The sequence below is a fragment of the Taudactylus pleione genome, unplaced genomic scaffold, assembly GCF_031769625.1.
Source record: "Taudactylus pleione unplaced genomic scaffold, aTauple2 ptg000093l, whole genome shotgun sequence".
Classification (NCBI taxonomy): Eukaryota; Metazoa; Chordata; class Amphibia; order Anura; family Myobatrachidae; genus Taudactylus; species Taudactylus pleione.
Window position 1 is genome coordinate 1,265,443 of NW_028284495.1, and position 288,358 is coordinate 1,553,800.

At 44.5% G+C, this 288,358-nt stretch overlaps 3 protein-coding genes and 1 non-coding gene across 8 annotated transcripts; 3 read left to right on the forward strand and 1 right to left on the reverse strand.

The window, feature by feature from the left end:
* The first annotated feature begins 27,921 nt into the window (after positions 1 to 27,921).
* On the forward strand, positions 27,922 to 42,608 carry RPS20 (ribosomal protein S20). Its single transcript, XM_088469523.1, has 4 exons — positions 27,922 to 28,040; positions 40,744 to 40,843; positions 41,417 to 41,490; positions 42,391 to 42,608. The coding sequence occupies exons 1-4, from the start codon at positions 28,038 to 28,040 to the stop codon at positions 42,571 to 42,573; spliced, it is 360 nt and encodes a 119-aa protein (XP_088325649.1). The 5' UTR covers positions 27,922 to 28,037; the 3' UTR covers positions 42,574 to 42,608.
* LOC148526786 (small nucleolar RNA U54) lies at positions 41,072 to 41,137 on the forward strand. Its single transcript, XR_015878215.1, has one exon. It is a non-coding gene; the product is annotated as a small nucleolar RNA U54 (small nucleolar RNA).
* Positions 42,609 to 57,618: 15,010 nt separating the features above from the next.
* LOC148526787 (kinesin-like protein KIF20A) lies at positions 57,619 to 102,810 on the forward strand. Of its 2 annotated transcripts, XM_088469742.1 has the most exons (18): positions 57,620 to 57,847; positions 58,451 to 58,534; positions 61,167 to 61,286; positions 61,382 to 61,520; positions 64,557 to 64,741; positions 71,762 to 71,837; positions 71,968 to 72,129; positions 73,844 to 73,955; positions 76,671 to 76,742; positions 76,940 to 77,086; positions 81,055 to 81,217; positions 81,879 to 82,040; positions 82,480 to 82,619; positions 85,279 to 85,444; positions 86,277 to 86,361; positions 86,844 to 86,905; positions 87,195 to 87,305; positions 102,480 to 102,810. In XM_088469742.1, the coding sequence occupies exons 1-18, from the start codon at positions 57,740 to 57,742 to the stop codon at positions 102,732 to 102,734; spliced, it is 2,349 nt and encodes a 782-aa protein (XP_088325868.1). In that variant the 5' UTR covers positions 57,620 to 57,739; the 3' UTR covers positions 102,735 to 102,810. The 2 variants fall into 2 exon arrangements, with proteins under 2 accessions (XP_088325869.1, XP_088325868.1); XM_088469743.1 differs by lacking the exon at positions 76,671 to 76,742 and having other exon boundaries at positions 57,619 to 57,847.
* Positions 102,811 to 125,009: 22,199 nt separating this feature from the next.
* On the reverse strand, positions 125,010 to 241,559 carry LYN (LYN proto-oncogene, Src family tyrosine kinase). Of its 4 annotated transcripts, none has more exons than XM_088469527.1 (13): positions 241,385 to 241,559; positions 197,906 to 197,976; positions 175,033 to 175,078; positions 173,751 to 173,856; positions 171,496 to 171,594; positions 171,309 to 171,412; positions 169,107 to 169,256; positions 157,095 to 157,247; positions 150,180 to 150,362; positions 146,422 to 146,498; positions 135,729 to 135,882; positions 133,318 to 133,449; positions 125,010 to 128,447 (listed from the first exon to the last, which is right to left on the reverse strand). In XM_088469527.1, the coding sequence occupies exons 2-13, from the start codon at positions 197,969 to 197,971 to the stop codon at positions 128,245 to 128,247; spliced, it is 1,473 nt and encodes a 490-aa protein (XP_088325653.1). In that variant the 5' UTR covers positions 197,972 to 197,976; positions 241,385 to 241,559; the 3' UTR covers positions 125,010 to 128,244. The 4 variants fall into 4 exon arrangements, with proteins under 4 accessions (XP_088325653.1, XP_088325650.1, XP_088325652.1 ...); XM_088469524.1 differs by having other exon boundaries at positions 197,843 to 197,976; XM_088469526.1 differs by lacking the exon at positions 241,385 to 241,559 and adding an exon at positions 241,200 to 241,270 and having other exon boundaries at positions 197,843 to 197,976.
* Positions 241,560 to 288,358: the final 46,799 nt, after the last annotated feature.

Genomic DNA, 288,358 nt, shown 5'->3' on the forward strand with positions numbered 1-288,358 from the left:
CCTATTTTTCTTGAAAACTAGCACTGTATATTATATGTATATATATATATATATATATATATATATATATATATATACACACACACACAAACCCGCCCCTCACTCCATCCTGCCTGCCTCTCTTGCTATTGCAGTAAACTTTTTTTTTAAGCTATAAATTGATTTAAGAAATGTCCCCAAAATTTTATTATTTTTTTTAAATTATCACATTATGTAATTAATAGCTATTTAAACTTGATTTTACATTTTTGTTTAAAAAAAATATATTGATTCAGGTTTAAACAGCTCCTATTGACATAATTTGATAATAAAGAAAACAACAATTTTGGGGACATTCTTTTTAAAAATATTAGCCATTTAAGAGGTTAATCAAAATGAATGAGGTAATAAGTCACCTGTGCTCAAGGATGTATACCCTTGAAATCTGGAGTGTTATGGCCCCCATACACTAGCCGACAGATTGCTAGATCTTGCGTTTGGATCGGAAACGCCAATCCACCGATTGCAAATGCCGTCTGGCGGCATAGATGTTCCACGATCCATCAGAGGATCGGTGAAATTATACATGTCAAATCATGATATGTATAATTGCAAATCATTATATTTTCTTCATGATTGGCAAATCATTGAAATCCAACATTTTGGATTTCAACGATCCTCCAACCCAGCATCTGAGGATCGAAGCGTTGCGACAATCCATCGTTAGTGTATGGGGGCCATTAGGGTGCCTTGATGACCGTGTTTGGGAACCACTGTCATAAGGGATGGCGCACCTCTAACTGTAAATTATTGTGAAGTATAAGTGTTCATAACATATACCAATTTATTCCTACATTCTCTATGGCTGAAAAGAAAAAGGCTTGAATACTGCTTGTAGCATTTGCAAATGCTCATTTTTTTATCATAATATAGATAGTTATGAGTCATGAATCCTTGAATTTCATGATTCTGTATCTTCTTAAAAAATAATAGCATGTGCTGTTTACCTTAGCACACAAGTTCTCAAACTCGGCCCTCAGGACCCCAAACAGTGCATGTTTTCCAGGTCCCCTCACATAATCACAAGTGAAATAATTAGCTTTGCCTGTTTACCTTTAAAATGTGTCAGTTAGTAATGAACACATCTGTGCACCTGCTGCGTGACCTGGAAAATGTGACTGTGTGAGGTCCCGAGGACCGAGCTTGAGAACCACTGCCTTAGCAGAATGTATCATGTACTACGCATGCTTATATCCAGTGCTATTTTTCAGGATGGATAACGCCAAAGTGCCGACTCCTCCTCAGTGACAGGAGCCGGGTGCTGCACTGTAGCATTGCGTACAGCATTAAGCTCCTGACACAGTGAGGGAGCCGACACTGCACATAGAGTGGTCCCCGGGGGCAGTCCACACCTCCGGGACTCCCGGAGTGATTATAATAGGGCCATGTCCCTACTTGAAGACGGTCAGTTTTCACTACCTGTCTTCAAGCGGCACATGCGCAGCTTGAAGACCGCCTGTGAAGAGAGACTGAGCTGCACAGAAGAAAACCTCCTTCCCAGGGGCGTTTCTAGAGATGAGGGGGCCCGTGTGCAGTCTCCGACATGGGTCCCCTCCTCTCTGTCCGGCAGCACACTGAGCTGTGCACAGCCAGCGGAGCGGTAAGTATGCTATGGGTGCAGGGTGTGCGGTGCGGGGCCCTGCACACCCTGCACCCATTATAGATACGCCCCTGCTCCTTCCCCCCTGCCTGTCCACCCCCTTGCCTACCTCACTGGTGTCTGTCTCCCGCCCCATCCTTGCTTCAGCTGCCATCGAAGACTGTGCCCCCCCCCCCACCTCAGACATGCAGCCTTGATTGGGTTTGAGACCTTCAGGTTGCAATTTGATGATTAAGCACATTTCTAGGCACAATATGATTAAAAGCTTCACACACACACAAAAATGACATGTAATACAAAAATGTCCTAAAGTCCCATGATGTATTTGTAGGTCTTAAATAAGGCTTATCTAAGTAGCATTTCAGGGTATGCGGTCATGAGGTTGACACTCACTGTGGGGCAGATCCAATTAGAAGCGGTGCTTACCGTAGGCAGATAGCCTCAAGCTTTAACACCCGGGGCTATTCAATTAAAAGCCCATTTCCTCCCACGTAAACCAGCGGCTAACACAGCGGCATTAACCCATAGATTCCGGGTTATGTACCTGAAGCTATGGGTTAACATGCTTGCAGTGGTTGCGGTAAGGGCAGAAAGCCCTACTTACTGCTGATTTCTGTTCGCACCATTGGGGTGTGTGTACAGAAATCCGCTGTGCAGCCTGCTACAACCCTGCGATAAGCACCGCTTCCAATTTGAATCTGCCCCTATGTTTACAGTGAGTTTGTCGACTACATAAAGGCAACGCCGGGATATTGACACAAGTTTAATGCCCCTTCAGCATTTTACCAGTCCTGGTGTTAAACCTTTAAAAATGCCGTACCAGACCCGTATTTCAAGAGAAAAAAAACAAAAGATTATTTAATTGAAAGTATTGGTAGTAATGGTGGAGGACTGTGATATGCATCTGTAAAGGTATTTCTAACATCTCCTAATGCAGCAGGAGGCGTCTGACGAGAAAAGACGCCTCCTGTTAGCCTTTAAGAACTGAGTGTTATGTCCTAAGATGCAGCACCGTATCATCTGAGTAATCCTGAAGTTACTCAGATTGGCCCTTGTATCTCTGTAGCCGAGGTCAGGAAGTTGGAAAACGCAGGCCCTGGCCTCTGCACTCCTAGAAAACGGGGGCTACACGCGTCTTTCGACGCAGTTGCTGTGTGCATATATGCTAATGCTGCAGGAGGCGTCTGAAAGACAAAAACATCTCCAGCCAGCATCTGATATCCGATGTCTGCATCCGAAGATGCAGGATCGGATCAGCATTGAGACCATTGGCCACAATGTTTGTAGCATGGGACATGTGAGTAAGTCTAAGCTTACTCAGTCTGGCCGTCGGAACCGCTCAGCATGGACCAGGAAGTCTGCATTAGGAAATGCAGACCCAGGCTTTGGCACTCCCACAAAATGGAGACCACACCGTTTCCACCCATCCCAGCTGCAGCTCAGGGGGCACTGCGTGCGATCAAGCAGGACCCTTTCTGCACATGTGCAGAATGGGTCCTTCTAAGGCTCCCCACCATCGGAGATGTACACAAACCATTGGGTGTGTGTACATCTCTGAATGAGGCCCTCTTTGCAAGTGCACTTTTACTTTGCAATGCAGACAGCCCAAGCTTGTTGGCGTGTCTATCAGGATCGCCAATCTCAGCCATCCCCCGGCAGTGCCTGTAGCTGGGGGAGAGAAGGGAAGCTGCAGGGAAGCTTGCCCCCTTAGTCAGGCAAGTGTCACGGTCTGGGTTTTATGTAGATCTGGCTCGGGACCTTTGGTATGACGGGTGTGCATAGGAAACAAGGTGGCTTGATAATACTTTGGCTCATGAGTATGAACAGGTGCTTAGGTACACTAGTGACAGTGTAGGAACCACAGACCTATGATAAGCATGGATATCGACCTGTGATAACATGCACCGGCACCCGTTACACATGTATGTATGCACGGTAACCTGTGGTTGGACGATACCTGTGCCTGAGTATAACAGAAGACCCAACTCAATGGGGGGGAATTCAAATCAATGTGAATTGAATAGCGCCGGGAGCGAACTCTCGGAGCTATTCAATTCAGTGCGCTGTGTGGTTGGAGAATGCAGGTTATTGAGCCTTAACAAGGGTGTTAAGACGTGATAAACCCAGGGACAGCAAGTAGTTAAGGGTTAATTACAGAAAAACTGAAGATGGCGTTTTTTGAGTGAAATTTCATTAACTAAACATTACTCCAGAATTTTACTCCTCTAGAAACCATGACGTCTCTCCCATAGTTCCAAGGAGCAGCCAGTCGGGTTGGCAGCAAACGCAGGAGCAGGGCTTAAGGCAAGTATTCTGTGTTTACTGTTTTTTTTTAAGTATTTACTGTTTCTTTTTGTGTAAGGGGCACTACTAATGGGAGCATTACTACAGGGGGCCTTACTACAGGGACAATACTACAGGGGACACTACTACTGGGAGCATTACTATAGGGGCATTACTACTGGGGGCACTGCATAAAGGGCACCACTACAGTGGGCATTGCATAAGGGGCACTACTGCTTTGGGCATTATGTGTAAGGAGCACTACTGCTGTGGGCATTGTATAAGGGGCGCTACTACTGTGGGCATTATCTGTATTAGGTACACTACTACTGTGGGCATTATATGTAAGGGGCACTACAGCTATGGACATTGTATAAGGGGAACTACTACTGTGGGCATTATGTGTATTAGGTGCACTACTACTGTGGGCATTATGTGTATAATGGCGCATGCGGACAGGACGATCAACAACGATAACTATATAGTTGTACGATCTTCCGGGAGTGTTGGACGATCGATATCGATCATCCAGCACACAACCAACTCACCAACGACTATAGTGATCAATGATCGCAGGTCCCTATAGTAACCTGGTCAATATCAACCAGGTTGACCTGCATGCATGGGCGATGGACGATATCGATATCATCTATACATTCCCGCGCATCGCAGGTCGTTGGGAACTGAAAAATGCATGATATGAATGATAACGATATGATCGATATTGTTATCGTTCATATAATCCATTTTAACCGTACCATGTGTACGCACCTTAAGGGGCACTAAAGTGTCAATTGTGTAAAAAGGGGTACTACTGTGTGTCATAACATGAATAAGGGACACTACTATTTGGTGTAATGTGAATCGGGCACTATGTGGGGTGTAATGTGAATAAGATTGTCCTACTGTGTGGTGTAGTTTGAATTGGGGATACTATTGTGTGGCCACGCCCCTTTCTTTTGAGACCTCGCCCCTTTTTGTGGTGCGCGCTCTAGTTAGCCACTAGTGTAGCGCCGACCGCAGTCAGTGCTACACATTTACACATAACCGGCGCTAGGCTTCCAGCGCCGGTCCTGTGCTGCACAGCTGAGCCCGTTCCCTCCCCCTGAGCGCTTGCCCAATAGCGCTAGGAGGTGGGCTCAGGCTGTGCATAACACACGCATCGGCGCCAGCGCTGGCAACGATGCGTGTGTTAAACAGCAGCCAATGAGAGTCAGATAGATTCTCATTGACTGCTGCAGCACCCACTGCAAGAGCCGGGCTTCCGTCAGGCTCCTGCAGTGGGTAATGGGACAGACGTCATGACATCATGACGTCTCTCCCATAATGCTGAGTGTGCCAGCCTGGGAGGACTGGCGGGTGGCGGTGGCGGGAGCGGTGTCGCGGTCCGGAGCAGCAGCCTACTACTAGAGGCACTGCATTGGGGGGACCACTACTGGGGACAATAATAGGAAAGGCCACTACAGTGGGCACTGGATAGGGGGGATCACTACTGGGTGTCTGCATAATGGGGACCACTACTGGGAAAACTGCATGGGGGGGACTACTGCTGGGGGCACTATATAAAGGGCACTGCATATGGGGGGACTACTACTGGGGGCACTATATAAAGGGCACTGCATAAGGGGATACCGCTACTGGGTGCACTGCATTGTGGGGACTGCTACTGGGGGCACTGCATAAGGGGGAACACTACATGGGGCACTGCATTTGGGGGGCCACTATTCTGGGTACTGAGTAAGGGGAACTAATTGGGGGCTGTATAAGAGGGACCACTACTGGGGATACTGTATTAGGGGCACTACTATGGGCCTGCATAAGAGGGACCACAACTGCATACTGCGGGTACTGTATAAGGGGTAATACTGGGGTTAAGGTGCATATGGATAGGAATGTTCAGCATGAAAATAAAGGGGCGTGTCATGTTGAAACACCCCATTTTAAGTGACCACGTCCATTTTTTTGCCGCACACATCGGGGGGGGGGAGCTACCTTTTCAAATTTGCCCTGGGCTCCAAATACCTTAGTTACGCCACTGTGTAATAGTATTAAATAGGGAGTGAAATTGTCCCTCATTTCCCTTATGTCAGTCATACAGAAGACAAAGCTCAGACCAGAAATAACCAGTCTTGGTCAGTCTGGTGAGGTGAGTGAGGCCGTACTGTGATGTCATAATGGTAACTGCCTGTATCAGAGCTTTGCTATTGCTGCCTCTCTCATACACATCCAGGACACTGACAATGCACAGCTCACTGTCACAGATACTGGCATAAGGTTAGTAACTCCACAAAGACGAGGGGGCATATCTATTAAGCACATTTTGTGGAAAATTCCCCAAAAATGTCTGTCTTCAGGGGATACCTACAAAATGTCAGCATCCTCAGAAATATCTGCAGTCAGGGTTGGCCCGCCCGTTACGCGATCTACGCAGCTGTGTAGAGCGCCAGCCAGCAGAGGGCGCTGTGGGCAGCGGTCCCCAGTGCCATAGTCCTTTCCGCACCCTAGCGCTGCCGCTGCCCTCCCCCTCCTCTCCCCACCCCCCCTTCGCCGCTGCCACCGCCACGCTCCCCCTAACCCTCCGGCCGCGACAGCCGGAGCTCACTCCTGAGCTCCGGCTCCCTCCCACGGCCACTATGGGACATGACGTCTCTCCCATAGTTCCGATGAGTGGCGGACGCCGGAGCTCACACCTGAACTCCGGTGTCCGGTTCCCCCCGCGGGCACTATGGGAGAGACGTCATGACGTCTCTCCCATAGTTCCGAGGAGCGGCGGACGGCAGCGGACGTAGGATCAGGGCTAAAGGTAAGTAATGTGGGTTTTTTTTGTGTGTGGGCATGGCACACTAACGGGGGCATTACTAGTGGGGCCACACTAACGGGGGCATTACTAGTGGGGGCACACTACCGGGGCATTACTACTGGGGGCACACTGACAGGGGCATTACTACTGGGGGCACACTTACGAGGGGCATTACTACTGGGGGCACACTAACGGGGGCATTACTACTGGGGGCACACTGACAGGGGCATTACTGCTGGGGACACGCTAATGGGGCATTACTACCGGGGGCACACTAACGGGGCATTACTACTGGAGGCACACTAACGGGGGCATTACTACTGGGGGCACACTAACGGGGGCATTACTACTGGGGGCACACTTAGGAGGGGCATTACTACTGGGGGCACACTAACAGGGGCTACCACTGGGGGCAAACTTACATGGGACCACTACTGTGGGCACTATATAAGGGAAATCGTTCAACGATATCGTTCATTGAACAGATCGTACCGTGTGTGTGCAGCTTTAGACTCCATCTCCTAAATCCCAGTATAATGATAATGTGGAGTGTTCTATTTTGATTCATGTGCAGAGATTGGGTTATATTGTGCTTTAGCCCTTACTTTTGTTTTTTTCCCTTCACAGTGGATGACAAATGAGACTTGTCTTGTCATATACACCTTCAGTGCAGAGGTTAAACCCACTCCTCCACAGAGGTGGGTATAACGTCCCCTGCCGCTGCTGTATCCAGAAGTGCCAGCGGCACGTGTATGCACACCGGCAGCATTATTGAAAAAAAATTATATGAAAATTGTGGGGGAGGAACTTTAACCACTTAACTGGCTAATATATTTTCAAAAAAAGTGTCCAAAATTGTAAAAAAAAAATTGTTAGCAAATTTTGTTTATAATAACTTTTTAAGCCTGATAATTTTTTTTTAACAAAAATGTAAAATCACATTTAAATAGCTATTAAATACATAATATTTTAATAGAAAAATTACCATATTGGGGATGTTTTTTTAAAAATTCCTTTTTAGTTTTAAATAAACCTGTTAGCTGTGGGGGTGGAATGAGGGACAGGTATGTGTGTGTATGTGTGTGTATAATATATATATATATATATATATATATATGTGTGTATGTATTTTGACGCCTATCTTAAGTCCCTTGTTGGGAGTCCAGCGTCGGGTTTTGAGACCTCGCGGCCGCTGGTCTCATAGCTACATCCCGTTTAACACATCCAGACGGAACATGATTTCTTATCGATGCAAATAGTGGCAATAAGGAATTATAACTAATGGGTCTAAAACCAAATAATTAATAATTTTGCCCTAAGGACAGTTCAGTTCAAAGGGAGTGATTCAATTCAACGCGATCTGAATAGCGCCGGGAAGGAGTTCCCGGAGATCATGCCCAGCTTATTGGGGATATCCTGGTTACCTCACCTGTGTAGTTGCGGTAATCGGCATTCTCTGACTAAAGTCAGCCACAATGCTGTAAGCATCATGGTAAGCCGGAAAACAGCATCGCTGCCAGCACTTAAGTCAGATTTCTGCTCATATATTAGGATGGTGGTGGCAGATCTCCTCTAGTGAGACTTAGCGTGGTCAATTGAATAGCTCAGGCAGGGCTGGATTAAGGTCTGTGGGGGCCCCTGGGCAGCAAACTTGAGGGGTCCCCTATATACCTGTAGTAATGCCCCTAATGCAGTGACCCCAGTAGTAGTGCCCTCAGTAGTGCCCCTTATATAGTGCCCCCAGACCCAGTAGTGGTCCCCCCCTATGCAGTGCCCCTTATATAATGCCCCAGTAGTGGTCCCCCTATACAGTGCCCCCAGACCCAATAGTGGTCCCCCCCATGCAGTGCCTCTTATATAACTCCCCAGTAGTGGTCCCCCTATACAGTGCCCTCAGTAGTGCCCCTTATATAGTGCCCCCAGACCCAGTAGTGGTCCCCACCCATGCAGTGCCCCTTATATAGTGCCCCCAGTAGTCCCCCCTTATGCATTGCCCCCAGAAGTAGTTCCCCCCTATACACTGCGCCCAGTAGCCCACCCCTATTCAGTGCCGCCAGTAGTTGTCCTATGCATTGCCCCAGTGCCCCCATGAAGCGCCCCCCCCTATGCAGTGCCCCTTACACACACACAAAAAAACAAAAAAACACATCTTACCTGAATCCCCGCTCCTGACGCGACCGCCGCTGTCCGCTCTGGCTCCTCTTCTCCTGCAGTATGGGAGCGATGTCAGCGTCATGACGTCACTCCCATCATCACCCGGGGGGGGAGCCGGAAGACAGAGCTCATAAGTGAGCTCCAGCCGGCTCCCTCCGTTGAAGCAGCGGCCAATGAGTCTGTGTGACTCTCATCGGCTGCTGTAACAAACACAGCTGCCGCCGGCGGCTGTGTGTTTGTCACTGTGTAGTGTTCCCGTGCTCACTGCGCGGTCTACACTACACTAGCGGCGGGGACACTAGCGGCGGGTGAAGCCACCGGCTGCACCGCTGCTAGTGGGGGCCCCTCTGTGTGTGGGGGCCCAGGGACGACCGCCCCTGTCGTCCCCCCTTAATCCGGCCCTGAGCTCAGGGAGCTCCTTCCTGGCGCTATTCACATATATGACCTTATGACCTTGAGGACAGGACAGATTAATACAAAAGCTCACACCTATTGGAACAGTGCTGCTGCTAAGAATTAGATACTCTGACTGGAAAACTTCAGTGAGGGCTGTTTGGATGGGATTCTCTGTTCCTATTTAAATCCATTAGGCTCAGTTTCCTAAATCCCACTATACTGACATTGTGGAGTGTTCCATTTTGAGTCATGTGCAGAGATGTGAGAGAATTGTGTAGTGCTTTAGCCATTACTTTTGTTTTTATCCGATACTATCATGAATACATTTTACAATTATGGGGCCCATTTATGAAGCATGTACTAATAGCCTAATACAAGCTAATTAGAGCTGCACATCGTAGTTCCCATTATTATCAATGGGAACTACAATCTTACCCCTATATACCAAGCTCTGAAAAGCTAAGCTTTTTGGACTTTGGTTTATACCATCCTTAGATGGAGTAAACCACTTTATGCCTATGGAGGCTTATTCACAGGAGAGGGATCTTACGATCCCTATCCCGCAGCATCCATCCGACTCTAGCTCTGGAAAATGACACTATACGCATGAGTAGTCTCACATCCCCCGAGAGAATCTTTCAAAAATGTGAAAAATGACTCCAATATGTCGAGGATGCAACTCACAGGGACAGCGGTTATTACTACCACTGTTCCTGCGAGTTACACTTAGTACATAGCAGGGATATTTTCATACAAATTAAAAATATCCCCCATGAAATGGATTGTTAATAATAGTAGCAGTGCTGCGATTATTAATACATAGGCCCCTATTTCTCATGTACTGGGCTCCATTTAACCCCTTCGCTGCGGAGGAGAAGTGGGGCTCGTCTTGTCATATGTACCCACAGTGCAGAGGATAAGCCCCACTCCTCAGTGGTGCGTATAATGTTCCCTGCCGCTGCTGGATCCGTACGGGCCAGTGGCACATGCATGCGCACCAGCAGCACTTTTGGAAGAAATAATATGAAAATGGGGAGGAGACAGACTTTAAGTTCCTCCAGGGACATTTTAAGAGAGACGAGGCCCGTGTGCAGCCTCCGTTGGGGCCCCCTCTTCTCTGACACCGCACTGAGCACAGTAGATTCTGGCTTAATGCCAGAATCTACTGCATATGCATGGGTCTCCGGGAAAATGGCGCCTGCACCTTATTCCCGGAGACCTCTTTTCTGCGCATGCGCAGGTCACAGGGAAAATGGCTGCAGCACTCTGAAGACGGCGGAAATGTAAGTATGAATTACAAATGGGTGCAGGGTGTGCAGTGTGGGTCCACCAGGACCCAGGGGCCCATGTGCACCGCACACCTTGCACCCATTATAAATACGCCATGAGTCCCTCTATCTCCCACACCATATAACGTAGAAGTATGGGGTTACTCTCATTTTAAAGAGTCCCCTCTTCCAAACAATGCGCCCAAATAAAAGCTAAAGTCTGGTGAAAATCTCTCATAACCTGGCTGCAAATAATCAAGGGCCACCCATTTTAGAAAGAGGGAGTCCCCTCTTTCAAGTATTGGAGCCTCTTATTACTTATTGTCTGGTGGTCGCTTGTGAGGACCAGTCAATGTTACCCCGCAATACAGAAAACAAACATTTCCTGTATAAGGGGGAAGGGCCCTATCACCTCCATAATAACTGCTGCCATGCCACTGTGTGGGCACCCATATTTGAAATTGGGGAGTCCCCTCTTTGAAACTGTGGTCCACTAGAAGCTATTGTCTGGTAATCACCTGTGATCACCAGACAACCATACTCTGTGGTACAAAAAATAGTTATTTTCCGTATAGTTGTATATTTGTAAATGCGAGAGCTACCCACATATGAATGAGGGGAGTCCCCCATTCAAATTATGCGGCCTCTTAGTAGCTATTGTCTGGTCATCACCAGACAATATCGCCCAGCGCTATGGGAATTTCCCCCATACTGGCCCACACACACATAGAGGTACCATACTTTGAAAGAGGGGCAATGAATGCTGCTATGGTAGTACACATGCCCTGCCACAGTTTTAGCAGGCACTAACAGTAGCACTACCTGGGGTTTAGCGGCTGATGCAATTAGGGCAATAACAGCAGCGTCAATTAGTGCATGCTGCTGTGGAACTAACTACACATTCCAGCATACCCTGTTCCAACAGTATCATTGCAATTAGCATTACAATGGAAGGTAGTATCATCTGAGTTGCTCCGGGAGATTTTTATTCTCGCACCTCCAGAGCAAGTGAGATTTTCCCCAAAATCGTTAATTTTAGGCAAAATCAGCGGGACTTGCTCTGGGACCCCAGCGGCAACCCCCCACCCCCACCTCGAGGACTAATTAAGCAATTAGAGGATTCCAATTAGCTTAATTAGTCCATAATGACTTACCTTCTGCAGCATTGTCTTCTGCATCCAGCATCGGAAGCCGGGTCTTCTGCAGCAGGGTGAGTATGTCAGTGTGTGTTAGTGTTTTTAAGTGTGTATGAGTGTTGTGTGTGTGTGACCCCTGGTGTGTGTGGCCCCTCAGTATCTATGTGCCCCCAGAATGGGTGCTGGGAGAACTACATCTCCCAGCAGCCCTTGCCCCTCCCACCAGCCCCTGGAGCCTCCCACCAGCCCCCGGGACTCCCAGCAGCCCCTTTCCCAGTGCGAAGATAGAGGGGAGGCCACCAGGAGCCGTGAAGACCACCGGAGATCCACGGGCAGGTAAGTGCACAATTAATTTTTTTTACATGGCGCTGGGTTTTCAGAGCTGAAAACCCCACAAACACTTTTTTTTAACTGGATACTGTGGGTATCGGGAGCGCGCATACCCAAGGTAATACAAAATTGGGCGCAAGGGGCGCAAGGTTTTTTCCTCGCTTAACCTCGCGCCCAATTGAATATGCCCCTAAGATTGTCGGCATATTGACTGTTGACATTTCTTTTTTCACTGTCGACCTTTTGACTTTTTCAACATTTTTGACTGTCGACATTATGACCCTGTTGACCTTATGTCCTTGTCAACCTTTTGTTGTCAACCTTTTGACCATGTTGACATTGTGGTGTTGACCTTTTGATTGTCTAAATTTTGACTGACTCTTCACTACATCCTTATTCCAAAAACCCAATAATAAAACTTTTCACTATGGAAAGCTCAGTTCAATGCATCAGCCGACTTGGAGTACTTTAATTCATGTGCAGAGTTGTGAGAGAATTATATTGTGCTTTAGCCATTACTTTTGTTTTTATCCAATTCTATCATTAATAAATGTTGCTATTAGATCATACTTTGGTGCGGAGGACAAGTGGGGCTTGTCTTGTCATATGCAATCACAGTGCTGTTGACGAACCCCACTCCTATGCAGCGGTGGGTACACTGCCCCCACTGGATCCGGGATTGCCAATGGTACGTGCATGTGCGCCCGCAGCACTATTGGGGGAAAAATTAAAATGGGGGGGGGACTTTACGTCTCTATATCTCCCCCACCATATAACATTGACAGATGCGGTTACTTCATCTGACAGAGGGGTGCCCCATCTTTCAAACAATGTTCCCATATAAAAGCTAATCTCTGATGTAGTCCAGGCATGGGTGAATATGTCTTCCATGCTACATATAATTAAGAGGCACCCATTTAAAAAGAGGGGATCCAATCTTTCAAATATTGGGACCACCTATTGTCTGGACACCCATATTTGAGGACTCTCTTTATGGGGGAAAGTGCACCACATGGGTGGCCTGGGCACACTCTGCATAGCCTGCTAATGCCCAGAGGGACGGGCAGTCCTTAAGCCATGGGTCCCCAAAGGTTTCCTCCACAGGGGGTTTTTCCTCTCCTGAGTGCTGAAGGACTACTCTTTGTGAGTCATGAGGCTTCCACCATCTTGTTCCTCTTATAGGACAAGTTTGTAAGAATTCTGGACTAATCTTAGTCCAAAAATACTCTATTTTATAATGTACAGTAAAAAAGTTACACTTAACTTGTGATAAAGACTCTAAATAAAAGTATTTTTTAAAATATATTTTGTTTGCCGTTGTCTTTATTTTTTTAATTAATTTCCTCAAAAGGTGAAGAGGCAGGAGTGAGGCCTAGCAAGGTATATGAGAGCATAGTTGGTAATGGAAGTAATACAGTGGTGGGGAGGCTGTAATGATGAAAGTTCAGCTTAGATAAAGCATAGAAAAAGGTGAGAGTTCTGTAGGCTGAGAACCTAGAGACTGAGATGACAATGCAAATAATGAGGGTTTATGGGGAATTTACAAGATGGATTGTTGCCTCTAATACAAAAAAATTTTTTGGACATGGTTTCAACACAGGTCAGATCCCATTTACACTGCACCTTCGATCTGGGTTACTCCCAGGTCAGCCCTGTTCACACTGAACCCAGGTCTGTCCTGCTAAACCTGTGAGATCATAAAAAGTGGGTGGTAACTGCTCCACAACCACCAATCAGCTCATTTTAGGCATGACCCAGGTTGGATAACCCGAGTCGCACCGTTTACACTGCACCAATACCCGGGTCCATCCTTGGTCCAACCCTAATAGCTACCTGGGTTGGATTGCTGGGTCACTTGACCCGGGTTATTTTTCAGGGACCCATTTAAACTGAGCTGCAACATGGGTAGACCCAGCAAAAAACAAGAACACTATGTTTGTATGTCATTAAGATATAATTGCAAGTCAATATAAGCATCATATACAGGTACTTCATATATAGAAATAATTTAGTTACGCTCCTAAATAAACCACTGTTGTTCAGCAGAACAGACTTCGGGGAAATGCGATTTACATGGCGACCCCTTTTCAGAGCATGACATGGGCTATTGCTGAGGTGGATTTCTGTCTACACACAGAGAAGATCATTTACATAGTTCAAAATGTGCGATCTGCAGTGGAAGAGCAGCTTTGTATGGGTCTCAATTTACTCAGGTGCACCTAGATTTCCAACAGCCTGCATACAGTGTGTAGGTTCACAATATCATGCATTACTTCAGGAGAAGAGGTTCACTCCAGAAGTGAAGGGAAGAGATGGGTATAAGACGGTGATCCTAATACAGAATACAATTCCTAAAATGGAGGCTGCTGTAATCAATTTATAAGTGGAAGCAAGTGCTAGAAACACAAAATATTCCCTCAACAGGCTGCTGTAACCAGTAGGAAAGCTGTCATTCTATACGTGAGTAATATGCAGACGTCTCATTTATAACATTTGCATATATATAATAATAATAAGCCGCTCACCACATCACGGTGCTTGGGCTAAGAGTATTCCTTAGTGTTCTAGATAATAAGAATCCTATTACTGAGACATGAATTCATGTGTTTTTAAATTGAGAGCTAATTTTCCAAGAGAAGAAGAAAACGCACCTGCGGCACTAAACTGATAAATGTTAAAAGATCTCCAATAATAAACAAAACAATATCACTCACATTACTATTTTACAAATTATCAGTATAGAACAATAATACGTAATACACATATTATAAACACACATTGAAAGGTACTAAAATGTTAGGCAATAGTCACACAAGAAATGAATAAAGGCCGCACAGACTGACTGATGGTATATATAATTTGTTTGATGTAACAGTCAGAGCTCATACTGGCAGTTGCACTAGGGGTGCCAACAGGGTGGGTGGGCGTGTACAAAGATTGCTGGGGAGACATAACCACGCTGCATATTTACTCTTCCTGGCAGAACATAGCTTTCTGTAGGGAATCTGATGTCGACCACCAGTTCTTGGCTTCCCTGGGGATGTCCTGTTCCTATAGCAAAGAGGTATTAATTACTAAGTATGAGATGTGCATATAATTAATTTGACAATTCTACCGTCACAGCCGGGGACTTTTTTTTTTTTATAAAAATTGGATGACCACACCAACTCAATGGTAAATCACACCCCTTCAGCGGGCCCCTGCACATAGCCAGATTAAGGGGAATGCACAAGGGGCAAGTGTGACTGTATGTATGTGTGTGACTGCAGGGATAGATTGGGATGGAAAACCAGCCCGGGAATTTATGGAAGCAGCCCTAATGGAGGCGGGGTCTGTTGAGGGTGCGGGGTGTGTCAAGGGCAACCACTTTCAGCAACACACCCATACTTCATTACATCTCAGTCTGATTAGCCAACCCCCTTTGACGGCCCAACACAACATTTCTAATACATTTCTTGGTGTGTGCATCTGAATCTGTGCTGCAGCTCTGTATGAACACCATTGGAAACGCAGGCGCGGTGCAACTCAGGTGCAAGTGCAGACAAAAAACATAGCACAAGAAAAAAAAATAAAACACATTGGCCTCAATAGGAAAAATATAAAATACATTGGCCCTTAATAAGAAGAAAATAAAACACGATGACCTCCGACAAGAAAACAAAAAATACAATGCCCCCTGAGAGGAAAAAATAAAAAACAACGGCCGTCACAGTAAAAAAACTAAAACACATTTGACCCCACAAGAAACAACTAAAACACATTGGCCCTCACAGGAAAAAAACACACATTGGCCCTCACAGAAAAAAAACAAACAAAATGGCCACACAGGAAAAAATAAAACACATTGTCCCCCACAGGACAAAAAAATAAAACATACATATTTCCCTCAGTCCCTCAAAGAAGACTGAACTTTCTGCAGTACTGGCTGACATGCTTGGCTCCGCCCCCGAAAGCGACATGTATTCGGCTATTTAGCTCCTGGCACAAGAGCAGTCATAAGCTATAGTTAATTGTGATCACTGAGGTGCTCAGACTGGCAACAGTACTAACACAGGTGCTACAGGAAAGATCAGCCGAACCCAACTGCCTTGCGGACGCAACTGGGAGCTGGGAGGCAAAGCAGGTGATTTATGTCCCATGGGCTGGGTGAGCAGGAAGTGTATGTCCCTTGCGGTGGGGGTAGTGTATGTTCCAGAGATGAGGGCAGAGTGGTTAGTGTATGTCCATGGTCCGGGGGGTGAACTGTATGTCTCAGGGCCAGGGTGGTTAATTTATGCCACTGGGGTAGGGAAGGTAGTGCATGTTCCCGAGGCTGTGGTGGGGGGGTAGGATGGGCTGGGGGAGGTCGAGCAAACAGTGTATGTCCCTGGGGCCAGGGGGTAGGGCAGGCAGTGTATGACTCTGGGGCCAGGGGGCTAGGATGTGAACTGTATGTCCGGGGAGGGAGGGTCATGGAGGTGGTAGGGTGTATAGTGTATGTCCCTGGGTTGGAGTGACACTGTGTGTAGGTGGTCAGTAGGTTAGTTGGGGAATGTATGAATCTGTGGACTTTAGGTGGACTAGTATGAGTGGTGTATGTCCCCGGAGATGAGGGGCAGGGTGGGCTGGGGTTATAGAGTGGGCAGTGTATATCTCTGGGGCCGGTGGGGTAGGGTATATAGTGTATGTTCCTGGGGCTGGGAAGGCACTGTGTCTAGGGAGCCAGGAGTTAGGGTGCAGATGTTAGCGGGGTGGCAAGTGTGTGTAGTGTATGTCCCCAGGGCTGGGGGGGTGAGCAGGCAGTGTATGTCTCCGGGGCCTGTGGGCTAGAGCATGCAGGGTATATCCTTGGGGCAAGGGAAGGTGCCTGCTAGCCGGGAGCCAATGATAATTTTCAGCTTGCATTTTACAATGTGGAACACAAATCCCAGAAGTGCTGCAACCGGCCGGGCAGACGCATGAATCAGCCTGGGGCGGTATGCTGAGTGGGCCGGCCTGTCAGGTTGGGCCAGCAGAGGGGGGGATGGGACCGGCCCGGCTGTCCCGGTGGCCCAATCCGCCCCTGTGTGACTGTATGTATGATTGTATGTATGTGCGTGCGTGTGACTATGTGATGAAAGTATGTATGTATGTGTGTGACTGTGTGTATATGTTTATGTGACTGTATATATGAGCTGTGGTTATTAAATAATGAGACTGTACTTGTAAAAAATAAACAATACTGCGTGAGTTAAAAGGGAGTGGGGGAACATTGACATTAGACTATAGCAAAATGATTTTTCAAGTTTCACGCAATAGTTTGCTGTCACACAGCGTTAAAAGTAGTTGTTTTCCCATGCGTTGTAAAAAAGCTTAGTTCAAAAGTAGAGCAACATGAAAACTTTTTAATTAAATTGAACAAAATGCCCACCAAATCTTTCCATATACTGACCCAGGCTTACGGGGGAGATTGTCTGTCATCTGCTCATGTGTTTGAGTGGCACAAAAGATTTAGTGATAGTCGTGAAGATGTCAAAGATCATGAACGTCCTGGAAGGCCTTGTACATCAAACACAAATGAAAATGTGGAAAAAAATTTGAAAATTGCTCGAACTGACCGTCGACAGCATCTGAGGGATGAATCAACATTACTACCAAACTGTTCTAGCAACTTTGCGGGAAACAATCAGAAGAAAGAGGCCAGAGATGTGGAAAATGGTTTCATCCTCCATCAGGACAGAGCACCAGCCCACACAGCTCTCTCTGTGACGCAGTTTTTGGCTGAGAAACAGATTGCAGTGCTAGAACACCCTCCATACTCACCAGGCCTATCACCATGTGACTTCTTTCTTCTCCCTAAAGTCAAATCTGTACCAAGGGAACCCGTTTTGCATCAGTTACTGAAGTAAAGAAGAAAATGACAGAGCTGTTGAGATAGCTGAGAGATAATGAGCTATAGCACAGCTTTGACCAATGGAAAATAAGAATGCAGCAGTATGTGGATGCAGAAGGAGAGTGCATAGAGGGTGGACGGAGTTAAAATGTACTTAACATAATAAAACAGAAATTATAGCCTCATAGTCTCGTTATTTAATAGCCAGACCTCATATGTATGTATTATATATGTGTGGCTATGTGTACAACAGTGTGTAAATATATATGAGTGTGGCTATGTGTACAACAGTGTGTAAGTATATATGAGTGTAACTATATATATGTATGTGTATATGTGTGGCTATGTGTACAACAGTGTGTAAGTATATATGACTGTGACCATATGTATGTGTATATGTGTACAACAGTGTGTAAGTATATAGGAGTGTGACTATATATATATATGTATATGTGTGGCTATGTGTACAACAGTGTGTAAGTATATATGAGTGTGACTATATATGTATGTGTATATGTGTGGCTATGTGTACAACATTGTGTAAGTATATATGAGTGTGACTATATATATGTATGTGTATATGTGTGGCTATGTGTAAGTATATATGAGTGTGACTATATATGTATGTGTATATGTGTGGCTATGTGTACAACAGTGTGTAAGTATATATGACTGTGACCATATGTATGTGTATATGTGTGGCTATGTGTACAACAGTGTGTAAGTATATATGAGTGTGGCTATATATATGTATGTGTATATGTGTGGCTATGTTTACAACAGTGTGTAAGTATATAGGAGTGTGACTATATATATGTATATGTGTGGCTATGTGTACAACAGTGTGTAAGTATATATGAGTATGAGTATATATGTATATGAACAGACATTTTGCAAAGATCCACTACTAGAGGCAGTCTGAGTGTCACCAACTTTAAATCCTATTATATGGCGGCAAGACTCGCTCAGTGCGTTATGGAGCCAACTGAAAGCTGAAAGAGTATGGGTAATAATTGAATCTGAAATACTGAACCTACATTCAGTTTTCTGTTATTTATGGCTCCCCTGACTAATCCGGCCTAAACCATCTTTGCATCTACCTGACATATCACACACCTTAGATGTATGGATTTTGCTAATCGTCGTTACTACATTGCACCACACCAGAGTCCGATAATTCCCTTATTTGATAAGCCTGAATTTTTGCCAGAATTTAGTCTGGCTTCCTTTAAACACTGGCAACTTGGTGGTATCAGATTGTTGAATGATATCACTCGTGACTTAGTATTCCCCACATTTATGGACATACAGTACATGCTAAATTTTCTATCCCCCACACCAATTTTCTTCAGTATTTAGAAATTCAACATTTTCATTCCATGATAGTTTTGCGGCTCACTCACAGGCTTCCTATGGCTACTGATTCTTTAATCCTCCAGGGCACGGGCACCAAGGGTCTTCACTCCGCATTGTATGCAGAACATATGCATCTTTATTCTGAGGCAAAAGATCCAAATAAGGTGGCTTGGGAGGCTGAACCGGGGAGAAACTCTGCATAATGAGGATTGGAATGATATATATGCCAACGTGGCATCTAGTTCTATTTGTGTACATATTAAAGAGACCATTACAAATTGTTTTATAGTTCCCTCCAAGCTCAACAGGATATGCCCAGAAATATCCAATTTGTACTGGAGTGCGAGTCGGACATTGGGACGTTTCTGCACATATGGTGTCTTGAAAAAGCTTCAAGCACGGAGCGAAACGCGTCGATGAAGGGGTTAAATTATTCACCAAGCACTTGTGGGAGTCCAAGTTGTACCTGCCTAATCACCACTGAACGCCAACAGACTTTCAATGAGAGGACGGTAACTACCTGTACAGAGATAAGCTTGTATGGAGAGAAGGACCTGGCAGTAACAGGTGGTGATCACACTGTAGCGGCTGCTTCCAACACCTATGCCGCAGTCTCTCTCTTCGCCAGAGGATATATAAAAAGTAAGATCACATGGCTCATAACAACAAGACGGTCCCGGACAAATTGATGCGGAGAGCACAATACAGGCTGAATTAGCCCATCGCACATAAGACTCTGCTTATTATATGCATAAAGACAGGGAAGAGAACTCAGTATTCTGTTTTTATCTGCTGGTGAGCAGACTTGAAATTTGTGTACATCTTTCTAATATAAGAGACTTTGTACCTTTTTGATTATATAAAAGTTACTTTGACTAACAGAAATGATATCACCACAAGTGATAACAGTACAAGTCATCATTGACTGGTTTTATAGTACTATTGTATTATGTTATACGTGTTGTAAATGTGATTTATGTTTTTATTAAATATTTATATTTTATTTAAAGAAACATTGCTCTAATAATTCATACTCAAATAATACTATATATGAGTATATACAGTCAGGTGCATAAATATTGGGACATTGACAGAATTTTCATATTTTGGCCTCTATTCACCACCACAATGGCTTTGAAATGAAACAAACAAGATGTGCTTTAACTGCAGACTTTCACATTTAATTTAATTACATCCAAATCAGGTGAACGGTGTAGGAATTACAACGGTTTCTATATGTGCCTCCCACTTTTTAAGGGGCCAAAAGTAATGGGACAAACTAAACAATCCTAAATCTAACTTTCACTTTTTAATACTTTGTTGCAAATCCTTTGCAGGCAATTACAGCCTGAAGTCTGGAATGCAAAGACATTACCAGACGCTGGGTTTCATCCCTGGTGATGCTTTGCCAGGCCTCTACTGCAAATGTCTTCAGTTCCTGCTTGTTCTTGGGGCATTTTCCCTTCAGTTTTGTCTTCATCAAGTGAAATGCATGCTCAATCGGATTCAGGTCAGGGTATTGACTTGGCCATTGCATAACATTCCACTTTTTAACCTTAAAAAACTCTTTGGTTGTTCTTGCAGTATGCTTCAATCATTGTCCATCTGCACTGTGAAGCGCCGTCCAATGAGTTCTGAAGCATTTGACTGAATATGAGCATATAATATTGCCCGAAACACTTCAGAATTCATTCTGCTGCTTTTGTCAGCAGTCACATCATCAATAAATACAAGGGAACCAATTCCATTGGCAGCCATACATGCCCACGCCATGACACTACCACCACCATGCTTCACTGATGAGGTGGTATGTTTTAGATCATGAGCAGTTCCTTTTCTTCTCCATACTCTTCTCTTCCCATCACTCTGGTACAAGTTGATCTTTGTCTCATCTGTCCATAGGATGTTGTTCCAGAACTGTAATGGCTTTTTTAGATGTTGTTTGGCAAACTCTAATCTGGTCTTCCTGTTTTTGTGGCTCACCAATGGTTTACATCTTGTGGTGAACCCTCTATATTCACTCTTGTGAAGTCTTCTCTTGATTGTTGACTTTGACACATATACACCTACCTCCTGGAGAGTGTTCTTGATTTGGCCAACTGTTGTGAAGGGGTTTTTCTTCACTAGGGAAATAATTCTTCTGTCATTTTGGTGTTGCTGAGCTCTCCGGTGCGTTCTTTCTTTTTAAGAATGTTCCAATTGATTTGGCCACATCTAATGTTTTTGCTATCTCTCTGATGGGTTTGTTTTGATTTTTCAGCCTAATGATGGCTTGCTTCACTGATAGTGACAGCTCTTTGGATCTCATATTGAGAGTCAACAGCAACTGATTCCAAATGCAAATGTCACACCTAGAATCAACTCCAGACCTTTTACCTGCTTAATTGATAATGAAATAACGAGGGAATAGCCCACACCTGTCCATGAAATAGCTTTTGAGTTGATAGTCCCATTACTTTTGGCCCTTTAAAAAGTGGGAGGCACATATAGAAACCATTGTAATTCCTACACCGTTCACCTGATTTGGATGTAATTACCCTCAAATTAAATCTGAAAGTCTGCAGTTAAAGCACATCCTGTTTGTTTCATTTCAAAGCCATTGTGGTGGTGAATAGAGGCCAAAATATTAAAATTCTGTCAATGTCCCAATATTTATGCACCTGACTGTATATATATATATATATATATTTTTATAAAATTATCATTATTATATTTGATAATCATTATATATTTTACACCTATAGCGCAGTCCAACTGTGTATCTTTTGACATATGGTGGAGCTGCCCAAAGCTTCTTCCCCTTGCTAGCACCATATTAGGCTTATCTATATGCTTCACTCCTAAATATTTTCTTTTACCGGTGTGTGTACCAGATGACACTCATCATCAATACAAATTGTTTTAGCATCTAGCCCTAGCAGCTTGCAGCTGTCTGGAGAAAAACAGAGGTCCTAACTGAGGGCAGATCATAGTTAAAGTGTCATGGTTGGAGTCTGAGAATTACCTGACTCAGGTGTTGAAGTAGATTCAGCTGAGACTGGCTTGACTGGAACCATGGTTGAGGTAAATAGCTCTATTTGCAAAATTATTGTATAGCAGTGAGAACTGCCTTTGGTGATAATTGACAGGAACAGGAAACTTGTAACGTTGGAGTGGAACCAGTAGAAGACTTGGAGGAACCGGACCAGGACCAACAGAAAGACTTGCTGAACTGGACAGGATATCAGTAGGTGACTTGGAGGAACCGGACTGGGACCGGCAGGAAGAATAGCTGAATAGACTGAAGGAAAGAGTCTTCCAGTAATCGCTGAACCTGGAAAAGAAACTGTAGACTTGAAACTTAAGTGAACTGGTACTGGATCTCCAGACAGGAGTAACGAGTTTTGAACTTGAAGGATTTGGAACTTCACTCTAGACTGGAATAATGTGGATCAGACTGAAGAACTTGGACTTGGACTCCGGACTGGAGTAACATGGATTGAGCTGGTGGACTTGGAATTTGACTCCGGACTGGAGCAATGTGAATTGAACTGATGAACTTGGAACTTGACTCCGGACTGGAGTAGTGTGAATTGACTTGGAATATCACTCCAGACTGGTGGAATGAACTTGGAATATCACTCCGGACTGGAGTATCGTGGAATGGACTTGGAATATCACTCTGGACTGGAGAATCATGGAATGGACTTGGAAAATCACTCCGGACGGGAGTATCGTGGAATGGACTTGGAAAATCACAACGGACTGGAGTATCGTGGAATGGACTTGGAATGTCACTCCGGACTGGAGTATTGTGGAATGGACTTGGAAAATCTCTCCGGACTGGAGTATCATTCGCTGTGCTGAGAAGCACTGGTAACACACAGGGAACTCAGGATCATAAGTCATGCAAAAGCAATGGACATTATGCACTGGCCTGGGAACTAGTAGGATTTCTGGATGCTCCAGGTATATTCGATTAGCAGGATAACTGATAGAACTAGCCTGGGAACCAGCAGGATATCCGGACGCACCAGGTATAGCTATCGGCCGGATTGCCGAATGAACTGACCAGGAACCAGCAGGATTTCCAGACGCGCCAGGTATAGCAATCAGCAGGAGCCTGGAATACACTTGTACATGGACGAAGCACAAACAATACACCACGAGAAGTAACGAGATGTTCAGGCCCTGAGTGCTATCAGAGGAGGATGTATATACCCTGGGTCCGGCAGGAATTGGTGGATACGATCAGGTGGTCAGGTAGTAGCACTCTGAATGGTGGAGGGCACAATATGCAGAGCGAGCAATCATCTCTGCAGGACTGAGAGTCAGACCTACACCTGCGATCCCAATCAAGGCTAGCAGTGTTCACAGGAAAGAATCCAGGTGAATAATCAATGTGGAGAGGAGAGCTCAGTCCAAATGCATACACAGAGGTGTTGCAGCCAGCATGATCAGGAGAGATCTCCGAGGCGAAGCACACATACAGATCCACGGGACAGCCGACAAGGGTAAGTCTCAAGGCAAAGGGTTGTGACATAAAGTTTATTCATTCTACTGAATACATGACCAGCATTCTACGAGACTCTTCCAAAAGCTTTACCAAAACCTGAGACCCATGGACCCCATTTTCATGTCCCCCCAGCATTTAACTGATATCTCCCTGCCACCCTCCCTATCTAATTCTAGTTGTGGACAGCTTACCCATATGAATATAATCAAAACTGCATTTTAATGCACAAACAAATATCTAACCATATCTAATGGTCTATTTACTAAGCTTTGGTAGGAGATAAAGTGAACGTAGTTAAGGTACCAGCCAATCAGCTAACTGCCATCTCAAAAATTACAGTTATGAGCTGATTGGCTGGTACCTTATCTTCATTCACTTTATCTCCAAACACAGCTTAGTAAATAGACCCCTAGTCTCCTGCAGAAGCTTTTTGGAGTTTGGCCCCATTTGTTTACACCATCAAGAGATGTCGTAAACCGCTTTATTCGAAGGAGAGGGACCATACTTAAAGGAGAGGGATCAGTGCACATGCATGGTGTCAGATTTCCTGGAAGGGTCTTTCATAAATGTGAAAGAATCCTCCGATGCATCTGGGATCTAACTCGCAGGTACAGAACTTATAGTTACCACTGTACCTGCGAGTTATCTTTAGAACATATAAGGGAAAATTTTGTTTCAAATAAAAAAGTCTGTTGCAATAGGGACTATTATTAATTGCAGCATTGCCGCATTTATTAGTACACAGGCCCCTAAGTCTCTTAATAATGTTTCATAAACTCCCTCTGTTGAAAGCTGTGGGGAGACCACCCACAGTTGTGCGAGCGGCCAGGAGACCGTTGCGATAATCGCGACCATCGGCCTTGCGACGAGACCCTGGGGTAGGGTCTAGCTGCCGCTAGGCCGAGTGGACATCCTGCTCTAATAGAGCAGGAAGTCCACTGCTGACATCAGTAGTGATGTTAGTTAGTCCGCCCACAAAACGGGGCGAGCTGTCAATCACCATCGACAGCCTCCCGGTCTTGTTGCGAGCCCCGTAGCAAATGAACTTCAGCCGCTCAGCGGGGCTCGCGCACGCCGGACGCAGCACATGCGCAGTTCATTAACATTGGGCCGCTTGCGAGCGGCTCTGAATCGGGCCTTTAGTCTTGAATAACTTAAGATTTAGCAAAACTTCTTAAATCCATCACTACTGGCTTAGCTTGTAAAGACTATTTCCATTTAAAATAAATTTTATTCTAAATTTTATGACACATTACATTACTGCAACAGCACATATTTGCTGATATTTAGTTTGTGGCATCAGAATATATTAAAAATTAAATTAGCAATACTCTAGAGAGAAAGGGATTGCAGAAACTAAAAATAATGGACTAACAACAACACTACTGGTTCCCTGATCACCACTGAAGTTTATCATATTCTTACACCCGGTCTGTCTGCCCCTCCATTTTAGAATGTAAGCTCTGACGAGCAGGGCCATCTTCCTTCATGCAATTTTCCTTCCCTTACTTATACTATGATCTACTCCATACTCCCTACAACGGTTCCTAACCGTGTTATTTATGCGGTGCACACGGGCCCCTGGGTCAAGGCGGGCCCCGCACCTAGGGATGCTATAGGTCCTGGATTTCTTGGGAATGTACCGGTTTTTGGCGGTGCATCCCGAAAATGGCCTGGCATTCAAGTGAGGGTGGAAGAGGGACTGGCCCACCAATCAGCAGTGAGGGGTGGGTGGAAGACCGGTATGTTACAGCGAGGCCATGGCCAGCTGGGTCAGATGACGGGTTAGCGTCATATTTAGCCATTGTCCCCAGTAGTCAGATGCCGTTATTTTCTTCCTGTCCGCTGACTGCTCGGCCATTCTGACCTCTGCAGCCAGCCTGAAATTCAGTCACATCAGGTCCCAAAGTCGGGATGGGTATGGGATGCCGCTGCTCGGGATCGCGGTGGTCAAAATCCTGATACCGGCATCCAGACAGGATTAGGATACCAACACCTGTCGGTAGGTATCCTAACCCTCCCTCTCTCCCTTCCCTAACCCCCACTTTCCCTCTACAGTGCCTAAACCTAACCACCCCTCCTTAGTGCCTAACCCTCCCCTAGTGCCTAACCCTAACCCTCCCCCTATAGCATAACCCTAATGCTAACCCTCCCCCTATCCCCGATACCTACCTTTGGGATTCCAGCGGTCGGGATACCGGCGCCGTGATTCTGACAAGTGTCGGGATTCCGCGCCGGCATTCTGAGTGCCGGAATACCCAGTGTCGGGATACTGACCACCAAGCCCCCAGAGTCCGTTTTTTTTGCTACTGCTGAATACTGAATTTCACTGAAGCCAGAGTCAGTGTGTGGCTGGGATACAATTTCACAAAGAAAATAAACACACTTTTTTTTTTGCTATTGCTGAATACTAAAGTGAACCCAGAGTCGTAGTAGTGTGAGTGTTTAAAAATATTTTTTTCATTTTTCAGTGGACACATTTTCTTTTAATGAACATGAATACAGTCAGGATAAATTGGGAACTTTAAATGTACTTTAACTCTCAAAATATAACCCAAATTTATATACAGTAGTCTCCATTTCGCATTCACGGAATTGTAATTGCATACCTCCCAACTGTCCCGAATTTAGCGGGACAATCTCGTTTTTATGGGACTGTCCCACTGTCCCGCCCACGGGCCGCAGTGTCCTGCGGTGGGGGGGCAGTTGGGGGAAAGCATACACAGCGTGTATGCAGAGCGAGAATAGATGCTATGCGCATGCGCACAGCATCTATTCACAGTACGGGGAGGAAGCCCGGGGGCAGCCCAGCATCTCGGAGATGCTGGGCATGCCCCTTAGTGATGTCAACGGGGTGTGCCGCTAGGTCACGCCCCTTAATGTGTAGGCCACGCCCCCTTTTGCCATATTATGGGGTTTATGTAACAGGGTGCATGTGTTTAAATATAGCAAACCTATCCACACTGCACACCCTGCACCCAAATTCTACGTACCTCGTTCCTTCAAGCGGGTCCCTCATTCTCCGCGGCGCCATCTTCCCAGAAACAACTTTGGGAAGATGGCACTGCATAGTGACAGCAAGGACGCTGCTCAGATGAGGGGGTCCACTGCACACAGGCCCCCTCAGGCGTTAACACACCCCTGCACCTAGCCCTTGGTTTCTGTCACCCTGCTTCTTGAGTGTTAGGACTTCTGTTGCAGCACTGCTTATACAGTAAACCACGTCCTTGTCCTGCAATGTTTTGTACTGTAAGTGACTGTTTTCTATGTACTTTGTAAGACGCTGCAGAATCCCCATGGCACCATATAAAGGATAATAATAATATATTTTTTTAATTCCTACTGTCAGTAAATGTACTGACATGTCACAACCATGATTGCATATTGTCACATTTTCACTTGACTGCCACTATTTAAATCTCATTTTTGTGTACCTTCTTTAGGATGTGTCGCACTAACAATACATTATGACTCTAGTATTTTCAATATAATATATTTACTGTTTACCCCTTGCATGGTGCTGAGGACACTTTGTAGCAAATAAATAATATATTTTACAAATAAAAGATAATAATATAACCTATGCATACAGTATGTGTGTGTTCCTGTGATAGAAAATTTAGACTGTAAGCTCCAATGGGCCAGCGACTAATGCAAATAATTAAATAATATCTCCATTAAGCATATAAGTATGGTGACGATAATAATACTATTATTAATCACACAAAGGAATGAGTACCCGCTTCTAGCTTGCAGTCTTGATAGATTGTCGTGTTCAAAACTCATTGTTTGTCTTTTATTTCACAGTACACTATAAAGTGGCACCATGTGGTGTGGGCGGGGGTGCAGTAGTAACCTCCTAGTAGTACCCACTTTCTCTCTGTGTGTAGTAATAATAATAATAACGAGCAACATAACAGCAGTGAGAACCCTGGTGGTCAAGTCAGGGAATAACATTGAGGGAACAGTGACAGAGGCCTTCTGTAATCTATACACACACACACGTGTAATTATCACTCGCCACTGTAATCTAAAAGACAACAAACTATGAAACTATTCCACAGTCACAGAGAAGGGAACAGCCTTCTGCTATCGCTGACACAGTGAGTGGCTGTTTCCCTTAATAAATATGGCGGCTGGGAGAACACCTATCGGACGTGTTTCCGGTAGGCCGGCAGCCTCTGCACTATAAAGGGCAGAGTGCAGCACGCAATCTTCCTCTCTTCCTGCATCCAGTTGGGTGTGCACAAGCTATTGGCTGCCTGCTCCTGGCTCACCGCTGTTCGCTCGGTATCCACACGAATAAGTCGGTCAGGAAGGTGATCAGACATGGTGAGTGTGCAGCCGCCGCCATGTATTACATTGATACACCCTGGTGTCCGTGCTCCTGAGCGCTGCAAGGCTTCTCCCACCCGGGGGCGTAAATGATGGCACATGTAACGCCGCAACACTGCATGGCACATGCCTTCAGGTAGAGAATGTGATCCACCATGGTGCAGGGGCCTCTGCTAGCTGCTCTGTTCTAGTAACTGATTATATTTTACTATCACTTATCTACAAGATGTAGAGATATTACACTTTGCAGCGCAGCTAGGAGCTAGTACTTCTGGTTGAAATGCCAGTGCCTACTGCACAGCAGTCTGTGTGGCAGTGATGGGCACCCTGATACGCTTTAGGGGCAGAATGGAGGGCAGCTCTCAGTTTAACCACTTGACTGATTTTTTTTATTTTCCCCACAAAACCGCTTATTTTTGTTTTAAGATTATTGAATAAAGTTCAAATATTCTTAATATAATATCTAAAAAAATAAAAAATAAAATAAAAAAATATATATGTGTGTACCCCTCTTGCCCCCTTGTGTCCATAGGCCCCCATTATAAAATGTCCCACCCCAGTGGTCATAAATACTAATAGTACTCCCCAAACCCTGTTAGTAAGAACTTTTTTTTTTTTTTAAACCAACCCCCCTGTAAAATGCCTTTTTTGTACCTTCTCCCCTATGACAGAATTTAAATTTTATTTTACAACACATTGAACCCAATTTGTCTGGAAGTGCAAGGGAGTTGCTGGAGGAGTTCAAGGGAAATTGTTGATGACAACACATGTTTTGCTAGTCTAGTGTGTAAGCACCTTTATTATTCTCTGTCACCACTAGTGTTCCGCAGCGCCTTACATTGTACATAGAACTAAAAAGTGAACAAGAAACTAGTAACTACAGTGCCGGACAAGGACATGATTTATATATATATTGCTGCAATAGTGGTTAAAACACTCACAATAAGCAGCAGGGAGTTGGCAGTCCCGTGTTAGGTGCCCTAATGGGGAGTAAAGAGTAGAAGAAAATGTAGAGAAGCACATGAGGGAAGAGGTCCTTGTTTGTGAGCTTACATTCTAAAGGGGAGGGGCAGACAAGTGTGACACAGAAGGGGAAGATGGGGAGATAAGAGCATGAAGTGGGTTATTATGAGAGCTGGAAGGCCTTGATGAAGTAGTGGGTCTTGAGAGCCCGTTTGAAGATTTGAGGGGAGTCAGAGCGTTCCAAAGGTAGGGAGCAGCATGGGCAAAATCCTGGATGCAGGAGAGGGAGGAAGTAAGGCATGCATTTGTTGAGTGAAGTGGATGGGCAGCAGTGTGAAGGGAGAGAAGGTCAGAAATGTATGCGGGAGAGGATTTGGTGAGGGCTTTGTAGGCGAGTGTAAGAAACCTTGAATTGGCATCGAAAGGGGAGCCAGTGTAGGGCTTTAAGGAGAGGGGAAGCAGATATAGAACGTCTGGAGAGTTAGATGAGCCGAGCAGCAGCATTGAGAACCGATTGTGCTGGAGAGAGGTGAGAGACTGGGAGGCCAGCTAGGAGAAGGTTACAGTAGTCCAATCTGGAGATGACCAGTGAGTGGACGAGGGTTTTAGTGGCATCCTGGGTGAGGAAGGGTCTAATCCTGGAGATATTTTTTAGGTGGAAACGGCATGACTGCGAGAGGTGCTAAATGTGTGGTTTAAAGGAGAGGGAGGAGTCTAGGATAACTCCGAGAGCACCCTTTGGGGCTAGAGGAGATAGTTGTGCCATCAATAGATAATGAAATTGTGGGAAGTGATGTGGAAGAGGGTGGGAAGATGATCAGCTCAGTCTTAGACATGTTAAGTTTAAGAAAGGGCTGGGACATCCAGGAAGAGATAGCAGAGAGACAGTTGGAGATATGGGTGAGGAGAGAGGGAAAGAGGTCAGAGCAGGAAAGGTATATCTGAGTATCATCAGCATAGAGATGATATTGGAGGTCAAAGGAGTTAATGAGTTCACCTAAAGAGGATGTATATAGGGAGAAAAGGAGAGGTCCAAGAACAGAACTTTTGGGAACACCTTAACAGGTTAGTCACTGTTGTAGCTTCTCTACCTCCATGGAAGCATTGCACAGTTGTCAATCAGATTATCCAGGTTTAAGTATTTTGTGCACTTAAGCCAGTTACATACTGGAGTGATGTTAGCCCGTTATGCCACTTTGTAATGACATATTGCCTGCGTAGCTCTGAGTATACATAATTGCTACCAACCGTGGGAGCACACAAAGTTCACCAGTTTTGATATGCTGTACATCACATTGTTAATGAATGACATAACCGATCCCTCCGTCGTAAAGTTATTGGTGCCCTTGCATGATTTTATATATTGTTTTACTTGATATGGGCAGTTTTAATGGGATGTACAGACCAATTGTATGAAAATGGGTATTTTTTGTGTTCTGTGATCCTGATGTGCATCCCCACCGTCCTAGTTGTATCGCAGATCAGATGGTTTTGCAGAGAGATCTACGATCTTTTGAGTACAGTGTGATTCAGGTTGTCTCCCATATCCAAAATGCTAGGGACCAGGGGTATTTTGGATATCGGAATATTCCGTATTTTGGAATATTTGCATAAAATTATTAAATATCTTGGGAATGGGACCCAAATCTAAACACATAATGCATTTGTTTGATATACACCTAATACACATAGCCTGAAGGTCATTTTATACTATATTTTAAATAATTTTGTACATCAAAAAAAGTTGGTGTACATGCATGAAATTAATTTTTCATATACCTTATACACAAAGCCTGAAGGTTATTTTATACTATATTTTTAATGTGTGCTTTAAACAAAGTTTGTGTACATTGAACCATCAGAAAGCAAAGGTTTCACTTTTTCAGTCATGCTAAAAATATTCCGTATTTCGGAATATTTGGATATGGGAGACTCAACCTGTACTCTTCTATGCATCTTACCCTATGATCGTAACAATCAATCGTACACCATTTGACTTCATCGTATGAAGAATTTCAATGGAAGAACTTCAAGGGCAATCGTACAACACCTCTTACCAACTTTGAATCGCACAGTGTTGGGGGGCCTTAAGTGTGGAAGCACAATCACTGTTCATGGGCATTGGTTCTGTTGTGGCAACGAATACCTGTTGCTTCAGTGTGTACCTAGCCTAGTGTGGCTCATCAATAAGTGGACATCTTTAGCCTGGTGACATCAGATCAGCCAGAGAGTAAAGAAACATAGTTGCTTAGTACTGCAGACATTTGCTGTCTATTACAGTATCTGATATTTTATTTTTTTTTCCCCCTCTATAAGGCCCCTATTACAATTTCATTTAAAATGCAGTTGTAATGTGATATTTTGGAAATGTCACAGATGTACTAACATCCAAATGAAAGGACAGAACTTGTGATAAAGCTCTATTCCTGCAAATTCCAGCCACACACGTCTCTATTATTCTGATAAAACACTGGAAGAATGTATCTGCATGTGCCACTGCCGTATACTGCAACCATACACCAGCTCAGCTTACACCTACCTTGGTGATCCGTATTCTGGTGAGGTCCTCTTTAGTTAGAACACACAGCTGATCACAAGGGGACTGCTCCTGGCGTTGCCTAGCAGAGCAGGAGTTGGAACTGCGGGAAAGCCCCTAAAACGCCATTTCCAGTTGGCATCATCACTGGGCTTCCCTGTTTTTTCACATGCCCACTAGACGGCTGCCAGAAGCTAGACTTCCAGCAGCTGCCTTAGTCAGAGGGACCTGCTGGTCCTTCTACACCTTCGGATTCCCCTCCAGTGTGTTCCGATCACTGCTGGTCACAGTGATCAGGTACCCAGCGGGACCCTCTTCCGGCACGGCTGCAGGCAGCCGTGCTTTCAGTGGACGTGGCGGCTGCTGTTGTGTCTCGATCACTGGCCAGCAGTGATCGGTCAGGCTGCAAGAACTCCCTCCTGGCGTGGCTGCCTGCTCAGTGTCTCTGGCCTGGGCAGCTGGTGACACCACCAGCGCAGCTTCCTCCCCAGCTGCTCTGGCTACTGCTCTGTCCTGAGCCAGCGACACTCGCACCCCCTCCATCCCCAGGTGCTCTGTCCCCCTGAGGTCCTCTCCTTTCCCAGCCAGGCTACACAGGCTAGTGCTGTATGGGATTTTCTACTTCAGGGTCCATAGGGTATCCACAGGATACCTTGGGGTATAGGTGTGACGTCAGTCGCAGGGCACCAAAGAGTTAAGCTTTCAGCCTCCCAGGATGCACTAGGTCCCCCTCCTATACCCCGCCCCCAGGCCAAGGCACCTCAGTTTAGTTTGGTGCCCGGCCGGAGTCGGGTGCACCTGTTGGAGTGGGGGCTAGAAGAGCCCCTGAAGCTTATTCTTCATGCAGCTGTGGCTGCACATCTGGATGTACAGCATGGACAGTCAGTCCTGACGTCCATGCTGTCTTCCCTACACCCCGCCGGTACCAGAACGCCGGTACTGATCCGGGGATGCTGGTGGGCATCTGGGGTCACAGCTAGCGGTGACCCCAGATGTTCCGGACCATGGCCGGATTCAAGGGGGACAGAGGTAAGCAGCGGGGTCCCGCGGTGGGTCCCCGCTGATCACATGGTCCTAAGTCCCCAGGCAGGGGGCTCCCTGGGGACTGGCTGCAGCGTGGAGCCAGGCGACCAACCTGCGCTTCCACTACCCCCTGGGACAGCGGACCGCAGCAGAGCGGTAGCGCTGCGGCGTCCCAGGGGTTAAATGCATGCCAGGGGAGCGCGCCTTCCCTGTCTCACAGCCGGCGCCTCCCCCGCTGCACACAGCCCTCTCTGCACTGTGCTGACTGGTCCTGTGTCAGCGCTCCTCCCCCAGGCCAGCTTCTCTCTGCTCCTCGGCGGCCATCTTCTCTGCAACGCATGGTGAACGCTGCTGGAAGTCTGGAAGGAAGCATCGTGGTCTGGGTCCCCCCGCATACCTCTCCTACGCTGTGGCTCAGGTCTGTGTATGCAGCGCTGTGTCCTACCAGGCCCTGTGTCTGTGTAGTTGAGTGATCAGCGCTGTTAGTGCAGGAATTGTTATTTCTCTGCATTGTATGTGACTGTGCTAGCGCTGCCTGTAACTATTCTTCACTAAACTGTCAGCTTTATTACTGTCCCTGTTCTTTCTGCTAAAGCCCTTGCGGTGCGGTGCTGCAGGGTGGTCTCTCGCCTATTTAATACTTAATTGGTGAGAGAGGTCACATACGTGGTGCCATCATGTCTGAAAGTGATTTTCCCCTCCGGCTACAGTGTACCACGTGCAAAGTACCGTTAGCGGAGGGGGAGGGTAGCGCGGAGGGCCTTTGCCGGCAGTGTTGTCCATGGCGCGGCCTATTACGGTTACAGCACCGGTACAGGAGCCGCCCTGGGCTTGTTTCGCTCAGGCGTTAACAGCTTTAGTGGGCCAGTTAGCTCCGCAGCCCGCGTTTACTCCGATGGGTTTGTCCCAGCAGTCTGTGGTGTCGTCACCCATGCAGGGGTTCCCACGACAATTGGTGGTACCCCACAGTCTCCCTATTTCCCCGCTCCCGGGTTCTCAGGAGCCAGCGTGGGTTAACTCCCTGACGAGTTCTTTACAGCACTTGTCGGATGTATTGCAAGGGGAGTCTGTGATGCGGCCTCATAAAAGGCCGGTGGCGTCTCTGTCCGCTCCTTATGAGGATGACGAAGGGACGTCTGATGATGGGGAGATTCTGGATCCTTACGATCAGGAACCTTTCCATACTAAGGACGCTGATGCTAAGTCCAAAGTATATATTCCTGGACTTATTCGGGCGGTCCGCACAGCCTTGGTGATTGAGGACGAAGTTCCCCCAGCGGCTAAATCTAAGTATGCCTTTTTCAAAGATGTGAAGGGCGATGCCACAGTCTTTCCTCTTTCGGGTCAGTTGGTGGACCATTTAGAGGAGGCGTGGAAACAACCTGGCAAAAGATACCAGCCGCAGAGACGCCTGGCGGTGGCTTATCCGTTCGCGGATAATTATTTTGCTAAGTGTGAATCCCCTCCACAGGTGGATTCTCACGTGACCCGTCTTGTCCGTAGTGCCACATTGCCGATGCCATCCATGTCCTCCCTTAAGGATGCTACGGACCGCAAGGTAGAAATCTGCCTGAAGTCCGCTTATTCCCTTGCAGGGGGGGCAGCACGGCCGGCTATGGCCATTTGCTGGGTTGCCAGAGCGATGGAGCGCTGGGCGGATTCATTAGAGGCTTCTTTTGAATCCGACTGTCCGGCCGAACAAGCGGAGTTGATTGGCAATCTCCGTGATTCGGCCACCTACATCAACGAGGCGGCTCTAGACATTAGTACTCTGGTGTCTAGAATTTCTTCAGCAGCGGTAGCTGCTCGTCGCACCTTGTGGCTGCGATCCTGGAAGGCGGACGCAGATCCAAGAAAGGTCTGGAAGCGTTGCCGTTTACCGGAGAAGTTCTCTTCGGTCCGGATCTGGATAAGATTGTGGCCACGCTGGCGGCAGCCAAATCTGCTTGTCTCCCGTCGGCCGCTGCTCCTTCTGGTTCTGGACCATCGTCCTTTCGGTCATCTAGGGCCCAGGGCAGGCCCAAACCACAGTCGTTTCCTCGACAGGCTGGCCCTAAGAAATCGGGCAAGCCCCGGAAACAGGCATGGAGTACCAGACGTCCGGCCCCCAAGCTAGATGACAAGCCTGCGGCCTGACGGTCCGGGTCTCCCCTTGGGGGATCCCAGGGTGGGAGGCCGCCTGCTGCAGTTCTCCCGGTGTTGGTCGTTCACTACGACAGACACTTGGGTTCTGGAGGTGGTCTCTCACGGGTACGCCCTCTCCTTCCGGCACAGACCCCCGGCTCGATTCTTCACCACGGGTCTACCATCAGACCGGAACAAGGCTACGGAGCTGCGGAAGGTATTGCACACTATGCTCCAGGCTGGAGTTATAGTGCCTGTTCCATTCTCCCAGAGGGGCCAGGGTTTCTATTCAAATCTATTTTTGGTACAGAAACCCAATGGGTCATATCGTCCGATTCTCAACCTCAAAGCACTCAACAAGTCTTTGCGGGTCCCGAAGTTTCGGATGGAGACCCTACGGTCCATCATTCTGGCGCTGGAACCTGGGGACTACATGGTGTCATTGGACATACAGGACGCTATGGCGGTCATGGCGGCTTCTCTGCGGCTGCAAGGAGTCCGCATGTTGCCGTACTTGGACGACCTGTTATTGGTGGCAGGATCTCCAGAGCTCCTGTTACACCACTTGGACCTGACCATTGCACTGCTGCAACGGCACGGCTGGCTAATTAACTGGCAGAAGTCCACTCTAATCCCGTCTCGGAGGATTCTGCATCTTGGAGCCTTATTGGACTCGGGACAGCAAAGGATCTTCGTGACGGAGGACAAGATCTCTGCTTTACAGTCAAGGGTGCGCAGTTGTCTGCACAGCCGCCGGGTGTCCTTACACTCGGCGATGAGGTTACTGGGCTCCATGGTGTCGGTGTTCGACATGGTGGAATACGCCCAGTTTCACTCTAGACCTCTGCAGCACCTGATCCTGTCCAAGTGGAACGGGCTGCCTCAGTCTCTGAAGTTCCAGACGATTGTGCTCACCCCGGAGGTTCGCCTGTCCCTTGCGTGGTGGTTAAAGATGACCCACCTCAACAAGGGACGTCCGTTCTGGGTTCCAAATTGGGTCCTGTTGACAACGGACGCCAGTCTTCGAGGCTGGGGAGCAGTTTCGGGTCCACACTTGTTCCAGGGCAGGTGGACACCGACAGAAGCGGAGCTTCCAATAAATATCTTGGAACTCCGTGCGGTCTTCAATGCTCTCCTGCAGGCACAGCGGTTTCTCCAGGGTCACCCGGTGCAGGTCCAGTCGGACAATGCTACCACCGTGGCCTACATAAACAGGCAAGGAGGAACTCGCAGTCGGGCGGCTCTCGTAGAGGTCTCTCGGATCCTGGTTTGGGCGGAGCGCAATCTTCCGGCCATATCAGCGGTCTTCATCCCGGGAGTGCTAAATTGGGAGGCGGACTTTCTAAGTCGCCAGGACGTTCATCCAGGGGAATGGTCCCTGCACCCGGACGTTTTTCAACTACTGGTGGACAGGTGGGGTCTTCCAGAAATCGACCTCATGGCGTCCCGGCACAACAACAAGTTGCCGGTGTACGGGTCTCGCACAAGAGACGAAGGGGCGTCTCTGGTGGATGCTCTGTCCGTCCGGTGGACGTTCAGGTTCGCATACCTGTTCCCTCCGGTCTCCCTTCTTCCACGGGTAATCCGGAAATTCAAACAGGAAGGAGGGACGCTCCTGTTGATAGCTCCCGCGTGGCCCAGACGGCACTGGTTCTCAGACCTTCAGGGTCTGTCCGTGGACAGTCCTCTGCGGTTGCCGCTACGACCGGACCTTCTGTCTCAGGGTCCTTGTCTTCACCCGGACCTGACTCGGCTGTCTTTGGCGGCGTGGCTGTTGAGACGGCCATGCTGAGGTCCTGGGGGTTTGCCAGCTCTATGCTGTGTACCATGTTACGAGCTCGGAAACCGTCTTCCGCGAGGATATACCATCACGTGTGGCATACGTTCTTCCAGTGGTGTCGACCGAGAGGTTATGCACCGCGGGAGTTTCGTCTGTCTCGGATTCTCGCCTTCCTGCAAGCGGGACTAGATCATGGGCTTCGCCTTGCTTCTTTGAAGGTACAGGTTTCGGCCCTATCTGTCTGGTTTCACCGTAGGATTGCTACAATCCCGGATGTGCGCACCTTTATGCAAGGTGTTCTCCGTATTCAGCCGCCCTTTGTTCCACCTGTGGCGCCTTGGGATTTGGCTGTGGTCCTGAGGACTCTCCAAGGACCGCCGTTTGAACCACTGGGCTCAGTGGATATTAAATGGCTAACAGCTAAGACTGTTTTCCTTCTGGCCGTTGCTTCAGCCAGACGTGTTTCTGAGTTAGGGGCTCTTTCTTGTAGACCCCCTTTCTTGGTTTTTTTCATGGGAACAGGGCAGTGCTCCGCACTCGGCCCGAGTTTCTCCCCAAAGTTGTTTCCCAGTTTCAGGTTAACGAGGAAATAGTTGTTCCGGCCTTTAACTCACCGGGTCTTTCCGTGGGTGAGGCCTCTTTGGATGTTGTGCGGGCCTTAAGGACTTATGTGGACCGCACTTCTTTGTTTAGGAAGTCGGACGCTTTGTTGTCCTCTATGGCTTCTGTAAAAAGGGTTGGCCTGCTTCAAAGCAAACTTTGGCAGCCTGGATCCGTATGGCTATTTCTGAAGCTTATCTTCATGAAGGCCTACCGGTCCCTCCTTCTCTGAAGGCTCATTCCACTAGGTCTGTGGGTCCTTCGTGGGCAGCTTGACGTGGTGCCTCGGCAGTTCAGATCTGCAAGGCTGCTACGTGGTCTTCTGTCCATACCTTCGTGAGGTATTACAGGTTTGACACCTTCGCCTCTCAGGATGCTTCCTTCGGGCGGCGGATTCTCCTTTCTGCACAGGAGCGTCCCCACCCTTAAAGGATACTGCTTTGGGACATCCCCAAGGTATCCTGTGGATACCCTATGGACCCTGAAGTAGAAAATATGAGATATGGTAAGAACTTACCCTTGTTATCTCTATTTCTACGAAGTCCATAGGGTTCCACAGGACTCCCGCCCTGTCGCACCTGTGCTGCAGATGGGCTTTGCTCTGGTCACCGGTTTTCCGTCTCCCTCTGGTGAGAATGTGATTCTTGTATGTGTCCAGATCTTTGTTCTCTCTCTTCCTTCTCCTCCTCCGGCCTATGGCTTGGTAACTAACTGAGGTGCCTTGGCCTGGGGGCGGGGTATAGGAGGGGGACCTAGTGCATCCTGGGAGGCTGAAAGCTTAACTCTTTGGTGCCCTGCGACTGACGTCACACCTATACCCCAAGGTATCCTGTGGAACCCTATGGACTTCGTAGAAATAGAGATAACAAGGGTAAGTTCTTACCATATCTCATATTTTTTCATTATTTAGAATATCTGGGGTCTGGCGTGGGGGTTCAGTGTCTGTGTGGGGTCTGACTTGCGTTTCGGGTGTTCAGCATCTGTGGCAAGGTTTGGGGAGTCTGGCGGTAGGGTGTGCAGTGTTCTCCCCAGAAATTTTTTCCAGCCGGGTGGCATCCAAAAGTAGCCGGGTGGGGGCCTTCACAATTATGCACGCGCCGGGAAAAGGGGTATCCCTTACCAATCCAGCCTGACAGGTCTCAGGCTGCTCCCCCACTGACTCAGTCAAAAGTGCCCATTATACAGTGCCCCCTGTAGTTTTCCCCTTTATGCATTGCCCCCTGTAGTTTAACTTTGCCCTTATGCATTGCCCGCTGGCTGAAGTAGTGCCCCCAGATTGGCCCCTTATGCAGTGCCCCCAGGCTTAAATAGTGTCCCTTATGCAGTGCCCCCAGACTGGTCCTGGCCCCAGCCCAGCACTTACCTTTACTTGCTGGCTGCTCATGCTGACTGGATCTAGCTAGATCCAGCAGGTGCGCGGGGCAGGCTCCTCACGTTGTGGGTGATGTCATGACATCACCCGCGCAGTGCATCACTGGGAACACTGGCCTCTGAAGCGATTGGAGGCTTCTTTAGCCTCTGGTCACTCCAGAGGCCAGTGTTCCACAGTGGGGGAAATTGCCGGGCGGCAGGCTGTTTCTGCCAGGCGATGCACCCGCAGAAAACAGCCTGGGGAGAACACTGGTGTGGGAAGGTCCACTGGCATCCGCAGGGGGCTCAAGCACTGTAGAGAAGTAGAAGGTGAAAGTGGCTGCAAAGGCACTCCCACGCTGGCAGTCAGTGAATGCAGTATCTGTGTGTATGTATATAAAAATTTTTTTTAACTAGGGATGGCCACTGAAAATCAATGGTTTGCCCCAACTGATAGTGAAAAATCAGTGGCTGTGGTATCAAACAATTGATGGTTTCTATAGATGGCCAATCGGCTATTGATGGTACAGCTGTCAAAGGCCATCATTACAATATACTATAAAATGCTTTTTATGGTTTAAAAAAAGATTGTTGGATAAGTTTTTAAAAGATGTTCTTGACCTAAGTCATAAATAAAACCGACCATTTTGGAGCGGATTTTGTGAAAAAAGATAATCAGTTAAGTGGTTAAAGGTTTGTATGTGTATCAGCCCATTACAGATGGTGTCTGCCCATACCATCATTGGTTGCAAACAAGTCCATTACATACTGTGCACAAAGCCTGCATAATTGCTGGAAGTCCTTTTGGTGGTGTGTGGAATTGGCCCCATAGAATTCAAAAGTAGACACTGTAGCAAGTGGCATGCCAATGCTTGCTAGTGTTTGGTCCTTACATTCAGGGTGTTTTACATCTTAAGCTGGGTACACTAAGCAATGTGATGCACAACCCGGCTGTTGACGAGCCAACATAACGGGCGACTTGTACACACTGAATGATCTGGTGTCCAATATGCCAGCCCCCCTGCATAGCGCTACATGGGATACTCATCTCCTGATCTTACATGCTGCACATAAGCATGCGAAGAGGCCGATTACCCCCACGGGACCGCGCACTACTTGATGTATTGCATACACACTACACAATTTAATAAATTGTTGTTCTGATGTAGTGTTCACGCTAGCTCCGGCACGAGGCAGGGCGCCGGAGCTAGAGAGGGCACGTTTGTGCGCGCCTTCGACGCTCGCGACTGAGACGGGGGCGTGGTCATCGAAAAGGGGGCGTGTCTATAAGACGCGTCCCCTTTTCGTCACACTTGGGGGCGTGCCCGGCACTTACGGACTCGCCGGGCAGCCCCCAAGCCCTGCAGACAGGGAGAATAGATGCCGGGCGCGTGCGGCCGGCGTCTATACTCCGGCGGTGACCGGGTCACCGCACATTTCTTCACCCGCAGGACACTGCGACCCTGCGGGTGGAGACAGTTCCTGCAGGCTGTTAGGGCAGGGTGCTTTTTGCCCTCCTTCTGTAGGGCAGGGCGCCATTTGCCTTCCAGAAAGAGGGCAGGGCGCCGCGCCCCGCTAAAATAGCCTAGCGGGAACGCTACTGATGTGTCTGAATCTGCCAAATATTTATTGTGCTGCTATGTCTGCAAGATGTATCTGCATTGGCTGTGCAGCAGGTTCAATGCAATGTATCTGAATGATGTGGTTCAGACATATCATCTGCATGCACCTGCTGCTCTACTATACATTGTTTTGTTCGTTGGCCAATGGAACAACATAGTGCGTGCCCAGCATTAGCTTATCGGAGCTTCTCCATTAACTTAGTCTAAAGGTTACTTCTGTTGGTGCAGCCCAGATTGAGATAATTTGATCTCTCCCTGTTGGGCATCAGCTGAAGCCCAACGTAGTTATTGCTTTGCAAGTGCATGGCTGGGTTAGAATTGGGAAGTAAAGGTAATGGCGTTAGATATTTTTTTCCCATTATCGCTGTGACTGGCTTTTCTTGGTGCCGGTCTCTGTGATTGGCCCTTAACAATATTTTTGAAACCGCATTCTGAATTGCAATAACCTTTAAGGGCATTAGCACATTTTTCATAGATGGACCACTAAGTTTACACCAACTTGTGCAGGGCTGCTAAATGTGATGGGGTGCAGTTAATTTTCCTATTGACATATCAAGACTGCACTAAACAGTTAAAAGATGTCTCCCTAGAAAAGTAAATGTGCTGGCGTTGTTGAATTGCCCTATGCTTCTGTTTCTGGTTACAAAGGGTAAATAGAAATCTGAGATCTTCTAAATGTATTCCCCAATTTGCATCTTCCAGGCATTTAAAGACACGGGCAAAGCACCTGTTGACCAGGAAGTGGCCATTCATCGCATCCGTATTACACTAACAAGTCGCAATGTGAAATCCTTAGAGAAAGGTAAGCTTTCCTGATGCAATTACATTCCGTCTTTGTAACAACTCTACATCAGTGTATTCCCACCTTAAGGAGCACTTGTAACTTTTGCAAAGTAAAAGTTTGTATTGCACTTAATAATGTTTGTGGTCCAGAAATGAAACTACCTGCTTTCTATGGGCCATACTACTTTCACATGCAATTTTTAGAAGTGTTCCTCCTTTGTCCAAAGTAGCATTGTCCTAATTAGGTTGGCAATGAGGATGATCATTTTCTATGAGTAACAATGATTCACCTATACGCTATTCTGAGCTGACCTGTGAGATTGTGTCCTGCAAGTCTAAAATGAACTCATCTGTTTAACTGCGCACATCACTGTAAAATACAGTAGCCCAAACATGGCTAATATTCCTGTGCACCTCTACGGGGTGTGGATGAAAATGGCTAATGTTACTGACTGGATAGTACCTTAAGAATTTAAATTACCCCCCCCCCCCCCAAAGTTTTGGTATAAGTTGCTGTGTAGGGCACCAGTTCTCAGGTATTGAATGAGATCTGACCATGCTGCCATTACTGATGACTATAAATCTGTTCTAGTCTGTGCTGATTTAATCCGTGGAGCAAAGGAGAAGAACCTGAAGGTCAAGGGACCTGTGCGTATGCCCACCAAGGTAAGTGGCAACAAAGCTTCCATGGGAAACTTTCCTGTTGGGTAACTTACAATATTATCTGCATGTCATACAACTTTATTACAGATGCTTACAACTTTACCTTTGAGATTCTCCGTTGATGGAGTAAGATGGAAATATTCAGAAAATAACGCATAGAAAGCTATACAAGATACCACTTTAATTGGTACCTGGATTAGATGATAGACAGGAGAGCATTCCATATGTAGCACATACATGTTACAGAATACTTAAATTATTCTCCTCTGGAGCTTACAGGACCTTGCACATGTTTGGGCCCATTTTTGTGAACTGCAATTAAGTCTGTTTGGACTGTAGGTAGAAGCTCATGTACACGTGGGGAGGACCCCATGCAGAAGGGAACTGTTCCTAACAAACCTATGGTCCTATCACTGAGGCTGCAATGCTAACCACTGTGCCTATGGACATTCTTACGAATGTAGATTCCAGAGTGTGAAAATGGTGGTAACCCCAATTTTGAACAGATTAGCAGTGGCATGCTGTCACTTTTGTAATGGGTGACCATTAATGTAAAGTGTGCAAATATGAGTTTTGGTCTTAAAGTGATAGCTGTTCAAATGGCTTTCAGCATCCTGTTAATAGAAAGCATAGGATCATGGGCATGTGAAAACCCTGGCAATGTGCCTTAGAATGCCCACCCTATACATCAAACTACCATGGGATGTTAGTGCTCTATACAGGACTGTAATAGGAGTTTGCTTTATCTGAATGATTTACAATTTATCATTATTTTTTTTTTTGTAGTATGATTCTTTAAGCCATCTTAAATGTGCTCGTATCTACTGGTGAATTAAATGTTTGCGCCTATTGACCTTACTGTAGTCTTGAATGGTTACTTGTAGTAATTTTTTACTCTCCTAGACCCTGCGTATTACAACAAGAAAAACCCCTTGTGGTGAGGGCTCAAAGACATGGGATCGGTTCCAGATGCGTATCCACAAGCGCCTGATTGACCTGCACAGTCCTTCTGAGATTGTGAAGCAGATCACTTCCATCAGCATTGAACCTGGTGTAGAAGTTGAAGTCACAATTGCTGATGCATAAATGGCACTTTTTCTGAATAAAAGACCATAACAGGATCTTGTCCGTCTTGTGGGTTCTGTTTCTTTGTAAAAATGTAATTTCATAACCTACAAAAGTTTCTTCATTAATATCTAATCTTGTATTCACATTAGTGGCTCAGGTGATGTGCTCCAGCTTGTGGCAGCTCTGCTTCATGATCTTACCAGGACAGCTTGAACAGAGTATTAACACTGCATGCTGAGGAGTAGGTAGACTATGGCAGTTGGCCAATGGGCAGTGATGGGTTAATAGCCAAACTGTTTAGTCTGTTACGTAGGATACATGAAATGCTGTTTATCCCACCAAGCTGCCCATGCCACAACATCCTAAGGTCAGTGGTAGGAGGACGCAGGCATGTAGCTAACACTTGGATCCTTTCTCTGGGACGCAACCTGTTGCCAATAATGAATAAGCAGTGTTGCCAGCTGCTGCTACATGTGCCAGATGTATCAATTCATCCAGTTTTCTGTTTAGTAGGACTGGGCAAAGTCCTATGTTGGCATATGCAGCCCAGAAAATGGGGATACTATGTAATTATGAAGTTGTGTACATCGACCCTCATTAAATGATTAAGGATATACACACTAGTATTTTATTGACACTGAAGTTGCAAGCTTTTAAATTAATCCTAGCACTATCTTGATACATAAAATACTTGTTCTGTGTGTTGCCAAACCTAGCAGCCATAGACTATAATATGGATGCAGTGTTTTCCTGGTTAGAACATACTGGGAAGTTCCATCAGCAGGATTTCAATTAACTAGTGACATCTGGCAAGTAAAATTAAAGCTTTATTATTAAATTAAACTTTTAGTCCAGCTGTGAAAGACAATACATAGTCCTGGATAAGGTGCCCCTGTTATTGGGTATGAGCAAACAGCCTGAATCATCACTAGAACGTTCTGATATTCTCCCTCATGTAGCAGACAGTATGTGCAAAGTTTGTCGGCATTTATCCCTCCCAACAATTGATTCACATGAAGTGCTGCCATGCTGGAAGTATGCGTTTCAATAGTGCAGAACCGGAAACTCTGCGTTCCATGATCAAGAAGTCTATCACGGAGTATAAAATATGCAAAGGTTTAGTCATGTATTCTACATATAACCAGAATAGAGAATGTAGATGTAATCCATCCCTTAAAGAATATACAATAAAGAATAAAACAAGGATTTAAAAGGCATAAGATGTAAACAAATAGTGCAAACTAATAAAACATTTCTACTGTTGACATTTGTAAAAATCTGTTGGGAATAAGGCTTTTTAAATTGTATACCCATTTCTGATCTAGAGAGGTGATTATCCAAATCAATGTACCTCCATGAGTTAGACACTTCGATACTCCAGACTAGGGATGTCCATCGGTTACCATCGATGGCACACAAACTATCTGTGGTGAAACATCCATTGCACTCCTTGTTGGGAACGGGGCCCACAGGCTAATTGGGAAAGTGGATGGGGCTTAGTGGCCTCCTGTGGTGAGGGGCTAAGCTCCATCCTGTCCAGAAAAAAAAGTATCTGCTGCTACTCGTACATCGATGGCAAAGAACCATTGGCTGACATTGACCATAAACAATTGATTTTGAGTAATTGATGGCCATTCTTACCCCAGACACTCCCTTTTCACCACAATTAGGATGGGTTTTAAAATGTGATGTAAGTGAATGGGTGATTAAACCTTTGCGTAACTTCTTTGAAAGTGAGGTTTTTAAGGCTCTAGTGGTCTTGCACTATGTAAATCCACACTTTCATTCCAGAACATACACCACATCATGGGAATTGCATGCAATAAAACTTGAGTATCTTCAAATTTTTACTTTTTTTTTTTTTTTTTTTGTCCTAAAGTCAGTGGGGGTAAACGGCTACCGAATCTATAAAAATCCCTAGCGTATATATACCACCGGGTCTTAGTGCCGCCGTCCACTTCATTAGGCAAACCTGATTTGGGAACATTGATTTTAGGCAAGTGTCTTGTATACACTACCCAGCAGTTCTATTTTTCTGAATCGCAGAGGCTGGTGGGTTAATTCACCAAGCTGGTGTCCCTACCTTTTAATAATATTACAGCAATACAACAATAGGGATGATATAAAAGTGCACAATAAGTCCCAGAGATCAGCCAGCAAAAAAACAAATAGGATTTTTCACCTTGCTTCCACACAGTAGATAGTCAGGTCCATATATATTGGGACATTGACAGTATTTTCAGATTTTGGCCTCTATTCACCACCACAATGGCTTTGAAATGAAACAAACAATATTTATGGACCTGACTGTATATTCCGGATATAGCACAAGAGTACTTGAATAAGCACTCCCACTGTTCAGATATAGAATTTGAAAAACACTACACAGTTTCTTTTAGTTCTGTTTCAAACCGTCTTCATTCCGACAGGCAAATCTAATTTTTGGTTCCAGCGTCACTTGGACCTCCAAAGAATTCAGAAATGGGTGCTTCCCATAGTGTAATACTATTTTTCATTTGTTGCACATAGATGAACATATCAAAACACAAAATCTGTTCCACCAATAAGAATGACCGCATACCAGAAAGGGCATATAAAAGCATGAAGGGGTAAATCCTAGGTACACCACCTCCAATCCTCAGATGGACAGATTTCCAGGGTCCCCAATGGTAGCAGTCCTCCCGTTCCACCAACGTGTTTCAACTATGTCAAGGAAAACACCTATTCCTGATTTCTTTGAGGTCAAAGTGACACTGGAACCAAAAATTTTAGAATTTCCTGGAGGAATGAAGACTTTGATACAGAACTAAAAGGAACTGTAGTGTTTTCAGATTCTATATCCCAACAGTGGGAGCGCTTATTGACTTACTCTTGAGCTGTTATTGTTTTTGAATGTTGTGGTATCCCTTATGGGTGAGCAGCACCAGTATCTTAGCGCAGATAGTGTCTCTGCCTATTTTGACTATATTCAGAGTATATTTTTCATTCAGGCGCTCTCAAGGTAACCATGTAGTCCTCAGTCCTTATGAGTATAATAGTCTCAGTCATAACCAATAATTGCTCAAATAAGAGGAAGTCTCATGTGTCCAACCACTTTTCTTGCATATACATAAAAGATAATACCCTGTTTATAGACTCACATATGTGTGAGAACATGGGAAAACAAAGAGGAGACCAGTAATGCAGAGACCTCCAGGTACAAAACACAATTTAATATTCACAAAATGCACTTGCATAATGTATACAAGCATATACAGTAAAAGCAGTACATCTGCTGCTGTGGCAATGGTTCTCCCCCACGATTGCTGAGATGGTACAAAACAGCCAGGATAAGCACACTTTCTGCACACTTAACTCAGGTATATGCAAGAAAAGTGGTTGGACACGAGAATTCCTCTTATTTTTGCAATTATTGTTTATGGCCATGGTTGAGCACAGGTGTTAAATCAAATTGTCTGAAGAACAAACTGTCACCTGTGCTCAACCATGGATATCACTAATACCTGCACTTGAGGGCCGCGTTTGGGAATCTCTGGGTTATGGGGCTATTGTATACTCATTATAAGGACTGAGGGCTACATGGTAACCATGAGAGCTCCTGAGTGAAAAACATAACCTATATCCTGAATATGTTTTAATATTATTAACCTTTATATTACGTTGCCGTTTGTGACTATGTATATAAGTGTCATATATATATATATATATATATATATATATATATATATATATATATATACACACACACACAGTTACACACACAGCACAAGGGATCGACACTCCCATTCACAACGACTCCTTACACGATGCCCTCACAATCCATCAGGATCCAATTCAAACATAATGTGTGGTGTGGCACTGACTCATGTTTATTGAACCCTGGAGTGCCGCACCACACATTACTTATAAATAAATCAATATATATATATATATATATATATATATATATATATATAAAACAAAAAACACTTAGAGGGTGCACCAATCACATAAAAGTCTTTAGCTGAAGACAAGAGCTTAAACACTATATTGTAGCGATGGGAGGAAGATCCAATCAGGAATGTCAAATGCTGGACACTGATGAAAATGTTCCTTTCCTTGAGAAACCTCCTGTGGATTTTTCTCAACAATGGTTCTCTACAACCACAACCTGCTCTGCAGGTCAGGATATCCAGATTGCCTGAAGGCTGGAGTATGTATGTTTTGCTAGCTCCTGGATTCCCTTCTGGACTGTGTGCAATCAGTCCAGAAGGGAATCCAGGAGCTAGCAAAACATTTACTTATTTGGGCAATTAGTGTGCGTGTGGTGGATTATTTAGCCTGATTGAGTATCAGTTGACATGATGGTTTCTTTTTTAAAGTGTATTATTTATTTAGAAAAGTACAATCCAGCCAACACAGGATTTGAAACATAAGAGATTTTGTAGAAATGGGTATATGACGGGAAAATACATTTTCTCAATACCACATGACATAATTACATATATACAGAGTATACATAGAACAAACGTGAGCAAAGTATAAATCAATCCTGTGCTAGCAGTTTGAATGAAAGGGTACTGCATCGCCACCTAGTGGACATATTGTTATCTATTTAAATGTTCTTAACCATTATTTTTGGTCAGTGTTTCTTGGTATTGGTGTGTTTTCAGGCACCTGTACTTTGCTCTTAAACATGCCAGTACAATCAAACCTATATTGCACATGTGATTTTCCACCCTGTGTTGGCCCTGTCCCCAAACATGATGTCACAATGAGGGATCAGGGCCACTGGCACCAGGAAGCACTTCTCAGAGCATCTGTGCAGCATATATACTGACTGCAGGGTGCCAAATGCAGGAGACATGGGGGAGCAACGTTGCACTTCCTATGGCTTTGTATTAGGGTGGCCTAGACAAGTGTCTTTTTCACTGTTCACTCAAAATGTGCTCATATAATCCTTCAATACTGAAACATCCCTCTGACCCACAGGTCAAAATTGCTGTATAACTTATCCCACAAAGCTCTTTCTCCCTCACTAATACACTGCACCAATATGCAGTTTGTGGCACTTACCCTTATTTATTAAACTCCCATAGATTGTAATAGTGAGCAGCGGCATCTTATAACTTTGGCCCTCATTCAGAGCCGTACGCTCTGAGCAGAGCGCACGCTCTGAATGAGGGCCGCCCTCCATAAAAATGGAGCGTCCTGGACGCTCGTATAGCTGTGGGTCACCACCCACAGCCTATACGAGCGTGCAGTTTGATGGCCGCGATGGTCTTGACCATCGCGACCATCGAAACTGCGAGCCGGAGCCTGCGGTTGAGGTTTTCAACCGCAAGCTCCGGAGTGATTTTGGCTCTATCAGAGCCAAAATCACTCCCACTGACATCACTAGTGATGTCAGTGGGCCGGCTTCTGACGGGAGGCGTTCCCGTGGAAACGCCCCCGTCAGGGAGGCACGCCCACCAAAGGGGGCGTGCTGTCAATCAACATCGACAGCACGCCCCCTTTGATCAGCCACAATGAGCGAAGGACTTTCCTTCGCTCGTCGCGTCTGGCGCATGCGCACGACGGAGCTCCCTCCGTCATGCGCATGCTCAGTGCAGAACATCGACCCACTTGCGAGCGGACAGCCGCTCGCGAGTGGGTCTGAATCAGGGCCCTTGTCTGTTAACATCCACTCTTGTTTTGTTACTGTGTTTGTTCACAAAAATAAACATTTCTACTGCAGGTTCCATAGGGTATCCACAGGATACCTTGGGGTATAGGCGATGGCGGCAGACATCCAGGCACCACAGAGTTAAAAACTTCTCCATCCTCCCAGGATGCACTGGGGTCCCTCTCCTATACCCCGCCCCCGAGCCTCAGGCACTCAGTTTTCATCGGTGCCTGGCCGAAGTCGGATGCACCGTGCAGAGTGGGGTCTGCAGGGCCCCTGAAGTTCTTCAATGCAGCTGTGGCTGCACATCTAACGAGCAGACAACATGGACAGTATGTACTGACGTCCATGTCGTCGCTCCTACACCCCGCTGGTACTGATCCGGGGATGCTGGTGGGTGACTGGGTCACAGTTAGCGGTGGCCCCGGTTGCCCGGACTGTGGCTGTATTTACGGGGGTTCAGGTAAGCGGCAAGGTCCCGCGGTGGGTCCCAGCCGAATAGCACAGTCCTTAGTCCCCAGGCAGGGGGCTCCCTGGGGACTGGCTGCAGTGTGGAACCAGGCTACTGATCCCTGCGCTTTCCACTACCCCCTGGGACTGAGGACTGGACAGAAACAGTAAATGTCCAGCGTCCCAGGGGTTAAATGCATGCCAGGGGAGCGCGCTTTCCCTGCTAAGCAGCCTGCGCCTCCCCCGCTGCACACGGCCTCTCCACAAGGTGGTTAGGCATCTGCATGCGCTCCGCCCCCGGACCAGCCCTCCCTCTGCTCCTCGGTGGCCATTTTAATACATGTGGCAAACGCTGCTGGAAGCTGTTAACGCGGGCGTCGTGGTCTGGGTCCCCCTGCATAACTTTCCTCCAGTGCAAGGTCAGTGTATGCAGCGCTGTTTCCTACCAGGCTGAGGTCTGGTTAGTTGATGAAGCGCAGATACTGCAGGGTTTTCAATATTCTGCATTGTATGTGACTTTGGGCTAGCGCTGCTGTCTGTTACTTTCACTTTCACATACTGTCAGCTATTTTCCCTATCCTTTTTTTTTTTTCTTCTCTGCTAACAAGTCCTTGCGGTGCGGTGTTGCAGGGGGGATTTATACCTAACTATACAACTTGTTGTGAAGTGCGGTGGTCACATACAGCTCCGGGTCACACACTCAGTATGTCTGACAGTGAGCACGATTTCCCCATTCCGCCTAAGTGTACTGTATGCAAGGTACCATTGGCAGAGGGTGATGGTAACTGATGGATTATGTAAGGCGTGCCTGCGGTTGGCGCGGCCGATTTCTGTCACTACACCTGTGCAGGAGCTACCATGGGCTTGTTTTGCTACGGCACTTACTATCCTGGTAGGCCAGTTAACGACAACCCCTGCGTGTCCCCAGATGGGGGTCTCACAGCAGTCTATGGTGTCATCCCCTATGCAGGGGTTTCCTAAACAGTTAATAGTACCTCAGAGTTTCCCGTTGTCGCCTCCTCAGGTCATCCATGAACCTGCGTGGGCTAATTCACTGTCTACCTCAGTACAACAGCTGTCAGAGGTGTTACAGGGCGAGTCGTCTGTGCGGGCGCAGAAGCGTCAGCTGCAACCTCATCAAGATCAGGATGCTGTGACGACAGATGATGGCTCATACGTGCGGTGAGCACGGCCTTGGTTATTGAGGATGACACTCCTCCTGTAGCTAAATCAAAATATGCATTTTTCAAGGATATTAAAAGTGATGCTACAGTGTTTCCCCTATCTGATCAGCTAGTGGATCATTTGGAGGAGGCGTGGAAAACGCTGGGTAAGCGTTACCAGCCCCCTAGACGTTTTGCGGTGGCATACCCTTTTGCAGATAATTATTTTGCAAAATGGGATAACCCGCCACAAGTGGATTCACACGTCTAGTAAAGAGTGCTACGTTGCCTATGCCCTCTATGTCCTCCTTAAAGGATCCAACGGATCGCAGGGTAGAAATATGTTTGAAAATGATTTATTCCCTTGCAGGAGGCGTGTCCAGACCGGCTTTGGCCATGTGCTGGGTGGCAAGAGCTGTGGAGCACTAGGCTGATACCTTGGAGGCATCCCTGGACCCAGACTCGTCACCTGAACAGGTGGAGCTGGTGGGTAATTTAAGGGACTCATTAATGAGGCAGCTTTAGATATGGGCCTCGTGGCGTCCAAGATCTCCTCGGCAGCAGTGGCGGCTCGTCGTATCCTGTGGCTGCATTCTTGGAAGGCGGATGCTGATTCCAAAAAGGGTTTGGAGGGTTACCCTTCAATGGAGAAGTGCTGTTTGGCCCTGATCTAGACAAAATTGTGGCTACTTCGGCAGCAGCTAAGCCTGCATGTCTGTCTTCCACTACTGTCCCATCAGGAGCAGATTCTTCGCCCTTTCGGCCTTACAGAACGCAGAACAGACCCAGGGTACAGTCCTTTCCTAGGAGGACTGCCGCCAAGAAACCTGCAAAGCCCAGGAAGCAGGCCTGGAGTACCAGACGTCCCACTCCCAAGTCCGATGACAAACCTTCGGCCTGATGGGACGGGCCTCTCTTTGGGGGACCTCAAAGTGGGAGGCTGACTTCTGAAATTCGTCCAAAGACACATGGGTCAGAGAAGTGGTCTCTCAGGGGTACGGCCTCTCCTTCCGCAGGAGGCCTCCAAGCCGGTTTTTCACCACGGGCCTTCCGTCCAAACAGGACGAGGCTCGGGAACTCAAGAAGGTAATGCACTCGATGCTCCAGAATGGAGTTATAGTGGCAGTTCCTTTGTCTCAGAAGGGATTGGGGTTTTACTCCAATCTTTTTCTGGTGCAGAAACCCAATGGGTGCTACCGGCCAATACTCAACCTCAAATCCCTCAACAAATTTCTCAGGGTTCCTCTGTTCAGGATGGAGACCCTGCGTTCCATTATTTTAGCAATGGAACCTGGGGATTTCATGGTGTCGCTGGATATTCAGGATGCTTATCTGCATATCTCTATTGTCCCAGCACACCAGTGTTTCCTCAGATTTGCAGTGGTCAAGGACCACTTCCAGTTTCAGGCTCTGCCCTTCGGACTGGCTACAGCACCTCGGGTGTTCACCAAAGTTATGGCCAGCATGGCAGCCCACCTGCGGTTGCAGGGAGTCCGCCTGTTACTTTATCTGGTCGATCTCCTGTTACTGGCGGAGTCCTCAGAGAAACTTCAGCGCCATCTGCAACTAACAGTCTCTGTATTGCAGTCTCTCGGCTGGCTGATAAATTGGAAGAAGTCCTCCCTGATACCATCACAGAGGATGCTCCATCTAGGAGCTCTGTTGGATTCCCAACATCAGAGGATCTTGGTGACGGGAGAAAAGATCTCTGCATTACAGGCAAAGTTCCGTCTTTGCCTGCAAAGTCGCCGGGTGTCTATTCACTCGGCAATGAGGTTACTGGGATCCATGGTATCCATGTTCGACATGGTGGAGTTTGCCCAGTTTCACTCGAGACCTCTGCAGAAGCTGATCCTCTCCAGATGGAATGGGTCGCATAAAAGGATAAAGACAAAGACTATGGTGCTTTCCCCGGAGGTGCGATTATCTCTGGCCTGGTGGCTACAGACGGCTCACCTGAACAAGGGGAGCCCCTTTTGGATTGCAGACTGGGCCCTTCTGACAACGGATGCCAGTCTCCGGGGCTGGGGAGCGGTGATGGGTCCACACTTCTTTCAGGGAAGGTGGACATCGGTAGAAGCTGCTCTTCCAATAAACATATTGGAACTGCGGGCAGTATTCAAGGCTCTCCAGCAAGCAAGACAGGTCCTGCAGGGAAAACCTGTGCAGGTACAGTCGGACAACGCCACCACGGTGGCATACATAAACCGCCAAGGAGGGTCTTGCAGTCAGGCGGCTCTGACAGAGGTGTCCCGCATTCTAGTATGGGCGGAAAAGCATATCACCGCAATATCAGCAGTGTTCATACTAGGAGTTCTCAACTGGGAAGCAGACTTTCTCAGCAGCCAAGACGTGCATCCAGGAGATTGGTCTCTTCACCAGGAGGTGTGTCAGCTACTGGTGAACAAGTGGGGCCTTCCAGAGATAGATCTCATGGCTTCACGACACAACAACAAACTACCAATGTTCGGGTCAAGAACAAGAGACGCAAAGGCTTGTCTAGTGGACGCTCTGGCGGTCAAGTGGACCTTTCAGTATGCGTACCTCTTCCCTCCATTCTCCCTTCATCGAGTGATATGCAAATTCAAGCAAGAAGGCGGCACGCTACTGCTGATTGCTCCAGCGTGGCCCAGGCGGCACTGGTACACGGATCTTCAGAGTCTCTCAGTGGACACTCCGCTGTTGTTGCCTCAACGTCGGGACCTGCTGTCTCAGGGTCCTTGCCTTCATCCGGACCTGAGTCGGCTGTCTTTGACGGTATGGCTATTGAGACTGCCCTCTTAAGGTCCAGAGGTTTCTCCAGCTCGGTGGTCAACACCATGCTGAGAGCTCGGAAGCCTTCATCTATCAACATCTACCATAGAGTGTGGCCGGCTTTCTTCCAGTGGTGTCGCACTAGAGGTTATGCTCCTCAGGTGTTCAGATTGTCCAGGGTTCTGGCCTTCCTACAGGCGGGTTTAGACCAGGGTCTTCGCCTAGCTTCCCTGAAGGTACAGGTGTCTGCACTTTCAGTGTGGTTTCATCGTAGGATTGCTATGCTTCCTGATGTCCACACCTTTATGCAAAGGGTGCTTCTTATTCAGCCTCCCTTTGTTCCACCTGTGGCACCATGGGATCTGGCTGTGGTCTTGAAGACTCTTCAAGGACCGCCATTTGAACCACTGGGCTCAGTGGATTTGAAGTGGCTAACCATTAAGACTGTATTCCTTCTGGCTATTGCTTCGGCCAGAAGGGTTTCAGAATTGGGAGCTCTCTCATGTAGACCTCCATTTCTAATTTTTCATAGAAACAGGGCTGTGCTGCGCACTCGTCCTGGGTTTCTTCTAAAGGTGGTATCTAGTTTCCATATCAACGAGGAAATTATTGTACCATCGGTTACTTCACCGGACCTTTTCGGTTGGTGAGGCCACCTTGGATGTGGTGCGGGCCTTGAAAATCTGTGGACCGCACTTCTGTCTATAGGAAGTCAGACTCTTTGTTTGTCCTTTATGCCCTCCATAAAAGAGGTTGGCCTGCCACTAAACAAACATTGGCAGGATGGATTCGACTGGATATCTCTGAAGCTTTTGCTCACGAGGGCCTTCCTGTTCCATCTTCTGTTAAGGCTCATTCCACTAGGTCTGTGGGTCCTTCGTGGGCAGCTCGATGTGGCACCTCAGCTGTTCAGCTTTGCAAGGCGGCCACGTGGTCATCTGTCCATACTTTCGTACGGTATTATGCTTTTGATACCTACGCCTCTCAGGATGCTTCCTTCGGGTGACGGATTCTCCTCTCAGCACAGGAGCGTCCCCACCCTTGAAGGATACTGCTTTGGGACATCCCCAAGGTATCCTGTGGATACCCTATGGAACCTGAAGTAGAAAATAAGAGATATGGCAAGAACTTACCCTTGTTATCTCTATTTCTACGAGGTCCATAGGGTTCCACAGGACTCCCGTCCTGTCGCACCTGTACTGCAGATGGGCTGTGGTTCTGGTCACCGGTTTTTCCGTCTCCCTCTGGTGAGAATGTGATTCTTGTGTGTTCCAGACTTTCTTCTCTCTTTTTATCCTCCTCCGGCCTATGACTTGTGACGAAACTGAGTGCCTGAGGCTTGGGGGCGGGGTATAGGAGAGGGACCCCAGTGCATCCTGGGAGGATGGAGAAGTTTTTAACTTTGTGGTGCCTGGATGTCTGCCGCCATCGCCTATACCCCAAAATATCCTGTGGAACCCTATAGACCTCGTAGAAATAGAGATAACAAGGGTATGTTCTTACCATATCTCTTATTTTTACAACAAATTCGGACATAGTGATCAGCTAGAGCGCTTCAGTGTATAATGTGGCCTGTATGCACCTGAGGTCTTGAAAAGAACGAAATATCATACTAATACAGAGAAGGTATAATGTTTAGCTCTGTATTCATAAACAATTAACTATTAGTAATAACGTCCCTTAATGAAGATTATGCTGAAGGACAACATGTTTCTTCCTAATTTAAGTTTTTCTCATGGATATAAGGAAATAAATGGTATAAAATAGTGTATTTCAATTTTATACATAAAAAACTAGGGGGTATATTTACCAAAGTTCGGATTTTTAGAAGTGCAGTTGTTGACCATAGCAACCAATCAGATTTTAGCTATTACCTTCTATAACAGGCCTGGCCAACCTGTGGCTCTCCAGCTGTTATAAATCTCCAAGTCCCAGCATGACCTGCCACAGTTTTGCTATTATGGGACCTTATTAATCAACGAGTTTTATCATTCGCAAAAAACTAATAAAATGATAAAACCCGTTGTGTATCATAATGCTGCTTCAGCCAATCAGCTCCCAACTGTCATTTTTCAAACAGATGACAGATGACAGCTGAGAACTGATTGGCTGGAACACCATTTATCTTACGCAATGAGTTAAATTACTCGTGTATGATAAAAACCTGTTGACAAATGAGGCAGATAGAATGCTAAAACTGTGGCAGGGCATGCTGGGACTTGTAGTTTCAGCTGGAGAGCTGCAGGTTGGCCAGGCCTATTCTAGAAGGTGCTAGATAAATGATAAGTAGAATCCAGTTGCTATGGGCAACAACTCCCAATTCTAAAACCTCTACTTTAGTAAATATACCCATCGTTGGCCCACGGCATCTGCATTTGGCTAGCAGGCAGCCTGGAATTGCAAGCCTTTGGATGCACTGGGCACTCATTCAGCATCCTGTAGAACCACCTGGAGCATCGGGATGTAGTCAGGAAGCCGACGGTCTAAATGCCGACCGCCGGCTTCCCGACTGTCAAATCCCAACAAGGTACTAATGACAGGCGTTGAAACCCGACACCTGTCATTAGACCTACGCCCGGCATACCAAGCGAAGGTAAGCCGGGTGCAGACAGCAGAGGGGGTGGTGGGTTAGGTTTTAGGGCTCCCGGAGAGATTTAGGATTAGGCACCCTCCCCGGGAGGATTAGGTTTAGGCACCCCCCCCCGGGAGACTTAGGTTTAGGCTGCGGGGAAGGGGGAGGGTTAGCAGCACTAACCTTAATTAGCGATCGGGATCTTTACCCCTGCCGGGCTTCCGCTGTCGGGATTTGAACCTACTACACCCTAGAGGATGCTCCGGGCAGTGCTCTATTTCCTCGTGCCAGCAGCCCCACCCCCTTGGCATGATGTTATGATGTCACGTTATCAGGAGGAGATGCTACACATTGGCACAGAGCCCTACTCTGGCACTGATATAGATTCTTGTGCAAATGAATATCCTGTGATGTAATGACAACTTTACACCAAAAGGTAGATAGTAGGTATCCTGACCTCCCCTCTATAAACATACTGCTTATTTAAAACATGCTTGTTATTTCACCATAAGAAGTCAGTTTGGGATGATTCAACCGTGTCCAAAACATCAGAAGGCTCTCATTGCACCTGTGGTGAATATGAAAGACATGGGGGAGGGGTCAGCCAGAAAGTCGGCATGTATGTATCCATTCATATCTGTACCTATCTGTACAAAAGCGGAAACATTGGGAAGATAGGTCGTACATACTGTAGAACCTCATGAGCAGACCTAGGCTGTCTCAGAATGTCCATCTCACCTAAGACGCTGGGGCGTCTCCAGCTGCGAACAAATTCACAGAAGCTCACAAGGGGATACCAAGCAAACGGTGGCGACACCCCCATTATCTCCCCCAAACGCTGTCTACCTGTCACTCACTCTGCGAATAAATCCTCTCTACAACCGCTATCGCTGAGCAGTGCAGCTTTGGCACGTGCGCAGTACCAAAAAATTTAATCCAATGCGCCCGACATCAACATTGCGTCCACTTGTGAATCAGTACTACCCCTTTTACACCAGAGCTAAAACCTGGGTTATTGCAAGGTTAACCCGGGTAGCTCCTTAGTGTAAAAGGGGAAAGGGTTGGATCGTCGGGTCGAGTGACCCGGCAATGCAACCCAGGTAACTAGCAGGAATAAAACACTGGAATAACCCATGAAACCCTGCTTTGTAAACAGCGCGGGTCATAATGACCTGGATCGTGCCACATGCCTGCCGATTGGCCGGCTTCAGTGGCGCTTGGAGATTACGTCATCTCCAAGCGTCCACTTCAACGCCGGAAAAGCCGGGTCTATGCATAGGCGGCTCTGGTGTGAACAGCGCCAGCTTGGGAACATCCTGGGTCAGCGCCGGCTAAATTCCAGGTCTGATCCGGATTGGAACCCTGTTCCAACCTCCGGGCAAGACCCTGTATTTAGGTGTAAAAGCTGTATACCTTAGTGTGAATCAGACATTTTTCAATAGCCTATGGCACGTATTCAATTTGAGGCGAAAAATCCAGACTTTTCGCCTGCTGGACTTTTCACCTCCTTCGCCTGTTTTCGAGGCAGAAAAGTATCGCGCGCGTGCCCGCTATTCCCTGTATTCAATTCCAAGGTAGGCGAAATCCGGAACCGGCGAAACCTGGATCAGCGAAAAGTCATGTCAATTTTCGGGTTTTGTTCCTAGGACCCCCCTAAAGATGGTTCAGTCTGGGTACCCCAGTTTAGCCCTGCAGAATGTGTTCTGCATTTTTAAATAGTCGCGGCAAGTGTTTTTTTTCCCAACATTGAAGAAGTGATGCAGAAGAGCACTTAGCTTTTTTTTTTTTTTTAAAAGTGGTCCCATCAAATTTGGGGTACATGAAAATGGGTACTAGCATATTTTTAAGTCCCTAAACTAATTTTTTTAAAATTCTGAAAAAAAGCACCTGCCGCTAATAGCTTATTCTAGAAAACACCTGCCGCATACTTACAGAATACCCCTGAACCTATTTCGCTATTTTTAAACACTGTTCCCCTATTTTTTTTTTCTCCCCAAAATTTTAAATAATTTTTTTGGGGTGTCCCGTTTTTTTGTTTTTTTTTACTTTTTTTTTTGCCCATTTTGCTTTAAGGGGGCATTCCCAAGAGTGCAGGCTATTTTTTTAAGCCTGCACCCCTAAACCCCAATTCTGCATTTTTTTTGCCTGCTAAAGGCTGGCGAAAAATTAACCCCGGTTTTTTACATTGACTTTTCACTCCGGCGAAAAGTCAATGTAATTAAATACGGGGATATTTCAAATAGGCGAAAATGACGTCATCTGCAATAAATTATCGCCGATTCCGACATTTCGCCTCAAATTGAATACGGGCATAAATATGGATCCGGCTTTTCTGGGAGTGTAAAATCAGTGTGGATCCTAATTTTCTGGGAGTGTGTGAATTTAATGTGGACCCGGGTTTTCTGGGTGTGCGTGCATGCGAGTTTAGTGTGGATCTGGCTTGTTCAATAGACTTAATATGGATCCGGCTTTTCAATGCACTTAGTATGGAACAGATCCGGCTTTTATCCACACCCATGGCTTTGTGTGTGTATATATTCAGTTCTTTTTAAGATTCAGCTGTTGTACTTCAGATGTGATTTTGTTTCTGCAGTAGTTACAATGGACGCTAGAGATGAAAGCTCCATGTTCTCTGAAGACCTGAGCTCTGTACTGGATCCTACATCATGCAGTGTTGTAGGGGACATCCTGGTTGACTCCTCAGCATTGGTAAGTGTGTGTTACTGGGGAGCATGAAGCTGTAGCTGGGGTTGCTTTTAGGACAAAAAAATGGTTATGTTGAGGAGCTGCAAAACTGTGTTTACCTTGTTGTAACATATATATATATATATATATATATATATATATATATATATATATATATAAAATGTGTGTGTGTGTTTTTCTGGCTACAATACTTTATCCTGTGAACTACAGTTTAAAATTAGATACAGTGATGTGAGGAGCTAAGATACTTATCTATAGGGTAGGTAGATCATTTACCATTTTTTGATACTTGGGACTTGTTACATTCACATTTTAACAAGCAATTGAAGGTGTCTACCCCTGTACTAGACTGATAAAAGTGATGTACAGATAACCTTAAGTTTATTATTTCAAAAACCTATCTTTTTCTGGTCTGTATTTGATATTGCATGTGCGAATTCTTTTGACTTTGAGGGGTAATAAACTAGTTCCTAGCCATTATTATTTGAATAATTAACAATGCATTTCTATGCATTAACCTTAACTTGTTTACTTGAATCCCTTTTTAGGATTTGTAAATCCCACAGACCCCTGGGCTTCTAATTTATTCCATATTGTTTCCTATAGAATGATCAGGCAACACATCCATTGAAGGTGTTTTTGAGAGTCCGACCTTTTTCAAAGACTGAGCTAGCAAATAATGAGTCCCAGGTTAGTGTGTAAATGTATATTATTTTATTCCTCTCTCTAATTTTTCACTGCAAATAAATCACTATTTTGTTTTTAACGTTGACCTGTGCAGTGCTGTATTTTGAGGTGATCATGACACAAGTAAATAAAATGACATTAAAGTGAAGGTGAGGATAGCTCTGCCCAAATTACCTTCTAATCAAAGTGGTGTGAAGAACACATGTTGCAGAAAGCAGCCAATTAACACTTGTTGATCAGCAGCAGAATTATCAGACTCCTATAAAGCAGCCTAAAGCCGGGCATCCATTATACAATTTTCTGTCAGATATCTGGCTGGTTGGAATGAAAACCTGGTAATGTATGGGAGCAATGACAGTCATCCATTTGCTCACAAACACTGGGAAATAGTCAAAAATGGTTGTTCAGACAAATTTGGTTAAAACACACAAATTTAATCAATTTGATCAATTTTTAATTTTTTTTTTGTCCTTTTTTCAGTGTTTAAAACCATATGATCGACTGTCATTTGCTCCCATACATTACCAGGTTTTCATTCCAACCAGCCAGATTGGACAGATATCTGACAGAAAATTGTATAGTGGATGCCCGGCTATAGGTGACTGGCATTTATGTGCTACTGCTGGTGGTGAGCTATCTATAGGTGGGGAGGTATTCAGTTGCAGTCAGCTGCGTACATTTATGCTAGTCATGGGAATGCTGATTCGTTTCCTTGCACAGAAGGATGTGTGGAGAAATTTGTGAAGCAGGTGGACGCAATGTGCTGTTCCAAAATGGCACTTTGCATAGAGCCAAATTAATTTACCCCCCTATGCTGTAGGTCTTTGAATGACCAGCACTCATGTTTCAAGACCCCCTTCTGCATTCATCTAAGGACATCTATATAATAATCAAGAAAGCCTGTCTGTCAGTTTGTCCTTTATGCACGGTCAGAGTTTTGGCCCTAGCTCCACCAAATTTGGCATGGTGGTGTAGTTTGACCAGGATTAGGTTCTTGCCTAGCTTTGAACTTTTTCAGGACCACACACTGTCACATAATCCCTAAAAATGGGGACACTTACATTACACAGGTTCCATGGCTGGCTCCAGTGGAAATTGTCAGACTGCCAAAAACGTGTAAAAGCTACATAAGTATCCTTTTAACCTCACAGTCTGAGCAAACTTTAGCTCTTTAGCTGGGTACACACTAAGCGATTGTGTACCCAGCGATGTGACCCATTATCGATGGACCGACACATTGGGTGGTCTGTACACACTGGGAGATCTGGTGCCTGACCCCCTGATATGATTGCCAGCCCCCACCACGTAGTGCTGCTAGGGTTCGTCAGCCGCATCATCTCATATTCCTGCATGTACAAAAGATCAGGCGATGCGACTGACGACCCCATGGGAGCGCGCACTACACGATGTAGTGCATACACACTGCTCGATTTTGACTATTTGTTTCCGATGTGTCAGATCTGCCAATTCGTTAGCAATATCTTGTAGTGTGTAGGGGCCTTTAGACTTATGCAAGTTCATATTAAATCCAGAGTTGGTCCTTTTTAAGTGACCATATATATTAATCAGCCCGCTGTTTGCATGCAAGGGTGTAACTAGAACTTTGGGGCCACATAACAAGCTCTTAAAAGGGCCACCCCAGAGGTAAATAAAACCCAAACATACATTTGCCCTCACACAGAGCCCATTCATGTTATGCCAGGCAGTAGTTGTACCCCCTTATATATTATGCCTCACAGTAATGACTTTTACACTACATAGTAACGCCCCTTACACACATAAAGTTATGCCCTGCCAGGGCCGTAACTAGGGTAATGTGACCAGTGCCATGGCACAGGGCACTGCAGGGCAGGGGGCGCTGTTTGGACCTGTCTATTTTCCTGTTTATTATCATTCTTACTTGTAGCTTCCTCTTCTTTTATCTCCTGGCCTTCCCTATCTCTTCCATGAGGCCATGGCCCTTTTACAGGTGCACTATCTTATGTCCCTATTTAAAAAATGGGGGTGGGGGGGTGGGCGCCAATGCTCTCTGGAACAGGTCACCAAAAAGTCTAGTTACGGCTCTGCCCTTTACAGAATAGTGCCCCATATAACACATTTCACACAATAGCAGTGCCCCTTACACATTGTGCCTCCCCATGTCCCTCCAGCAGTCTCTCGCCTCCACCTGTGTGCCATCAGCAGCCAGCAGGTGTGGATTTGGTGCGGGGCCGCCAGCTAATTCCAGCTGGCGCATCGGTAGGCATGGACAGACAGTGCAATTTGAATCTGGCACAAGTTACGAGCCATTCAGAGCTTGTAGACTGGCAGCCAATTAGGAGCCGCCACTGCTGATTGGCTGCCGGTCTGCGAGTTCTGATTGCCTTGCGGTGCTGTCTCTCAATGTCTGCCTGCCGATGCGCCAGCACCAAATCAACACCGCTGACACCTGGGCCCTCCTCAGTGGCCCTGATTGGACTGGGTCACCTTGTCTGGCGGTCCACATAGGCAGCTTGGGCACCATAGCAGCCGTACCCTTTGCACCAACAGTAGTTACACCACTGTTTGCATGCATGTGTAACTTTTTTTTTTATTTTCCGAATTGTTTACACTTATCCATTAATGGTTGTGGTTATATATTTTTATTTTCTCCTAGGATTGTGTAACCATTGAAACCTCTGAGATGGTATCTCTGTGTGCTCCTAAAGACTCATCTACAATGAAAAACTGTGAAAGGGGAATTGGACAGTCTGTGCACAAGTTTACTTTCACCCGGGTAGTACAGCGTTATCACTGATGTTACTTCCTGTTTCTTTGTTGCTTTTTCTGTGTTGTGTTAATGTATATGTGGTCTTATTTTTGGCTGTGCAGATCTTTGGACATGAGACCATGCAGGCAGAATTTTTTGAAGGAACAATAAAGGATTTGGTGACTTCTTTTGCTAATGGACAAAATGGGCTTGTCTTTACATATGGTGTAACTAATGCTGGAAAAACTTTTACAATCCAAGGTATCTGGCTTAATAGTGTATTTAGAATGGACCTAGCAAGCCATATTTAATATCCTGCAAGTTGCAGGCATGGGTGCGATTCTGGCGAGTTAGCACGTATTTTTAAAGTGACAATAATTTAAAACTCAAAACCAATCTGGTTCTGCCGTTTAAATTATTGCCACTTTAAAAAAAAAAAAAAAGGGGGTTAACTTGTGGGAATTGTGCCTGCAACTTGCAGAATAATACATAAGGCCCATTATGTATTTTGATATGTATTCATTGGAATAACTAGTTTCTTAACCTTCATGCAGCGTGACTTTTATTGATCGGTCCGTTGGCCCCTCCCCCCACCCCATGGCGCTTTCCCTCATTAGAGGCACTTTATCCCAGGGTCACTCCTCTCCCCTCCTCAGACGCTGGGCAGCCATTTCTAGGTGCTTGCTGGTGCAGCTTGTCTGTGGAGAGTGCAGGCTCCTGTCTCCCTGTGTTCCTCGTTCTCAGCAATCAGGTTATACATTTAGCTCCACCCCCCCTTAAATATTGAATTTAACATTGCTGTTATTATTGCATTGCATGTGTCTGTCTGTTTGACTATTTAATGTACTTTGCTATAGTCTCAGTCTCTGCTTAGCCGCCCCACTTATAATTCTATTTGTGGTGCTTTTTTAAAGTTCCCAAGGAGATGGGTGCTTCGGTACTGGTTAATTGCAGGGCTTGTGCTGCTGTGTTCCCTTCACGGGTTCCCTACTACGATGGTCTTTGTACTCTGTTTTACAACCACACAGCAGACGGGTCCTTCAGCTTCAGTTAGCTAATATGCTTTCAGCCCTGGAATCGCTCCCTCGGCCTCTGTCCCTTCAATTGTGGCCCTCAATGTGCTGCCTTCTGCCGTAGAGCCTCCTTGGATATAGTCTTTTGCGCAGTCCAGGGTTTAGCGCAAGTGTCAGAATCTTTCAAACAGATGCTGAGCAGAGAGCATCCTTCTAAGCTTAGACCCTCTAAAAGGTACACCTGTCTGATATTAATTCAGACTGAAGATTCTTCAAATCATGGAGAACATGTATCTGCAGCTTCCGATGTGGAATCTTCCTCTATTCCGGAAGATTCCCAGCCTCAAGTAGACGTGCCTTCCTTTATTAAAGCCGTTAAGTCAGTTTTGCTTATCAAGGATGTGGATCCAGCCCCTATGTCCAATGCTCCATTGTTCAAACGTCAAAAGAAGGCATTTGCAGAATTTCCTTCTTCTGCACAGTTTGAGGACCTTTTGGCGGAGGCCTGGTCCCACCCTAATAGGCACTTCCTAGTTTCTAAGCGTATAACTTCCTTTGCCTGCTGCAGATCGGGCTAAATGGAGACCTCCTCCCCTGTTGATGCGCATGTTGCTCGTCTTGTTAAAAATGTCACTCTTCCTAACACTGCATCCCTTAAGGATCCGACGAATAGGAAGCTAGAGACTTTTCTTAAGTCTATTTATTCTAATGCAGGTGCGGTAGCTCGCCCGGGTTGATAAGGCCATAAGTCGCTGGGCAGACGCCCTGGAAGATGACCTTACTTCAGGTACCCACAGGAATGAGCTTTTGTCGCTGGTGGAGCATATTCGCGAGGGGGCTTCTTATTTTGGGGTAGCGGCTAGAGACACCGGAATTCTAATGTCAAAGGTTTTCGACTTCTTCAGTCTCGGCTAGAAGAGCCCTCTGGATTTGTTCCTGGTGGGTGGATTTCGACTCTAAGAAGGCCCTTGATGCTCTCCCCTTTTCATGGGATGTTCTCTTTGGACCGGAACTGGATAAAATAGTGGCTACTCTGGTGGCATCTAAGACTGTCTGTCATGGTCTTCTTATTTTCGTTCTTCTCATCCACAGGGTCAGGGCATGTCATTCTCAAGGTCCCAGGGTTTCTCTACTAGAGGGTCTAAGCCAGCAGGTAAGCAACCCTGGTCTACCAGATGCCCGACTGCTAAGCCAGCCGACAAGTCTACAGCATGACTGAGCAGGTCTCCACCTGGTGGTCACCAGTGTGGGAGACTGGCTTCTTTTTTTCAGAAATCTGGAAGGCAACCACGGTGGATACCTGGGTAAGAGGGGTGGTCTCCCAGTGGCATGCGTTGACCTTTCGGAAACATTTCTTTTTGTATTTTTTTTTCACAAGTCTTCTTTGGGTGGGGGGGGGGGGAGCAGGAGCTTTAAGAATCCATTCGCTCTCTTGTCGGCAAACCTTTTCAGGGACCGTGGTCGGCTCGGGAGACCAGATTGCCGATCAACATTTCTGGAACTCCAATCGGTTTACAGGGCCCTGTGTCAGACTTTACCTCTGCTTCGGGGTCGGCCTGTCCAGATACAGTCCGACAACGTGACAGCTGTCTCCTACATAAACCATCAGGGGGCTACTCATAGTTGTGCCGCCATAAAGGAAGTCAGCCGCATTCTTCTTTGGGCGTAGAGGCGTGGGCAGTGCGACGTGGTGCTTCTGCGGAGCAGTTGTGTAAAGCGGCCACGTGGTCCTCCGCCAATACGTTTCTAAAGTTTTATTCTTTTGACACCTTTTGCCTCCCCTGATGTGGCTTTTGGGTGAAGAGTTCCCAGCGCAGCCTAGGTGCATCCTCTCCCTTGGTGAATAGCTTTGGGACGGCCCAGCGTAAAGCCTGTGTCCCCTATGGAGGAAGAAGAAAAGGACATCTATGTGCTTACCTGTTAAATCCTTTTCTTCAATTCCATAGGGAACACAGGTTGCACACTCTGACGCACCTGACCTGCCGGGGCTTTGCTCTGCTTAAGGTTCTCCTGTTCACATTTCTAGTGTGTATGGACCTGAGTGTGTGTCGGTCTTTCTTCTCCTCCTTCTAACCCCTGGCTTTAGGCTTCTTAACTAAACTGTGGTCCTGTAGGAGAGGTATTAAGGGGAGGGGGAGTCTCGGCTGTGCTCAACAAGCTTAACCGTGCGGTGCCCGGACTCCAATCTACCAACCTATACCCAGCGTAAAGCCTGTGTCCACTGTGGAATCGCAAAAAAAAGATTTAACAAGTAAGCACATAAATCTCCTTTTTACCACTACAGGAAGTCCAAAAGATGGAGGTATACTTCCAAGAGCGCTAGATGTCATATTTGGTCATATTAGAGGTCGGCAATACCTGAAGATGAATCTTAAGCCCTATCTTGGCAACGACGTTATGAAGCTAGAACCTGCACAAGTAAAGCAGGAGGAAGCTATAAAAGCCTCATTCCTCTCCAGTATAAAGGAGGTCAGTATTTAGGAACAAAGTCTAATGAAATGCATTGAAATAATGGTCAATGATGATGAAGCACCAAACAGGCTTAATGTTTATTATGCATTACATTAGGTTCTTTTAGACACCATGTATTAATAGTGGCAGTGCCGCGATTATTAACAGTCCTAATTGCGACGCTTTCTTTTTTAACAAAAAGTACCCTTCAATATGCTAAACGTAACCTGTAGGGACAGTGATAGCAATAACCTTAATCCCTGCGAGTTACATCCCGGGCACATTGGAGGAGTCTCACATTTTTGACTGGCTCCTCAGGCGCATATTACACGGTGCATGTAAATGGTGGCAGTTTCCAGAGGCAGACAGAGGCTACAGAGGGATCTTGAGAATGTGAGAGTTTCTCTGTAGGCATAAAGTATTTTACACTATTGGAGTATTGTACACAAGGATCAGACTGCAGTCCCCATTGATATTATTAGGGACTGCAGTCTGCAGTTTTATGGAAAAAGCATGATAAACAGGCCACCTGATGCATATACTTAGGGCAGTCATTTTTTTTTTTTAATGATGGTAGTCCATATCTGCACTTTTCCTGGCAACCTGAAGTTCTCCTGACGTGATTGTTAATTTTAACACTCCTTCCAGATTAGACCATTCAAGCTACTTAATAGACCAGGGTGACCCTAACCTGGCCACAGGACCTTCAGAAGCCCCATCTTCTCATGTTCCTGCCAGATCTTGTGAGATGCCTGAACCCTCAGCCTCTTCTGGAAACCATTCAGTGATGTTATTGTGCATGCTTGCATTACCATACCTCCTCTACAATCCCCGTATTGGGGATGACTTTTGTCCTGTCAGGCCTCCCTTTTTGTCTCATTTAGCTGGTGTCGGGCGGCAGCAGTGAAAGGGCCTGCAGCTGGTGACGTTAGTAGTACTAATGAGTCTGGATGACTCACCATGATGCCGGTCGGCATACTATAACGCAGGACGGACCCCCCCTTCCCTCCTCTTATTCAGAGCCAACTTGTGGCTGTATGGCCGAGCAGTGTTTTTTTTTTTTTTTTCTTTTTTGGGGGGGGGGCAGTTAAGTTTTATTCATATATGTAGTTTGATGGGGGGGGGGGGGGAGGCACTCTGAAAATTCTTGCACATGGTGCTAGTATACCTGGGGCTAAATGCACAAAAGGTAGTCACATGATGATAAAATTCAATACAAAATGGACAGAGTGGAATTAAATAAACACGTAATGGATAGAAGGAGGATATCAGCTTATCTGAGTAAAAAGAGGTTAAAAATTCATGGGGTAAGAGACTGCTACACTCAACGTGTTTCGTCCAGGAACGACTTCAAGTCCCTGGATGAAAAGCGTTGGTGGTAGCAGTCTCTTACCCCATGAACTTTGAACTAATTTTTACTCAGATAAGCTGATTTGGCCACACCTAATGTTTTTGCTGTCTCTCTGATGGGTTTGTTTTGATTTTTCAGCCTAATGATGGCTTGCTTCACTGATAGTGACAGCTCTTTGGATCTCATATTGAGAGTCGACAGCAACTGATTCCAAATGCAAATGTCACACCTAGAATCAACTCCAGACCTTTTACCTTCTTAATTGATAATGAAATAACGAGGTAATAGCCCACACCTGTCCATGAAATAGCTTTTGAGTTGATAGTCCCATTACTTTTGGCTCCTTAATAAGTGGGAGGCACATATAGAAACCATTGTAATTCCTACACCGTTCACCTGATTTGGATGTAATTACCCTCAAATGAAATCTGAAAGTCTGCAGTTAAAGCACATCCTGTTTGTTTCATTTCAAAGCCATTGAGGTGGTGAATAGAGGCCAAAATATGAAAATTCTGCCCATGTCCCAATATTTATGCACCTGACATTATATATATATATATATTTTTTTTTTTAATTTATTTTTTTCAAATTGTACTTCTTATTTATTGTTTGAAGGCAGTCATATTTGAACTTATTTACTATGCCTAAGAATAAGGGTAAACTGGAAACTGAGGCCCCGGTGTTGGATTCATGTAAAAGCTGTTTGGCGGGCTTGCCCCCTCAGGACTTTATACAGGATGGTTTGTGTGCTGTTTGTTATTAAGAATTGCCTCACCAGTCCAATCTACCAGCCACTGTACAGGAGCCATCTTGGGTGTCCTCCTTGTTTTTAGGTTATGACACAACTGGTGGACCGTTTGGCTACTCCTACGCTGCCTCCCATAATTGGATACCCACAGCAGTTCTGACCTACTATATATATATTTTGTTTGTTCCCCCTATACATCCTTCCTGGATGGATACAGTGTACCCATTCCGTATATAGACTCTTTGGTCAATTATTTTGGCAATGGGACCTGGGGATTTTATGGCTTCCCTGGACATTCTGGATGCGTATCTGCATGTGCCTATTACACCATCCCACCAACAATTTCTCCGGTTTGCTGTCCTGCAACAACATTACCAATTTAAGGCACTGCCCCTTGGTCTATCAATGGCCCCTCGGGTCTTGACCAAAATAATGGCATTTGACTGCCTACCTCAGGCGTCAGGGAATCGGAATATGGCCATACCTGGACAACCTTCTGATATTTGCATAGTCTCCAACTAACCATTGCCTGCCTACAGACACATGGCTGGATCATCAATTGGAAGAAATCCTATTTCTCCAATACAGAGGATGATACATCTGGGGGCACTTCTGGATTCTCAGGCACAAAGGGTGTTTCTGCCAGAGGACAAGATTTTGGCCCTATTATTGTGAGTACGCAAATTGCTCTGCAAGCAAAGGGTATCCATTCTATCAGCAATGCGGATCCTGAGGTCAATGGTATCCACCTTCGACATGGTGGAATATGCTCAGTTACACTCCAGGCCTCTGCAACAATTGATTCTCTCCTGGTGGAATGGGCAGTATCCTCTAATATGGTCCCAGAGGATCCTTCACTCTCCGGAGATTCGTCTCTGTCTCATGGTGGCTACAAAAGGCTCATCTGGACAAGGGTCACTCATTCTGGATTCCAAATTGGCTGCTCCTCACCATGGATGACAGCCTTCGCGGATAGGGGGCTGTGACAGTTCATCGTACCTTTCATGGAAGATGGACAAATATGGAAAGTCACCTGCCCATAAACATCCTGGAGCTTCATGCAGTATACAAAGTGCTCATCCTGCCATAAGACCTACTCCAAGGCAGATCGGTCAAGATCCAGTCTGACAACGCGACCACAGTAGCCTATCTCAGTCATCAGGGAGGCACGCAGAGTCAGGCAGCCATGAGGAAAGTGACAAACATTCTGATCTGGGCAGAACGTCATCTTCCGGCTATCTCGCCAATATTCATCCCGGGAGTCCTCAACTGGGAAATGGTCTTCCTAAGTCGTCAGGCTATACACGTCGGAGAGTGGGCTCTCCACCCGGGGGTATTTCAAGTCCTGGTGAACAAATGGGGCTTACCAGACTTAGACCTCATAGCCTAATGTCTTGACCACAGGGTCCCCAGGTACGGGTCCAGGACCAGAGATCTCTCAGCCGCCTTCATGGACACGATGGCAGTGAGGTGGGACTTCAAGCTGGTGTATCTCTTGCCTCAGATGTCTCTCCTCCCAAGGGTCCACAGGAAATTCAAGCAGGAAGGTGGCACAGGAATACTAGTAGCTCCTGTTGGCCCAGGCGCCATTGGTTCATCGACATACAGAATCTATCCATAGACACTGTTTCCTCTTCCTCTATGGCCAGATCTGTTAGGACAGGGTCCCTGCCTGCAACCGGGCTTACCTCATCTGTCTTTGATGGCTTGGCTCTTGAGTCTTCCATCTTAAGAGCCAAAGGTTTTTCTAGCTCTGTGATTCAGATGATGCTTAGGGCACGAAAGCCTTCCTCTACCCACATGTATTAGAGTTTGGCATTCTTTTGGTCAATGGTGTTCCCACAAACTATGGGCCTGATTCAGACCCAAAGAAAGGTGAAAGCAGGTGCCTTTTACTCTACGTTTCGGGGTTCAGCGACCCCCCCCCCCCCTTCCTCAGGAGCACACATAATATCAAAATCCAAACAATGAGTGACTTTAAATACCTTACTTAGTTGTGCCCATCGTGGTGTCACCCCCTGCAGTCCAACGGCGCTCTGACTGCACACTTCCGGTCGCGGCGTCCGAGACCCGGAAGTGACGTCATCAACACTGTGATTAAGACGAGTGCATACATGTTAAAACCGTGCATAAGTACAGACGCTTGATGTCTGTGCATAACAAAAGCATACATATGAACAGAATGTGTTGTAAAAAGCAAAATATACAAAACTAACATTAATACTGGTGAATGTCGCCATTTTGTGGCTAAAAACAAGAATGTTTAGACCTAAATGAAATCTCAGGAACGTGACTTAATAAAAATAACACCATTGTGTGCGGTAAAACATTGTAATGTAATACACCAAGTGTAATTGTGCATGATTTGATATTGTGTGCTTCTGAGGAAGGGGTCGCTGAACCCTGAAACATAGAATAAAAGACACCTGCTTTCACCTTTCTTTGGAGACTCCGGAGTGCCGCTTATGTGCTGTTTTATACTGAGGGGAGTGATCTCCATCCTTTGAGGGCACCTGGAGCAAGGTATAGACCCTGTTGGGGTCTGCAGAGTGCTGGGCTTTCTGTAATATATATATATGCCCACCAGCCTGACTTAAGACGCCCACTTTCCCTTAGTGTTGCACGTCATCTCCAGGAAGTGTATGCAACAATCTGTAACATCTGACCCGTACGCAGCACTTGTGGCTGACCATACCCTGCCGCAAGCACTGCGAGTGCTTCAGTGTGTAATTCAGCCATGTGACGTGTATTATGATGCTGCGTCTTAATTATGCACGCCCCTGAAATGGCGTTGAGATGCTCAGACTCACCTGCGTTCGCACCACCACTACCCTATTTCCATCTACCAAACCAGATCACCACCCACAAACTGCTCGTCATGTCACTTAATCTAGCGAAGCATCTGTGTACAAAGGGCGATCGCATGGACTGGTTCGCGCACATGCATTGTCTTGTACGCATGCGCAGATTGCAAATATCGACAGGCTACGTGCGAACGAATCCTAGCGAACGGGTCTGAATCAGGCCCCATGACCCTAAGGTTTTTACAGTTTCCCGGGTCCTTGCTTTTCTCCAGGCTGGGTTAGACCTCTGACGCCACCTGGTCACTCTGACAGTACAGGTTTCTGTGCTGTCAGTTTGGTTCCAGTGAAGGATTGTTTCTCTGCCGGATGTCAGAATTTTTTTCAGGGTGTTCTCCAAGTTCAGCCACCCTTTGTGGCTCCGAGGGATTTGTCTTTGGTTCTCAAGGGGCTAAAGGCTCCCCCATTTGAACCTCTGGTCTCTGTAGATTTGAAGTGGTTAACAGCGAAGACCCTTTTTCTCCTCGCTATCTCTTCTGCACGCAGGCAGCGCTCTGTTGTCTCTACCACTTTTTGATTTTTCACCAGGATAGAGCTGTCCTCCGTACACTGGCGGGTTACCTTCCTAAGGTAGTGTCCCGTTTTTCATGTGAATGAAGAGATTGTGGTTCCAGCTTTCCAGTCTTCAGACCTTTTTGTAGGTGAAGCCTCCTTGGATGTGGTTCATGCTCTCCGTGTTTATGTGCATCGTACAAACTGTTTTAGAAAATCAGACGCTCTTTTTTGTTATATGGTTTTCACAAACTAGGTTGGCCAGCTAACTAACAAACTCTGGGTTGATAGTTGCGTATGACTATCTCTCAGGCTTACACGCAGGCTGATCTCCCTGTTCCAAACACAGCGACTCTGTCTGTGGGACCATCATGGGCGTTTCATCGTAGTAACTCTGCTGAACAATTGTGCAAGGCGGCCACGTGATCTTATGTCCACACCTTTCTTAGGTTCTACATCTTTGACACTTTTGCCTCTGAGTATGCATCCTTTGGGCGGCTGGTTCTCCTTTCTTCTCAGGAGCGTCCCCACCCTTAGGGGAACTGCTTTAGGACATCCCCATGATATCCCTATGAACCCTGAAGAAGTAAATAAGAGTGTTAACTACTATTTTTCTTCGGTCCATAGGGCACCCACCCTGACTCACCTGGCTGCATTGGGTAATTTTTCTTTCTTTAATGGGTTCCCTCATCTTGTGTGAGTTACTGGTGTACATTGTTCTCCCTCCTTCTCTTTCCATCTCCTGCCTTGGGCTTGTTTACAAAACTGCCTGTGGCCAGGGGCAGGGTATATGTGGAAGAGAACCTGAGACATCCTGGGAGCTGAAAGCTTAACTGTTTGGTGCCTGGATCACTCCAACCACATTATCCCCATGGGCCTCGAAGAAAGAGTTAAAAAAGGTAAGTCTACCTTAACTTCTTTTACTGCACCCGTAGGTCAAATTTTTATTTAGAAAAAATATTTAAGTAAATTGTACTTGCCTGCCATCATTAGGTTCAGTTATGTGTTGGTGAACACTTCTGTCTGTTCACATATTTTATGATTGGCAGCCACCAGCACTGGTTTTGCCTACTACATTTACCATAGATGATTTGATTCGGTCCTGGACCTCCAACCCATGGAACTCCTGCATGTGCTCTATTGCACCCCAAGGTGCCATGACACCCAGTTTGGGAACCGCTGCACTAGTGCATTAAACGCAAGTTAAACTTATTAATGTTATTAATTGTGATCTTTATAGTGTGGACAGGCACTCATTGCAAAAAGGTTGTAACTGACTATTTTTGCACCTGGGCTCACCACTTGCTAGTTCTGCCACTGCATAGTATTTGTCCAGTACAGCTAACAGACCAGCATTTTTTTCACTTACTGCATTGATTTTGCTCATAAGGAACAGTGTACACAGGCAGCCTATTCAGTGTGATCTAGACAATCACTGGAATCTTTAATTTGTCGTCTTCTCTCTTCTGCGTTTACAAGTACGCATTCTAGCTGTGTGCCGGTCACACCTGCAGGGAATACAGCATTTACTATGCAAACAAAAGAGAATTGTATTAAAGGATTATTTTCTTCTGTAAACGTTACAGGATGGTATGAAGACTGTTAAGAGCTCAGTCAATCTGCAGAATATATCTTGTGGTGATCTTTCGCCTGACTTTCAAGGTAAATCAGAACATTGCTGGTACTATTGTAAAGTGAATGAATCCTTTTATTGTAATGGAATAATAACTAGATCTTTTAAACTATGCAGCCTTTTGGTTTTTACTTATATATTTTTTTTTTATTTTAAAAGGGGATGACCCAAACATTTACCAGTTCTCTACTTGGGTATCTTTCTTTGAAATCTACAATGAGTATGTCTATGACCTACTGGATCAGTTCCCTTCATCAAAGAACCAAAAGAGACCAGCATTGAAGATCTGTGATGATCAGTCAGGCACTTCCTATGTGAAAGGTAGTCCTCTTAATGTGTTTATGGAGTTACCGAGGTACAATGTATTGAGTGCAGTTATTATACACAATGCAATAAACATGGCCTTTCAAAAGTCTTGAGTTTATCATTGGTTAGCGAGCTATAATCATGATGTCTACCTCTAAACTTTACCCTGCACAAATCAGTAGCTTAAGTTTCTAACCGTTAATATACATTACCCATTTTTAATAGCGGTGGATGCTATTTTGCGTCTGAGATGGCTCTGTAAATGGGCGTAGCTATAGTAGGTGCCCACCTTTTTGGGGGGCCCACCTCTGGGATCTGACTCAACTGCATCCAGGTCAGAAAGTTGTCTACCAGGTTCCCGGATTTACCCACTAAGCACTGCATGATGTGTACTGGTGGCAGTACAATGTGGCACACTAACTTGGGGCACTACAATGTGACCTAATAGGAACTGGGGACACTGCATGGGCAGAACTACCATAGGTGCAGCTGTTATGGGACCAATCTTCCTTGTCAAAGTTACATGTTTTGTATACAATTTTTTTTTTTCCACAGTGGGTGGTATTTAGGGGCCCTTACAAACTTTTGCTATGGGGTCTTCAAATTCCTAGTTACGCCCCTGGGGCACTGTGTGACGTATAATATGAACTATGGCACATAAAATGAACTGCTGTGGAGAGAGAGAGGTCTCTCTAGCAGGGGAAGGGACCCATTCAAAATGTTGCTAATGGGTCCACAAAGTTCTGGCTACATCCCTGGCTCTTAACATTTAGTAAGACTTGTATACAGAAATGCTTAAAACTTCAAGACTTACTAATATTTGTCAACTCTTAATTAGACTTTTTACAAACCATAGAAGTTAATACTAGTATCATAATATGGTTCAAATGTTATATATCTGAATAAGAGAAAGTATATTCAGGGTTTAATTGCCCTCTCTGGCACCCATGTTAAATGGTGTCTTGACCTCATTAATATGCAGTGGTGTCCTCCCATCCCACTTCTGCATACAATTTGCTCTAAAGCCTTTATTTGGAAGCCGCTGTTTGTAATGTAGATGAATCAACTGACTTAGGCCCTGATTCAGAGCCGTTCGCTATTTGCGGTCGTTCGTTCAAAAACAAGGGGTGGCTATTCAAATGATCCGTTCGCAAATTGCGGTCTGTTCACACCTCTAAGTCTGAACGAGCGAGCAAAACATACGCTCGTTTATTTGATAAAAACGCCCCCTGGCCGCACGCACCATACGTCATGTCCGCTATTTATTAGATTAATCGAGTACATCGTACAGCGTATGAACTGCTCGCTATTCTTGTGGTTGGTGTTTTCAACCGCTATTTTGCGAGCAGTTCTGAGTTAAAAAAAACCAAGTGACGTGGTCAATGACGCTGATGTATTAATTATGCACTCCCTTAAAACTCCCGTTTTGACCTTTAAGCACGCCTGCGTTCGAATTCCACTCCCCCGTTTTCAAGCACCTTCCCTTGTTACCACCCACATACGCCTCATTCTGTCACTCAAAAAAGCAGGCACTCGGTATATAGCGTACAAACGATTTTCGGCCGAACTGACTGGTTCGCGCATGCGTACTAAAAACCGTACGCATGCGCAGATGTGCGAACATCGCTCGGAACAAGCGTACTGCCGCTAGCGAGCGGCTCTGAATGAGGGCCTTAGTCTTTGATGCACTGAATGTTTTATCTGTTAAGTTAAAACTATCTTTTAATAGATCTAAAGTGGTTAAATATTACCAGCACTGAAGAAGCATGCAAGATATTACTAACTGGCAACAAAAATCGAAGTTTAGCATCAACTAGGATGAATCAGCAGTCCAGCCGAAGGTAAGCTGTAATAAAATGTTTTTTTTTTTTCTTGTTCTAGATTTAAAAAAGTGTGTATAATTATATAAAAATTAACGATTGTAGTAAATGTAGAGGTCCTCCCACCATAGTCACCAGTTTCGTAAATTTATGAAGTTCAAAATATTTTCTAATTTGTTGGGCAATGGTTATTCCGATTGATATGTCTGAGTGAGTACTGAGGGTTTGTAGACTTATTAATCATGTATTTCTGTGTCATCAAGGTTTCCTTTTTATCGTACATTTGTTCTCAATGGTTGCTACCTAGAACTCTGCTTAAGTGTCTGTGTTCCATGTAATCTCATCTCAAGTTCCTCTCCATAAGAGTTCCCTGAATTGGGCCTAGGCCCAGTATTGGTCTATAATGTCTCAGTAAACTGTCTTTCTACCTATATCAATATCTTTTGTATGTAGTTACATCCAGGGTCGGCCCTAGCCCAAATTTTTTGGTAAGACGGTATATTTTTTGGGGCCCCCCCTATGCAGTGCCCCTTTTACAGTGCCACCGGTAGTGGTCCCCCCTGTGCCCCCAGTAGTGGTACCCCCCCTATGCAGTGTCCCCAGTAATGGTACCCCCTATGCAGTGCCTCTTTTACAGTGCCCCCGGTAGTGGCTCCCCCTGTGCAGTGCCCCCAGTAGTAAGCCCCCTAATATAGTGCCCCAGTAGTGGTACCCCCTATGCAGTGATATATATATATATATATATATATATATATATATATAATTGAGCCCCTAGTAGTAGTAGTCTTTCCCCCCCCCCCCCAAGCCCCCCCTTGTGGTGCCCCCAGTAGTAATCCACCTCCCCCTGCCCGCAGTAGAGACGTAATACAAAAATGAAAACACTTACCTGAAACCCGCTCCTGCTCCTGGTCCTGCCGCCGATATCCGCTCCTCCGTCCACCGCTTTGCATCATGTGAGTGACGTCATGACGTCACTCCCATTACCCACTGCGGGAGCCGGAAGATGTCCGGCTCTGGCAGTGGGAGCAGCAGCCGATGAGTCTGTCTGACTCTCATCAGCTGCTAAAGCAAACACACAGCTGCCGGCGCTGGCGGCTGTGTGTTTGTGCTGTGTAGCGCTGACCGAACTCCGTCCGGTCAGCGCTACACACGTGGTGCAGCTGTGTCACAGACAGACTGCCCGCGGCCCGCATGGTATGCAGCTGAGGCACCCTCCACTATGTGGCACCTTACGCAGCTGCATAACTGGAGAACCGGCCCTGGTTACAGCCCAGATTCACTTCTCCATTCCTGTATTGGCTAACCTTGGCAGCTGTCTGTAAGCTACAGATATCCTTCCTTGTCTATCCTCCGTGCGTTATGAGTTGCGTTACACAGGGTGCATGAGAGCCACGGCTCCCGTGCAACTGTCTGCATCGGGCGTCTTTGTCGCCACAAATGCATCTTATGCACCATGTGATCAAGATGCACAAGCATACTACGCTGATTAATATATGTGCCGAGTCTGTAAAACCATCATGACCTGAACGTGGTGTGAAAGACAGCCGCTGACAGTGTAACATAGCATTTCATGTACAGACACATTTGCAGTAGCATACAGAACATGCACATGCCGCATATCCTATTAATCTGATGCGTCGTCTTTGCATCGCATTGCGAATAATTAACTAGCATGGCACTAAGCGCGACTAGAAGGGCTGTTTATTGTGACTGCAGCAACAACGATGGACATCCCAATTTTTTGCTGCCCACTTACCATGTTCATGGCCTTTGATGTCAATTCCTTTTATCCTTTCTGTCCTACATAATTAATCAAGACTAGAGCAACATTTCCAGAATATCTCCCTTCAACACACAAGGCGCCGCCAAGCTCTTTATAATCGCTCTCCTTGGTTATTGCAATAGGTTCAGCTTTGGCTTCTCATAACTTTAGTGCTGATGCTTATCTAGTAACCTAGCTATGGGGTGTCTCTCCTATATTTCTTAGAACAAATTGAAGCTTAAGCTTGTCCCCTGCTGTCCTCCAGAAACTTTTTTTTTTTTTCTTTTTTCTTTACCTGTTGTAACTTTGTAATTTCATCCTGTGGACAACTATACAGTACGACCGACTTCTCCTACAAAACTCACTATCTGTGTCATTTAAAATCCTTACACGATTCTGCAATGGACACCTTCAACGAAGCCCATCATCAATTTCCTCTTCTTAATTTAAACCCTACCACCTTAGAGCCAATATAATTAGTGTTTCCCATACCTCAGTTGAAGGAGAACTACACCAAAAACTGAAGTTTTTTGCTTAATGGAATAAACTGTTCTTTAAGTATCTCATTTCTTTGTCCACCGCATCATCCAAGGCTTCCGATGTATCTCTCTGTCCCACACTACAATACTATTGTCTTTCTGGCTGTCCTGACTCTAAGCCAAGCAGCGTGGGGACCAATTACTGCTTGACTTATTTAAAATGGCCCAAGTGGGATCTGGAGAGTAGAGTAAGAGTGGACCGTTGAGGTTGTTATTCTTGTGTAATGGCTGGATGTAGCTATCTATTTACAATCTTCAGCTATTGGTAACTCCCATTGAAGTCCCCTTGTGCAACTAATTATTATAAGCATTTGGGTTTGTATTGTAATAAAGGGAATCACCTATAGTAAATAAGGGAGGGCAATAAAGTAAAGACTTAAATTGCTTACTTCTTCTTTTTACATTTTTTTTTTATTTTTTTTTATTATTTCCCAGTCATAGTATATTTACAATCCGACTTATTAAATTAAGTCCAGGTGATGACCCCAGCGTCCTAGGAGTGTCAGAGTGAGTACAAATACTGCACGTCTTCTAGGTGAATTGCACTTTGGCTCTTTAGTCAGTCACTTAAAATGTTAAGAACTTTGGTTAATACTGAAGTTACAACAACCAATTAGAATTTGCATCATGCAGTGTACTGTAGCCTGACTTTCTGGCAGGTACATTATGCATCTTAACTCCCATATCCTTTTGCTATTGCACAGGATGTCGCTGTGTGATTTGGCTGGGTCTGAACGTTGTAACAAAACACAAACTGTTGGTGACAGATTGAAAGAGGCTGGAAATATAAATAATTCACTGCTCATCCTTGGCAAATGTATTGCAGCCCTGAAGCAGAGTCACATCCCAAAGTAAGTTTATCTTTTGAAGACACCAGGCTGTAGTGTGCTACAAAGTCCATCATTGCAAAAGAAACTGAATAGTGATAAGACATAAAAAACTATACATACGAGTACAATCCTATAAAATGACCTGCGGATCTGTGTCCTATAAAATGACCTGCGGATCTGTGTTAATCAGGATTTAACATATGGTCTAATAAAATATAAATTGTAATTAGAATCAAAAACAAATAATGCACCACACACCGATAAAGGGCCAATAAAAGCACAATTAGTCATAAATGCAATTTGGCATAGGAGATCTAGGAATAGGGACATTGGGATATTTAACTAGTTTGTTGAAAAATCCACCTGGATGATAACATTTTTAACTAAGTAGATAAAGGTGGAGTATACCAATAAGCAATGTCATGGAGTGTGACCCCCCCTACACATTCACTCACTAACATGTTTCTATCAATCAGTTGTGTGTACACACAAGTAGATGTGAAAATGATAAATCTCATCTGCTGTGCAGCACGGCCGATGTGAAAGACATCCTTTACAAATATATGGTGTGTACACACTGCCATATAGTCGTACATGTCCAGTGAAAGACTCAAACTATAACCAACCCAGTTACTTAACCAGGGGTGGTGTTTTATTTATAAATAGATGTTAGGTACAGCCACATTCACTGGTAATGGAACAGGATTCTACACAGCTCACCAGCCGGTGACTGTTTGCTGCTTGTGGTTAGTGGTGCTGGAACTGCATTATATGCAGGTATTAACCAGGTTCTCTTTAGGAGCTAAGTAAGTGACTTCTGTCTCCCAAAATGTCACTCCAGACAGAGTACATGGTAAAAACAAGAAGCCACCTGCAAATGCTCAGTAGTGACTTGGTGGCCATCTTGCAACAGGGCATGAAGCCTCCTGGAGGGACAGGAAGACTGGAGTCTGCAGTCTTCTGTCAACAGTCCAGGTTGCACCCAGCATAACTTGGAAAAGTCCAGGTGTGTTATATGTCAACAGTCCTCATGCTGCTATGAGATGTCAACATGGTAATAATATTGACAATGATCACGGCAACATTCATTATGTCGATGGGGATGAAATGTTGACTTGTTAGAATGTCGTCATATCGTCCCTGGTGGCCTAGCAGTGACTTACCTGCTCCTGACAGCTGCAGCAACTCCAGTGCGGCTTCCGATTCCTGACTGTCATATGACGGTCCTTCCTGGGTCAGACCGGTGACCCTGCAGCGTTTTCAGTAAGTATTTTTCGCCTAGCTCTAATGTCGATATTCTGACAATATCAACATTTCACATGTCTCCATTTTAAGAATATTGTCACGTTGCCTGTCTTAGTCATTTGAACAATGTCGACATTATGGTGTCGACATTGTAAACGTCAACCTAATGTCTACATCTTAAAGCGCACATCCACTAGCTGATATTAATGGACAACTGAAGTCATCCATTAATCGGGCATGAATCTGGCACTAAAATGACCAGCGATGCGTCCTCCCGCTGGTCGTTTCCGACATCAATCATCGCCCGAGCATGCTGGTCAATTTGCTGATAACGACAGATTGACCATGTTCGGGGGTGCTGGAGGGTGCCTACACTGAGTGACTAATTGTTCAGCGTAGGCACTACAGGGGACGGGGAACGAGACTACGATTATGATGTCTTATTCATACTCTTCCCTGGGTCACGTAGTTTATACGCACCTTAAAGTCCTTCCTGGTCTTTGTGCACAATTAGAGCTCATTGGTTACAGGGTGGAATAGCTGATTCAGGTAATAAGGGGGAGATGTATCCAGCCTTTGAGAGAAATAAAGTGGAGATACAGTACCAACCAATCCGCTACAAAGTCATTTTTTCAAACCATCTAAGATAATAGGAGCTGATTGGTTGGTACTTTATCTCTCTCCAAGGTTTAGTACATCTCCCCTCAAGTCTAAAAGGACCATTTCTATCTTTCGACCTTTCCCTTATCAGCCCGCTGTATCTCTCTCCAAGGCTTGATACATCTCCCAGTTAGTCACCCATTTGTCAGATATATGAATGGATATGAGCAGACAATATGTCCTTCTAAATGGCAGACACTGTTCAAACGAAGATATAAAAAAAAAAATAAAAAAAAAATTTAGGTTAGCATATTTTGTACAACAACACATGCTCCTGGTACTTGTAGTTCCATGTCCAGATAAACGTAAATGCAGGGACCACTGATCTGTAAAATCCAACACTTTTTACCACAGTATGTTTCCTGTACCTGAACCTATCCTCTGTATTCACCCCTATAGGGCGCATACACAGTTCAAACCCCCTTTATCCTGATTATACTTCAAACAAGCAGGAGGAACACAATGCCAGGTTAATTATCTGACCATTCTCCAGTTGATCGCTAGGGTATGGCAAGCACCTCCAGCAGTCCCTGCAGAGGATTGCCAATCCTGTCCAATGGGTGACTTGTGGCACAGCAATTTCCTTTCTGTATACTCTCAGCTCTGGGTTAGGGGCTTGAGGGGATTTCCACACTGAGGGGGTCTATTTACTAAGCAGTGTTAGGAGACAGAGTGAAAAGTGATAAGGTGCCAGCCAATCAGCACCCAACTGTCATTTTTCAAACACAGCCAGTGAGATGGCAGTTAGGCGCTGATTGGCTGGTACCTTCTCATTTCACTCTGTCTCCTAACACTGCTTAGTAAATAGACCCCTCGTACTCAGTCTCAGCCTCTTCCTCCCAGCTGCACAGGCACTTCTTTATCTCTCTGTCTCCTCACTCATAGTATACTGCCCTCGATTCCATCCCTTTGTCTTCTTTCCTTGGTTCAGCCCAATAACTCCTTCCCTGGCTGACCTGCAATTGGTTTGTGAGCACTTTGTCTATTTGTTCGCGGGTTGAAGTTACAGCTGCAGGGGTGCGTTGCCTGCTGAGACTTGTAGCAACTCCAGTGCAGTCTATGCATAAAGCTGGCCCTTCTATCTCCACTACCTCCCTTCAGCGTACTGCATCTCCATTTTATAAACTCCCTGTTGATGTGTTCTATTGGTGTAGACTACTAGGCACCAGCAGAATGTGAAAAGGTTAGCCCTATGAGTGCGGTGTTAGTGGACATGTACTGCTACATATGAGAGGCGTGCCATAAAATTGATTTCCATCCAAATGTAAACGATCCCCAAAGTAAAATCTACTTGTTGATGAAAACAGATACTTTTTAAAAAAATGCATGTAGCAATAGGGATCATTGTGCCTTCTAACCAATGCAGGGAAATTATACTAATGATCCCATTAGAATGAATATATCTGATCGATATAAATTAGAGTTATGCGCCGACACCCGTGTTTTTGGTTTGAATCCAGATTCCAAAACAAAAACTTGCGTGTTTTTGTTTTGGATATGTATGTTTTTGTGTTTTTTAAATAATAATAATAAAAAAAAAGCTGAAATTGTCATTTTGACCTGTTAGCATGCAATCCAAAACCCGAATTCGGTTTTTAAATCTAAGTCCCGAACCCCAGGAAGATCTGAACTGGGACTCTGTTCGACTCTGTAGCCCAAAGTGATTTTGAACTCTGTTAGTCTCTGAAACCCCTAAATTCAGTTGTCTGTTCTCTGTGAACCAGATCCGCACATCTGACAATTGGGGATAGCTGGCAAGTATGTCTTTTTATGACGACTCTTTGCGAGCCTGTAACAAAACTTCCACTTTTAATGATTAACACATTTGGCATGGCTGACACTGATCCATTCCATTGTGAAAGGGGTCAACCCGGGTCCAAGCTGCAGTGTAAAAGTGGTAATGGAGAGCTGTAACATGGATGGAAATGGTGTTCAGTGTCCTGGGTTGGACCTGGGATTTTGGTGTGAAAGGTGTATAACTCAGAGGGCAACCTATAGTGCATTTGTTTTCTCTGCAGCACAATTCACAGCTTGCTGCATGTGGGTAGCGCAGTTGTTTTAACTTAAATGCTTTCTGTTTCCAGAAAGGCCAGCTATGTCCCATTCAGGGAAAGTAAGCTCACCCGCCTTTTTCAGCCCTTCTTTTGTGGGAAGGGCGTAGCCTGCATGATTGTGAACATCAATCAGTGTGCTTCTACATATGATGAAACGCTACATGTCATGAAGTTTTCCGCTGTTGCTAAACAAGTGAGTATGAGGTTAGGATGTTGTTTTCCAACATAAATGAAACGTGTAATAATAAATTTCCTCTTTAACTGTAGCCACACAGTATATAAAGGGAAAAAAAACAACTTTTCATATTATCCACCTTTCTGGAAAGCCCCACCTATATTTTAATAAAGTTATTATCTGGCTTCTTTAAATGTTTGTAGTTCTGGGTTTTCTAAACTGGGGATTTAGCTATTCTACAGTATTTCAGTGACCTTCCATAATACTATACATGTCTTCATTCTGGAAATAGTCAATGCTGGTGGTATTATTACTACTGTTGACCTATTACTGGGAGTTGCTAGTATTTTAGCTTTTACTAGTAATTACTGCTACTCCCAATTGTTTTTTTTTTTGTTTTTTTTTGTGGTCAGCAGTTGAGCTTGCAATACCCATTCTTGTTCTACATAGGACCTATAGATATGCCTCCTTCAGAATGGTGTCAGTCTCATGAGAATCATTGGGGTTATTTTATAGCATGATCTTTAATTTTCATTTAAAAAAAAAAAATTTCCTGAACCAATAATTTACAGTAAACTTAAGCATATTTGACCTATGTAGTAATGGTGTTTCTAGAACACACAATTTTAACTGGCTTGGGTAATAAAGGCTTTTTTTTTTTTTTTCCTCCCAATTAAAGGTTGTTCAGACCGTTCAGCCCAGAAACTTTGATTTCATGAACTCAAGAATAGTGGGAAAAGATGGCAAGGTTCTTACAGAGTTTGATGCTAATGTGTCTATTGAGGACCTTCTTTCTGAGGATGAAGATGAAGAATTGGACATTACAATGCTAGGTCCAGAGGTAAAGTTTTGCAATTTCGGTTCTACCCGAATGACTTGGGAAAGGTGGAGCCTACGTAATTTATATATTTCCTACAGTTGTTAAAGGGCAGAATAAACTAATTAAAGCCAAATAAAGTGAAAAGCATTCACCTTATCCCACTAAAGTTCAAAATCCGTATCCCCACCAACAATACAGAAGTAAACTAAGGGGTTATGGATTGATCCAAGCAAACGGCCATTTGTTTACTTGGTCTTTACAGACTGAATTGAATACTGAAACTATTGTAGAATATACAGTATACAGGTGAAGACGCAGACGCTGCTTTGTTACTCAACATTAGCAACCTAGACCACATTGATGAGCTCTTAATATGGTGAACCCCTGAGTTAGGAAAGGAAACGGCCGGTCTAACTGATATTTGGTGTTATGGCTTGGATTTTTTTCTAATCTCAAACAGGATCTACTGAGAAAAATTGAGGAGCTTAGGGAGAAGCTGATGTATGAGCGCCAAAGCAAACTACTTCTGGAAATGCAGATAAGAAAAGAAATGGGGGAGGCTATGTATCAGCAGATGGTGCATCTGGATGAGACTTGGAGGTACAGTAGTGAACTCTTCAAAGGATGTTACTATGGAATTTATTTTACTACTAAAGTAATCTTCTTAATGATTTTAAAGCTGCGTGTAGACCAGATTTAACTCCAATTGAGAGCATAGGTGTGATTTTAAGTTTTAATATTTATAGCACACTAGCTGATGTACTTTCACCCAGGTAGACCTTAGATAATTGAATTTCCTGCATACCATTTTTTTTTTTTTTAATAAAGTATTTTTTATTAAGCACCCAAAGTCATGCAGACCAGCAATACAAATCTAAAATAAACACATTTATAACCTATTCAGAAAGCAATGGTGCAATAAACACAAAGTAAACTGATACGGTTCATCGATTGTCATCAGTGTTCATGTATACAGCAGAGCAGAATACATTTGACCAACACATTAAACACATCAAAAAAACACTAATTTCCTTAATAGAAACTATTTTAGCACAAACACCATACACTGCTGGGGAAACATAAAATATATTGAATTTACAAAATATATTTTTGAAAGTAAAACCACCTCCTTGCCGCCGTGGCCATGCCCCCTCGTCATACCATCTAAACTTTTATATGCTTAGTTTATTTTATTCCTCTGGTGTAAAGGAGCGTGGTGATTCCAGAGGTGCGGCTGCAGCGCAGTCTACTATTCATATCGGCAGAGCCACACCGACTGTCACCCCAACTGCTGCCAAACATCACTGGCAGTTGGCGTGGCTCCCCTATTTGAGTATTGGACTGTCCTGTAGCCCCACTGAAGTCTCCACTCGACCCAGACAATGTGCTTACAGTCCCACAGCACTTGGGATATGCTGCTTTATCACCCAATCACCTCAGAGGAAACATTTTACCACTTTTTACCCCCTTGAGGAGTCGAATTTCAAAGAATCCCTGCTTAGTGGGTGCTTATGTCATGAGAGGAATATACTCCCTGAATTTCATGTTTCTAGGTCAGGGGGTTTGGACTGAGTGTTGATGAGTCAGTCAGGACATTTATTTAGAGATGGAGATAGGGATCGGCCAGAAGGTAAAAACCTGGTCATTGGGTGGTAAGATTAACTACATGTATTGCAGTAAGTGTAATGAATTATCCCTGTTTTTAATAGAGTACAGCTTGAAGTACCTTTTTAAATAACGTTAATGTTTTGAGTGCAGGAGACAAATATGTGGGTAAAATATAATTAGCTGTACCCCAAATTTAGTACATTCTTACACTTCAGAAGTACAGTTTTTTTCTTCTAAGTGACAATTCCTTGTTTTACCTTATTTTTAAGGTGCAACATAGTGTCAGCAGTGCTATGCAGGGGACTATATATAAGTGTAGCTTGACCTACTATAACTAAGTACAGTAAATGTAAGTTGGCCTATATCTTAGAAACAACACTAAAGGTGCATACACATGTAACTATTTTTTGAACGATTTATAACTCCGTCGTTATCGTTCAACCGTTGAAAAAATCGTTCAGTTTCTGAGTTATAACGATGAACGATTATCGTTCATGCGCGTTCCCGTTTGTAGTTCATTCTGACTGACCAGCTGAATGATTTTCATTAAGGGAAGTTACAAAAATCGTGTTAAAAAAAATCGTTCATTACACTTTAAAAAAATCGGACAGCTAAAATCGTTTGTGTGTGTATACAGCTTTAGAAATAAACCAACGGACTAGGTAGGATGTGGGTGGGGGTAGGCAACTCCTTATATCTCTGAGTAAGGGGTGGTAAGTCACAGGGGAGGGGAAGGCAAGTTTGGTGGAGGAAAAAATTCTAAGCATGACTTGTGCCAGAATGTCAAGTGGTGATGAGGATCAGGAATGCAGCCAGGAAAAAAAAAAAATCAACAAATATTCCCTAAAAATCAGTTTGGAGGTTGGGTGGTGGGGGGGTTATCTAGCACTTTCCCAAGTCCTGCTGTGACACTGTATCACGGGCCTTGCATCCACTTTCTCAGTTTGAGGGCCAAGTGGTGCGAGAGAGGGAGTGCTGATGGTAGAGTAAGTGTGGAGCGGTAGAAAAGGGATGGTTTAGAGGTGATCCAGTCTCTCAGAGACCAATTGACTGGTGAGCTTGACGGAGAAGTGGTCGGTCAACCATGTCAAAAGCAGCAGATCTAAGAGTATGAGAATTGAGAAATTACCATTTGCTTTGGTTATGAAAAGTTCACTGGCGAATTTGATGAGAGCAGTTACTAAGGAGGGGACAGCTGTCTGACAAAGCTTTGCTATTCTGTAAATTATTATGCTCTTGAAAGTCTAAAGCTGCCCATCCACTAGGCGATTAAACCTAGCGATGGAGCGATAACGACGGTCATTATCGCTCCATCGCTTGGTAATCGCCTGCAAATCGGGCGTTAAAAACGACCAGCGATGCGCGCTCCCGCTGGTCGTTTTTTACATCAATCATCGCCTGAACATGACTGTCAACCTGACTACTGCCGTCAGGTTGCCATGTTCGGGGATGATTGATCTGCATACACTGAACATCTGAACGTTCAGTGTATGCAGTTCACCCCGCGGGAGACTACTGCGTCGTAATCGTGCTGTCACCGTCATCCCCGCATCGTGTAATGGATGGGCAGCTTACGGTTGAAGGAGTCTTCCCAGCTGTAATAAAGGTTTATATTGTGTGTGTGTGTCTGTAATAATTATTTTATTCCTAGTAAACGATTGGAAGATTACAAAGAAACAACAGAGGAACAACTGGAGAACAGACTGGAAATGTACAGGAAGGCCATAAAGAACCACGCATATCGCCAGGCAATGGAAGACCTTGAAGAGGATTATGTCCCCTTAGATGAGTTCCATGCTGAACAGGAAAAAGTTGAGGTTAGTGTGGTTGTCATCACGTAAGAAGAAGATCTCTAAATTACTCCTCCCACAAAACTTTTTTTTTTATTTTTAATAACCTAAAAGCAGAGGATCAAAACATGCAAACAGCGGAGGCAGTGCTCTGTGTATATACCCATGGCTTCTCTCCTTACTTTGCAGCCTCAGTTTTTTGTTTGCTACTAATTTAAAATAAAAGAAAAAGAAAATTTTTTAGGCCCAACTAGGATCAGGGTCAGATAGTACATTAGCTACTGACTGTTAGAGCACCATATAGGACAAACTTGGCACTTGAAGTGATCATACGACAGCCGCACTTGAACATGGAAAATGACTGACCGTTTTCACCCTGACAGGAAACCACCACTATTTTGAAGCTGCATATTTGAAAACCATTATTAGTAGCTTCTGAGTTGAAGCTTTGGTTGTAGTCACCAGAAGGAGCTTCGAATGTAGTGGGGTTTTTGTTTTTCTCTTCAGTGTTATATGCTTACTGTATTTACATACAGAGCCGGATCCCTCCCTATTCTTTACTAAACCCTGAAAAGCGCACATTAACCGTAGAAAGATAGTAAGTACTGAGGAGGGAAGTCATTTTGGCACGTGGGGCAGACTACAACCATACTTACACGTACAGGAGTTTACTGTAACCACACTCTTTAGCCCGAACTACTTTTTGTTTTGTTTTTTGTTTCATGAATGTGGTCTATGATCATCAGTCGGATCTATTCATATGGGTGCTGTATGTCTTGATTTTAATTGGTTTTGACACATTATATATAAATCACTGAAACTGGACATGCTGTACTCTAAACCTATGCTGTTTCTGCAGGAGAGGGATCGCAGAATTGAAGAGTTGGAGATTGCACTTGGGCTAAATAAACAGATGGAGGATGATGATGATGTAACCAGGAAAGGTATGTGGTAAACGTTTGCTCCTGAGCACATTGTGAATACACAAAACTGCTGGATTTACAGCTAAGTTGATTATCGTAAAATATGTTAGTACTGGGGACAAAGGGGCATTGTATCTTTATATTGTGCAAATGTTTAAACAGAGCTAGATTAATAAGACCGCATGGGGCTGTCACAGAGGGGCCCCAACACATAGCTACATTACCAATGAAGGGCCTCTCCTGCTGGGGGTGGGGAGGAGAGGGGATGGTAAGCCATTGCACTGATTTTGTCTGGGGGGCATTTAGTTGAAAGTTGCGGAGTCTAAGTGTCTTCCCCCTCATTCTCATAGCATATATGGGTCATAAAGTACAGGTACCACTAGTAGACCTCTCCAAACCATTATTTTACACTGTAACATTGCATTAACCCTGGCAGTGCTGTTGGCAAACCATTAACCCTGTAACTACCTGTCATGTGTACTAATACTGGATCTCTTCTTCAGAACAGGATCCCATGTCTGGTGCTGTGACTGCATTAACCAAACGTTGCCAAGATAAAGAAAAGGTAAAGTAAAAGGCTCATAAATACACACATTAGTCTGGGGTCCTGGCCTTTGCATGAACAATTAACACATGAGCAACAAACCGTCTCTCTGCTCCTTCCTTTTTTTTTTTTTTAAATATGACAAAACGCACTGGTATTTGTAAAAAAGGTATCGGTACCAACTTAACATTAGGGGATAGAAGGGGGGGGGGGGGGGTGTGTGTGTGTGTGGCATTTTTGCAGAATGTTTTCGACATGTGTATAGATTGGAAGATGCGTTTCCACATAAGTAACTTTCCTACTTTGACAGGTGATAGTTGGTTTGAAGGTACAGATACAGAATATGAAGGATGAAGGTAATCTAAATGTAAGGAGACTGACTGAAGAAAATGAAATGATGAAGCAGCACCTTAAAATAAAGGTAAAGGGGGGGGGGGGTGTCTAATCCATTTACCTATAAATTGCCAGCATGCTAATAAAAGCTGTGTATTACTTACTAAACAATACATTTTTCCTTTGTTTGTGATTCAGAGATGGCATTATGTACAGGTGTGACTATAATATTAGGTTTATGTAGTGTTTCGGACTCTAAAGCTAAAGTGTAGGAAATAGAATCTGTCCCGGCAGTGGACAGAGCAGAGTCTATTTTATTTAACATAAAAAAAAACAACCCTATAAAAGTTATAACGTGTGTCTGACCTGGTAAGGCTGCCAATCACTGCCCATCTTACAAAATAGGGGCACTAGAGTCTTTAAAAATAGTTTAATCTAAATGAGGCAAAATGCTGTTGCTCCATAGCAGACTGCCCATGGCCAGCTCTTCCATCTTTAAGCTGGAGCCAGCAGAGCACTAGAACTTCTGGATGCGGATTCCCAGCAGCTGTGGAGCTGTTATTAGCTTGGTTTACTCTGAATTCATACAGCAATGTTTCGTGTCCTGTCCTGTACGGAGATTGGATGGCTTACTTGAGTTTGGTGGATAGGATAGAAGTGATATATCATCCTATAATATAGGTTATGTTTCTACCAGATGTCTAAGCTCCTTTCCCTGGGTCACATTGGCCACTGGAGAATGGGCTCTGTATTGCATACTAACCAACAGTTACACCAGTTCGCACTACTTGCACACTGTGCAGGGTTATTGCTGGCTTGAGTGGGGGCACTATTGGTCAGAACCTGGGAATGGTAACTATAGCTAACACTGAAGGGGAGGGATTTTACTGTTTTTGATGGACAAAATGTGACCTAACACCCACCTCCTATATGCTGAAACGGTTCTCTTTTTAACTGGTTTATATGCATTTTACTAGCTTTTTAGAAGTAAAATGTGTGACTACCAGTGTGTATATGGTCTTAAGGTACATTTTGGAGCCTATGGTGTAAACTGGTAGATTATGATCCTACAGATTGATGGCAAACCAAAAATGGTAAACATGCCAAAAATTCAAGATGTTCGTGGACCCGTGGGTTTTATTTTGATAAAAACCACCCTCAAATGTTTTGGTTCCCATTTGGTCTGGGATTGCTTTAAAATTGATAAACCGCTAAAATCATGTTACTTGAACCTGAGCCGGGACGCTAGTTCTACTCGGAACCCCTAAGTTCGGGTGTGTTAGTTTTCAGGAAAATTCAGAAATTAATCTCTGCATTACACTGCAAACGAGCATTTTTTATTTTTTTTTCCCCCTGTCCAGTCATCCAGAAACTCCAATAAATCTCAGCTCACATTTTTACACTGTAATATTATGGGCCGGATTCAGTTACACGCGAAAATCCGAAATCTGCGAAAAAGTTTTGCCTTTATTGACGCTTTTCGCCTGTTTGCGTCTTATCTCCAAATTCAATTCCAGGACCAATTCGCCTCAGCAGAAACTCAATGCACTGAAACAGGCGGAAAAGTTTCTCCACTGAAAGGCAGGCGGAAAAAAGTTAAAAATCTCTATTTTGGGGTGGAAATGTGGGGAATTGATTCAGAACCCTTAGGATAACCACCCCCCCCCCCACCTCCCAAAGGACAAATCGGCAAAAAAAAAATACCTTAGAACACCCCAAAAAAGACATGTCATTTTTGAGGCAAAAATGAAAAAAGTGGGGGGATAAAGAAAAGCAAAATGGGTTTCTTGGGGGGCTGTATGAATGGGACAGGTGCATACAGCAGGTGGATTTTTCACATTTTTTAAAAGTTCACTATACAGACACAAATATGCTAGCACCCATTTCTTCTTCGGGGTCCACAGCCAATACGTTTGGGTATGAATCCCGGTCACCAAACAGTTAATACAAACGAGTTCTCTGCTCCCAGGATGCATCGGGTCCCTCCTCATATACCCCACCCCCTGCCTCAGGTAGCCAGTTCTTCCTGTTTTGTGTGTACACCACATAGACAGTGGGACTGCAGGAGCAGTCCCACTGTTTTTACTCTCCATCTATGCGGGTGGTCTGAGCTGTCCTGGAAGCAGCCTCGCATCTGATTGGAGACGCACCGGTCACACGCTGCAACTACCTCCTCCGGCGCCACACCGCTAGCCTTGGCAGGTCCATGGCTAGGGCTTCGGTAGGGGCTCTCATGCCCTGGACCGCATCCGGATCAAGGGGATGGCAAGTAAGTGGGTGGTCGCGGCGGCCGCTGACGCCGGGACCACGTGGCGGTCCGGCCTCCGGCGGTGAGACTGGCCGGAGGACAGCTGCAGTCACAGGCAGAACAGCCTGTCTCCTACACTAGACCGCCGGGATGTGATGTTCCTGACAAGCTGGGGCTTGTGGCGGCGGCCATGTCAGTTTACCGGGCAGGTCCAAGCAGCATAGGGGAGGTCCGCTTCCCTGGCGGCCCCTCCCCCAATCCACATGCTAGTCCAGTCTTCTGGCACAGTGGGGTGGGTTGCTCCTCCCAGCCTCCATATAAGGCAGCCAGCGTGTATGTCAGTTGCTCTGATCGCTGCTCCTTCAGGACGCTGGGCAGTCTCCTTGTATACCTTTCCTACTGCTGGTTCAGGTTTTACATGGCTCTATCTTACTAAGACTAGCGCTGATTATGGTAGTGAGAGCTTATATGCGTATGACTCATAGAAGTGTTTATGCATGACATGTGATTGTTGTCTGTGGATACTGTTTCTTCTGTAATTTCTGTAAACTGTCACTGTCTCTACCCTTCCGTTACTGCAGGTGTGTGGGTTGAGAGTAGAAAGTAGCACATATACACTCAGAACCATTGGCATAGTTGACATGTCTTAGGAATCTGAGGGTCAGGTGGCGTGAGCACTGTTGCTGATATCCTGTATAGCCTGCAAGGCAGGCTTGTCCCCACAGGACTTTCTACAAAATGGGCTTTGTGGGAACTGTTTTAGACAGCCACCACACCAATTAAGTTTGCCTGTTACAGGCCCTGAGCCCCCTTGGGCATCATTTTCTCAGGTTATGGCTCAAGTGGTGGAGCAGCTGGATGCCCCGGTACCACCGGTTTGGGGTTTGTCTCAGCAGATGCATCCTATGCCCATGATGTGGCCGCCTTGGATGGACCCTGGTGCTGGTAAGGTTATGGCATCATCCTCGGGGGTTTTTCAGCCTCCTCAGGCTGTCACACCAAAGCAGCCTAAATCTAGGCGCCATTTACCTTCTCACATGGGTGAGTACTCCAGTGCCTCCTCCGAGTAGCCGATGTCCCCTTTCTGATTAGGGCTGTGAAATCTGTATTAAATATCGAGGAAGGGGATCCTCTGCTTAGTGAGGCACCCCTGTTCAAGCGCCAGAAAGTGGTCAAGGCAGAATTCCCAAAGTCTGAGCATTTATCAGAACTTATGGAGGAAGCGTTGGTCTGTCCGGATAAGAAAAGCCATCCTTCTAAAAGAATGGCACTTCTATATCCTTTTCCAGCAGAGGACTGTGCTAGGTGGGAGAATCCACCGTCAGTTGATGCACATGTGGCGCAGCTGATTAAGTGTACCACTCTGCTAATTCCAGTGGCTTCGCTGAAGGAAGCCACGGATAGGAGATTGGAGAGTTCCCTCAAATCAATTTTCTCGCTGGCGGGAACGGCCACCCGTCCAGCTATGGCTACTGCTTAGGTAGCAAGAGCTATTGAGGAGTGGGCTAAAACTCTAGCAGTCTCTCTACCAGATGCCTCTAAGGAGCAACTGGACATGATCTCCTTTATTAGAGAAGGGGCGTCTTATCTGGGAGATGCCACCTTGGATGCAGGTATCCTTTCCTCCAGAGTTTCAGCAAAGTCACGTAGGATTCTCTGGTTAAAGGATTGGAAGGCGGATGCCGGGTCCCCCTTCCATTTACAGGGGGAGTTCTTTGGTCCAGAATTGGATAAAATTGTAGCCTCCATGGCAGCCTCAAAGACTGCAGGTCTGCCATCAGCAACCTCGTCTAAACTTAGACGGGCGTCCTTTCCGGGGGTTTCGGCCACAGGGCAAGGCCAAGGGTCAGCCCTCGGCGAGATTTCCACCAAAAAAGACAGTACCCAGGAAGCCCTGTAAGAAAAACAAACGTCCAGGATAAACCAGCGGCCTGATGGGACGGGCCTCCCTCCAAGGGATCCCCAGGTGGGGGGCCGACTACTTCGGTTCTCGGAGCCCTGGCACCTCACGACTGAGGATGCCTGGGTTCGAGGAGTCGTCTCCCGAGGGTACGCCTTGATGTTTTGGAGGACTTCTCCTCAGATTTTTTTGTATAAACCCACAGGAGGGTTCAGAAAGAGCTTTGGCTCTTCAGAAAGCAATTCTTGCATTACTAGCATCGGAGGTAGTGGTTCCGGTGCCAGAGAATCAGTTCCGAGAGGGGTTTTACTCCAATCTATTCTTGGTTCAAAAACTGAACGGGTTGTATCGGCCCATTCTGAATCTGAGAGAGCTCAACAAATTTGTTCAAGCCCCCGGGTTCAGGATTGAAACATTGCAATCGATTGTATTGGCAATTGAGCAGGGGGACTATATGGTATCCTTAGATATGCAGGATGCCTACCTCCACATACCAATCACACAGGCTCATCAAAAATGTCTTCGTTTTGCAGTAGGGGGGGAACATTTTCAGTTCCAGGCCCTACCTTTTGGCCTGTCCACAGCCCCTCGGGTATTCACCAAGGTGATGCTGATGATGGCATGCCTCAGACACCAGGGCGTCAGGATCTTGCCTTACTTGGACGATCTCCTGTTGCTAGGGCAGTCCCCCCAGCAGTTACAGGATCATGTCTGTACAGACACAGCTGGATCATAACTTGGAAGAAGTCGCCACCCTGTCCGGATGTCACTTGGGAGCAAGATTGGACTCCGTGGTGCAGAAAATATATCTGCCGGAGGAGGAGAATCTCTCTTTACAAGCACGGATATGCAAATTGCTCCACAACAGGCAGATATCCATTCTAGTGGCCATGCAGGTCTTTGGGCCGATGGTGGTCACCTTCAGGATGGTGGAATACGCTCAATTCCACTCCAGACCACTGCAGCAATTAATTCTGTCTCGCTGGGACAAGGATCACCGCACGATCAGGTCTGAGTTGCTGCATCTCTCTCCATAGGTGCGGTTGTCCCTGTCCTGGTGGTTCCAGACAAAGCCTCTCAGGTAGGGTCGCCCCTTTTGAGTGTCGGATTGGACATTGCTCAATACCGATGCCAGTCTTCAGGGTTGGGGGCGATGATGGGGTCACACACTTTCCAAGGAAAGTGGTCAGTGGCGGAAAGCCTGCTACCGCTAAACATCCTGGAACTAAGGGCTATATGCAAAGCTTTAGTGCAGGCTCAGGAAATCCTAAAGGGCAGGCCGGCACAGATACAGTCAGACAATCGCACCACTGTTGCCTACCTAAATCATCAAGGGGGCACAAGGAGTCGGGCTGCCTTGGCAGAGGTATCAAAAATCCTGGTGTGGGCAGAGACTCATCTTCCCACGATATCTGCCATCTTCATTCCAGGAATCCTGAATTGGGAGGCCGACTTTCTCAGTCGGCAGGAGATAAATGCAGGAGGATGGGCCCTACATCCACAGGTTTTTCGGAACCTCGCGGACAGGTGGGGTCTGCCAGAAATAGATCTTATGGCGTCAAGAAGGAACAACAAGGTTCCCAGGTACGGATCCTGGACCAGAGATCCGAGAGCAGAGTTTGTAGATGCACTAACACTAAAGTGGTGTTACAAGCTGGTATATCTGTTCCCCCCCATTTGCTCTTCTTTCCAGAGTCGTCAGAAAGATCAAACAAGAGGGCAGTACCGTGATATTAATAGCTCCTGCATGGCCGAGACGGCACTGGTTCAAAGATCTACAGCATAGGTTCTCAAACTCTGTCCTCAGGACCCCAAACAGTGCATGTTTTCCAGGTCTCCTCACAGAATCACAAGTGAAATAATTAGCTCCACCTGTGGATCTTTCAAAATGTGTCAGTGCATAATGACTACACTTGTGCACCTGCTGGGTGACCTGTAAAACGTGACCTGTGTGAGGTCCTGAGGACCGAGTTTGAGAACCACTGATCTACAGTCTCTCTCCATAGACACTCCATGGCCTCTGCCATTGAGACCGAATCTGTTGCTACAGGGTCCCTGCTGGTACCCGGATCTTCATCGGCTATCTTTGACGGCATGGCTCTTGAGGCCTCCGTCTTGAGGAAGAAGGGGTTTTCCGAGTCTGTTATACGGACAATGCTGAAGGCACGGAAACCATCCTCAGCTTCTATATATTATAGAATTTGGCATACTTTCTTTCAGTGGTGTGAACTGAAAAGGTATGACCCAGAGAAATTTCTGATCTCCAGGGTGCTTGATTTTCTTCAAAGCGGTCTGGAAAAAGGGCTCCGCCTGGCCTCTTTGAGAGTACAGGTGTCTGCTCTTTCAGTCTGGTTCCAACAAAAAATTGCTCTGAGACCAGATATAAAGGCCTTTTTCAGAAGGTGTTGAGGATTCGGCCTCCCTTTGTTCCCTCGGTTGTTTCATGGGATTTGACTCTAGTTCTGAGGGTTTTACAGGCTCCTCTGTTCGAGCCTTTAAATTCAATAGACATCAAGTGGCTAACAGCAAAGACAGTATTTCTTCTTGCTATAGCATCTGCACGTAGAGTGTCGGATTTAGCTGCACTTTCCTTCCGTGAGCCGTTCTTGGTGTTTCATCAAGATAGAGCGGTACTATGTACTAGGGAGGGTTACCTTCCGAAAGTAGTGTCAAAATTTCATATTAATGAAGAAATAGTAGTTCCACCGTTTCAGGGCACTAGTCTCTTGCCAGGAGAGGCTTCCCTGGATGTGGTCCGTGCATTGAGAATTTATGTGAAACGCACGAGCAAATGTAGGAAGTCTGATTCACTCTTTGTGCTTTATGGTTGTCATAAGCGTGGCTGGCCAGCCAATAAACAGACACTGGCCAGGTGGATTTGCATGGCAATTTCATTGGCTTATACACAGGCTGGCATGCGGGTGCCGGATTCAGTAACTGCACATTCTACTGGAGCAGTAGGTCCGTTGTGGGCGGCCCGTCGGGGTGCTTCTGCTGAGCAATTATGCAGGGCAGCCACATGGTCTTCCATCCATACATTTTGTCAAATTTTATTCCTTTGACACTTTTGCCTCTCAGGATGCCTCCTTCGGGCATAGGATTCTCCTCTCTTCCGAGAGTCAGGAGCGTCCCCGGCCGTAGGGCTAGTGCTTTGGGATATCCCCAACGTATTGGCTATGGACCCCGAAGAAGAAAATAAGAGTTATGGTATGACATACCTTTTTGTTAACTTTTTTTTTTTTTTGTTCTTCGAGGTCCATGGGGTCCACAGGACACCCACCCAGATGCACCTGTAGTTCTGGGGGGGGTTTCCAGAAAATGTCTTCTCGTGAATATGGGTTTCTTCTTTCTTAAGGGGGGTATCCACTAGACGATAAAGTTGAGTGATTGAAAGATAATGATAAAATCGTTCGATAATCGTTCAAACATCATTTGAACATCGTTCGCAAATTGTGCAGTAATTGTTTCTAACGATGTATGATGCGCGCTCCTGCTGGTCGTTTGATCGTCTCCTCCATCGACTGAACATGCAGGTCAATTTCACTTGATTGCTTACAAATCGTTTACACATCGTTCACGCTGAACGATCAAACGATGAACCACTATCTGCCCACTATAGCTGAAAGCTCCCAATCACAGATTGAAACAACATAGTTTATCGTTAGATCTTTTGCAAATCGTTTGCAAATTGTTTGGAGTGGAAGATCAAATTTCAAGAGAAAATCGTTAAGAGGTTGGACAGGGATAAAATCGTCTAGTGGATGCCCCCCATTACCCTTTTGTTTTGTCTCTGCCTGCTTGAGCTTGGTAACTAACTGGCTACCTGAGGCAGGGGGTGGGGTATATGAGGAGGGACCCGGTGCATCCTGGGAGCAGAGAGCTCGTTTGTATTAACTTTGGTGACCGGGATCATACCCCAACGTATTGGCTGTGGACCCCATGGACCTCAAAGAAAAAGAGTTAACAAAGGTATGTCATACCATAACTCTTATTTTTCAAGTACCCCAAATTTTGACTGGACTATTTATTTTCCGCAAAAAATACTGTTTACTATCATTCTTCACCACTTTAACAAATGTGTCTAGAAGCTTTTAACACAATTTAAGGAAACAACCTACTTTTATTAGGGCTAATAGTACAGATCTGTACTGATTTTCAGTGTCTGTGTATCTTATTTTGGGGTACAGACTGATTCCCCCAATCTATTCAGTACTTTCCGTATGTTATACATTCGGCTATTTGTGGTTTTGCTTGTTCTGCAATTGATTACGGTGAATCGCGGGGACGTGCATGCCGCGAATTCACATCTCAAACAGGCGAATGCGGTGGAAAGTACAATAGGTGAAAAGTGTCTGACTTTTTGCATCTAATTGAATTTACAATTTATCTCCACAGGGGAGACAACGGGGTGTAGGTGGGATTCGGAGGACCGGACACCAACAGCAAAGCTTTTCAATCCCAGGATGCGCCGGTCTTTCCCCCTATACTCCACCCACAGCCTGAGGGCAGCTCAGTTTCATTGGTGTCTGGCAGGAGCTGGTTCTCCGTTTTAACAGCCCAAGCTTAGTTTTATGATTTTATTGTCATTTATTTTACTGCTGAGCAGCAGCACGAGTCTGCACTGCTGCACCATCACCCCTCCGTGGCGCAATGACACCAGCCCTCTGCTAGGTACTCCCGGCGGGGCTCTGAGGGGGACCTAGCTAACAAGGCTTCCTGGAACCCAGACTGCAGCCGGGGCTCAAGGGGACACGTAAGGCGGATCCCCGCTTGCGGGGGGACACTTGTAATGCGCAGTCTTGCCTCCGGTCTTGGGAGAGAGACAGGAGATGATGATGTGGACACTTGTTCATCCTGGACTCCACTAGACCACCAAGGCAATACAAACACTGGCCCAGGGTACAATTTAAGGCCAGGGGATCAGGTGGTTAATGTCTGCATAGGGGACAAGGCACCCCAGCTCAGGCTGTCATTCTGCAGTCTTGCTGCTCCTCCCTCACCCTCCACCCCCTCTGAGACTCACGGCAGCCTTTTCTGCATTCAGGTCTCCGGGAAATCTGGGACCAGTCTCCTTGTATACCTCTCCAAAGGGTTAGGTTTATACAGAGCTATATCCTACCAGCCACTGAGGTCTGTGTAGTTGATTTTAGTGCCCACTGCAGTTATATTGTATATTCTTCATTTGTATGTGACTTGTGCTAGTGCTGCTGTATGTTTTCTTTTTTTCCTATTACTCTTTGGTGTCTTTGAAGTTAAGCCTGCTGAGCAGGACTTAGGAGGACCTCATTCAGGATGGTCTTTGTGCATCTTGTTATACTTCCCCGGGCCCATCAGCCCCAGTGTCCTCTCCTCAGGACCCACCCTGGGCTACTTTTTTCACAGGTGCTGGCAAAAATTACGGACCACCTAACTGTCCCTGTGATGGCTCCCCCTATGGGATGGCCACAGCAGGTACTCCCTGCAACTCCTTTGCCTCCCCCATGGGTAGACGTACTTTCTACCTGGCTGAGTCTGGCGGATACCTCTACAGTGGGGAGGACAATAAGCGGCCCCCAGATGTTATAAAACTACACATCCAGCATGCCCTACCACAATTTTGCTATTTTGGCTATGCTACAAATGTTACAATGTATGCTGGGATTTGTATTTCAACAACAGCTGAAGGGACGCTTATTGCCCACCCCTGCTCTACAGCCTTTCAGCAAAAGGAGAGACTCTTACCTAAGCGTGCTGTTAGCTGAGTGGACTGGGAAGATATCAAATTCTGAATTATCACCTGGAGAGGCAGAAGATGCAGACCTATCTCACTCTGACTCCCCCTTTGGGAGACGAGTAATCATCCTCTAAATTGAACATACAGCCATGGCCAAAGGTTTGTGAAAACCAATACTTGTTGCATTCTCAAGTCTACTGCTTCGGTTTTTATGATGGCAATTTGCGTATACCCCAGAATGTCATGAAGAGTGATCATTGTCATGGCAAAGAGGGACTTTGCAATTCATCTGAACTTAATCCCAAAAACATTTCCACTGCATTTCAGCCCTGCCACAAAAGGACCTGCTGACATGTCAGTGATTATCTCGTTAACGCAGATGAGAGTTGACAAGGACAAGACTGGAGATCACTCTGTCATGCTGGTTGAGTTAGAATAACAGACTGGAAGCTTTAAAAGGTGGGTGGAGCTTGAAATCCTTGTTCTTACTCTGTTAACCATGGTTACCTGACAGGAAATGCGTGCATTAATCATTGCTTTGCACAAAAAGGGCTTCACAGGCAAGGATATTGCTGCTAGTAAAATTGCACCTAAATCAACCATTTATCGGATCGTCAAGAAGAGAGGTTCAATAGTTGTGAAGAAGGCTTCAGGGTGCCCAAAAACGTCCAGCAAGCGCCAGGAACATCTCCTAAAGTTGATTCAGCTGCGGGATCGGGGCACCACCAGTGCAGAGCTTGCCCAGGAATGGCAGCAGGCAGGTGTGAGCATCTTCACGCACAGTGAGGCGATGACTTTTGGTGGATGGCCTGGTGTCAAGAAGGGAAGCAAAGAAGCCACTTCTCTCCAGAAAAAACATATTCGATATATTTTCTTTTGCAGAAAATCAGTCTGACTCTAACTTGCAAAAAACAAACTATATAGAAATCAGCGCTCACAACTTATGATGATGACTAACAATTTGGAATAACAAAAAATAGCTGCTCCTAATAGTGAAATTGATCTGTAATTCCCACCTCATTGGACTAATAGAGGTCTGAATATAATATAACTGATTCCAAATGCAAATGCTACACCTAGAATCAACTCCAGACCTTTTACCTGCTTAATTGATGATGAAATAACGAGGGAATAGCCTACACCTGTCCATGAAATAGCTTTTGAGTTGATAGTCCCATTACTTTTGGTCCCTTAAAAAGTGGGAGGAACATCTAGAAACCGTTGTAATTCCTACACCGTTCACCTGATTTGGATGTAATTACCCTCAAATTAAATCTGAAAGTCTGCAGTTAAAGCACATCTTGTTTGTTTCATTTTAAAGCCATTGTGGTGGTGAATAGAGGCCAAAATATGAAAATTCTGTCAATGTCCCAATATTTATGCACCTGACTGTATATCACATTAGAGATGCAGTCTCCTATTTGGGTGAAGCAGCTATGGATATGGCTCTCCTAGCTTTCAAGGCATCTGCCACTTCTGTAGTAACCTACTGTATTGTTTGGCTCCGCTCATGGAAGGCGGATTCGGACTCTAAAATGACATTTGAGTCTCTGCCTGAGGATATCCTGTTTGGTCCAGAATTAGACAAAATTGTGAGCTACCTTTTTTTTTTCCTCAAGGAAAAGCTAATTGTCAGTCCTTTCCAAGGCATCAGACATCAACTAAGGCCTCCCAAGCCTAGGACCAAACAAACCTGGGCTACTAGACGTCCACCTACCAAATCTAAGGACAAGCCTTCAGCCTGACGGGGCGGTCCTCTCCCTGGGGGCTCCCAGGCTGGAAGGCCGACTTCTTCAATTGGCCCAGTTCTGGCAGCATACCACACCAGACGCCTGGGTAAGAGACGTGGTATCCCTCGGATATGCCCTTTCCTTCCCGAGGTGACCTTTCCCCTCCAGCACTTCTTTTCCAGTTCTGCTCCATTCAGTTCCTACTGCTCTTAGGAGCAATAGTTCCGGTCCCCTCCTCACAGCGAGGGAAGGGCAATTATTCTTAGTTGGTTCAGAAGCCCAACTAGTCTCATCAGCCTAACCTCAAGTCTCTGAACAAGTTTGTCAGGGTGCCCAAGTTTCGTATGGAAACCCTCCACTGGCTATGGAGCCCGGGGACTTTATGGTGTCTCTGGATATTCAGGACGCTTGCCTACATGTACCTATAGCACCTTCTCATCAACAAGATCTCAGGGTTGGTATTCTACAGCAACATTACCAATTTCAGGCTCTGCCTTTTGGCCTTTCAATGGTTCCTCAGGTCTTGACAAAGAGAGGCTGCCATGATCTTAATTCAAGAGATCAGACTGCTCACATACTTGGACAATCTCTTGCTGTTGGTCAGCTCCCTTCTTCATCGTCATCTACAGGTAACCATTGCCTTTCTACAAATCCACGGTTGGCTTATCAGCTGGAAAAATCTTCGTTGACTCTTAAAGAATGGTACATCTGGGGGCCCTCCTGGACTCTCTGGTTTAGAGAATCTTCCTAACTGCAAACAAAATCTCGGTATTATGACACCGGTTGTGCAGACTACTACTACAGTCAGTGTCAATTCACTCTGCAATGCAGACCCTGGGATCCATGGTGTCCACCTGGTGGAGTTCACCCAGTTTCACTCCAGGCTCAACACCTGATCCTCTCCAGGCATAATGGGCTGCCCCATCTGCTCAGATCCCAGACGATGGGCATTCTAACCAGTCGACATCCTGGAACTCCGAGCCATCTACAGACCTCCCACTCTGGCTCAGCATATTCTTCTGGGCAGGCCAGTACAAGTACAGTCTGACAATGCCACGGCAGTGGCCTACCTCAATCAGCAAGGAGACACTCTAAGTTGGACAGCAATGGCAGAAGTGTCCTGCATTCTCACATGGGCCGAACGCCATCTCCGCAGTGTTCATCCCAGGAATTCTCAATTGGGAAGCGGATTTCCTCAGCTGTCACGATGTGCATGCAGGAGAGTGGTTTCTACAGCCAGAAGTTATTCAACTCCTGGTGGACAAATGGGGTCTACTGGACATGGACCTCATGGCACAGCCACAAACTTCCAGTTTATTGAGCCAGGGCAAGGGATCCCAACGCGGCTTTCGTGGACTTTTATCTGTGAGGTGGACCTTTCATTTGGCGTACCTCTTTCCTCCAATATCCCTGCTACCTCGAGTTCTTTGGAAGTTCAAACAGGAAGGGGGCACAGTCCTGTTGGTAGCTCTGGCTTGGCCCAGATGCCATTGGTACTCCGATATTCTTCAAAGTCTCTCCATAGACTTTTCTCTTCGGCCAGACCTGTTGTCTCAGGGTCCCTGTTTACATCTGGACCTAGCCCGCCTTTCTTTAACTGCTTGGCTCTTGTGACATCCATCCTAAGGGCTAAGGATTTTGTGGTCCAGACCATGCTCAGAGCACGTACACCGGCCTCGGACAGAATTTATCACCGAATATGGCATACCTATTTCCAGTGGTGTGCTCCTAGAAGCTATGGCCCAAACATTTTAAGGTTTCTAGAATACTTGCGTTTCTTCAGGCTGGATTGGATCTTGGACGCCTGGCATCTCTGAAAGTGCACATCTCTGCTCTGTCCATCTGGTTCCAGCTCAGAATTGCTCCTCTACCGGATGTTCACACCTTCCTACAAGGTGTTCTACATATACAACCTCCCTGGTCTCTCCTGTGGCTCTGTGGGATTTTGTTCTCCACGCACTTCAGGAACCTCCATTCGAACCCCTGGAATCAGTGAATGTCAAATGGCTCACTGCGAAGACTGTGTTTCTTCTGACTATAGCATGTGCCCTTAGGCTTTAGGGGCGCTTTCATGTCGCTCCCCCTTCATTTTTTAATCTTTCATCAAGACAGGGCTGTTCTTAGATTGTGCCTTGGCTTCCTTCCCAAGGTGGCTTCTCGTTTCCACCTTAATGAAGAAATTGTGGTCCAGGACTTTCAATCACCAGACCTTTCCGCTGGTGAGGCTGCTCTGGATGTGGTCCATGCTCTGAAGACCTACATGGACTGTACTAGTGCCATCAGGAAATCTGATTCCCTCTTCATCTTGAAACAGAACAAAATACCCGCACAGATTCTCAGTGTAAATTAATCCTTCCCTGATACAAGTCTTTATTACAATTCTAATAATAGGGAGGTGCTCCCAGGATTAACAAATGTGATTGAAACAGAAGAAAGAATATTCCTACATGGGGCACTCACGGATATTAAATATGATTATTCAGACAAACTATTACACTAAATAAGAAATGATATAAATGAAAATATAATCTTTTAATATTCCCTCTTCATCTTGCATGGATTCCATAAGATGGGATGGCCAGCTAACACTCTGAGTATAAGCCGGCAAGATAATCATGCAAAGCCACCTGGCCAGACTGGCCTTCCTGTGCCGGCTTAGTATCTGCTCATTCTACTCTCTTTGTGAGTCCCTCGTGGGCAGCCCAGCATGGCGCCTCTGCTGAACAGCTATGCAAGGCGGCCACGTTGTCTTCTGTCCACACCTTTCTTAGGTTCTATGCCTTTGATACATTTGCCTCTCTGTTCCCAAAGGAAGCATCCTGAGTTCTCCTCTCAGCTCAGGAGCATCCCTGCCCCTTGAACTGCTTTGGGACATCCCCATTGTCTCCTCTGTGGAGCCCTATGGACCCTGAAGAAAAGGAGTTATGGTAAAACTTACCCTTGTTAACACTTTCTTCGAAGTTCATAGGGTCCACAGGGCACCCGCCATGACTCACCTGGCTCCTATGGGTTTATTCTCTTGTACACTGAAGAATCACACTCTCGCACAGAGAAGGAAACAAGTGACAACTTCCTTCTCTCCTATCCTGCTCCTGCCTTGAGCTTTACAAAACTGAGTTGCCCTCAGGCTATGGGTAAGGCATAGGTGGAAGGACCGGAGCATCCTAGGATTGAAAAGCTTTGCTGTTGGTGTCCGGTCCTCAAAGTCCAACCTACACCCCATTGTCTCCCCTGTGGACCCTAAACCCTTCGAAGAAAAAGGGTTAACCAGGGTAAAGCTGGGTACAACTAGTTGGTTGGAATGAAAATCTGGTAACATATGGGAGTAACTGATGATCAGCAATTTGCTCGTAAATGCCAGAAAACATGAAACTAGTCAGACAAGTTTGAGCAAATGGTTTAGATCAAACATTTAACAAACAGTTTTTGTCCATTTTCCGGCACTTAGGAGCAAATTGCTGAATGTGATTTGCTTTCATACCTTACCAGATTTTCATTCCAACCAATCAACTAGTTGGATGGTTGGACAGAAAATCTTTCTTTGTGTATGCACCTTTAGTTTTACCAGAACGCTCCTTTTTTTTTTTTTTTTCAAACACATGGATAGTCTGTAAAATGATGGACTCTCTTTCGGTGATGTAAAGGAGAACTATACTGCTTGTGTGTTGCAGGAACAGGAGATTCGAGGTCTCCAGAACCTGGCAGAGCGGGCCATTCAGCTGGAAGCTTCTGTAACTGAACTTCAAGTGCAGCTTGATGAAAGTAGGAAGCTTGTGTCAGCAGTGGACATAAGCGAACCGAAACCTAAAAAAGGCTTATTTTCCAACATCCGAAACACGATGACTCCTAAAAAGACTAAATCATTGGAAAAAATGGAGGAAACCACAGGGTTGTCTAGAAAGAAACCTTTGCTCTCTCGTAAATGAAAAACTCATTAATTATTTGTGTGTAGATATATAATTTATTTTAATCTGTTATTTAAATAAAAAAACTTTTCAGTTATTATTTTGAATTTTTAAACAAAAAAATACAATTTCAGAAACCACATAGCACTGGCGTCACTGGTGTAGTTGTAAAATTGCACTTTGTTAATAATTTGCCATTTTGGAACGTACAGTATTACTGGAAAAGTCACAATTAAAGGAAATGGTCACAAGGTGGTGCTAGTGTTCAAGTTAAACAGAACCTGTATTGAGACAGCATTAATGGTTTGTGTCCTTATTAATCAAATGTAATCTCTTTGGAATATTTTATAAATTGAACAATAGAGAATACTCCTAGGCAGAAACTTTACTTTGTATTGTCCTATTTAGGTTTTTTTTTAATTTAAAGTACTGTTAAATTAAGGGTTCGACAATAATGCAGCAGGTATATTTGTGGAGTTCCAAATAACCGTTTTAGCTATACCAATATAATAAGAATGTTGTGTCGGCTTGTTTGTTCCAAGTTGCCCAAAAACTGCTAAACTGATTTTCATAAAAACTGCATCATTTTGTAGTGAAAACTCCTAGAAATAACCTACACTTTGTTTATCTCGATTCGTCAAGTTAAAGCTGAACAATAACAAAAAACAAGCTATTGACATCATCAATACAAGAGATGGGTGTGACACAATTTGTGCGGACGGTAAGGGGGGGAGGTGCTTTGGGCCCGTGTTCACTTGAATAGAATAGGCTACATAGCAGTCTGTGCACAGGGCACACAGTGACAATGGTGTGAGTGGTGGGTGAATAGGATAGGCTACATAGCAGTCTGTGCACAGAGCACACAGTGACATTGGTGGGTGAATAGGGTAGGCTACGTAGCAGTCTGTGCACAGAGCACACAGTGACAATGGTGTGAGTGGTGGGTGAATAGGATAGGCTACATAGCAGTCTGTGCACAGAGCACACAGTGACATTGGTGGGTGAATAGGGTAGGCTACGTAGCAGTCTGTGCACAGGGCAGTAGCATTGGTGTGAGTGATAGGCTACATAGCAGTCTGTGCACAGGGCACACAGTGACAATGGTGTGAGTGGTGGGTGAATAGGATAGGCTACATAGCAGTCTGTGCACAGAGCACACAGTGACAATGGTGTGAGTGGTGGGTGAATAGGATAGGCTACGTAGCAGTCTGTGCACAGAGCACACAGTGACATTGGTGGGAGTGGTGGGTGAATAGGATAGTGTCACAATCGTAGGATTTTGAGGCTGTGTTCCCGGACTGGGCCTTGGACCTGTATTACTTGGTGCAGACGCTCGCTGGAGGAGACTTGGCTTGATAAAGTTTCTCCGCATGAGAGGATGCAGAAAACTGATAAGGAGTTGAGTAATGCAGAAGTAGCGTGGTGCGGCTAAGGAGCCGTATAGAAGAGGTGATACCTTGGAAGCTACTTGGAACGGCTGGATAGCCTTGGGTGGACGTTGGTAGCTGAGTGTCTACGAGGAGTGGCTGGATAACCGTTGGTAGCTAGGTGGCTACGTGGAGCGGCTGGATAGCCGTGGGTGGCTACGTGGAGCGGCTGGATAGCCGTGGAGCGCAGTGGGGAGGCACACTTAGTAGACCTAAGGGACTAGTTGCACTGGCAACTCGTGTTAGCATTGGGGATCCTTTTTATAGTGGACGCTGGGAGCTGATAGGCTGAGGGAGAAGGAAAAGACTCTCTTCATTGGTGGTAGTGGAGGAGGACCGGAGGACAGCGCTTCCTGGGAGTAATCAGCAGGGACCAGCGATCAGCAGGAGCCGGCGTGGGATCAGCACAGAAGCGGGACCCGCCGGAGGACAACAGTGGAGGCCGCCCTGAGAGAGCAGAAAGCAGCGCACAGCGTGGGAGCCGGAAGACAGCGCGGGTCAGCGCCCGCAAAGGTAAATAACGGGGTCTGATTCTGGGGTCTCCAGAGGGGTGTGTGACAGGCTACGTAGCAGTCTGTGCACAGAGCACACAGTGACATTGGTGGGAATGGTGGGTGAATAGGCTAGGCTACATAGCAGTCTGTGCACAGGGCACACAGTGACATTGGTGTGAGTGGTGGGTGAATAGGATAGGCTATGTAGCAGTCTCTGCACAGGGCACACAGTGACATTGGTGTGAGTGGTGGGTGAATAGGATAGGCTACATAGCAGTCTCTGCACACTGTGACATTGGTGTGAGTGGTGGGTGAAGGCGCTGCTGCCACCAGTCTATATAGTGCTGCTGGTCATGGGGGCCACTCCTGTGACAGGGATTCTATGCTGAGGGCAAGATCCAGGGGTTGGGGATGTGATTTGGTCTCCCCCCTCCTTTCACTATCTGTTGCAGGCACTGGAGACTGCGGGCCCCTCCAGCAAGCCTGGATAATCTCTATCCCACCCCTCTCTCGTAGCCGCTGGCTATTATGTAGTTACCTGATTGTGTTGCAAGTATCTGTATTCATTTTATGTTAATTACTAACTGATGTTTGAAATATAATGGGAATATTAATATATATTTATATAATATATTTATTATTAATACTTATTTTTGACAGTGCCATAACTGCAGGGTTCCAGATTATTTTAAACCTATCTAGACCATGACTGCTGAATATAAATCAATCTGTAATATTGTGCATTGTGTACTATGGTAGTTAGTTTTGTAGAACTACTCGCTGTAGCAATTTCATTATTAAGGGGGTGTTTTATAAAAGCTTACACAAAACAATTTTTTTAATGATTTAACTATAACGACGCCGTTATCGCTCAATCGTTGAAAAAATCGTTCAGTTTCTGAGTTATAACTATGAACGATTATCGTTCATGCGCGTTTCCGTTTGTAGTCCATTCTGTCTGACCAACTGAACGATTTTCATTAAGGGAAGTGACAAAAATCGTTTGTAGTTCAAAAAATCGTTCATTACACTTTAAAAAATCGGACAGAAAATCGTTCCCTCCCTTTTTTTTTTTATGGCTTTCTCAGGTTTTACTGAAAATTGCATTGTTGTCAAAGCAAGCCTTTGCACCCTTCAAGCAGGTGTTGGATGGTGCCAGATGCATTATTCAACTTATTAATCACTCCAATTTGCTTGTACAAGTTTTTGTTCATAATAAGGACACATTTATAGTCTCTAGACCAGTGTTGGCTAACCTTGACACTCCAGCTGTTATGGAACTACATAACCCAGCATGCACTGCTACAGTTTTGCTATTAGGGCATGCTAAAACTGTCAGGGCACGCTGGGATATGTAGTTCCACAACAGCTGGAGTGTCAAGGTTAGCCAACACTGCTCTAGACAGTGTTATCTGTCAGTCTTATTTTCTGAACAGAACATTAATACAATTAGGGGATAAGTATCAGACACTTTTTAACATTTGTTCAACGGGTAGTCTAGGCAAAAGCGCATTGCTTGTCCAGACAACAGGGCTCCAATGGTCTTTTTAATGCATGAATAACACCTACCTCCTCCCTGTGTATACTCTTTTGTATCAGAGGGATTATAATGGCCAGCAAAAGTAAAAATATACACTGGGCACTGCACCTATTTTTGTTTAAAAATTCAAACACCTCTTCCTATATGCCGGAAGTGTCCCTCTCTTCTGGTCCACCCACCCAGGCTGAGTCTGAGATTGATCGTACACAGTATTTCAAGCTGCAATCAATAATCTAGCTAGCAATATTTCAACAAGCGTTTCAAATATGTTCTTAAAGAATTTTAACAGTATCTCATGGCCCTGGGCTCTCACACAAATGCACTTGAATCCAAAACAGATGACCTACACTACTGTTCAAAAGTTTGGGGTCACCCAGACAATTTTGTGTTTTACATGACAGCTGACTTTTATTTATCAAATGAGTTGTAAAATGAATAGAACATATAGTCAAGACATTGGCAAGGTTAGAAATAATGATTTTTATTTGAAATAATTTTGTCCTTCAAACTTTGCTTTCGTCAAAGAATGCTTCTTTTGAGCCAATTACAGCATTGTAGACCTTTGGCATTCTAGCTGATAATTTGTTGAGGTAATCTGAAGAAATTTCACCCCATGCTTCCTGAAGCACCTGTTGATTTTAAAATGAATCTCTATATACCCCTGCCTGTACCTTCTAAAATCCTTCCTATAAACCTCCTAAGGATGACGCTAATTTGCGTACGTAGTCATACAATAAATAGAGACTCCAGACTCAGAACATGTGGTTCCGAACCACAAAGTATTATTCAAGTAAAAGTACAGTAGTCAGTTACACGCTATGATCTGTGTATAATAAGCGCAAATAAATACAATGAGAGAGACAGAGAGAAACACCCAGAGAGAGAGGGGCACACGCACAGAGAGAGACACACTTTAGGCGCAAAAGGAAATTATACAGACCCCAAGTACAGTATACATACGCAGGCGCTTCCGGACCCGGAGATAGGCATCAGCAAGAGACCTTCAGTTCATACAGCATTCAGCATGGACTAAAAAAAACAGTATCCGGGCACACATATTTATCCCCCCCAGACTAAAACAGGACAATGGGGAAGTTTCTTGCTGATGTCATTGGTTCCCAGAGGAGAAGCATATGTTACAGCACATTTAACAGGCTGGTTCAAATAGACTCTCCGTGCCTCTAACAACAGGGGAATCTTTCTAGTAACGCCCTCTGTAACATTTAAACATTTTGTTGCTTGTAAGTTCTGCGATCCATAACTTGAGTTTGCATGATGTGATCTCTCCACCGATAACACCAGAATGCTGTAAAAAGCGTACGCATCAGAACAAAACCAAACACAACTTGCTTATCATGTATAATACCTTAGTTATCAAATACCTTTATTTCTCAGCATTTAAACTAACTTAACCAACTTAAATCATACATTTTGATGCTTATTGAACCTTATGTGTGAATATGAAATGTGTGAGTATTCGGGGTTTGATATAAAGACATATTTAATGTGTGTATGAAGATGAGTGCATTTGTCTCTAACATTTTCTAGATCGTTCTACATGTCCTGTCAACAGGCCCTCCCACCTTTCCTGTGTTCAAAGGAAAGCTACCTCTGTCGGTCTCTTGTGTGAAAATGCAAAATATCCCAACTACAAGAGACAGACCCAAAGTGACACTCCAGCCCCCGAAATCATGTCATTGCAGGAAGCCTGCTTATTTATTCTAGCCAGACCACCCGTAGTGGGCAAACACTATGCAGGAAGCTTATCTACACAAGCCAGTTGTCACCTGGCCACTTGCTTAATGCAATACTGTAAAGCCATTTCTGGAATATATCCTTTATAATACGTAAAGTAATGAAATAGGCTTTTAGTGAATCGCCGTAACCTATGATGATGGTCACAGATGCATTCGCATGATGCTAATGGTATTATCGCCACATGTACTAAAATGTGAGTTTATCTAAAATGGCGCTTAGGCGGCCATTTCGCAAAATGGAGTCTTGCGGCCAGTCGCAAGATGGTGTCGCTGCGATTCAATTTTAAACTGATCTTGTCTCAGCCAATAATCCAGCTTCGACAGTCCACCCTTTGATAGCGAACAACATGCTATCACAATCTGCTATTAAAATTTAATTTAGGCTTACATTTACATATTATTTAGTGTTATTATGGGATGGCACAAGGTGGTTCTTACTCCATCAATAATGTGTCTCTGAGTGGGGACATAAAACTACTATTATACGCACACCGCGGATCTTGGAAGATCATGTGACAGGTGTGGGAATGCACTAGTCTTATAACAGCAGTCTTGAAGGGGAATTTGAGACTTTACATTGTCTGAGGTGTTCTATAAATAACATTTCAATAATATATTCTATGCATGTCTAAATATTATACATTTAAATGATGGTACTTCCTAGCTCAGGGTTGTAATGCAGTTCTGTGTCTACCTCGGTATTCATACTGGCCACTATCATAATTTCATTCTTTCGTTTTACTCTATTTTTACATTTTCCACACTTCAACACAATAGGAACACACCGGACGCATATGCCAATTACTATGATGACAATCAGTATAAGGATCAAGAATTTGCCTATGCTGGCGATCACTTCCTGGACCCATTCCCCTAGACCTGAGAACCATTTCACTGGGTTCAGCCATGACACCCATCCTTCTATCTTTTCCCCTGCTTCAGCCACTGATGCGTTATGGTTCTTACGAAATTCCCACTTTAGCTACAGAATCTCATCCATCTTCTGGTCTATCACCTCCTTAGGGTCGCTGGTATCATTGGTGACATAAGTGCAACATTTTACTCCAAATTGGGTGGCTAAAGTTACGCAATACCCTCCAGTAACAGCAGTTAAATAATTCAACACTAGCCTGTGTTGCACTAGTTCTTTCTTGTACGCTTGCAATTCTCTCCCTGTGTACCTGAATGTGTCATCGTACATCTCGGTGATATATCCAGGAACTTGCTAAATTAATAGATAATATCTAAAATTTAATGTACCCCTAGCAATCCTAGTGGGATCCAGGGCGACTAAAACTTGGAAGCCAGTTGTCTCACTGATTAACTGAGCGGCTTTATGCATATCACCAGGTATCATATTTCTCTTGCCTCTGTGTTCATATTGTGTGTGAAGATAGGGTGACGGTGTGTTTTTACGTATTCCCAACATTTCAACATGTGTGAGGGTCATAACTTCTGGAAGTATTTTTCCCAAATAACATAACAATTACAATAGTAAAATTGGTCAGAAGCTCCCCTGATTGGCATTGCACTCCTCCTGACTCCACTCCATCAACTCCGCCATCAGCTCACATCTCCTTTATCGGTCCTCCATCACAGACACTGAGTATCCCCAAACAGATCATCATGACAAAAACTCTGGAAAGAAAAAGAACTAGGATGACCACAGCAGACCACTCCATTGCTGGAAGCACTGATCTACACATTTCTTTAGCTCAGATATCTCACCGTCACCTTTTTATTCCTTCCGGCACAAGCTCGCAATCGACAGGTCCACGTTATCGGCCTTGTCTCTGCCTTGTATCTCCATCGGTTGGTTAACCTCCCTATAGTGAGTGGAATGGACCCACGTATCTTCCCCGGCCACCCTTTGAGGATGCTGTATCGTCAGATACGGACCTTTGCACTGATCAGTTGAATGACCTGAGCTAAAAAAAATTTGGATCATAACAAATTCTTCCAGATTTGACATCATGACAGTTTACATTAGACATGTGAGTTAATAACACTTTCAATTTCTGTTATTCTCATTCATCTTCGTGAGACCCTGCACAGTAACCTCATTCTCATATTTTCACATGAGGCTGCCTGTTTGAACAGTATCTCAAAGGGGGGGCAAATAAAGGAAAAGACAGTCTGGGATAATCTTAGTGTTGTTACCCATCATCTTACACATGTTCTTGGAAACGTCACCTGTAAAATAAGTCCCCCTATCATTTTTAATAATTCTAGGGATATAGTATCTGCATACAGGTTCTTGCAATTAAATCTTGTTATTAATAGCTACTGTTCTAAATAATGCCTGTGCCACTGTTTTGGATAGTATTCCGAGTAGTCGACCTCAGCCTGGCATGGCTGCCGTTTATCTTCAGCAACCTTGTGTCCTATGAGCGGGAGATTAAAGCACAACCGTTTAATATCATTTAAACATGACCTAAAATACAACAATAAATCATCCACATTTTACATTAGAACAGATCCATTGATAGGTTGAAAAGATTATAAACAGTCATATAAGGCCTGGGAGAAGATACTGGGGTTACCTATGAACCCATGGGTACTTACTTATGTGTCCCACTTGGTGACAGTTAAAACATAATTTTGAACGGGGTGGATGAAAAGATTGTTGTGGGATTTGAGCAAGAGGGAAAGGTGGTGGGTATGGGTAAGGATAGGGAGGGTAAGGATATTGTGGGGGATATGAGTATGGGACCTGTGGTTGTGTATGATATGTGGGGTAAGGATGTGTTTGCTGTGGTGTGGGATTGGTGAGGACGTGTAATTGTTCAGGTGCAGGTGTGTGTGTGGGTGCAGGTGTGTCGGTTGGCTGTGATGTTATTGTCATTCCTTCCAGAGCTTGGATACTGACAGCCATTAGTTTTTCGCTCTGGGTCTCTCTCTTCTTTGTGATATTTTTATCATGTTCTATGGCAGACTCTATGAGGTTATCTATTGTGAGTCCCCTCCAGCCAGGTTGTGAGGTCTGAACCCGAATCTTTAATTCGTCTTTCAGACCGTCCATGAGTACCGTGACTATCATTCCCCTGTGGTGAGTGCTATCTTTAATATCTTCTATCCCAGTGTACTGGGTGATAGCCTGCAGAGCCCGGTTGCAATAGTCTTCTGCAGTTTCACTCTCCTTTTGTTTGATTGTGAAGATTTTGTTCCAGTTAACTACTACTGGAAAATATATACCCAATTGAGTCACAATGCGGGAAATGTTACCTTGGTTTACTTGGTCTGTTAAGGGAACATCGCCATCCAATACACAGTCCGTGATAAATGTTGTCACGTCGGTATTGCGTGGTAGACAGGCCCTTAACACCACATGCCAATCTTTATTAGTGGGCTCATAAGAACTACCCAAATTTCTCAAAAATCTTTGACATTTGGCTAGTTCCTTTTTGGGATCAGGGAAATCATTTATGATGGAATTTAGTTATGCTCTTGTCCGTGGACAATGCATTACTACTTCCCTCGTGGGCGCTACACCGTTTGCATCAGCATTTCCATTCGGAAAAGTTATTGTCCGAATGGGATGCAGACCGGAAGCGTTGCTACCTCTGACCTGGTTACCTGGCTGGGGGTTTAATCTGCTGCTGCTACGTATGGTATTACCTTCCTCTATTGGTGCAGAGTGTGTTAACACTTCCCTTGCTGTTACCGATGGAGATGGCGGAACCACCCGTGATTGTGGTGATGCAGCATCTATCATTTGCACAGCATGGGAAATGGCAGACATTACAATAGGCTCATCATCCACATCATAAATATTTTCTTTATGGTTGCTTAAGAGAGGGTACAAATTGCTTGTTACATTTTTATGGATATTTTTGGTAACTGTACTTGCACCTCCATCCACATAAGGTGGGGGAGGTGAGCGTGAACTGCTGGCAATACTCTCCACGATGCTACCTTGCTGCACGTGTGCGCCAATTTGTGGCTCGCCCGTATTGCAACTCAGCGTCGCGAATGTATTTTCTGGCAATGCGCTCGCAACGCTAGTTTGCGTCGTTTGCACATTTTTAAGCCAAGCATCCCCTTCATACTGCCATAGTTTTAAACATTCAAAATAATTAATCTTTTTCTCTCGGGATCGCACCATACTGATGTGATCCTGGACATTGTCTAACACATTTTTATCAAAACTACCAATTCTGGGAAACGATCTAACACACTTCCTCGTCATATTAAACCATAAATCACAATACCTTATTGCATAAGTACCGTCCTTAGTATGCATAATACGACGGGCCGATCCAATCTGAGCCTCCATTAGCAGCACATCATTGCCTAACATCTCTACTGTTTGCGTGGCTCCCATTCTGAGACAACTCCTACGCTTTTCAATAAAGATTTAAGCCGGTGAAAGACAATCAAGACACTTTCACTTACCTGTGGACGATTTAAGTCGGCGGCGTCCACACACCTGGATAAGATTTAGTAAGGCAACTTCCACACCTGGGTAAGATTTGAAAAAGGCAACTTCCACACCCAGATAAGATTTAGGAAGCAACTTCTAAACCTATGAGAGTTTATATGTCGGCTTCTCTCACGCACCTCTATACAACAAAGACAACATGTACACCTGCTACTGTGTATAGAACAGTAAAGCTTCTTACCGAGCGACTAGGCTAACCCTTGCACCTAGACCTTAAGGATCATACGATACCCTTAACTTTGTGTAACAGTGAATACTTGTTGAACACTTTTTTCCTGCGCAGAAAAATACACGTTACCCAGATATTGGTAATAGAATAAAATATAAACCTCAATGGCTTTGTTCAAACACGTGGCAGCAGAACCGGAAGTGCGTATACGCTATTGTGCGACCAGCCGCATACACATTAATGCGACTACCACACAACTGTATAATTACTTTTTAACTGCGTACGCAAAAGTGCGTCTTTTCTGTGCTCAAAACTGCGACTCAGCCGCATACTCAATACTACGGCACCCCTTTAAACGCTAGGTTCTATCAACAAAGGAAAACAAACTTTTTCCTTTCTTGTCCCTGGATTCTAGTCAGCTTCCTTTGCTCACACGAAAACGGATAGCGATCTTTCAGCACAAAGCGGTTGCAGGAAAACCCTGCATGTGGCCACTCCACCCTTTGCTGAGACATCGATAGCCGTGTGTGCCGTGTGAGTAGGTAAGTGACTTCACTGGATGAGCCCCCATCTGTTGATTTTAAAATGAACCTCTATATACCCCTGCCTGTACCTTCTAAAATCCTTCCTATAAACCTCTAAGGATGATGCTAATTTGCGTACGCAGTCATACAATAAATAGAGACTCCAGACTCAGAACATGTGGTTCCGAAGCACAAAGTATTATTCAAGTAAAAGTACAGTCAGTTACACGCTATGATCTGTATACAATAAGCGCAGATAAATACAATGAGAGAGACAGAGAGAAACACCCAGAGAGAGAGAGGCACACACACAGAGAGAGAGGCACACGCACAGAGAGAGAGACACACTTTAGGCGCAAAAGGAAATTATACAGACCCCAAGTACAGTATACATACGCAGGCGCTTCCGGACCCGGAGATAGGCATCAGCAAGAGACCTTCAGTTCATACAGCATTCAGCATGGACTAAAAAAACCAGTATCTGGGCACACTTATTTATCCCCCCCAGACTAAAACAGGACAATGGGGAAGTTTCTTGCTGATGTCATTGGTTCCCAGAGGAGAAGCATATGTTACAGCACATTTAACAGGCTGGTTCAAATAGACTCTCCCTGCCTCTAACAACAGGGGAATCTTTCTAGTAACGCCCTCTGTAACATTTAAACATTTTGTTGCTTGTAAGTTCTGCGATCCATAACTTGAGTTTGCATGATGCGATCTCTCCACCGATAACACCAGAATGCTGTAAAAAGCGTACGCATCAGAACAAAACCAAACACAACTTGCTTATCATGTATAATACCTTAGTTATCAAATACCTTTATTTCTCAGCATTTAAACTAACTTAACCAACTTAAATCATACATTTTGATGTTTATTGAACCTTATGTGTGAATATGAAATGTGAGTATTCGGGGTTTGATATAAAGACATATTTAATGTGTGTATGAAGATGAGTGCATTTGTCTCTTAACATTTTCTAGATAGTTCTACATGTCCTGTCAACAGGCCCTCCCACCTTTCCTGTGTTCAAAGGAAAGATACCTCTGTCGGTCTCTTGTGTGAAAATGCAAAATATCCCAACTACAAGAGACAGACCCAAAGTGACACTCCAGCCCCCGAAATCATGTCATTGCAGGAAGCCTGCTTATTTATTCTAGCCAGACCACCCGTAGTGGGCAAACACTATGCAGGAAGCTTATCTACACAAGCCAGTTGTCACCTGGCCACTTGCTTAATGCAATACTGTAAAGCCATTTCTGGAATATATCCTTTATAATACGTAAAGTAATGAAATAGGCTTTTAGTGAATCGCCGTAACCTATGATGATGGTCACAGATGCATTCGCATGATGCTAATGGTATTATCGCCACATGTACTAAAATGTGAGTTTATCTAAAATGGCACTTAGGCGGCCATTTTGCAAAATGGAGTCTTGCTGCCAGTCGCAAGATGGTGTCGCTGCGATTCAATTTTAAACTGATCTTGTCTCAGCCAATAATCCAGCTTCGACACACCTCCCACAAGTTGGATTGGCTTGCTGGGCACTTCTTGCGTACCAGCTCAATGGGGTTGAGATCTGGTAACTGCCCTGGCCACTCCATTACAGACATAATACCAGCTGCCTGCTTCTTCCCTAAATAGTTCTTGCATAATTTGGAGGTGTGCTTTGGGTCATTGTCCTGTTGGAGGTGGAAATTGGCTCCAATCAAGCGATGTCCACAGGGTATGGCATGGCGTTACAAAATGGAGTGATAGCCTTCCTTATTCAAAATCCCTTTTACCTTGTACAAATCTCCCACTTTACCAGGACAAAAGCAGCCCCAGACCATCACATTACCTCCAGTCCTCCACCATGCTTGACAGATGGCATCAGACACTCTTCCAGCATCCTTTCATTTGTTCTGCATTTCACAAATGTTCTTCTGTGTGCTCCAAACACTTCAAACTTCGATTAGTCTGTCCATAACACTTTTTCCAATTTTCCTGTGTCCAATGTCTGTGTTCTTTTGCCCATATGAATCTTTTCCTTTTATTGGCCAGTCTCCGATATGGCTTTTTCTTTGCCACTCTGCCTAGAAGGCCAGCATCCCGGAGTCGCCTCGTCACTGTAGACATTGACACTGGCGTTTTGCGGGTACCACTTAATGAAGCTGCCAGTTGAGGACTTGTGAGGCGTTTATTTCTCAAACTAGAGACTCTGATGTACTTGTCTTCTTGCACAGTTGTGCATCGGGGCCTCCTACTTCTCTTTCTACTCTGGTTAAAGCCTGTTTGTGCTATTCTCTGAAGGGAGTAGAACAATAATAGACTGTCAAGTTTCACATGAAAGTTCTTTTTCTGGCCATTTGGAGAGTATAATCAAACCCACAAATGTGATGCTCCAGATACTCAACTAGCTCAAAGGAAGGCCAGTTTTATAGCTTCTCTAACGAGGAAACAAATTTTCAGCTTTGCTAACATAATTGCACAAGGGTTTTCTAATCATCCATTAGTCTTCTAACACACTTAGCAAACACAATGTACCATTAGAACACTGGGGTCATGGTTGCTGGAAATGGGCCTCTATACACCTATGTAGATATTCCTTTTAAAAAACAGACGTTTGCAGCTAGTATAGTCCTTTACCACATTAACAATGTATATAGTGTATTTCTGATTAATTTAATGTTATCTTCATTGAAAAACAATGTGCTTTTCTTTCAAAAATAAGGAAATTTCAAGTGACTCCAAACTTTTGAACGGTAGTGTATGTAGATCACAAGCTAGCTTCAAGAGGGAACTGATGTCCTCTCTTCTGAAATAGACATTTTAAAAGATAAACCAGAAAGTAAGAAGAACAATTTGAGAACTCTGCATGTCTTTGAAACTGTCGCCCCTCCAACCCTGCGGGACTTTCTCACAAACTTCTTTCTATACCGTCTTCCAGACATCTCAACTGAGGATCTTCTCTTGGACAGAGTGCATCATGCTCTTCGCTCTAAACCCGCTACTGAACGACCAACCAACGACTTTATGCAATGGTCTGTCTTCACTACTACCATGTCAAGAAAAAACTGTCTGTGACCAAAAACAATGATTTTGTAGAGTATCAATTTCTTTGCCTGCAAATCGTCCATGATCTGGCCCCTCCACCTCTCAGAAAAACAGATACCTCCAGCCAATCACCAGAATCTTTAGTCGACACATCTGGTATCACTGGCAGCCCCCTTGTAAAAACTTGTAGTTTAAAAACAACCTCCAATTAAGTACATGATCAAGACACTAGATCAAGGTGAAGCGTTCTTTAACACTTAACATGCTGCTGGAACCTCCCCCTTCCAGAGCTTCACATTCTCTTGTAAACCAAAGAGACCCAACCCAACAGCTTCCAAATTGTCTTGAGAGACCCTGAGATGTGTGTCGCTCCATTCCTCCTTGAGGTCTCATCATATTTGAGGTTTGGCTTCAGATATCTAGTTCTATTTAACGTTTCCTCTTCAGGCCCTTTTGATTGGCCACCGGCACTTAATTCTATAAAGGGTTATGTTCTGATAATCAGCTGTTTGCTTACATTCTGCCATGATATTTAAATTTCTGTTTATTTTACAGCTATTACTTGATACCAGATCTTCACATTTTTGGTGACTCATATATATGAACCTCTTTTGTCAGTTTCAGCCTAATTTATACTACTATAAGCAGGGCCGGCTCCAGGCACGCTACGTTTGGGCAGCTGCACAAGGGTATTGGGGTCTAGCTGTAGAAGATCCTCCACCCACCTGCTGTTATTTTATGCACGGGGATGGCACAGTGAGAGAAGGGGCAGAGGGGGAGCGTGATATGGCGCTGGCTGCCGAGACACTTAGCACCTGCCCTGACTACAAGGCACCCTATCCTCTTTCACTCCCTAATCCAGTTTTTCAGAAAGCATTTTGGCTGCTACTTATTGTTTATTGTTTTGTTCTATAATTATTGTATTGTGTATGCATGATAATGATCTGATTTTCCCTATGTTGTAGATCCTCTCCTAGCCAGCTCCCTTTTCCCTTCCAGCTCTCCCCAGCTGAAAACTAGTGTAAGAAGAGAGGGTAGATGTCAAGGGAAGGGAGACAGACATTCCAAAAATCCTCAGTATAGACCACGGTTTTCGAAACGTAGTCCTCAAGACTCCCCAACAGTTCAGGTTTTAGCAATATCCATGGTTGAGCACAGGTGGTTAAATCAAATTGACTGAGGTACTAATTAAGTCACCTGTGCTCAACCATGGATCTCTCTAAAACCTGAGCTGTTGGGGAGTTGAGGCTCCTCCAAGGAATACCATGCATTCCTGTTATGGTGAACTTAGTCTCAATTCATTCTAAAGGTCTTAATTCTCCCCAAAAGAGGAAGCTTTCTCCTCGGAGTCACTTCCATAGGCTTAAGGCTCATATAGTAGCCGTTCAGGAAACGAATTTCCAACAGTCTGCTTCCCCGTATTTTTCTAACCCTAGGTTCCCAAAGTGTTATGGGGCCAACGGACCTTTAAAAAGGAGCCAGTGCTTGTCCTTGTAAGCATTGTCCCTTTGTTCTGTCGGCACAACACTTTGATGTTGATGGAAGGACTAATACTGGTGGGACGCATAGGGGAAGTCGAGGTTACATTGAATTCTGTTTATGCCTCGAATACCAGGCAGCTCTTTTTCTATTAGAAATTTTTGTTCAACTCTTCAAAGACCTAGTAAGGGAGCAGGGCCAGTTCTAGACATTGTGAAGCTCAGGGCGAAAGTTCCCAGTTGCCCCCCCCCCCCCCAATAAAGAAAGTACTCTATTTAGATGGAGTTCCTCTGTGCGTGCTTCCGGAAAGGGGGCGTGTCCTTGTGATGGCAGCGCAGCTTAAGTATCACACTGTGGGGAGTGCCCAGCACTTACGGAAGTGCTGGGCTTCCCCCAAGCTCTCCCCTCATGGTGAATAATTGCCATGCGCCTTGCACAGTATGTCTTAAGGTGCCCACACACATAGCGATATTTTACATGATCTGGCAGATTCCAATGCATTGGAACGACAGATCTTGTAAAATATGGTCAAATCGTGAGGAAATCGTGAGTCCCCACTCATGATCACGATGCACGTCCCTGCTCGTCGTACCTCGCATCCTCTGATCTACCGTGCTGTAGGGCAGATTAGCCAACCTGGAACACTATGGTAGCCGATCGTGAGGGTTTTCTTTCCTCACGACGAATCGTACGATTCATCGCACAATGCGGAATTTGACTGATGGCTTCCTGTGCACGCCCCATTGCCATCTTGTGCAGCATCGTGTATGGAGGAAGATAGTCTCACATTCTGGAGCCTGCACACTGAAGTGTTGTTTTGTCTGAAGTTTGGTGAGTATTTGTACAGTTTAAATGCAACCACACTGACCACCAATATGTGCTCCCCCACTGCCCACCAATGTGTGCCCCCAGGTAATAAATGCATGACCCAGCCACCGCCCGCCGTAATCTTTTAAAGCTGGGATCTTCTACCTTTCGGCCTCCAGCTGTTGTGGAACTACAGATCCCAGGATGCCCTGCCACCCACCCTTGGGAAATATCAGCATGTTAAAACTGTGGCAGGGCATCCTGGGATCTGTAGTTCCACAACAGCGACAGGCCCAAAGGTGGAAGACCCATGCTGTCAAACAAAGAAAAACCTATTCGAAATGAACACATGACATTCCTGTAAAAGAAAACACAATTACAATACCATAACAAACCTTTAAAAAACCTGTAAAAAAAGAAAATATTAAAACATTATTATCGTTTATTTATATGACGCCACAAGTGTTCCGCAGCGCCTTACAAGGTACAAAACCAAAAAGTGACTTACAGTAAAATACAATACAATGAAGGACAAGGACATGGATAATATACATTGATACATAGGTGACCATAACACCCAATTAAGCAACAAAGCATAGGCACCAGGTGTTAGGTGTCCTAGTGGTGAGTAAGAAGTAGATGAACATAAAGTAAGGAGAAGCACAAGAGGGTAGAGGGCCCTGCTCTCAACAGCATACATTCTCAAGGGGAGGGGCAGACAGACGGGCATGATACAGATGGGAAAGACAGGGAGGAGGGAGCATGTAGTAGCAAGTTAGGATGACAGCTGGAAAGCATTGATAAAGTAGTGGGTCTTGAGAGCCCGTTTGAAGGATTGTAGAGAGGTGGAGAGTCTGATGGGGAGAGGGAGAGAGTTCCAGAGGTGGGGAGCAGCACGGGCAAAATCTTGGAGGCGGGAGTGAGAGGAAGTAATCAGTTGGCATGAGAGGCAGTGTGCATTTGTTGAATGAAGAGGGCGGATAGGATAGTGAAGGGAGATGACGTCAGAGATGTAAATGGGAGAGGAGTGTGTGAGGGCTTTGTAAGCGAGTGTGAGAACCTTGAATTGGGTTCTGAAGGGGAAGGAGAGCCAGTGGAGTGCTTGTAGGAGAGGGGAGGCAGATGTAGAGCATTTGGAGAGGAAGATAAGCTGTGCAGCAGCATTAAGGATAGACTGGAGAGGAGAGAGATGGGATTTGGGGAGGGCAGATAGGAGGAGGTTACAGTAATCCAATCTGGAGATGACCAGTGAGTGTATTAAGGTTTTAGTAGCATCCTGGGTGAGAAAGGGTCTGATCCTGGAAATATTTTTAAGATGGAAATGACAGGACTGTGAGAGTTTCTGGATATGTGGTTTTGAAGGAGAGGGAGGAGTCCAGGATAACTCCAAGACAGCACACTTTGAGGCTAGAGGAGATAGTTGTGCCATCAATTGATAAAGAAATAGTGGGAGGTGAAGTTATGTGGGAGGGTGGGAAGATGATCATCTCAGTCTTAGACATATTAAGTTTAAGAAATCGCTGAGGCATCCAGGAAGATATAGCAGAAAGACAGTTGGAGATACGAGTGAGGAGAGAGGGAGAGAAAGGTAGATCTGAGTGTCATCAGCATAGAGATGATAATGGAGATCAAAAGAGCTGATGAGTTTACCTAGAGAGGGAGAAAAGGAGTGGTCCAAGAACAGAACCATTAAAAATGTTAACCATAACAACATTAAATTTAACAAAACTATATACACAAATATTTAAATGTCCTTTTTTTTCCCTCTTCATAGATATTATATGTCCATGGATAGGGAACGTGAATTTGTTACAGGATTCATCAGAATCCTGCACTCGAAAGAGTGTCTGTGGAAGATCAATTCTCTGAAGTACCACAACAAGTCGCACAAGTTGGCTGCACTAGAGGTGCTCTTGGAGAGTACGAAAAAGTACATAATTCATGCAGACTTGAAAACTGTATGGCAAAAGATTCAAAATCTCAGGACAGTGTACATAAAAGAAAAAAAGAAGGTGGATGACTCAAAAATCAGGAGCGGGCACAGATGATATATATGTGCCTGCGCTCTGGCACGACCATGATGTCATTCATCAGTGATCAAGAGCCTCAAAGGGAATCTATCATCTTGATGGCTGAGCGTGAGGGAGAAGAGGAGGTTGCAGAAGTGCCTGGACTGTCTGCAGAAGTCTTGGTAAGTAGTGACACAGTTTAAACCAAAATCCTTAATGTTTTTGTTGTTAAATCCCAAATGTCCAATTTAGTCAGTAGTTCACAGACAGTCCTCCTGCCATGGCACAGCACCTGGTCCATTAAAATAGGCCATGTATTCCTCCCTCACTACTTTGGCATGTGGCGGTGGATGTTGTTGTAATTGGTGGTGCAGACACAGATGTAAAATGTTCAATTTCCTCCAGGGGTCATACATCTTCTTCTCTATCTGGGACTGGTCCTCGTTGGGTAGATTTTCTTCGCAGAAAGTTGTACAGCACGCCATCACAACCCAGTCTATCTTCTCCACACTTAGATTGATGGTGGTGTGGAAAATGCGGAAGCAGTTGCTCATTATTCCAAACGCATTTTCCACATTTTGTTGGTGAGTCTCTGGTAGAAAGTCGTCTTTTTGAAGGACCCACCATCCGAAGCACGGCCATTCTTGCTGACATCCACAAACAGAAATTCGTAGTTGGGATTCACCACTGCCATGAGAACGATGCTGAAGAATCCTTTGTAGTTGTAGTAATATGATCCGGTGTTGGCAAGTGGGTTGATGCGGATGTGTTTCCCATCGATGGCTCCCCCGCAGTTAGGGAAGTTCCAACATTGTTCAAAATCTTCTGCGAAGCTGGTCCACTCCTCCACGGTGTTAGGAAACTGTAAAAATAGTAAAAAAGAAGGGGTTAAAACATGACTATAATATTTTATTTTATTTTATTTCCTATATAGACTCCCACCCAAGACCCTGATTTAGCATCCACACCGGACCTCAGTCTGCTCGGTGGTGACAGTGAGCCGGAGAATACCACACAAGTGGAAACTCCACTTCCACCTGGACCCTCATCTTCTTCCCGACAACCGCAAAAAAAGAAAAAAAAAACGGGAGAAAGGAGAACATAACTGAACGTGAGGACAATTTTTTCCAAAATGCAGAACGGCTGCTGCAGAAACCCCCTGATGCAATAGATGATTTCACAGCTCATGTGAACAGCACTTTGAGAAATATGGATACAGATACCCAAAGAAATTTTCTCAGGTTAAACTACGACCTTTTGGGTCACTATATGAGCAAAAATATCAACAATTCTACGTACATAGCAGACCCAATGCTATTTTCCCCTGCCCGAAATAGGTATGTCCATCCCCCCCCTGCCCAGTTAGATATTACTCCCCCACCAAGCGCCAGCATGACCTTGTATAATGCTCTGCTGGATGCAGCGGATGAATCGCCCCGTTATACAAAGATGTAATTTTTTTTTCTTGCTTTTAAAATCACCAAATTTTATGAATTCCAATAGGTGCTTGCTGCATGGGATAGGGTGGTGATGACTCCATTTGGACAAGGTCACTACACACGGCACAAGTACACATTGCTGGAAGCCAGGGCCACAATGTATACTTGTGCCATGTGTGTATTGGCCTGTTCAAACTGGCGTCTGACCCACCCTATCACATACAGCCAGCTACCTATTGGGAATCATAAAATTTGGTGATAATGTTCTTTTGTAAAATTGTTACAAAAAATGTATATTGCACACAGTTTAGTGCACACTTTCAGTTGCCTACAGGTCAGTGCACATTGTACTAAATGCAGGCTATAAGGCTATATATTGTATACATAATTGCTATATGTTGAGAAAAAAATAAAAATTATTTTTTTTCTTTAAACAAGAAACCAATGTGTGGTGGTTTTTTTTGTTTTTTTTTACTTACCTTGCAATACTGGTACTGTAGCACTTTAACGATGGCTTTGCAGGTCTCCGGAATGATGATGCCCAAGGACTGAGGTGAGATGAGTGTCCCAAACTTCAGGTCTTCAAATGACCTTCCTGTAGCCAGGTACCTCAGGGTAGCCACCAGTCTGTCTTCAGCAGGGATTGCCCGCCACCTTGTGTCCTGTCTCTGGATGTGGGGGGTCACCAGATGCAGCAATTCCTGGAAGAGGCGTCATCCATGCGCAGGTAGTTCCGATAGTCGTCCGGGAGTTGGGAAACTACATACTGACTCAGCATGTGGCCCACCAGGCCATCCAGCAGTCCCTGTCATTATCTCTGAGTACAAATAATTCCTCCGTATTTAATTTCTGGTGCTCAGTTAAAGCAGTGACGCAGGGATACAGATGGCAGCGCGGCTTAAGCAAGCCTATAGGCAATGTAGAGCAAGTGTCTAGGCTGAGGTGGCCAGATTGGAGGAAGCTCATAAAGCGAACCCCTCTAATAAATGGCTTTTTCAGGATTTACGTAGTGGTAGAGATCGCGTTAATGTTTTCTCCCTTCAAGAGGTTCAGCATAACCTGGCTCGTTTGAACCATAAATTTTATGTTTGATAGTCACTCTAGCTGCTTACTGGTGAGTAAATTGAAGGGATGGGGGGCAAAGGAACAAGTACATAATGTATACAATTCTACGGGTGCTAATGTCTTGACTCCTATTAGTTAGATATTAAGTTTGCTGAGCATTATTCTCAACTGTACAAACTTTATTCTGACCCCCATACACATCTGCCGACTAGCGAAGTATTACTGAATATTTATATGATTTTAATTTGCCCTCTCTATTGATACTGATACCTGTCTGTCCCTGGGATCCCCGTGGTTGCTAGAGGAAGTGGAGGCTGCCATTGATTCCATACCTTCAGATAAGGTCCCAGGTGCTGATAGCTATCCATCGAATAAATAATTTAAAAAGGTGTTAGCGCCAGTCCTGGTATCCATGTTCAATGAGATATTTGAGCTTGGTTGCTTCCCAAGAGAAATGCTGGAAGCACAGGTTGTTGCTCTTCCTAAGCCTGGTAAGGCCCCCACAGCAGTACAAAACTACCGCCCAATAGCATTGTTGAACTCTGACGTTAAGCTTTACGCCAAGTTGGTTGCTAAAAGGCCCCTTTGCTCCCCTCTTTAGTCAAGCCAGATCGGGTAGGATTTGTCATGGGCAGATGGGGTCCCGATAACACATGCCATGTCTTCAACATTATAGAACACTGTGTCGTGTAAGGAGCCACTGTTAGTTCTTTCCCTTGATTCCGAGAGGGCGTTTGATGGCCTCCACTGTGGCTACCCTCAGGCTGTTTTAAGTCATTTTGGCTTTGGGGGCAGAATACTGGATTCCATCTTAGTCCTTTTTTCCTCTCCCTCAGCTAAGATTTATGTTAGTGATATTAAAGCTCAAGGATAAAAAACCATTAACGACAAGGTTGCCTGCTTTCCCCTCTAATTTTTGCATTGGAAATTTAACCACAAGTGTGAAAATTTGGAATTCGAAAACCATATAAGTTTCGTGGTATGCCTCATAAGATTAGCCTATTCGCTGATAGCATTTTATTGTGTTTGCTAAAACCTCTTGCGCAGAGATTTCTTTTTATAAGTTAAACACTATGAAGATTGAGGCCCTTCTGTTTAACATTCCTCCTGGTGTCAGTAGATTGCGGGCAGATTATAAATTTGCTTGGCATTTTCACTCGCTCACTTGCCTAGGTGTTTAGTTAGAGAAGGTGGCATTATTGATTTGTAATTCTAACCCACTGCTTAAGGCACTTGAGGAGCTCACAAAATGTTGTTTTCATATGTTTTATTAATATTAAATGTGTGTTTTATAAATTGACCAAGCCGCATATAAAATTGTATTGGATACATTTTTTGGGTACCCACTAACGCTGTTCTTCTCCTTTTAAGCCAGAGGTTCTCAAACTCAGTCCTCAGGACCCCACACAGGTCACATTTGCCAGGTCACCCAGCAGGAGTACAGGTGTATTCATTACTCACTGGCACATTTTAAAAGATCCACAGGTGGAGATAATTATTTCACTTGTGATTCTGTGAGGAGACATGGAAAACATGCACTGTTTGGGTTCCTGTGGACTGAGTTTGAGAATCTGTGTTTTAAGCTATTTCTTTGACAACAGGTTCTCAAACTTGATCCGTGGGACCCCAAACAGTGCATGTTTTCCAGGTCTCCTTACAGATTCACAAGTGAAATCATTAGCTCCACCTGTGGATCTTTTAAAATGTGTCTGAGTAATGAATACACCTGTGCACCTGCTGGGTGACCTTGAAAATGTGACCTGTGTGGGGTCCTGAGGACCGTGTTTTGAGAACCACTGTCTTTGACTAAGGAGTCTAACACCCTCCTTTAAACAGCTGCTAATTGACAAGTCCCACTCCTGCTATTTATTTGTGTTTTATACATATTGTCTCAGAAAAGGCTACATACATGATGCATACCTACTATAACTAGCAACAACTGTAAGCATGTATTTTAAATGCCTAATTTAGTAGCGTTAGCAGTCCTTACCCAACTTTTTGAAGTTAACACATAGGTGAACTGTTGTAATGTACATTTTATTATACTAAAAGTCACATTCAGATGTTTAATTTTAAGATTTTTTTAATTAAACATGTTTTTGTATAGTATCATATATAATATAATCCCATGCAAATGTATGAGTTCCATATTATAAGTTCAGCATTTTCAATACTCATTTTCACTATAAAGAATGACAATAAAAACTTTTATACACTAGTTTTGTATGAGAAAAAAAACCTGTTGTCACTCCTGCTCTTTATTGATATAGCTTTCAATGCAGAAAAACTTCATCAATGAAGTACATACTGCATAGTTGTGTCGTCCCTCCGATTAGCATTCCCAAATATCTCCACTGTAATGTATATCAGGTGTTGGTAACCTGTGGCAATCTGGCTGCTGTGGAACTACACATTCCAACATGCCCCACCATAGTTTTAGCATGCCTTAACAGCAAAACTGTTGCGGGACATGCTGGGATACGTAGTTCCACAGCATTTGAACTTCCAGAGGTTGCCTACCCCTGATGTATATGATACAATATGCTGATGTGTTAATGAACAGATTTTCAACACTTAACAGAGGACTAAGTACATGATTTATCAATGCTTCAGTGCCCCTGTGAACAAGCCCTAGTAAGCAAGCCCACCTACTTGTTTAAGTGTTCCTTTATGCAATGGTTCCCAAACTCGTTCCTCTATGCACCCTAATATTCCCAGTTTTATAATAATTGAGCCCATGAGAATTATTTAGTACCTCAGTCATTTTGTTTTTTTTAACCATCTGTGCTCTGCAATGGATATCCTTAAAACATGAACGGTTATGGTGCCTTGAGGACTGTGTTTGGGAGCCACTGCCTCAATGGAATGTAAATGGGAAAATACACCAAAATATGAAAATCATTTCATATGTATTTTAAATTATAGACGACGTATCTGTAACAAACTAAAGCAAGAAAAAAAAGTGGTGAACATTCGTGCACTGAATATTCCCCACTTGTCATTTATACTTACAGTATTTCAAAGAACGGTTTATATACTGTAACATTGGAATTAACCATAAAAAAAAAGACAAGGAAAATATACTTAGCAATAACAAAATAATTTTACTAAAATAGATTTACATTGCAAAGTTGATTAAGGAGACAGCAAACACTTGTAGAACCTTACAGTTAAATGTGTGAATTGAGTCTTGGTTAGTAGAAATAAGATACAATATATTAAGTTTTGTAAATATTAATTCTTGTAAGATAGATGGAACATTTTAAAATGATCACATATTCATGTGCTCAGTGCCTATTTATGTGCATAATTAAGGTCACAGAGTGAGATAACACGCCCAGAACATATACATGTGCAACAGGTCTCCACCCCACTTATTAAATCACTATTGTCTTACAAATGCCTCTTTGACTATTGTTCAATTTGCAAGTAAGGGCCAAAGTAAGGTTATTAAGTGTATTAGATTCATTTTGTAACTATAAACCCATGCAAAATAGTGAACATGTTCAACTTTGGCCGGCCACCCCTCCATTTAGTTCACGAGCCTCTCAAATCCAACAGTTTGCGGTCACCCTGATCTAGGTGCCAAATATGAGCTTACCTAGTTTTACCTGTAACTTGCCCTCGATGTTCTATTGTACAACAAAGGTCAGTGCAACTTACACAGATTGCCATCGTTATGTGCCTTTGCTTTCTACACTGTACTAAATTATATAAAGTACTCCCATTCTACCTACAAAATAAGTGACATGACCTGTCACTCTCTACACACAATGGCCCCAATCCACATAGTATCATGACATTAGTCAAACTGTGTAAACTGCCTTTCACACTCAGCCAAACGTTTCTTATAGCCTCATATAGAATGGCCTTTTTATGGTCCAGGGAAATAGGAACTGAAGGCACGAGGTTAGGCATAAGCCATATACTTTACATTTCCAATGACAATAGATTAGATCCTTTACTATTACTGGGACAATAAAGAAATCTGTTCCCTACTATCTGTAGTAGGAAGTTGATGATATCACACAAGAACATGGAGTGCCAGGTTCATTTCCACATAATATTAAATAATTCATAACGAGAAACAGATAAATTAAGCAGGGTTGTTATTCACAGCTCTGGCATCTTCCTTTTCTTTATCGTATTTTATGCTTTTTAAGTCTTAAATTTATTGGTGTGAGTTCCAATATAAAACTTGGGTGTTCCATTAAATACAAGTTCTAGGTTAACAACATCTTGGTTCCAATGGAGTTGTAGACTTGTGGTTGGGTAAAGTGGCACTGTGAACAGGGCTGTCTGCACAATGGGGAACACACTGTGCCCATCTTTACACCATTTTACAAAAATGTAACTAGGAGAGCTCAAAGGTAACGCTCTCCGAAGCCTAAACATCACAAATATTGCCGAAATTTTTGGTTATATATCTGAAAAGGTATATTTTATTATCTGTGCAGTATAAATATTGCAAATAAAATAGAACTAAGAGACCATATTGTACTGTTTTCCAACTTCATGTAATAAGTCTCATTTACAGTTAATTCTTCCTTTTAAGCTGTAAGAAGCCAAACATGCTATAAAGACTGGTTATTGTATATGTATTCATGGATATTTAACGAAGATTTTTATTAAAATCCCTGAGATAATACTTAGCTTTACATTTTTCTAGCCACTAAATTTGTTATATGTGTGATATATGTTAACACACTCACCTGCTGACCTTGCTGCTGTAAAACAAACAGATTGCCTTATATGTTGTGTATAGAATATAAAGGCACAAAGACAATTTAAATACTACTTGTATACAGTGTGTAGAGCAAACGCGTGGTTTTATATTCTGGCTGCTTTTTCAGTTACAGAACAATGCTCTTGCAGAAAAGGAAAACCTTATGATAAATATTTGAAACCTGTTAATCTGGTTATATTTATGAAACAGTGATGTGGCAGGGACTCTTGTTGGTTTAGGCAAATCATGCCATCACGTGTACCTGTCACTTAAACATATTGGTACAGTCCACAAAATGGCTGCCTCAGCTGTGAGTAGGTGACCGGCACACGTTTACTGGATTATCTATCTTCCCCCTTTAAATACTAAAAGATTACAGTCTTTTATGTACACATGTTTTCATAGTTTCTAGGAATCTGATGCCAAAGACTCCATGTAAAATGTACCCCACATATATTCTGATGACACAGAAATCAGAAAGCCATGGTTAGAAAGTACATTACTGGACGTGGTTATTCAGCATTTGCAGATTCTCCAGGTGCCCTTAACTAGGGAAAGGAGCACTGAAATAACCTGTTCAGTCAGTTTTATAATACAAAAGGGGACTTGTCCATGATCTATGGCTGCTGTTGATATTGTGATTCTGTAGCTGTGTAGAAGTCGTCCAACACACTTTGTAAATAATCAAACGTAGGTCTCTCTTCCGCTTTCTCCTTCCAGCACTGTTTCATGATTTCATAGTACTCTTCAGGACAGTTGTCCATGCGCGGCATCCGATATCCACGCTGGAGTGCTGACATCACATCTGCGTTGCTCATGCCTAAAATGGCGATGAAAAAGTTACACAATATCAGCGGACAGTATTAGAACATGATGCTTACTTGCAAACTCTTGGATTTTCTGTCAGCTGTCTCTTCAAGTCATACTTAATACATACTTGTCTACCTTTAATAATCTCTTCCCAGGAGAAGCCTGAGTAAGAGAAACAGCAGGGGGCCGACGGGGGCGGGGCCTGATGATTTACATCATTAAACCCCACCCCCTTGCGGTAAAATTGCCACGATTGGATAAAATTTACATAGGGGGCGGGGCCAAAAGCTGTGATTCATGCAGAATCACGTCTTAAGCTCCACCCCTTCACGGAGACTCGAGATCGCAGCGGGTATTCTCATTCTGCCCACTTCACTAGGAAGTGGGCAAAATGCGGGAGAAATGCCTACCCTTCCGGGGGTGTGGGGGGTTACCCGAAAAATTGGGAGCCTCCCGCTAAAACCGGGAGGATAGGCATGTATGACTTAAGAAAAAAAAAATTTCAGGATAAATTTTCCCCTTCCAAGTATAACTTCACATAGTTCCAACTTCCAACCATACATGTTTTGTAGATTTCATCACTAGAGGAAAATCAGGCACTTCTGTTGAGTCCTGAACCATATAACAGTGTTTTCGCTGTAATCCTGTATTAGCTTAAATCGCCCAGATGGAACTATTAATATCTATTAGAACCTGATATGAATTGAGAAACACAATTTTAAAATACTACAAACTATGGGCCTGATTCAGAGCCGCTCATAAGCGGCCGCTCGTTCGCTCTGAGCGATGTTTGCCCAACTGCGCATGTGTGAACCAGTCAGTGCGGTCGAAATTCATGTGCTCGCAAAATAGCGAATGCCTGATAATTTGAGTGACAGAAAGAGGCGTATGTGGATGGTAACGGGGGAAGGTGCTTGAAAACGGGGAGTGGAGATCCGAACGCAGGCGTGCTTAAAGGTCATAACGGGCGTTTTATGGGTGTGCATAATTAAAACAGCAGCGTCATTGACCACGTCACTGGGTTATTTTATAGTCAGAACTGCTCGCAAAATTGTGGTAGGAAAAACCAACCCCAAGAATAGCGAGCAGTTCATACCCTGGTTGATGTACTCGATTAATCTAATAAATAGCGGACATGGTGTAGGATGCGAGCGGCCAGGGGGCGCAGTTTTTCAAAAAACGACCGCAAGTTTGGTTCGCTTGTTCAGACCTAGAGGCGTGAACAGACCGCAAAGAGCGAACGGTTGATTTGAATAGCCACCCCTATTTTCTGGACGAGCGAGCGCTAATTGCGTCCGGCTCTGAATCAGGCCCTATATCTGTATTATTAACACATGCGTTCAAAATGTCAAGAAAGTTCTGAAACAAAACACACATCAGTGGGTCAGTTGCCCATGAAAGATATTTATTGTATTTGTTTTACCGCTCTTCTAACCACAGCTGTTCTCCATCCCAAGATATCCTGACCCATTGTTCTGCACACTACAGATCTGATTCCCTCCTACCCTCATTATCCATCCAAGCCCTACTAAGATCTATCATGGTGACTACATGTTCTCTGGCACTCACAATTAGTCTAAAGATTTACTTTTATGACTCAAAGAAGTTTTCCTTATGGAGTAATGTAATTTGTAAAAGTATATACAGGGCTGTTTAAATTAAAGAATCTCTACTTAGAGCACTCTAGAGAGAGTTATAAGGTTCGTAATGAAGTGACATTTAGATAATGGGTACTTCAGATGATAGTTACAAATAGTTTCACAAAGAAATCATTGGTATAGCATAACAGTTGTTCATTGTATCCTCCATAGTGGTCAACAATAGTTTCCATCCGAAGAACTGCATTCTCTATAACAAAACTTAACATGTCAGGATGACATCTAATGATGTCTTGCAGATCTAACTTGATACTGTATGACACCCTTCCTGATGAACCTAGTTGTTCACAAAATCCCATATCCAAAAGTTGCTTGAGGTGATGCCCGAGGATCAGAGTTGCCAAGATGTCTATAAGTAGAGGGTGATGACCTGTTCTTTGGTAAAGTGCTGCCTTAGCAATTTGTAGTGCTTTTCAAGTGATCTGTATGGCAAATTCACCAAAAGGTGACCACACTGGTAAGTAATTTTTTTTCCAATTAATGGCCAACTCATCCTCTGAAGTACCTCTCTTCCAAAGTTCTCTTCGTTATGGACTTAAGAACTCACTACAGACTTATCTCAGTAAGGATACTCTAATTATAACAGTATTGTATAAATTTCATAAGACAATTGTATCAATAATAACACAATACCGAAAGTTGACTTGTGTACTATATACATTTCTGATTGGAGGAAGTTGGTTAAAATAAATTAACATTTTGGCTCTATAAGGTATAAATACAAATCTAAAGAATAAAAGGTAACAATATTAGTAACAGAACACAGAAGTACTCTACGCACTGGGAAGCAGCAATTTTGTATTTACTTGACCACTGTTCAAATTTATGGTTTTTCTCCTCTGACCTGCTTGGAGACAGAAGGAGATGCTCAGATCGGGGAACAGATAACAGTTCATGGGAAGGTCATAAAGTTTTGTATGGTGACTTACCAATAAGCCAATGTTCACATGACATGTTAATCTGCTCCCCAAATTTCTTGATCTGTGAAACGTCATAAACCTACATCCTATAGCAAAGACCATCCCCAACATGTTGTGTTGACAAGCAGGATCTTTGCTAATATGTATTGATACACAAAGTCAAGGAAAAAAGGGGTACTATGTGACAGCCCAGACAGGCATGTCAAATTCTGAAATGGTGTACAATTCTCGGGAAGCCAATCTGATATTGGGAACTGCTCCATTTTTCTTACAAACAAAAAGGGGTAAAAAGTATTATCCCAATACTATCTTTGTACAGTATGTCCTTCTTATTAATTGCCTTTGTATATACTTTAAGCATTGCAGTATCTTTCTCATATTAAGCTTCATTTAATAAGATTGGTCACTGTGCTTCTTCTAAGGTCCATTTTGCCAATGTATTCGGCCAATCCATGCTACATATTTTTACTACAGGTTATTATTTGAGGCAATAATTACTCATACTTAATTGTCATTGTACGGAGAACTTAAGGATTCCTATTTGAAGAGTGTTGCTCCTGAAAAACTCTTAAGTGGTGACAGCTATATTTGGAACATTAATAGTAAGTGGGAGAGGTAATCATTTCTGTAAACAGATTAGGTGGTCCAGAACACTGGATAAGTATATCTTGAGATGGATACCACCTCACCTGTCCATACAACAGAAATGTATCCTCACAGTTGTGGTGAGAACTCATCCATTAAAAGTATTCATAAATACAAGGGACATAAACCTATTATACAAACAAATAATAGTGTATGTAATTATAAATAAAAACAAATTCCAAAAGAAAAGTAAAATCATAACAGCATATAGATGTAAATGTGAAACTAGGGCTGTTCTGAATCTCACTCAAAGTGGCTGTAGGTGCAGGTGTAGGGAAGCTTCCCTTCCCCAAACACATGACTAAGAATCGCATGGAGCTTTTGATACACGCCCACGACACTCTCATGACGCTCTCACAAGTCAGCAATCGCTTAGCCACTGCCCAGTTCCCACCCTAAAATGCCCTATTTCATGGAAAGAAAGATCCGGCTAGGTTGTCTAAGACTCAGAGGGGTATCCAATTACACGTGATCGGTGAAAAACAGGGATTTATTGCCGATTATCCCCGTTTTTTGCCAATTTGTTTCCCCCTATCCTATTATTTTGGACTAAATAATAGGATAATTCTCATGAAGACACATAAGATATGTGATAAGTTCATGGACCTATGTGTTTTCACCATTTCAGGGGCAAAAAAACTGCACTTTTCATGGATTTTTTTCTCGGGACACATCAGGTCCTGAAAAAAAAGCTCAGAGAAGTGCCGGCGTGGGGCGGATTTCGGGGCTAATTGGATTGCCCCAAAGAATTCATTAGTGCCCGAACAATGTTCGGGGCTAATTGGATACCGCCTTCGAGTAGAACGGACATAGCAAAAATTCTTAAATTTGCTTCTGTGCTGAATACAAAAACTCACCATTTGCATCTGTGAAGAGATATCCGTGCGACTGATAATCAGCCTCTAGATGAGCAGACTATAGATGTATTAGTCATTTCTTTTCTATGTTTTCATATTGTATTACGCTGGCCCCGCACTTAGGTAACAATTGTCCTAATATAACTGTGTATAGTCTGTGTGTGGGGCATCTTACAAACAAACAGGCCCCAATAATAATCCCGCTAGACTCTAGCAGCTGGATCTCATCCAATTTGACACTGATCCAGTCTCTCTGTGCTGGGGACAAATGGCACAGTGCTCCAATGTATGGCCCAGCCCAATGTATGGCCCAGCTATGTATAGATACCATTTTGGGTCAGAATTGTGTGTGCACATTTAATTATCATTTCATAATGGCAGAAGAAGTACAAGTCACTTTTGCTAGTTTTATATGTTTTTTTGCAGGATATAAAATAATCTATGATTACTTCAATAAGATGCTAATGTTACCTTATCTCTGTTTAAACAAGCACTGTGTATCACTGTACATTTGTTCTGTACAAGCCACGTCAGAGTACAGAAAGGTGTTGCCAGAATAATAATCTCCTACTGTTACTGATATTGTGGTTGCTAGGACAGGCATAGTTACCATTATTTCAACCCCAAAGCAGGTTTCCATTACAACAAAGAAACGAGTTTGTGGTTGTAATTGTCTATTACACCTCACCATCTAACTGAAAGTGCTCTGGCATTCTGGGCCAAGCATAATAACATTTATTCATTCCATAGGTATAATAACAGCACAAGTTGCTATGTGACTGTTTTCCTATGTACTGTACCTGGATATGGGATCTTTCCATATGTAATTATTTCATATAGTAGAATTCCAAAGGACCACACATCTGATTTTATTGTAAATGATCCAAAGTTGATTGCTTCTGGCGCTGTCCACTTGATGGGGAATTTTGCACCTAAAAAAAAGAAAAGATGACATTCAAACAGCTTGATCTTCCAGCAGAATAATATAGTGTCCATAGCACTGTGATCGGCCAGTCTTAGCGGGAGATTTACCGAATTGAGGTTTGTTCACATTTCAGTTTTCAAGAGCTTTGATGTGCGCTTTGTGAATGAAGCGATTTACTAAGGAGCAAACCAGACTTTAAGGGCTTGATTCAGAGAGGGACTCAGCAATAATATGCAAATACTAGTATCGGCCTATCCCTGGTGTACATGCATGTGTCTGAATGTTGCAAGGACTAAAACACCCGCTTTGAGGGTTTCTGCACGCTGTAATACTGCCGATGTTTCTATAGACGCCACCATCGGTGCATCATCAACACGTGCACCAGCTCTATGGCAGGAGTAGCTTCTCTGTCAGCATAGTAGGCCAGTGTCTAAGAACCCAGCCGCTTGCATTGACACACCCAAGAACCTCCCATAAGACACCTGTGAAGGATTTTATTTTGCCTTCACTTCTAGCCACGACCCAGGAACACCCATACCCACAATACTGATACCATTTGTCCCAATCGCAACAGCATCTTTATGTATTCAACTTTGTCTCATGTATGCACCATAGTTTTTTTTTTAATTTTCGCACATGCGCAGTTTTTAAAAATTGCTCAACTTTGTGAACATCGGCATTGCAAGCAACACATTTTAATCCGCAAGGTCTACTTTATCAGAGCAGGGGGACTGCAAATGTGTGCATGTGCGATTTGTACATGCACTCAAAAAAATAATGAAAGAACTTCTAGGGACTGCATTGGTTGCAGCCCCTAAATGTGAGGTAAGGCTGGCAAAATAGCAGGGGAGAGTATTGCCACTGGAAGTAATCTCTGCTAATCACAGTCTGGACTGGCAGTCCCAGTGGAAGGTGTTCCTGGGACAGCCTATCCTATGTGCGATTAGCATAGAGTGCTGGGAATCCACTGTATTCTCTAGGAGTGGCAAATTTTACTGGGTGAGCTGCAGCCACGCAGCCCCAGGTAAAATCTGTCACTGGTCCCATGTATTTAGATCATGATTGGCTGCCCAGCTCTTAAATAGACAGTCTCAGCAGAGATTAACTAATGTTGTGTTAGGTGCCTCATTTGAGCAGTACATTCTGTCCATAGGGGGTTTTAAGCTCAATATTATGTTTTTAATGCTTTGTGCTAATTTAATTAATTATATAACGGGAACACTACTTTTTATTTCTTTTATTAGGAGGCCAACACTTTGGAGTGGCACTACAAGTGATTGTGTGCCCGTTGGTCTGTGCAAGCTAGCAATTATAATGCATGCTTATCCCCCTGGTATCCATGCCGAGTGGCACTGGTGGCACTCTGCATAGAGGGGAAGGTACCAGTGCCACCCTGCAAGTAAAACATCTAGGTTCATCAATCTGCCACAGAAAAGAACACATGCCCTAAGGTCTGTCATTTGGACTTCTTATTAAGAAACATAACATGTATGCTTACTGCCAATAGCTGTCTTTATTCCTCTGCGGTACAACATTACCAAACGCATTCAACACATTGGCCGGGATGCATGACACATGGCATTTTGAATGTGATGCATCCCGCCACTCAATGCCAGCATAATGGCATTTACTAATGCCGTATGCTTGAAGAAAATCACAAAGGACAGCTCTCTCAGTAGCTGTCCTTTGCCGTAGAAGGATTTCCGGGTTTAGGACCCGGGAGCCCTTCTGTGCATGCGTCGAGTGACACACGTGCCACGGGGGGTGCTGGGAGGGACCCTCGAAGGGGGAAGTGGGAATAGAAGCCCATAGGCTTCTATTGGGCAACTCTCAGATAGCATTGGCCACCACATCCAGGCTCCGGAATATACCGCATTCCGGAGATTGGTGCACATGCGTAAAACAGCCAAACCTCCGAAACCTGATTTTCGGAGGTTTGACCACAGAATATGTTTTGATGCATCCCGCCCACAATCTGAACTGAGTAAAGGCAGCTATCTAAGATCAATACGAGAATACACAACATCCTGTACAGTTAATGCATTCATTTTCTCAGTGGGGGTCACTTTTTTTAGTGAACCAATAGCAGTTTAGGCAGAATAATGACCTGCATAAATGCGACAAATTCATTTTAATGCCAGGAATGCCTTTCTTTCCCATTTCTCTGGATCAGAAAACTAGTTACTGTCATTTAATCTATAGTTTTCAAGTAGACCTAGTTCTGAGTAAGATTAATGCTAAACTATAAATCAGGTTTTCAAGCATAACATAAGGCAGAAACAATACCTTCTCGTGCTACGTATTCATTATCTTCAATGATTCGAGCCAGACCAAAGTCAGCTATCTTACAGGTTAGAGAGTCGGAGACCAGCACATTGGCAGCCCTAAGGTCCCGGTGGATGTAGTTCTTCCTTTCTATGTAGGCCATACCTTCTGCAATCTGTAATAGAGATTAGTTGATGAACTACAAAATATAAAGGATTGAGATGAATACAGTCCAGTTTTCAGAGAGAGGGCAGCAAAGTATAGTCTATTAGACAGAATATATGATCTGACTTTGAGCATTTGAGAAATGGTCTGGACTGATCTGGACGTGGTTTAGACAGATTGATTGGTTAGTTATTTATATAGTGCACACATGTTCCGTAGCGCTTCACAGAGGATATTTTAGTAATTCACATCAGCCCATGCCCCAGTGGAGGCAATCTATGGGCCTGATTCATTACCGATCGCAACTGCGATTACGCACGCAGACGGCCGATTGTTGAATTTTGCGCATGCATTGCAGTGTGCAAAGGTCTCACTGTGATCGCAGTGACCACGCAGACCCATTGCAGAGTGATTGACAGGAAGTGAGCATTTGTGGTGGTGATGGGGGGGGAGGGTGGATTGAGAAACGCAGACGTGCCAGTGCTTTAGAACGCAGTTATAAATTAGCCACTGCGATGCCATAACCAGCTTGGGCTTTCACTGCTTGCAATGGGGTTAGCAATTTCTGAGCAGGCTAATCACTGTTGTGGGCAGCACCATGGCGCAATGATTAGCTTGTTGCTTCATAGCACTGAGGTCCTGGGTTCAATTCCAAACAAGGCCCTAAATGTGTGGGGTTTGTGGGATCTTTATCAAGCCTTGATACATCTCCTTCTTTGTTCCAATTTTGACATTGAAAATGTTGGCAGGTATGAATATCTGTTGTATTACTTATAATGTATGACTTTTATTTTGCTTTTTCAAAAACCCTGATTGTCTGTACTAAGCTTCTTTAGCCATGATAGAAATGTATGTTATAATATTTCCCCCGGCAGAATGCAGAAATCTAGAAACCTGACCCACAACTAACTTCATGTTTTATTGCCACTGGGTAAGGTGGTAAAACAAGTTTCCAACTAGAACTAAAAATGTATCATACTGGTAAACCATAGGAACCTTGCCACAGAACTGGGGAATGCACTGATTTCATTTACATTTATTTAATGTGTTTAAAGTCTCTTTAAAATCACAAATGTTCTGTGACAGTAAATAAGGTACTTGGCTCATACTCCACAACTATCAAACAATGTCATCTTACTCTCCTATAACCTCACTGAGCAGTCCGGATGAATGAATTGTCTTTGTCCAATTCTGCTACATACCTGACTGACCAAATAGGATAACGGCGCATATCCACTACACGATATAAATGAACGATAATATTATCGTTCAATCGTTCATTAAACGTGCAGTGAATATGCCGGCAACGACCAGTGATGCGCGCTCCCGCTGGTCGTTGTCGGCATCTGTCATCGCCTGAACCTGCTATCCAGCTTGACGATCTCATCAGGTTGTGCAGATTTGGGGATGAGGGAGGGTGCTGGGACTGAATGATATATGGTTCAGTGTCGGCTCAATATCCACTGCACAGTATAATGAACGATAACGATATGTGCCTTAAATCTAACAACCAACCAGCCAAACGGACCACAAGCAGCCAAGTTTACATTGTGTACCAGTGAACTTCCAGATATATAGAATTCCAACCACAGTCATGACGTCACACTTGTGATAATCTTTATTTACGTTCACAACACAGTACTCTGCGAGCAGTAAACTCATCTGTTAGATAATGACTGAATTGCAGCAATGATACCTTTTACAGATTATGCTACAGTACATATGTTTGTCACTTCCTCTCTCTAAGTTCTGTTGCAATTTGCAGTCAATATTCTTTCCATGGTCTCAGTTCCTTTTTCTTGTTACAGTTTTAGAAATAGCAATAAACATACCAGAATCCCAGCTCACAGTGTATAGCACACTAAAGAGGAAGTACTGTATTGCTAAAAAAAAATTGTATTTAGTTTTGTCTTTTTTTAAGATTGATGCACTCACTGCCAGATTCTAAAGCTGAATAATAGATGCTGCTCATCTCTAATGTGGGGTACACACCCACACACCTAACTGACCCAGCAGCCGGCCATCTCGCTGACTGAGCGACCGTTTTGGTATGCATGCGTACACACGTGGCAATCGCCCGCTCATTATGTCTGGCCAGACATAACAACTGGGTGAGCATTTAAATTTGCCCTCCCAGTTGTGATGTCATTGTCGGCGGTTCTTGTGGCCAGCATAATGGGTCGGTAGGTGGCCCGTACACACAGACATATGCACACAGTATATCTGCAAGATATATCGCATTTGCTGCGCCGAATGGCCGACGTGATCTATCTGTTACACGACATCATTCACATACCCGCAGACACACTGAACGATATATTGATGTATTTTATACCTTCATAGACAAACGTACATTTAATACATACTATATGTAACAATACACATTATTATTCTTATTACATTTTATTTTGAAGGCGCTACATAGTGCCGTATAGGGAATATGTAAGATGACAGTTTTAACTTTTATTTTACATATCATTGGGAACAACGCACAACGCATATCTGGTTAAAGGATCTGATCAATTAGAATCAATACGTTGTCCTTGTGTGTAATGTGCTACAAGATTCCATTAAGATTTGTTCTGGATTTTCTGATCACAGATAGCTTTGGTCATCCATTTGGTAATTTCCAAACAAATTGTCCAACTACTGCAGTACGGGCCTAATTCAGACTTGTACGCAAACCCGATGGTGGTGGGACTGCACATGTGCAGAACAGGTCCTGTGAGACTGCTTGTAGTGCCTCTTAAGCCGCAGCCTGATTGACAGGTTGCGGCCATTTGGGGGCAGGGAGTGGGCGGGGCCAGCAAGCATTCCCGGGAAAGGGGGCATGTCTCCATGTTTTTTTGGGGGGTGGGGGACTACCAAGACTAGGGTCTGCATCTTCTGATGCAGATTTCCTTGGCTACAGTTTTGAGATTGCCATCTGAATAACCTGAGGGTTACTCAGATGACCGATGGTCTTGCAAGTTATCCGATGTGTATAACACAAGCATGCAAACAACTGTTGGTGACACCTGGGGCTGCACCTCCCAATCCCTCACGCGCATTGAAGGTGTGTGTGCATGTGAAAGGGGGCATGGCCTTGTGCCCGCAAGGCCACAAGGCCTGATTTGTGCAGTCCTCGTCGTGCTGGCTTGTTCAGTGCTCTGGGAGCTGCTGGGAAGCCCCCAGCCTCTTCCAGCACAGTGTGGATGACATGCATCACCCATCACCGCTGCAACTCTGCTCGGTAACCTCATCCGAGGGGGTGATGCAGAGCAGCCCACAACCCTCTAGCGACGCCACTGCATGCAGAAGGCATGTATTTACACCAGATGCCTCCTGTTGCAATAGCATATTGCAGATTTAAATCCTGTGGCTAAATTACAGAGACACTGTCACTTTCTGCAGTTTGTAAGATGTTACATTTGGGTCACATTCAGAGATCACTAGTAGAAGTAAAGAGGGGAGGGCACAGCTACCAGATGTACAATGTGCAGGGGCGTATCTATAATGGGTGCAGGGTGTGTGGTGCACCCGAGCCCCTTCCTCTCTAAAGACGCCCCTGACAATGTGTCATGGTCAGTTTGCTGGACTAATGCAATTTGGCAGTCCATGTGGCCAATTATCTTATATGGCCTATTATTTGTGATCTTACTGTATAATCTGAAGGCACAGTATGTAACCACATCCGAGAAAGCTGCATATTACTATCTTGCTATAATAAATTCCTCCACAAACATTTGTGTGCTACAAATGACTGAATATCACAGATATTATTCATTTTATGTGATCTACCACAGATGTGCCTGAATTAGCAGAAAGCGTATTACACACATATAGTAATTAAGAGCTTAGCAATATACTTGTAGTAGACATCTGAATTAAATGTCTCTTCTCAGTGCAATCAATATACAGGTATTTAATTGTTGGATGCTACATACTGTATACAGGGTTGGGTATGAAATACCGACAGTCGGGATGCCAGCTGTCAAAATACAGACAGCGGCATCCTAATGCTCAGTATCCCGACCCTCCCTCCTTCTGCCTCTAACCCTAACCCTCTCCACCCCGCACCCTAACCCTCCCCGCCGCCCTCTGACTCTAACCTAACTCTAACCCCTCCATGGTGCCTAAACCTAGTCCACCCCCCCATGGCAAACACCTAAGCCGCCCCGCTATACTTACGTTTTGGGATGTCGTCTGTCATGATTCCGGTGTCGGTATCTAAACTAGCATCAGGATTTAGACACCTATGTTTAGTTCCAGATCGGGATTCAGACTTCGGGATTTCAACAGCCAGCATCGTGTCCAACGGCAAACTAACTACATCCCCTGTATACACATAGATACTGAATATTCTGTATACACCACTCACAAATGGATACTAATGTATATTGCTTTTAATTGCCCATCTTAACATACATAATAGTAGAGCAGCAATGCAATTGGTAGAACATGGGTAGGTGAAAAAAGGGTTTCATGAAGGCGCAATAATAATAAAACGTTCAGAGAAGACAGAAGTTGCAAGTTTATCTCAAACACAAGTTGCACAATAAATATGGGACTGGCAATATAACACAATCTATACCAAACACGTTACCCAGATTAACACTGTCATAAAAAGGGCTAAATCCATTTCCCTCTTTATTTCCCTGGTAGTAATTGTAGATAAAGGGGCCTATTCATCAACACTAAAATAACGTTTTTAAGGACATTTTCCTTAAATAACTTTATTTTGGTATTCATGAACAGACTTAGCACAGGAGATATCACAGATATCTCCTTGCTAAGTTCCCCTGCGTTAATTTCCACACTCCCCATACATTAGTATGGGGATGTGTAAATTGTGGTATTCATCAAATTCCGATAATTATGAATTTTCGGTTTTTGATGCAGTTACTATTCGCCACTGTGAGGTGGCGAATAGCAGAATTGACTTACCTGTATCCGCGTGTGCAGGTCCCCCGACGAGTCCCTCCGGCGCGTCTGCTCCGTCCTCCGTCGGACATGTGTGCTCCCCAGCAGAGCACAAGAAAGTTTAGAAAAAAAAAAAAAAAAGTTTTTTTTTTTTTCTAATCTGTCATGTGGTCTGCTGGGAAACCACATGACAGACCAGCAGGACGGAGCGGGAGGCTGCTGCACGGACAAGTAAGTCGGGGTGGGGGTCGGGGGGGTACGAAACTTAACGCATCTGTAGGCAGTGCTGCGCATGCGCTGGTTTTACAGATGTAACAGCGCATGCGCAGCACTGTTTCCAGACGCGATAAGGTAGTGTAGGCAGGGAAAAGTATCTATTTCCCGAAAAGCTGTCATCGCAAAAATGACAGCTTTTCGGAATAGATACTTAGTGTTCCCTCTAGCTCCGGCGGCAGGCAGGGCGCCGGAGCTAGAGAGGGCAATGTTGTGCGCGCGTCCGAAAAGGGGGTGTGGTTATGAAAAGGGGCGTGTCTATAAGACGCGTCCCCTTTTCGTCATACTTGGGGGTGTGGCCGGCGCTTACGGACATGCCGGGCAGCCCCCAAGCGCTGCAGAAAGGGAGAATAGATGCCGGGCGCATGCGCCCGGCGTCTATTCTCCGGCGGTGACCGGATCACCGCATGTTTGTCCACCCGCGGGACACTGCGTCCCGCGGGTGAGAACGGCTCCCGCAGGCTGTTAGGGCAGGGCGCTTTTTGCCCTCCTCCTGGAGGGCAGGGTGCTTTTTGCCCTCCAGAAGGAAGGCAGGGCGCCGCGCCCCGCTAAAACAGCCTAGCGGGAACGCTAGATACTTATGGAGAGGTGGAATGATGAATTCCACCTATAATTAGGTAGAACTCCATGCGAGTTCTAAACCTAATTATCTCTAGAGAATTTTTAGGTTTAATGAATAGGCCCCAAAGTGTGAAACCTTTCCCCATGATCAACAGAGCACTACATTTCTCACTGCGGTCACATGTTTAACTTTGCATGCTTATATCCACTGGCAAACAATAATAGAAACACGCTTGGGATAAGCATAGGAATGTCGTTAAGAGAGGCCTAAGGAGCAAATATGGTTGAGGTTGCCAAAAGGATAAACGAAAAGGGGAAGACTAGATGGGCCGAGTAGTTCTTATCTGCCGCCAAATTCTATGTTTCTATAGGCTCCATGTACTACAATCCAGATTTAGAATGCATATTGTAGTGCGATATTTCCAACTGAATTCACATAGCGAATTCAGGCAATATCACAGGGATTTATTGCGATAAAGCTCTGTCCCTACGAATCCCCTTCTTCGGAAAAAATACAGTGACATGGTGCTGCGCTGCGACCGCCCCCCTCCGCGGCCACCTGGGTCACAGTGCAGGAGCCGGCACACCAGTTGACCGGAGGGAGGACATCACTGGAGCCCCGATCACCGGCCCTGGACTCGGGTAAGGTTTTTTGTTTTTTTTTACGATTTTTTTTTAGCAGTAATCAGCTTGTGGTCTGTTTAGACCACACAGCTGATTACTGGAGCCCGGAACCTGGTTCTGCTCTGCCAGTTAGAGCAGAGCAGGGGTCGGGGAACCAGGGGATAACGCCATCTCCAGGTGGTGTTATTATCACAGGGCTTCCCCTGGTATTTTTTCACTTTTTATTTTTAGTAAATCTGAGGCAGATCGCATTATCCATTACAATTATGGGAAATGCTATCTGCTTACTAAAAATTTTGGCTTGGAGTAGAATTTTACGAATTCTACTTCACTTGCCCTTTAGTAAATTTAGGTGAAACTAAACTAATGTGAAAAGGGTGTGAAAACCTTTTTCACTTTATTTTAGTAAAAATAATGTTAATAAATAGAGCCCATGTTTCTAGAACAGATAACCCACTGTCCAAGCATCTGTGTGCTCTCATTACACAGAAGCAAAATGCATCTTCATAAGGGCTTACACAGGACAGTTTTTGTTCTAGAGAACACAAACAGGGTTTTACTTTACTTTGCAACCCAGGTATATACCAAATGGTGACTCACAGCCAAAAACTACAACTCACGTTTGTATTCTCAGAGACGAGACTAGAGTATGGTTACTTCTCCAAATAGACATACTGTACAGTATGTGCTGTTTTTACTGTAAACAGTTTCCTGTACTGCAAACAATGGGTAATGTATCTGGCAGTCATGTAAATTATTGTTTTTCTTTGCACAATAGCCTTTTTTGTTAAAGGTATTGTAACATTAGAAATGTTCTCTTCTTAATTGTGCCTAGAATAAGGATATCTATATTCTACACTATTTACTAAGCCTTGGAATGAGATAAAGTAAATAGAGTTAAAGTACCAGCCAATCAGCTCCTAACTGCCATGTCACAGGCTGTGTTTGAAAAATGACAGGAGCTAGTTGGCTGGTACTTTATCCCAGTTCACTTTATCTCCACCCAAGGCTTAGTAAATAGACCCAGTGTATGTTATGCCTCTAAACGGGTTATGAGCAAATTCAGGGTAGTTTATCGGTCATTCCTCCTGCTAAATGTTATCTCTAGGGCTCTATTTAATAAGGATACTAATTTCTGGCATTCTATTTTCATTTAATATCACAGTGATACTAACGAATATGCCCCTGGTATACACCATTGCTTACCTGTCCAATGAGGTCTATAGCTGCCTCCCCACTGCATGGCATTCTCTCTGTGATGACAGGTTGCTGACTAATGCGAATGGCTGCCTGTGCATTGTGCTTCAACCAGGGCCATCTCTTCCATTGGGCTTGTTGGGCAGTTGCCCAAGGGCCCGAAGCTTTTAGGGGCCCGCCAACCCACCCACCTGCAGCCAGTCGGTAAATTTGTGATGTTTTTATAAGCCGGCCGCCGGTGCACTGTATTCTGATCTAACCTCCCCCACACCCCCCGGTGACGAGTACTCACCTCAGTTTCACTTAATCCGCCGGCTTCACACCATTCAAACAGAGTCTCTCTGCATGTGTAGAAGGTCGGATGGCCATGCAGGAGTGTTTCATTTTATTGACCATTTACATTTTTTTCCCGTGAATGCGTGGGTAGGGGCCCCAGTGCATTGTTTTGCCCAGGGCCCACACTGCTGTTAAGACAACCTTGGCTTCAACCCAGCATGGACTCCGCAAAGCACGGAAGACTTCGCTGAAGCTGGAATGGCTTATGCCTGGTGTCCATTGCCGGAAATGGGGACCATACTGCTTATGGAATCTATAGATGGTGTAAGGCAAGCGGTACAGTCATGCTACAGAGCTTACCGCTGTTTAAACCCCTTTAGTGAGTGCTAAAGGGGTCAAGAGTTCTTGTTAAATTAAGCCATTATTTTTTCTGGACATGGACTCACCTCTATTGAAGTCATACTCTAGCTTAAATGAGGTCACACACGTGTGGATACTAGGGGGTATATTTACTAAATTGAGGGTTTTAGAAGTTGAGATGTTGCCCATAGCTACCAATCAGATTCTAGCTATTATCTTCTAGGATGTACTAGTTAAATGTGAAGTAGAATCTCACTCTCACTTTAGTAAACATACCCCTAGGTCAGATCGCTGAGCCATTGTAATTTTGTATTGTTTTTTTTTTACAAAATACCACACAATGGGTCTCATTCAGACCCGGTCGCAAGCGCTGAGTGCTCGAAACCGGGTCGATGTTAAGGCCCTGTGCAAGCGCAGCGGTCGCACTGCGCGTGCGCAAGCCTGGAGCGAGAGAGAAACTCTCTCGCTCTGGAGCTCACTACAAAAGGGGCGGCTGTCAATGGTGATCGACAGCTCGCTCCGTTTTGTAGGCGGGGTGGGGGGGTGGCTACACAATCGGAGGCGTTCCCTAACGTCTGCCGTTTTGTGGGCGGCCGCACTGACATCAGCAGTGATGTCAGTGGGGAGCTTTCTGCTCGATCAGAGCAGGAAGCTCCATGGGGCTTGCGGTTGCCGAGACCCAACCTTAGGGTCTCGTCGCAAGCCCCGATGGTCGCGATGGTCTTGACCATCGCGACCATCACCCTGGTCAGTCGTTAAGCTGTGGGTGGTAACCCACAGCTTAGCTAGCGACCAGGAGGCCACACTTAAACAAGTGGCCGCCCTCATTCAGAGAGAGCGATCGCTTCTTGCGACCGCCTCTGAATGAGGGCCAATATCCCATAAGACCCTGCCATTTGGTGATCTGCAAATTGAGACTTTTTGCAGCTGCAATTGGGAGAAATAGTGTTATAATATGGTGAGAGAATTGCCCCTCTCAGTAAGATTAACATGAGAGCTTTGCATGGAGATAAAATTGGTACGAGGAAAAGAAGGCAAGTTTACCGAATTGTGATGTCTGCAAACAGACTTGCTAGTGCCATCATCGGAACTAGATAATAATATATACTTATACATTGATCCCTTAACACAATACGCTTAACAAAAATACACAGGAAAAGTAACAATACAGCTTTACACAGTAACTTTAAATGATGATTTCATAATCTCTCTCAAGTGACTTTATCAATTTTACAAATGACCTTAAGTTTAGTTGCTTGGCATCTGTATGTACACAGCCTGGCTCTGTGTATCAGATTGTACATTATATGACCTTCTTTTGTGCCAATATAAGGAAACAGACATCCGCATATAGGGCCTGATCCAGATGTGGACGATAATGTATTAGCAGCTGTAAATTTCTGCTGTGCAAAAATATGCTAATGCTACAGCCAGGGCCGGCTCTAGGGGTGTTCGACCAGTGCGGTTGAACAGAGGCGCCACCCATAGAGGGCGCACCCTCCCCAACAACTCGATTTCAGTTGGACAGTACTATCCCGCTGTTCCACCCGTGGGCCGAAGTGGCCCGTGGGTGGTCAAATTGGGAGGTTGGGCACCCCCACAGCCGCAGCTGTGCCTGACCCCAAAGTCTGAATGGATGCTGCGCGCATGCGTGCTGCATCCATTCAGTGACGGGAGAGGGCTGGGGGAAGCCCAGCTAGTGAGGCTTCCCCTCCCCAACCTGACGTTGTTTGGAGGTGTGCCATGCGGGCATGCCTCCAAATAACGTCACGTAGGAGGCGTGGCCTATGGTAATTAGGCCACACCCCACATTTTTTATCGCGCTTGGTGTAGGGGCGCACTAGAGAGAGCCGGCACAGGGTGCTCCAACCCCTGGAGCCGGCCCTGGCTACAGCCATCTGGAAATGTATTTAGACGCCCGTCGGTGGCCTTGCAGATCCAAGCAACCACGTCCAAATACGCAGCGGCAGTCACAGATCCTTCGATAATCAACCATCTGAGTAACCCTATGGTTGCGGATATTTCCTACGTATGGGATTACAGATGTAGTCAGATAAATGCCTCCGATAATGGTCATGACACTAATGCGTTTTTGCATTATTACCTCCCCCAAAACGGCCCGTTTGTCAATCACTTGCGAATAAATCCTTGCTACATCCGTAGTCGCATTTGATCACAAAAATGCTGCGCAAGCGCATTGCAGCTAATACGCATGCGCACTCCACCGATAATCGCTCAACTGTGTGAACATCGACATGGCATCCACATTGAATCAGGCCCATAGTCAGCAATCAATTCCCACCAGACTTAACACAAATATTGAAATGCTTATATTGCATGGAGCTAAAGGCTTTACCTGAGCAGAGAAGTCAATCAGCTTTGGAAGAAGCACTTTAGAACCTTCGTCACTTTTCATAAAATCTAGTAGACTTCCTACCAGCAAATAAATAAAAAAATAAATATACTTAAGACAGCAATTTAAATAATTTTAAGATTGTGAGTACAATGTATGTAATGAGCTTTGGTTCTCACAATAGCCAGAATGTCCCAAATAGTCCCATCCTTTAGGGAGTGTCCAAGGGTACCGAGAGAGAAAAGTATCAAGTACAAAGTATTGGGTCCAGGGCTTGCCAAAGAGGTGTAGCCATGCCCTATACATTATACGGCCATCTTCATCTACGGACTGGACCACAAACTTCCAATGTGGCAAGACCAGGCCCCATACTCCTTCACACGCCATGATCATGCCCTCTACTTATCAGGGCCCCATGCATGTCCTGGGTGTTCTGAGCATGTAAAGAAGAACCAAGTACATATGTGTCCTCACACATCTTTGCTGCAGTCGTGCCAAACAGCCCCTCTTGGTGCACCAGACACCCTGCGGCTATGCTAGCGCGGGGTGTCTTTTTAATGTTTTTATTTGTCTAAAAATGTGTCTTAGTTGCAATGTGATGTGACTAGGATGCACAAGGAGACTGCACTGATTAATTTGATACTGTATGCGGCACTTGTATATCTGTGTGTGACTATGGGGCCTATTCATCAAACGATAAATGGCCCGGTAACCATGCGGAAACGCCAGTTTCCGCAGTTTTAAGTTACCGGGCCATTCATCATTAGGGGTCCGGTAGGACCCCCCGGTATTCAGCAAACTCCGAAAACAAAGTTTTCGGAGTTTGCCCCCAAGAAAAAGCCCCATCCTCAGACGGCACTTGTTCTCGGATCCCCGCTCCTTCCTATGGGAAGGAGTTCAGGGGATGCGAAGAGGGATCCGAGCAGATCCCTCCGCTGCCTCCTCACTCTCTCCCGACGGGTATGCGCATGCGTGACCTGAGGTCACGCATGCGTTGCCGGGACGACGGGGAGCAGGTAAGTAACACAGCTACTTTTGTAGCTGCGATACTTTCCACGGGGACAACTCCTTTTTGGAGCAGTTGTCGCCTCACCGGAGCAATGATGAATTGCTCTAGTGTCAGGCTTCCCCCGCTGCGAGTTGGATACTAAAGTATCCCTCGCAGCGAGTCCAAAACTTCATCATCGGAGGCCATACGGCCTTCGATGATGAATAGGCCCCTGAGTCTGAAGGACTATTTACTAAGCCTTGGATGGAGATAAAGTCAACGGAGATAAGGCACCAGCCAATCAGCTCCTAACTGCCATGTCACAGGCTGGGTTTGAAAAATGACAGTTAGGAGCTGGTTGGCTGGCACCTTATCTCCGTCCACTTTATCTCAATCTAAGGCTTAGTAAATAGACCCCTGAATCTGTATATGAAGTGCTACAATGCAGCGGCCACGAGTCCTAGGGGCAAATTACTAAGATTCGAGTCTGATCGAGTTTTTGTTTTTTTAAACTCGATTTGCATCGCCGAAACTCAGGTGATTTTCCCGTTTTTAAACTCTCAAATTTAAGTGAGTTTAGCTGAGAGTGAGTTGGCCGATGGTGAAGCGTATAGAGATTTCTCCCCAGAGTAGTAAGTTTAGATGAGATTACTCACCCGAGATTGCAGTGTTTTTTCTCTACAAAACTCTTCTGAGCAAGCAGCCTGCACATATCAGTGAGATATGTGAAGGCTGCTTGTGTGCTCTACCTGTTAAACATGGGCAAATCTTTTTAAAAAATTACGTAGGTTCCCCCCCCAAAAGCATAACCAGCCCCGGACTGCTCAGCCAGTCCTGGTTCCTAAAATTACGAGGAACAAAAAGAGTAGGGTTCCCCCATAATTTATTAACCAGCACCTGGCTGCAGGGCCAGTGCTGGTTTTTAAATATAGGTGGAAAAAAATGCGTAGGTGTTCCCCCCCATATTTAAAACCAGCAGCAGACCCAAAACGACCGAGGTGGAGTGCCACAGCTAGGAGACCCTATCACCGGGTCTCCAGGGCCAAAGCATTAACACCCCAAGCCAGGGATCTCAGGGGAGGTCGGGACCCCCCCAAGAAGGGGTCCCCCCTCTCCCAAAACTCCAGGCTTAGGCTGAAGCCCGGGGCTCTTCCCCACACCCCTGGAGCGGTGGGTACGGGAGTAATAATGTGGTATATAGTGCTAAACTATTGTAATTTACAGTGGAACTACAGGTGCCAGCAGGCGACCGGCACCCGTATCTCCACTGTAAATTAAATAGTTGAAAAAACACAGTACACACACATACCGTCTAAAGTAAAACTTTATTACACACCTACCTACCTGAAATAAAGATCTTATACTCACCTCCATCCTCGCGCTGGTCTCCGTAGCATCCAGGGGTCTTGGCAAAAAAAAAAAGATACTTGCATTAGCAGTGTATGTGTGTGACCACATACACCGCTAACCGGCTCTTGACTGATCAGTGTGAACTGTCAGAAGCCGGCAGCAAATCAGCAGATGCTACGGAGACCAGCGCAAGGATGGAGGGGAGTATAAGATCTTTTTTTCAGGCACTCCAAATGGGTTCTACAGGACAAATGGACGTGACCAGCTGGCACAGGCAAGTATGTGTGAGTGAGGTAGATAGGTGTGTAATAAAGTTTTGCTTTAGGCGGTGTGGGTGTACTATTTAATTTACAATGGAGGTACGGGTGCCGGCCATCTGCTGGCACTTGTAGTTCCACAAGTGCCAAAGGGTAGGTATGCTGGCACCTGTAGTTCCACTGTAAGTTACAATAGCTTAGAACTATATACCACATTATTACCCGAGGGCTCCAGGGGTGTGGGGAAGAGCCCTGGGCTTCAGCCTAAGCCTGGGGTTTCGGGAGAGGGGCGTCCCCACCTCCCCAGAGATCCCCGGTTTTGGGGTGTTAATGCTTTGGCCCTGGAGACACGGTGATAGGGTCTCCTGGCTGTGGCATTACACCCAGGTCGATTTGGGTCTGGTAATGGTTTTAAATACAAGGGGATCCCTACGCATTTTTTCCCCCTTATTATTTAAAACCAGCACTGGTCCTGCAGCCAGGTGCTGGTACCTAAATTACGGGGGAACACTACTCTACTCGTTCCACGTAATTTTAGGAAACAGGATTGTCTGAGCAGTCCGGGGCTAGTTATGCTTTTGGGGGGGGACCCTAGGTCCTTTTTTTTTTTTTTTTAATAAAAACACTTTAAATTAGGTACACATGCAGAAATATACACAAATCACACTGATATGTGTATGTTTCTGCAAAACTCGCAGCTCAGGAGGTGGTCTATTTGAAACTTCAATTTCTCTGCTAGTTTGCTACAATCTCACTCGAGATTGTAATCTCTATTCTTGGTAAATTCCCGAGTTGCATCTTTTTTATGAAAAGTACTTCAGAGTTTGGCTGATGGTGAGTTGACTTGAGTTTGCAATCTCACCAGAGTTTTTCAGTGAAAAATGAAAACCCTCTCCCAAACTCACACGAGTTTGTTTTTAATAAATTCGCGAGATGAAAAACATGGCTAAACTCACCCGAGATTGCAATCTCGAATCTTAGTAAATTTACCCCCTAGACACATTTTTGGACGAAAAAGACATCCTGTGCTACCATACCCGCACGAGACCTGGCGGCTCACTCACTGTATTGAGTTGTAGGAGGACACATCTGTATATTTTAACTGGGGACACTTGGTAAACAACTATTTTTATGGAATTACAGGCATGTTTGTCTAGTAGACTTACCCTTGGACATATATTCAGTAACAATGTAAATTGGGTCCTCCTTGGTTACCACAGCGTAAAGTCTCACTAGTTTGTCATGCTGGAGAGCCTTCATCAGGTTTGCTTCCTCCATGAAAGCTTCCACAGACATGGAGCCTGGCTTCAAAGTTTTCACTGCTATCTTTGTATTATTATTATAGAAACCTAAAAGAGAAGTTCAGAACAGAACTATTTTCATAAATTAATCAAAAGACATTAACCATATATTTTTTTTTGTTTTAAAGCAAACAATATTAGGTTAAAAAACTCCAAAACATGAACTTCTATATAGTTACTCAACTTACATATAAGGGGACTTATAAGCACATTTTACCATACTTGTATAGTCTTAAAACTACAGGGCAACCCTATGAATGTATGTTATATTTAGTAGGGTACAGGCTGCAGGCCTGTTACACGGCTGCATTGGTTTTTATTTCAAAGTGTTTTTTTTCTAAGTGGTATTACATGCACAGCATAATTTAAAGAGTTATACAGGAGGAACACATGAGGACAACAGTTAAAATAGAACTCTTTACAACTTTGAAACAATTTAAAAGGATCTTCTGAGCTTCTGGATACTCCGCAACTCAGCCACCAGCTTTCATTATAACCTGGACACACCTTTACTGAACTCCCTGCTTTAGCATTGCAAGCAACTACCAGTTAGTTTGCTGCACTTTAATTTTTGTATGTACAGTATGTTTAAATCATTCCTGTACCATTGTCAAGTTATCTCTATACCACTGTGGTATCTACCATTGTTTAACACCTATACATCTTAAGAATACTTTATCCTACATTTAAAGTACTGTAACTTTAACACCTTCAAACTCCTTTTGTTTATAATATACTATTGCAGTTGTGCCTTTACATCTACCAGCACTGTTCTTCCTTTTATCTGAATTTTAGACATTTTAACTGTACGGTTCCTGTATCTCACTCTCATCACTACTACTGCTGCTCCCCCCCCCCTCCTATTCCCTCATCTACACTATGGGGTATATTCAATTGGGCGCAAGGTTTTGCGAGGAAAAAACCTCGCACCCCTCGCGGCCAATTTTGGAATCCCGCGGGTATGCGCGCTCCCGATACCCGCGGGATTCAATTAAAAAACAGTGGATGCGGGGTTTTCATTTACCGCGCCGCGTAAATTAAAAAAAAAAAAAAGTCACTTACCTGCCCGGGTTCCCGCGGCTCCCGGCGGCCTCCCCTCTCTCTTCTTACTGGAGAGGGGGCTGCTGGGACTCCCGGGGCCTGATGGGAGGAGCAAGGGCTGCCGGAAGATGTAGTTCTCCCAGCGCCAATTCCGGTGGGGCCACACAAGCACTGCGGGGGTACACTGACAACGGGACACACACACACTCATGCACACACACACACACTCTCAAACACACTTACATACACCACACACACTGACATACTCACCGCTGCTGCAGAAGAGCCGGCTCCCGACGCAGGATGAAGAAGACAGCGCTGCTGGAGGTAAGTAATTAAGGACTAATTAAGCTAAATGGTTACTTCCAATTGCTCAATTAGTCCTCAGGGGGGGGCGCCACGGGGGTGTCAGAGCAAGTCCCAGTGATTTCTCCTGAAATCATCGATTTCAGGAAAAATCACGCTTGCTCAGGAGGTGCGCAATAAAAAACCTCCCGGCGCGTGTTTTAAAACAAAACACGCACCTAATAGAATAGCAAAAAACCCGCACCTGCAGGAAAAACCTCGCAGGTGCAGGTTTTTTGCTTTTCACGCAGCCTATTGAATATGCCCCTATGTCTCTCTTTTCTTCTGCTCCGCCCCTCACTCAGCAGCTATATAACTCTCTCCTCTACCACCAGTTCCCATCTCTTTCCTCCCTCCACCTTCTCCTCCCCTTCCTTCGTCTCCTCTGTCTACCTTCATCCCATCTAGTACTCTCCACTGCATCTCCCATAACTCCATTATTATTTACTCCTATTCCACCATGGTCCTGCTATACCGCCACTAAGCCCTGCACCCTCCCTTTTCTCCGAGTTACCTCTCTTCTTCACCCACACCACACTAAACCTTATCCAGGGGTGTTTCTAGAGAGGATTGGCCCGTGTGCAGTCTCCGACACGGGCCCCCTCCTCTTACCCGGTGGCTGGCAGCGCACTGAGATGTGCGTGGCCAACACCGGAGTTATAGACTCTGGGCACTAGAGTGTGCCCAGAGTCTATAGTTTATGCACAGGTCACTGGGAAAATGCGCCGCGGCCATTTTCCAGTCGTTTTACAACGCCGGACCCCCACGCCGATGTGGGACTCCGGAGAGGTAAGTAATAGTATGGGTGGAGGGTGTGCGGTGCTGGGCCCCCCTGGACCCAGGGGCCCGTGTTCCCCGCACAACCTGCATCCATTATAGATACACACCTGACCTTGTCCACCTGCTCTGAATCAATTTTAACCACACGCTACAGTAACCCTAACAATCTCCCTCTTCTCTTTCCTCCTAACTGTTGATCTCTCCTGTGTCCTCTGGAAACCCAGTTCTGTCTATAATCAACTGGTCCCCGTCCATGACATCTTCTTCTCCAACTCCTTGAATCTCCTAGCAATCACCAATTCCTGGATTTACCCATCTGACACCACTTCTCCTACAGCTATCTACTTTGGGGGCCTCACAGTCTTTCACACTCCCTGGCCTGGAGGTTGCCACAGTGTTGGGGTACTTCTATCGCCTGGTCACCCCCACCAACTCTTACATACTAAACTCTCCATTTAATGCTCATGACATTCGCTTCTTCCAACTTCTTCGAGTCGCAGCCTTTTTTCGTACCCCAGGCATTAGCTCAAAATTCCTTGAAAACTTTGTTCCCTGGCTCCTAATCTTCAAATGAGCTCTCGAGACCCCATTCTTCCTCAAAGCTTTCCAGCGCTCATTCTAACCCACTACTCCATGTTCCTTCCTCACAATCTAGCCCATTTGTGACACCCCTGTTAGTTTGCCCCCTCCCCTTTACAAAGTAAGCTTTCACGAGCAGGGCCCTCTCTTCCCTCACGTGCTTCTTCTTCCCTTACATATATTTTAATTTACAACAGCACCTAACACTTGGTTGCTGACACCCTGCATGCAGCAATGTTATGCAGCAATTTTTATAACTCCTGTATTTGTCTTGCATTGTTTGTACTGTTAATAACTGTTTTTCTTGTGTGCTCATTTGATTATGTACTTTGTAAGGCGCTGCGGAACCCTTGTGGCGCCATATAAATAAAGGTTAATAATAATAACCATGGCAACATAATGGTTACGATCAGTGGCGTCCCTCCCCATGGTGTCACCCGGTGCGGGGAGGGACGCTGTGTGCGCGCGGCACTGCCAAAAGGGGGTGTGGTCTCGTGGGAAGGGGAGTGACCAGTAGGGAAGGGGGTGTGGCCTCACGGCCGAAGCCCCGTGGTCCTCCCGTTATTACCGGGGGTGCCGGAGGTGCGGTTACAGGGGGAGGGTGCAGTGATGGCCGGCTCCCTCACAGTGACTGGAGGGAGCCGTCACCCCCCACACCAGCCTTGTGACGCCACTGGTTACAATCTTCTCACCAAGATATAGTTCTAGACATCTGACGTGTGAGAGGCAATTCTACATATAAGCATCATTATTCCCAGTGAGCACATTAATAGACAGAAAAAATATGTCATACCGAATGTCAAGCTCCATAACGTCAACAAGAGGAAACATCTTGAAATTGTGCTTCACATTATTGCAAAAAACTGCCCGTGTCATTTCCTGTGCTATAAATGTTAGAACTCACTGAGTTTTTACATTCCAGCGTAGTGTTTTAGCTACTAGGGAAGATACTGTACCTTTTTAATTAAGAGCTGATTGGTTGGTACTTTATCTCCATCCACTTTATCTCTCCAAAGCTTAGTACATAGACCCCATAGTCACAAAATACGTAGTTTAATTATTAGATGGCTTTCATGTCAGGTGATTTGTCAAACTCAGGAAGAGTTCTTCTTATGTACAGGGGCGTATCTACAATGGGTGCAGGGTGTGTGGTGCACACGGGCCCCGGATTCCAGGGGGTCCACACAGCACAACCTTCACCCATGTTATCTAAACTTACCTCTCTGAGGTCCCGTGTCGAGTCTCTCAGCGCTGCTCAAAACACCGGAAAATGGCAACCGTGGCTTACCGACTGTCAAATCCCGGCAGGGGTCTAATGATAGGCGTCGAAATCCCGATGCCTATCATTATCCCTACGCCGGGAGCCTGACGCCCGGCATACTGAACATAGGGCGTGGACAGCCACATGGGGGAGGGTTAGATTAGGGGCTCCCGGGGGGGGGGGGGTTAGGGTTAGGCACCCCCCTGGGAGGATTAGGGTTAGGCTAGAGGAAGGGGGGGTTAGGGTTAGGCACCCCCTGGAAGGGATAGGTTTAGGCTGCGGGGAGGGGGGGGGTTAGGGTTAGGCACCCCTAAAGGAGGGTTAGGGGGAGGGGAGAGGGTTAGAAACAGTTAATTTACTTACCTTGTCGGAATCTTCACTGACGGTCTTCCGGCGTCAGGATTTGAACCGGCGGTAAATCATACTGATCCCTTATGCTCATGTAGATTATACAGTATAACCATAGTTTTTAGTAGCAGAAGCAACTTTTTGATGCAGGTTTTGTGAGACATTTATTATTTAATGACTGTATTAAGTGATTAGGTCTACCACTACTGGGAGTATAGCCAGTGACACACATGGTGATTTCTGTAGCTAATTTGCTCGTATTGTACAAACTGGCCAAAAATGGACTAGTATGTAGTATGTGGTCTTTTGCCGAACAACAGAGATCAATAACAATACATCTAGGAAACTTGCAGTTATCTTGTTTCCAGGGTAGCAGCAGGTCGGATAGGTTCAATAATCCACAGGGTATTAAAAATGGCACCTCATCTCACCCCCCCTTAAGGCCCGATATCGCAACGGACTCACAGACTGTTGTACGCAGCCTGTAGCTACCGTAAGTGTATCATATAGCTGCACTCACTCACACGGACTTGCTGTGAAAGTCTAAATGAACCTGTGTGTCCAAAGTATCATGTAAATTCATACCAATATATATATATGTTTCCAAGCTTATAATTTTTCTGTGACATATGCAGGGACTAGGAGACACAAGTCGTTTTTCTGCAGTAGAAACCTTTAGCTTCACTGGCGTCACAAGGGGGGTGCGGGCCGCACCGGGTGACACCATCCAAGGGGGTGACACCAAAACAGCAGAGCTGCTCTGCTATTTTGGTGTCACCCCCTCAGAAGGTGTCACCGAGCAGCCACACTTGTGAGAGGAGGGAGAGGCTGTTGGCTGTCCAGCAGCTGCTGCGCTGAGTCGGGCTTCTCAGCAGAGCAGCACAGCAGCCCCTAGCCTCTCCCCTGCCCATTGACTGCAGAGGATGGACAAGATTGGCAACAAGTGGGCATGGCTTAGCGGAACAAAGCCATGTCCCCTTCTGCCCGCGCACCTCCAGCACGCAAGAATATGGACCCCATATCGATCACCGCATTGGGTGCAATGAAGGTAAGTGACTCCACTGATTAGCTTGGCTAGAAATAGCCTGTTTTTAGGTGCTTTTATGGTCAGCGATAATTTTTAAAGTCACTGACAAGTACACAGGAAGTGGAGATTGGGAATGTTGTCCCCAGTTCTATGGGAAAGGCCATGTATATGCAGGCGATGATGGAGGTCTCTACCATGGTGGAAAAGTTTGCAGTTGCACCTACCAATGGGTGGCATTGGGCACATCAAGAGTGTTCCTTGCAGTATGGAATAAGCGCACTGGTGCGCCTAGTATTGCACAAATAAGATTTAATTTGTAAGAAGGGAGGTCTTGAATGATATAAAGAGGTGGGAAGTGAGCAAAGGAAGAGGACTCAATTTCTCCATCATCTCTAATATCTATTTTATGTTTTAGTACTTCTACTAAAGTGCAGTTGAGGCACCTCTCTGCAGGATAGCGGGCATTGTGTATCTTTTCAGACCAGGAAGTATACATATATAATAGTGGTTACATACTGTACCTTTGTATGTAGCGTTTAAAAGTATAAAACATAAGAAAACTTTGTACTGTACTAGTGAAAGGGAAATGTGACATTTCCCATATCAAAATCCAGAATTTGCCCCTGTGTGTGCCTTCACTCCAATGATTTAAATAGGACATAAATGAGGTTTAAACGAGCAGTATTAGAGTGAAAAAATGATTAGTTTAATGAGTATAATCCTAATGTGGCAGTAGGTTAGACTTCGATAGATTTTTTTTACAGTTTCCACTTATTTGCCAATCCAGAGACTTAGGGGAAGGTCGAGTTTATTGGTGTGTAGTGTTGTTTTGCCGAGATCACTAGCAGTAGCAATAATTGCTATGTTTATCTTAGTTACTAATGCATTTTACATGCATGTAACGCCACTTTTAACAAAATCATACACAGGGGTCAATTTAATTAGGGTTGAATTGCAGGTGCTACCCGGGATGTGCCATTGTGATGCCCGCAACAGCACAAAAATATTGCCATGATGCTATTAAATTGTACATTGTAGTGCACATTAAAATATACATTTTAGGAGCTGCACTGCATTGCGCAAAATTGAATCAACCCCGCAGCTACAAATTTTTGCCACAAAGTACCAGTACATCTGACAATCCTAATCCTCATCTGATTTTGACTGAGCAGATGTTCGACAGGGCTGCCTAAGAATCCAGTGAGCTAATGGCCTCATTTCGTCAACTTCAACAACTAGTGCTTATGTGATGAAGTTATCCTATGCTCAGTCCAGTTTGGTCATGTGTTTGGCCTAACTAACCCCAGAGTCAGTGACCAGGTGATAAGCATCTGGTCCTGCCTGTGTGTTGCCAACTGGGATAAAAACAAATAGAGAACAGTAAGTCTCACATACTCACCCATCCAGACTTCTCCAAACTGACCAGCCCCAAGTTTCTTCACTAGTTTGATAGACTCCCTTGGGATTTCCCAAGCATCCTTGTCCCAGGGTTTTTGTGGTTTTGGACTATAGCATGGCTTATCAAGCTTCCTACATAGACCGTCTGCTTGTTCTAAAAAGAAAAAAAAATACCAAGTAAGAAGAACACTTGAGTCACCACAAAGTAGGCTGGTTAGCATTGGTTACATTACAGGAAGATAACTATTTTGGACTAGCCGGGTTTTCCAGCCCGGGACTCAGTAAATACCACTGATTGGATGTTCCTGGGTCTCACTTGATGATGTCAGCAGCCAGACACACAGGCACCACACTGCAGACAACAGCAAAGGCAGCATTTAGGCAGTCTGAAAGGGGTTAATACCACTACTGTCACTACAGTGATGGCTAATTGGAGTGATGAAGTGAACTGTACACTATGCTGTCAGAAGCTGCATTATCCTCTCAGTGGCTGAAGCAAATAGCAGTAAAGCACAAACACTCATGAACTGAGGGCTACACAGTGGTAATCCATCAGCCATGATTCCTGCAATGCTGTGAGCAGTCCCCACCCCTCCCTTTTGTGACCTTATCTTTGTAAGCCTGAAAAAGTACATTTTTAATGACATTCATAGGGTTTTACAGGGCTGACCCGGGTTCAGTGTGAACGGGGCCAACTCGGGAATAACCTGCGTTGAAGGTGCAGTGTGAAAGGGGTCTGACCCGGGTCACAGCAGGGTTGGACCGGTGTTCAAAATCCCGGGTCAGAGCCGGGTTTGTGATGTGAAAGGAGTATACGTGCATTATTGGTGTATCTGACCTGCACTGTATCCAACCCACGCTTTATCCGACCCCCACTATATACAACTCACATGGTATCCGACCTGCACTGTATCCGATCAGCACTGTATCCCGCACTGTAACTGACTCGCACTGTATCCAACACACACTGTATCCAACTCACTGTATCCCGCACTGTAACTAACTCGCACTGTATCCAACTCACTGTATCCCGCACTGTAACTGACTCGCACTGTATCCAACTCACTGTATCCCGCACTATATCCGACCTGCACTGGATCCGACCCACATTGTATACCGCACTGTATCCAACACACACTGTATCCAACTCACTGTAACCAACTCGCACTGTATCCAACTCACTGTATCCCGCACTGTAACTGACTCGCACTGTATCCAACACACACTGTATCCCGCACTGTAACTGACTCGCACTGTATCCAACTCACTGTATCCCGCACTGTAACTGACTCGCACTGTATCCAACGCACACTGTATCCAACTCACTGTAACCAACCCGCACTGTATCCAACTCACTGTATCCCGCACTGTAACTGACTCGCACTGTATCCAACGCACACTGTATCCAACTCACTGTAACCAACCCGCACTGTATCCAACTCACTGTATCCCGCACTGTAACTGACTCGCACTGTATCCAACTCACTGTATCCCGCACTATATCCGACCTGCACTGGATCCGACCCACATTGTATACCGCACTGTATCCAACTCACTGTATCCCGCACTATATCCGACCCGCACTGTATTCGACCCGCAGGTACGGAACGCTGTTTTTATGGTTGGGGAGATTTTGGGGAACTGTTTAACAAAAAGACTGATGGCGCTTTACATGGGCACAAAGTGCCAGTCATCAGTGGCCCAGCGCCTCCAGGAGGGAAATACAGATTGGGCACTGAGAATAGGCATGTTCTGGGGGCATGTACACTTGCCTAGGGGGCATTCACATCTGCTGTTGCTATTTACACATGTTTAGGGTTTCCTTCTTTGCTGTTTGCTAACTACGACTACTTTTGTTTTGAGCAAGAATATTCCACGCACGATTTTTAGTAAATTTCTGTGTCATATTGTTCTCTATTGAAAGTACTTGCGAGTTAGTTTGATTGGTTATTGCTAATACATTACTAATTTGCGAAACATTTTTATACAGAAATAACTGCCATGTGTTTGTGCCGCTGCTCTGTTGATTGCTTAGTTTAGCCAGTAAACCTTTGGCCAATGTTGGTGACAGGGGCGGATTGGGTCTGAAAAGCAGCCCGGGAAATTTTTTGAAGCAGCCCTAATGGGGGTGTGGTCTGTCGAAGGGGTATAGAATCCCTTTTCATAGGACCTAGTTCTGAGTTAGGCGCAGTTGCGGCCTTCATTGCATCTTTTGCTGCATTTGTGTCTGCAACTTTATGCCAATACCACTAAAATGCCCTTCCCTGTTGTACATCCGTCCGTGCATCTTAATGTGCAAAGAAAGAGATTCCCGCTGTCAGCGTCTACAGACACTGCAATCAGGCTTTGTGTGTCTTTAAACGCCACCATCAGTCGTAACAGTGAAACTTGCACTAGCCCTATGCTAGGTGCAGATCATCAATCGGTGTATGGCCTTTAATGTGAACAATTCATTGTCTCTATAAGAAAACACTTTTAGCAACCCGCCCATACTATTTTACATCTGTGTCTGACTAGCCAAGCTCCAAGCTAGGAATAACCAAACACATTTATAATACACTTATTGGTGTGTACGTCTGATTCTGTACAAACACCATCGGGATGCATGCATTATGCAGCTTGAGTGCAAGCGCCAACAAAAAAACATTGCACAAGAAAAAAAATAAAACACACATTGTCGTCATCCCCCAAGAAGATAAACACAGACATTGGTCCCCACAAAATAAAAAACAAACACATTGGACCCAAAAAGGAAGCAAAAATACAAACACATTAACCTCAATAGCAAAAAAATAAACACAATGACCCCCACAAGAAAAACACACACACAGAAACACACATTTTTATTTTTGCCTCAATTGGAAAAAATAAAACACACTGAGCCCCACCAGAAAAAAATAAAATACATTGGCTCCCACAGGAGAAAAAATATAACCTGGGAGGGGGTAGGGTGGCCAGTGCATGTCCCTGGGGCTGGGTGTGATATAATGGATACTGTATGTCCCTGGGTTGGGGGGTAATGTGTCTAGGGAGCCAAGGGGTAGGGCGGGGAGTGTATGTCTATGGGGCCAGGGGGTAGTTTAGGTCTATGGGGCCTATAGATATAGCAGAATATGAAAGAGGTAGCAGAGGAGGATAATGTGTAACAGGAGGATAATGTGTAGCAGAGGTTGATAGATGTTACAGAGCAGGACAGAGCTGAGTTACAGTAAGTGTGTTGTAAACATAATCACATTTACTAAAGTGGTCCTGAGCAGAAGGCTTACATAAAAAGGTGCATATGAGATCGTCTCCTGTGTAGTGAGATAAGATCGGCAGCTCGAGGGGCCTATTCATTAAACATAAAAATTCAATGGAGATAATTAGCTTTAGAACTCTCATGGAGTTCTAGCTAATTATAGGTGGAATTCATCATTCCACCTCTCCATAAGTATCTATTCCGAAAAGCTGTCATTTTTGCGATGACAGCTTTTCGGGAAATAGATACTTTTCCCTGCCTACACTACCTTATCGCGTCTGGAAACAGTGCTGCGCATGCGCTGTTACATCTGTAAAACCAGCGCATGCGCAGCACTGCCTACAGATGCGTTAAGTTTCGTACCCCCCCCCCGATCCCCAAAAAACAGCCTAGCCAAAGATCCCCCTAGGACATCACACAATGCCCCAGATGTTAACCCCAGAGTGTTAGGGACCTGCTCGACGAGGTGACCTGGACGTTAGTGGGCAGGCCCGTATCATTGGCCAATGATATGCTAACTACCTCTGATATGATATTTAATTACAATATATAATTACATTTGTACAGTAATGATCACATAGTGCATCTGCATTTTCTTTTCCTGTGCATAGTACTTCAAAATCTCAGCACGATAGCACCTTTCATTACTATTAGGGTGTGCAGTCTAGAGTCACTTCCCAGGTGTATACAGGCCCGCTGAGAGCCACGGCGGGCCTGGGTAATAGGGGGCGTGACCTAATCGCGGGAAGCGTGGCCACGCCCCCTTCCCGGGAAAAAATAAATAAATAAAGATTTGCAGCGCGCGCGCTTGGGAGGGGGGCGCTCTGGGCCCCCTCAGCCCTGCTCAAAGCCAGGGGGGGCGCGATCAGTGTGATCGTTCCCCCCCACAGGCATAGGAGGCTGCTGCTCAGCTGCTGCTGTGGCTGCGCTGCTGTGAGGGAGGGGGAGCGGCGCTGGGGCCCGGGACCTCAGGAAGCCCGGGCCCCGGTAATCTGTATCCGCTCCCCCCCCCCTCTCGGCGCCCCTGGGTGTAAATTATATATATATATATATATATTTATATATATATACATATATACATACACACACACACACACACACACACACACACCAAATAAATAAATATATATATATATATATATATATATATATATATATATATAGTGGCAGTATCAACAGAGATGGTGCTGGTGAGCAGCAGATTCTGTGTGTGGCAGGAGAGATCCGCCCACGCAGAGTACAAAAGCATTGTGGGAATATGTGTAATGGCTGCCATATGACCAGAGCTCAGGTGAAGTTGCTGGTGGACACAGTCAGACAGTCCAGGTGGGGCTGCAGTGTGAGTAAAGCAGACCAGGTGGCAGGGCCGGACTGGGACTAAAAATAGGCCCTGGCATTTTAAATCACATAGGCCCACCTCGGTGTCAGCATCTGGTTCCTGGCACAGACTCCATCCTTTACTATTCCTGACTCCTCCCACTGCTTAGTCTATGCTCTTACACATATAATTAATATTAGAACAACATAAAAGTGTATATTATTCTCTGTATTAAACACACACAACAGAGCACATCCTGCAGGGGATTTAAACATGTGCCATAGTCAGACATTTGGTATTTGGTTGGTTTGGTTAGGTAAAGCTACATTGGTGTAGATCACACGTAAAGAAAAGGGAAGGCATTTTCCCAATTGACCAAGTACTAGCTTAGCAGTTGTAGAGGATTAGATAGGGATCACTGTAGGTTTTTTTAGGGCAGGGGGTGCAGAACACAGAGAAGGACACATCTGTGTACACCAAAGCAGAGCTGTTACTACACAGGCGAGTACCAAAAAAAACCAGGTGTGGGCTCAATGGGAATGGGACGTGACCACACAATAGTACCCCCAATTCAAATTATGCCACAGTAGTGCCCCTTCGTCACATTACACCACACAGTAGTGCCCCTCAATCACGTTACGCCACACAGTAATGCCCCTTATGCCATACTATGCCCCGGCAGCTGTCGACTTGCCGAATTACGCATTCCAGCGATAGGTTTGCATCTTGCAAAGTGATCATGGGCAGTAATGTCATGCCCAGCTCGCATTGCAATTAATAAATAAATGGGGCCCAAAATAATACCCCAGGCAGAGGTGGTTTGGGAAATTAAATTGTCCCTGGAAAAAATTCCTGAAAGTGCCCCATGTAGACAAGACAAAATCAACTGTAGGTGGGGCCCAACAAAAACGTAAGTGGGACTAGCAAACTATTACCTAGCAACAATACAATATGTGAAACCAGGGCTTGACAAATGTTTCTAAAATCTAGGAGCCAGGATGAAAGTGTAGGAGCCAGACCCCTCCCCCCTTCCCTCAGGGCAGCATTACTGAGCACCTACGCCCCGACAACCAACCCCCATGGCCACACCACTAATGGGCTACCCCAGGTAAACCACCCTCCCACAGCCACATTACTGAGCAGCTAACCCCCCTCTCCAGGCAACCAACCCCCAGAAAGACCACCCCTCTGCAGCCAAAAAACCTTGGGCAAGCAAAGCCACCGCCGGCAGTGGCCGAACTAGAGAGTGGTGGGCCCGGGTGCAAGAATGTGCTTTGGGCACCCCTATGCAGTGCCCACAGTAGTGCCCCACTAACAGTGCCCCCAGTAGTGGTTCCCCCTATACATTGCCCCCAGTAGTAGTCCCCCCTATGCATTGCCCCAAGTAGTAGTCCCCCCTATACAGTGCCCCCAGTAGTAGTCCCCGTATGCAGTGCCCCCAGACATAGTCCCCAATATGCATTGCCCCTAGTAGTGCCCCCCCTATACAGTGCCCTAGTAGCACCCCCCCTTACACAGTGCCCCGGTAGTGACCACCCCCCTATACAGTGCCCCCAATAGCGGCCACCCCCCATATGCAGTGCCCCAGTAGTGGTCCTCATATACAGTGCCGCCAGTAGTGCACCTTTAATCAGTGCCCCCATAAGTGGTCCTCCTATGCATTGCCCCCAGTAGTAGTCCCCCCTATACAGTGCCCCCGGTAGAAGTCCCCCTATGCAGTGACCCCAGTAGTAGTCCCCACTATGCATTGCCCCTAGTAGCGGCCCCACCCTGTACAGTGCCCCAGTAGCAGCCCCCCCATACAGTGTCCCCAGTAGCACCCAACCCCCCTATGCAGTGCCCCCTGTAGCAACCCTCCCTCTATGCAGTGCCCCTTACACACACACACACACAAAAAAAACACAATTTACCTGATCCCCGCTCCTACCGATGACCGCCGCTGTCCTTTCCTCCGGGCCCGCTCTGGCTATGCACTATGGGATGGGAGAGACTTCATGACATCTCTCCCATCTCCCTCTGCGGGGGGAGCCGGAAGGCGGAGCTCATGAGTGAGCTCCAGCCGGCTCCCTCCATGGACGCAGCAGCCAGTGAGAGTCTGTCTGACTCTCATCGGCTGCTATAACAAACACACAGCTGCCGCTGGCGACTGTGTGTATGTTCTGTAGTGTGGATCACACTCGCGGTCTGCACTACACTTGCGGCGGCAGGGGGTTGCCCTCAAACTGGTCGCCAGGCAGCCAAATCTGGTTGCCATGGCGACCTGGCCCCCGGGATTTGTCGAGCCCTGTGTCAAGCATCCCAATAATGACTTTAAACTACATATGTGGTCAAATACTCCGATATACAAACAACGTCTAAAGGCCCCCACACACGGTGCGATCGCACCATGCGAGGCGATAGGGGATCCGTCGTCCATTATATCAGGCGGTCCACACACACAGTGCAATCGGGTGGCCGCCCACCCAATATGCTGTCTCCCTCCTCCCTCCCTCGCATGGCCATGCATGGAATTGCACATCGCATCCCCTGACCTTTCGGTCCTGCAGAAAAATCAAGGGGTGCGATGTACGACCCCATGGGAGCGCGCTCAGCCCGACATCAGGGCCATACACGGTGCGATATAGCAGGCAAATCGCACTCGATCAGTCGAATCGCCACGTGTATGGGGGCCTTTAGATAAGTCACTAATGGCAATGTATATAAAACAGTAAGATAGTTCTCTATTATGTATGCGCCCAGTCCTAAAAGCCCCCTATGCCAATTATATCGCATTTTTGACACTCATAAGTACTTATCACAAGAGCACAGAAATACAAAAACACTCTAAACAATACACATCACATTTATATCAATTAAAAATATTTATAAAATTTACACTTAATATATGATAACACCGGAATAGGGTGCGGATAAAAGCCAGATCCATAAAAAGTATATTGAAAAACCTGATCCATAGGAAGCATTGAAAAAGCTGGATCCACACTAATTTCCTACACGTGAACACCCAGAATACCTGGATCCATACTAAACATATAGGAAAAGATTGTTCCATACTGAGGACCTAATTCTGAGTCGCACGCTATGCCGATAAGAATGCAAACAGCCAATGTTTTTTCATTACCGCGCATGTGTCCTGTTTGTCTGCCCACGCAGTACAGATCTGTACACAGGGTGTTAGAATTATATTACGCATTCCTGTGCAGCGACTGGTAAATAACAGGGGGTGTGGCAAATCCAACACACGCAGATGTTGCGTCTTATAGGAGTTTTGCTGGAAGCGGCTACGTACAGAGACACAGCAGCTTACATAGGAGGACTTACTAATGCTGGGCATACATGGCCAGACAAAATGCCTGTCAGACCGACAGACATTTTATCTGGCCGGCTGCCAGCCGCAGATGTCGCCGGCATACACTGTGAGATTTCTCACACAGTGTATTAGCCAGACATCCGCGCTCCGCCCCCGGGGGAGGAGACATTTCCCTGTTCCTTCCGTAGGAAGGAACACAGGAAATGTCTGTCTGTCGGCCGCGGCTGGGCATACACTGCCTGATGCGGCCGACAGTTTATCGGGAAATATCGCATCGGACGGGCATGCTGGACAATCCGGCATGCCCGACCGAGCAATATTTAACCCTCGGTTGCCCCCCCACGCTACAATTATCGGGGCGATCCGCCGATATCAGGCGGATCGCCCCAATAATTGTAGCGTGTATGGCCAGCATTAGATAGAGAAACTGCACCTGCCAAAGGTAATGTAGCAACTTCAGATGCTGCGAGTCTGCGTCTCAGTCCTTGTAAATTTGGGCGCATGCTTGTACACCAGGGAAGATATTTTTAGTAGCATTACATCTGCGTCAGCTTCAGAATCAAGCCCTAAATATTGAAAAAGATGGAATCTGTATGATTCAAATCCTGGCGTCGGCAGCCCGACAGAGGAGGAAATCCCGATCGTCCCCAGGTAAGTATAAACTAGCCTAATTTTACCCCTAACCCTCCTTTAGGGTGCCTAACCCTAGCCTCACCCCCCTGTGCCTAACCCTAACCCTCTCTCCCCCTAGCCTAACCCTAACCTCCCGGGGGGTGCCTAACCTTAAGTCCCCCCCGGGTGCCCTAAACCTAAACCCCCCCCGGCGGCTGTCCGCGCCCGACGCCCGGCATCCTTCCGATCAGGGCGCCGATCTCCCGGCGTCGGTAAAATGACAGGCGTCTAGATTTAGATGCCTGTCATTTAACCTTCGCCAGGATTAAGTAGTCTGGAAGCCGGCAGGCAGCATTCCGTCCGCCGGCTTCATAAACGTATACCGAAAAAGATGGATCCATACTAAATTCATAGAAATTCCTGTTTCTCCTCCTCTCTTTCCTCTTATTTCATCTCTCACTCCCCGATCTCTCATCCCCACCCCATTTCACTCTATGGGCTCTATTTATTAACATTATTTTTACTAAAATAAAGTGAAAAAGGGTGTTTTCACACCCTTTTCACATTATTTTAGTTTCACCTGTAGTTATTACAGGGCAATTGGAGTAGAATTAGTAAAATTCTACTCCAACCCCCAGTATCACTTATTTTTAGTAAAGCAGATCGCATTTCCCATAATTGTAATGGGAAATGTGATCTGTGTGCAAGTTACTAAAAATAAATTGTAAAAAAATACCGGGGGAAGCCCTGTGATAATAACGCCACCTGGAGGTGGCGTTATCCAGGGTCTCCCCCGGTTACCGGGCTCCCACTCTGCTCTAACGGAGAGAGCAGAGGCGGGAGCCGGTACCAGTAATCAGCTGTGTGGTCTAAAGAGACCGCAAGCTGATTGCTGTAAAAAAAAGAAAAAAAAAATTAAACATTTTTTTTTTCACTTACCTGAATCCAGGGACCGGTGATCGGGCCTCCGGTGATGGCTCCTCTCCGGTCAGCTGGTCTCCCTCAGTGCACTGGGGCCCGGTCATCAGGTGATCGGGCCCCAGTGCAGTATGGGAGATCACCTGATCGGGAAGCCCGGAGAAGACCACCGGAGGCCAGGAGGATGCAGGTAAGTGTAATGAAGGGAGGGGGGGTCGCGGGGGTCCGCGATCGCGGGGGGCGGGGCTTAGCGCCGGGGGCGGGGCTTAGCGTCGGTGGGGGGGTAGTAGCGGTGGTCGGTCGGCGCATGCGCGTGCTCTTAGTCGCGGTATTTTTTACGAAAATACCGCGACTAGAGTGCGGATGGGATCCGCAGGGACAGAGCTTTATCGCAAGCTCTGTCCCTGCAAGGGATTTATAGTAAATCCCTGTGATATTACCTGAATTCGCAATGCGAATTCACTCGGTAATATCACACTACAATCCGCATTCAATATGCGGATTGTAGTAAATAGAGCCCACAGTATGGATGAGAGAAAAATAATGAGAGTTTTTGAGTCTGAAAAACATGCGAGTTTGCCTGTTCTGACTCTATTACATTGACCGAGGTTAAAAAGTGCAGAGTTTACTGCTAAACTCTAACATTTTCTAAACACTCACCCTATTACATTTGGCCCCAGATCTTTGTTTTCATTCTGCCCCTCTATCTTCTTCATTTTGTGTGATGGAGAAAACTGAGGGTGATTGTGTTACTTACGCTGGGCATTTTACTATACAATTATCTGGCCGATCCACCCGTTATCAACTGATCAGCCAGATAATTGTACAGTGTTTGCACATTACCGATCAGTAAACATTGATTGGTCAGACATGCCGGAGGGGGAGTTACGGAGAGGGTGAGGGGGAGTTACAGGGAGGATGAGGACACTGATTGGGGGTTACAGGGGGTGAGGGCTGGGACACTGAAGGGGGTTAAAGGGACGGTGAGGGCTGGGATACTGATTTGGGGTTACAGGGAGGTTGAGGGCTTGGACACTGATTTGGTGTTACAGGGAGGTGAGGGGAGGGTGAGGGAAGGGACACTGATTAGGGGTTACAGGGAGGGTGGGTGCTAGGACACATTGGGAGTTACAGGGAGGGTGAGGGCTGGGACACTGAGGGGAGGTTACAGGGAGGGTGAGGGCTGGGACACAGAGGGGATTACAGGAAGGGTGAGGGCTGGCACACTGATTTGGGGTTACAGGGAGGGTGGGGGCTGGGACACTGAGGGGGGTTACAAGGAGGGTAGAGGCTGGGACACTGAGGGTTATGGGTGGGGACTGGGACGCTGAGGTGGGTTACAAGGAGGGGGGGGGCTGGGACACTGATTGGGGGTGACAGGGAGTGTGGGGGCTGGGTTACTGAGGGGGAGATACAGTGACTATATATATTGTAATTGCAGGAGACCTGCACTCCCTGCACATATAAAGCTGTCTGTCAGTAGGGCAGTTAGTAACAGATTTAAAAGGAAAATAAAGTGCACACACTTACCTGATGTTTGGTAGTGCCCCCTCTTCTCTCCACTTCAGGGTCCAGAAGATGCAGTTGTCACATTGAGTCTTCTGCTCCTGTATTAGCGCGCTGCTGCTCCTCTTCGGTACTTCCAGTTCTTCACAAGCAGGCAGGGGGGGACGTGTCAGACTGTAACTGTTACTAGAGGTCCCGCTGGTCCTCTAGAGTCCACTGGCAGGACATGGCCAGTGGACACTAGAGGACCAACAGGACTTCTAGTAACATTACAGTTAATGTGCAATAAATGTCTTCTCTCAGGCGGCCATTTTGGGAAAGATATTTTCAATAGCATCCATGCAGACGGGGGAATTATAAGTTATACCTTTCCATGCAGACGGCCAGACCGGCCCGCTTGACCATCGGCCCTTCTGGCATTTGCCAGAAGAGCCAGATGGTCAGTCCGGCCCTGCCAGGTGGTCAGGATCATACCTGCCAGGAGGCAGGCAGATCCACATACCTCTGACACTGTCCTTGTGAGAGGCGGCAACCAACAAGCTGAGAAAGCTATACCAGGCCAGGAGGCCAGTGTCCAGTCCTGCATGTGGCAGGAAGGACCACAGATCTCAGAGACTGTGAAAGACTGTTATGCAGATTAGCTGCTTCTATAGAGAGGGTTCAAGAAGTGAGCTAGTGCCCTAAGAAAGGGCTAGGTTGTTTATTATTTTATTTCTGTTTACTGGTTTCCATGCTGGAAGTAAAGCATCATTTTCGTTTATTTTACTGGAAAGTCACGTGTGGACCCTAATTCTGCCCCTAATCACTGCACCACTGACACCAGTCTACCAGGCTAATTACCCCAAGTTGTCACATGATTATATATATATATCTATATATCTATTTCAACTTGTCCGACTTCCCACTAGTAGTAGTAATATAATGCATCTGCCATTACTGTGTGCACAGAGCACTGGCAATGCAAACAGTGTGATCCATAACAATGTTGTTTCAAATGAAAACTTAATAAACACATTAAACTTTTTACAACTGACATATACCTCGGGATCAAGATCATCAGCTCATAAAGAACAAAAGTTCATTCATATTAATCAAAACTAGAAAAACTCACTCTGGTAATGCTGTATCATGTCACTGATACATTGGAAAGTGATTCTAGGAGAGATGTAAAAACCGCCATTATCAAGAGTCCTGATTTTGTAGTGCTTAATGACATCACCGTTCTTAGGGTCTAAATCCCTAATTGACAACGAGTAGCTGCCTGGAAAAGTGGAAATAAGAGAATGAGAAGTTAGAATTCACTTACTAGAAAAGTTGTAGTTTACAAATTGTAATTTATAGACCCAGTCTGATTGACAATATAAAACTTAAGATCTCAGGGCCTGATTCAGACCCGCTCGCGAGCGCTGAGCGCTCGCAAGCGGGTCGATGGTGCCCTAGTGCGCATGCGCACGACGGAGGCTGCTCCGTCGTGCGCATGCGCGAGACACGGCTAGCGACGGGGAAGCCGTCGCTCCGGGTCTCGCACCAAAGGGGGCGTGCTGTCGATGGTGAGTGACAGCACGCCCCCTTTGGTGGGCGTGCCGACGGCGTGGCTGCCAGACGGAGGCGTTCCCATGGGAACGCCTACCGTCTGGGTCCGGCCCCACTGACATCACTAGTGATGTCAGTGGGAGTGATTTCGGCACTTAGAGCCAAAATCACTCCAGGGCTTGCGGCAGTGAGACCCTACCGCAGGGTCTCGTCGCAAGCCCGATGGTTGCGATGGTCTTGACCATCGCGACCATCTTTTTGGCCGCTCACATATGCTGTGGGTGGTCACCCACAGCTATGCGAGCGGCCAGGGGGCCGCTCCAAGTTTAGATAGGAGGGCCCTGATTCAGAGCGAGCGCTCTGATCAGAGCGTCCGGCTCTGAATCAGGCCCTCATTTGCAAAACACAGCTCAGAATTTAAAGGAGATATATCAAATCTTGGAGAGAGATAAAGTGGAGTGGTTGCTCATAGCAACCAACCAGTTTCTAACTTTAAATGACAGCTAGCAGCTGATTGGTTGTTATGGCCAAATTCTCCACTTTATTACTCTCGAAGATTTGACACATACAGTATCTCCCATAGTACATGTCCATAAAGTACACCTTCAAGTAAACTATAACAACTAACAAATAGAATATATAGAGGGGTCTTGCATAGTTTGCAACTCTCTTACAAAACTGTATTTAAACTCCTGATATTGCAACAAAAAAAGAACATGGCATCTCTCAATAATCCAGTCAAAATCAATAAGATCATGAGTGGGCATTTTCGAGAATTTGGTGGGACTGTCTGTGCCCTAATAATCTGACCATACTAGCATACAGTACTGCAAGCCAGAAGTGACCTGGGTGTGTACCCTAAAAGCCAGATTTAACCTCCTGTCTTTTCCACCCAAGCCCACCCCTCTCATATCCTATGCAACACTTGATTCTTATATATCTTAACTGTTATGTCGTATGCACACCATTATGCTTAATTCTATGCTAATTTTGTAGTAATGCTTATTATTATTAACATATATATATATATATATATATATATATATACACTGTATATATATTTATGTGTGTGTGTTTGTTTATATACAGATGTAGGCACGCTCATCCATCCCGCGATGCGAGCGCATCGCGGAATGGATGGCGCAACTAGTGTGCCCGCGTCTATGGTGTGCATGTGCATACACACACTCCCGCCATAGACTGCAATGGGCGAATGCCGGCCGCGCTTAGTCGCATGGGCCGCAGTTGCACATGCATCGCGGCAACGTTGTAGCCGGCTACATCTGTATTTTAGATATACCAATCTTAGGTATGTGGTTGCACTCTGATATACGCACGCCTTGGGGTGCATTGTGCAGGCCCCCTGCTCTTTGTCAGGTCTCCGGGTATATGGTGCCCGCACCATGATTGGCAGGGTCAGTTCAAGAGAGGAGAGTGCGCAGGCTCCGTGCGGTCCCCCTCCTCTTTGGCAGCACAGTAGACTCTGGCTTTGTGTCAGGGTCTACTGCGCATGCACAGGTCTCTGAGAACATGGCGACTTCTTAATTGTAATTGCACAAATCTCCGGGAAAATGACCACCTTGCCATTTTCCCAGTGATTTTTACTGCTCTGCAGCTCCAGCCGAAACAGGACTCCGGAGAAGTAATTATAATTATATAGGTGCAGGGTCTGCAGCATAGGTCCCTTTGGACCAAGGGTCCATATGCACCGCACACCCATTATACGCCAATACATATGGGACATTTGACAGTTTAGATGGAAACAAGAAAAATAACCAACCTTTCAAAGTTTCACTCTCTCTGATCAGGAAGGCACCAGGACTATTTCCAGGGGCTAACAGTTGCCGTTCTGCATCTTTTCTTGTAATGTCCTTGAAAAACCATCTGAGAAATAAACGGTAGAATAACCATGAGTGTCTGGAGACCATCGGTATTGCAAGACAACGCTATTAAAGCAATGAACTTACTCTTCTGTCTCTAACGTGTTAGCTTTGGCTACGTAGTTGCTTGGAATGTATCCTTCTTTCTTGGTGATCAAGGATTTTGCTTTCCACCATTCCCCGTGTCTGCAGAGAAAAGGTATTTTAATTATGTCTGGGTTTTTTTTAGATGTTAAGAGGTTTTACTAAACATATCAGACTAACGTTCAAATGTGTGAATAAATAACTAGATACCTTTGAAATACCAGCAATGATTATTTCATGGTGTAAGCGCAGTTAAATTAAAACTCCCTGTGCCATCAGTAACACACAGGGGGCGACTCAATTGTTGCATGGGCGTCGAAATTTGCAATGCAATTGTTGTGGGCGCTCATTATCTTCATGCCTTATTAGACCGGGTTTATCTGTGTAAAATGGCTAAACCATTCTAAAGTACTGGTTAGGGCATCCAAACCACAGGTTACTCGCACATTTTTGCTTGCACCCTCCTGAGGGTGCGAGCAGAAATACCGGCACCGAAAGCTAACGCGCTCAGATAGAGCATCAATTGAATTGCTCCACCGGGCACCTTAAAAAAAAAATAGCCGCTGGCTGAACAAGTGAATCGCCCGCACAGGCTCTAGTCTATAAATATTAACATGGAACCATCTCAGGTTTGTTAATCTGCATATACTGAATTGCACTGAGATGGGCAAGTTACAAAAATACATTGAAATGGAGGACATAAACAGCAAAATAAGGAAAAGCAATGAAGGCGAGATACAGACCACCAAAGTTATCTATGGTTATTATAGCATTGGAATTACTACAAAATAAACATTTATTAATAAATAATGTATAGCAATCCTTGCTTATAGTGCTCCTTGTCACTTGTCTCCTAGTCCCTTATGACTCTGTGTTTCCTACCTTCACTGTTACAGTCTCATTAAGTGATGAACTGCCTACTTGACCTGTAACACACCTCCACATGCCCAAGACCTAGCGAGGGACCAAACCCTTGTCTGCATCCTGCTTAGTTTGTTGATTTTTTACACTATATTAGTCCAAAGACTAATATAGTGCGGGGAGCCTCTTACCTGCCCCTGGAGCTCTGGCCGCAGCTGTGTCCCTGCTGATGTGTTGTCCAGGGACCGACTGGTGTCACTGACAGATAGGCCAGTGCGCCGGCCACCAGAGTATGGAGATGGAGCTGCTGGCGTGAGCATTGTGTCTACAGTGACACAGCCAGTCACTCAGAGAAAAGTAAAAAAAACAAAAAAAACTTATCCAATGGCAGGAGCAGCTAAACAAAAAGTGCCCAGCTCCTTGGGCACCAAAAAGAAACTGGCTGCATGAGACAGGGGGTGGGTTATAGGGGAGCCTGTGCTGCTGCTTCAAACATTTAACTATTTGGTGCCCAGGTTCCTCCAGCTCCACCTATACACATGGTCCCCAGTGTCCCCCATGGAAAGAAAGAGAAATATAATTTCCTATAATGTCAAATGTAATGGAGGAGGAGTAGGTGACCCTTTTATAAATAAATAAAATATATCTATTGTAAAGCAAAATCACAAATCTTGTTCTTCCTGAGATACATCAAACTTAACTGCCAATAAAAGCTTTTGTAGCCTAATGGTGCATACACACAGTACGATAATGATATTGCTGACTGATCGTCCTGCACCTTCCCGGAGTGCTGGATGATCGATATCGATCATCCAGCACACCACCACCAACGGCCAATGACCCACGATCAACGGGTCCCTATCAACGATCGCGGGTCCTATAGTAACCTGGTTGATATCGACCAGGTTGGCCTGCATGCATGGGCAATGGACGATATAGTTATCGTCCATACGTGCCCGCGCATCGCAGGTCGTTGGTGGGTTGGAAGGGACCAAAAAATGCACGATATGAACGATAATGATATGATCGAGCATTTTAATCTTCCCGCGTGTATGCACCATAATTCATGTTGGCAAATCATTTGATGAACTGGTCAAATCTTATCCTTTCCCAAACTACGTCTCTTTTCATGGTGGGGATTAAATAAACCAGAAATCTCACATAATAGCACTCAGCTCGCTGGCACTAACACTTACAACAATTGTCCATCTAATAGTCCCTGCGTCTCTAGGACAACATTGATCGCTCTTTTTTTCAATGTGATTTTGTCTAATCTTGTGTTGAGTAATGACAGGACCATACATGAGCCCTACATAAATGTTCACTTAAATGCTCTTTATAACAAATGACAGTAATATAAGTCACTGATTAACACACCAATCATGAAAAGCACTTACTCTTCAAGAATTTTCAACTTTTCTCCTTTTTTGAAGGATAAGTCATCTTGATGGATCCCTTGATATGGATATACAGCTACTACAATATTCCCTGTCTCCTCTGTTTCTGCAAATGATTCAAAACAAGGATGTTTAATAACATGTAGAGATTGAATACATGTGGTGAAAAAAATGGGAGCACCTGTGACCTGCATAAATGACGGTAACCAGTCATAATGAAAAGAAGAGCTTCCTTATAAGTGTGGTTCATGTGTAATATAAGAAAATAACATGGTTTGGGTCAAGTATAAAATTGATGGACTTTCTTGGTTGCCTAGAAAGGCACATTTGTTAGGAGCTTCTGTGACCAAGATGGCTCAAACTGCTAATAGTTCACAAGCAATGGTGTCTCTGGGGATGTCAACATGTAACAACATGGTAAAAACATATATAGCAAGGTTCAATAGAGGACAAAAGTGTATTCTCCAGGATTGGGATATCCATGCATTAATTCAAAGTGCAAGCAAAACAAGTGAGCTGCAGATCAATTGACAGCAAATTTCTCGCATCATAAGCAGCCGGGATTACCCACAGTGGTTTGACGAGAACTCTACAGAGCAGGATATGATACCACCTTGGAATGCGTCTTTGTGGGTTCAGTGGTGCAAGGAGCACAGGCAATGGACCAGTTATTAGTGGAGAATAAAAATATCGTCAAAAGAATCTGAATTCACCATGATCTTACCAAATGGATGACTATGTGTGTTGTCAACTGAAAATGATCTACAAACCAGAGTGCTGGTTTTTAAGAGTAAAGAGTTTCTCTAGAAATCAGGGTCAATGCTAATCTCTACTTGATGAACCTAATGGAGAACATCCACACCCCGTGCTGCAGTGTTACTTTCCTGATATGTGGAGTGTCTTTCAGGAAGACAATGCTCCCATCCACAGATAAGGTATGATTGCCCAATGGCCTGATACGCATAGCACTTAGGTGGCTTCTCAGTCAACCAATCTGAGCCTAATAGAGCATTTATGGATTATGTAATGACAACCAAAATAGTATTCTCCACGGCCATACAGTAAGTTAGGCGTCAGCTGAGGGATTTTGCTGTGGACAAATGGTTCTACATCCCTCTTGCACAATTCCAGACGTTGGTAGACTCAAAGCCATGGTCTGTGCAGGCCAAACTGGCTGCCTGTGGTGACCCACCACCCTATTAAGTGGTTTCCATTTTTTTTGTCTGCTACTTGTATATAGAAATTGGATATTATATTTCAAGAAAACATAAAAGGAGCATACCTATTTGCTGCATCTTTTGTCCAGGTAGGAGACCTCCTGAGCTTGGCTACAAGAAAATTATACATCATGAGTATGGTACAGGGTACAATGACATATCTGTGATCAATACAAATGGAGACAATCTGAATGGACACAAATATTTTGGATCCCCATTCAAAAAGATCAGGGCCAGATGTGGAACACAATTCACCTTAGAAGAGATTCTACTCTGTGACAAAATCTGCAAGAGTTGTTGGTATGCAAATCACACACTAGCTATTTGCCATTTGACCTGTTTTTTTTTGTTGTATGACGAGAAAGGCAATGACTTATCCTTTACCATTATTGGTAAATAGAAATAATAGACCTTTGAGAAAATTGTTCTCATCATTTACAATCTGAAACGTTTACTATTAGTTTGCACTTCTATAATACAGATCAAATAACTGTTATCTTGTAACACATGCAAAATATGAAACTAAACTATTAGATAAATAGAGTTCATCACTAGATGAGAAAGTACAGACATGCGAGTCACAGTATACTGGTGTAATTACTGCAGCAGTCACGGTCCAGTTTAAACGGAGAGTCTTGTGTTTTTTGAAAGGTTAAATGTACTTTTGCATGCTATTTAGTAGGTGGAAAGTAAATTAAATCAAATTACAAATAGTTTTGAGTGGAGTTTTAAGAAATAAATGTTTTATAATTATTTTTAATTATTTACCTTCACGCTATGCTATCCACATCTTTCACCCAGCACTGCCACTATAAACTGCCCGATCAGGTGGGAGAGGTACAGACACCATACAGTGCGAGTGGGAAGATTGGAGATTGGTACAAAAGACCAAGCCAGGATTGGCGGACAGAGGGCTAGATTCAGAGATGGATGCTAATGAAATCGTAGCTGTGATTTCGCACAGAACGCAGCTGCGAAAATATGCTGGTTCCAAAGCTTCCCAGACCACCTGTGCTAGTGCCGTACTTAAGCTTGACGCCTATCATTAGCCCCACTAGTAAATCCCCATGCTCGGCATACCGAACGAAGGTAAGCCGGGTGTCTTAGCATCTAGCCGCGCACGCGCGGGGGGAGGGCTTAGCTTTAGGGAACCCCCCTGGTGGAACTTGGGGATAGGCACCCCCCCAGGAGGGTAAGGGATACAGTAGGGAAAAGGGGAGTTAGGGTTAGGCACCCCCCCGGGGGGTTAGGTTTAGGGTGCTGGCAGGGGGGGTAGGTTTAGGCACTAACGTGGGGGGGAGGTTAAGGTTAGGCACTGGGGGGGGGAGTTAGGGTTAGGCACCACTAAGGGAAGGTTAGGGTATTTAGTGGGGAGGGTTAGAGTACTTACCTGCTGCTGTCGGGATTTCGACCCGTTGGGCTGCCGCTGTCGGAATTTGATCCGCCGGCATTACATACCGATTCCTTATGAAACAGTGCAAGATGGAATTGTCCTTGTGCCCTCCAACCAACCCAGTGGGGTATGGCCAGCAGAATCACAGTACTTGTATACACAGTGGGCTACGGCCCAAGGAGTCACAGTGCTTGTATACAGAGAGGGGTATGTCCCAAGGAGTCACGGTGCTTGTATACACAGAGGGCTATGCCCAAAGAGTAACAGTGCTTGTATACACAAATGACTAAGGCCCAAGGAGTCATGGTGCTTGTATACACAGAGGGCTAAGGCCCAAGGAGTTACGGTGCTTGTATACACTGAGGACTATGGCCCAAGGAGTCACGATGCTTGTAAACAGTACACAGTGGGACACAGCACAATAAAAAATTGTTTTTTAACCTTTAATTACATTTTTTTTACTTATACTTTTTATCAATATTTTACTTTTTTTTTTTACACTGGAGCAGATGGGCATGAGTACAGCGCAGCATACATCGGCATGCCTTGTACACACAGCCACTTGTGAGTCTGGACACAACCACTTTAATCAGCAGAGTAGCGCAGCATACATCAGCGTGCTGTGCAGTGTGCCCCCCTTATACACAGTCACTTAACAGCACAGCCACTTGTTGTGAGGCTGGTGTCGGACACAGGCTACAGCCACTTTAATCAGCAGAGTAGCGCAGCATACATCAGCGTGCAGTGTGCCCCTATACACAGTCACTTAACAGCACATCCACTTGTTGTGAGTCTGGACAGGCTAATACAGCCTCTTTAATTAGCAGAGTAGCACAGCATACATCAGCGTGCAGTGTCCCCCCTACAGTCACTTACCAGCACAGCTGCTAGTCTGGAGATTGGACACAGCCACCTTACTTCAGAGCAGTGCGCAGCATGCGTGCCGAGAAAGAAATGGCGCAGAGTCCCGGTCTCGGCACCTTATATAGAATGAAATCTTGTGAGAATCCGACGTCGGGAGGATGAAGTTCTGCTGCGAAGTAGGATCCGAGTCAGACGGGAAAACGGCTCATGTGGACTCGGATCCCATATGTTCGGAGCAGTTCGGATTCCACAGAATCCGAACCGCTCATCCCTACTTTCTACAAGCCTTTATTAAACGAAATCTCTTCTTTGCACTGCCTACTCCATGTGTCACTATGAAACCCTTCCCCCCCACTAACTTTACAAACTGCTGCTCTTCAAGAACAGGGCCATCTTTGTCTTTATAACTATGGCCCTTAGTAGAAATGTAGGTGCCTTCTCACAAATCGAGACACACAACAGGTTCAAAGGTGTGCTGCTGCTCTATGGTTCATAAATGATCTTCAGTATTAGCGTGGTTTCATGAAGACTAGTGATGACAACAACCAGTATTTATTTTTATGAGGTGATAAATTTCAAATTGGATCTTGGTAGTGCAACTGATGTGATCGATTAGGATCTTGCAAAATCATTCAGTACCATTTAATACACATTCTGGTAAGTAAGATGAGAGTATTAGAGTATTACATCTATCAGAAAAAATGTAAAGGGGATGAAGGTCAGGATAGAATCCAAAGGGTAGTTATATATGGAACATACTGAGAGAGGACTAAAATTATTAGTAGTGATTAGTATTGGGTCCTCTATTTTCGATCATTGTTATTTATTACATTGTAGGATGGCTTAAGCTGTAAAGTATCCATATTTGCTTATGACCCTAAGCTATGTAGAGGTATAAATGCAAAGCAGTATAATAACTTGCTGCAGAAAGATTTAGACAAAGGATTTTCCGTATATAGCGTTCCTACCAGTCTGCAATGACCATCGCCAGGTCTTGCTGGTTTTGGCCAACGCAGTGACTCTCCTGCAATGGCTTTTCTATGCAAAGAATGGGGTGATGATAGCAGAGTGAGATTTAGAAAAATGATTCATTTAATTAAATAAAGCATTTTTTTCCCATTTTTATACTTTTACCAATCAGCCATAACATTAAAACCAACTTCCTAATATTGTGTTGGTCCCACTCGTGTCACCAAAACAGCTCTGAGCTGTTGAATCATGGACTCCACAAGACCTCTGAAGGTGTCCTGTGGTATCTGGCACCAGACGTTAGCAGCAGATCCTTTAAGTCCTGTAAGTTACAAGTTGGAGCGTCCATGGCTCGGTCTTGTTTTTCCAGCACATCCCACAGACGCACAATCGGATTGAGACCTGGGGAATTTGGAGGCCAAGTCAACACCGCAAACTCTTTGTTATGTTCCTCAAACCAATCCTGAACAATATTTGCAGTGTGGCAGGGCACATTATCCTGCTCAAATAGGCCACTGCCATCAGGGAATAAGGTTGCCATGAAGGGGCGTGCTTGGTCTGCAACAATGTTTAGTTGAGTCATCATGGGCACTCTGACTGGTCTGCAGTTACGCAACCCCAAGCTGTGATGCACGGTGTGTTCTGACACCTTTCTATCATAGCCAGCATTAACTTTTTAAGCAATTGCGCAACAGTAGTAAGATCAGACCAGATGGGCTAGCCTTTGCTCCCCACATGCATGAGCCTTGAGCATCCATGAACCTGATGTCTGTTCACCAGTTGTCCTTCCTTGGACCACTTTTCATAGGTACTTACCACTGCATACTGGGAACACCCCACAAGACAAAGTTGTTTTGGAGATGCTCTGACCCAATCGTCTAGCCATCGCTGTTTTGACCCTTGTCGAACTCGCTCAGATCCTTATGCTTGCCCATTTTTACTGCTTCCAATACATCAACTTCAAGAACGGAGAGTTCACTTGCTGCTTGATACATACCACCCCTTGACAGGTGCCATCGTAGCTAGATAATAAATGTTACTCACTGTCACTACAACTGTGATATTTTGTAGAAAAAAAAATCATGAGTGTAAGTTTAAGTGAAGAAATGTGATTGGTGTCAGAGGACAAAGTAGTCCTCTGACACCCACCAGACAAAGTAGTCCTCTGACTCCAGTGCTCACCAATTTAGAGGTTCTGGAGCCTGATTCAGTATGGATCGCAATTGCAATCGCAGCTGCGCAATCGCACGCAATGAAGCTACGAAAATATGCAAATTTCTGCCACATCGGCATGCACAATTACAGCAGGTCTAACCTGTGGCAGAAATTGCAAGTCTCGTTGCACACAGAGAGTCCTCAAGCTGCGTATGCCATCGCAGTGGCTAATTTATGCACACCCATTCAAACACACAGGCACGCCTGTGCTTTTCTGACCACTCCCCTGTCACCACCACCAAACGCTCACGGTCTGTCACTCACTCTGTGATGGATTCCTATGTGTGTGCGTAATCGCAGTACAATTGCAGTGCACGGCAGTACGGTGCATACGCCGTGCTGAACCATCTGTTGATCTGCGTACATAGTTGCAATTCTGTACACTGCTGAATCAGGCCCCTGGTACTGACCAGCAGTTTACTAGTGGATATAAATGCTCTCAAATACAGTAATGTAATTTGTTTTAAAATTAGTTACTGCTAAAAATAATCACACTTCCTCTGTATGAGAAGAACATGTTCCTCTTTTAGATTGGAATCTGACATATGGTCAGCCACTGATGACAGATGGTTTTGCCATCGAACGGAGATCCAATGGTTCTCCGCCATCGATGGCACAGCGTTTCCCGCCCCCATGTTTCTGTTTTGTTCTCCCAGGCGCTGGGAGATGGAACTTAGGGCCTGATTCAGACCCGCTCACAAGCGGGTCGATGGTAGAGCAATGCGCGAGCGCAAGCCCCGGAGCAAGTGAGAAATTCACTTGCTCTGGGGCTCGCTACAAATTGGGCGGCTTTCGCCCCGTTTTGTAGGCAGGGAGGGGGGTTGGCTGGCCAAATGGAGGCGTTCCCGAAGGAACGCCTGCCGTTTGAGGGCGGCCCTACTGACATCACTAGTGATGTCACTAGTTGAGCTTCCTGCTCTATTAGAGCAGGAAGCAAACTGGGGCTTGCGGGAACGAGACCCTACCACAAGGGTCTCGTCGCAAGCCCGATGGTCACGACCATCGTGACCATCACCTGGCTGCTCGCAAAAGCTTTGGGTGGTCACCCACAGCTATGCGAGTGGCAAGGAGGCCGGTTTTAAAAAAAAAAGCGGCCGCCCTGATTCAGAGCGAGCGAGCGCTCGCTTTTTGTGAGCGGCTCTGAATCAGGCCCTTAGCTCCACCGCCGATGCAATCAACGAAGCCCCGTCCCCACCTCTGATTGGCCCACTGCAGGATGAGCAATAGAGCAATGGTTCACCGTCGATGGTTTAATACCATTGAGGTTAACCACCATCAATGGTTAACGCACCAATGCCCATCCCTAAACTGAAACATGTCTGCCTAAATATTTCTGTAAGGATATTATTATTTTTTTTTAAATAGAAAAGGCCACATATTTTAAGGGTTGAAACGAGACCAATGGTCCTGAATGTGCAGGTTTTCCCTAGATATAACTGGAGAAAACCTGCAATAAAGAGCACATTACAATACTGCTGTAAGTACTGTAGTAAAACTCATTCTACGAATGTTATCAGTGTCCAGAGAAGGGTGAAATATCCTATCATTGTTATTTTGCCATTAACAGCTGGTTAAGTCCCAAGTACTTTAATTTGGCCTTAGGGCACTACCACCATGAAAGTGTAAATATAATGGACATGGTTTGCTTCCTCATACAGCAGCTATTTCTTTGAAAGAGCCAACAGTACACCTGATTTCTGCCCTCTGCCCCTGATTCAGAGCCGGACGCTCTGACAGAGCTCTCGCTCTGAATCAGAGCCGGCCTTCTTGTTTTTTAGAGCGGCCTCCTGGCTGCTCGAATAGCTGTGGGTGACCACCCACAGCTATAGCGAGCGGCCAGGAAGATGGTCGCGATGGTCAAGACCATCACGACCATCGGGCTTGCGACGAGACCCTTGTGGTAGGGTCTCGTTGCCGCAAGCCCCAGAGATATTTACCAGAGCTGAAATCTCTCCCACTGACATCACTCGTGATGTCAGTGGGGCCGCCCCCAAACGGAGGCATTCACATGGGAACGCCTCCGTTTGGGCAGCCACTCCCCCAGCCCGCCCACCAAAGGGGGCGTGCTGTCACTCACCATCGACAGCACGCCCCCTTTGGTACGAGACCCGGAGCGACGGTTTTCCCGTCGCTATCCGGGTCTCACGCATGCGCACGACGTAGCCAGCTCCGTCGTGCGCATGCGCACTGGGCCACCATCGACCCGCTTGCGAGCGCATAGCTCTCCCGAGCGGGTCTGAATCAGGCCCTCTGTACAGATTCAATCACTGTGTTACAGTAACTATGGGCCTGATATTTACGCAGTTGGGCAAAATTTGCAGTGCATGCGTCCGAGTCGCATGGAGCATGCATCCCAATGTCCCTGCCATGTAGCTTGCAGACAGTAGTAAGATGTAGAATGATTGACAGTTATGGACTGTTTGTGGGTGGTAACTGTGAATCAGGCCCTACAGATGTGTCGTCCATACATCACTGCTGCTTTCGTGCCCAACAACCCCTACCGGTGCACCAGGTCACGTCAGACTCTGCTAGCGCCAGGCGTCTTTTTTGCTGACATGTCTGAATCTGTATACAAAGTGCTACGATGCAGCAGCCACAGCTTTTTTCCACGTCAAGTTCCATTGTGCTTCGCACATACAGAAATACAAGTGCCGCATATCAAATTAATCAGCACAGTCTCCTGGTGCATCCTAGTCCCATCGCATTGCGACTAAGTTGCATTTTCTGCAAAAAAGACACCCGGCGCTTGTAGAGTTGCACAGGACCTGGCGGCTCACTCATGCCAGGCATCTCATGGTGTTTTGAGGATAGATGTACGAGGACACGTCTGTATGTTTATCTACAGGGCAGCACTTGATGGTGCAACTGCAATGCAATCCACACAAGATCAAGAATGTTGATGTCTGATACAGTTATTTCATGGCATCACAGCTCTACCTGTACTCATACCAGGGGCGTATCTATAATGGGTGGGCCCCGTACCGCACACCCTGCACCCATATTATTTTAAACTTACCTGTCCGTGGTCCCGCGTCGGGGGTCCGCGCTGCTCAGAACACCGGAAAATGCCCACCGCAGCCAATTTTCCGGTGTTCTGCGCATGCGCACTAGACTCTGGGCACACTCTAGTGCCCGGAGTCTACTAACACTCCAGTGGCTGGCCAGCCGCGTCAGTCGGCTGCCGGCCACCGGGGAGAGAGGAGGGCCCCCCCGCACGGGGAGTGCACACGGGCCCCTCCTCTCTTAAGACACCCCAGACTCATACTGTAGGTGTGCCTGTCAGACTGTCTCTAGCGGATGAGCTTTCATCTATGTCAGGGTTGATAAATAATATTATTGTATTGTCCTTTCCCTTCACAATAACAGTACTGTAGTGGTTTCATCACTGGATTATGAAAATCGGCTTTATTTAACAGGATTTTGACTGTATTCTATTACTTTTAGCGATGCTTGAGTCTCTGCTAGAGGGGCCTATTCATCAACACTAAAATAACGTTTTTAAGGACATTTTCCTTAAATAACGTTATTTTGGTATTCATGAACAGACTTAGCACAGGAGATATCACAGATATCTCCTTGCTAAGTTCCCCTGCGTTAATTTCCACACTCCCCATACATTAGTATGGGGATGTGGAAATTGTGGTATTCATCAAATTCCGAAAATTATGAATTTTCGGAATTTGATGCAGTTACTATCCGCCACTGTGAGGTGGCGAATAGCAGAATCGACTTACCTGTATCCGCGTGTGCAGGTCCCCCGACGAGTCCCTCCGGCGCTCTGCTCCGTCCTCAGGCTCCGGAGGCTGGTCGGACATGTGTGCTTCCCAGCAGAGCACAAGAAAGTTTAGAAAAAAAAAAGTTTTTTTTTAAAATCTAATCTGTCATGTGGTCTGCTGGGAAACCACATGACAGACCAGCAGGACGGAGCTGGAGGCCGCTGCGCGGACAGGTAAGTCGGGGGGGGGGGGGGGGGTAGGTGAGCGTAGGGTGGAGGGGGGTCGGGGGGAAACACAAACTTAACGCATCTGTAGGCAGTGCTGCGCATGCGCTGGTTTTACAGATGTAACAGCGCATGTGCAGCACTGTTTCCAGATGCGATAAGGTAGTGTAGGCAGGGAAAAGTATCTATTTCCCGAAAAGCTGTCATCGCAAAAATGACAGCTTTTCGGAATATATACTTATGGAGAGGTGGAATGATGAATTCCACCTATAATTAGGTAGAACTCGATGCGAGTTCTAAACCTAATTATCTCTAGAGAATTTTTAGGTTTAATGAATAGGCCCCTGAGTCTCTCCATAGCAGGAAATTCAAAGTAGTGTATTGAAAGCGCAGTGCTTCTATGTCAGGCCCCACAACAAAGTACTATTGAGAAGGGAGGGGATTTAGGGCCTGATTCAGACCCGCTCGCGAGTGCATAGTGGTCGGGCAGTGCGTACGCGCGAGCCCAGGAGCGAGTGAGAAATCACTTGCTCCGGGGCTCGCTACAAAACGGGGCGGCTGTCGATGTTGATCGACACGTGATGTCAGTAGTGAACTTCCTGCTCTATTAGAGCAGGAAGATCACTGGAGCTTGCGGTGGACGAGACCCTACCACAAGGGTCTAGTCGCAAGGTCACCCACAGCTATGCGAGCGGCCTGGAGGTGGATATATATATTTTTTTAAATCCGCCCTGATAGCGAGCACCTCTGAATCAGGACCTTAGTACAGGAAATATTTAAATCTGAAAAACCCTTTAAGTGAGATCATAAAAATAACTAAGTACCTGCGCTCACTGTCTCATGCAGAACGAAAAATGCTATATTCAGTTTCTAGTTACAAAGGTGCCATAGATTACTTATGAACAACCAGGAGGGAATGGGTATGAAGTCCGCTGGAAGCTGATCGTTAGTGATCCCAACAGGGGCACATAAGTATGTAAGCCTAGACTTCCACCCCCCCTAACCCTCCCTTGGTGGTCCCTAAGCTCCCTGGGGGGTGCCTAGCCCTAACCCTCCCCCCGGTGGTGCTTAACCCTAACCCCCCCTCCCTGCACCCTAAACCTAACCCTACCCGGGGGTGCCTAACCCTAACCTCCCCCGGGGTGCCTAACCCTAACCCCCCTCCCCCTAGCCTAACCCTCCTTAGGGCGTGCCTAACCCTAAGTCCCCACAGGGGTGCTGAAACCTAACCCTCCCCCGCCTGCAGCTACAAACTAACAGTGGCCGGCTTCCTTTGTTCGGGAAGCCGTCTGTCGAGATTCCGGCATCGGGATCAAGACAGATGTCGGCATTTCAACACCTGTCTTTAGTCCCGAGTTGGGATTTAGATGCCAGCATTTTGACAGACGGCTTCCCGGCCGTCGGTCTTTTAACTACATCCCGGAATGGGTATGAAATCCCACCAGGAAATAACAGGGAAACAAGTATATAATGGTAATGTAAAACTAGGCAAACATAGTACAACTACTGTCATAAACCTGTCAGTAACTTAGGAAGTGGAGAACTGACCCATGTCTGGTATATTGGGTTGGGTACGAGATGCCGGCGATCAGAATCCCGATGCCAGGATCCCAACATGGTTAGAATACAGACAGTTTGTTGGTCTGTAGCCTAACCCTCCCCCTACCCTAACCCTCCTTCCCGGATGCCTAACCGTAACCTACCCCTTCCCGCACCCCAGTGGTGTAACTAGGGTATTTGGAGCCCAGGGCAAATTTGAAAAGGGAGCCCCCCCCTCCCCAACATCCCGTGCTGTGCGCGCCGAACGCGCGTGGGGAAAATGGGCGTGGTCGCTTAAAAATGGGGCGTATCAACATGACACACCCCTTTATTTTCACGCTGAACATTCCTATCCATATGCACCATAACCCCAGTAGTACCCCTTATACAGTACCCCCAGTATGCAGTTGTGGTCCCTCTTATGCAGGCCCATAGTAGTGCCCCTTATACAGTATCCCCAGTAGTGGTCCCCCTAATACAGCCCCCAATTAGTTCCCCTTACTCAGTACCCCCAGTAGTGGCCCCCCAAATGCAGTGCTCCACGTAGTGTTCCCCCTTATGCAGTGCCCCCAGTAGCAGTCCCCACAATGCAGTGCGCCCAGTAGCAGTCCCCACAATGCAGTGGGCCCAGTAGCGGTATCCCCTTATGCAGTGCCCTTTATATGGTGCCCCCAGTAGTAGTCCCCCCCCATGCAGTGTCCTTTATATAGTGCCCCCAGCAGTAGTCCCCCCCCATGCAGTTTTCACAGTAGTGGTCCCCAGTGCCCCCTGTAGTGGCTCTTCCTATTATTGCCCCCAGTAATAGTCCCCCAAGTGCAGTGCCTCTTGTAGTAGGCCCCTTTTATAATGCCCCCAGTGGTAGTCCCCCCCCCCAAGTAGTAGTCCCCAGTAGAGTAGGTCCTCCCAATGGTGCCCCCAGTAGTAGCCACCCCTCCCCCAGTAGAGGTCCCCCCCAGTAGTAGCCACCCCTCCCCCAGTAGAGGTCCCCCCCAGTAGTAGCCACCCCTCCCCAAGTAGAGGTCCCCCCAGTATTAGCCACCCCCCTGCCCCGTTGTGCAGATAGGTTTTAAAAAAAAAAATATATATATATATATATATATATAAAAATATATACTTACCTGAATCTCTGCTCCTGCTCCTGGTCACGACGCCGCTCCCGCCCGGGCTGGCGCGCTCAGCATTATGGGACTGACATCATGACGTCAGTCCCATTACCCACTGCAGGAGCCGGACGGAAGTCCGGCTCTTGCAGTGGGTGCTGCAGCAGTCAATGAGAGTCTATCTGACTCTCATTGGCTGCTGTTTAACACACGCATCGCCGCCAGCGCTGGCGGCGATGCGTGTGTTATGCACAGCCTGAGCCCGCCTCCTGGCGCTATTGGGCAAGCGCTCAGGGGGAGGGAACGGGCTCAGGCGTGCAGCACAGGACTGGCGCTGGAAGCCTAGCGCCGGTCCTGTGTAAATGTGTAGCGCTGACCGCACTCATTGCGGTCGGCACTACACTGGCTAACTAGGGCGGGCCGGTACCGTGGCCGGCGGCGCCCCCCCGCGCCGCCGGTCCAACGGCGCCCAGGGCAAGCACCCCGCTCGCCCTGCCCTAGTTACGCCACTGCCGCACCCTGAACCTAACCCCCCCTTAGTTGCGAACGTTAACCCTCCCCCTAGTGCCTAATCCCAATCCTCCCCCAACCCCGCTACTTACCTTACTTAGAGGCTTGACTAACCATTACAGAGTACATGGTCTGGGCCCCTTATATATATATATATATATATATATATATATATATATATATATATATATATATATATATATATATATATATATTAGGGGTGAGCGGGTTCGGATTTGCGAAATCCGAACCCCCCCGAGCCCCCCCGATCCGAGGCCGATCCGAGTCAGGCTCGACTTTTCCCGACTGACTCGGATCGGAAATCGAGGCAAAACGTCATCATCCCGCCTTCCGGGTCTCGCGGGTTTTGGATTCTATATAAGGTACGCGCGTCGGCGCCATTTTCTCACTCAGCTGTGGACAGTGAAGAGGGAGGGTGGGAGTTAGGGCTGGCTGGGCTGTGTAGTGTAGTGTAGTGCAGTGTAGTGTTGTGCTGTGCTGTGCTGTGCTGCGCAGTGCTGCTGTTGTCCATAGGGGCTATGTCCACTACTTCAAAGTCCATAGGGGCTGGCTGGACTGTGTTGTGCAGTCAGTTGTCCAAAGTCCTGTGCAGTGTCCCAGTCCTAAAGGGGTGCTGTAGTGTTGTCCAGGGGGTGCTCTGTCCGTCAGGGGTGCTCCCCCCAAGTGCTAAATTTTTTTTAATTTTTTCTGTGTTTGTGAATTGTGTGCACTGTGGCTGCACGTGCATCAACAAAGGAGCAGCGCCAAGCGTGCGCCTGTGTCCCATAAGTAAAAGGCCGGCTGGCTTGTCCGTTAAAGGGTGCTGTAACCCCCAAAGGGCACTCCAAACAAAATAAAAAAAAATATTTTTTTGTGTTTGTGAATTGTGTGCGCAGTAGCCACACGTGCATCAACAAAGTAGTGCCAAGCGTGCGCCTGTGTCCCATAAATAAAGGGCCACCTGGATTGACCACTAAAGGGTGCTGTAACCCCCAAAGGGCACTCCAAACAAAATAAAAAAATATTTTCTCTGTTTGTGAATTGTGTGGGCTGTAGCTGCACGTGCATCAACAAAGGAGCAGCGCCAAGCGTGCGCCTGTGTCCCATAAGTAAAGGGCCGGCTGGCTCATTTCTTAAAGGGTGGTGTAACCCACAAAGTGCACTAGTCTCCAACAAAAATAAAAATAATATTTTCTGTGTTTGTGTGCGCCTTAGCCGCACGTATATATCAATATAACATAAATGGAGGACCAAACTTTCTCCGATAAAAATAAAATAGGGAAAGATCAAGAACCACTTCCTCCTAGTGCTGAAGCTGCTGCCACTAGTCATGACATAGACGATAACATGCCATCAACGTCGTCTGCCAAGGCCGATGCCCAATGTCATAGTAGAGGGCACATACAATCCCAAATGAGAAAGTTCAGGAAAATGACCTTGAAAAAAACATTTAAATCATCTGAAGAGAAACATAAACTTGCCAATATGCCATTTATGACATGGAGTGGCAAGGAACGGCTAAGATCTTTCCCTATGTACATGACTAGTGGTTCAGCTTCACATGACAATGGAAGCCCTCCTCCCGCTAAAAAAATCAAACGAGTTAAGCTGGCAAAAGCACAGCGAAGAACTGTGCGTTCTAAGAAGATATCACAATTCCCCAAGGAGAGTCCAAGTGTGGTGGCGGTTGCGATGCCTGACCTTCCCAGCACTGGACGGGAAGAGGTGGCTCTTTCCACCATTTGCACGCCCCCTGCAAGTGCTGAAAGGAGCACCCACAGTCCACTTGCTGATATGCAAATTGAAGATGTCACTGTTGAAGTACAACAGGATGAGGATACTGGTGTAGCTGGCGCTGAGGAGGAAGTTGGCGAGGAGGATTCTGATGGTGATGTGGTTTGTTTAAATCAGGCTCCGGGGGAGACAGTTGTTGTCCATGGGATGAAAAAGCCCATCACGGTCATGCCTGGGCAGAAGACCAAACATTCCACCTCTTTGGTCTGGCAATATTTCTATCCAAATCCGGACAACAACTGTCTTGCCATATGTACCATATGTAAAGGTGGAATAAGTAGGGGCAGGGACGTTAACCACCTAGGAACATCCTCCCTTATACGGCACCTGCAGCGCGTTCATAAAAAGTTACTGTCAAGTTCAGAAACTTTGGCTAAGACCGTAAGCAGTCCAGGGACACCTAAATCCCGTTGTCCTGTTGTATCCAAGCGCCTGCAAACCACACCGTCAACTCCCTCCTCGTCAATTTCCTCCTTAGTCAGGATCGGAAGTAGTCCTGCAGGCCATGTCACTGGCATGACTGACTCTCCTATCCGGGATTCCTCCGGAGGATCCTGCATTGCTACGCCTCCTCCTGCCGCTGCTGCTGTTGCTGCTGCTGGGAGTCGTTCATCATCCCAGAGAGGAAGTAGGAACACCACTACTTTTACTAAACAATTGACCCTTCAACAGTCCTTAGCGAGGAGGATGAAGTACGACAGCAGTCATCCTGAAGCAAAACGTATAACTGAGGCCTTGACTGCTATGTTGGTGTTAGACGTGCGTCCGGTATCCGCCATTAGTGCAGTGGGATTTAGACAATTGATGGAGGTAGTGTGTCCCTGGTTCTAAATCCCGTCTAGATTCCACTTCACTAGGCAGGCGATACCGAGACTGTACAGAAACGTCAGAAAAAGTGTCCTCAGTGTTCTGAAAAATGCGGTTGTACCCAATGTCCACTTAACCACGGACATGTGGACAAGTGGAACAGGGCAGACTAAGGACTATATGACTGTGACAGCCACTGGGTAGATGTATCACCTTACGCAGCAACAGCAGCAGCGTCACCAGTAGCAGCATCTCAGAAACGCCAGCTCGTTCCAAGGCAGGCTACGCTGTGTATCACCAGTTTCAGTAAGAGGCACACCACCGACAACCTCTTAGAGAAACAGAGGGAAATCATCGCCCAGTGGCTTACCTCACTTAGACTCTCCTGGGGATTTGTGATATCTGACAACGCCACCAATATTGTGCGGGCATTACATCTGGGCAAATTCCAGCACGTCCCATGTTTTGCTAACACAATAAACTTGGTGGTGCAGAATTTTCTGAAAAGCGACAGGGGCGTGCAGGAGACGCTTTGGGTGGCCCGAAAAAGTTCTGGCCACTTTCGCCGTTCAGCGACTGCGTGCCGAAGACTGGAGCGCCAGCAAACACTCTTGAACCTGCCCCGCCATCACCTGAAGAAAGAGGTTGTGACGCGGTGGAACTCAACCCTCTATATGCTTCAGAGGATGGAGGAGCAGCAAAAGGCCATTCAAGCCTATACATCCACCTATGACATAGGCAAAGGAGGGGGTATGCACCTGACTCAAGCGCAGTGGAGAATGATTTCCGTGTTGTGCAAGGTTCTCCAGCCCTTCGAACTTGCCACACGTGAAGTCAGTTCAGACACTGCCAGCTTGAGTCAGGTCATTCCCCTCATCAGGCTTTTGCAGAAGCAGCTGGAGAAAGTGAAGGAGGAGCTAAGACGGAGCGATTCCGCTCGGCATGTGGGACTTGTGGATGAAGCCCTTCATTCGCTTTGCCAGGATTCCAGGGTGGTCAATCTGTTGAAATCAGACCACTACATTTTGGGCACCGTGCTCGATCCTAGGTTTAAAGCCTATGTGGTGTCTCTCTTTCCGGCCGACACAAGCCTGCAGAGGTGCAAAGACCTGCTGGTGAAAACACTGTCAGCTGAAGCAGAACGTGACACGTCAACAGCTCCTTCTTCATTTTCTCCCGCAACTGGGGCTGCCAGGAAAAAACTTAGGTATCCTAAGCAACCCGCTGGTGGTGATGCAGGGCAGGCAGGACCAAGTTTGGAAATCTGGTCCGGACTGAAGGACCTGGCAACAATTTCTGACATGTCTACTGTCACTACATATGATACTGTCACCATTGACAGAATGGTGGAGGATTACATCGGTGACAGCATCCAAGTAGGCATGTCAGACAGTCCATACCTGTACTGGCAGGAAAAAGAGGCAATTTGGAGGCCCCTGTACAAACTGGCTCTATTTTACCTGAGTTGCCCCCCCTCCAGTGTGTACTCCGAAAGAGTGTTTAGTGCAGCCGGGAACCTTGTCAGCGAAAGGCGTAGGAGGTTGCTTCCACAAAATGTGGAGAAGATGATGTTCATAAAAATGAATTATCAACTCTTCCAGGGAGACCAGCCTCCAGAACGTACAGAGGGACCTGTAGTGGTGGATTCCAGTGGGGACGAGTTAATACTCTGTGAGGATGAGGATGTACACAACACTGAAGAGGGTGAGGAATCGGTGGATGAGGAGGATGAGGACGACATCTTGCCTCCGTAGAGCCAGTTTGTGCAGGGACACATTAATTGCCAGCTTGTTTTGTGGGGGCCCAAACGAACCAATCATTTCAGCCACAGTTGTGTGGCAGACCCTGGCGCTGAAATGATTGGTTTGTTAAAGTGTGCATGTCCTGTTTATACAACATAAGGGTGGGTGGGAGGGCCCAAGGACAATTCCATCTTGCACCTCTTTTTTTTCTTTGCATTATGTACAGTTTGGGGCCTAGTTTTTAAAACTGCCATCCTGTCTGCCACTGCAGTATCACTCCTAGATGGGTCACGTGTTTGTGCCGCCCACTCGTGTCGCTTAGCATAGTCATCCAGCTACCTCGGTGCAACCTTTTGGACATAAAAACACTTTTGTGAGGTGTTCAGAATAGACTGGAAATTAGTGGAAATTAAGGTTATAGAGGTTAATAATAGCATAGGAGCAGAAAAACCAACACATTCTGTGATTTTAGCTGTTTTTATGCTTTTTAAAAAAAAAATACAGATCCAAAACACAAAACCCAGAACCCAAAACACGGAAGGGTGGTTTTGGCAAAACCAATCCAGATCCAAAACACGAAGAAAGATCCAGATCCAAAACACAAAAAGTGGCCGGTGCACACCCCTAATATATATATTCACACAACCACAGGGATGCCGAGAGAGGGGGTGCGGGTACTATTTACCTGGGCTTGCTAGAGAGGCCCGAGTCCGGCGACGCTCTCCCCCTCCCTCCCTCACCCCTCCCACCCACACAGCAGCCCAGCAGGATACAATAAGAAAGAACTAACTTAAAGGTTCTGAAACGTTGATATTATCTACACGAGTTCTGTGTCTTTTGTGAAGTCGTCGTGAGTGCTGCCCATTGCTGCATATATATCCCCTGTGCTTTATTTGCTGCACACATATATAGATTTGTAGTATATTATTGTTAGCGCCGATATCAAAAGTTTTTCTGTTTTGCATGCATTTATGGCATTAATATTGCCATGGTGCTGGTACCATGTATGATATGGGTAAAACCGAGCGCGGGCATATTGAGAGAGAGAGAGAGAGAGAGAGAGATCCAAACATCCGGCACTCAGTCGGCCGCTGCAGCCAATATGACCTTGCTTGGGTGCCTTCCCCGAGTGGGATCCACCACTCAAATACAGGAATCAAAAAAATGAGGTGGCACTCCAAGACTTGTAACTTGTTCAACAACGATGCTTTACTTGCTACGTTTCGGGGTCCAGCGCCCCTTCGTGTGTGTCCTGACGAAGGGGCGCTGGACCCCGAAACGTAGCAAGTAATAAAGCACCGTTGTTGAACAAGTTACAAGTCTTGGAGTGCCACCTCATTTTTTTGATTCATATATATATATATATATATATATATATATATATATTTATTTATTATATAAAAAGTGTAGTAGGATGGCAGCACTCATAGGACTCCAAAGAAGATGTAGAGAAGCTAAAGTTTACTCCAACGTTTCAATCTCTTTTATTTAGTTTGCTGCTTCATGGGCCTATTCATTAACACTAAAATAAAGTTTTTAAGGACATTTTCCTTAATTACTGTTATTTTAGTATTCATGCAGACACTTAACACAGGAGATATCACTGATATCTCCTGGTTAAGTCCGCCTGCGTTAATTTCCACACTCATAGTATGGGGATATGGAAATTAGGCTATTCATCAATTTCCGAAAATTATGTGTTTTCGGAATTTGATGGAGTTACTATCCACCACTGTGAAGTGTAGGTGACACTTAACTGTGTCAGCATGGGCAGGTCCTACTCCGCTCCCTCCTGCGCTCCCTGGTGTCTCCTTTGGCTCTGTCTGCTGTTCAGACACTGTGTTCTCCAGGCAGAACACAGTAAAGTTTAGAAAAAAATAAAAACTTTTTTTTCTAAACTTTACTGTGTTCTGCCTGGAGAACACAGTGTCTGAACAGCAGACAGAGCCGAAGGCGGCTGCAGCGGGCAGGTAAGTTGGGGACAGGGGGGAAGGTGAGTGGAGGGGGGGGCACAGAGAATTACCGCAGCTGTAGGCAGTGCTGCACATGCGCTGCTTTTACGGAAGTAACGGCACATGCGCAGCACTGATTACAGCTGCGGTAAGGTGGAGCAGATAGGGAAAACGATCTATTTCCTGAAAAGCTATCATCACAGAAATGACAGCTTTTCGGAATATATACTTGTGGGGAGGAGGAATGATGAATTCCTCCAGTAATTAGGTAGAACTCCATGCAAGTTCTAAACCTAATTACCTCCATCAATATTTTAGTTATGCTGAATAGGCCCCTCAGTGTTTTTAGACCTTTTTGTCAGATGTTACTATGGTGTAATGAAGTAAAATTACAAGCATTTTATAAGTGTCAAAGGCTTTTATTGACAATTACCTACCCTCCAACATGACCCCTTCAATCAGGTACAAAATGCTCTGCTCCTGGACTTCCTTCTTAATTAATGATTGCAGACACCTGTGTTGAACTAGTTAATAGATGAGACAGGTGTTTCACCACAGGTGACTGCAATCATCAATTAAGTCCAGGAGCAGAGCATTTTGTACAGGATGGAAGGGGTCATGTTGAAGGGTCTGCAATTACATTAAGTTTATGCAAAGAGTCAATATTTGCAGTGTTGACCCTTCTTTTTCAAGACCTCTGCAATTCACCCTGGCATGCTGTCAATCAACTTCTGAGCCACATATTGACTAAAGCTGGCCACACATCTAAAGATTATCTGTCCAACCAGCCAACTAGTTGATTGGTTGGAATGAAAATCTGGTAATGTATGAAAGCAAATGACAATCAGCAATTTGCTCCCAAACGCTGGAAAATGGACCAAAACTGTTGTTTGAACAAATAGTTTAGATCAAACATTTAACCAACTTGTCTGACGACCATTTTCATCTGTTTTCTGGCATTTAGGAGCAAATTGCTGATCATCAGTTACTCCCATACGTTACCAGATTTTCATTCCAACCAATCAACTAGTTGGCTGGTTGGATGTAAGTTGGTCTAGTGTGTGGCCAGCTTAACTGGCTGCCCATTCTTGCCTAATCAATGCTTGGAGTTTGTCACAATTTGTGGGTTTTTGTTTGTCCACCCGCCTCTTAAGGATTGACCACAAGTTCTCAATGGGATTAAGGTGTGGGGAGTTTCCTGGCCATGGACCCAAAATGTTGATGTTTTGTTCCCCGAGCCACTTAGTTATCACTTTTGTCTTATGACAAGGTGCTCCATCATGCTTGAAAGGCATTGTTTGTCACCAAGCTGTTCTTGAATGGTTGGGAGAAGTTGCTCTTGTAGGATGTTTTGGTACCATTCTTTATCCATGGCTGTGTTCTTAGGCAAAATTGTGAGTGAGCCCACTCCCTTGGCTGAGAAGCAACCCCACACATGAATGGTCTCAGGATGCTTTACTGTTGGCATGACACAGGACTGATGGTAGCGCTCACCTTTCCTTCTCCGGACAAACGTTTTTCCAGATGCCCCAAACAATCTGAAAGGGGATTCATCAGAGAACATAACTTTACCACCAGTCCTCAGCAGTCCAATCCCTGTACCTTTTGCAGAATATCAGTCTGTCCCTGATGTTTTTCCTGAAGAGAAGTGGCTTCTTTGCTGCCCTTCTTGACACCAGGCCATCCTCCAAAAGTCTTCGTCCTGTGTCATGCCAACAGTAAAGCATCCTGAGACATTCATGTGTGGGGTTGTGGGAAACTCAGAGACTCAGTCACACACAGATACACAAGTGCCACATATCAAATTATTCAGCAGAGTCTCCTGGTGCGACCTAGTCACATCGCATTTTCAGCAAAAGAGGCTCAAAAAGACATCTGACGCTAGCAGAGTCTCACGGGACCTGGCACGCCGAGAGGGGCTGTTTGGCGCAACTGCAGCAAAGATGTGCGAAGACACATCTGTAGATGGGAATCGGTATGTATGACTGCCGGACCTCAGCCCCCCCCTAACCCTCCCTTGGGGATGCCTAACCTCCCCCCCTAGTGCCTAACCCTAACCTCCCCCCAGGGGTGCCTAAACCTAACCCCTCCTCCCTGCAACCCTAAACCTAACCCTCCCGGGGGGTGCCTAACCCTAACTTCCCCCCGGGGGTGCCTGACCCTAACCCCCCTTCCCCTAGCTTAACCTTCTCAGGCGGGTGTCTAACCCTAAATCCCCCTGGGAGACCCTAAACCTAACCCTCCAACCCCCACCCCCCCGAGGATATCCACTCCCAACGCCCGGCTTACCCACGATCGGTATGCCGAGTGTCTGGATTTTGGCATGGGGCTAATGAAAGGCGTCTGTATTTAGACACCTATCATTAGTCCCATGCCGGGATTTCACTGTCTGGAAGCCGGTGGTCAGCATTTTGACAGCTGGCTTCCTGACTACATACCCTGTAGATGTGCTATATTCTTTTAAACTGATGTTTGTGCTCTGTCTCTTACTTTAGCCAGTCAGCTCGCTGAAGCCTGTGGCTAATATTGGTGAAAATAATATTGTGAGCTGTGAGGTGGTCAAAATTGACTGTAAATGACTGGAAAATTAATGTTATTGAGGTTAATACTGTAGGAACAAAAACAGACCCAAATTACATGATTTTAGCTGTTTTTATCAATTTAAATGAAATCCAAAACCAAAACACTTGAGGGTTTATTTTGCCAAAACCAAAAAAAAGAAGATGATTTAGAAACCAAAAACACAGGGGTCTGCGCTCATCTCTATTTCTTTGATTTGCTCCCATGTCAGAATCAGCCGCGCAATATAATTCCAGTTTCTGGCATAAGCTGTGTTCATTATGTTAAAGCCCACAGGCAACAAGAGGAGGGGACAGGGGTGTGTCGTGACCACCTACTGTACTTTGATTGTCAGGAAGGCAAATCTTGATGTAGTTTGTATAGAAGAAAACAAGCACCCATGTTCTTCCCTGGCCCTGCCCCACTAGGCAACTGACCCTCTAATGGAGCAATAAAATATATTTTGAGCAGACAGTCTGGAACATGACCCCTAGAGGAGGGGGTAGAGCCTCAATCATTCGGGCCCACTAGGCATTTCACTTGTACCCCTGTGGGCCAGTCTGACCCTGGACAAAGCACTAGAGCTTTCAATAGAAATATAGTCATCAGGGAAAAAGAAAATGATATCAGGAAAGGCAATGAGGAAGATAGCGACAGTAAAAAAAAAAAAAAAAAAGACAAAACAAAATGATTGGCATGTACTTTTATTTAAAGGGTATGCAGTCGGGAAGCCGGTGGACGTAATCCCGACGGCCGGCTTCCCGACTGCTTTATCCCGCCTGTCATTTTACCAACGCCGGGAGACGAGCGCCCGGCATCCCGATCGAAGTGATGCCGGGCACTTCTGCGGACAGCCGCGGAGGGGCGGAGGGTTAGCTTTAGGACTCCTGGGGGGGACTTAGGGTTAGGCACCCCCCCGGGAGGTTAGGGTTAGGCTAGGGGAAGGGAGGGTTAGGGTTAGGCACCCCCCCGGGGGACTTAGGTGTAGGCGGCGGGGAAGGGGGGTTAGGTTTAGGCACTTAGTGGGGGGATTAGGGTTAGGCACTGGGGGAAAGGTTAGGGTTAGGCACCCCTAAGGAGGGTTGGGGGGGGGGAGCTTAGGTTAGTAAATACTTACCTGGGGACGATCGGGATTTTCACCCATGTCGGCCAGCTGCTGTCGGGATTTGAACCGCCGGACGCAAGTTCATACCGATTCCATTTATAGAGGTGTATATTGCTCAAATAACTTGAAATGAGTAGCATCAGTACAGTAGGAGGTCTACTCCACTACTTTGTATGGTGGTGAAATAATGCGAAATTTGTCTTTCTAATAATAAACCGAGCAGAGAGTCAAAGATTCAGTAAGTACCCTCAGTTACACCAAAGGCCACAGCTTAGAGGTGTAGCAATACTAGTCACTGTGAGCCTCATTCACAAAGCGCAAAATGGCTCAGGCACAGCGCAATAGCCTCTTTGAGTCGTAAACCTGATTTTACTTGAGTGTGCCTAGATGATGATCTCCTCCAAAACGCAAGGGCTTGGGACGTAAAATGGTGACGATTTGTTAAGTAGTAGATAACATTTTTTTCAGTTATTATCTCAGTGTTTTATATACATATGAATTTCTTAGTCTGGTATTATGCAACCAATTATCACTAAAGAAACAATAGGGAGACAAAACCAAACATCTGTAAGACACCAATCTGTAGAGCCCAGGATGTCCGTCAAAATCAGTGACCTATTGAGCAAATTCAATTAGTGGTAATAGCCATGAACTGTAGGAGAAACTGTTGGAACTCTGGCACCATGTAGCCACCAACCTCGCACATTTCTCCTTCACATCCTATAGAGGTTCACAGGAAAATGTGCATCATAATTCTCGGTAAAGTGCACAGCCACACAACGTGACCCATAGAGTATATACTGTACCATTACAGCCTCAAAAAAAAAAAACTAGATCAAAACCCATTCACAACAAAAACAATAGCGCAATAACCGAAATAAATATAAAAACACACAAGTAAAGCAGCATACCAGATACTCAAATAATTGCAATTTCATAATTTTGGTCTTTACATTATGCAATTCCCAGCAAATTTACTCAGGGTTTCAAAATGTACTTTTTCCTCTATAAATGACTGTTGCATTGCTCTCTAGAGAAAAAATGTACTTCCCCAAAAATAATATAAATAAACTACTTTCATTAGAGTAAGGATTTCACAGTGACAGGCAGCATTTAACTTCCTCATGTTCCTCACCATAAAACTATCGTACAAGTGATAGACTCAACCAATATACAGTTAAGGGGAATTCAATTTAAAGCGATGGCTGTGAAGTGCTTCCAAAACAGACAAAGGCACTTCTCGGACAGTAAAATCACTAACTCCTGAATGTCAAAGCAACAACCGCTGGAGAGTCAGAAATTGCCTGATTTTACTGCACAGAGGAAGAGAAATGTGAGGTGTAAACCATGCTACTAAATGTATTCTCTTCTAATCTATCTACTTACTGGCCTTTGCTGCTTATTGGACGTTGGATCTGGTACATAAATAGTTCGTTCAGTTTTACGTACTGGAGAGTCCTTTTTGTTTCCAATACTCGGTCCATGGCTGTTCGTTTTTGATTTGATACATCCCATATTTTCTGCAGCAAAATAAGAAAATGAATAGTTAGAAGGCTTTAAGAGACCTGCTGTATAAGTCATTATAGCAGATACTAAGTACTGTAATGAAATTGGAGGTACTAACAGGAAATACAAACTGGTCTATAAATGGCACATGGCAATATGGTAGGGGCCAGTTGTCGGAAAATGGTTCAATGAACGCTTCCAATCTTATCAGTGTCAGAGAGATTAGAATACCTAACCATTGTCAAATGATCTATATAAACAAAAGCAGGGGCGTATTTATAATGGGACCCTGCACCCATATTATACTTACAACTCCAGAGTCCGATGTCGTCACCGGTGTCAGCGTTGTAAAAAACACCTGAAAAATGGCAGCCGCGACCTTTTTCCAAGCGTTTTGCGCATGCACAGTATGGAAAACACAGGGAAAATGGCCGCCGCGCATGCGCTGTAGACTCTGAGAACACTTTAGTGTCCAGAGTCTATCAGTGCGGCGCTGATTTCAGTGCGCTGCCAGCCGCCAGACTAAGAGGAGGGGGCCCGGGACGGAAACTGCACACAGGCCCCTTCCTCTCTTGAAACATCCCTGTATATAAGGCCAAAACTGCTGCTCACCTCTATGGGGGAATTCAGGTGTGTTGCATGCCGGAGGCCACTAGATGGCGCCAGACGGAGAAATTGTTGCTCCATTCGGGTGAGCGCAGCTGCCTGCGTTGACATTTCTACTCGCAGTCCCCCAAACTGGCGAGCAGAAATGACGGAAAAATTACCCGTTTGGGCGCTCAAACGGGACTTTTCACGGGCGCGACAATGTCCTTTCATTTTGACGGGCTGTTAACTAGTGATAACATAAGAAGACAAACCTCAGACACTAATTGGTCCATGTAACTCCTGGCTGCTAACAAATAGGAACTTCTGCATAGTGAAAATGGTTGTGCCCCCTTCCGCAAGTTACCATGTCTCACTGCACTTCCATGCTTTTGAATGCATGTACTTGTTTGTTGTGTCTCTCTGTGTGTTATAGATTGCGGGTATCAAAGGGGAAAATGCTGTCACCAGAGGGATAGTTACTCCTTTACAGATCATCTGCTGTTTAACTGGATGCCCACTGTGAATTCCCAGCAACGAACTATCTCCCCTTTGTTTGCTTTCAACATTACCTCACTTGCTACAGTATATTTCCCATATTAATACTAGCGACCCGCCACTGCTTCTCATGGGAGCAATTTAATCTCACCACAGCCCCCTGCATCTCGCCACAGCCCCCTGCCTCTCGCCACAGCCCCCTGCCTCTCGCCACAGTCCCCATGCTTGATGACCCTCCCAATTTTAGCAGGAGGAACCAGATTTTTAATTTAGCCTCCCGCTGCCCTGCAAAGTGTACTTCAACTCCCGCTTTCTGAATATTCGGACTTCGCATGCGCAAGTCTGTAATGCCGAGGGGCGGGGTCTGTGAGGGGGAAGTCATGACGTCACGACGCATGACTTCATGTCACTTAAAGGCCAGTCATTGCGGGGTTGTGGGTAGCAGTGCCCGATCTAGCAAGCAGTGCACGCTTATATTGGCACAGTGTGCTCGACGGCATTGGAGGTGGTGGCAACAGCGGTGCTACACTGATCCACGACGCAGCACCAGGTGTCAGCAGTAGCAGTGGCGGCCTTTTCTCCCTCAGCGGTGGCTTATCAAATCAAATGTAAGGTATTAAAGTGAACTGCATCACAGGCATTAACTGCACTCTGAAAGGACACTCAATGACAGCCATCCATTTCATGTCTGTCAGTGAGTGACCTTTCAGAGAGCAGTTAATGCTTGTGACAGGATATATCAAATTAAGGGAGCTCTCAAAATACAGCTGCCTGTTTGAAAAATATAGAAATCAAGTTTCAATACTTTGTTTAATCAAATATTTAACACATCATCTGGTCATGTGCTGTTATTATAACCATAATATGTCCACAGACAATAGTATCCAATCATTAGTGTTTGTAGTAGGTGCTCAGAGGTGGCAGCATTTCCATACCCTGCATACCTTCAGGACCTGTACTGGCCACACACCCTGCACCCTCTGTAGTTTCACCGCTGGACTTAAACTGGGTACACACTGATAGATATATCACCCGTTCAAACTATATATCTATAGTGCATCACTGGGTATGTACAGCAGATATGTCTGTGAACGACGCTCTGGTCATCTGCTGGTGTGTACAGACGAAATCACTCGCTCCGGCACTTGCATCCAAAAGGGCCGACTGTCGATGTTGATAGACAGCTCGCCCCGTTTTGGAGGCGGGCAGGGGGGGTGGCTGGCCAAACCGAGGCACTCCCGAAGGAACACCTGCCGTTTGGGGGTGGCCTCACTGACATCACAAGTGATGTCAGTGGTGAGTTTCCGGCTCTATTAGAGCCGAAAGCTCACTGGGGCTTGAGGGAACGAGAACCTACCACAAGGGTCTCGTCGCAAGCCCGATGGTCGCCACCATCACCTGGCCGCTCGCAAAAGCTGTGGGTGGTCACCCACAGCTATGCGAGCGGCCAGGAGGCTGGTTTAAAATAAAAAAAAGCAGCCGCCCTGATTCAGAGCGAGCGCTCGCTTTTTGCGAGCGGCTCTGAATCAGGACCTCTGTACAAACAAACAAACAAACAAGCAAACCATGTTGCAATGCAAGGGGTGCAAATACATACCTTTTTTTTTGCATGTGGGGTAAATATACTATAGGCTGCTTTTGCATGTAGCCTACAAATGCTGGACAGCTTTATTTTTAAACTGGAATTAAGATTTCAGTTTGAACACACTCCTTCCAAATCTAAATTTCTTTGCACATTTTAAATCTGCCCCACCTGCAGTGCAGCATGGTTTTACCAAGATGCATGGGCCCTCATTCAGAGCCGTACGCTCTGAGCAGAGCGCCGCCCTCCTAAAAAATGGAGCGTCCTCCTGGACGCTCGTATAGCTGTGGGTCACCACCCACAGCCTATATGAGCGTGCAGTTTGATGGCGGCGATGGTCTTGACCATCGCGACCATCGAAACTACGAGCCGGAGCCTGCGGTTGAGGTTTTCAACCGCAAGCTCCGGAGTGATTTTGGCTCTATCAGAGCCAAAATCACTCCCACTGACATCACTAGTGATGTCAGTGGGCCGGCTTCTGACGGGAGGCGTTCCCATGGGAACGCCCCCGTCAGGGAGGCACGCCCCCGGCACGCCCACCAAAGGGGGCGTGCTGTCAATCAACCGACAGCACGCCCCCTTTGATCAGACACAACGAGCGAAGGACTTTCCTTCGCTCGTCGCGTCTGGCGCATGCGCACGACGGAGCTCCCTCCGTCGTGCGCATGCTCAGTGCAGAACATCGACCCACTTGCGAGCGGACAGCCGCTCGCGAGTGGGTCTGAATCAGGGCCATAGTTACTTGCTCTTTCTTACTCTATTCCCAAATCTGAATCAGGCCCTCTGTCTGCCTCAGACATGATCCTGCTCTAGTCCCTGACTCCCTCCCATCTCTGGCTGCTGCTAAGCAACAGGGCACATTGCTATCTCTGATTGGCTTTCACTTTGCTGTTTCAGCACTATGGGCAGCTACTGTACTTCAACTTGGTGTAAGATTAGATTTCTTTTCTATGACTGCTTCACTAAAATAGTCACTGCTTGGCTCCCTTTTGTCACAGATGAATGGTTCATACACTTTAATCTTCCTTGACCAATGCTGTATTGAATAGTGTAAACCCCATCAAAATCCGTCCAGTGGTTCAAGAGATTAGCCTGAACGAACACACACCCCAGAATCAGGAACTTTATTATATATATATACATATATATATATAGATAGATAGATAGATAGATAGATAGATAGATAGATAGATAGATAGATAGATAGATAGATAGATAGATAGATAGATAGATAGATAGATAGAGAGAGAGAGAGAGAGAGAGAGAGAGAGAAAGAGAGATATTACTAACTGTATCAGGCTGGGCGACTGATCTGATTAATATTTTTTTTTGGTGTGATATTTAAATCATAAGAGCATTCAAACAATTGTTGTAGTTAAACAGTATTTCTACTGGTACTTTTTGATACATGCATGTAATAAAGATTCATTATGGGCGTCTGTATCTCTATAGGTAACAGCATGCCTCCAGAATTTTATGTGCTTTAGTCTTTAATTACAAGTTTGGGATCTAATATACGTACCATACCTAAATATACTATTTTAAACAAACATAATTTTTTATTTTTATATATTTTTTTTAAACCCTTTCCTTTGCACCCTATCCCTGGCATTCTCCTTCCTTCTTAAATAGTAACTACAGAAAAAAAAACAGTTGATGGTCAGATCTGTGTATATGACAAAATCAATGAAGTGCAGCAATAACTATGGATAAAAGGATTTCAGATACAGGGCCTGATTCAGAGCCGGATGCTATTTGCGCTCGCTCGTTCAGAAAAAGGGGGTGGCTATTTAAATTAACCGTTCGCTCTTTGCGGTCTGTTCACGCCTCTATGTCTGAACGAGCGAACAAAACATGCGGACGTAATTTTGAAAAAAACGCCCCCTGGCCGCTCGCATCATACGTCATCTCCCCTATTTATTAGATTAATCGAGTACATCGGACGGCGTATGAACTGCTCGCTATTCTTGTGGTTGGTTTTTCCCTACCGCAATCTTGCGAGCAGTTCTGGCTATATAATAACCCAGTGACGTGGTCGATGACGCTGCTTTATTAATTATGCACACCCTTAAAACGCTCGTTTTGACCTTTAGGCACGCCTGCGTTCTGATCTCCACTCCCCGTTTTCAAGCACCTTCCCCTGTTACCACCCACATACGCCTCCTCCTGTTACTCAAAATAGCAGGCATTCGCTATTTAGCGAGCACACGATTTTCGGCCGCACTGACTGGTTCACGCTAGCGTATTACAATCCGTACGCATGCGCAGATGTTTGAACAACGCTCGGAACGATCGAGCGGCTGCTTACGAGCGGCTCTGAATCAGGCCCACAGGTCCCATATCTGTAATTGTTTATCCAAAACACATTTTCAGCTGATTACTCTGGCATCGGGTGTCACACAGAGAACAATACATACAGATGTGTCCTCATACAGTATTGCCGTAGCCTTTCTCTGCACGCCAGGTCCCAAGTGACTCTGTTTGCCACAAAACAGCTTAACGAGTCTGGACTGATTAATTTAATATGCAACACTTGTACATCTGTGTGCGAATGAGTCTGAATCTGTACATGAAGAGCTACGATACAGTGGCTGCGGCTTTGCTCACGCCATGGTTCATCCGTGACTTATTTATAACTAATGCACGTACGGTTAAAGTCACAGCCTGACGTCTATGGTACAGATTGAGCACTGTGTCATTGCGTCTGCGGTGCAAATAAGGCACACATTTAAAGAAGAAAAAATCACTGTGCTACACCGCTCGACACGGCTCACTCGCGTCCGGCGTCTCACATTGCATGGCGTATGGAGGCTTGGTGTATGAGGACACATCTATAACAGTAAGATAATTATTCCCATGTGCCGTTGCCGGCAAACTCATTTACCGATAGTCGTCCATAGATGTAACAAAAAGGTTATTAAAAAGCAGATAGGTTAGAGAGATAATCACCCACATATAAACATTTCAAAGACTAAACTAAAGTGAAATCATACATAATGCATTGAGGTACAATGCACTATTCAGTGTTATGTACATTTCTTTGACAACATTTTGTTAAAAGATAACTATTAATTAGAATATTGCTATTAAATCCATAATATGACATGCCTAGACTGTTCTTGCTTCTTTAGAAATATAATCATACTTGCCAACTCTCCCTCATTGTCAGGGAGACTCCCTGAAATAGTAACAATCTCCCTGTCTCCCTGAAGAGTCCAGCAATCTCCCCATTATGTAGCTGTTATATTTAAAAAAAACAGATATATACATTAATTTGGGATCATTTGTATCAGTTCCTTGCATTGGTTAGACACAATGGCCCTCATTCAGAGCCGTACGCTCTGAGCAGAGCGCACGCTCTGAATGAGGGCCGGGCTCCATTTTCATGGAGCGTCCTCCTGGACGCTCGTATAGCTGTGGGTCACCACCCACAGGCTATACGAGCGTGCATTGTGATGGTCGCGATGGTCGAGACCATCGCGACCATCGAATTTGCGAGCCGGAGTCTGCGGTTGAGGTTTTCAACCGCAAGCTCCGGAGTGATTTTGGCTCTATCAGAGCCAAAATCACTCCCACTGACATCACTAGTGATGTCAGTGGGCCGGCTTCTGACGGGAGGCGTTCCCGTGGGAACGCCCCCGTCAGGGAGGCACGCCCCCGGCACGCCCACCAAAGGGGGCGTGCTGTCAATCAACATTGACAGCACGCCCCCTTTGATCGGACACAACGAGCGAAGGACTTTCCTTCGCTCGTCGCGTCTGGCGCATGCGCACGACGGAGCTCCCTCCGTCGTGCGCATGCTCAGTCCAGAACATCGACCCACTTGCGAGCGGACAGCCGCTCGCGAGTGGGTCTGAATCAGGCCCAATGATCCCTATGGCTACATGCATTGTCTGAAAAGTATCAGTGTGTTTTTATCAACAAATAGATCTTACTAACTGCTTTTGGGCTCGTTTATATTTGGATGTAAGTCAGGTTTATGACACGCCCCTCAGATGTAGCAGTACTCGCCCACTTTACCACCGCGCTCATAGGTGTTGTTTTCACAATCTCCCTGAAATGCTTTTTCAACATAGGTAAGTATGAGTATAATCCCTTTTCATGTTCTGTGTTCTACTAATGGAAGTATTGAGACATTTACTGACATGTAACATTTACATCAATGTCTTACAATGCCACAAAATACATCCCTTCTGCGTTTCGCGTTCCTGTCAGCAATACGGTAAGGACATTGAAAAATCTTTCACAAATTTCTCCACACCCTATCCTTCTACCAGTCTGTGTGCATGCAAATATTTCATAAGAAAATATTTTCAATTCCCTTTTTGTTTAGCTGGGTAGATAAGGTTGACAGCACTGAAACAGGAAGTTTTGGTCTGTACATGAACAAATCATACTTACAGAACAATTCCACTTAAAAAAAAAATCTCTTTTAAAAATGAATTACTAGGTCCCCTTAACAGAATAGTGTTACTCCTGCCCCTACAGAGACCCTGCCCCCTTTAATGCTGTATCCATGAAAATTCACCACAGGTTTTACATAAGGATGCTTGCAACAAATGATTAGTTACTTCAGCTGGCAATGAATGTTACTCAAGTGCACAACTTAAGCTGGGTACACACTGAGACGATGTCGGCATGATATGTAGTTTCCGGATGAATCGGAACGACATATTAGCCGCATCGCTCAGTGTGTACGGCCAATATTCGTGTCCTAATGGACGATATCGCATGTTGCCCTAACGCAGGTAATGAGGGATCGTTCATCACCTTGTTCTATTGTGTACCCTGGATCCGATATGTTGGCCCGTATCGGCTGGGTACACATCACTCAGTGTGTACCCAGCTTTAGATGGGACTATAAAGCAGGGAGTATGCACAATGACCGTATCCTGCAGTATTTATTTCCATCTACAGTATGTTATATCCTGTACTTCAATAATAGGTAATTCTTCTGCTGGGGATGGATGGAAAATCCTTATTTCCCTGCTAGAGTCACTTGTGTAGAGAGAGACCAGCTGGCTGGATAGCTGTGGAGTGTCAGTAGTTTAGAACTTGTTGCAATTTGGCAGTACATAAACTGGAAGGATCACATACACCCAGGGGCATTTTAAGAGAGGAGGGGGCACGTGTGCAGCCTCCGTTTGGGCCCCCTCCTCTCTGTCAGTGCACTGAGAGCAGTAGATTCTGGCTTCATACCAGAATCTGTTGTGCATGTGCAGGTCTCCAGGAGAATGGTGTCCGTGCCTTTTTCCAGAGGACATCTTTTTCGGCGCATGCATGAGTCACCGGGGAAATGGCCGCTGCCATTTTCCCAGTGTTTTTTTGCTGCACCGCACACCTTGCACTCATTTTAAAGACGTCCCTGCATTCACCGATGTAAAATTTCCAAATTACAGGTTATTTCTCTACAGCTTACCAAGACAGCCAGTTCTTAGCAGAATGTCAGCAGGTTACAAGCAAGTCACAGGTAATAGCACAGGCTACAGAAAGTCACACAAACAGGACTCCTAACAGTAGCCACCCCCTGGCCTATCACCTGGGTGACTAATTCACCATCAGGAGCCCTGTCTCCTGTGTCTGAAACCTTTTTCACACAAACTGACAGGTGTCTACAATCATGCCTGCTGCTGCTCAGACTTGAGCAAAATAGCTGGACTGGATCTTACATCCTTTAGTTCTATAACCATGTCAGATTTGTGCTGTCCCTATCACACTCCTTACCCCTTAGCGTTAACCACCTTGGTGAAGCAATCAACTTTTCCGGTCAAGGTTCTGCCTCGCCTGCCTTTATTCCTACTTCCCGTCAGGGAATACGCCTCTTCTCCACCTCCTTCCAGAGTCCCTCCTCACTCCCCTCATCCCCCACCTCTAGCTTCACCATAGGGTTGGTTGACGGGAGATTGGGAAGTATAAATTTTCTGAAGAGAGCATCTGCATTGAGGTGGAGCTTTCCAGGATGATGTTGCACCACAAATTTGAAGGGCTGTAAGGCCAAAAACCAGCGGGTCACCTGAGCATTCACCTCTTTGTTAGTGCGCATCCACTGTAAGGGTGCATGATTGGTAAGTAATAGGAACTTTCTTCCCAACAAATAGTACCTTAGGGATTCTACTGCCCATTTAATTGCTAAGCACTCTTGTTCCACTGTGGAGTACTTGTGCTCCCTGGGTAACAATTTCTGGTGCCTGCAACACAGGTTCTGTACATAAAGCTTGCCTTAGATCTCGCCAGGCCGCTTCTGCTGGTTGAGAACAGCTTATTTTATCAGACGAGTTTTTCTTCAGTCAGGCATAAACCGGCGGTAATAACCCACTAGACCGAGAGACGTACTAAGCTGAGACTTTCTTTCTAGCTTAGGCCAGGATGCAACTGCCTCTACTTTATTGTGTTGGGTTTAATCTGTCCCCTTCCAACAACATACCCCAAATACTTTGCCTGTACCATTCCTATGGCACATTTTTGCAGGTTAGCTGTAAACCTGTGCTCCCATAGAGACTGCAAAACTGCCTCTTCCCTCGGTAGGTGAATCTTCCAGTCTGCACTAAAGATGACGATGTCATCCAGGTTAGCTGCTGCATAATCCCGATGATGCCGAAGGAACTTGTTCATGACCCTCTGGAAGGTTGCAGGGGCTAATCCCTCTTATCCTGGTATACTGACTGCTTTATAATCTGTTTAAGGATGTGGTTAAAGTGTTCTACAATCCATCCATTTGCGGAAGATACAAACCCCAACAGACGGCACAAATCTTTCATTCATTTAGACATACAAGGCGTCTCCTGGTCAGTCAAGACTTCTTTTGGGAACCCCAAGCGTGTATAAAGCATTATCAATTCCCGGGTGATAGTTCTAGACTTAATATTATGGAGCAGTATCGCCTCAGGGTCCCGGGTGGCGTAGTCAACCACCACTAAAATGTATTGATGTCTAGTAGCAGATTTTTCCACCGGACCTACCAGGTCCATATCAATTCACTCGAAAGTTATGGAGATGATAGGTAAAGGGATCAAGGGTGCTCTAAACTCTGGTCGGGGGTGCTGTCTTTTAGCACACCCGGCATTCCTGCCAATACTTTTTCACTGCAGCCTGGATGCCTGCCCAAAAGAACCTTTACTGAATTCATTGGAGAGTTTTCTCTTCTCCTAAATGGCCACCCCACAAATGCGTATGAACCACCCTCAGTACCAACTGCTCGTGTTTTCTTGGAACCAGCAACTGGTCTGCCTTTTTACCCTGCACATAAGTTACATGGTACAACAAATCAACCGTTAACATAAAATAAGGTGTGCCTTCAGGTGGTAAGGCATTTACTATTTTACCATTTGTCATAACAACGTTTTCAAAGCATTTACAAGATTCCCATTATTGAAGCAAAGTCCTGCAAGGAGAGATTTTTTGTCAATGGGTAATAAATTCTCTTCTACCCTGCTTCCCTCCTTCTGTTCACCGATTAAGGAAGGTTTGATAGCCTCAGGACTCAGACCTCTCACAGTCCTCATTTCTTTGTGCATCTCAGCCGTTGGCTCCTTTTCACTGTCACACCAGGTAACCAGTTCCTGCAACAGCAGAAAATCACGGCCCAAAATCAATGCATAAAGGGGCCACAGCAGCCACTATTTTAAATGGTCGGTCTTTTAACACCACCTGTAGCTGTACTCGTGTGTATTCTTCCAGATCTCCATGGGTACAAAATACCTTTAAAGAGGGCAAGACTTTATCAACTCCGTTAGGTACCAGCTTAGCCGAAATAATGGAGAGTGCACCGTATCAACCAAAGTCCAGACCTCTCGGCCTTCAACCTGTATTTTTAAAGGAAATAAGGTGGTTTCTGCCGGAGAGGTGTTTCCCACAAACAGGTTGACAACAAATTGGCTACTTTACCTGTGCTATAGTCCATTGGCTCACTTCAAATTGGACAATAATGACCGGGCTCACCGCAATCAAAACATACAATCAGTAGTGGTTTATCAGTTTTGATAGGCGGGACCTTGGTCCTAGGTTTGGGAACTGGTCGTACCTCTTGTTTAGAGTTATTTAGCTTTCCAAGTGTCACATATCGTTCCACCACCATGACTAACTCCTCCAATGTTTGAGGGTCAGCCTGAAGGGTCCACTGTTGCAAATAACGATCTTTCAACCTTATGGCATGGTCTATAGTAACAACCTCCATTATGCACTGAGGGGTGTTCTTATCTGGCTGTAGCCAGGCTCTACCTGGTTTGGTAAGTTCCACCAACTGAACCCTTTGAGGCTTAGAGGGCTTCAGATGCCAATCATGGAATTTCTGGGCTTAGCTGGGGCCCACTAATTCTCAAAACCTCCTCCATTTTACACAGTGTGTTTAATTAAATTAGCCAGTTTAATAACCACAGTAAAAGCTAGCAGCTACTGTAGCTTTGGGTGTGTTTCACCCCTACTGACCACACTGACATAAATAAACACAAAATACAGTGTTTACTGGCCGCTAAGCCACATACAATTGCATAAGTTACGTTATCTGTGACCAACTGCCGTTTATAGGCGGCCTGCCTGACTCACTCACCCTGCTGCTGTTAGTGCGGCTCAGTTTCACAAAGTCGCGGTGCAGCAAGTACCATTCTGCAGTGCATCTTGCTGTCGCTGTGGGTAGATCCAGTCACGGTTCCAGGACTCTTTACCGCCCAGCAGCGTCCAGCAAAATGGTCCCTGTTCAGGCGCCAAATGTGACAAGGATCACATACACCGGTGTAAAAGTTCCAATGACAGATTTATTTCTCCACAGCTTTCCAAGACAGCCAGTTCTTCGCACAATGTCAGCAGGTTACATGCAATCCACACAAACAGCAGTGTCCAAATAGTAGATCCAGGACTCCTACCAGTAGCCACCACCTGGCCTATCACCTGGGCGACTAATTCACCATAAGGAGCCCTGTGTCCTGTGTCTGAAGTCTTTTTAAAACAAACTGACAGGTGTCTGCAATCATGCCTGCTGCTGCTCAGACTTGAACACCAAAAATACCTGGACTGGTTCTTACATCCTGTAGTTCTATAACCATGTCAGATTTGTGCTGTCCCTGTCACAATATATATATATATATATATATATATATATAATATTTGCAACAAGTGGCAGGAAAGGCATACATGGTTAATAAGTCATTAAGCCGGGTACACACTAGACGATGTGTGTACCCAGCAATGGCAGATGCGTTGGCACAATATATATTGGGTGGTCCATACACACTGCACAATCTGGTGTCCGGCCACCCGATATATATCGTTCTCCCGTTGCACCCAGAAGCATGGTGTTGGCTGCAGAGTCTTTAGATTGGCCTGCTCTGCAGGTAAATCTAAAGTTACGACGCATGGGAGCGCTCAATAGTGCATACGCACTGAACAATGTGGGCGATTTGACGTTCCGATTTGCCTCAAAACTACAAATTGTCCAATATATCATCTAGTGTGTACCCAGCTTTAGACCGTATTACAGGTACTGTTGCATCACTGAACTGTAAAACATTTTTTTAAAGATCACACACACACCGGGTTGCACACTAGATTGAATTCCCACGCATTTAGCAATTTGTAGCAAAATGTGCATAAGCTTCATACACACCATTGCAAACAAACCAGCAATTCCTAGTCATATGCATCACAGACTTTTCTAAGTGGCTGCTAAATGGGCATTTCCGGGTGGCAATAATGCAAATAAACGCAAAAGTACCATTTTGTGGGTGCGTCAGCATTGTGCCGTGGGCGTGTAGCCACGTCATACTGAGTAAGTGGGTAATTCGGAAGAATATCCTGCACCCAGTATGGGGTAGGTGTAACTCCCACATTACAGTTAATGGCTGGATAGTGCAGATAATAAGGACATAAGTGACTTGGAGGAGGATCTGAAATGTTAAGGGTAGAAGGGGAAATAATTCTTTTTTTGCATGACAACATTTGAAAATAGATGTGCAGGCCTCCCCTTTCCCATCTGAGTTTAGTCTTTGGGTAGAATCAATCAGACTCAGGGTTTACCCCGAAGCTAATTGATCACACCACATGGGTAATAGCTCCAGGTTTTCACATCTGCAGCTATTCAATTAATTATCTTTTTCCCCGCTGTAAAACATCTGTCAATGCATGGAAATCCACTGATTCTGTACGGAAACTAATGGGTTTCCCCCATGCGTTAAAATGCAGAATCTGCATTTTAATACGGATTTATTCTTGCAGCTCCTGAGGAGGCAAAGAAAAGACCTGGGGATTAGCGCACAGGGTTCTCACAGCTAATTGAATCGAACAGTATGATCAATTAGCTGCGGGGTAAACCCTGTGGTTAATTGAATACCTCCCTTTATGTGTGTAAAGTGAGTGTGCACTGCAGTGCACAGTGACTGCTAAAACACAGTTGCAGCACTTTAAGGGGCCTATTCATTATGTTAATTATCTGTATCCGAACAGACCACGATAATTAACATTCCATCTCGCCGCGAGCACCGGAGCAATTTATCATTGCTCTGGCGCGGAGACAGCCGATTCGAAAATCTGCTCTCTCCATGAAGTGTTTCACTGCTCCGAAAGGAGCAATGCACACTATGAGACCTCACACTGCGTATGGTATCACAGTAGCTAATTTATGCACGCCCCTGTAACAGCGTACGAAAGCACTGGAACACCTGCGTTCGGGCGACCACCACCAGTCATCACCCTCAAACGGCAACACCTTGCGTACGGTAGTGAATCAGGCCCACAGACAGTTAGGCTTACATGCCCTTACTGCACTTTGGCTGCATCTGCATGCGCACTACAGGCATCTGCAAATTAATTCCAGCGCCAGTTTTGGTTTCTAAAGTTGGCCGCACATATTAAAGATTATCATTCCAACCAGAGACTAGTTGGCTGGTTGAAACAAAAATCTGGTAATGTGTGTGAGCAACTGATAATCGATAGTTTGCTCCCAAACTCTGGAAAATGGACAAAAATGGTCGATCAGACAAGTTGGTTTAATCAAATGGCTTTAACTAACTTCTCTGGTTCGACCGTTGTTGTCCGTCTTTCAGCATGTGGGAGCAAATGGCTGATTGTCGTTTGCTCACACACATTACTAGATTTTTGTTTCAACCAACCAACTTAGTTGGTTGATTGGTTGGTCGGTTGGTCGATTGGTTGATTGGCTTTTTGCCCAACTCTGTGAAGGTCTATTATGAGCAGTGCATTCAATCCCAGAAGTGCTGTCATTTATGAAAGACTATTATAAGCTATATTCATATATAAGATGTCGTACATAGTGATATCTTATTACAGGGCAAACGGTCTTATTACATTTCCAAATTTTCCATTGAATATATCTTTTATGTTTAAAATCCCACTCATTATATAATGTACAAAGAAAGAAAGAAAATATAATCTATCCCTCTTCATTGTATTAGGTTTACACAGTGAGGCTGGAGGGCCTGTGCTAGTAGCAGGTGCCATTTGAGAACAAGCAAACTGGTGGAACCAGTTCTGAGACAGGTACTGTACACAGGACCAGGGAAAGGAGGGGAATTCCTGGATAATGAACTCATCGTCAGATGATATTCAGTAACAAGTGACATTACAGTCCAATGCTTCACTAGAACATGATGAATGAAATGTGTAAACAACATAGAGGACTGTCCATACAGTATGATGAATTTCACCATGGCGTCATCATGCTACAAGCATGGCTACTACAGATCTGATAAACTATTTATATCTTGTATAAGATAATTACTAAGAAGCTAAAGATGCTTAACACTCAACTGGACAAGTAGGCTGCATATATTTGTGGTATGTTTGTGTAAATGGAATATGCACTTTCCCTTATGCCATCACTGATTACTGGAAAGCGGAGAACCCAAACTCTCAAGAATATCAAAGAAGTGCATAAAATAGCAGTCTCCACCGTGTCCAGGCAACTGGCTAACCTACAAAATATATTATAACACCCAGCGCTCAGCTGCACAAAATAATCCTGATGGGTGATATATTTGCTCACATAAAGCACTCAAGAGTTGACAAAATATAAAGGGTGGATGATGACTAAAAGTTAAGAGTAAAGACTTTTTATTGACAAAGGATCAGTGGACCTATATTGTGAAGGTTGCCTAGAGCTGCGGTTTCCTAATTTTACCTTGGTAACAGTAACATATATCTCTATTTTATATATATACACATAGATAAAAATAAATACATACAAATAAATTATGCACACACACACAGTTATATAGATGTGTGTATATATATATATAAAATATATATATATATATATATAAAAAGTCAAAATTTTGTGTACAGTACATCTATACATCTGTAAATGAGACAAAGTCAACATTTTGTGAAGCCAAGGAAATAGTTACAAGCTGCAGAGGAAGATATCTTTTGACACAGCTATTTTTGAACATGACCACGGCTGAAAATACAGGAACCAAATACATCCTTTATAGGACATAAAATAATCCAAGCTGAATGGATAATACAATCGTCATAGAGGTTATAGGCTTTAGGGTTTGTAATAATCAATTGAATCATTTGAATTGCAGAGTATAAGGTTTATATCAATAGAGTAACTTTAAACTGCATTGCGTGCAAGGATGCAGTCATAGGAGTAGCTATAGCGGGTGCAGGGGGAAGTGTTGCTTAGGGGGCCGCAGACCCAGGTCATTGTTTACAAAGTTCCAGGAATTGCCTGCTAAGCAATTGGGTCCGGCCCTTTGCCCAGCCTGATAAGGGACTCTCCAGCGCTCATATAGGGGGCGGTCTTTGTCTCTCAGTAAAAGCAACACACTTAGTTTATCCATCTTCCACACTCCCATATCACCCTCACAGGCATAGCTGAGCTAACCAATCATAGGGGTATATTTACTAAGATTCGAGTTTGATCAAGCTTTTTTTTATTTTTAAATCTCGATTTGCTTCACCAAATGGTTGTGTGTTGTACCTGTAAAAAATGGGTTAAATGTTTTAAAAAAATGACGTAGGGTCCCCCCCACCCCAAAAGCATAACCAGTCCCGGACTAGTCAGCCAGTCTTGGTTCCAAAAATTACGTGGAACAAAATGTGTAGTGCTCCCTCGTAATTTAGAAACCAGCACCTGGCTGCAGGGCCAGTGCTGGTTTTAAATATAAAGGGGAAAAAAATTGCGTAGGGGTCCCCCTATATTTAAAACCAGCACCAGACCCAAACCGTCTGGGGGGGGGATTTCACAGCCAGGAGACCCTATTACCGGGTCTCCGTGGCCAAAGGATTCTCACCCCAAGCCGGTCAGCCCAAGCCGGATATCTCAGGGGAAATGGGGGCCCCCAACTAAAGGGGTCCCCCCTCTCCTGAAACCCCAGGCTCTTTCCTGCACCCCTGGGCTGTGGGTACGGGAGTAATAAAGTGTTAAATAGTAGTAAACTATTGTATTCTACAGTGGAACTACAGGTGCCAGCATGCCTGCCATTTGCCCTTGTGGAACTACAAGTGCCAGCAGGCAGCCGGTACCTGTACCCCCACTGTAAAGTAAATAGTTAAAAAAAGACAGAACACACACACACACAACGAATATAGTAGAACTTTATTACATACGTACCTTACTCACACATACTTACCTACTGCCAGATGTTCACGTCCACAATTACTGCAGCTTGGAAATTGCCAAAAAATATAGAATACAGTTTTTTATTGTTTTTTTTTTTTAATAGGTTATAGTTTATTATTCTGTTTAAAGCGCCAAGGCTATATATTTTGATTCAAAGAAAAATCAACCTACATTTACTATACTTATCACACATCATATTTCACTGTTACTATGTGGCCTATCCTAACATTCCATCTCGCTGCGAGCGCCAGAGCAATTCATCATTACTCCGGCGCGGAGACAGCTGATCCGAAAATCAGCTGCCTCCCCAAAGTGAGACAAGTGCGCATGCTTACACTACAGGTCACACATGCGCACAAGAGCACTGACTTCTGGTGGAAGGAGACGGACAAGGGTGGAGGGAATCGAAAGGATCCTTCTTTGCAACCCGGACATACTTTCCATAGGGAGGCAATGGGTTGCGTTACACAATCGGGAGCAAACGCTATCTGAAGATGGCGAATGCTCCCGCAGTTGAGCTCCGAAAATATTGCATCTTCGGAGCTCGATGATTCTGTCCCCATACTAGTGTATGGGGACAGCGGGCCATTCCGAGAGAGGTAAGTAAGTAGGAGATATCTGTGATACTAGTGTATGGGGACAGCTGGCCATTCCGCAAGAGAAAGGTAAGTAGGAGATACAGTATCTGTGATACTAGTGTATGGGGACAACGGGCCATTCCACAAGAGCAAAGTAAGTAGGAGATACAGTATCTGTGATATCCACTGTTTTACCTTCTTGCTGAATGGCCCGATAACTTAATTTCTACAAGTGCAGGTGAAAAATGTTAATTTTCACCTTCTTTTGTAGAAATTAAGTGATGATGAATAGTGCCCTTAGTTCGTTTGCATAAGTGGGTGTGTTATAATGTTTCTAACCAATCAGCCATATCATCAGTGTGCAAATTACTTTTTGCTAAGTTTTCTACCAATTTTTCAAACCGAGGCATAGGGTAGGCATCAAACTGTGAGATCTTGTTCAGCTTCCTAAAATCATTGCAAAACCTTATGGCCCACAATCAGGTTGTTCCACTCCTCTATAACCCCTAGGCACAGCATCTCTTTCACTTCTCATTTTACCACAGCCAGTTTAGCCTCATTCATACAGTAAGGTCTTTATTTTATCACCACCCAAGGTGGTGTAATAATATCATGTTGTATGATTTGGGTTTTCCCAGGGATGGCAGAAAAGATTTTGCGTTACCAGGTCTATAGCTTCTTGCGTTTGCCTGGGAGTTAATGTGGCTTCAATGGGTACCTGACAATCGGGAGTTTTTACAGCCAACAGAGAGGGTTGGCTGGTACTTCCCTTTCAAGGTTTTTAACAAATTAACATGATAAATGTGTACCTCTTTCCTTCTACCCTCTTGGCACACTTTGCATTTGACAGTTCCCACTGCCTTTATGACCTCATAAGGACACTGCCAATGGGCATACAATCACTTTCAGGGGTCTGAACCAGAATCAATACCTTGTCTCCTGGCTTAAAGGAAAGGTTCACTGCGGTAACATCATAACTACGCTGACTCTGATGAGCCAAGTTTATAAGCTACTTTACTAGTGGCTCAATTTGTCTTAATCTGCCATACATTTGTGACACAAATTGAACAATGTTAGGCTCTTGGGACAGTTGTTGTTCCAACCCTTCTTTTAAGAGGTGTAAAGAAACACCGTAGATGATAGGGGAACCTCCCGCACCGCAAACATTAGATAGGGCAAGAGCAGATCCAAATCCATATTATCCTAAGATACTGCCCAGCTTATCATCTACTTAAGGGTGCGGTTAAAGCGTTCTACCAATCCATCGGTTTGCAGATGATACACCGAAGTATCTATTCTTTCAATCCCGAATAGCCAGCACAAATCTTTCATTAATTTAGACATAAAAGGCGTTCCCTGGTCAGTCAAGACCTTTTCGGATCCCCATGCATGTATAAAGCGTTACCAATTCCCGGACAATAGTACTAGACTTAATATTACGTAGTTATATTGCCTCAGGGTCACAGGTGGCGTAGACAACCACCACTAAAATATATTGATGCCCACAAGCAGATTTTTCCCCCGGACCTACCAGGTCCATATCAATTCGCTTGAAAGGTACAGAAATGATAGGTAAAGGAACCAGGGGTGTTCTAAACTCTGGTTGGGGTGCTGTCTTTTGTCACACTGGATATTCCTGGCAATACTTTTTCACTGCAGCATGGATGCCTGGCCAAAAGAACCTTAACTGAATTTGTTGGAGAGTTTTCTCTTCTCCTAAATGACCATCCCACAAACGCGTATGAGCAACCCTTAGTACCAACTGCTTGTGTTTTCTTGGAACCAGCAACTGGTCTGTCTTATGCGGTACAACAAATCATAAAATGAGGTGTGCCTTCAGGTGGTAAGGCATTTACTATTTTACCATTTTTCATCACAACATTTTCAAAAGCATTTAGGAGATTCCCATCATCTGCTTATCTCGAGCAAAGTCCTGTAAGGAGAGATTTTTGTCAATGGGTAACTCCTCTTCCCTGCTTCCCTCCTGCTGTTCACCGATTAAGGAAGGTTTGATAGCCTGAGGACTCAGACCTCTCACAGTCCTTGTTTCTTTGGGCATCTCATCCATTGGTTCTCTTTCACTGTCATGCCAAGTAACCACCTCCTGCAGCAGTGGAAATCAAGGCCAAAGATCAAAGGATAAGGGGTCTTAGGGACCACAGCAGCCACTATTTTGAATGGCCGTCCTTTGAACACCACCTGTAGCTGTACTCGTGGGTATTCTTCCAGATCTCCATGGATACACAATACCTTTATAGAGGGTAAAAACTCGGTCATCTCCGTTAGGTACCAGTTTAGCCGAAATAATGGAGAGTGCAGTACCCGTATCTACCAAAGTCCAGACCACCCGGCCTTCAACCTGCATTTTTAAACGGAATAAGGTGGTTTCTGCCGTGTTTCCAGCAAACAGGCTGACAACAGGTTGGGCTGCTTTACCCGCGCTACAGTCCATCGGCTCACTCCGGTTTGGACAGTCCCGGCATACATGACCGGGCTCACCGCAATCAAAACATACAATCAGTAGCGGTTTATCAGTTTTGAGAGTCGGGAACTTGGTTCTAGGTTTGGGAACTGGCCGTACCTCTTGCTTAGATTTATTCACGTTTCCAAGGGTCACATATCATTCCACCATCACGGCTAACCCCTCCAATGTTTGAGAGTTAGCTTAAAGGGCCCACTGTTGCACACCATCATCTATCACCCTTATAGCATGGTGTATAGCAACAACCTCCATTACGCGCTGAGGGGTGTTCTTATCTGGCTGTAGTCAGGCTCTACCTAGTCTGGCCAGGTCCACCAGCTGAACCCTTGGAGGCTCAAAGGGATTCAGACACCAATCATGGAATTTCTGGGCTTTGCTGGGACCCACCACATGAATCCTAGCGAAGCGAGGATAGCCTTTTTCAGGTGAAGATAGGAATCTGCTTCTGACACTGGTAAATCCACATAGGCCCTCTGGACTTCCCCTGTAAGATAGGGAGCTAATGTTACAGCCCATCGCTCCTCTGGCCACTTTAGCCTAGTAGCCGTGCGCTCAAGGTGCACAAATAGGCCTCTATGTCATCTGATGGTGTTAGCTGTTGCAGAACCTTCCGCTCCCATCTACCTTTCCTTATTTCCACTAATTTTTCATGCAGTAACTGAGGGCCTGATTCAGAGCCGAACGCTCTGACCATAGCGCTCGCTCTGAATCAGGGCCCTCCTCCCTAAAAATGGAGTGGCCTCTTGGACGCTCGCATAGCTGTGGGTTACCACCCACAGCTTATGCGAGCGTCCATGATGATGGTCGCGATAGTCAAGACCATCGCGACCATCGGGCTTGCGATGAGACCCTGCGGTAGGGTCTCGCTGCCGCAAGCCCTGGAGTGATTTTGTCTCTATCAGAGCCAAAATCACTCCCACTGACATCACTACTGATGTCAGTGGGGCCGGCCCCAGACGGTAGGCATTCCCATGGGAACGCCTAAGTCTAGCAGCCACGCCCCCGGCACGCCCACCAAAGGGGGCGTGCTGTCAGTCACCATCGACAGCACGCCCCCTTTGGTGCGAGACCCCGAGCGACGTTGTCCTCGTCGCTCGCCGGGTCTCGCGCATGCGCACGATGGAGCTCCCTCCGCGCATGCGCATTCGGGCACCATCGACCCGCTTGCGAGCGTCCTTCGCTCGCGAGCGGGTCTGAATCAGGCCCTGAATTTGGATTTGCTGGCCCTGTAGCCATCTCAGCGAACATTCTCAAAACCTCCTCCATTTTACAGTGTGTCCACTTTGTGGATAAACGTAGCAGGTTTAATTAAATTAGCCAGTTTAATAACCAAAGCAAAAGCTAGCAGCTACAGTAGCTTTGGGTGTGTTTCACCGCCACTGACCACACTGCCATAAATAAACACACAATACAGTGTTTACTGGCCTTGAAGCCACATACACCAGCATCGGTTATATTATCTGTGACCAATTGCCATTTAAAGGCCGGCCTGCATGCCTGACTCACTCACCCTGCTGCTGTTAGTGCGGCTCAGTCTCACCAAGTCGCAACGAGTAGCGTCCTGCAGTGCGTCTTGCTGTCACTGTGGGTAGATCCAGTCATGCTTCCAGGACTCTTTGCTGTGCAGAGGCGTCCAGCAAAATGGTCCCTGTTCGGGCACCAAATGTGACAAAAATCACATACACTGGTGTAAAAGTTCCAAATGACAGGTTTATTTCTCCACAGCTTTCCTAGACAGCCAGTTCAGAATGTCAGCAGGTTAAAAGCAAGTCAAAGGTTATAGCACAGGTCACAGAAAGTCACCCAAACAGCAGTGTCCAAACAACAGATCCAGGTCTGCTAACAGTAGCCACCCCCTGGCCTATAACCTAGGCGACTAATTCACCATCAGCAGCCCTGTTTCCTGTGTCTGAAACCTTTTTAAAACAAACTGACAGGTGTCTGCAATCATACCTGCTGCTGCTCAGACTTGAAGACCTAAAATACACTGAAGTGCCAAAAGTCATGGGAAAGCAGTATGTAAAGGTAATGGTAGGTGGTGCCACCGTACTGAGACGCCTTGGAAATGCCCAGACATGCATCAGTTGTAATATGACATCTCATGAGTCAGTCTGACCACCGTCTAGGCTGCTCATGGCAAGGCGATATATTAGAGTTCGAATGGGGCTTGATAGATGGTGCCTGCCGGATGGGGCATTCCATTTACGAAGTTGTGCGAACATTCAACATTCCTCAATCTACGGTGTCACATGTGTACTGGGAATATCTAATGGAAGGCATTATCACCCACCATGGACAGCACTGTGGCCACTCATGGGAGCTTAATGATCGTTACCAGCGACGTCTGGCCAGAATTGTCTGTGGTAACAGACAATCAACAAAGGAACAAACCACACTCACATTCTGGCACAAATCACACGCACATTCAATGCAGGAGGTACCAGATGCATGTCCAGCAGGTCAGTGCAGCATTCTTTATTTTCCATGAGATGTGGGTGCAGAAGTCCCAACAGAGTGCCCGTTAACACTATGACATCGGACACAGCACCTCACCTGGGCTTGTGACACCATTAATTGGACTCTGGAGGACTAGGAACATGTGGCGTAGTACGATGAGTCAGTTTCTAGTTGTTTCAGGCTGATGGCAGGGTTCGAGTGTGGCGCACCCCATGAGGCCATGGACCCCAGTTGTCAACAAGGCACCGTGCAGGTTGATGGTGTTTCCATAATGGTGTGAGGTATGTACACATGGCATGGGTTGGGTCCGCTGGTATGTCTGAAAACATCATTGACGGATAACTGTTACGATGCATTGCTTGATGACCATTTTCATTCCTTCATGGACTTCATGTACCCCCACAACAATGAAATATTCCAGCAGGATAATGCACCGTGTTGGTTCGAGGAGCATACTGGAGAGTTCTGACAAACGATGTGGCCACCACATTCACCCTACATGAACCCAATCGAGCATTTATGGCATGTGGTGTAGTAGTCAATTCACACCAGCAAATATCAGTGAGCTGTGGGAAGCTATCCAAATGGCATGGATCAACATCTTTTCAGAGGTCTTCCGTCCACTTGTGGAATCAATGCCACGTCGAGTTGCTGCACTTCGCCAGGCTAGAGGGGTCCTACACAACACTAAGAATCTACCCCAAGACTTTTGGTACTTCAGTGTATACTCACACACACACACACACACACACACACACACACACACACACACACACACACAAAATTAGGATATAAGGATTGCTTTTATTTGAAAAGCCTTCTTCATTTATTGCTGTTTACACTATTTCATTCCCTATGTCAATTTAACACTATGCATGCTTACCGACTTTTAGCTCCCTCCTTCCGGGAGGGAGCTGTCGAGCTTCCGCGGCAGGGGGCGTGTCGCAGAAAAAGGGGGCATGGAGCGTGACAGCGCAATAGCTTCATTGTGTCCCCACCCCATCTTCACAATGCCCAGATTAACGGCAATGCAAAGCAGGGGGCAGGGCCACGATGACGTGATTCAGCGCAAATCACGTAACCGCCCCCCCTCCCCCCATTGCTGGTGTTTATATTGTAATTGCGGGGGGTGGGCAGGTCGCTGGGGTCCAGGAGGCTTGTCTGCCTTTCTGTGGGGCCGGGAGCAGCACCCGATTTTTCATGAGGCTCCCGGACGAATCAGGAGGGTAGGTAAGTATGACATTATGGCCCAAGATTTCTACTGTAATTAATTTCTATCTATTTGTACTCTCTGTTGTTCTAAATACAAATATTAAAAAAAATAACATTATCTGAATAATACCCTAAAATGCTGCTTATCCCACTAAATGTCCCCTCTCTCTGAGACTACTTTAATAATTCAATACATTTGGCAGCAACAAATTGCAAGTAGGCTCCCACATTGCAAGTCTGCGTGGTCACAGCTAAATATAAGCAAGGAGGCAGTCTAATGAATAGATTAGTTACAGTTAGAGATGTGCAGGCTTGGATCAGTTTGGATTTTCCCGCCAAGTTCGGATTTTTCCCACCAAATTTCAGGTCTCAGAAAGAGGCAAAACGTCATCTTTCATGGACAAACATCTTTCATGGACAAAAGTATCAGTATCACTCACAAGTTATGAAAAAATTGCTTTTTCGGAACTTGATGAATTACAATAAAGTATGGGGACTGTGGAAATTATTGGGGGAGAATTGTATTAAGCATTACATGCTTAATAAATAGCCCTACTCCTTAATTTTTACAAAAGTAGGCGAGAACATTGCTGTGACAAACAGCGGTAATCTTAGATTACCACTGTTTGTTAAATTCAGAAAGGAGGACATCAGGGACGTGCAGTCAGGGGAGGCAGAGCCTCTTCTGTCATTAATGGTTAATGTAATATAAAGACATATTCTGTGTCATAAGTATCTGCTTTATATTATTCTAAGAATTTTTACAGTGGAAATAGGGTCCAATGTGTTTGGGAGTCACAGCGAGCGGTCCCTCCCACTGTGAATAGAAAAAGATAGGAAGTGGGGAGCGGGGCCAAGCCACGAGCAGTAAAAGCCCATTGAAAAATAACAGGAGATGCGGCACCTATAGAAATGCCTCAGTGACAGGGGTGGCCTTTCAGCCCACATCAAAGCACGCCCCTGTCACTGAGGCAGATGTGATTGGGCAGCAGCTCTGACAGTGACAGTGACTGTATGCGGCTGTCACTGTCAGTGCTTTACTTTGTGGGAGAGTGTCAGTGTGAGCCTCTGCAGGGCCCAGGCAGCATGCGGGTGTTTAGTTAAATACATTAAAATACATTACACTCACAGTATGGCTACTTTATTGTCCAGGTCTTCCATTAACTTAATAGTGCCACACCCGCCATTAAGTAAACTTAACAAAATAGTATAATGTCCCACTCCCTCCCCAGTCCCACTCCACACACTGATGTTTTAATAACTTATTTTATACACTTTCACAATATAGTAGCCTGCTTATCACAAAGTTGTCAAACTTGTCCTCCTTCCATGAGTGAATGAACATGATAGAGGACATCCTACATTTATCCTAGACTGGATATCCAGTACTGAATTATGGATGATTTAGGATAAGAAATCCAGACACACCACTTTATGTTGCCTTATCGGTGTGATAACAGTCCAACGTCTGTTGTCATTAGAGATGTGCAGGCTCGGATTAGTTCAGATTTCCCCGCCAAATTCAGATTTTTCCGGCAAAAAATCGGGTCTCAGAAAGAGGCAAAACGTGATCTTTCATGGACAAAAGCTGATGTGTGTCCATGAAAGATGATGTTTTGCCTCTTTCTGAGACCCAATTTTTGACTTTACATATAATCATCCATTACCTTAATATTGGATACCACACTGTGCACTATTTTAGATTTTTCTCATCCACATGTTCTATTATATTACACTAGAACATCTATGGTTAAGAAGCGCCAGAACCACCCTCAACATCTCACAAAATTGGGTTATGCAACAAGACAAAGATCCCAAGCACACCAGTAAATCTGCACCTGAATTGCTGAAAATAAATAAATACATACATACATTAAGGGATTGGAGAGGCCAAATTAAAGTCCAAATACAACTGAGATGCAGTTTTGGGACACTTGACCACTGTCCAACCACAAACCAGGTTAACTGTCTCAGTCTTTTTTTTGGACCACCCTTATAATAGACACTAATGGGCTTCTGTGCCTGTTGTGCAAATGCCTGTTGAGGTGGCTCCCAAAATCCATAGCATAGAAAAACTTTTCTGATCCGTTTAAGCTGGTCTATGGTGGGACAGCCATAAAGCATCCACAGCCTGTATGATCTCTGCTGCAATTGTAATATTGTTATTTTTTTATATTCTATACAAACAATTGCTTGATCTATTTGAGCCTTCTTACAGTACTTTGTCTACTGCCCTCCATTATTGATATAACTATCAAACTATGTAGCGGTGGCTCTAGCTGGACACTGATCGCTTTACAAGACTCCTGCCTGGTTTATTTACATTTCAGTGCACTCACCGTCGCCACAATCCCCGTAGGGTGAACATATCTTAGGAAGCAGAGTGAGGTCAGAGAAATGCATTATATTGGATGAGTGAAGTATTCTATTTCATACTTTTCAATATATATCTTTCTGAAGATACTGATTTGGGTGACATGAATGTCCAAAGCTTGTGAGTGTCACTGCACAAGATAAGGCTATCATTCTCCCCAGCACACAGTGTGCATATATGTTTCTTGGAGCATCCATGGTCGACAGCAGATGCACTGATTGAAAACAATTGAACTGAACCATGTATCCAAAATGTCCTGCATTGTACACAGCTCTGTTGTGTAGCAACCACAGATGTCACAGACATCAGTGTAATACTGTTGAAAGTGCTCTTTACCAACAAAAGGTGAGTGCATTTGCCTTTTTGTCTTATTATTCAGTGTACACTATGGTATTTTATTTTACCTTTTCTGGCTCTACAGTGACATCATGCCAATTAAGGATTTTGACTCACAATTAAATTTTTCTTACATTCTCAACAGAGGATCCAAGTGGACCGAAATACCCTCCAACTCTAGACATAATAGCTCTTTTATCCTGGTTACAATTTTATATCCATCCAGCCTTGCCCTTTGGCGCAAGTCACCACGTCTGTTCCAATTTGATCATAAATTATACCTTACTGTGACATCACACAGTATTACAAGTAAATTGTATGCAAAGCAAACAAACAACATAAGGAAATCTTATTCATTTCTTTGAATAATTTTCAGGGAAATTAAACCATTCCAGTAAGTTTAAAAAAAGAGAATTATTGCCTGACTTACAACATCATGGACTTTACAGTTAATAATATTGTCTGTCTTGGTACAGTGGATGTACTCAACCCACTAACAAAGCACAGTGACAACATATGTAAGATACCCAGCACTGTTTGATAGACTTCCAATATTTATAACGTAGGACATAGTTGCCGACTTTCTGGCTGCTCCTCCTGGAAGGGAGCAGCCAGATCGGCAGGGCAGCGGGGGGCGTGTCCGAAAAAGGGGGCGTGTCCGGACAGGTGCATGACATTTTTAGGCATCACGGGGGCGGGGTCACGCGATCGCGTAATTTTGGCCCCGCCCTCGCTACACAATGCCAATAATACAGGCATTGTGAGGCAGGGGGCGGGGCCAAAATGACGTGAATCGCGTCACTGGCTGCCCTCGCAGCGGGGGTTAGGAGTACATTGCGGGGGATATCAGGGGGATCGGCGGCCGCCGGGAGGCTTGCCTGCCTTTCCGGGGGGGCGGGAGCTGCACCCGATTATCGGGAGGCTCCTGCCCAAATCGGGAGGGTAAGCAACCCTGACGTAGGATTATAAAGACCATTAAGTCTTTCCATACTAATTCAATAAAATAAGCACTACTCTGTTTTCTCACTGTTTTTATCTTATATTTACATTGTTACCAACATTTTAAAGATTTTTCATGAAGACTTGCCTGCTAATTTAGTGCTAAGCCATGCCAGGATCTCAGATACTAACAACATCCTGTGATTTTTTTTCCCACCCATATCAGTCTTTAGAATTACAGAAACTTGTGGACAAAACAATAACATCCAATGCATACTTGCCTACTGTCGCGGGAGGCTCCCGATTTTTCGGGTAACCCCCCGCACCCCCGGAAGTGTAGGCAGATCTCCCACATCCGGCCCACCTCCTAGTGTAGTGGGCAGGATGGGGAGATTTCCCAAGAAATCTGCGGGTCCGTAGAAAGGGGGAGGGGCTAAATGAAGTATATTGCATCATTTAGCCCCGCAGGATTTTACTGTAAAGGGGTGGGGCCTAATGGTGGCTATAGTCTGCCCCCCGAAGCTGAGAGGAGCAGGTCCCCTCCGGCTGCTTTTGGAAAAGACTACTTAAAAGCTGGTAAGTATGATCCAATGAGTGGCAGTTTTGTGGGTTGAATTGCCCGGTTAATAGCAGAGGTCAGAGGAGAATAGTCTTAGTCAGGATGGTTCAAACTGGCAGCAGTAGTGCAAATAAGCATGGGTTACAATAATGGTATGCAGAAGAGCATCTCTGAGAACACAGCACGTTGAACTTTGAAGTAGATGACTTACAGCAGAAGCAGACCACACCAGGTCCTACCGCTCTCAGCCAAGAACAGGAAAGTGAGGCTACAGTGGGCACCTGAAGTTTGTAAAAACATTGTCTGTCTGACAGAAATCTCAATTTCTGACATGCAGGGGGTCAGAATATGGTATAAACAGAACAAATCTTATGGTCCATCTTGTCTTTTGTTAATGGTTCAGGCTCCTGCTGGTGGTACAATGGTGTGAGGAATGGTTTCTTTGCACACATTAGGCCCCTTAATACCAATAATCCATTATTTAAATGACACAGGGGGAGATGTATCAAGCCCTGGAGACAGTTAAAGTGGAGAGAAATAAAGTACCAATCAATCAGCTTCTAATTGCCATTTTACAGGCTCTGGAAAGTGATAAAGTGCAAAGTGCTAAATGACCAGCCACTCAGCTCCCAACTGTCATGATACAGGCTGCGTTTAAAAAATGACAGAATCTGATTGGTTGATACTTCTCTCCACTTTATCTCTCCAAGGTTTGATGCATCTCCCCCACAGCCTGTTGCCGAACATGCCATCTCCTTACAGTCACAGACTACCCAGCTTCTAATGGCTACTTTCAGTAGCATAACGCACCATGGGGAGATGTATCAAACCTTCTATAGAGGACAACTGTAGAAGTTGCTCCTAGAAACCAATCAGCTGTTGCCTATCATTTTATAGAATGTACTTGATAAAAGATAGCTAAAAGCTTATTAGTTACTATGGACAATTTCTCCGCTTGTCCTTTTTAGAAGGATTGATACATTTCCCCCTATGTCACAAGCTGGTTCAACCAACATGACAATGGTTTCAGTGTACTCCAAAATGCTCCACAATCACCAGATCTCTTTCCAATTCAGCACCTCTGGACTGTGGTGAAACAGATGCTTTTCAGCATGTACAGTATGTGCAACCCTCACATCTGCAGTGTGATGTCATCATGTCTTAATGCACCCTCTGCTGCCAGTTAAAAGGAAATTAGATGTCACAGAGGATTCCCATTACCATATAAAACTGTGACCTAGTGCTTGTACACAGCTTGTTTACATAAGCTTTCATTTTCAAAAATAAAAATCCCTATGTCTTAATTATCACTCCCCAGTTCCTGGAGGCATTCAGAAGGAAATAGTCTCTAGTGAGTGCAGCAGATGAGTAACGTATAAATTGCAAGTTTACAAAAACATTGATGGACAATGCCTATTATTGTGTATTACTGTATATCAATATTATGTATATAAACAGTGATTAGTGAGGTCATTCATTTACTATCACTATAATGTTCCTCTGAAAGTTTTTTTGCATTTATATATTAGCAAAGGAGCAGGATGAACAGACCCATAAGACTCCAGTATAACTGGAATTATACAATTAGATGTAATAGGTTGCCAGCTCTTGGGGAACGAGACTTCCCGTAAATCAGATTGGTTTTGCTTTTAAAATGATTGCAGCTTTACAAATAGGGGAAGACTTGCATGAGTTCCCACAGCAGCTGCAGCTCGCAACCTAATACATAAGCCCCCCATATGTTGTGCAGATGTAGCAGCTGGAGTAGACTAGACTACATAGAAGTCCATAAGTGGTAGTACACGGCAAACTAAACTTCTCGCCAACCAATGATTAAAAAATGTAAATGTATCAATGTTTTGTACAGATATTTGTGGATTTTTAGTACTAGAAGACTATGCTATAGTACAAGGGTTCCCAACCACGGTCCTCAAGGCACACTAACAGTCCAGGTTTTAAGGATAGCCATACTTGAGCGCAGGTAATTTAATTAGTATCTTAGTTATTTTGATTTAACCACCCGTGTTCAAGCATGGATATCACTAAAACCAGGACTGTTAGTATGCCTTGAGGACCGAGGTTGGGAATCACTGCTATAGTAAGTCCATATGCTTTACAGAGTTCAAGCTGCATAGAAAAGCTTTTATTTCCCACTATTCACCTCCTGTCCATAGCTATGTGGATGTGGAGAGAACCATCTGTAGGTGACGTGATTATGGTAATGTTGCACAGATTGTGGACCGTTCACTTGTGTCTGAGTAATTTAGGACAGGGCTGTATGTAACAGTGTGAAAACTTGTAGGGGGACTGGATACATGTGGAACACAGATATAAGGATAGTGGAAGGAGAAGACAAGTTATCAAGCCACTTTTTCATAAAATTGTGAAACTGCAATTTCTACATAATTTTATTCATTGTTCCTCTGTATTAATAGCACAATGCAGGAGATTTAACAGAAACTTCCGGAATAGAGCTGATTAGCGCTGCAGATCGCAGTCATTATTATTAATGGGGACTACAATTTCAGACCTATTTACCAAGTGAAGTTTTTTGGAGTTTGGTCCCCGGTAGTTTTGATGTAATTCTATAAACCAGTGGTTGCAAAACTTTTTCGAATCACAGCGCCCTAGAGTATCAGCATTTTTTCTACGGCACCCCTGAGCCAAATGTTTCTTATTGAGAAATTCAGAAAAAAATTAAATGAAGTAAATTGTGCTTCTAACGCACCCTTAAGTTCAGTTATGTGGTGGTGACAGGGCTGAGCTTCTTTTTGTCCACATAATCTTTGATTGGCAGTCATTAGCACTGGTTTTGCCTATTGCACTGAATAAAATTCATTTTATTTGGTACTGGACCACCAACCCAAGGCACCCCTGCAAGTGCCCTGAGGCACCCCAGGGTGCCAAGGCACAAAGTTTGGGAACCACTGCTACAGTATAAGCAATCTCTGGCTGGCGGCAGAAACTGACACTGTGCACATGAGCAGTGTCAGCTACCCCTGAAGAAGTATTTCACAAGCATGAAAACTTCTACATAATGCCGGGAATATAACTCGCAGGGACAGCGTTTACAACAGCTGGTCCTGCGAGTTCCCCACAGTACATAGCAGGGTTATTTTTATTAAAAATTAAAATATCAGGTTGCCGACTATAGATAGACAGTAAATGGTTAGACAATGTCTAGATAGACACCAGATGTTAGACAGTCAATAGTTAGACACGGATAAAAGTTCGGCACGGAAAAAGTCAGACACGCTAAAGTTAGACATTTAAAAAGTTCGACGGGTACAAAAGGTCGACAGGGTCAAAAGTTCGACATGCAAATGATCGACACATTTTTTTTTTTTTTCTAGGATTAGGGTTGGGTTTACGGTTAGGGTTAGGCACTTACTGGAGGGTTAGGGTTAGGCACTTCCCCCATGGTTAGGCACTTACCCAGACGGTTAGGGTTAGGCACCAGGAAGGAGGGTTAGGGTTAGGCAGCAAGGGGAGGGTTAGGCACTTACCCCAACGGTTAGGGTTAGGCACTTACCCAGACGGTTAGGGTTAGGCACCAGGAGGGAGGGTTAGGTACCAAAGGGAGTGTTTGGGTTAGGGTGAAATTTAGTGCTTAAAAAAAAATTGTCGACCATTTTTGTATCGAACTTTTGACCCTGTCGACCTTTTGTACCTGTCGAACTTTTTACATGTCTGACTTTAGGGTGTCTGACTTTTGTCTGTGTCGAACTTTTTTCCCTGTCTAACATCTAGTGTCTATCTAGACATTGTCTAACTAATTACTGTCTATCTCTTATACCACACCCGAAAATATCAACCCTGATAAGGGTCCTTAATAATCACGGCAGTTACGTGATTATTAATACATAGATTTGAATTTAAAATGATCTGGGAAGAGTGTGCTGTCAGATGCATCTCTATATAAAACTGTAATCATAGATCTGACTTGTACTGATTTCCATCGCCTACATATGTGGAAACATAAAATGCTCATCATTGCATTTTTTAGACCAGTCTCAAACTTTACCATGTTATTCTGCATTCGTGGGGCGTAATTTAGAGAAGTACCTTTACTGGCTGACTGACATTTACTAGAAGTGGATGAGGTCATTTATGTTTTAGAAATTTCACAATATCTAAGTTTGGGAAAGTTGAAAGACAAAGTTGCAACAATGTATCGGGGGTGCCATAGCCTATCAGAGGTTGTCTACCTTCATGAAAGTTAAAGTCCAGGGAAAAGTACCTCTTTCCTAAAATGCTCTAAATGCATAGGAGACTCTTTTAAACAGGTCTGGGAGTTTTACCCCACCCCTCTCCTACAGACATAGGGCCTGATTCAGAGACGGATTTGCAGAGCTGCACACACGTGGCTGTGAAAATCCATTCATCTCAGATGCAAATGTAGAAGGAGATGTCAGAGACCTCCTTGCTGCATTTACGATCCCAGTACTGAAACTGACGTTACAGGCTGGGGGGGTCACCATCGCGGTGATCACCACGGATGGTCGCAGACCCTGGCCTTGTCCCTACCGGAAAAAGGGGGCAACACCCCCCCCCCGTTTCCGGGAAGAGCCACCAGGCACGCCCCCGCCCCGGCTCCCAAGCGTGTGGCTTGGGTGGTCTGTGAGCGAGATTGCAAGTCTCATTCTGCACATAAGCAGATCAGGTCCTACGCAGAGGCAGACCCCTAACCATCAGAGATGTATGTTCATCGTCGTATGAACGTACATCTCTGAATCAGGCCCATAGTTAGTGGCAGCACAAATATTGCTCAATCACCCACAATGAGTGAATGTGGTCTTCAATAAAGAAACAACAGGCCTACTTTATACACTGACATTCTAGGGATTCTTATTTTTAGAGAGTCACTTATAACTATTTAAAACAATACATGATAAAAATACACCAAAATATAATTGTTCCCACGCCTTCAGCTTGCTCCATAATTCAGTGTAGCATAGCTTTTATAAAGAACCAGTGGGTCATATATCTATATATATATATATATCTAATATATATATCTATCTATATACATACATACATACATACACACAAAGTCAGAAATCCACTGCACTCACCACTCCCAAATTTGGGGTGCAGACCTGCACTTTCCATTCCCAGGCATGGGGTGCAAGTGGCTTGTGACCACATTGCATAAATAAATAAAGAAAGAAAGAAAACTCAGCACTCACCATTGTTAAATCACTCATAATAATATATAAATAAATAAGTGGGGTCCAGTGATGTGGACTGCAGGTTTAGATGCATTGACCAATCCATGAACCAAAACCCCATTATTTATTTATATATTATTGTGAGTGATTTGACAGTGGTGAGTGCTGAGTTTTCTGTTTTTATTTATTTAAGCAATGTGGTCAGAAGCCACTTGCTCCCCAGTCCTGGGAATGGTGAGTGCAGGTCTGTACCCCAAATCTGGGAGTGGCAAGTGCAGTGGATTTCTGACTTTGTATATTTTACAAATTTTTAATTAACCCTTTGTGATCATAGCTTTCTCATGCACCCCTTGTGCAAGCTCATTTATAATAACCTGTGTCAGCTGCCTTTTTGGTAGTATGATAGAAGCTATGTTTGGTGACTGTCTTGCCTTTAAAAGCCATTAGTTGGCAGGTGAGCTTTAAACCAGGTAACATTTTTTCAGTTTAAACTCTGTGATTGCAGCTACCAGGTTTCCATAAGTATGACAGATAGTGTAGGACCTGCAGAGAAGTAATGTGGGCTGCAGGCTTATATGCATTGATCAATCCATGAACCAAAACCCCATTATTTATTTATATATTATTGTGAGTGTTTAAACAATTGTGAGTGCTGAGTTTTCTGTTATATATATTGGTTTCATGGTTTCATTATACAGCAAACTGAAACTGTGGAAGGAGTGATTACTCATTACAGTATAGTTGGCAATTATCAACCAGTGGCTGTTGTCTGTTAATATTTAATACTGGTTGACTACAAAACTGTGGTGAATGTATCCGTGTTATGGGCATCGTTTCACATGGGACAAATAAGTACATTCTACACTACTCAAATAATCCCTGAATGGAAGGCAGGAAAATGGAGGCACTTATCTAAACATGTCAAATTACTCACCTTAAACCACAAATATATAACTATATAATATCTGTCTAGGAGAATGACTGAAGTTTTTACAATTCCTAAAATACAGTTAAATTTAAAATTCACTAGATAGATGGAAATGATGAAGGACCTTTTGGACCCCAAACTAAATGAAATCATCTTAAAAACTTATTAAGAGATCCCCAAAATGATTTCCAGGGTGATCTGTGTAGTCTTGCCTGAAGGGCTGAATCTATCATTCCAAAAACTGTATAACAAAATCTCACAAACATTGAGCGGCTGCACCATATATGATGATATATACATGTCTCCCCCACCCCCCATCTGCAACCTAGGGTGAAAAGAAGGCGCAAAATCGGACAGTCCTGAGGGGACACGTACATTATAGCACTTTATAATATTGTGGATAATTTGGAGGTAAACTTTATAATTCAGTTTAATTGGATAGCTTGTCACTTTCACACATTTATTTTCCTACAGTGGAAGTTAAAAACACTTTACAATGGGTAATGATGTGTACTGGGCATGAATACTGATCTTCCAGAGCCCATGCTTGCCAATCTCTCAGCACTACAGTACATTGTGCATTGCCCAGCACGTGAGCTACTGTACCTGCCAGGTTGTGTTTATTCTGTTAAGTAAAACTGCCCAGTACAAATATTGTATTTTCCACCCATTTGCAATAGAAAATCTCGTTACTGTACAGATTGCGTTTAGCAAACTATTGCCTTATTTATTTAGACAGTGACTCCATAAGGTGGACCTGTCACCAGGTCTGCAAGTGCTGGCTCCCAGACCAGGTTCCTTTACATGTCACAGCTCTAATGTAGGTTGGAGGAAGCCTTCCCAGGGTAGAGCACAGTACATGTAGATACGCCGAATAAGATGCTCTGCCCTGAGCATATGGTGTAAGCAAAACACTAATTGTAATTACAAAATAGAAACTGGCCACAGTGCTGCTTAAAAACAGAAGTACTTGTCCACATTTAACATCTACGGTATTAGCAATAGGTTCTAAATCATTTACATGTTTGAATATAATAAAAATACATATTAGCAAGAAGAGTCCTATTACAAGAAGACTAAACTTTTTTGTACAATGTTATGCATATTTTGATAAACAATATACATAACATTATACAAAAAAGTTTAGTCCTCTTTAATTAGGTTGTGGGGCCCAGAACTGCTTTAAGAGGCTGCACCCACACACTCAGTGGTGCAGCTGTAATGAACCTCTGAATTTTAGGAAGCAGGGAATATTTCATATGAGTTTTACAATAACATATCTGCAAAAAGATACAATAAATACACTTCACAGTTAATGAACACTAATAAACAGTAAAGGTGCATACACACACAACGATTTTTTGAACGATTATCATTAACGATATTGTTTATCATTCAATCGTTGAAAAAATTGTTCACTTTCTGAGTTAAAACGATGAACGATTATCGTTCATGCGCGTTCATGTTTGTAGTTCACTCAGACTGACCAACTCAACGATTTTCATTAAGGGAATATGCAAAAATCGTTTGTAGTTCAAAAAAATCGTTCATTACACTTTAAAAAAGATAATCGTTCAGAAAATTGTTCAGAAAATCGTTGGTAACAAAATGGTTGTGTGTGTATGCAGCTTATCAAACAGAAAACACTTTGACTAGAATTTAAATGTAATGTAGAATATCTTTTTAATACAAGCTGACAGAGCATGTAAGGAATTAAGGCCCTCATTCAGAGCCGCTCGTTAGCGGCAGTACGCTCGTTCCGAGCGATGTTTGCACATCTGCGCATGCGTACGCTTTTTAGTACGCATGCGCGAACCAGTCAGTGCGGCCGAAAATCGTTTGTACACTATATAGCGAGTGCCTGCTATTTTGAGTGACAGAATGAGGCGTATGTGGGTGGTAACAGGGGATGGTGCTTGAAAATGGGGAGTGGAGATCCGAACGCAGGCGTGCTTAAAGGTCAAAACGGGCGTTTTATGGGTGTGTATATTTAAAACAGCAGCGTCATTGACCACGTCACTGGGTTATTTTAGAGCCAGAACTGCTCGCAAATTTGTGGTAGCAAACACCAACCACAAGAATAGCGAGCAGTTCATACGCTGGTCGATGTACTCGATTAATCTAATAAATAGCGGACATGACGTAGGATGCGTGCGGCCAGGGGGCGTTTTTAACAAATAAACGAGCGTATGTTTTGCTAGTTCGTTCAGACTTAGAGGTGTGAACAGACTGCAATGTGCGTACGGATCATTTGAATAGCCACCCCTTGTTTTTAAACGAACGACCGCAAATAGCGAACGGCTCTGAATGAGGGCCTAAGAGTCCACATCACCTTACTTCTTATTACCAGCTAACTGCACCCATCTGTGCAACTGACCAAACCAAAGCCATAGTGCAGATAGGTTGAGGAAAAGGCTCGGAGAGGTGCTGTCTGCTGTTACATTTAAAGCTGCATACACACACAATGATTTAGTAAATGAACGATTTTAGTAAACGATTTTCAAGGGAAAAATGAACGAAAATCATTTACTAAAATCCTTCATTTACTAAATGTAATAAAGGATTTTTTTTTAACTACAAAGATTTTTGCATATTACCTTACTGAAAATCGTCGAGTTGGTCAGTCTGACTGAACTACAAACTACAAACATGAACGATAATCGTTCATCGTTTTAATTCAGAAAGTGAGCGATTTTTTTCAACGATTGAACGATAAACGACATCGTTATTGATAATCGTTCAAAAAATCGTTGTGTGTGTATGCACCTTAAGTGGTGACCACATGCTCCGGATTTGTATATAGCACAGGTTCTCAAACTCGGTCCTCAGGACCCCAAACAGTGCATTTTCCAGGTTATTTCACAAGTGAAATAATTAGCTCCACCTGTGGATCTTTTAAAATTTGTCAGTGAGTAATGCATACACCTGTGCACCTACTGGGTGACCTGGAAAATGTGTCCTGTGTGGTGTCCTGAGGACCGAGTTTGAGAACCACTGGTGTATAGTGAATAAAAACAGTTCTAATGTTTTATGTCAACTCTACTTGCTTGAATATATTCATGGAACACTGTATCTTCTGTTTTTGTTATATTAAGTACCCCAGTCATTTACAGGTTACGCTCAATCATTCTTTATGGCTGCACCAGAGTGAGATGTTGTATCATCCATTTAGTAGGTTTAGCTACACTGTTGTGTCTCACATTTACAAACTTTTCCCCACTGGTTTATTTTACTTTTTTCTACTTATTTACTTAATAGTTATGCACTGATTGTTTAATTAATTCTTTTTTACATTATTTATCATAGAAACTTTGTGAATCTTTTAGAAATGTCTTCCTTCTTGCATTATTTTCAACTGAAATGTGATAGAATACTCATCTAAGTTCTCAGACGCAATTAATAGAGTTAAACATTTGACTTGTTTACGTTTTTTAATCAAACACATTGATCTATGGTTGGCGCTAATGGTCTTTGTTAGAGCAAAAGCTGAAGCAATGAAATCTTTATATGATGTTACAGAAATGGGGGATGTTTTACCTAATGTCACTGGGAGGGGTGGGGTATGAGATCCCAGCAGTTGGAATGCCACCACTCAGAATTCCTGATAGCAGGATCCAGACAGTCAGAATCCTGACACCACTACGTAAGTATCTTACCACTAACCCTTACCCCTACTCCTAACCTTCCATCCCCAGTGCCTGAACCTAACCTCCCCTCCTAGTGCCTAAACCTAACCCTCCCCCTAGTGCCTAACTCTAAATCTAACTTCCCCTAACCCAGGGATGGGGGACCTCAGGCCCGGGGGCCGTATAAGGCCCGCAGAATCATTTGGTCTGGCCCTCTAAGCTTTTTTTTGCTAGCCTCATCTGGCTATCAGGGTGCCTAGAATGGCATCCTGCAGCCAGAATCTATGCAGCAGTGCCACCTGGAGCACTGCTTCAGACGGTCACACCGCTGCCCTTACAGCTCCCCGGAGCATCCTCAGGATACTTACCTTCGGGATGCCGGCAGTCAGGATTCTGGAGCCGGGATCCCAATGCTGTCGGGATTCCGGCACCGGTATTTTTACTGTCAGCATCCCACACACCGAGATACTGACTACATCCCCACTGGGAGTATTAGTCCAATGCTGCACTTTTCTTCACACTTTGCCCAAGACAGACAGAGAAAGCTGAATAAATATATTCCATTAAGACTAATTATAACTATTTATGAAGCGGTGAAAAGCCATTTTGATAGTGTAAACCTTGGCAAAAGCTTTATTATTTTTTTGTTGTTTAATAAAGTGTTAGAAGTCAGAGATTTCTCCAGCCTTACCCTACTTTTCACACTTGCTGTTTCCAATTCTTAACTCTATCAAGTGACAAAAAGCCTGTACCCAGCAATAAGGCTGCACTGGATCCCGCTGGGTTAAGTAACTGTGGATATATCTGCCAAGCATGCCCATTAAGTACTGACCTATCGTGAACAGCATTAGGCTGCCAACAACCGAGAGAAGAGAAACCACAGAGGAATGATATACTGCCGAGGATCTGCAGTAAGGTAAGTATTGGTGAATATTGGCGGTATCCACCTTTGCATCGCTGCAAAAAACAATACTAATAAAGTCTTTTAGATTTTTGTTATGATTACAGCTGTGGCCTACACATATTCATTTTCTATGTTGAAACAATCATCATGAGAACCTAACATTTCAATTTAGTAGAAGCCAACAATGGAGCTTAATGAATAGGCTACTGGATTCCAAACTAATGTTTTTTGGGTAGTCCCCCGCACCCCCAGAGGAGTAAGCAGATCTTCCGCATCCCACCTACTTCCTAGTGTAGTGGGCAGGATGGGGAATTTGCAGGTCCATAGGGAGGAGTTGGGAATACAATTTAGCAAATTGCATCATTTAGCTACACCCCCTCCTCGCAGACCTGGGAATCGCAGCCTTTTCCCGTGAAGGGGCAGGGCCTTATGACGTCTACAGTCCGGCCACAACCCTGAAGCTATCAGCTGCATCTCCTCTCCGGGTTACTCCCAGAGATGAGTTTTGGAAAGTCGGTAAGTACGGTCTTTAATAGCAGGAGCCATCTAAAAGGTGGATAAGCCCTTTAATGATTACATTATTACCTTATTAGTGCCTAAATCATTTTTCCTAAAGTTACAGTCAATGAAATCAGAATACTTTTGTTGCCATAGATAGATAAATAAAAGCCATGAATAGAAAAGGTAAATAAACTATCAGCAACTAATACATAACAACAGTCTATGATAGTTTGATGTTTGTGTGTGTTTACTATGCAAAAAGAACATGTACAGCCCTCTTCCACCTGCCTGCTTACATCCGTTTTATGTACAGCATTATTATAATGACACTGGAATGGGCAGCTTACACTATACCAAGAAGGGATAATGAGTAAAAGGTGCTAAAGTGGCAAGAAAACATACAGCAATTGTGCCAAATAAAGTTATATCAACAGAAGAAACACTATCATAAGCATAATTCTGTGATATTAATAATCTTTAAATACTTGCATTATTTTAACAAAGAATAGTAAACTGTAAAGTTTGTTTTCTTCCAAATTCCGCAACTTTATTCACTCATTTATTCAGTAGTAGTTCATGTAAGTCAATAATTGGCTGCTCAAGTCAAACTGTAACTTACAGTGTTTATGTTTCTAAAAATTAGGTCTTTATGGGGTCAATCCTATTAGGTGCGAATTGCGAGTTTGTTCTTGAAACTCGTAGACTTCGCACTAATGCGCACTCCCGAGAAAATTCCGATTCTATTAAAAATGCCTATGCGTGGTAATTGCAGCAGAGGGGTGCCGATTGACTGCAAAATGAGATGTGAGAGAAGTGCATAAAAAAAAGTGGGGAGACCATCCTGGACTCCCCAAAAGTGATAATTTCGTTAGCAGGACCATATAGAAGGCTGTTTGTGGGCATTAGCAAGGTACTGTAGGTTTCTAAATGGTGTCAAATGGCTGTTTTTTTAAAAAGGCAAAAAAAAAGTGATATAAAGCAATCTATTGTCATCTAATCTCAAACGAATTAAACAAAAAATGCAAAAAAAAAAAAAAGTAGGAAAAAAGGTGGTTTTCGGGTACGTTGAGGGCACCTTAAAAATTGTAAAAAAAATGCTAAAAGTTTCAATAAAAAAATATTGTAATTAATTTTGGGGTGCCTAAACTAATTAAAAAGTTGATTTGGAGGTAATTTGAGGACTTTTTTACCCCCAAAAATGACATGTAATTATTGGACTTATTAAGCTAATTTGAAACTCCAATTACCTATCAGTCATTAGGAGTGGTGTCCAAGGGGTTCAGCACAGTCTTATGCAATGCGATCTGGGCATGCAGTACCACCCATGATCTCATTGCAAAATGCGACCATAGTGGCCGGATGTATTATCCGGCACATGCGGGGTGATGGGCTCCGAAAGGAGCCTGTTCCTGTGATGTGGCTGGTGTGCATTCGGGGCTGCTGCGCATGCGCAGTCCCGCGGACTGCACATGAGCGGCGCCCATTGCCGGCGGAGGGATCTGGGAGATCCCTCCGCCGGCTGATATGCGGTAGGTCTCCATAGACTACGGCGGCTAACGCTATCTTCAGATGGCGTTAGCTGCTGGGGCCAATATCGGGAATGCTTCACATTCCGGATATTGGTACATTTGGCAGCATCGCATCCCCCATAGAAACCTATGGGGGAGGCGGCTGCCAGCGGCAATAGAGGGATCGCAGCAAGTATCGGAGATACCTGCTGCGGTCCCTCCTTCATACATCCGGGGGATACTTAGTATTTGAGGTAAACACCCGAAAACGTGTGTTTTCTGGGATTTTACCTCAAATATTGAATGATAAATGGGCCCCTCAGGGAGTTGCGAATGGAAAAATGCGAATTCAGTCTCACTGGTTCAGTAGGAGTTACTAGTTGGATTGCAAAATGAATTCGCTGTGCGAATTCGAAGAGAAAACAGCTACTCGCACCTCGCACCCAATAGGATTGACCCCTATGCCTGTGAATTACTTTAAAGGACCAGTAAAAAAAAAAAAAAAAGTCACAAAGACAAGATCCTTCAATGGTCTTGCTATATATGGGACAAAAAAGGAGTAGGTGGGGTTACAAATAAGCATAAGCGTATCAGACGAGTTTCCTGCTTGAAAATGATTTAACCCTACCCCCCAAGGAAAATAAATTAAATAATAATAATAATAATAATAATAATAATAATAATAATAATAATAAAAGAGAGAGAAAGAGAATTCAGCAAAATGAAACTGGCTGATGGATTTAGCTTTCACTATGTGCTAATATTTACATACACTAGCATTTGTATAATGTATTGTTGTACTGTCTTTTATTTTTTTTTGTTACAACTACAGGCTTACCCCCCTCTGGCCTGATCCTCTTTGAAGTCACGGGACTTTTGTTTTTACATTTTTTCAGTTAGGTTTCTAAGGCCTTAGAAAACTTTATTTCCTGTATTTATGTCACCGTATATACAACACACAGCCACGTATCTTTGGAATCCCCAATAAGAATGTGGGAAAACAGGTAAAGTAGGAACACTCCTGGTTGCATATAAGGTAATGGTGCCATTTTGTTGCTAAATATTCACATAAGAAATTAATAGGCTTATTGGCTAAAGTCTTGTCCCTGTGAAACACTTTTCGGTACACAGTGACTGACTCTACGCATACGCACAGTGTCAGTTTGTGAAACTCCTCAGCGCCAGACAGAGGCTGCGGGAGAGGGATCCTACAAAAATGCCTGAATTGCTATAAAGCCATGCTTGCCTACTCTCCCGGAAGGTGCAGGTAGGTGCCGGATCTCCCACATTCTGCCCACTCCATACTGAAGTGGGCAGGAAGGGGAGATAATTCCGGGAATTGCTGGTCCATATGGAGGGGTTGGGCCTAACATAATTCAATTGTGTCATTTTAGCTTTACCCACTGTGCAGCGATTTAAGACATTTTGCCATGGCTGGGATAGGGCCTAATGACATGACAGTCTAGCCCCGCCCCCTAAAGTGGTCAGCTGCATTTCCTCTCTGGGCTTCTCCTGGCAAGTATGTATAAAGAGTCTATGCTTTTTGGAGCTTGGTACAAAGGGATCAGACTGCAGTCCCCATTAACAATAATGGAGACTCTGCAGTGGTAGCAGTGGAGTCACAAGGCGGGTGCGGGCCGCACTCGGGTGTCACCCGCCGAGGAGTGACGACTCCCTCTCAGTGAGGGAGCCGGCACTGCAAATACACTGGTCCCCGGAGACACTAAACCGGGGGGGGTTTAGTGTCTCCGGGGACCCTTTTTGACCGGCGCACTAATGAGTGTACCAGGTGTCGCCCAGTAGCCTTTGCAGCAGATTTCTCCAGCAGCCTCTGTCCGGTGCTGAGGAGTTTCACAAACGGACACTGGGCCTGATTCAGAGCCGCTCGCTCTGAATCAGGTCGGGCGCTTGTTTTTTTAGTTGCGGCCTCTTGGCCGCTCGCATAGCTGTGGGTTACCACCCACAGCTTATGCGAGCGGCCATGATGATGGTCACGATGGTCAATACCATCGCGACCATCGGGCTTGCGACGAGACCCTTGCGGTAGGGTCTCGTTGCCGCAAGCCCCAGTGGACTCCCTGCACTAGATTAGAGCAAGAAGTCCACCTACTGACATCACTAGTGATGTCAGTAGGGCCGCCCACAAATGGAGGCGTTCCTGCAGGAACGCCTCCGTTTGCTCAGCCACCCCCCTTCCAAACGGGGCAGCTGTCAATCAACATCGACAGCTGCCCCTTTTGGATGCGCGCGCCGGAGCAAGTGCTTTTTGCGCTCGCTCTGGGGCTCGCGCGTGCGCACTGGGCCACCATCGACCCGCTTGCGAGCGGGTCTAAATCAGGCCCCCTGTGCATATGCATAGAGTCAGTCACTGTGTACCGGAAAGTATTTCCCAGGGACAACACTGTATCGAAAACGCTATCCCTGTTGAAATTGCTAGTACAATGCGAGGATAATTATGTAAAGGGGGAGATTTATCAAATCTTGGAGAGAGATATAATGGAGAAGTTGCTCATAGCAACCAATCAACTTCTAACTATCATTATTCTAGCACAGCCTGTGAATTGACAGTTAGAAGCTGATTGGTTGATGAGGGCAATTTCTCCACTTTATCTCTCTTAAAATTTTGATAAATATCTCCCTTTATATAATTATCCTCGCTATGTACTAACAATTTCAACATAAATCTCCCCCAAAAGTGATTATAACAGCTGCGATGTGCACTGAAAAAAATGCACCACTTCTGCAATTTTTAATATACTGTATATGCTCCTTTGCCTTCCAACAATCATTTAATATACATCCTGTTTATTCGAATGAGCAAATTCTACCATATAAAAGGATACCGAAACATACTCCAACAAGTGGTGGCAGTCATTAGTTCACTAGTAACATAAGTGAGGCATGAGACACACAGCGCCTCTTGCCTCTATAATCACTTTTGTTTCTAATTAATAAAAATAATGGCCTCCACTAGGAGCAGGCATAGGCTGCACTTTAGAAAGTTTTCAAAAAGTACCAATATTACCTATTTTGTGTGACCACTAAGACTGTGTGCAATAAACTGTGGCAGCAAAAATAGATTTTTCTACTTCTGCTTTTCACATGTAACTGTGCATGAAATAGTGGGTTCTAAAAAAAAAAAAACAGCTTTCAGGTACTTACGGTTACTTAGTGTTTCAAACATATACAGACATTTTTTAGTCATTAACATTAATAAATAAGTGGTAACACTCATTCTTTAGCAGGAGTGATCACCAACCCACTTCACGTTCTAGACAATGCAAGTCCTATCTAATACTGATGTAAGCATTAGTAAGATAATAGTATCAACTAGGGTATAACATATAAGTAACAGGAGTTGTAAAAGCAACAAATAACTATTTATGCCCACAATGGAAGGAAAGCACATTAACCCTTTCACCTTACTGTAACTCTCAGCACATGATCTAAGTTGCTTTACATCAGCACAATGGCCAAAATCACAGGAGCACATATCAGGTGCACCTGGTGTCTTAAAACGATGAATCGATTAATGCTCAGTAAAAGAGAATTATCATATGGGAGGGCGCAGATCATTATTACAGATCTTCAGCTGCTAGTACTTACTCCACGATCTGCTGGTTACAGCGAGTCCCTGCAGAGACTGGGAGCAGCAAGGATGAAATAAACCAAGGTGTGGATGGAAAGCGAGGTGTCCCAGTCCGATAGTAAATGGGTTTCTAGTCCTGTGAGAATGGAATAGAAGGAGCAGCAGTAGTGGTCGCTGCTTCCCCTGCAGCCGGTCACTATGAGGAACTATCTGTAGATCAGGGCTTGGTAGAATTTTTTTCAGCTATACTTCCTGGTGTGTGTCCACACAGCTGAATTTGCATATGGTTTTACAGGCTAGAGGGCAAGGAAAGTTCTTAACGAAGGGAAAATAAGTTCAGTGTGACGGTGAAAGAGACAATTATTACTGACTGTTAATAGCTATTGAAGAGATCCTTTATGTACATAACGAGGCTGAAGTTGGCTTCTTATTCAGCCAGTTTCTTATTCACTTCATTCATGCTCCAGCTTCTTATTCACTTCTTATTCATTTTCCAGCTTCTTATTCACTTCTTATTCATTTTCCAGTTTCTTATTCAGAAAATGTTATATTAAAACATTTAAATAAAGTTAGATCACTAAGCTAACACTATGTAAACAAAGAATTGTGTCCTTTACACAGATTTCAATTGTATTTTTTCTGGCACAATAAGGATTGGGGCATAAATAGGGCAGTAAAGCGGGCACAGGCACCACATTTTGTCATTTTGATTAAGTACCTGTAGTTTTACAAGGGTTAAATAGTCTTGGTAAAAAATTTGACAATTGGGGTTATTCCCCAAATTAGTAAAACCCCCACACCTGTGAGCATGGTCTGGTATTGGAATACAGGATTAAAAATCGGTGTGGCATTCTCCTTTTTCCCCGATAACCAGCACTAGGCTGGTTATAGGGAGGAGGAGGTAACACTTAGCATGGTGTCCTCCTGCCATCACATTAACCAGCCCCAAACTATTCAGCACAGTTCTGGAATCTCTCGGAAAGTTGGTACACTGGCAGTGGCGTAATGAGGGGGGTGCGTTTGGGGTACCTTGCCCTGGGCACCATCTGACAGGCCCGGCAGAGGGGGGCTGCCGCCAGCCAGGGCAATGTCCAGTGCTGCGACCAAGTGTTTGATCCCGGCGCCTTAGTCCTGCAGTCCGGTGAAATGTATCCCGAGCAGGACACATCAGTGTCCGGCACTGGGACAGTATGTCTGTTTCCAGAACCGGTCAAGGAACAGCAGCGGCTGACATGTGGCACCGGCTGCTAGCTGAGTGCAGCTCGTGGGTCGCCGGCCACTGAAGAGGGGTGAAAATTTGAATTTGAGCCAATCAGAGCTCCAGCGGTCTTGGAAGAGTCCAGAAGACACCGGGCTCAAAAGAGAAGAGCTCTAGTGGCTGCAGAAGATGCCATGAGACACAGGGCTCAATAGAGAAGAGCTTCGGTTGCAGAAGAATGCGGCTGAGGACCGGAAAGTGCTGCAGTGGTTGGGAAGTAAAAGAGTGAATGAAGCTGCTCACTGCAGCCTCTCCCACTGGACAGGTATGCCCTCTATGAGGCCTTACGATCATTAACCCCTCCCTAGACCACCAGGTTGTCAGGCAGTAGGTGCATAGGGCTCATCAGGCCTTAGGTCTGTGGCACTAATAGGCGGGCATTAGGCCCATGCTCCTAAGGCTATAAGTGACCATGGGCAATAGGCCCAGGTCACATAACTAAGGGGGGTGCCATTTTCTCAACTTGCCCTGGGCGCCAAACACCCTAGTTATACCCCTGGACCTTGGTCACTGCTATCTGGGTGAAGAGTGCTGTGGCAGTGGGAGTTTGCCAGCTCAAGGTGAAGACTAAAGGAAGCCCTGATATTGTGGGAGTCGGCCCACCTCGGGTGAAGTACACATAGTGGTCGTGGCTGAACTAGGTTAGTTCAGCTGAAGACTACTGGACTGGTAAGTCTAATTGCATTGTATTTTCATTCAACTGCATGCTATTTTAATTGTCAGGCATTAGGCCCGTGGCCACTGTGGGTGTTAAGCTCCAATCAGCAGAGACGGCCTTTGTTAGGCGGATAATAAGCCATAGCCAGAGAGGGTACTAGTCCCACAAGGTATAAGGGGCTTTAGGCCCTATAGGGTTCATTTGGGTTCTACATCATTAACCCATTGTTAGGTGGACAATAGGCCCTATATAGTGTAATTGACCCCCTAGAAGGCAGGCACTAGGCCTGAGGCAGCAGAAGATCATTAAGCTCTGTAGTACTGTTCTGATTTGATAAGAATATATTGTGGTTTGTAAACTTGTTACCTCGTCATCTCAGTTACTGCAATCAGGCCTCCATTAAAAGGTAGGCTGGAGTAAGGTACCTGTTTGTGATTATTGTAATGCTTTGCAGGGCCGTAGCTAGGGTGGTGCGGCCGGTGCCGCGGCACAGAGCGGAGCAGCCCTGAGGGCGGAACTGGCAATCCACCATAATGTTCTAAGGGCCTCTGAACAAAGCCAGCACATGCTCAGTGTATAACTCTGACTGCGCTGGCAAAAGAGGTAAAGAGGGGAGGGCCGCAGGGAGGAGGGTGTGGCTGGTGCCTCACTTACCAGGTTCAGCATCTGCCGCCCCCACTCAGATGGATTAAGAGGGTACAGGGGGCGAGTACCCCCAGGCCCTCTTCTTTTGGGGGCCCCCCAGCCGGAGCTGCTCCCCCCAGCTCTAGCTGCTTCCCTTGCATGACAGGGCCAGTCTGGTGATTGTGACTAGTCCTGGCCTGTGCCTGCGCCGATGCAGTAATCAACAGGATGCAGACATTGACTACCCAGCCGGAACAATAAAGTTTTCTTCTCTGCATTGCGCGCGGGCCGTCATGACGTCAGCGCGGTGAAGAACAGACTCTCAGAGAGAGACTGACTGACTTTGAAGAGCCTGTTGCCACCGCCGCAGCCATGAGGAGGACTCTGGAGGAGCAATTAGAAGATTCATCATTGAGGTAAGTGAGGGGGGAAATCATTTGAGGCTATAGAGAGAAACCGGAGGGAGGGCTGAGGCTATTGGGAGACACAGGGATTGAGCTTGGGGCTATAGACATACATGGGGGCAGGGTTGAGGTTGCTGCAGAGACATGGCGTGAGCTGAGGGTTAGGTCTAGAAGGAGAAGCTGTGGAGGCTGTGAGGAGGGCATTAAGCTGGGAGGGAGGAGCAGTGTGGGCTGTGATTGAGGGCAGTGATAGCTATAAGTGGGACCAGTGTGAGCAGTGATTTGAGGAACTGATAGCTATAAGGGGGGCAGTGAGAGTGGGGGAATTGAGATATGTCACAGGGAACAGTGTGGGCTGTGATTGGGGACAGTGATAGCTATAAATAGGGGCAGTAAGAGTGTGGGCTGTGATTGGGTGGTATAACATGTGTGATATATAGCAGCCATTCCACACTTCTCCAGTGCTTCTATGTCCCAGATTCCTTTCTTATGTCTTTTAAAACCCCCAGAAGAAATCTATTGGATAAGCAAACTAGAAATGTCGGCTTCTGTGAAAAGCCGGAATGGGTCCTGGGGGTGTGGATGTGAGGAGAGGGAGAGCTCCATCCACAGGCCACTCCAGGTGTTGGGCCTTTCAGCCTGGTAGCAGGCTCATTATTCATCACCTGAAAGTGGCTCAGATAAGCTGAGTTTTTTCATAGCTGAGTGTCTCATACCTGGGAGAGCAGGCCGCAGGTTAGCTTGCTCTGAGACACTGTTGGCTGTAAACCAGAAGGTACTGTGCACAGGGATTTTGTTTAGTGTTCTCTTAGATAGGGAACTTACTGTCTAGTTAGTGCCCAGCTGGGCTAGGGTTTATTTTATGTTTTGTTATTTGATTGTTGAAATTGCACAATAAAAACTGGCACCGTCCAGCTTGCACGAAAGTCCACAACTGGAGTGCTGTTTCCTGGCTTCTGTGTGTAAGGTGGTGTCCATCTACCCCAGGAGAGGGACCCGCTACCCCGACCTTATCACACATGTATAAGGGGCACTCCTGTGTGGCATAATGTGTATAAGGGTCTCTATGTGGCATAATGTTTAAAAGGGGTACTACTGTGTGGTGTAACATGTATAAGGGGCTCTACTGTGTGGCATATTGTACATAAGGGGCTCTACTGGCGTAACATGTATAAAGGGGTTTGGGGTACTACACTACTGTACTGTGTATTGTGAATAATGAACACTAATGTGAACTGGTACTTTTGTGTGGCCACATCCCACCCCTTTATTTTTGGCGCATGCCGTCGCTGAACACTTTCCCTGTATAAAATATATATGTGGGGGGGGGGCACCAATGATCTTTTTGGCACAGGGCACCAAAATGCCTAGCTACGGTTCTGATGCTTTATAACTGCATTATTACACTGTCCTGTAACAATTATTGCATTATTGGTGTAGATGCATTGTTGGGGAGCATAGGAGTATCATGGTGATATGGAATGCACTACATCCAGCCTGTACTGCTGTTGACAGGGTGCTGATGTATGTCTGAGTAGTCAGGTTGGTGTGTGTGGTACACACTAAAGAAAGAAGTCAGTATAGTGAAGCTGTGTGGGTGGCTGTTTTTTTGTTTATTCACAGGTACCGAGATCGAGACCATTCGTCCATTGCCCAAATTATTTATGCCCAAAACTTGTCGGTCAAGGAAAATGGCAAGTGGGTCATACGTACCTGACCACCCTCTGTGGGTTCCAAGTGTAAAATTTGTTGACCGAGGCTAGTTAACCCCTGCACAACTACAGATTCTTATCCAAAATGACAAAATGTGGTGCCTGTGCCCGCTTTACTGCCCTATTCATGCCAAAATCCTTCTTGGTCAAGGCAAATGTCAAAAGGGTGATATGTATGTGACCATACTCTGTAGGTTCCATGTGTAAAATTTGTTGATTGAGGCTAGTAAACCCTTGCACAACTACATCTTCTTATTCAAAATGACAAAATGTGGTGCCTGTGCCCGCTTTACTGCCCAATTTGTGCCCAAATCCTTATTGTGCCAGGAAAAATACAATTGAATTCTGTGTAAGGGACACAATTATTTGTTTACAAAGTGTTAGCTTAGTGATCTAACTTTATTTAAATGTTTTAATATAACATTTTCTGACTAAGAAGCTGGAACATGAATAAGAAGCTGGAGCATGAATAAGAAGTGAATAAGAAGCTGGAGCATGAATAAGAAGTGAATAAGAAGCCGGAGCATGAATAAGAAATGAATAAGAAGCTGGAGCATGAATAAGATGTGAATAAGAAGCTGGAGCATGAATAAGATGTGAATAAGAAGCTGGAGCATGAATAAGAAGTGAATAAGAAGCTGGAGCATGAATAAGAAGTGAATAAGAAGCCGGAGCATGAATAAGAAATGAATAAGAAGCTGGAGCATGAATAAGATGTGAATAAGAAGCTGGAGCACGAATAAGAAGTGAATAAGAAGCTGGAGCAAGAATAAGATGTGAATAAGAAGCTGGAGCATGAATAAGAAGTGAATAAGAAGTTGGAGCATGAATAAGAAGTGAATAAGAAGCTGGAGCAGCAATAAGAAATGAATAAGAAGCTGGAGTACGAATAAGAAGTGAATAAGAAGCTGGAGCACGAATAAGAAGGGAATAAGAAGCTGGAGCATGAATAAGAAGTGAATAAGAAGCTGGAGCATGACTAAGAAGTGAATAAGAAGCCGTAGCATGAATAAGAAGCTGGAGCATGAATAAGAAGTGAATAAGAAGCCATAGCATGAAAAAGAAGCTGGAGCATGAATAAGAAGTGAATAAGAAGCTGGAGCACGAATAAGAAGTGAATAAGAAGCTGGAGCACGAATAAGAAGTGAATAAGAAGCCGTAGCATGAATAAGAAGCTGGAGCAGGAATAAGAAGTGAATAAGAAGCTGGAGCACGAATAAGAAGTGAATAAGAAGCTGGAGCATGAATAAGAAGTGAATAAGAAGCCGGAGCACGAATAAGAAGTGAATAAGAAACCGTAGCATGAATAAGAAGCTGGAGCATGAATAAGAAGCTGGAGCATGAATAAGAAGTGAATAAGAAGCTGGAGCATGAATAAGAAGTGAATAAGAAGCTGGAGCACGAATAAGAAGTGAATAAGAAGCCGGAGCACGAATAAGAAGTGAATGAGAAACCGTAGCATGAATAAGAAGCCGTAGCATGAATAAGAAGCTGGAGCATGAATAAGAAGTGAATAAGAAGCTGGAGCACGAATAAGAAGTGAATAAGAAGCTGGAGCACGAATAAGAAGTGAATAAGAAGCCGTAGCATGAATAAGAAGCTGGAGCATGAATAAGAAGCTGGAGCATGAATAAGAAGCTGGAGCATGAATAAGAAGTGAATAAGAAGCTGGAGCACGAATAAGAAGTGAATAAGAAGCCGGAGCACGAATAAGAAGTGAATGAGAAACCGTAGCATGAATAAGAAGCCGTAGCATGAATAAGAAGCTGGAGCATGAATAAGAAGTGAATAAGAAGTGAATAAGAAGCTGGAGCACGAATAAGAAGTGAATAAGAAGCTGGAGCACGAATAAGAAGTGAATAAGAAGCCGTAGCATGAATAAGAAGCTGGAGCAGGAATAAGAAGTGAATAAGAAGCTGGAGGACGAATAAGAAGGGAATAAGAAGCTGGAGCATGACTAAGAAGTGAATAAGAAGCCGTAGCATGAATAAGAAGCTGGAGCATGAATAAGAAGTGAATAAGAAGCCGTAGCATGAATAAGAAGCTGGAGCATGAATAAGAAGTGAATAAGAAGCTGGAGCACGAATAAGAAGTGAATAAGAAGCCGTAGCATGAATAAGAAGCTGGAGCATGAATAAGAAGTGAATAAGAAGCTGGAGCACGAATAAGAAGTGAATAAGAAGCTGGAGCATGAATAAGAAGTGAATAAGAAGCCGTAGCATGAATAAGAAGCTGGAGCAGGAATAAGAAGTGAATAAGAAGCTGGAGCAGGAATAAGAAGTGAATAAGAAGCTGGAGCACGAATAAGAAGTGAATAAGAAGCTGGAGCATGAATAAGAAGTGAATAAGAATAAGAAGTGAATAAGAAACCGTAGCATGAATAAGAAGCTGGAGCATGAATAAGAAGCTGGAGCATGAATAAGAAGTGAAAAAGAAGCTGGAGCATGAATAAGAAGTGAATAAGAAGCTGGAGCATGTATAAGAAGGGAATAAGAAGCCGGAGCATGAATAAAAAATGAATAAGAAGCTGGAGGATGAATAAGATGTGAATAAGAAGCTGGAGCACGAATAAGAAGTGAATAAGAAGCTGGAGCACGAATAAGATGTGAATAAGAAGCTGGAGCATGAATAAGAAGTGAATAAGAAGTTGGAGAATGAATAAGAAGTGAATAAGAAGCTGGAGCAGCAATAAGAAATGAATAAGAAGCTGGAGCACGAATAAGAAGTGAATAAGAAGCTGGAGCACGAATAAGAAGGGAATAAGAAGCTGGAGCATGAATAAGAAGTGAATAAGAAGCCGTAGCATGAATAAGAAGCTGGAGCATGAATAAGAAGTGAATAAGAAGCCGTAGCTTGAATAAGAAGCTGGAGCATGAATAAGAAGTGAATAAGAAGCTGGAGCACGAATAAGAAGTGAATAAGAAGCTGGAGCACGAATAAGAAGTGAATAAGAAGCCGTAGCATGAATAAGAAGCTGGAGCATGAATAAGAAGTGAATAAGAAGCTGGAGCACGAATAAGAATGAATAAGAAGCTGGAGCATGAATAAGAAGTGAATAAGAAGCCGTAGCATGAATAAGAAGCTGGAGCATGAATAACAAGTGAATAAGAAGCTGGAGCACGAATAAGAAGTGAATAAGAAGCTGGAGCATGAATAAGAAGTGAATAAGAAGCCGTAGCATGAATAAGAAGCTGGAGCTGGAATAAGAAGTGAATAAGAAGCAGGAGCACGAATAGGAAGTGAATAAGAATCTGGAGCACGAATAAGAAGTGAATAAGAAGCTGGAGCATGAATAAGAAGTGAATAAGAAGCTGGAGCATGAATAAGGTGTAAATAAGAAACTGTAGCACGAATAAGAAGTGAATAAGAAACCGTAGCATGAATAAGAAGTGAATAAGAAGCCGGAGCATGAAAAAGATGTGAATAAGAAACTGTAGCATGAATATGATGTGATTAAGAAGCTGGAGCATGAATAAGAAGCTGGAACATGAATAAGAAGTGAATAAGAACCAGGAGCATGAATAAGATGTAAATAAGAAACTGTAGCATGAATAAGAAGTAAATAAGAAGCTGTAGCATGAATAAGAAGTGAATAAGAAGCTGGAGCATGAATAAGAAGTGAATAAGAAGCCGGAGCACGAATAAGAAGTGAATAAGAAGCCGTAGCATGAATAAGAAGCAGGAGCATGAATAAGATGTGAATAAGAAACCGTAGCATGAATAAGAAGTGAATAAGAAACCGTAGCATGAATAAGAAGTGAATAAGAAGCTGGAGCATGACTAAGAAGTGAATAAGAAGCCGTAGCATGAATAAGAAGCTGGAGCATAAATAAGAAGTGAATAAGAAGCCGTAGCATGAATGAGAAGCTGGAGCGTGAATAAGAAGCTGGAGCACGAATAATAAGTGAAAAAGAAGCTGGAGCACGAATAAGAAGTGAATAAGAAGCCGTAGCATCAATAAGAAGCTGGAGCAAGAATAAGAAGTGAATAAGAAGCTGGAGCACGAATAAGAAGTGAATAAGAAGCTGGAGCATGAATAAGAAGTGAATAAGAAGCCGTAGCATGAATAAGAAGCTGGAGCAGGAATAAGAAGTGAATAAGAAGCTGTAGCACGAATAAGAAGTGAATAAGAAGCTGGAGCACGAATAAGAAGTGAATAAGAAGCTGGAGCAAGAATAAGAAGTGAATAAGAGGCTGGAGCATGAATAAGAAGCCGTAGCATGAATAAGAAGCTGGAGCATCAATAAGATGTGAATAAGAAACTGGAGCATGAATAAGAAGTGAATAAGAAGCTGGAGCATGAATAAGAAGTGAATAAGAAGCCGGAGCATGAATAAGAAGTGAATAAGAAGCTGGAGCATGAATAAGAAGTGAATAAGAAGCCGGAGCATGAATAAGAAGTGAATAACAAGCCGGAGCAGGAATAAGAAGCTGGAGCATGAATCAGAAGTGAATAAGAAGCTGGAGCACGAATAAGTGAATAAGAAGCTGGAGCATGAATAAGAAGTGAATAAGAAGCTGGAGCATGAATAAGAAGTGAATAAGAAGCCGGAGCACGAATAAGAAGTGAATAAGAAACCGTAGCATGAATAAGAAGCTGGAGCATGAATAAGAAGCTGGAGCATGAATAAGAAGTGACTAAGAAGCTGGAGCATGAATAAGAAGTGAATAAGAAGCTGGAGCATGAATAAGAAGTGAATAAGAAGACGGAGCATGAATAAGAAATGAATAAGAAGCTGGAGTATGAATAAGATGTGAATAAGAAGCTGGAGCATGAATAAGAAATGAATAAGAAGCTGGAGCACGAATAAGAAGTGAATAAGAAGCTGGATCACGAATAAGATGTGAATAAGAAGCTGGAGCATGAATAAGAAGTGAATAAGAAGTTGGAGCATGAATAAGAAGTGAATAAGAAGCTGGAGCAGGAATAAGAAATGAATAAGAAGCTGGAGCACGAATAAGAAGTGAATAAGAAGCTGGAGCACGAATAAGAAGGGAATAAGAAGCTGGAGCATGAATAAGAAGTGAATAAGAAGCTGGAGCACGAATAAGAAGTGAATAAGAAGCTGGAGCATGAATAAGAAGTGAATAAGAAGCCGGTGCAGGAATAAGAAGTGAATAAGAAGCTGGAGCACAAATAAGAAGTGAATAAGAAGTTGGAGCATGAATAAGATGTGAATAAGAGGCTGGAGCACGAATAAGAAGTGAATAAGAAGCTGGAGCATGAATAAGAAGTGAATAAGAGGCTGGAGCATGAATAAGAAGTGAATAAGAAGCCGTAGCATGAATAAGAAGCTTGAGCATGAATAAGAAGTGAATAAGAAGCTGGAGCACGAATAAGAAGTGAATAAGAAGCTGGAGCATGAATAAGAAGTGAATAAGAAGCCGGAGCATGAATAAGAAGTAAATAAGAAGCTGGAGCAGGAATAAGAAGTGAATAACAAGCCTGAGCATGAATAAGAAGCTGGAGCATGAATAAGAAGTGAATAAGAAGCTGGAGCACGAATAAGAAGTGAATAAGAAGCTGGAGCACGAATAAGAAGTGAATAAGAAGCCGTAGCATGAATAGGAAGCTGGAGCATGAATAAGAAGTGAATAAGAAGCTGGAGCACGAATAAGAAGTGAATAAGAAACTGTAGCATGAATAGGAAGCTGGAGCATGAATAAGAAGTGAATAAGAAGCTGGAGCACGAATCAGAAGTGAATAAGAAGCTGGAGCATGAATAAGAAGTGAATAAGAAGCTGGAGCATGAATAAGAAGTGAAAAAGAAGCCGGAGCACGAATAAGAAGTGAATAAGAAACTGTAGCATGATAAGAAATGAATAAGAAGCTGGAGCATGAATAAGAAGCTGGAGCATGAATAAGAAGCTGGAGCATGAATAAGAAGTGAATAAGAAGCTGGAGCATGAATAAGAAGTGAATAAGAAGCTGGAGCATGAATAAGAAGTGAATAAGAAGCCGGAGCAGGAATAAGAAGTGAATAAGAAGCTGGAGCAGGAATTAGACCTGAATAAGAAGCTGGAGCATGAATAAGAGGTGAATAAGAAGCCGGAGCATGAATAAGAAGTGAATAATAAGCCGTAGCATGAATAAGAAGTGAATAAGAAGCTGGAGCACGAATAAGAAGTGAATAAGAAACTGTAGCATGATAAGAAATGAATAAGAAGCTGGAGCATGAATAAGAAGCCGTAGCATGAATAAGAAGCTGGAGCATGAATAAGAAGTGAATAAGAAGCTGGAGCACGAATAAGAAGTGAATAAGAAGCTGGAGCACGAATAAGAAGTGAATAAGAAGCCGTAGCATGAATAAGAAGCTGGAGCATGAATAAGAAGTGAATAAGAAGCTGGAGCATGAATAAGAAGTGAATAAGAAGCTGGAGCATGAATAAGAAGTGAATAAGAAGCTGGAGCATGAATAAGAAGCTGGAGCACGAATAAGAAGTGAATAAGAAGCTGGAGCATCAATAAGAAGTGAATAAGAAGCCGTAGCATGAATAAGAAGCTGGAGCACGAATAAGAAGTGAATAAGAAGCTGGAGCATGAATAAGAAGTGAATAAGAAGCCGGAGCACGAATAAGAAGTGAATAAGAAACCGTAGCATGAATAAAAAGCTGGAGCATGAATAAGAAGCTGGAGCATGAATAAGAAGTGAATAAGAAGCCGGAACACGAATAAGAAGTGAATAAGAAACCGTAGCATGAATAAGAAGCCGTAGCATGAATAAGAAGCTGGAGCATGAATAAGAAGTGAATAAGAAGCTGGAGCACGAATAAGAAGCGAATAAGAAGCTGGAGCAGGAATAAGAAGTGAATAAGAAGCTGGAGCATGAATAAGAAGTGAATAAGAAGCCGTAACATGAATAAGAAGCTGGAGCAGGAATAAGAAGTGAATAAGAGGCTGGAGCACGAATAAGAAGTGAATAAGAAGCTGGAGCATGAATAAGAAGTGAATAAGAAGCCATAGCATGAATAAGAAGCTGGAGCGGGAATAAGAAGTGAATAAGAAGCTGGAGCACGAATAAGAAGTGAATAAGAAGCTGGAGCACGAATAAGAAGTGAATAAGAAGCTGGAGCATGAATAAGAAGTGAATAAGAAGCCGGAGCACGAATAAGAAGTGAATAAGAACCTGTAGCATGAATAAGAAGCTGGAGCATGAATAAGAAGCTGGAGCATGAATAAGAAGTGAATAAGAAGCCAGAGCACGAATAAGAAGTGAATAAGAAACCGTAGCATGAATAAGAAGCTGGAGCATGAATATGAAGCTGGAGCATGAATAAGAAGTGAATAAGAAGCTGAAGCATGAATAAGAAGTGAATAAGAAGCTGGAGCATGAAAAAGAAGTGAATAAGAAGCCGGAGCATGAATAAGAAATGAATAAGAAGCTGGAGCATGAAAAAGATGTGAATAAGAAGCTGGAGCACGAATAAGAAGTGAATAAGAAGATGGAGCACGAATAAGATGTGAATAAGAAGCTGGAGCATGAATAAGAAGTGAATAAGAAGTTGGAGCATGAATAAGAAGTGAATAAGAAGCTGGAGCAGCAATAAGAAATAAATAAGAAGCTGGAGCACGAATAAGAAGTGAATAAGAAGCTGGAGCACGAATAAGAAGGGAATAAGAAGCTGGAGCATGACTAAGAAGTGAATAAGAATCCATAGCATGAATAAGAAGCTGGAGCATGAATAAGAAGTGAATAAGAAGCCGTAGCATGAATAAGAAGCTGGAGCATGAATAAGAAGTGAATAAGAAGCTGGAGTACGAATAAGAAGTGAATAAGAAGCTGGAGCACGAATAAGAAGTGAATAAGAAGCCGTAGCATGAATAAGAAGCTGGAGCATGAATAAGAAGTGAATAAGTAGCTGGAGCACGAATAAGAAGTGAATAAGAAGCTGGAGCATGAATAAGAAGTGAATAAGAAGCCGTAGCATGAATAAGAAGCTGGAGCAGGAATAAGAAGTGAATAAGAAGCTGGAGCAGGAATAAGAAGTGAATAAGAAGCTGGAGCACGAATAAGAAGTGAATAAGAAGCTGGAACATGAATAAGAAGTGAATAAGAATAAGAAGTGAATAAGAAACCGTAGCATGAATAAGAAGCTGGAGCATGAATAAGAAGCTGGAGCATGAATAAGAAGCTGGAGCATGAATAAGAAGTGAATAAGAAGCTGGAGCATGAATAAGAAGTGAATAAGAAGCTGGAGCATGTATAAGAAGGGAATAAGAAGCCGGAGCATGAATAAGAAATGAATAAGAAGCTGGAGGATGAATAAGATGTGAATAAGAAGCTGGAGCACGAATAAGAAGTGAATAAGAAGCTGGAGCACGAATAAGATGTGAATAAGAAGCTGGAGCATGAATAAGAAGTGAATAAGAAGTTGGAGCATGAATAAGAAGTGAATAAGAAGCTGGAGCAGCAATAAGAAATGAATAAGAAGCTGGAGCACGAATAAGAAGTGAATAAGAAGCTGGAGCACGAATAAGAAGGGAATAAGAAGCTGGAGCATGAATAAGAAGTGAATAAGAAGCCGTAGCATGAATAAGAAGCTGGAGCATGAATAAGAAGTGAATAAGAAGCCGTAGCATGAATAAGAAGCTGGAGCATGAATAAGAAGTGAATAAGAAGCTGGAGCACGAATAAGAAGTGAATAAGAAGCTGGAGCACGAATAAGAAGTGAATTAGAAGCCGTAGCATGAATAAGAAGCTGGAGCATGAATAAGAAGTGAATAAGAAGCTGGAGCACGAATAAGAATGAATAAGAAGCTGGAGCATGAATAAGAAGTGAATAAGAAGCCGTAGCATGAATAAGAAGCTGGAGCATGAATAACAAGTGAATAAGAAGCTGGAGCACGAATAAGAAGTGAATAAGAAGCTGGAGCATGAATAAGAAGTGAATAAGAAGCCGTAGCATGAATAAGAAGCTGGAGCAGGAATAAGAAGTGAATAAGAAGCTGGAGCAGGAATAAGAAGTGAATAAGAATCTGTAGCACGAATAAGAAGTGAATAAGAAGCTGGAGCATGAATAAGATGTGAATAAGAAGCTGGAGCATGAATAAGGTGTAAATTAGAAACTGTAGCACGAATAAGAAGTGAATAAGAAACTGTAGCATGAATAAGAAGTGAATAAGAAGCCGGAGCATGAATAAGATGTGAATAAGAAACTGTAGCATGAATAAGATGTGATTAAGAAGCTGGAGCATGAATAAGAAGCTGGAACATGAATAAGAAGTGAATAAGAAGCAGGAGCATGAATAAGATGTAAATAAGAAACTGTAGCATGAATAAGAAGTGAATAAGAAGCTGGAGCATGAATAAGATGTGAATAAGAAACTGTAGCATGAATAAGAAGTGAATAAGAAGCTGGAGCATGAATAAGAAGTGAATAAGAAGCCGGAGCATGAATAAGATGTGAATAAGAAACTGTAGCATGAATAAGAAGTGAATAAGAAGCAGGAGCATGAATAAGATGTGAATAAGAAACCGTAGCATGAATAAGAAGTGAATAAGAAACCGTAGCATGAATAAGAAGTGAATAAGAAGCTGGAGCATGACTAAGAAGTGAATAAGAAGCCGTAGCATGAATAAGAAGCTGGAGCATGAATAAGAAGTGAATAAGAAGCCGTAGCATGAATAAGAAGCTGGAGCATGAATAAGAAGTGAATAAGAAGCTGGAGCACGAATAATAAGTGAAAAAGAAGCTGGAGCACGAATAAGAAGTGAATAAGAAGCCGTAGCATGAATAAGAAGCTGGAGCACGAATAAGAAGTGAATAAGAAGCTGGAGCAAGAATAAGAAGTAAATAAGAGGCTGGAGCATGAATAAGAAGTGAATAAGAAGCCGTAGCATGAATAAGAAGCTGGAGCATGAATAAGATGTGAATAAGAAGCTGGAGCATGAATAAGAAGTGAATAAGAAGCTGGAGCATGAATAAGAAGTGAATAAGAAGCCGGAGCATGAATAAGAAGTGAATAAGAAGCCGGAGCATGAATAAGAAGTGAATAAGAAGCCGGAGCAGGAATAAGAAGCAGGAGCATGAATCAGAAGTGAATAAGAAGCTGGAGCACCAATAAGATGTGAATAAGAAGCTGGAGCATGAATAAGAAGTGAATAAGAAGCCGGTGCACGAATAAGAAGTGAATAAGAAGCTGGAGCACGAATAAGAAGTGAATAAGAAGCTGGAGCATGAATAAGATGTGAATAAGAAGCTGGAGCATGAACAAGAAGTGAATAAGAAGCCGGAGCATGAATAAGAAATGAATAAGAAGCTGGAGTATGAATAAGATGTGAATAAGAAGCTGGAGCACGAATAAGAAGTGAATAAGAAGCTGGAGCACGAATAAGAAGTGAATAAGAAGCTGGAGCACGAATAAGATGTGAATAAGAAGCTGGAGCATGAATAAGAAGTGAATAAGAAGTTGGAGCATGAATAAGAAGTGAATAAGAAGCTGGAGCAGGAATAAGAAATGAATAAGAAGCTGGAGCACGAATAAGAAGTGAATAAGAAGCTGGAGCACGAATAAGAAGGGAATAAGAAGCTGGAGCATGAATAAGAAGTGAATAAGAAGCTGGAGCACGAATAAGAAGTGAATAAGAAGCTGGAGCATGAATAAGAAGTGAATAAGAAGCCGGTGCAGGAATAAGAAGTGAATAAGAAGCTGGAGCACGAATAAGAAGTGAATAAGAAGCTGGAGCATGAATAAGATGTGAATAAGAGGCTGGAGCACGAATAAGAAGTGAATAAGAAGCTGGAGCATGAATAAGAAGTGAATAAGAGGCTGGAGCATGAATAAGAAGTGAATAAGAAGCCGTAGCATGAATAAGAAGCTTGAGCATGAATAAGAAGTGAATAAGAAGCTGGAGCACGAATAAGAAGTGAATAAGAAGCTGGAGCATGAATAAGAAGTGAATAAGAAGCCGGAGCATGAATAAGAAGTAAATAAGAAGCTGGAGCAGGAATAAGAAGTGAATAACAAGCCGGAGCATGAATAAGAAGCTGGAGCATGAATAAGAAGTGAATAAGAAGCTGGAGCACGAATAAGAAGTGAATAAGAAGCTGGAGCACGAATAAGAAGTGAATAAGAAGCCGTAGCATGAATAGGAAGCTGGAGCATGAATAAGAAGTGAATAAGAAGCTGGAGCACGAATAAGAAGTGAATAAGAAACTGTAGCATGAATAAGAAGCTGGAGCATGAATAAGAAGTGAATAAGAAGCTGGAGCACGAATCAGAAGTGAATAAGAAGCTGGAGCTTGAATAAGAAGTGAATAAGAAGCTGGAGCATGAATAAGAAGTGAATAAGAAGCCGGAGCACGAATAAGAAGTGAATAAGAAACTGTAGCATGATAAGAAATGAATAAGAAGCTGGAGCATGAATAAGAAGCTGGAGCATGAATAAGAAGTGAATAAGAAGCTGGAGCATGAATAAGAAGTGAATAAGAAGCTGGAGCATGAATAAGAAGTGAATAAGAAGCCGGAGCATGAATAAGAAATGAATAAGAAGCTGGAGCACGAATAAGATGTTAATAAGAAGCGGGAGCACGAATAAGAAGTGAATAAGAAGCTGGAGCACGAATAAGAAGGGAATAAGAAGCTGGAGCATGAATAAGAAGTGAATAAGAAGCTGGAGCACGAATAAGAAGTGAATAAGAAGCTGGAGCATGAATAAGAAGTGAATAAGAAGCTGGAGCAGGAATAAGAAGTGAATAAGAAGCTGGAGCAGGAATTAGACCTGAATAAGAAGCTGCAGCATGAATAAGAGGTGAATAAGAAGCTGGAGCATGAATAAGAAGTGAATAATAAGCCGTAGCATGAATAAGAAGTGAATAAGAAGCTGGAGCACGAAGAAGATGTGAATAAGAAGCTGGAGCATGAATAAGAAGTGAATAAGAAGCTGGAGCCGGAATAAGAAGTGAATAAGAAGCTGGAGCATGAATAAGATGTGAATAAGAAGCCGGAGCACGAATAAGAAGTGAATAAGAAACCGTAGCATGAATAAGAAGCTGGAGCATGAATAAGAAGCTGGAGCATGAATATGAAGTGAATAAGAAGCTGGAGCATGAATAAGAAGTGAATAAGAAGCTGGAGCAGGAATAAGAAATGAATAAGAAGCTGGAGCACGAATAAGAAGTGAATAAGAAGCTGGAGCATGAATAAGAAGCTGGAGCAGGAATAAGAAGTGAATAAGAAGCTGGAGCACGAATAAGAAGTGAATAAGAAGCTGGAGCATGAATAAGAAGTGAATAAGAAGCCGTAGCATGAATAAGAAGCTGGAGCAGGAATAAGAAGTGAATAAGAAGCTGGAGCACGAATAAGAAGTGAATAAGAAGCTGGAGCACGAATAAGAAGTGAATAAGAAGCTGGAGCATGAATAAGAAGTGAATAAGAAGCCGGAGCACGAATAAGAAGTGAATAAGAAACCGTAGCATGAATAAGAAGCTGGAGCATGAATAAGAAGCTGGAGCATGAATAAGAAGTGAATAAGAAGCCGGAGCACGAATAAGAAGTGAATAAGAAACCGTAGCATGAATAAGAAGCCGTAGCATGAATAAGAAGCTGGAGCATGAATAAGAAGTGAATAAGAAGCTGGAGCACGAATAAGAAGTGAATAAGAAGCTGGAGCAGGAATAAGAAGTGAATAAGAAGCTGGAGCATGAATAAGAAGTGAATAAGAAGCCGTAACATGAATAAGAAGCTGGAGCAGGAATAAGAAGTGAATAAGAAGCTGGAGCACGAATAAGAAGTGAATAAGAAGCTGGAGCATGAATAAGAAGTGAATAAGTAGCCGTAGCATGAATAAGAAGCTGGAGCGGGAATAAGAAGTGAATAAGATGCTGGAGCACGAATAAGAAGTGAATAAGAAGCTGGAGCACGAATAAGAAGTGAATAAGAAGCTGGAGCATGAATAAGAAGTGAATAAGAAGCCGGAGCACGAATAAGAAGTGAATAAGAACCTGTAGCATGAATAAGAAGCTGGAGCATGAATAAGAAGCTGGAGCATGAATAAGAAGTGAATAAGAAGCCGGAGCACGAATAAGAAGTGAATAAGAAACCGTAGCATGAATAAGAAGCTGGAGCATGAATATGAAGCTGGAGCATGAATAAGAAGTGAATAAGAAGCTGAAGCATGAATAAGAAGTGAATAAGAAGCTGGAGCATGAATAAGAAGTGAATAAGAAGCCGGAGCATGAATAAGAAATGAATAAGAAGCTGGAGCATGAATAAGATGTGAATAAGAAGCTGGAGCACGAATAAGAAGTGAATAAGAAGATGGAGCACGAATAAGATGTGAATAAGAAGCTGGAGCATGAATAAGAAGTGAATAAGAAGTTGGAGCATGAATAAGAAGTGAATAAGAAGCTGGAGCAGCAATAAGAAATAAATAAGAAGCTGGAGCACGAATAAGAAGTGAATAAGAAGCTGGAGCACGAATAAGAAGGGAATAAGAAGCTGGAGCATGACTAAGAAGTGAATAAGAAGCCGTAGCATGAATAAGAAGCTGGAGCATGAATAAGAAGTGAATAAGAAGCCGTAGCATGAATAAGAAGCTGGAGCATGAATAAGAAGTGAATAAGAAGCTGGAGTACGAATAAGAAGTGAATAAGAAGCTGGAGCACGAATAAGAAGTGAATAAGAAGCCGTAGCATGAATAAGAAGCTGGAGCATGAATAAGAAGTGAATAAGAAGCTGGAGCATGAATAAGAAGTGAATAAGAAGCTGGAGCATGAATAAGAAGTGAATAAGAAGCCGTAGCATGAATAAGAAGCTGGAGCAGGAATAAGAAGTGAATAAGAAGCTGGAGCAGGAATAAGAAGTAAATAAGAAGCTGGAGCACGAATAAGAAGTGAATAAGAAGCTGGAACATGAATAAGAAGTGAATAAGAATAAGAAGTGAATAAGAAACCGTAGCATGAATAAGAAGCTGGAGCATGAATAAGAAGCTGGAGCATGAATAAGAAGTGAATAAGAAGCTGGAGCATGAATAAGAAGTGAATAAGAAGCTGGAGCATGTATAAGAAGGGAATAAGAAGCCGGAGCATGAATAAGAAATGAATAAGAAGCTGGAGGATGAATAAGATGTGAATAAGAAGCTGGAGCACGAATAAGAAGTGAATAAGAAGCTGGAGCACGAATAAGATGTGAATAAGAAGCTGGAGCATGAATAAGAAGTGAATAAGAAGTTGGAGCATGAATAAGAAGTGAATAAGAAGCTGGAGCAGCAATAAGAAATGAATAAGAAGCTGGAGCACGAATAAGAAGTGAATAAGAAGCTGGAGCACGAATAAGAAGGGAATAAGAAGCTGGAGCATGAATAAGAAGTGAATAAGAAGCCTGTAGCATGAATAAGAAGCTGGAGCATGAATAAGAAGTGAATAAGAAGCCGTAGCATGAATAAGAAGCTGGAGCATGAATAAGAAGTGAATAAGAAGCTGGAGCACGAATAAGAAGTGAATAAGAAGCTGGAGCACGAATAAGAAGTGAATTAGAAGCCGTAGCAGGAATAAGAAGCTGGAGCATGAATAAGAAGTGAATAAGAAGCTGGAGCACGAATAAGAATGAATAAGAAGCTGGAGCATGAACAAGAAGTGAATAAGAAGCCGTAGCATGAATAAGAAGCTGGAGCATGAATAACAAGTGAATAAGAAGCTGGAGCACGAATAAGAAGTGAATAAGATGCTGGAGCATGAATAAGAAGTGAATAAGAAGCCGTAGCATGAATAAGAAGCTGGAGCAGGAATAAGAAGTGAATAAGAAGCTGGAGCAGGAATAAGAAGTGAATAAGAATCTGTAGCACGAATAAGAAGTGAATAAGAAGCTGGAGCATGAATAAGAAGTGAATAAGAAGCTGGAGCATGAATAAGGTGTAAATAAGAAACTGTAGCACGAATAAGAAGTGAATAAGAAACTGTAGCATGAATAAGAAGTGAATAAGAAGCCGGAGCATGAATAAGATGTGAATAAGAAACTGTAGCATGAATAAGATGTGATTAAGAAGCTGGAGCATGAATAAGAAGCTGGAACATGAATAAGAAGTGAATAAGAAGCAGGAGCATGAATAAGATGTAAATAAGAAACTGTAGCATGAATAAGAAGTGAATAAGAAGCTGGAGCATGAATAAGATGTGAATAAGAAACTGTAGCATGAATAAGAAGTGAATAAGAAGCTGGAGCATGAATAAGAAATGAATAAGAAGCCGGAGCATGAATAAGATGTGAATAAGAAACTGTAGCATGAATAAGAAGTGAAAAAGAAGCAGGAGCATGAATAAGAAGCCGTAGCATGAATAAGAAGCTGGAGCATGAATAAGAAGTGAATAAGAAGCTGGAGCACGAATAAGAAGTGAATAAGAAGCTGGAGCAGGAATAAGAAGTGAATAAGAAGCTGGAGCATGAATAAGAAGTGAATAAGAAGCCGTAACATGAATAAGAAGCTGGAGCAGGAATAAGAAGTGAATAAGAAGCTGGAGCACGAATAAGAAGTGAATAAGAAGCTGGAGCATGAATAAGAAGTGAATAAGAAGCCGTAGCATGAATAAGAAGCTGGAGCGGGAATAAGAAGTGAATAAGATGCTGGAGCACGAATAAGAAGTGAATAAGAAGCTGGAGTACGAATAAGAAGTGAATAAGAAGCTGGAGCACGAATAAGAAGTGAATAAGAAGCCGTAGCATGAATTAGAAGCTGGAGCATGAATAAGAAGTGAATAAGAAGCTGGAGCACGAATAAGAAGTGAATAAGAAGCTGGAGCATGAATAAGAAGTGAATAAGAAGCCGTAGCATGAATAAGAAGCTGGAGCAGGAATAAGAAGTGAATAAGAAGCTGGAGCAGGAATAAGAAGTGAATAAGAAGCTGGAGCACGAATAATAAGTGAATAAGAAGCTGGAACATGAATAAGAAGTGAATAAGAATAAGAAGTGAATAAGAAACCGTAGCATGAATAAGAAGCTGGAGCATGAATAAGAAGCTGGAGCATGAATAAGAAGCTGGAGCATGAATAAGAAGTGAATAAGAAGCTGGAGCATGAATAAGAAGTGAATAAGAAGCTGGAGCATGTATAAGAAGGGAATAAGAAGCCGGAGCATGAATAAGAAATGAATAAGAAGCTGGAGGATGAATAAGATGTGAATAAGAAGCTGGAGCACGAATAAGAAGTGAATAAGAAGCTGGAGCACGAATAAGATGTGAATAAGAAGCTGGAGCATGAATAAGAAGTGAATAAGAAGTTGGAGCATGAATAAGAAGTGAATAAGAAGCTGGAGCAGCAATAAGAAATGAATAAGAAGCTGGAGCACGAATAAGAAGTGAATAAGAAGCTGGAGCACGAATAAGAAGGGAATAAGAAGCTGGAGCATGAATAAGAAGTGAATAAGAAGCCGTAGCATGAATAAGAAGCTGGAGCATGAATAAGAAGTGAATAAGACGCCGTAGCATGAATAAGAAGTGGAGCATGAATAAGAAGTGAATAAGAAGCTGGAGCACGAATAAGAAGTGAATAAGAAGCTGGAGCACGAATAAGAAGTGAATTAGAAGCCGTAGCATGAATAAGAAGCTGGAGCATGAATAAGAAGTGAATAAGAAGCTGGAGCACGAATAAGAATGAATAAGAAGCTGGAGCATGAATAAGAAGTGAATAAGAAGCCGTAGCATGAATAAGAAGCTGGAGCATGAATAACAAGTGAATAAGAAGCTGGAGCACGAATAAGAAGTGAATAAGAAGCTGGAGCATGAATAAGAAGTGAATAAGAAGCCGTAGCATGAATAAGAAGCTGGAGCAGGAATAAGAAGTGAATAAGAAGCTGGAGCAGGAATAAGAAGTGAATAAGAATCTGTAGCACGAATAAGAAGTGAATAAGAAGCTGGAGCATGAATAAGAAGTGAATAAGAAGCTGGAGCATGAATAAGGTGTAAATAAGAAACTGTAGCACGAATAAGAAGTGAATAAGAAACTGTAGCATGAATAAGAAGTGAATAAGAAGCCGTAGCATGAATAAGATGTGAATAAGAAACTGTAGCATGAATAAGATGTGATTAAGAAGCTGGAGCATGAATAAGAAGCTGGAACATGAATAAGAAGTGAATAAGAAGCAGGAGCATGAATAAGATGTAAATAAGAAACTGTAGCATGAATAAGAAGTGAATAAGAAGCTGGAGCATGAATAAGATGTGAATAAGAAACTGTAGCATGAATAAGAAGTGAATAAGAAGCTGGAGCATGAATAAGAAGTGAATAAGAAGCCGGAGCATGAATAAGATGTGAATAAGAAACTGTAGCATGAATAAGAAGTGAAAAAGAAGCAGGAGCATGAATAAGAAGCCGTAGCATGAATAAGAAGCTGGAGCATGAATAAGAAGTGAATAAGAAGCTGGAGCACGAATAAGAAGTGAATAAGAAGCTGGAGCAGGAATAAGAAGTGAATAAGAAGCTGGAGCATGAATAAGAAGTGAATAAGAAGCCGTAACATGAATAAGAAGCTGGAGCAGGAATAAGAAGTGAATAAGAAGCTGGAGCACGAATAAGAAGTGAATAAGAAGCTGGAGCATGAATAAGAAGTGAATAAGAAGCCGTAGCATGAATAAGAAGCTGGAGCGGGAATAAGAAGTGAATAAGATGCTGGAGCACGAATAAGAAGTGAAAAAGAAGCTGGAGCACGAATAAGAAGTGAATAAGAAGCTGGAGCATGAATAAGAAGTGAATAAGAAGCCGGAGCACGAATAAGAAGTGAATAAGAACCTGTAGCATGAATAAGAAGCTGGAGCATGAATAAGAAGCTGGAGCATGAATAAGAAGTGAATAAGAAGCCGGAGCACGAATAAGAAGTGAATAAGAAACCGTAGCATGAATAAGAAGCTGGAGCATGAATATGAAGCTGGAGCATGAATAAGAAGTGAATAAGAAGCTGAAGCATGAATAAGAAGTGAATAAGAAGCTGGAGCATGAATAAGAAGCCGGAGCATGAATAAGAAATGAATAAGAAGCTGGAGCATGAATAAGATGTGAATAAGAGGCTGGAGCACGAATAAGAAGTGAATAAGAAGATGGAGCACGAATAAGATGTGAATAAGAAGCTGGAGCATGAATAAGAAGTGAATAAGAAGTTGGAGCATGAATAAGAAGTGAATAAGAAGCTGGAGCAGCAATAAGAAATAAATAAGAAGCTGGAGCACGAATAAGAAGTGAATAAGAAGCTGGAGCACGAATAAGAAGGGAATAAGAAGCTGGAGCATGACTAAGAAGTGAATAAGAAGCCGTAGCATGAAGAAGAAGCTGGAGCATGAATAAGAAGTGAATAAGAAGCCGTAGCATGAATAAGAAGCTGGAGCATGAATAAGAAGTGAATAAGAAGCTGGAGTACGAATAAGAAGTGAATAAGAAGCTGGAGCACGAATAAGAAGTGAATAAGAAGCCGTAGCATGAATAAGAAGCTGGAGCATGAATAAGAAGTGAATAAGAAGCTGGAGCACGAATAAGAAGTGAATAAGAAGCTGGAGCATGAATAAGAAGTGAATAAGAAGCCGTAGCATGAATAAGAAGCTGGAGCAGGAATAAGAAGTGAATAAGAAGCTGGAGCAGGAATAAGAAGTGAATAAGAAGCTGGAGCACGAATAAGAAGTGAATAAGAAGCTGGAACATGAATAAGAAGTGAATAAGAATAAGAAGTGAATAAGAAACCGTAGCATGAATAAGAAGCTGGAGCATGAATAAGAAGCTGGAGCATGAATAAGAAGCTGGAGCATGAATAAGAAGTGAATAAGAAGCTGGAGCATGAATAAGAAGTGAATAAGAAGCTGGAGCATGTATAAGAAGGGAATAAGAAGCCGGAGCATGAATAAGAAATGAATAAGAAGCTGGAGGATGAATAAGATGTGAATAAGAAGCTGGAGCACGAATAAGAAGTGAATAAGAAGCTGGAGCACGAATAAGATGTGAATAAGAAGCTGGAGCATGAATTAGAAGTGAATAAGAAGTTGGAGCATGAATAAGAAGCTGGAGCAGCAATAAGAAATGAATAAGAAGCTGGAGCACGAATAAGAAGTGAATAAGAAGCTGGAGCACGAATAAGAAGGGAATAAGAAGCTGGAGCATGAATAAGAAGTGAATAAGAAGCCGTAGCATGAATAAGAAGCTGGAGCATGAATAAGAAGTGAATAAGAAGCCGTAGCATGAATAAGAAGCTGGAGCATGAATAAGAAGTGAATAAGAAGCTGGAGCACGAATAAGAAGTGAATAAGAAGCTGGAGCACGAATAAGAAGTGAATTAGAAGCCGTAGCATGAATAAGAAGCTGGAGCATGAATAAGAAGTGAATAAGAAGCTGGAGCACGAATAAGAATGAATAAGAAGCTGGAGCATGAATAAGAAGTGAATAAGAAGCCGTAGCATGAATAAGAAGCTGGAGCATGAATAACAAGTGAATAAGAAGCTGGAGCACGAATAAGAAGTGAATAAGAAGCTGGAGCATGAATAAGAAGTGAATAAGAAGCCGTAGCATGAATAAGAAGCTGGAGCAGGAATAAGAAGTGAATAAGAAGCTGGAGCAGGAATAAGAAGTGAATAAGAATCTGTAGCACGAATAAGAAGTGAATAAGAAGCTGGAGCATGAATAAGAAGTGAATAAGAAGCTGGAGCATGAATAAGGTGTAAATAAGAAACTGTAGCACGAATAAGAAGTGAATAAGAAACTGTAGCATGAATAAGAAGTGAATAAGAAGCCGGAGCATGAATAAGATGTGAATAAGAAACTGTAGCATGAATAAGATGTGATTAAGAAGCTGGAGCATGAATAAGAAGCTGGAACATGAATAAGAAGTGAATAAGAAGCAGGAGCATGAATAAGATGTAAATAAGAAACTGTAGCATGAATAAGAAGTGAATAAGAAGCTGGAGCATGAATAAGATGTGAATAAGAAACTGTAGCATGAATAAGAAGTGAATAAGAAGCTGGAGCATGAATAAGAAGTGAATAAGAAGCCGGAGCATGAATAAGATGTGAATAAGAAACTGTAGCATGAATAAGAAGTGAATAAGAAGCAGGAGCATGAATAAGATGTGAATAAGAAACCGTAGCATGAAAAAGAAGTGAATAAGAAACCGTAGCATGAATAAGAAGTGAATAAGAAGCTGGAGCATGACTAAGAAGTGAATAAGAAGCCGTAGCATGAATAAGAAGCTGGAGCATGAATAAGAAGTGAATAAGAAGCCGTAGCATGAATAAGAAGCTGGAGCATGAATAAGAAGTGAATAAGAAGCTGGAGCACGAATAATAAGTGAAAAAGAAGCTGGAGCACGAATAAGAAGTGAATAAGAAGCCGTAGCATGAATAAGAAGCTGGAGCACGAATAAGAAGTGAATAAGAAGCTGGAGCAAGAATAAAAAGTAAATAAGAGGCTGGAGCATGAATAAGAAGTGAATAAGAAGCCGTAGCATGAATAAGAAGCTGGAGCATGAATAAGATGTGAATAAGAAGCTGGAGCATGAATAAGAAGTGAATAAGAAGCTGGAGCATGAATAAGAAGTGAATAAGAAGCCGGAGCATGAATAAGAAGTGAATAAGAAGCCGGAGCATGAATAAGAAGTGAATAAGAAGCCGGAGCAGGAATAAGAAACTGGAGCATGAATCAGAAGTGAATAAGAAGCTGGAGCACGAATAAGATGTGAATAAGAAGCTGGAGCATGAATAAGAAGTGAATAAGAAGCCGGTGCAGGAATAAGAAGTGAATAAGAAGCTGGAGCACAAATAAGAAGTGAATAAGAAGCCGTAGCATGAATAAGATGTGAATAAGAGGCTGGAGCACGAATAAGAAGTGAATAAGAAGCTGGAGCATGAATAAGAAGTGAATAAGAGGCTGGAGCATGAATAAGAAGTGAATAAGAAGCCGTAGCATGAATAAGAAGCTTGAGCATGAATAAGAAGTGAATAAGAAGCTGGAGCACGAATAAGAAGTGAATAAGAAGCTGGGGCATGAATAAGAGGTGAATAAGATGCCGGAGCATGAATAAGAAGTAAATAAGAAGCTGGAGCAGGAATAAGAAGTGAATAAGAAGCCGGAGCATGAATACGAAGCTGGAGCATGAATAAGAAGTGAATAAGAAGCTGGAGCACGAATAAGAAGTGAATAAGAAGCCGTAGCATGAATAAGAAGCTGGAGCATGAATAAGAAGTGAATAAGAAGCTGGAGCACGAATAAGAAGTGAATAAGAAACCGTAGCATGAATAAGAAGCTGGAGCATGAATAAGAAGTGAATAAGTAGCTGGAGCACGAATCAGAAGTGAATAAGAAGCTGGAGCATGAATAAGAAGTGAATAAGAAGCTGGAGCATGAATAAGAAGTGAATAAGAAGCCGGAGCACGAATAAGAAGTGAATAAGAAACTGTAGCATGAATAAGAAATGAATAAGAAGCTGGAGCATGAATAAGAAGCTGGAGCATGAATAAGAAGTGAATAAGAAGCTGGAGCATGAATAAGAAGTGAATAAGAAGCTGGAGCATGAATAAGAAGTGAATAAGAAGCCGGAGCATGAATAAGAAATGAATAAGAAGCTGGAGCATGAATAAGATGTGAATAAGAAGCTGGAGCACGAATAAGAAGTGAATAAGAAGCTGGAGCACGAATAAGATGTGAATAAGAAGCTGGAGTATGAATAAGAAGTGAATAAGAAGTTGGAGCATGAATACGAAGTGAATAAGAAGCTGGAGCAGCAATAAGAAATGAATAAGAAGCTGGAGCACGAATAAGAAGTGAATAAGAAGCTGGAGCACGAATAAGAAGGGAATAAGAAGCTGGAGCATGAATAAGAAGTGAATTAGAAGCTGGAGCACGAATAAGAAGGGAATAAGAAGCTGGAGCATGAATAAGAAGTGAATAAGAAGCTGGAGCAGGAATAAGAAGTGAATAAGAAGCTGGAGCAAGAATTAGACCTGAATAAGAAGCTGGAGCATGAATAAGAGGTGAATAAGAAGCCGGAGCATGAATAAGAAGTGAATAATAAGCCGTAGCATGAATAAGAAGTGAATAAGAAGCTGGAGCACGAAGAAGATGTGAATAATTAGCTGGAGCATGAATAAGAAGTGAATAAGAAGCTGGAGCAGGAATAAGAAGTGAATAAGAAGCTGGAGCATGAATAAGATGTGAATAAGAAGCCGGAGCACGAATAAGAAGTGAATAAGAAACCGTAGCATGAATAAGAAGCTGGAGCATGAATAAGAAGCTGGAGCATGAATAAGAAGTGAATAAGAAGCTGGAGCATGAATAAGAAGTGAATAAGAAGCTGGAGCAGGAATAAGAAATGAATAAGAAGCTGGAGCACGAATAAGAAGTGAATTAGAAGCTGGAGCACGAATAAGAAGGGAATAAGAAGCTGGAGCATGAATAAGAAGTGAATAAGAAGCTGGAGCATGAATAAGAAGTGAATAAGAAGCTGGAGCACGAATAAGAAGTGAATAAGAAGCTGGAGCATGAATAAGAAGTGAATAAGAAGCTGGAGCAGGAATAAGAAGTGAATAAGAAGCTGGAGCAGGAATTAGACCTGAATAAGAAGCTGGAGCATGAATAAGAAGTGAATAAGAAGCCGGAGCATGAATAAGAAGTGAATAAGAAGCTGGAGCACGAATACGATGTGAATAAGAAGCTGGAGCATGAATAAGAAGTGAATAAGAAGCTGGAGCACGAATAAGAAGCTGGAGCATGAATAAGAAGTGAATAAGAAGCTGGAGCATGAATAAGATGTGAATAAGAAGCTGGAGCATGAATAAGATGTGAATAAGAAGCTGGAGCATGAATAAGAAATTAATAAGAAGCTGGAGCATGAATAAGAAATTAATAAGAAGCTGGAGCATGAATAAGAAATGAATAAGAAGCTGGAGCATGAATAAGAAATGAATAAGAAGCTGGCCAAATAAGAAGCCAACTTCAGCCTCGTCATATTTCAATTGTATTTTGCCTGGCCCAACAAGATTTAGGGCATTAAATAGGCTGAGAAAGTTAGCACAGGTACAAATTGTATTGTTTTGAACAAGTAGCTGCAGTGTTGGGGTTAAGGGTTAAATAGCCTTGCGCCACAAATTTGACACTCAACCAACAGAGGGGAGTCACTTGCATATGACCCATTTGTATTCTGCCTGGCCCAACAAGGTTGTGGGAATGAAATAGGCTAGCAAATTGAGCATTGGCACCATCTCTTAAGTAGCTGTAGTGTTACTGGGGTGAAATAACCTTGGACCCAGGGGCGTAACTACAATGGGTGCAGGGTGTGCGGGGAATATGGGCCCCTGGGTCCAGGGGGGCCCCGCACCGCACACCTGCACCCATAATATTACTTACGTCTCCGGAGTCCCACGTCGGCGCAGGGGTCCGGCTCTGTAAGACTACTGGAAAATGGCCGCAGCAGCCATTTTCCCGTCGTTTGCACATGCGCAGTACAGGGAAAATGGCTGCCGTGGCCATTTTCCCGGTGACCTGTACATACATTATAGACTCTGGGCACACTCTAGTGCCCAGAGTCTATAACTCCGGCGCTGGCCGCGCACAGCTCGGTGCGCTGCCGGCAGCCAGGTGGAGAGGAGGGGACCCGTGTCGGAGACTGCACACGGGCCCCCTCTAGAAATTACCCTGGCAGTCACGGACTGCAACTGGCTCATTGGAGGTGGCGTATTTTACTGGGGGGGCTGCCTAGGTAAAATCCGTTTACTAGTGTGGCTTCTGCAATCTATTTCCATTATTTGGTATTTGCAATCTGTCCATGACACACAAGCAATTTACCATTGGTTGTTTGTTTTTCAATTAACTTAATTAGTACTTTTATTTTGTATTTGCACTTCAATTGTACTTTTTTTTTTTATTAATAAGACGCGGACAATCTTATGTGTATGATCATACTTTCCAACTGTCCTGACTTCAGCAGGTGAGTCCTGGTTTTCAGGCACTGTCCAACCCGCAGAATGCAATGTCCCACTGGAGGTGATGAAGTTTGCAGAGCACTCTGTCACACGCTGCTCTGCATAGCAGAGCAGAGCAGAGCAGAGCAGAGGTGACTGGATGATGCACACATCATCTACAGTGTGGTGGAAGAGGCTGTGGAGGCTGAACCGCAGCTTTTGAAGCACTGGGCAAGCCCCCAACACAATGAGAAACAGGGGCATGACATGTGGTCATGCTCCCAAAATGTCCTTAACCAAGGGGTGTTGCCTTACAGACACAAAGCCATGCCCTCTTTTGCACATTTGCAACAAGTCTCAGGACTTCATTTTAAAATGTACGTATGAATTGGGTTCTGTAAAATTCACTTTTGCAACTACTCAAGCCACATCGCCTAGCGTAAACCAGATGCATATACTACAATCCTCTCTGCCTTTGCAGAACTATTTGCATCATGAGATTCATTTTGCTCTTCAAGCTGCACAAAATGCTGTTTTCTTAGTGCATTTTATGCCTGTATTTTGGGCCCGAAGACATCCAACTCTATATCAGCACCTCATTGACGAGAACAGTTTCCATGGTTGTGATGCTATTTTCAACATCAGTTACTCTCAACTTAAGTCCTCGGGGTAAATTTACTAAAAATCCATTTTGGTTATATGTAAAATCCACCAAAATAGAACAAACATCCTCACAAAAGCTATCAGTGTTTCTATTCAAAATAGATCATTTACTAAAAGTCGATTTTGGGGTCCATTCTGATTTCGATGGTGCATTGGTTTCTATTTGAAGTTCTAAATGTGTTCTATTCACCCTCAATAGAACCCAAAATAAACACAAAATTATACAATAGAATTCCTATTGGCCAAAATATGTCACATGCACTGTATTACCCACAAACCGTTTCATCCCAGTCCTAATTTGCAGATCCACAATTTAAAAAAAAAGTAATTGTTAAACATTTAAATGCCTGATTTATACAGTTAAAGTGCACCACATGCTTCTCTTCCATGTTTTCTTTCCATCATATTGCGATTTCAGACAATTCTACATGATTTAAAATCAAATAGAATTGTTTCTGATGGTTCTATTGAAAATGGTGATTTTGGGTTGATTTTTGTTCTATTTTCAAATGGACTTTTAGTAAATAACGATAAAAAATATAATAAGTGCGCTGTAGGTTGCTGCAAATATATTAATTTAATAAAAAATATTAAAATTATATTTAAATTTAGCAGTATCTAATACATCCATGCATATATCATACAATAAACAACCGGCATAATTAACGACGTCACCAAGATATATAAAATATTTCTTTAAAAAAACCTGTGGCCAAAGAATAAATGTATAATAATGATAATGGTCTTCACATGTAACCAGGAAACATTGTCAGTCTTGGATGATATGTCAATAGAATAGAGTCCCCATTGGGAGTAGCACCCTTTAGTAATTATGGCCCTGATTCAGAGCCGGATGCTCTGACCAGAGCGCTCGCTCTGAATCAGGGCCCACCTCCATTAATATGGAGCGTCCTCCTGGACGCTCGTATAGCTGTGGGTCACCACCCACAGCATATACGAGCGTGCAGTATGATGGTCGCGATGGTCTTGACCATCGCGACCATCGAAACTGCGAGCAGAAGCCTGCGGTTGAGTTTTTCAACCGCAAGGCCAGGAGTGATTTTGGCTCTATCAGAGCCAAAATCACTCCCAACTGACATCACTAGTGATGTCAGTGGGGCCGGCTTCAGACAGTAGGCGTTCCCTTGGGAACGCCTCCGTCTGGCAGGCACGCCCCCGGCACGCCCACCAAAGGGGGCGTGCTGTCAGTCAACATCGACAGCACGCCCCCTTTGATGAGACACTCCGAGCGAAGGAAAGTCCTTCGCTCGTCGCATCTCGCGCATGCGCATGACGGAGCTCCCTCCGTCGTGCGCATGCGCAGTGCAGACCATCGACCCACTTGCGAGCGGACAGCCGCTCGCGAGTGGGTCTGAATGAGGGCCTATGTTAGTACCTCATACAATGTGTAGGGGTAAAGCAGCAAATTATGGACAGACACAGCACATGCTGGTGTTTAATGACAGCAACAGAATCCAGCGCAGTCAAAAGTCATATGCGGAAGCCAAATGGTAGGTAAGAAAGCAAGTCAGTTCCAAAATCTGCCTTATAGCACAATTTCACTTTTGGCTATTATATTTTATAATAGTAAATTACATATATTATTCACACCTCCTGGATATCAGGGAAGAATTTCCTGGATTCAGAATATTCCTGTAAGCGTATAGGTGTGTGATTCACTTGATATGTTGGTTAGATCCATTAATAAGATTCCTGTAAGGCTGGAAGCCGGTCAACCCGTGGGCCACAACTGCCCTATGCTGTGTACTGTCAGCTGTGTACTTTACCCCTTAGATGTTGTAACTCTCAAGGGGCTAATCTCCGGAGATGTATGGCTCCAAGAACGTGTGCCCGGAGCGCCGATGTGTAAAGCACCAGAGTCGCTATGTAACCTTGTCTCCGATCCAAAGGTCCCGGCCATGGGCACCCAGACTTACACAGTCGGTGCTTGTGGCACACTTCTCTGGAGAACTAATACAGTGGGAACGAGGCTTGCAGGTTCCCACGTGTTCCTCTACCGGCGTGCGTTCGAAGATGCGTGTCACTGATGGTTAGTTCAGCTGATGCATTTCTCCACCCTATACAGTAGCGTTTTCTACTGATGACTATGGAAAAGTACCAATGGTCTATTTGAAGTTCTGTTTGTGTGTGAAGTCGAATTTGTAAGGATTTTGAGTCGGTTTTGCCTTTAGTAAATACCTGATTGTCAAAATCACCACCAAATCACTTCAAAATCACCACAAAATAAAATGGAACTGAAAATCAACCCTTAGTAAATTTACCCTCTCAAGTCCCACCAACAAGTCATGTTTTGTGGATTTCATTAATCATGCATGGGTGAATTAAGTTTATTTAGCTGAGTCAGTAATTATCCCACAGATAGAAATCCTCAAAACATACCTAGGTATGGAACTTGAGAACCTCTGTTTTACTTCTCCTAATAGAACAAAGTGACTAATTAATCATTCTTGTGATCAGGGCCGCACAATGCGGTCTCGGCATCTCCTCGCTGCCAGGGCTACCTCCCCTTCAGACTCTAAGCACCTTCAGTCATATTCTCCTTAATTTAACACATTTCAAAATACTGTCATAGCTGGGACTTGACCTCACACTTTGCAGTCAGACAGCTTACCAATGGATAAAGCTGACAATGCGAAACGTGCGTCGGAGAACTACACAGACACGCGACGCATAGCGTGACCTGTGTTTTTTAATCATTGTGGCCTGTATTCAATTTGGAGTGAAAAGCCATTTTTCGCATATTTTTGGCAAAACTTTTCGCCGATGACGTCATTTTCGCCTGTTTTGATTTTACTCCGTAGTCAATTTGATTTTACTCCATATTCAATGCAATGTAATAGGCGAAAAAGATTTGCCTATGAATAGCAGGCGGAAAAAAGTGCAGAATTGGGGTTTTGGGGTGCAACATTGCGGGAACCCCCCTGCAGCCTTCAGACAGTCCCCCAAAGGTAAAATGTGTCAAAAATGTTAATAAAAACACATAAGGACACCCTAAAAAAATCACAGAAATAAAATATGTTGGGGGACTAGCAAACTTGACTCGGGGGTGGGGGGGGGGGTCCCCAAGTATGCCCCAGGTGTTTTTTTTTCATTGCAGGTGCTTGCGGCAGGTGGATTTTTCATGATTTTTTCAACTTCACTTTAGCAACTTTAAAATATGCTGACCCCCATTTTCAAGTACCCCAAATTTGCTGGGATAAGTTATTTTCTGCAAAAAACCCCCAAGAATACTATTCTTCACCACTTATACAAAAACGCTATTTAGCAGCTATTGAGCCCGTTTAAAAACACTAAATACCTTCAGCAAGCCAAATCGGGGGGTACCATAGGGAACCCCCATGTCAGAGCATCTTTTGGGGGGTGTCAGGCTGATTTCCCCAAAACTGACAGTACTTTCCGCTTGTTTAAGTTTCGCCGGGTCCCGTTTTCGCCTACTTTCAAATTGAATATGGCAATACACGGGCACGCGCGCAATACTTTTCCGCCTGCAAAACACGCTATGTAGGTGAAAAGTCCGGGAGGCAAAAAAAGTATCGCGGCTGAGCTCAAATTGAATACGTGCATGTGTCTCCAGAAAATACATGTTTGTTTGAGCAAAATACGCTGTTAAAATTGTGGTGAAAGCTAATACAGTATGTGCACTGATCGATGCTGTAATACATCATAGTCCACCTAACATATAACCAGGTTACTAGCAGGTGGGAGCTGTAGCATAAGCTGCTGAAGACTGCAGCTATCAGGAGGTGTCCTATGCCAATACACCAGCTCAGTAAACAGAGTGCAATGAATATATGAATATTTAATTAGGCAGTCAGAACAGACAGGGATACACTGTTGCCAACTAGGTTACACAATACTGCTGGAACACTCACAGGATAGTGAAAGTACTGGAGGGTACAGCAGACTCAATTGCAGTATTTTTAAATACAGAGCGGCATAATTCTCGTGCTGGTGGGGATTCAATTAGCGGGGATTCCACGTGCGGGTGTCCCTGCTGTCGGACTTTACCTCGCACCTCATGTAGGTGCGAGGTAAAATCTGCGTGAGGCCGCCCTATTTGGGCTCACGGGAGCGGGTAAAACACCCTGATTCCGCAGTTCTCGCGGAACCAGTGTGTTCTCGCACAAGAGTCCCGTTCTAATGACGCAGGGAAATAGCTATTTAATTGAAAAACAAATCCCCGCGTCGCGGGACTTTTGCCTGACAATTAGTCGCGGGTGAAATCCCGCGGCTAATTGGATATGCCCCATAGGAGAGCAAATTGGTGTATCAGGACCAGTGCCCTACAATGTGCAATTTCACCCATTATTTATGAATTAGATCAATAGCCTACTAGTTCAACTATGGTATTTAGTAGATAGGAGCAAACGTATTGAGCGCTGTCTGGCACCATAGTTTTCTCAAAAAACCATATGAAATGCTTTGTGATCATTATTACAGCAGCTTACAACATGGATCTGATCTATCGCACTATCAATTAACTATGACATTGGTTGGGAGATACCCAGAGAATAGGGGTCATTATAGAATTTCATAAGTGTTTGAGATATATCACACATTACCTCCAATTGTCTAAGAGTCACGAGTGCTAATAAAATAACCACTCTTATCACAAATATCATCTATTGGTTTTTAGTATCTGTTATATCATCTTTATTTCAGAGAGGATGCAACAGTAGATGGAGAGATTATACCCAACCCTCTGTAGATACTGAATTAATGCAACTATTTTTTCCAAACTAGTCAATGAATACATTTGACTATAGTGCTTCATGATAAAAGTAAGAGAAGGACTATAACACATAGAGGTATAATAATAGCCAATGATAACATTGAGTGGATCATTTCAGCAATAATCAACATATATATTCATTCCTTCAATACATTTGAGGTGATATATAGCATGATAGAAGGATCACTATACTAGGACTTATATTGTGGAGAACACACAATTTTAATTATTTACTAAATTTAAGTTTTTGATTTATATTGTAATAAATTTCGCTTATTTATTTTAAAGGACATAATAAAAGGTATATTTTATATTTTATTGGTCACTAGAGATTACGGTGTCAGATACGATTTATCCGAGAGTGCCCCACTACAGGAATACTTTGCTTCTTTTGCTTTTTTGTTGTGATTCACTACATTTCTGGGAGCACCTCCCTTCAACAAATAAATATATAATAATAATTATAAATAATGAATTATATGAAATGGGAAGGATAATTTTATGAACAGTGGTCTGTGCAGATATATTTTTCTGTTTCTACAAGCTTACCAATGGAGCCTTTTGCTCCTACAAAAGAAGGATTGGGGGGAGGGGCACAGGGCAGGGTCAGGAACCATGCCATCCCTGTATCTGGTTGCAGCTGGCACACTTGCAGCCAGCCAGGCATGGAGAAACAGCGACTGCATTTCAAATATGGCGTCGGGCATGAGCTATTCACAGTTTGCAGACAGGCAGCCAATCAAGAGTGGCTGATGCGGCCGCTCCTGATTGGCTGCCATTCCGCAAGCTTTAATTGGCTCATGGCTGGCGTCATATTCAAAATGCTTTAGGCGCTTTCTCCATGCCTGGCTGCTGGTGCGTCAGATATAACCAGCTGATGGCCAGGCGCAAATCTGCACTTCTGCCACCAGGGCCTGGGAGTCCAGTCTCAGCAATTCTCCCAGATGGCGGCCCTGTCTGCGAACAAAGGAAAATATTAACCTTTATCCCAAAATTGTATTGACCACACTGAGCTTATCCTTAGTTCTGTTGGATTTATGGGCCGTGAAACTAATATGCATATTTTATTTTGTACATTTTTAATGTTGTTATTGGCACTGATAGATTACACTACTTGTACATCAAGTCTCAACTGCAGCACATCTGCAACAGCACTGGCTTTCCCTTCTGTTCCTCTTTGAACACTGTAAGGCCAGGTACACAGTAGTAAGAATGCAAAACACATGTCACAGGCAAACTGGTTTGACATGTTTGTCGCTGGTATTTTTATTAGCGTTGGAAGGTCACAATATGATCCTCCAATGTGCATAATCTATGGTTAACAAACTGAATAAAACAAAATAATTGGCAGTTATTCATTTGATATATTTTGTCAACATTCATCATTTAGACATGATCATAACGTTGACATCCTCAGCATGTCAACATTGACCATGCTGCCATTCATCATGTCGACACAGATGAAATGTCATGATTAGAATATCAACATAACAGTGTGTCCTGCTGCATTGTGGATCTGCGGTGGTGTCTTCTGGGTCTGGCTATCAACCGATCGTGACTTCCACTGTAATGGAGGACTTCAGGTGGTAAGTAATGGTAACCCCTATCCTTACCTCTAATCCTGACCCTTCCCTCCCGCAGCCTAAACCTAACACTTCCCCTAGTGCCTAACCCTCCCCTTTTGCTGCTTAACCCTCCCCTCCTCTTCTGCAGCCTAACCCTAACACTTCCCCTAGTGCCTAACCCTCCCCTCCCGCAGCCTAAACCTAACCCTCCCCTCCTCTTCTGCAGCTCAACCATAACACTTCCCCTAGTGCCTAACCCTCCCCTCCCGCTGCCTAACCCTAACCCTCCCCTCCTCTCCTGCAGCCTAACCCTAACACTTCCCCTAGTGCCTAACCCTCCCCTCCTGCTGCCTAACCCTCCCCTCCTCTTCTGCAGCCTAACCCTAGCACTTCCCCTAGTGCCTAACCCTCCCCTCCTCTTCTGCAGCCTAACCCTAACACTTCCCCTTGTGCGTAACCCCTCCCGCTGCCTAACCCTAACCCTCCCCTCCTCTTCTGCAGCCTAACCCTAGCACTTCCCCTAGTGCCTAACCCTCCCCTCCTCTTCTGCAGCCTAACCCTAACACTTCCCCTTGTGCGTAACCCCTCCCGCAGCCTAACCCTAACCCTCCCCTCCTCTTCTGCAGCCTAACCCAAACACTTCCCCTAGTGCCTAACCCTCCCCTCCCGCAGCCTAACCCTAATCCTCCTCTCCTCTTCTGCAGCTTAACAATAACACTTCCCCTAGTGCCTAACCCTCCCCTCCCACAGCCTAACCCTAACCCTCCCCTCCTCTTCTGCAGCCTAACCCTAACACTTCCCCTAGTGCCTAACCCTCCCCTCCCGCAGCCTAACCCTAATCCTCCTCTCCTCTTCTGCAGCTTAACCATAACACTTCCCCTAGTGCCTGACCCTCCCCTCCCACAGCCTAACCCTCCCCTCCTCTTCTTCAGCCTAACCCTCAAGACTGCAAACAAAAAGTGTGGTGGTTGCTCAGATCAGATTAATGACTTAGCACAGGTGCTTGTAAAGGGCGGGGTTTACACTGAACACAGAAAAAAGGGATTTGCCCTCCAGCACACTGTAGCAAAATCAACAAAAAATACTTAAATCCTACATAATAATAGAGATTCAGAGGTATTAGTTACATACATTTGCAAATATATGAATAAGCGCCAGGCCAATTGTCAAGGTTCCTCTATACTGGCGTCCCTAACATTAAGGGGTTCACATCCGAGAAGCAGGGTACCCCCAAAAAAATTCAGCCAAGGACCATCCCCAGGGACCATCCCCAGGGCACCACTCGATTTCTCCTTCTTTCCCCCCCTTCTACCTCGATACTTGGTTCTCTTGGTCTTTTGGATGTATATTCTTTTGGGTGTATCCTTTGGTGGGTCCCTAAAAAAACCTCAGAGTTGTCAGTTGTAGACAATCTGGTCTGTATATTTGGTTCTTTTGGTCTTGCACCTGTTCTCCATTGATTGAGCTCTAGTCTCTTTTCATGTTTTGGGGGGCCATTCATTATAGAGTCAGAGGGATCCAACCTGATCCTGGTTTGCCCTCTAAAAGAATTCCTCCGTTCTAATCCTCTATAGTGATATCCTGATCTACTTGGTGGTGCTGGTGGTTCCCTCCATCTAGCCACAAATTTTGTTTTAGTGTTCATTTTCTCTTTATTCACAGTCCTAAAAGTTCTAACTTGACCCTTTTTATAGTCCTCTAAATCTCTTTTAAATTTTTTACACTTATTATCAATCATATGTTGTTCAAATTTGGTCATTATATCCATCACAATTTTGTCTCTTTCCTTAAATTCCCTTGAATTTTCAAATGGTTTTAATTTGTTTTTTTAGACAATCTATTTCTTTCTCTATCTCTTTGGATTTATCATTTCTATATGCGATTACAATTTACATAAGTTTTAAGGAACAATTGTCTAAAATCTCTTCCCATTTTCCCTGATAGACACTGTCCTCACTGTCCACTGTCCTGCATTTACACATAGTCTTGAACGTGCAGCTAGATGGGCACGTTTTCCAATTTTCCAAACCAGGATCAGGTTGGATCCCTCTGACTCTATAATGAATGGCCCCCCAAAACATGAAAAGAGACTAGAGCCCAGTCAATGGAGGACAGGTGCAAGACCAAAAGAACCAAATATACAGACCAGATTGTCTACAACTGACAACTCTGAGGTTTTTTTAGGGACCCACCAAAGGAGACACCCAAAAGAATATACATCCAACAGAGATTGGCTAGATTTGACTCCCAAAAGACCAAGAGAACCAAGTATCAAGGTAGAAGGGGGGGAATGAAGGAGAAATTGAAAAGACTAAAACAAAATAGACCCCCCACAGAGTAAGAATATATTCAATCTTTCATCTAGGCAACTATCAGCTGGAGAGATCTCCTTACTCACTAAGGGTCTAAAATTTGCACCAACAGCAACACCTAATATTTTTATGCTCTTTACAGATCTCAATAGGTTTATTAGGACCCTCTGTAGAAAAAGATACTTTATCAGAAAGAGTATAGTAAAACAGGATGAGGAAGCTCTACCTATCATACTGGATAAGGACGATGATCAAACTCTTCATATCCTTAATGAGCTCCTTAGAGAGAATGGGGAAGTGCCAAATCAAGATCCCATAATGAAACTTTATAATATCAACAAAGAAACTGTAAAGAAAAAAATCAGATTTCTATCCAATGAAATACAAAAGTGCAAATATCGAAATTTTCTATAAGACAACGCTAGATAATTTCAAACAATTATGTAAACAAGATCATTCTCCATTTATACATCAACGTAAGTCTAATTTGGACAAATGGGAAAAAAGAGCATTATGTAGACTAACTGAGGATACTCAAATAGTAATAAAGGAGGCTGATAAAGGGGGGGGCCCGGTGATACAGAATAGAGATGACTATATAACTGAAGCTATTCGCCAACTTGATAACTCTAATTTTTACTGTAAATTAACATTGGACCCTTCTTATGGAGCGTACACACGGTCAGATTTGTCAGACTTGTCAGATTTGTCAGATGAACGACTGAACGATTGAACGATTTGAACGATTTGAACGATTTTACCAAAGTTTTGAACGATTTGCACGATTTGAACGATTGAACGATTTTTGACTGCATTAAAATGAATGGAATCGTCCAAGTCTGACTGCAAACCCATCAGATGTCAGATATCGTTATCTGACAAACGGGAACGCGCATCGTTGATCGTCCATCGTTCAGGCATGTCAGATATGAACGATTTTCCTTCAGATATGAACGACTGAACGATTTTTAAATCGTTATCGTCCATATCTGAAGAAAAAATCTGATCGTGTGTATGCACCATAAACTCTATCTCCCCACCTTGATAAATCTCTTAGACGTGGCACTTGAGGATAGGGTAATATCAAGAGAAGAATATAAATTTATTTTAATTGAACATCCGATTATTCCTATATATTATCACCTTCCAAAAATTCACAAGTCCCTCACAGCACCTCCTGGTCGTCCTATAATTTTAGGTATTGGGTCCCTTTCTTCTAATTTATCACATTATGTTGACACTTTTTTACAACCACGTGTTTCTCAGTTAAAATCACATATTAAAGATACTACCCATTTTTTGAGGTTAATAAATGATCTAGAGTGGAAGGAATCTTATGCATTCCTCACTCTGGATGCACAGAGTTTGTACTCAAACATACCTCACGATAAGGGTTTATAAATTATAGAAGCAAAATTGAAGTTGGATAATGATTTGTCTGAGAAACACATTCAATTTTCGTTGGATTCTATTTCTTTTATTTTACGTCACAACCACTTTATGTTTTTGGACACCCACTATTTACAGGTGATGGGAACGGCCATGGGGACCAGGTTCGCGCCGAGCTACGCTAACCTATACATGGGTCACTTTGAGGACCAACATGTGTGGGGAGGCGGGCTCGGCGGGCGCCTGGTCCTCTATGGCCATTATATTGATGATTTATTCATTATTTGGGATGGTGATTTAGAAACAGCACTCACATTTGTCACATCACTGAATACTAATGATTATAATTTACAGTTCACATATACTTATCACCCCACTTTAATTAATTTTCTTGATATAACCCTAGAGATAAAAGAGGGTACCATTCATACGTCCAACTATAATAAAACAGTTGGAACAAATGCGTACCTACATTACAAAAGCGAACATAGTGCCGCGTGGAAGAGGAATATTCCCAAGGGTCAATTTCTCCGTTTACGGAGAAATTGCACGGATCCAACTACTTTTGAGATCCAAGCAAAAGATATGGCACAATCTTTCCTATCTAGGGGATATCCTGATTTTATTATTCAAAAAGCATTGAACGAAACCAGAGCAACACCTAGAGAGACTCTCTTACACCAAAAAATTAAAAGAAATCAAAGAGAATTCAGATAAGAAGGAAAATAATAAAAATAATGATAGTAATTTGGCATTTATCACAACATATAATAGCCGATATGGGAAGATTAAACAAATAATATTAAATAACTACAACATTCTTAGACAGGATAACATCCTACAAGGCTGCATACCTATCAAACCGACTTTTATTTTCAAGAAAAATAAATCACTAAGAAATATTTTGGCACCGAGTCATCTAAAGCTTCCAACAATTAAGAAGAAGTGTGACGCTGTCAATTCTGGCCCACTTTGGCTAAAGCCAACGTGTGGTTTCTATAAGTGTGGAGGGAATAGATGTACTACGTGTCAACACGTGAAAAAATCTACTAAGGTTATAGTTTGTGGGAATGAAGAGCAGATTAATATTAGGAGTTTCCTAAATTGTAATACTGAATTTTCTATATATTTACTCACATGTGGTTGCAATTTACGTTATGTAGGAAGGACCACTCGAAAAATCAAAACTAGATTCATGGAACATCGTAGAAATATTCTAAATAGGAATCTCAATCATAGTGTATCCAAACACTATGATGAGAAACACAACGGAGATCCGACATGTTTGACAATTACGGGATTAGAACATATATCAGTTACGAAAAGAGGAGGCGACAGATTTAAACGTCTTTTATTCAAGAAATCTTTTGGATGTTTAAGTTAGATACATTACATCCAAATGGTTTAAATGAATCGGTAGAATTGAATGTAGTTTTATAAATGTATCTTTCTTCTCCATATACTATGTGTAGAACTTTGATGATGTAATCCATCATTTGCTGCTTTAGATGTTTAATGCCAATAGTCCCAACAATGACATTGCTGGTTTTAGACCTAGTCCCTTTGTTTATTTTTCTAACTGAATACATTTATAATTATTGGAACTTTAAGAATTAAGTATGGATAGATAATATATAATTATAGACCTAATATAGGGAATTATAGAGTGTCGAAGAGTTTATGATTACTGAAAATAGTAGGTCTCAATTGAATTAACAATAGCTATGATGTGACGTTAGATGGTCACATAATATATTGTGTTGATCCATCGTATGATCTGATATAATAAGTATCAAGATCCATTAAAAATATCAGTCGTGACTCATTAAGTATGGTGGTTATATACCCCTCTATAAATGAACATCTATTTAGGAATATTTATCTATATATTCCATACTTTATGATCTTATGTAATTTGTATTATGTTATAATTGTTATCTTCATATGTTTGTAGTTATATAGATTAGACCGCAATAGTGTTTATTACACGATACTAAATCCGCCATGTTTGTTAAGGGTAAAGCCATAATCATTATGGCGATTAGGCATTTATGCTATATATCCAATCTGAGGATTGTGATTATAATAAATCCTGGGCTTATATTGATATTTATGTAAACATTTAATATGTTTTACATATATGTCACTTGAATTTATCTTGTCGGCTAAGTAATCTAAAACAGCCATCTTTATTCAGGGCAAAAACCATATCTAAGATGGCGGTCTCGTGACACATGAGAGTCACGTGTTGCCCTTACTCGCGGATCGCGAGAAGTGAAAAGGAAGTAGGAGGACGCCGATTAGTGCTGGTATGCATCGTACATAGTATGGATAACATCAGCGCAGGGCGCGTGCGCAAATACGGGCAGGCAATCACATGGTTGGTCCCCCGCCTTCAGCTCCGTAACACTCTGGAATACCAGGCCGAATGTGACGTCCTCCTGTTAACAATAGACCATGTGACTTAGTAATATCACATGGTCTCTTGTTTACATCACATGATTGGCTTAATACAAGCAGAGAGATAAAATTCTGGACGGAAATGCTTATTGTATATTTAAACTCTTATTTTTTGAATAATAAAAGGTTTGCCTCATAATTAGGATTCTTTATTGGTGTTAACCTGTTTCTTTTTAATGTGTATTTAAGGATGAAGTGCAATTAATCTCATGTGCGAGCAATTAGTGGCCATATTGACTCTGTATAAATATCCCCAATACTCCAACATACAATCACCTTTGATAAAGCTGGGGGTTACCCAGCGAAACGCGTTCGAGGATTGAGCACCCCTCTACATGAAGAAGACTCTTCTGGATACACTTCTATTGCTGTCAGCTCTAATTTGGAACAGACTCCATGGACCATTCAATTTCTTGTCTGGGTATTCACCAAACGACAGATGGACTTTTACAGTGGCTTCTAAAGGAATCCCATGGACTATATTTGTGTTTCACCGCTCCAAGGGACTCTTCAATAAGCGTGATGCCGCTTTGATATTCTCTGGATCCCTATACATCGTGAGTTGGTAGAGACAAATCTAATTGGAATCTCTAATATTCTTTCCACTGTTATTTCAAAGGAGTCATAGAGCAATAAGACATTGACATTTATATCAACTTGAGTACCATTATTTCATGCAAGGGTAGCTTTAATACAGACTGGCCCATACATGTTATGTATGTTTTTATATATTATTAATAAATTTTTCTATATTCTTTTAATTGATTGTACTTCATCTGTTTTAATAAGATCTATTAAGATTATTACCCTCTATCAGTGCTGTAATTTTTTATTTATTGTATGTAACCCTAACACTTCCACCATGCCTGAAGTCAGGTACACACTAGATGATATGTCGTCCAATCTGGCGGATCAGATGACATATCGTCCACATCTGGCAGTGTGTACCTGCTATTCGCTGACGAGCGATCCCCTCCCGCTGCCTAACCCTAACCCTCCCCTCCTCTTCTGCAGCCTAACCCTAACACTTCCCCTAGTGCCTAACCCTCCCCTCCTGCTGCCTAACCCTCCCCTCCTCTTCTGCAGCCTAACCCTAGCACTTCCCCTAGTGCCTAACCCTCCCCCCCGCTGCCTAACCCTCCCCTCCTCTTCTGCAGCCTAACCCAAACACTTCCCCTAAAGCCTAACCCTCCCCTCCCACAGCCTAACCCTAACCCTCCTCTCCTCTTCTGCAGCCTAACCATAACACTTCCCCTAGTGCCTAACCCTCCCCTCCCGCAACCTAACCTTAACCCTCCCCTTCCGTAGTCTAACCCTAGCACTTCCCCTAGTGCCTAACCCTCCCCTCCCGCAGCCTAACCCTCCTCTCCTCTTCTGCAGCTTAACCATAGCACTTCCCCTAGTGACTAACCCTCCCTTCCCGCAGCCTAACCTTAACCCTCCCCTTCCATAGCCTAACCCTAGCACTTCCCCTAGTGCCTAACCCTCCCCTATTCGCTATTCGCTGACGTTGAGCGATCCCGCATATAGTCAGCAACATCGCGTGTCGGACCTGCATGCAGGTCTGAGGGGCGATATATCGTCAGCGGGGGCCATGCTGCCGAATGCAGCGTGGCCCCCACTGTCGCGCCGTCGCTCCTGGCATTGGCAGGTGTGTACGCACTTGCCAATACTGGCACCCCCGCTGGGACCCGCCACATGAGACATCGGATGGGTACACATCTTTAAGTGTGTACCCAGCATAACCCTTCCCTTCCTCAGTCTAACCCTAACACTTTCCCTAGTGCCTAACCCTAACCATCCACTCACACAGCCGAACTCTAAAACTCCTCCTTTTATTCTATGCATGTTTCTTTAGGGTAATTGAAGCCTGATTTACTTACAACCCTGTATAATATATATTACATGATACACTTAAAAAAAGTGTAAAATATTATGCATTCACCCTGTGATAAAGGCAGGAAAAAAATATTTTAGGGTGAACTGGTGTCTCCCTATTTGAATTCATCCACATCTCAAATCATTACCAAAAATTAGAAGAAAAAAAAGACAAACCTATTGTACACTGGGCCTGATTCAGAGCCGGACGCTATTTGCGGATGCTTGTTCTAAAAAAGGGGCCGGATATTTAAATTGAGGGCTCGCCCTTTGCGGTGTGTTGACGCCTCTATGTCTGAGCGAGCATCCGAAAAATGTGCTCGCTATTTTGTAAAGACGCCCCTTTGCCGTTCACATCACACGTCATCTCCGGTATTTATTAGATTAATCGGGAACATCGAAAGGCATCTGAACTGCTCGCAGTGTTTGTGGTAGGATTTTCTTCCCGCTATTACTGCGAGCAGTTCAGGCTAGAAGACAACCAAGTGACGTGGTCGATGACGATCCTTTACTAATTATGCACTCCCATTAAACGCCCTTTTGACCGTTAGGCACGCCTGCGTTCGGATCTCCACTCCCCCGTTTTCAAGCACCTTCCCCTGTTACCACCCACAAATGGTACATTCTGTCAATCAAATTAGCAGCCCCTCGCTGTTTTACGAGCGCACGATTTCCGACCGCAATTACTGTTTTGCGCATGCGCATTACGACCCATACACATGCGCAGTTGTGCGAACACCGCTCAGAGCGAATGAGCAGCCACTTATGAGGGGCTCTGAATCAGGCCCACTGTGTGAATTCAGTGTGAGAAGGGATGAATTAAACTTATTTAATTATTTATTTTATTTATTAACAGTTTCTTATATAGCACAACATATTCCGTTGCGCTTTACAATTGTAAACATTAATAGAACAAAACTGGGTAATAGCAGACAGATATATAGGTAGGAAGGCCCTGCTCACAAGCTTACAATCTATAGGGAAATAGGCAGTGTCGTAAGTAGGGTATTTGGAGCCCAGGGCAAATTTGAAAACGGAGACCCCCCCCCCAACATCCCGATGTGCGGGGGAAAATGGGCGTGGTCACTTAAAAATGGGGCGTGTCAACATGACACACCCCTTTATTTTCGCGCTGAACATTCCTATCCATATGCACCTTAACCCCAGTAGTACCCCTTATACAGTACCCCCAGTATGCAGTTGTGGTCCCTCTTATGCAGGCCCATAGTAGTGCCCCTTATACAGTATCCCCAGTAGCGGTCCCCCTTATACAGCCCCCAATTAGTTCCCTTTACTCAGTGCCCCCAGTAGTGGTCCCCCCAAATGCAGTGCCCTATGTAGTGTTCCCCCTTATGCAGTGCCCCCAGTAGCAGTCCCCACAATGCAGTGCACCCAGTAGTGGTATCCCCTTATGCAGTGCCCCCAGTAGAGGTCCACCCAAATAATGGTGCCCCCAGTAATAGCCCCCCCCAGTAGAGGTCCTCCTAATAATGGTGCCCCCAGTAATAGCCCCCCCCAGTAGAGGTCCTCCTAATAATGGTGCCCCCAGTAATAGCCCCCCCCAGTAGAGGTCCTCCTAATAATGGTGCCCCCAGTAGTAGCCACACACCCCCCCGTTGTGCCCCCACCCCAGTAGAGGTCCCCCCAGTGGTAGCCACCCCCGTTGTGCTGAAAGGTTTTTAAAAATACATATATAAAAACTTACTTACCTGAATCCACGCTGCTGCTGCTGCTCCTCCAGTCCGCGACGCCGCTCCCGCCGCCGCCACCCGCCAGTCCTCCCGGGCTGGCGCGCTCAGCATAATGGGACGGACGTCATGACGTCTGTCCCATTACCCACTGCAGGAGCCGAACGGAAGCCCGGCTCAGTGGGTGCTGCAGCAGTCAATGAGAGTCTATCTGACTCTCATTGGCTGCTGTTTGACACACGCATCGCCGCCAGCACTGGCGGCGATGCGTGTGTTATGCACAGCCTGAGCCCACCTCCTGGCACTATTGGGCAAGCGCTCAGGGGGAGGGAACGGGCTCAGGTGTGCAGCACAGGACCGGCGCTGGAAGCCTAGCGCCGGTCCTGTGTAAATGTGTAGCGCTGACCGCACTCATTGCGGTCGGCGCTACACTGGTGGCTAACTAGGGCGGGCGGGCCGGTACCATGGCCGGCGGCGCCCCCCCACGCCGCCGGTCCCACGGCGCCCAGGGCAAGCACCCCGCTCGCCCTGCCCTAGTTACGCCACTGGAAATAGGCATTGATACACAAGGTTAGGTGCTATATATTGCATTTTGGTCCAGCCAGAATGCACAGTTGCATGACCCATTTACACCGGAATGTAGGCCAAATGTCATGAGGATGTGAGAGAAAGACGATGTGTGAGGTTGTGTGTGGACTGTGAAAGGGGATCTGATAAGCTTGCCTGAAGAGGTGAGTTTTCAGGGATCACTTGAAGGATTGGAGACTAGAGGAAAGTCGTATTGTGTGTGGTAAGGCATTCCATAGAGTGGGTGCAGCCCGAAGAAAGTCCTGTAACCGTGAATGGGAGCAAGTAATGCGTGGGGATGAGAGACGCAGATCTTGTGCTGAGCAGAGAGGGCGGGTAGGGAGATATTTAGAAATGAGTGAAGAGATGTATGTTGGTGTGGTTTGGTTAATAGCCTTATGTGTAAGTAAGAGTATTTTGTATTGAATACGGTAGAAAACCGGCAACCAGTGGAGGGACTGACAGAGCGGGGCAGCAGACGATGAACATTTGGCAAGGAAGATAAGCCTTGCAGCTGCATTCATAATTGATTGTAATTGTAATGGAGATAGCCTTGCCTGTGATAGGTGAAATTTGTGCTTTGAAAGACATATTGGGAGTCTGCATTGTGACTCCTCCTTGTGGCATGGAACACCCTACAGGGGGTTGGAACTGGAGATATAAGCAAAAATAGAAAATAACAAATAGTTTACACTGTGTGATATCTATCCAATATAAAACATATACAATTACCTTCTATTAGGTGAGTTAAATGCCTTTAATCCCGTTCGCTGATAATTGGTACTCAATGGCCAAATACAGCTTCCGCAGAGACGGGGCAATAAATCAAAAAATAAATGCACTTTTTCCCTACCAATCTGGGCGACTGGTAGGGAGACACCTCTTCAAATATTGTGGCCTACTAGTAGCTACTGTCTGATAATAACCTGTCATCACCAGACAATATTACCCTGCGCTATGGAAAACATTAGTTTTTCATATATGGGCAGAAGGCACTATGGGCCTGATTCAGGTTGGATTGCAATTGCAATTATGCACGATATTGGACGATTGTTACGTTCTGCGCATGTAGCGCACTGCGAACCACCCATTGCGAACAGGACTGCAATCGCAGTGGCTACGTAGACCCATCGCAGAGTGATTGACTGCAAGTGCCGTTTGTGGGAGGTGGCGTGGGGGTGGTCGACGAAATGCAGG

Coding starts and splice junctions, on each gene's coding strand:
- RPS20 (XM_088469523.1), top strand. Junction 40,844..41,416: donor TGTGAAATCCTTAGAGAAAG/GTAAGCTTTCCT, acceptor AATCTGTTCTAG/TCTGTGCTGATTTAATCCGT. Junction 41,491..42,390: donor CTGTGCGTATGCCCACCAAG/GTAAGTGGCAAC, acceptor TTACTCTCCTAG/ACCCTGCGTATTACAACAAG.
- LOC148526787 (XM_088469742.1), top strand. CDS start 57,740: ATGGACGCTAGAGATGAAAGCTCCATGTTCTCTGAAGACCTGAGCTCT. Junction 64,742..71,761: donor TCCTCTCCAGTATAAAGGAG/GTCAGTATTTAG, acceptor TAAACGTTACAG/GATGGTATGAAGACTGTTAA. Junction 82,620..85,278: donor CATCTGGATGAGACTTGGAG/GTACAGTAGTGA, acceptor TTTTATTCCTAG/TAAACGATTGGAAGATTACA.
- LYN (XM_088469524.1), bottom strand. CDS start 197,971: ATGGGATGTATCAAATCAAAAACGAACAGCCATGGACCGAGTATTGGA. Junction 150,363..157,094: donor GTTTGGAGAAGTCTGGATGG/GTGAGTATGTGA, acceptor CTTCTCTTTTAG/GTTTCTATAATAATAATACA. Junction 133,450..135,728: donor TGAATACGTAGCACGAGAAG/GTATTGTTTCTG, acceptor TCTTTTTTTTAG/GTGCAAAATTCCCCATCAAG.